This window comes from Mesocricetus auratus, unplaced genomic scaffold, assembly GCF_017639785.1.
Source record: "Mesocricetus auratus isolate SY011 unplaced genomic scaffold, BCM_Maur_2.0 Super-Scaffold_100010, whole genome shotgun sequence".
In the NCBI taxonomy this organism is placed as follows: domain Eukaryota; kingdom Metazoa; phylum Chordata; class Mammalia; order Rodentia; family Cricetidae; genus Mesocricetus; species Mesocricetus auratus.
Genome location: NW_024429194.1, coordinates 47,271,556 through 47,510,491, shown reverse-complemented (window position 1 = coordinate 47,510,491; position 238,936 = coordinate 47,271,556). Strand labels below are relative to the sequence as shown.

Below are 238,936 nucleotides of genomic sequence, written 5' to 3'. Positions count from 1 at the left end.
TTTTGTTTTTTGGTTTTTCAAGATAGGGTTTCTCTGTAGCTTTGGAGACTGTCCTGGAACTGGCTCTGTAGACCAGGCTGGTCTTGAACTCACAGAGATTCTCCTGCCTCTGCCTCCCAAGTGCTGGGATCAAAGTTGTGCGCCACCACCGCCTGGCTGAGAGGCAATATTTTTAAAACAAAATGTTGTGTGTTAGATTGGGCGACAGTGGCCCTCTAGTGGCTTGCAGACTGACAGGCTGTTGAAGTAAGCAGGGTGGTGGACAGAAGAAACACCCACCTTCAGGGCTCCTTTTGAGCAGATTCACCAGGATGAGCTTGTGGAACCTAGGATGACTCCTGGAGCTGGCTGGGCAAAGCCTGCTGAAGGATGAGAGGCCATCATTCTGTAGAAGAGAGGCCCATGGGTTTATTTCCCATGCTGGGGATGCAACTAGACCCTACAGGCAATAATACAGTCCGGGTCCTCATCTCCCTCCTGCAGGCTTGACATGCTGCATGCTGTAGAGGTCTATCCCAGGAGGTAGACTACCAACTACTGGATTTAGCCAAAAGTGCTCAGCAGGACAAGGACAGCTCTGCCCTTGGCTATGGAGTCAGGGGCTGCCCGAGGAGAAATAAAAAGCAGATGGTGTCAGGGTGAGAGTAAACAGCCCTTGGCTCAGGAGGAGGTACTCATAGACCTGTACCTTGTGGAAGACAGTTATGATCAACCGCGTGCTCACCTCCCTCTGAGAATGCCAAGTAGAAAGGAGATTTACTCCCCTGTGCTATAAGAAGCAGAGGGTTTCTGCATTGTCCACGAAAAAATGTTAAGATCATACCATAACAGTGCTGCTCAGCTCTGCCCAGTATTTGGAAGTACCTAGAGGCTATGCATCCTGAGACAGTTGGCTCCTCCGTGGGCCAGATGTCTGAAGAACCTCTCTCTCAATTACTGTCTGCTGTGAAGTCATCAATGACACAGCTGTCCCAGTGCCCCAGCATCAGTCAGCTAAAGGACCAGGATCTAAGTGAGGCCAAACAGACCAGGAAGAGCTGTGAGCTCCTCCGGATTCTGCTAGACTGTCTAGGACTTAGGTAAGTAGGGAATGGCGTCCTAACTCAGCGCATTACTGCCTGAGCTGAGCCATTGCTCCCAGCTCAGGACTATCACTGCCCCTTTCAAGCAGCACCATACAGGAGGGCTTTGAGCATGTCAGAGTTCCCTCTGCCCGGGGAGACTTGCTCACCTGCATACCAAACAGAAGTTCATCCTGCACACGTTGGGGCATCCCAGCACGGACTGGTTTAGTGTCAACCCCTGTCCTCACTGCGGTGAGTTGACCTTGTGTGAGCTGGTAGCCTGTAACCTGCTTAGCCGGGTTCACTTACCCCTTTATTCTCAGCACTCAGACACATAAGCTCAGAACGTGAGATCAGCTGGCAAGAACTCAGGAGCTACAATTTCAGATGACTATTCAAGCAGGGAAGAACAGGGGTGGATGTTGCAATTGTTTATGCTCTGGAACGTTTGTTTAATGATGCAAAGGTGTGTTTGAGTAAATAAAATTCACCTGAGGGGAAGGGGGTGCTGGAGAGATGGCTCAGAGGTTAAGAGGACTGGCTGCTTTTCCAGAGGTCCTGAGTTCAATTCCCAGCCCCTGTGGTGACTCACAACCATCTATAGTGGGATCTGATGCCGTCTTCTGGCATAAAGTTGATAAAGCACTATATACATAAAATAAATAAATCTTTACCTGGGGTCAGGAGGCTGGGTCAGCAACTAGCTGATAGGGTTGGGGTTCCCCAAATTGAGGAGGGGTCCCCAAGCTGGATTCGTTGCCCCAAGAATCAAGAGTCCACGCGCCAATTGATGCAACATGCAAGAGGCTTTAATTAGGCATCTGCAGATGGGCCTCTCAGTCAGCTTTTAGACCGATTGGCCCCGAGGTTCAGTTACAATCAGCTTTTAAAGACAAAAGCCACAAGCCTTTGGGAGGGGTCCCTATCTTGTGACCGGGGGTATGTGACTACTGACCAGGGAAAGTAGGTGTCTTCCTGTTGTAAATTCCTCAGACCTTGGTATGAGTTAATCATCTCTCCCTAAGTAAATGGTGGTTATCATCTCCTTGTTTCCCACGAATCTTGCTTGCCCATCTCTGACACCCTGGTCAGTTCGTCACAGGTGGTCAGCAGCCCGGAATTGGCCTTTTGTGGGTTTACAGCCCTTCTGCAATTAAGGTTGCTAAACCATACATCCCATTCTGTGGTCTTTCATTCCTCCCTTTTCTCTAGGGCATAGTTTTAATCATAAAACTTTTTAGGGGGGCCTCAATGTTAGATACAGCTTGATATTGTTGGGTACCAGATACATAGAGCCCATGTTAGTTTTGGGTTGTAGGAGGGTTTGGTTACAGATGTCCTGGTGGGACCTGGGGACATTTCCCAAGCATGTGCCCTTTCCCGAGACTTGGGTGAGGGTCAGCTGTTGGGGAGCATGTGGGGTTCCCTCAGTTGGGGTGGGGAAACGGAAAAGCATTAAGCATAACAAGACAATCAAGCAGTTTGTGAGAGTCTTAGCTTGAGTGGGTTTGAGTGCGCTGTAACCTCCATTTCGTCATCCCGTCCTCTGCTGAACCTCCGCTGGCCACGGCCTTCTTGGCGTGAGAGGCATGGATCCAAGCTGCAATCCCGTCTACTTTGAGAGCCGTGGGGGTCATCAGGATCACAGTGTAAGGGCCTTTCCAGCGGGGTTCAAGAGTCTTAGCTTGGTGGCGTCGGACGTACACGGAGTCCCCAATCTGGAACAGGTGAGGCACTGTTGAATTTCCGGCCTGGTATACTGCAGCCAATGGTTTCCAGATCTGGTTCTGGATGAGTTGAAGGGCACGTAACCAGGCCTGGAGGGATGGGGGGTCAATGGGATGATTAGGGTCTATGGGAAGTGTACTCAGGATAGGTGGGGGCTCTCCAAATAGGATCTCAAATGGAGTTAGCCCATACACTGAAGGGGTGTTCCGAACTCAGAACAACAGTGCCATGGGTAGGAGTCGTACCTAGTCTCTAGTGCCAGTCTCTATGGTCAATTAGGCCCTCCTCCAAATGATGTGACAGACTTTAATGATCCCCCATGGAAGGCCTCACCATCCTTGGGGAATGGGTGGGGGTGGGTTGGGGAGTTGGTGGGGGACATGGGAGTATGGGAGGGAGAGGGATTGATATATAGAATAAGATTGTTTCTAAATTTAAAAAAAGAGAAAGAAAGAAAAGAAAAGGAAGGAAGGAAGGAAGGAAGGAAGGAAGAAAAGAAAGAAAGAAAGAAAGAAAGAAAGAAAGAAAGAAAGAAAGAAAGGCCTGTGTTTCTCACCTGCCTCAGTTGCCACTGCACCCTAGCATTCCCTCTGGAATGGGAGACTGGGTTTCCTGCAGCATAATGTGTATTATCTTCCATTCAGTAAAACCTCCATTGTGTGAGCCTCAAGCATGTTTATGTTAGTTGTCCTCTAAAAACCCCTGCCCTAGGCCAGGCCAGCCCCTGGCTCTGTCATTGGGAAAGGGAAAAACAGCAAGCAGTTAGGATATTAAAAACATCTAATTATTTCCATCAAAGGTTACTACTGTTTAGCCTGTGCTATAAAACAGTGGGAAGAAAGGAGAATGCTCAGTTGGAATCTCCCACTAACTGCCTCAATTTCAGTATTCTCACCAGATGTTTGGAAGCCCAGATTTGCTGATATTACCTCCGGTGGTGAAACTCTAGTCACCTTTGATTTGATGATGTTTTGCTGTATACCTAATGAGTCTATCTGCTATTTGTTATTTGCCCCTTTGGCTTGAAATATGCTTAAGAAACTCACTCATTCAAAACCGAAAGTGATTACCCTGTAAATCAGTTTGTGAACCCTACAGAATCTAGTTCCATGTTTCAAGACATTTTTATCTCCACCAGCCTTTTCTGTTATGAAATGTCTGATCCATGGCATCTGGTGGGTGATACTTGGCTACTAGTTGTGCAGGAGCATTGGTGCTCAGAATTCCAGGAATAAACAAAAGACACCATTCTGCCCTCAAAATAGAAAACTGGGTGCAGTACACTCATAACCCACAGTGTCACACTTGTGACACGGTGTAAGCAAAAGCAGGTGAGAACCCACAGACAGACTAGGACAAAGAAATGCGGGGTTAAGGAGGCTGTGTTTGAGATGTCTTGTACACTCAGGTACAGATTCAACTGTGGAAACCAAGGTATCTTGCAGGGAGGTAGTGTGTGACAGATCTTTAGAGGGACGGAGGGGAAGGAAGAGCTGGTGTGCACTCCAGAACAAGGAGGGGAGGGCAGACAAGGCAGAGTGGTGATGTGGTAGAGCAGTTGGATAGTTCCTGGTCTGTGAGAACCCATGTAGCTTCCTGAAGACTCTGGTCTATCCAGTCTGCCTCGGGACAGGCCTGGCTGCAAGCAGCTCATTGTGTTGGTCACCCAGCTGGCAGCTGCAGTTGGTCAACCAGCAGCAAAGGCTACAAAGCCTGATCCCCTCACTCTTGGCATAGGCAAAGCCTAGAGAGCAAGGAAAGAAAAAATGGGAAGAGAAGCATATTTGGTCTTTTTAATCACCTTAGCTTTTCTGTTGCTGTCACCAGGGAGTAGCGATATTTGAAAGGATTAAAAGGATTACGAGTGTGGCCTTGTTGAAGAAATGATGGTTTGAAAGAAAATGGCCCCAAAGGGAGTGGCAGTATTAGGAGGAGTGGCCTTGTCAGAAGTGTGTCAGTGTGGGGGCAGGCTTTGAGGTCTCTTTTGCTCAAGCTTCCCTCAGTGTAACTGTCAGTCAACTTCCTGTTGTCTGCAAGATGTAGCCCTCTCAGCTTCAGCACCACATCTGCCTCCACGCCTCCATGCTCCCTGTCATGATGATAATGGACGGAACCTCTGAAACTGTTAAGTGAGCCACCCCAATTAAATGTTTTCCTTCTAAGAGTTGCCTTGGTCATGGTTTGTCTTCACAGCAATAAAACCTTAACTAAGACAGTGTGTCACTGGGGGTAGGCTTTGAGGTTTCAAAATCCCATGCCAAGCCCAGAGTCCCTCTGCTTACTCTCAGCTACTGCTCCAGCACCTGCCTTCATGCTGCCTTGCTCCCACCATGATGATAATGGATTAAAGCTCGGAGCTATAAGCCAGTCTCCAGTTAATGTTTTCTTTTGTAAGAGTTGTCTTGGTCATGGTGTCTCTTCACAGCAATGGAACAGTGAAGGCACTCTCTCCACACGCCTGCTCTTGAAATCCAGCAACTATGTTGTGAGGAGCCTCAGGCAGAAAAGTTATATGCACAGGCAGCAGTTAAATGTTTCATATTGACAATTCAGCTGAAATCTCATCTGTTGTGGGATAATCTCTTTATATTGTGAAGATGTTTCACTGTGATTGGTTTAATAAAAAGCTGAATGGCCCATAGCTAGGCAAGAGAGAAAGGTGGGATTTCTGGGGAGAGAGAGAACTCTGGGAAGAAGTGTGGGGGGGTGTTCACCAGTGAGACTCTGAAGAAGTTGGATACATGTAACAGAGCAGAGATAATGGAGCCACATGGAAGAACATAGATTAATAGAAGCAGGTTCATTTGATTTATAAGAACTAGTTGGGGGCAAGCTTAAGGTAAAAGCCAATCTTTCATAATTAATAATAAGTCTCTGTGCCATTATTTGTGAGCTGGTGGTCCTGACAGAAACCTCTGATACCCAGCAGGCATTGGTGGCACACACCTTTAATCCCAGTGCTCCGGAGGTTTTTTTAGTAACTACTTACCAACTGTTTTCTGAGAAAATTCACAAAAAGTTAGCATTTGAAGTTACAAACTCAGGTTGCCAGGCTTAGCAGCAAGCGTTGTAACTCTCTGAGCCTTTTCACGGGTTCTCATATGTCTTTTTAATGAGGGAATGAGTAATAACAAAACAATATATCTTAGGAAACTAAGTTTGGTTTGGTATGGCTTTTTGAGACAGCATTTCACTATGTAACTCTGATTGGCCTGGAACTCACTGTGGAGACCACGTTAGTCTCAAACTCATAGATGTCTGCTTGCCTCTGCTTCCTGAATGCTGTGTTTAAAGGCATGTGTCACCACACCTGGCTGGGGTTTTGTATTGCTTTTCCTCCTTCTAAACATTACATAACTAAGGGTATAGCCTTTCTAGAAGTTGCTTGATTTCTAATTTAGAAACAAAAAATTACAATATTTATCTTTAATTCTGCATCTTTCTCTCTAATTTTTTTTTGAGACAGGGTTTCTCTGTATTGTTTTGGAGCCTGCCTTGGAACTTGCTCCGTAGACCAGGCTGGCCTCGAACTCACAGAGATCCGCCTGCCTCTGCCTCCCAAGTGCTGGGATTAAAGGCGTGCGCCACCAAGGCCTGGCTTTTCTCTCTAATTTTATACTGAAACAATTTGTTTCATTCCCACTATCTCCTTAGAGTGATTTGTTCCATGTACTTATAGCTCCAAGCCATAATCTCCTTTGCCTGATGATTGTTTCAGGGGATGAGTCATGTGATAAATAAAGACTAATTATTCTTTTGGCAGGACACAAATATGGGAATGGAATGCTCAATAAACAAAGGTCATCCTCCCTGCATTAAACTCATTATAATAAAGCAGGCAATTAAAATATGCAAAATTTTTCAAAATGTCTTTTTGAATTGTGTAGCACTTGAAGTTCAGACTGCTTAACACGTGTCAAATGGTCAAATTAATCAGGGACTGCTATGGTTTTCCTTAAAGTGGTTTTTTATTACCTCTCAAATTTGATCTAGGAAAAGGAAAATCCTGTAAGTGATAGTCCTAGTCATTTACTCCCCACACTCCAGATCTCAACATTGAAACTCAAAGTAGTAATAATCAATCTACTGCATTAGAAAAATAGAAAAAGTGGAAGGCGTTAATAATCAAGTGAAGAACAATGTCAAAACAGACATCTAAGAAACTGAAAACAGATACAGCTCCTAGCAATGATAGCACACGAATATTAAGGAAGACTGGTAACTGTCAATTCGCTCCTTGGGTAAAGGTGCTTGTCACCAAGCCTGAAAACCTGCGTTCAGTCCATGGGGTTCAGGTGATGAGAGGAGACAATGAACCCTGCAGGCTATCGTCTGGCTTTCACAAGTGTGCTGTGGCTCATGCACGTCCATAAAATAACGAATAAACACAAAACAATAAATAAATGTAATTAAACCTTTGAAAAGTGCTGGAGAGATGGCTAAGTGCCTAAGAGCAATCCTACTGTTCTCAAGCGCCCAGGCTTGGTTCCCAGCGTCCACATGGCCACTCCTGTTCCAGGGGATGTCAACATGACACATGCTAGGGTCATCCAAGAAGGAATCTTAACTGAGAAAATACCTCCCTAAGACTGGCCTGTAGGCATATCTCTGGGGTCCTGTCTTGATTAGTGATGGATGCGAGAGGGCCCAGTGTGGTGATATTTTGTTTATGATCTAACAAATAAAGCTTGCCTGAAGATCAGAGTGCCAAGTTAGCCACACTTGTTAGCCACACAGGCCAGGCAGTGGTGGTGCACACCTTTAATCCCAGCGCTCAGGAGGCACATCTCTGTGAGTTCAAGGCCACCCTGGGCTACACGAGACTGAGTCTGTCTAAAAGAGAAACAGAGCTCTCACAAAAGGAATCTCAACACTTAGGATCACACGCCTTTAATCCCAGCACTAGGGAGTTGGAGACAGGAGTGATAGGCTGGTCGGAGAGAGGACTATAGAGAGGAGTAGATGAGAGAGAGAGAGAGAGAGAGAGAGAGAGAGAGAGAGAGAGAGAGAGAGAGAGAGAGAGAGAGAGAGAGAGATCAGTCTAGACTAGAGGCAGCTGTCTGAGGAACAGTGCAGTCTGAGGCAGTCAGTCTGAGGATGCGGTCTGAGGACAGGATCGCCCCTTTGGTCTGAGCATTGGTAGAGGTGAGAACTCTAGGGCTCTGCTTCTCTGATCTTTCAGTTTTCACCTCCTGATAGATGACTCTGAGTTTTTATTATTAAGACCAAAGAGAATTCAAGCAACATGTGGATTGTATAAGAAAGCAGGCTGAGCAAGCCCTGGGGATCAAGCCAGGAAGCAACTTCTCCTCCATGGTCTCTGCTTCGCTCTGTCCCCAGGTATCTGCCCTGAGTTTCTGCCTTGACTACCCTTTTATGATGATGGACAGTTACACACAGTGTAAGATTACTTACACCCTCTCCTCCCCAGGATGCTTTTGGTCAGTGTTAAATACAGCATTGGAAACTTAAACCGATTCAGGATATAATATACTCAGTTCTGGCCTCCTTGGCTACCAGGCACTTATGTGGTCCACATGTATGCATGTAGGGAAAACACTTACACACATAAAATAAAAATAAATGCTTCTAGCTAGGCAGTGGTGACCCAAGTCTTTTATCCCAGCACTTGAGAGGCAGAGGCAGTCAGATCTCTGTGAGTGGGAGGCCAGCCTGGTATATGAAGTTCCAGGACAGCCAAGGCTACAGAGAAACCCTGTCTCAAAATCTAAAATAAGTAAACAAATACTTTCTAAAAGTAAATTGGGGTGGGCTGGGAGAGATGGCTCAGTGATCAGTGGTTAAGAGAACTTGTTGCTCCCAGCATCCACATCAGGAAGCGCACACCTGTCTATGACTCCAGCTCCAGGGACTATGCTGCCTCTGGCTTTTGTAAGCACTTGCACTCACATGTACATTAACAAACACGCACGTATGCACATATCTACACAGTTACAAACAGTAAAGAGAAATATTTAAAAAAATTTTAAAGAAATACTGTACACTCTTTGTTTTGTACAGGGAGAAATTAATGGAGATGTGGGGCAGCACAGCAGATCCAGTAATAGAAATGGCACGAAGATATGCTTCCTGTGCGTGTGTGTGCGTGTGGGCACATGTGTATGTGAAGATGTAGACACCCATGTGGGCACATGTGAAGCAGGCGCTCTGTTCTAGCACTTCTCCCTCTACTTCCTTGAAGCAAGGTCTCTTGCTGAGCTTGGAGTTAAGCTGGCTGCCCAGCAGGTGCCAGTGATCCTCCTGTCTCAGCGTCTACAGTGTCAGAGAGGACCTACGCTGTGCTGGGATCACGGGCATGCACATGGCCACGCCTGGCTTCTATACCTGAATTTGGGGGATTTGAACTCAGTTCTCAAGCTTGTGCAGCAAGCACTATTACCCACCTGGCCATCTCCTCAGTCCAATCTAGATTTATTTATTTATTTAGATAGCTATTTATTTAATTTCGAGACAGAGTTTCTCTGTGGCTTTGGAGGCTGTCCTGGAACTAGCTTTTGTAGCCCAGGCTGGTCTTGAACTCACAGAGATCCACCTGCCTCTGTCTCCTATGTGCCACCACCACCCAGCTCTTTTATTTCTTATTATATTGTTGTAAGAAAGAAATGTAGCTAGATGTACAATTCTTAGAATTTGGATCAGAACAGTTGACCTTCAAGAAAATTACTTTCTAGCCTAGTGGTGATGACTCATGCCTTTAATCGAAACACTCAGGAGTCAGAGACAGGTGGATCTCTGTGAGTTCTACAAAGTGAATTCCAGAACGACCAGAACAACACAGAGAAAGCCTGTCTCAAAAAACGAAGACAAACAAACAAACCAAACAAGAAAAACAAAAAAGAGGGGGGTTTTCTTATAAATGGCCAATCTCAAAATGTTCAATTCTTCATATTTTTAAGAGAGAATTTGAAAAGAAAGCTAATTCTTAAAATTTCCTTTCTTTTTCTTCTTGATTAAAGATGCTTTCTTTACTGTGAAATGTGGAAGTCTTAACTTTTAATTAACTTCCCTGCCACCATGGGAAATTTGTTACAGATGAAAGTGAAGTGGTTTTCCTTCATGTTTCAATAGTTTTAATTACTATGCTCTCTCTCTCTCTCTCTATTCCTTTCTCTGTGTGTGTGAGCAAGAAAGAGAGAGAGAGAGAGAATGAGAGAGTGCGTACACACTCATGTTACCATGGGCAAGATACCACAAAGTCTATGGCACATAATGTCAAATAACTGTCTGTAACTCCAGTTCCAGGGGATCCATTGCCCTCTTCGGACCTCCATGGTCATCAGACATATACATAGTACACAGACATATGTGCAGACAAAACACCCATACACATAAAATAATAAAATTATTTTTGAAGTACATGTAACTAACAAAGAGGTCCTATAGATGAAAATTAAAAATTTCATCCTGTTACATCTATGCTTAAAACCTCATACACAAAATGGAATTTAAATCATTCAAGGACTCACTGAGCTTGCTGCTGCCTATGTCGTCGTCCCCCCCCCGCTCTTTTAACTGATTCCACAAGGTAGACTGGTCAGGTTATTCCTGGTCTCCTCAATTGAGAAGGAAAATTTCCTGGGACCCAATCATTTAAAGCATTCTCTGCAGCATTCTTTTTTTTTTTTCTTTTCCTGGTCACCAAATGCCCTACATTCAGGGCCTTATTTAGGCGCATTCTCCAGCAGGGCCCTTCCTGAATCATAGTGGTTACTTGCTGCGCTCTCCATTAAACCAGCTCTCCTCCTTTAAGAACCTCTTGTTGGCTCTATGAGATGGCTCAGCAGGTGAAGGTGCCTGCTGCCAAGTCTGCTGATGACCTGCCTCCAGGACTGGGGACATTTCTGTCATTGCAGAAAGCTCTGCTGGGCAGTTGGACTAGAGGGTTGGTAGAACCTAGAATCAGGCCTTGGATTGGTTTTCTTTCTCTTTCTCCCTTCCTTCCTTCCTTCCTTCCTTCCTTCCTTCCTTCCTTCTGTTCTTTCCTTTCTTTCCCTCTCCCCCTCTCTCTCTCTCCCTCCCTCCCTCTTTCTGTCTCTCCCCCTCCCTCTTTCTGAGACATGATCTCTCTCTATTATGTAGCTCTGGCTGTCTTAGAACTCACTGTGGAGACCAGACTGGCCTGGGGCTCACAGAGATTTAACTGCCTTTCTTTTTTTTTAAGATTTATTTATTTATTTGTTTATTTATATTATTTATTATGTATACAGTGCTCTGTCTGCAGGTCATAAGAGGGCACCAGATCTCATCATGGTTGTGAGCCACCATGTGGTTGCTGGGAATTGAACTCAGGACCCTTGGAAGAGCAGGCAGTGCTCTTAACTTCTGAGGCATCCCTCCAGCCCCTGGCTCTGCCTTTCTAGTGCTGGGATTAAATGTGTGTGTCACTGTGGCTAACTAGGACTAAAATTAAGTGTGTGTGTGAAGTATTAACTATACCTGTGGACAGATAACTTAGCAAGAGTACTTCTGGTAACACCACACACTTTCCAATCAGTGTGACCTCAACAGCATGTTTTCAGGAGCTTGTCTGATCACTGTATGGTATGGGCCTACTCAAAAGGAAGGGACAGCACTTTCAGTGATAAGACAATCCTAACAGTAAATAAGCTGAAGTGACTGGGGGGAAAATCATCAGCTATTCTTAGATCAGAAACTGCCCCACAGGAACCAGACCTGAGCTGTAATTTGCACTTTGCTGGAAGCCCACAGCTGACATGTCAGTTAAAGCCTTCAGGGGAAGGCCGGTATCCAGGCCCTCTTCTCATACCTGAGAGATTGCCCTCCAGGTGTTCGATCAGATTTTACATCTTCTAGCAGAGAGTGAGCAGGAAAGGAGCCACTGTGAAGTAAGCAGAAAATTCTGTTGTTTTTTAATAAAGCCTATCAAGAATCTGTTTGCTAAAATCTAAACTGAGTTTTCTGAGAGCCCAATTTACCTGTGGGATAGAGCACCTGACTCTGGCCAGCCCTAAGCTTCTAGAGGAGAGGAGAAAAAAGCTCAGCTCCAATCTGCCCTATTCTTCTTGTCCTCTGTAAAGGGGGAGAGGCCAGGCACTTGTGAATTACAGATCAGAGGCATGGACTCAAAGATTGAACTATTGTAACACTGCCCACACCTTAAAGGGCCCTAGACCTTAGCACAACTGACTCCATGATGGAAGTACCATTCATGCCAAAAAAACTCAGCCAAAACAGAAACAAAGAACTAATCTATCAAAGTCCAGCGTTCTGGGAAAATCTCTAAATGGACTAGCTTAGTTTCTTTGCCTCTGCGGTTCCACGTCTGGCTAATTGTTCTTGTTAACTGAAGTATGTTAACCCAGGATGTGCTTTTTGCACTGGAAAGCTCACCCTGAGAAAGACTAAGGGGTCCGAAACAGCTAGCATAGTTGCAGGCTGACTAACAGAGATTGTTGATTGGAATAAGCAGGTGTCTGAACAGTCTTCTCTGGTGGATACCCTACAACACTATAGCAAGTTTCAGCCTCCTTGCCCCCATACCAACGTTGCCACATTGCTGAAGACGTACAGCTGGGGTGGGAAGGTGGCTTGACTGGTAAACTGCTACCTGTGCAAGCCTAATCCCAGAGTTCAATTCTCAGAACCCATGTTAATGAAGTGTCATGGATCTGTAATAATAGTCCTCCTAAGGCAAGACGGTGGGGCCAGAGAGAGGAGAAACCCAAAGCTGTCAGGCCAGCTAGCCGTGGAAATGCTGCAAAGCAACAAAATCAAGAGAGACCCTCCTTCTATAAATAAGGCGGCAATGGAGATAGACCCCCACAAGATATTCTCTGATGTATCTCTCTCAGAAAAAAGATTTTTTAAAACTACATATATACATGAAAATCTCTTTTACCAAGTAAATCATGTCTAATTATCAAGAAAAAAAAAAGAACTGGAGACTTAGCTTAGTTATCAAAAATGTTTGCCTAGTATGTATAAGGTCCTGGGTTTGATTCCCAGAGCTGCCAAAAAAAAAAAAATGAGCATGGAGGCTGAAGCCTGTAATTCCAGCACTTGGAGGTTCAGGCAGGAATCCCATGTCCTCTTCTGATCTCCAAGGGCACTAAGCACTCACACTGTGCACAGATATACATGCAGGCAAAATACTCACATAAAATAAAATGAATACATCTGATTTAAAGATAATAAAAGATAAAAGAGTATAAAAAAGAAATGCTACAGATCAAAGGCATTCTAGCAGAAATGAGTGGTCTCTAGTAGGCAGAATGAAGACAGGCATTTATTAGTACAGTGGACATGACTGAAGAAACAGTTTCTGAGCTTGAGGGAATGTCCATGGAAACTTCAAAACTGAAAAACAAAGAGAAAGAAGGCTGAGCAAACAGATCAGAACATCCAAAACAATGTGCTTATTACAAAACTGTTACATACATGCATTGAAAATCCCAGGAGAGGAAAGGAATAGGAGCAACATTTGAAGTGATAATGGCTAAGAATTGCTACTAAATTGATGACAGACACCAATTTACCCTCCAGGAAACTCAGAAGACAGAGACAGGATTTAGAAAAGGGAAACTCGAAGAGCAAACACTTGACCGTTTTTTTCCACTTCCATTCAACAGAAACTGCTGTGCCTAGTAGAATGGAGTATCTGTTTCAGTGGGCAAGCTTCCCACAGTGGATGTGGCTGCATACAGGCCGATACACAAGATGACAGTGCATATTACATTAATCCAATTAACTTCACTTGTGCTACATCAAACGAACCAGCCACCCAAAGAATATAATTGGACACTTTGTGTGTGCAGTTTCCTTTTTCTGGTGCTGAGAATCAAACCCAAGGCTTCATGCATGCCAGGCAAGTCCTCTTCCGGCAAGCCATGCAGTCCTTCTTACATAAATAATCCTTTTTTGGGGGGAGATAATGCCATCTACAAAAGATAGGAATAGTCCAATTGGCTCGGTAGCCGTATTTTTCCTTATGTGTTAATTGAGTTTATAAATTAATTCTGAGGTTACACTTGGTAAATTGAGACTTGGTGAGGTGAATTGAACTTCCCAGTCTTGCGATCAGCTGAGAGGCTTTTTTAGCATGGGAGTATCAATGATTCATTTGAGACCTGTTACATTAATGTGGAAGCCTTCTGTCAGTGAAAATCAGGCCCCAAATATGTGTTCAGCAAAAATGTCCAGGCTGCTTTGGAAGCCGCTAGATCACAGACTTATTAGGGAAGTGTGTTCTCAGTGTAGTAAATGTGTTTACCGTGAGGAACGTCATGGGAAAGCAGCTTCACAGCTGGGATACGCACAAGTTACTGAGGGGCCTTCTTGGGAAACCAAAGTTTATGCCGGCTTCTGGGAAATAGCAGAAGCCTGGAGGTGTGGAACTTAAGAAGTAGCTAGGGTCCCTGCTAACAGCAGACTCCCCAAAGACAATATAAAAAAACTCAAACTTTTCTTTCTTAATATACAGCTTGATACTCCCAAGATAAAATAAAGGTGGCATTTGCCACATAGGTCAAATGTACTGATCCTTTATGGCATTATATAGAATAAAACAGTTCCTGAAGTCCTGGATATAGACAACAAAGCAAAATTCTTCCTTCTTTCAGTATCAGTATCAATATGGACTGCCACATGACATCCAAAGGTGATGTACCTGTCTTTTTAGCTGTAACTTCAATGGGAAGTCAATGATGACATATAGCAATTGGTTTGGTTTTATGTCGCACTCACACACTATTCAATGTCTATGTCACTAATCACAAGGGAAAGAAAATGAGAATAGGTAGACAATACAAGCAACTCCATCAGTCTCGCTTCAAAACAAAATGCATTTTTTATGAACTGTAGGAGGCTTAAAGTGCAGCCTGTGACTCAGCAGCGCTGGCATTTCCTGGAGCTTGTGTGTTTGTGGTGCTGCTGTATCCAGCCATACTGGGTCAAAAACCAGCATTTAAAACGTTTAAAAATTATTTTATAGCCGGGCATCGTGGTGCACGCTTTAATCCCAGCACTCAGGAGGCAGAGATAGGTGGATCTCTGGAGTTCAAGGCCAGCCTGGTCCACAGAGAGAGTTACAGAGCTAGTTACAAGACATCCAGGGCTACACAGAGAAACCCTGTCTTGAAAAACAAAACAAAGCCACTACCACCAACAAAAAAAGACTAAAAAAACAAAACCCCAGATATTTTTATGTGGGGGTGTTACATCTGTGTACCACACGTGTGCCAGGTGCACACAGAGAGAGGCCAGATGAGGACATTGGATCCCCTGGAACTGGAGTTACAGTCAGTTGTGAGCCACCTTGTGGGTGCTGGGAATAGATTGTGAGGATCTCTTGGCCATGTTGAGAATAATCCAATGGGTAGAGTGGGTGTAATCGGAGGCAATGAGATGTGTAGGGAGGCTGTTACAGCAACCCAGGAAAGACAGTCAGCTCGCCTGCAGGTGGTAGTGGAGGCATGGAGAAATGGTTAGGTTCCAGATGTATTCTGGAGATACATTCTAAGAATTGGATTTGAAGTGTATGAGGAAGGTACTTTCTAGATTCTTGGACATAGCAACTGGAAGAATAGGGTTGCTAATGACTAAAGTGTTCTTTCTCCTTAGTCATCTCCTTAGCCATTACTGCAGAACAGACCCTAAGGCATTATGTATGCCTCCTGACACGCTCTATCACTGAGCTATACTTGCAGTCCTTCCCCCAAACTTTGACATAATAAGTGACATGATAAGCCTGTAGACCCCAGCTTCCTAAAGTTTAAGTTGTGACATCGTTGACAACGGTAAAAGGCTTCTGGTCACACCACTGCCAAAAGACAATTTTAAAGAAATGCATAGTTCATCTGAGATGTTTCTGTACTGTGTGTTTCCCTGCAGTCTTGGTCCTGAACTCACAAGATAACACTTCTCATGAAGCCTGCGTGCCACATGGTGTGGGTGAATGCTTCCTGAAATACCTTAGCTCAGGTCCAAGATGGCTCTATGCTATGAATTGGATGTTTTTACTCTATGTACAAAGTTTTCTTCTTTTTACAGAGGCATAATTTTTTAGTTATGAAAAACAGACTTTTAATATTTTTCTGTCATCATTCCTTACCACGTAAGTATCACATTAGTATGTCTTTGGGTCATATTGTGTTAAAATTTGATCTTAAAAATTGCTGCTTAGAGGGCAGCAAGATGACTCAGTGGATAGAAGCCTGATGATCTGAAGTTGATCCCTGGGACCTACACACAGAGGGAGAGAACCAGCTCCCACAGGTTGTCCTATGACCTCTCTGTCTCTCTGTCTCTCTGTCTCTCTCTAGTAAGTAAGCAAATAGGTACATGTAAATTTAAAAATTGCTGTTTGAGCTATGATCTGAGTTTCATTTTAAAAAGCCATTATATGGGGGCTGGAGATTTGGCTCAGTGATATGAAGTCCATGACTAGCATGCATGAAGCTCCAGGTTCAATCCCAACACTATGTAAAGTAGACTTGGTAGAGCACTCTTAGCACTCAGGAGGTGGAAAATTAGTTGTTCAAGGTTATTATTAGTTTGAAGTCAGCCTTATATGTGTTTTTTTCGAGACAGGGTTTCTCTGTATTGTTTTGGAGGCTGTCCTGGAACTTACTCTGTAGACCAGGCTGGCCTCGAACTCACAGAGATCCACCTGCCTCTGCCTCCCGAGTGCTGGGTTTAAAGGTATGCGCCACCACGGCCTGATAAAGTCAGCCTTATATGTGTAAGACTCAAAGAAAAATCACTAAAGGAATTTTAAAATTAGAATTAGGACAGAATTTCAAACAAATTTTAAAATGTCTGTAGGCATACTTCTGCCATTAAAAAAAGTCTTTGTGTGTGTGTGTGAGTGTATGTGTGTGTGAGTGTATGTGTAAGTGTGTGTGTGAGTGTGTGTGTGTAAGTGTGTGTGTGTATGTGTGTGTGTGTACATGCCATGGCCTTCCTGTGGAGGTCAGAGGACTCTGAGGGGCTGTCTTCTGCTTCCACCTTGTATGAGACAGGGTGCCCTGATGTTTTTTCTCTGCCGTGTACCCCATGCTAGCTGACTGTCTAGCTTCAAGAAATTCTCCTGTCAGCAGGGCGGTGGTGGCACACTCCTTTGATTCCAGCACTCTGGAGGCAGAGACAGACTGATATATCTGTGAGTTCAAGACCAACCTGGCCTACAAAGTGAGTTCCAGGACAGTCAGGACTACACAGAGAAACCCTGTCTCAGAGGTGTGGAATGGGGTCAGGTGCAGTGTGATTCTTCTGTCCCCCCAATCTCCTCAGAGGGGCCCTAGGATATATAGGTGTGCACTACCACATCTGGTTGTGGGCTCTAAGGATTCAGAATCAGACCGTCACACTTGTGCAGCAAGCACTGATCTGCCCCCCCCATTCCATTTCTGCTGTGTTGTACTCCATATTTGAGAGAATATATATTCTCAGCATGGATGGCTATAAAATTAAAATGTAAATCAACTCTAAAAATAAACAATGAAAATGCTGTATGCTTTGCAGCATTAAATACTCAGTTAATATTTAATTTTATGTAAGATATACAAAATTGCTTTTGTCTTTGGTAAAATTACGTGTGCACCAGAGTGGTTTTAAAATAAATTTCATTGCCAGGCGGTGGTGGCGCACGCCTTTAATCCCAGCACTCGGGAGGCAGAGGCAGCCGGATCCCTGTGAGTTCGAGGCTGGGCTGGACCGACAGCCTCTAAAACAATACAGAGAAACCCTGTCTTGTAAACCAAAAAATTTTTTTTCATTATCATTTATCATCAGTAAATATTTAACTTATATTATCTATTTTATGTAATTATATACCCAGCGTCATGGAAAAAAGTTCTCAGGCAAAAGGTCATCTAGAGTGGAAAGTGCTTTTTTATATTTATTTTTATTTTACGTGCATTGGTGTTTCACTTGTATGTATGTCTCTGTGAGGGTGTCAGATCTTGGAGTTACAGACAGTTGTGAGCTGCCATGTGGGTGCTGGGAATTGAACTCAGGACCTCTGGAAGTGCAATCAGTGTTCTTAACCACTGAGCCATCTCTCCAGCCTGAGTGGGAAGATTTGCTAGAGGACAAAGGAGAAAGTACAGTTTAAAATGTGTTTTGTATGACACGCTGAAGGTGGGATTGGAGAAATGACTGCTGTCCAGAAGATCTTGGTTCAGTTCTGAGCACCCATTTGGTGGCTAACACCTGTCTGTAACTCCAGTCTCTATGTAGACACTGCATGAACATATGTGGTGCACACAGACATGCATGGTACACAGTCATAATTGGCATATAAAACAAAAATCTTTAAAAAAATGTGCTGGGCAGTGATGGTGCATGCCTTTAATTCCAGCACTCAGGAGGTCGAGGCAGGTGGATCTCAGTCTGGCCTACAGAGGGAGTTCTAGGACAGCCAGGATAGTTACACAGAGAAACCCTGTCTGGGGTTAGGGAGCTATACTGGGGGAGGTGTTGTTTGTTTTTTAATCCAAGCTCTCTGGAGGCTGAGGCACGAATATCTCTAGGAGTTCAAGGCCAGCTTCGTCTACATAGCAAGCTGTTACTGGCTAGCCAAGGCTACCTAGAGAAACCATGTCTCCCAGCAAGCAAACCTTGAAAGGATAATTTGCAAACAACTGTTCTTAAATCTGCCATGATTGAGTGAAAGTAGACGAGGGTAATAGTGAACAAAACTCTCAAACAATGAAAACTGAATTTTATTGAACACTCACATGTTGATAAGGGAGAGGAGGAAGACATGGGACACTTTCAAATCTTGTAAGGCCACATTTGAACTTCCTATCATGGAAAAGAAGCTGCACGTCCACATTGTAACAGCTACCTCAGTAGGCTAATGGTTTGGTTGCTTTGTGTTAACCCTTAGCCCAGGTGATCCTAGGGAAGGACACAGGCTTTGTGGCCTTGGGAATACGCCTCACCGCAAGAGATGAAGATGAAGGAAGTATAAGAGACACACAGACGCTGGAACACTGAATCTCAGAGACAAGGCCGACCACCTGACTGGAGCAGGAAGACCAAACTTTGAAATGGTTGTCTGCCTCTGTTTCCATTTTATTAAAGCCAGCTGGCTGGAAATCGGAAGGCAAATAAGTAGGATGTTAATCTGTTTCACAATAGTGTTTACAAATTTTAGATTTAAAGTTTTTCTCCTCCCTTAAAATAAAAATCTTATGAAAGTTGTGTGGGGATAATAAAACGTAGCCTTGACTTTTGCTTCTTTTTCTGAAAGACGGAAGCCATTCCAAGATCTTGGTAGAGCAATCACAGAGACAGTACAAAGGCACCAACACAAGTATAGGAAAAGAGATTTGTCTTGGACGTGTGTCCCAGGACCAATTCCACTTCCACAAAGAAATGAACCGAAATCCTCTCTAGATGTTACTACAGGGTCCCCGACCCTCCGCTGACTCGCAGAGGCGACACCAGGATAGGGAAGTTCCGTCCGCCCCACCTAGCAGGGGCGGGGCGCGACGTCAGCACGTCGGTCCCCACGTCCAGCTGGGAGACTACTGACCCGAGTGCCCAGGCTGGCGCCGGCCTCTCTCGGAGCCCAGGAGCCGAGCGCACTGCGGCTGCGCAGGCATGCCGGGGGCGGAGCTTCGGGGCTGAGCGGCCTTTGAGGAGCGGCTGCCGGAGGGCCGGGTAAATCCCGAGAGGCCGGAATGATTAGCCGAGGGGCTGCTCCGCCCCTGGCTCCTCCCGCCTCGCGTCGCCGCTGCCCCGCCTCCGCCTCCCGCCCGCTCCGCTTCGGGTTGACACGGGGCTTGGCCGAGGCCAGGGCGGAGGGCAGCAAGTTAGCCCGCGGCTGGGTGGCGGCGGCCGGCCCGGGACCGCGGTGAGGGGACGCGGAGGTCGGGCGGAGGCCGCGGCCGGGCGCCGAGCGGGAGGGAGAGGGCCAGGGTGCGTGAGGCGCGGGGCTGCAGCCTGAGGGGCGGTGGCTAGCGAGGGGGCGCGGCCGGCCCGGCTTCGGCCGGTTGGCGTGGGTCCCGGGTCGGGGGTCCCAGAGCGCTCGGGGCCGCGCGTGTGAAGTTGATTGGCACGCCTGGCGTTTGTCGTACTCGTTCTTAACGGGGACGCGGGGAGGAAATGGAAAGGTCCCCGGAACGCCGGGGGGCTCCCCCGGGAGGTGGTCCTTGCCTCGGTGTGCGAGCTCCTTTCTTGTTGGGTGGAGAGGTGGAGGCCAGGTAGACAGGGTGACTTTCACCGTGCGGACGGCTAAAACAAACAAACTAGGAATTCCTCGGGCCCTCCCCCACGCCCTGCCCTGCAACGCAGCAAACATTCCCAGCAACTTTGAAGTAGCAGGCGAGAAATCTCCGAGATTTGATATGTTTGGTCCGTGTCCCTGGTCTTTTAAGGTGAAGGGGAAGCACGTGAGTAGGGGGAGTCGTCTTTCTTCCCATCTATCGTAGTTTTGGTTGTGAAGATTTTAGTGTGTGATGTTGATGTTAGTCGCGGTGTACGGAACAGGAGTTTCATGTGAGATCTAATCAGATTGGAAATTTATTCCTTTGATTGGGTAAGCAAGGCAGACAAATATCTGAATTAAAAAAATGCGGCTTTAAAAAACCTTTGGATTATTTTTTGTATTTCACAGACCTATTTACCAGCCCAGTTACCACTGATGAAGATGTGTTGGCGTGTCTGCTGAAATTGATCCTTACTGGCCCCAGACAGTCTTATTTGTTCCACTTTTTATTGTTCTTATTATTATTTTTTGTTTATCCCACTGCTTTTGAATTTTATTGTAACGGCTGAGAAACTTGGAAAATAAAATAACATGCTGTGGTCTTGAACCTTCGTTTTGAGGAAATACTAAAGTGCCAGAGTAAAAAGCCACAATGGCAGCCAGAGAGAGGCTCTTTGAACTTTGGATGCTTTATTGTACAAAGGTAATTGCTTTTTATTTCTGTTCTTAAAAATACTTGATTATAAAATTTTGTACCCAGCATCAATGACCTTAATGGGTAGTGCGTTTGTTTACATTAATAATCCTCAATTGGGCTGGGCGTTTAATCCCAGCACTTTGGAGGCAGAGGCAGGTGGATCTCTGTAAATTCGAGGCCAGCCTGGTCTACAGAGTTCCAGGATGGCCAGGGCTGTTACACAGAAAAACCATGTCTCCAGAAAATAAAAATATCCTGAATTGCCTGGTGTGGTGACCCATACCATTAGTCCCAACATTTGAGAGGCAGAGGCAGGTGGTCTGTGAGTTCGAGTCCATCCTAGTCTGTTTAGATTGTTGCAGGACAGCCAGGGCTGCAAAGAGAGATCCTGTCTCAAAACACCCCCCCCCCCCCCCCAACAACTCTTTAGTCCTGAATTTTAAAACATGTAAGAGATTTGTGTTTCCCATATTTTTTCGGATTTGAGTACGTTGACAATATTGGCCTAGCACTAAAAGCTTACAGATATATATATATATATATATGTTATCAATGATCTCAAAACTATATAGATAAGATTGTGCCTATAGAAGGAAAATAAAATTCTCATCGTGTGTAGGATGTGTGGGGGACAAGGGTGCCATGGTACTTTTCTAGAGGTCAGGGAACAACTTTGTGGATTTGCTTCTCCCTCTCCACCTTTTCGTAGCTTTCTAGGATTGAATTTAGGTCTGCGGGATTGTCTGGCAGGAGTTCTACCTGTTGAGCCATCTTACCTGGAAATATTTTATTTTTATTCTGTTTTTTTTTCCCCTTCCCTCAATTGGGTGGGAAGACTCTTTTGTGAGGACATTAAACTTTTTCTTATCAGCCTTTTATGAAGGTTATTGATTGAGGCGGTTATGTGGTTATCATTGTGTTAGCACATACTGGCAGTATCTCATTTGATAGGAGAAAACTGGTGTAGGTTTGGGTTTAAAACCCAGAAGTACCTGATTCAGGTCTCCATGCTTTTAGCCATTTTGACTCTTTAAGAAGATTTTTGCCATTCAGAAAAAATTTTCGTTGACTTCCTTCATGTGGGTTTCTGCATAGAAAGTTAGATTTCAGGTCATTGAGAAGAGTGCCACTTAAGGGTTTCTCAAGTGAGGTTCCATATTACTGCTTTGAAGATACTGGCAATGGTCAGAGGAGCCTCTTCAGTCGGTTCAAGTTAACTTAGGTAAGTGTGGTTATGCTCTCAGGTCATAGCCTGTGGTTCTGTGTTATAGATCCAGGTTCATATATATATATATGATCTCAGCTATTTAAAAAGTAAATTATCCCTTAAAAGTCATCTCATTTCACTGGAATTCTCCTTAACTTCCTGGTTAGATCTCCAAGTTAAGGGCTAGCCTGATCTACATAAGAGAGTTACAGGTCAGCCAGAGCTACATTATTAAAGTTTATATCTGTACATAGATTTGTATACAAACATGCACGCACATACATACTTCAAAATGTTAATATGAAATTTCAAAATGGCTTTTAGATTTATGTAATTGACAGAAATAGCTTTTTAAAAATAGACAGCTCTTCCAATAAAAAAGGAATCCATTTTGTTCAGACACTTTTGAACATAGTCACTAATTAATACGCTAGCCAAAAGTTAAAATGAAATTTTAATATAAATGTCCAATAATTTGAAAATGACTTGTTAAAAAATATATTAAACTTACTTATTTTCACTTTTTTCAGAAGAAAAAGTAAATGAGGTTATATTGTTCTACTAATTATGTTTTTTTCTAGGTAGAGTGAGTTCATATTGAAAAGATTATATGTTATTGACATACACTGATTTTTTTTCCAAATCTTACATGAATCCTTTTGCCATGAACTCTATTCTTTTTTTTTCTTTTTTTTTTTTGGTGGTACTAGGGATAGAATTCAGGGCCTTGAGTATCCTAAACAAGTGCTGTGTTCCTGGGCTCCATTTAATCTCTACTGTCAAATTCTGTAGCCTATCTTTTTGACAGAAAGATAAATCTGACTTTTATGATTAAAATTAAACCATGCTTTATTTATTTATTTATTTATTTATTTGAGACAGGGTTTCTCTGTATTGCTTTGGAGCCTGTCCTGGAACTCACTCTACAGACCAGGCTGGCCTCTACCTCCCAAGTGCTGGGACTAAAGGCATGTGCCACCAACACCCAGCTACCATGTTTGCTCTTAATAACATTTTTGTTCTTGTTTCAAGAGTGACTGTTTAAAAAATTGTGGGTATATATATATATATATATATGTGTATGTATATATATATAAAACCAGTTCATGGATAGATGAACTTGTTAGATAATAACTTCTACACTTTGAATCAGATAACTACCAAGTTAATCTCAGATTAAACTCATCTCCCTACTGAGGTGCATCACTGGTCTTTGGCCTCTTTCCAATTGCTCCTACTCTAGTTTTGCATTTTCTACTTTTATTTATTTTAGCTTTTCCAGATAGGGTTTTTTTTTGTGTTGCCCTTGGTTATCTAGGATAAAGGCTCTTGCTCTCAAGTCTGACAATATTTTTTTTAAAGATTTATTTATTATGAATGCAATACCCTGACTCCATGTAAGCCTATACGCCAGAAGAGGGCACCAGATCTCATTACAGATGGTTGTGAGCCACCATGTAGTTGCTGGGAATTGAACTCAGGACCTCTGGAAGAGCAAGCAATGCTCTTAACCTCTTAGCCATCTCTCCAGCCCCACCCTTGGTTATCTAGGAACTTGATCTGTAGACCAGGCTGGCCTCGAACCCAGAAATCAGCTTGCCTCTGCCTCCCAAGTGCTGGAATTAAAGGTGTGTGGTACCACCTCCCGGCTGCATTTTATACTTTGGATGAGTTTTTGTACAATTTGATGACTCTTGAGACTTTAACTAATTTTCTACAGTTTAGTTCTGAGAGCTTTTTAACCTTTGTGACTGCTTGTCAAACTCAAGTTTTTCTTTTATTTCTTTTTTTTTTTAAGATTTATTTTTTGTGTTGTATGGATGTTTTGCCTGCATTTATGTCTTTGTACCACGTTCATGCCTGGTGCCAATTTGAGTCTAGAACTGTAATTATGGACAGTTGAGTGCTGGGAATTGAACCTGGGTCCTCTGGAAGAGAAGCCAGTACTCCTAACCCTCCTAACCTCTGAGCTATCTCTTCACTTTTTTTAATGGTCTTGACCTTTGAGAGATAAGTAGGTTTGTTTTGTTTTTGGTCCTTACTCTGTGAATTATTCTAAAAAGCCTCTCATTCTCCTTGAAGCTTTTGTTATGGGTCATTTTAGGCATATACAACAATGAAGAGTGGCTAGCTCTGCACTCTTAATCTTCAGGCAATTTTTATTTGTTAGATCATAAACAAAGTATCACCACATGAATCTCCTTGGGCTTTTAAAAATTGCTTCTCTTTGGGTTTGGTTGTCTGTGAACTGGCAAGTGTAGAACCTTGATTCAGGTTCTAGTTTGGGTATGGAAGGCTATAGTAGTTCATAAATGCAGCCTTCACCAATGATTTTTACCTATTTTATGAGGATCTTGTATGACTAATGGTCTATCACTTTTTCATTTGTTAGGAAATGTAGAGAAATGACCTTTCATTATTTGTTTATGACTTCCTTAAAAGAAAGTAATTTTTAATGTTTGATTCTCTTTGTCAATTTCTGGAACAATGACCAGTTTTTCTGGAGTACCAAGTTTAGTTTTTTTTTAAAATTAATTATTTTTTGGATAGAATCTTTTTAAAATTTAAATTAGAAGCAGTTTTGTTTTGCATGTCAATCCCAGTTCCCACTCCTTCCCCTCCTCCTCTGCTCCCTACTGACGTCCTATTAATTAATTAAATTTTAAGAAAGAATTCTGGGGCTGGAGAGATGGCTCAGAGGTTAAGAGCACTGGCTGCTCTTCCAGAGGTCTTGAGTTCGATTCCCAGCAACCACATGGTGGCTCACAACCATCTGTAATGAGATCTAGCGCCCTCTTATGGCCTGCAGGCATGTAGGCAGAACACTGTATACATAAAAAATAAATATTAAAAAAAACCAGAGAATATGGTATAAAAAAGAAAGAATTCTGTATTATGTATAAAGTGTTCTGCCTGCATGTATGCCTGCACACCAGAAGTGGGTCCGGATCTCATTACAGATGGTTGTGAGCCATGATGTTGCTGGGAATTGAACTCAGGGCCTCTGGAAGAGCAGCCAGTGCTCCTCACCTTTGAGCCATCTCTCCAGCACCCCAGGTTTATTTTTACTGATTAAAATTTAAGCAGTATTTACCATTTTGCTTTTTTGAGCACTTGATTTTTTGAGTACACGAAACATTACATGTATACCTGGTTAAAGAAGAAATCTTTGAAAATCATGTAGGTCTGTTTCAGGGCAGTGAAGTTAACACATCTTTCATATTTGCCACAGTGGCTACACTGACTTCAGCACATGTATTTCAATATGTCAATAGGAAGTCACTCTTGTAATGTTTTGGGTGTTGCCACTGATTAGTTTGAAAGTTTAGTAGAAGTACCCTTTGTTTATACTGCTTTGTAGAAGGAATGCTATGGACTGTCTACTTACTCATCTGACTTGAAGACTAAATGTTAAGGATTAAAATCTTTTGAGTAGAGGCTTCCATTTTAGCAGGTGGATCCTCACATACTAACTTGAACATTTGGCAAAACACTTTATTTTTTCTTTTTAATAGGTTTTTTCCTTAAATTAACAAGTATTTATGGAGTATGGCATAATATTTTTTGTTTGTTTTTTTGAGATAGGGTTTCTCTGTATTGTTTTGGAGGCTGTCCTGGAACTCGCTCTGTAGACCAGACTGGTCTCGAACTCACAGAGATCGGTCTGCCTCTGCCTCCGGAGTGCTGGGATTAAAGGCGTGCGCCACCAGTGCCCGGCTTGTAGCCTAATATTTTAATACATGTGCACATAGAATAATCAAGCCAGGCTGATTAACATATATAATCCCCTCACATAATTACTTTGTGATGTGCAGTTTATTTTGTTTCCAAATGTTCCAGGCCACGTTTTTCTTACATTGTCCTTGTAGGAATGGGTTAGTTGCATTGTTAGAAATACGACTATCCATCATAAGAAGTACAGCTATCTGCCAGGTACGGTATGCTTTTTGTTTTTTGTTTTTTTTTTTGAGACAGGGTTTCTCTGTGTAGCTTTGGAGCCTATCCTGGCATTCCCTTTGTAGACCAGGCTGCCCCTGTCTCCCAAGTGCTGGGATTAGAGGTGTGTGCCACCAATGCCCTGCCCTAGTGCATTCTTTTAACCCCAGGACTCAGGAAGCAGAGGCAGGCAGATCTCTGTGAGTTCAAGGCCAGTCTGGTCTACAGAGTGAGTTCTAGGACAGCCTCCAAAGCTACACAGAAAAACCTTGTCTTGAAAAAGAAAAATTGACTATCCATAATAGATTTGTTGATTTTATATAGTAGTTATTACATAGAAAGGATAAGAAGGAACAGTATGCTTATTCTCTGAAGATTGTTACATTAGTGGCTATGATCACTTATTCAAATTATTTGTAGTTTGAACCTTCTTGCTTTCAAATAGTCATCCCCACCCAAGGTCAAGAATTTGATTGACAGTACATTTCATATAGATCTTAAAAGTTAAACATTAAATTTGAACAGCTGTAATCTAGTATCTGATTTTTAGTTCATTAGTTAGCAGCTACTTCTCTGGCTATGTTAACAGTAGACATCATTTCTTTGCTTAATCTTAAACAAAAATAGAGGCAAATTTTATTTAACTGTATACCAACTTGAGAATTCATATATTTGTGTATTTTCTTTATTTCAACTGCTGCCCTAGGAAAAGGATGTCTTTTTTTTTTTTTTTTAATTGTTGCTGATTGAGCCTAAGGCTTTGCAGATAGCAGGCAGGTGTATTGTCAATCCTTTTTTATTTTTTATTTTCTGTGGTAGTACTTTACCAAGTTGCCCAGTGTGGTCCTGAATTAACTCTGTAGCCCAGGCAGGCCTTGAACTTGACCTCTTCCTGTTTGATCTTCTTACATTGCTGGATTACAAACATGCACCATCAGGCTTGACTCCTAGACATATGCATGCAGCAGCGAGTTGCTAGGATATGTAGAGGAGAAATTGAGGTCAGTTTCCTCAGTAAGATTTAAGCTTTTGGGGGGCAGGAGACAGAGCTCAGTGGTTAAGAGAGACTGCTCTTCAGGGGACTTCGGTTGGATTCCCAAGGTCACATGGAAGTTCACAACTGTAACTCCAGTCCCTGGAGATTCAAAGACGACTTTTGGCCTTCCTGGGCATCAGGCATACAAGTGGTGGACAGACATACATCCAGGAAAAACTTAGACATAAAGTAACACTGACACATAGTAAAAAGAAAAAGGTTTTAAAGTACATTTTTGTTCTTGCTGGTAAAAATTATTTCAAAGTGATAAGGTGACATTTTGGAATGTGCAATATAATAGGTTTAAAGTCAGGGTTCACTAATTATTTTGATTTTTGAACAGGGTCTCATTTATCTCAGCCTTGCTTAGAACGTTGTTTTTCTTTTTTAAGTTAGATATCTTTTATTTTATATGTGAATGTTTTTACTGTATGTATGTATGTATGTATGTATGTATGTATGTGTATCACTGTGTTTTCGGGAGGTCAGAAGAAGGCTTTGGATTCCCTGGAACTAGAGTTTGTGATTGTGACCCATCATTTGGGTGCTGGGAACTGAGTCCTGGTCTTCTGCAATAGAAGTGCTCCAGCCCAGCCAGAACTCTTGATATTCTGGCCTTATTCTCCCAAGTGCTGATGCTCCAGGGAGGTGTTATCTTTGTTATTGTTGAGATTCAGATTACATTGAAAAATTAAATGGAGCCTGGTAGGAATGGGTTCAAAATTTAGTTCTAATTTGCTTTTTATCTTAAGGACCTCAAATTAGGTCATCTAGTTCCTTTATATTTCTATTTTCTTATCTGTCAAGTGAGAAAAATAAAGTAACTTTTATTTCTCAAAGTTGTTGATGAAAAATGAATTTGCTTTATTTACATGTACATTAAAAGTAACAAAATGTTATTAGTATTTTGTATCATAATTTCCATTGGTTTTTATATTTATAATCAAGGGAAGTTTTTCTCTCTTTGGTGGTAATGAAGCTAAGATAATAAAATATATTAAATTTTAATCTTAATTTTCAGATTGCCATTTAAGTATAGTGTTTAGTTATCTTGAATCATGATGCGGGTTTTTATTTCCAACTCTAAACCAAGTTTGTTTTGGACCTTAGTGATGCTCCATTTCCTGCTCTTGCCCTTTGTCCTTCTAAATCTGGAATATGACTGAAATAGATAGTTTTGCAGTGAGCTCAGAGTACAGTTCCTTTTCAGAATAAAAGTTTTGCTTTATAGTGAAAGTAGGATTTAATGATGTTTTCTTTAGATAAAAAGGTATGCACCTTTTTTTATATAGATTTTGAAAAATTGTACTAGTGGCTTCTAATTACATGTTTATTTTAGGACATTTGATGTGAAAGTAAAAAAAAATGAATATTTTATATCAGAAACCTGAAGGTTGTCTTTAGGAAATGAATATTGCTTCTGGTTTGGTTTGTGCTCATCATGTACTGTTCTTAAAAAAAAAAAAAGTTAAGATGGCATGAAAAGTTTTTATTAGTGGGCTGGGTGTGGTGGTGCATACCTTTGATCTGTGTCTTCAGGATGCACAAACAGGTAGATTTCTGAGTTCAAGGCCACCCTGGTCTACATGGAGAAGTTCAGACTAAACTGTCTCAAAAATCACATTTAAAAAAATTAATTCTTTTGATTATCTACATTTCTCTGATAGTTTGTAGTATAGGTAACATTTAATCTATGCTTTGGAAACTGGTACTTTGGCAAACCATTCACAAAGTTAGCTAGTACATGATTCTCTTGATACTAAAGATTGAATTCAGAAGACACTATCAATATATGTCGCCACAAAGCTGCCATCAAGTGTTAAAACTAAATTGGGAGTACCATGATAAAGATTTCAGGAAAGGGAAGAATGACAGGCACAAAAGTAGTTCATGGCAACCCTGAAAACAGTAGTCCCTGCTCCTCCACCTCCAGAGAATTAAATAGATATGACCCCCCATTCTATTTCTTCTGGCTTTGTGCTCTTGGAAATTCTAATTTTTGTGTAATTTTCATTTTTTTAATTTGAAGAAGGTATAAGAGTCTGCGCTCTTTATTGTGACAAGGTAGCTCACTCAGCTTTCTAGATTTGAAAGTCACTCAAGAAGATGAATGCTGCCAAGTCGGCTTCATGCTCTCCCTTGTCTAGTTGTAATGTCTAATACTGTCAGTGTATATTCTATTGGAATTAAGGCAACTGCTTGCTCCTTATTTTAGTTGTAAAGACTGGTTTTCTTTAGTGCTGTAGACTCTGGAGCTAAGACATATATGTGTGGGTTTGCATATAACTACTTTGACTCAGGTCAGTATAATTTATAATGGTGATTTTTTTTTTTTTTTTGGTTTTACGAGACAGGGTTTCTCTGTATTGTTTTGGAGGCTGTCAGTCCAGCCTGGCCTCGAACTCACAGAGATCCGCCTGCCTCTGCCTCCTGATTGCTAGAATTAAAGGCATGTACCACCACCACCACCTGGTGCCATTTTAGCTAAGACCATGCTGTGTTGTTTCCGTATGCTGAACTAAGAGTGACTAAGAGGTATTCCTCTGCTTTGTTGGAAAGCCTGGTAAAGAGAACTCCAGGTGGTTGTATTTTTATTGTTCTATATTGAGGAGAAATGATGCAATCACTATTGTTTCTGGTATAGGGCTCTTTTTTAGTGACCCTTGGTAGTCAAGATGATTTTGTGAGTTAACTTTTTTATAGCCTTGACTTGACAGATCTGACTGAACCCATCTTTTCCATTTTAACCTACTAAATCTCCACCTCTGCCCAGATGCATGGTTCACAGCCAGTATGGTGTAGTAGAATGGGCACCTGTTGGATTCATGTGTCCTTATGGCACTAACAGTTTCTAGCTTAATGACTTTGGACAACTTACATATCCTTTTGAAATCTCTAAGATTAGGAGAAATAGACCCTTTCTGGATAGTTGTAAGATATAAATAAGATAATAGATTAAAAATACCTACTGTTCCAGGTAAATTTACTTCTTAAATGAAACAGTGCCTTTCCTTTTTTGTAATTGTTCAGTTTTCTAGGAGAATTCTTTGCTTGCCAAACATTTGGTAGTACTGACCTTTGGAGTCTGAATGAAGGCTTAGAATGTAGATCAGCACTAGAATGTTGGTGTAGAATTTGAACCAGATACTAGAGAATTGCTAAATAAAATATGAAGAGAAATGCATTAATTTTTTAGTGTGTGACTGTGTTTTATCTTAACTTTTACTAAGAAGTAATTCTCTGCTTTTTATAAAGAAACTAAGGAGTTTGTCCCTATTGGATGAATGAATGAATAGATGAATGACATTCTGATTTGAAACATAACATTAAGTATATGTTTCTATATAGTACTAAGACTAATAAGTCATCTTAGAACATTTCTCATAGATGCTATTCTTTGCCTAAAATATTTCTGTCTTCTGATTTCTCTTGTGAAGTTGTAGATAGTGGTAATTTATATGCTGATTTTGAACCAATATGGCAATAGAAAAACAAATCCTGAAAGGTCAGCAATTGTTATGTATTTTGGGAACATTCTTTGAGATTCTGGAGTATAGTGTAATGCTTTTATTTTAGGGAAACAGATAACTTTGCTAGTGATCCCTTTGTCTTAGATCAGTGCTTAAGCTCTGATGTTTAATGATTAAGTGTTTATACTCCTAAATTACATGTTGCAATTTGAATGCCGTAAAAGAAGTGTTGAAGAGCCAAAAGGCAGAACAGTGTTGAGATTACAGATGTGATCCTGTGAATGGCTACTGTTCCCACTTTAGGTAGTTACTTAGGTGTGAAAGCATTGCTTTTGTGACAAATAATATTGTGATGATCTTCTCATTTCAGAAAGATCCAGATTACCTGAGACTATGGTTGGACAATTTTGTCTTAAGTTATGAACAATTTTTAGATGTTGACTTTGAAAAGCTTCCTACCAGGTACGTTAGAAACACTGTTTTATTACCACTGGGTGAGATCGGTGTTTTTTTTTTCCCCCCTTTGGCAAGAGGATTTTATTGACATAAGAACAGCAGCTATGCTAAAAGTCTTAATACTACTGAATGAGCATGTTCTCATGACAGATACTGCTCAGTGATCATAGCAGTCTTGCGGACAATATTGTCCCTGACTCTTAGGAACCTTCTTTGCTTTGTTGAGCTACTCCCCTCTCAGTGCTCTGACACTAGCTCTTTAGCTCAGTACCAGATCTCCCAGTGGAAGATCGAGTCCTCCACAAGACTGCTGTCATTTCAGGCAGAAGTTGCAAATCTTGACAGCCACATTTGACATTTTTTATTGCATTTAATTAGTTATCTGTCTTAAGTTTCAATACTATTTCCTCACCCATATCTGACAGGGTAGATGATGTGCCTCCAGGAATATCTCTGCTTCCTGATAATATTCTTCAGGTTCTGAGGATCCAGCTGCTACATTGTGTTCAGAAAACAGCAGATGGGTTAGAGGAACAACAACAAGCATTGTCAATTTTGCTCGTTAAATTCTTCATTATTCTTTGCAGGTATTTGTTATTAAAATTTTAGCATAATTATTGCCAAAATAATAATAACATTTGTTAGTGATATTTGTTTGTATGAATCTTTAATGAATGTGTGTATCTTTGTAGTACAAATTGTTAGCACACCGGAAAGTTTCTTAATTACTATACCTAATTATGGAGATACTTAGCCAAGTATTTTAAATGTATGCTGTCAAGATGGCTCAGTGGGTAAAGGCAACTACTTGCCAAGCCTGACTACCTGAATTTAGTCTTACATGGTAGAAGGAAAGAAATTAATTCCCTACACTTTTGTTCTTTGATCTCCACACCTGCACCATGGCACAAAGGGCCAGATCAGTGGACTTGCATACACAAAAATAAAGTTTGAGAAGTGCAATAAAATTGTTATTTAAAAAAAGAGTAGCTGGGCAGTGGTGCCACATGCCTTTAATCCTAGTACTTGGAAGGCAGAGACAGGTGGATCTCTGAGTTTGAGGCCAGCATGGTCTGCAAAGTAAGTTCCAGGACAGTTAGGACTGTTATACAGAGAAACCCTGTCTTGAAAAATTAAGAAAAAAAAGGAATAAATTTAAGTGTAATTTTAAAGACAATGGTAATTTTTGTTTTAGCAAGAGATTATTTTACTAATATTTTCTATAAGGTTCTTATCTGTAAATGTGTGTGTGCAAGTATGTGTGCTAGATATCACCCTTTGTTTCATTTTGTTTTTTTAAGATAGAGGTTCACTATGTAGTCTGCTTGGCCTGGAATTCACTGGGTAGACTAAGCTAGCCTTAAACTTAACGGAAATCTACTTGCCTCTGTCTTAAGAGTGCTGCCTTAAGAGGGAGACACAACCTCACCTCTCACTTCCATCTTATTGAGAGTTTCTTAGTAGCCTTGCTGGGTAGGCAGCACTGGCAGACACACAGATAAGAATGGGTGTCAACTTCTTGGGGAAGAGTTGCAGAAATTGAGATATACCTAAGTGTCTTTTTATTACTGAATATTATTTCACACAAAAGTTCTGTAGGACTTTTTTTTTTTTAACAGGGTTTTTCTGTATTGTTTTGGAGGCTGTCCTGGAACTTTCTCTGTAGATCAGGCTGGCCTCGAACTCACAGAGATCTGCCTGCCTCTGCCTCCCGGGTGCTGGGATTGAAGGCGTGTGCCACCAACACCTGGCTCATGTCCAGGTTTTATATGAGTATTTTTCAACCCATGTAGACCATAAACATCTAGGAACAGTTGTAACATTCTCATAGTCAGTGAACAAGGATTCCCATTGTTCCCTATTTTTCCAGTTTTTATTTTCTATGCATTGGTGTTTTTTGCCTACATGCATGTCTGTTTGAGGTTGCCAGATTTCCTGGAACTGGAGTTACAGACAACGGTGAGCTGCCATGTGGGTGCTGGGAAATTAACCTAGGTCCTCTGGAAGAGCAGCCAGTGCTCTTAACCACTGAGCCATCTCTCCAGACCTCTTAACAGTGAATTCTATGCTCCTTTCCTTCTGTTACCAGAATATCTACACACACACACGCACACGTACACATGCATACTCACATGCACATACACTTACAAAACATACAAACACATAAACGAATCTCTTAGTGACTCTACTTTTAGTTTTTTAAAGCTACTTGACTCTATTTTTAAATTTTATCTATTTTTAAAAAATATTAATTTATTCATGTATTTTATGTATATGAATGCTCTATTTGCATATATACCTGCGTGACAGAAGAAGGCATAAGATCCTATTATAGCCGGGCGGTGGTGGCGCATGCCTTTAATCCCAGCACTCGGGAGGCAGAGGCAGGCGTATCTCTGTGAGTTTGAGGCCGGGCTGGACCGACAGCCTCCGAAACAATACAGAGAAACCCTGTCTCGTAAAAACAAAAAACAAAACAAAACAAAAAAAAAGATCCTATTATAGATGGCTGTGAGCCACCATGTGGTTGCTGGGAATTGAACTCAGGACCTTTGGAAGAACAACCAATGCTCTTAACCACTGAGCCATCTCTCTGGTTCCTATTTTTTTGCTTTATATTTTTAAAAGCAACTTTATATTGTATATGTTTCACAGAACTGTTTGTATGAACTTCATTCAGATTTTTTTTCTAATTGTGAACATGACTGATGACTTTTAGACTTTCAATTTTGGATCAGAAGCTGAAAGTCCTCCTTTATTTAGGTCCATTTTTTGGCTTTGTTTTGTTTTCATTTGGGGGAGTGAGAGGCAGAGGGAAGGAATGAAGAGGGTAGTAATGAGAATGGTAAGAAGATGCATGCGAATGGGATGGGACAGAACCTGATGGCGCTTTAGCTATAGTCCCCAAACTGGTAGTTTTCACATTTGGTGCATTTTGTTGATACGTAAATGCTTTGAAATTTTTTTCTTTTCGAGACAGGGTTTCTCTGTGTCTTTGGAGTGGCCTCGAACTCACATTGATAACCTGCCTCTGCCTCCCAAGTGCTGGGATTAAAGGCTTGGGCCACCACCGACCAGCCCTGTTTTGAAACTTTAAGCTTTGTCTGTGCCTCAGAGACATAGTTTTAAAGGCTGCTGGAGTTACAGATGGGATATTCTTAATGAAGTAGCCTTGTTATTTGTCAGACTGTAATAATAGCAAATTACAGTCTGACAATAAAAATTTAACTATAGGTCCTTTGCCCTTGGATCTATCTCTTTTTCCAGTACTAATTCAGATATAACTTTTAGTTAATTTTAAGCTGGGCGTGGTGGCGAGTATCTTTAATCCTAGGCAGGTGGATCTCTGTGATTTCAAGGCTAGCCTATTCCACAATTGAGTTCCAGAACAACTAGGGCTGTTACACAGAGAAACACGGTCTTGAAAAACAGCAACAACAAAAAATTTTTAAATATTTATAAATTTTATTATGTAATTGCTGTGAGATAATTCACTTCATGTAATTCACTCACTTAGTATGCCATTAATTAAAAAAAAACAAAATTGTACTTTTGCTGCAGTCAGTTTTAAAACTTACTCATCAGTTCATAAGGACAATCAGTTTTGTTTTGATTACATGTAGTGTGTCTGTGTGTCTTGTGTGTCTGTGTGCCTGTCTGTCTCTCTGTCTCTCTGTTATTTTGGAAGAGTTGGTTGTCTCCTGTGTCCCTGGGACTTAATTCAGATTGTCAAACTTGGTGGCAGATGCTTTTACCCTTTGTAACATCTTGCCCTCCCCAAGGAGGCTGAGTTTTTAATCTCTTGAGAAACAACTGCCAGACTGTTTTCCTGAGTACTGTTACAATTTAAATTCCCACCTGCTTGAAGGTTTCAGTTTTTGTACATCTTTGCCAATACTTACTGTTTTTTGCTTTTGTCTTACACATAAATCTGAAAGTAGTTTTCATGACTGATGTTGAACATTTTTCATGTAGTACATTGTGAACTACATGTAGACTTTAGAATAAAAAAATGTGTATGTGTGTATGTACATGTATGTGGCAGGTACTTGGCAGAGGCTAAAGGATGTCAGATCCCCTAGAGCTGGTGTTATGGGTGGTTGTGAGCCAGCTGAAGTGGGTGCTAGATGCCACACCCCGATTCTCTGAAAGCAGTATGTGTTCGTAACCACTGAGCCATCTCTAGTCCCTACACAGGGAATTTTAAATGTTCTTGTATTAGAGAAAGGGATTAACAACTAAGATGTCATGCTAGTTTAATTTTTTAGGGTGTGAAGTCTGTTAAGTTTTCCTGTTCTGTAAGCATCTGTAGTATGATGTTTTACTCTTTTGGCTTTTTGGGGGCCTGCCACCTAGCTCCCAAATAAATCACATATAGTGGCTTATTCTTAGTTATGAATGCCAAGCCTTAGAGCTTAGCTTGTTTCTTCCTAGCTTTTCTTTCTTTTTTTTTTAATTAATTTATTTTTTACATTCTAATATCAGTTCCTTCTCCCTCCTCTCCTCCCACTCCTCCCCTCCTCCCATTTGCTCCTCGGAGAGAATAAGGCCTCCCCTAGGAAGTCTACTAAGTCTGTCCCATCATCTCGTTGAGTTCGCAGCTTTTCTTTTCTTTTCTTTTTTTTCTTTTTGGTTTTACGAGACAGGGTTTCTCTGTATTGTTTTGGAGGCTGTCGGTCCAGCCCAGCCTCGAACTCACAGAGATCTGCCTGCCTCTGCCTCCCGAGTGCTGGGACTAAAGGCGTGCGCCACCACCGCCCGGCCAAGTTCCCTGCTTTTCTTAACTTACATTATCCCATCTATCTTTGGCCTCAGGACTTTCATCTTTCTGTATTCCTATATACCTTTCCTTTCCTTTTTACTCCATGTCTTGCTATGTATCTGGGTGACTGGCATCTGAAGTCCTCCTCCTTCCTCTCTTGTTCCTTCTTCCAGATTACTCCATCTCTTTGTACTCTATGCCTGCCAGCCCCACCTATCCTTTCTCCTGCCTTGCTGTTCAGCTCTTTATTCCGATCATCAGGTGTTTTAGACAGGCAAAGAATCTGGACGATGGTGGCAGAGGCAGGTGGATCTCTGTGAGTTCGAAGCCACCCTGGTCTACAGAGGGAGTTCCAGGACAACCTCCAGAGCAATACAGAGAAACCCTGTCTTGAAAAACAAACAAACAAACAAAAAATAATCACTGAGTTGAACAAATGCAGCATAAACAAAAGACACATACCTTAAAATAATGTTTCCCAACAAGCATCTACTGGATTTTAAGATAGAAAAATTTTATAGGTCACAGTGTCTCAGAACAGAAAACTAATAAGCTTATTTTTTAACAATAATGCCAAAAAGATACTTAGGTGTCTTAAATTATCCTAGTATATGTGTCACAATTCAAGTACTTATGGACTCTCTACTTTAACAGGATGAAATGGTAAGTCCTCTTAAAATATTTAAAAAGGACAATGTCCTTTGTATCATGAACTTCTGATACAGTTTACAAAATATGACATAAGTCAAAATAAGGGAACTAAAATTCAGAAAGTAGAGTGAAAACAGTAATGGTACATATCTTGTATAATAGCAATACCCTATGCATTCTTTTCTTTTTTACTATTATTGATATTTCATTTGCCAGTATCTGTTCTCAAAATCCAAGCTGAATATACTTGCAATATATTGCTCATATGTAATAAATATTACTCTTTTTATCTCCTAGGAATTTATCAAATGTAGAAGAAATTGGGACTTGCTCTTATATTAATCATGTTATTACCATGACAACACTGTATATTCAGCAAGTAGGTGTGAATACATCCTTTTTGTTGCTTTATTAGGACTAACTAGGTTTTACTTTTTAAAAAGTTTTTTATGTACTAACTTTGCTAAATGTTTTCAAAGAAGGTAGTAATTGAAAAGACAGTTAAAATTAGTAATGGATGATAGATCATTTTAGAAATTTGTATATTTTCTGCTTTTAAAAATGATTTAGTTTTATTTTATGTGTATTGTTTTGCCTGTGTGAGGGTGTTGGATCCTTTGGAACTGAAGTTACAAACATTTGTGAACTGCCATGTAGGTTCTGGGAATTGAATCCTGGTCCTCTAGTTAAGAGCTAGTGCTCTTAACCACTGAATCATCTCTAGTCCCAGATCCTTATTTTCTAAAAGTAGAGAAGTAGCTATTAATACATTGTTTTAATTTGAAAATTTTTATAGTTATAAAAAATGACAGTTTCATTTTATGTATAAATTTATCACAAATCTTACTGAAAAGCACATTTCCAAAGATGTTTGACTACTTAAGCTTATTCTAGGAAGAATTTAACGTTTGAGAGAATACATCTAGTTCATATGATTAAATGACTCCTAAGGAATCAAAGGAGAAGTTAGGCTTATGTAAATAAAAATGACTTACTGAAAGTTGATAAATGATACATGCTCTTAATTTTATGTTTAATTTTCTTCTCAGTTAAAAAGTAAAAAGAAGGAGAAGGAAATGGCTGATCAGACATCTATTGAAGATTTTGTGATCCATGCATTGGCATTCTGTGAAAGTTTGTATGATCCGTATAGGAATTGGAGACACAGAATTTCAGGGTATGTCTTATAAATTGTACTATTGAGATTGAGTCTCACTGTGTAACTTGGCTGGGTTGGAATTTGATATGTAAACCAGGCTGGAGAGACCCTCCAGCTTATGATCTGCTGAGATTAAAGGCCTGCATCACCAATCTGGCCGTAATATTAAAGCCTGAGCATTGGATTGAGGAGGTGGCTCAGTGAGCTTAGTGAGCTGTATATGCTTGAGGTCCTGTGTTCATATCCCTGGAACTCATGTAAAAGCTTGATATGAGAGCATGACTGTCTGTAATCATTGTGCTTTTATGAAGAAATGGGAAGTGGATACAGCTAACCTGGCATATGTAGTAGAAAACCAACAGAGTCACTGTCTCAAAATGGAAAATGCCAGGATTGATGCCTTTGACCTTCATGCACACAGTGTGTGCCTCCATTTGCACATACTTGCACATGTCCACTATACATACATGATAAATTAACAAAACAAAATTTGACTGCCATAAATTTGCATGTCTTTATAGAGAGCATATTCCGTATCTTTCTAAATGAAAGCAATATGAAAGGATTCATAGAAGAGATACATGTGGAATGTTGGGGAGATGACTCAGTAAAATGATTGCTATACAAGCATAAGAACTTTAGTTTGGTCTCGAATCCACATAAAGAGGTTAAGCTCAACAGGGTGTGCTTATAAATCCAGCACTGGGGAGGTTCAGACAGGCTTATCCTTGAAGCTTGATACCTTGTAGCTTACTCGCTGTCTTTCTCAGTTCTTCTCCATTCTATTTGTATTTATTTTTTGAGGCAGAGTTTCAGTTTGTATCATGGCTGCTTTGGAGCTGCTTTGTAGACATTGAACTCACAGAGATCTGCCTGTGTCAAGAGGTACCTTATTTTTTGAGGCAGGTTTTTACTGTCTGACCATCAAACTCCAGGGAGCTTCCTTCTTTCCAGTGCTGGAGTTATAGGAGGAGTATGGCATTTTATTTTTGTGTATGAACCTGGGTGCACATGTGTATGTCATAGGGCAATTTGTTTCTCTCCACCATGTGGGTTCTGAGGATTGAATTTAGGTTGTCACACTTGATGACAAGTTCATTATCTGCTTAACCATCTCACCAGCTGATATGGCTGGCTTTTTTTATGTGGGTGCTGGTGTTTGAACCCAGGTCCTTCTGCTTGCACAGCAAATGCATTATCAGCTGAGCAAATCCCCAGATCCTGTACTTGCATTTTTTTGTTTTTGTTTTTGTTTTTCGAGACAGGGTTTCTCTGTATTGTTTTGGAGGCTATCGGTCCAGCCTGGCCTCGAACTCACAGAGATCCACCTGCCTCTGCCTCCCGAGTGCTGGGATTAAAGGCGTGCGCCACCACCGCCCGGCTGTACTTGCATTTTGAATAGCTACCACATTTGTATAGACTGTTACAGTTCACTTCATATATTCTGTATATGTTTTATTGACATAGAATATGTCCTGGCACTTGAGAAGTTGGAAGCAGGAGGATCAGAAGTTTAAGGTTATTCTTAGCTACATAGTGAATTTGAGGCCAGCCTGGACTGTATTAAATTCTGTCCCCAAAACCACTATTCATTTTTAAGTGTATAGGCATGAGACTGGTATAGTTGATTCATTACCAGTTTCTACTACAGTGTATGTTTGTGTCCTAATGCTAAAATTGTATGACTGAACTTGTGAGCAAACAGTTGATCCTGTATAGGCACCAATATGCCAAATACTGGAAAAATGTTTCTAATTACTACACATGATTTCATGTCAAATATTATTTCTATGCAAATTTGTATGAAATTATCAATGAAGTTACAAAAAAGGAAAAAATCCTTGTGTATGTGTATTCCTGGTGAGAATACTGGGAAAGATGTGTGAAGGATACAAAATTCAAGAGATTGGCTAAAAACTATGTTTACTATAGTCATTAACGGTATATTGTATTCTTGAAAATTGCTAAGAGTAATAATTTTTAAGCATTTTCATCATAAAAGTATGAGGTAATTCATGAATGTTTCTCTCTCTTTCACACACACAAACACGCGCACGCACACACACACACACTCTCACACATGTGTGTATATGTCTGTGTGCCTGCATATGAGCAAGTGTATTTCTGAAGCTCATATTCTAAACCATAAATGTGTATGTAATCCTTATTAAAAATCAACCTTAAAAAGCCCAGCTTCTATAGGAAGATACAAATATAGAAACGATAGTAACATTGTCTGATCTCTGTGTCTCTTTGCTGTGAAAAAGTATCAGGCAGTTTGAGGGTACAGTTCATCATGGCAGGGAAGCCATGGTGACTGGAGTTTGAGGCAGGTGGTCATGTTGTCTGCAGTCAGGAAGCAGAGAGCTTTGAAACGCTAGTGCTCAGCTTGTTCTCCTACCTTAATTCAGTCTGGCAGTTAGGGTAGGTCTTCCATCTCAACCTAATCTAGAACATCCCTCATGGGCATGCCCAGAGATTGGTCTTCAAGGTAATTTTATATCTCGTCAAGTTCACAATCACTGTAAATCTTCAACAGTGTGTACTCCAGTTATTTAGTAGAAGAATTTTGTCCTCATACTTTTTTATTTAAAAAGTTTTATGTGTGGGGGAGTTGTGCTTGCACGCAAGTCTGTGTATTCCATGCATGCAGTTCTTGTGGAGGCCAGAGAGGGCATTGATCCTTTAGAACTGGCATTCTAGGTAGTTGTGAGCCTTCACTGTGTCCTAGGAATCAAGCTCCAGTCCTCTGCAAGAGCACCAGGTGTTCTTAACTGCTGAGTCCTCACTCTTGCCCCCCCTTTTAACTTTATATGTTGAAAAAGGCTGACTGTAAAATTTAATAATCTCCAGAGAAACAGAATCAATGGAACGTATAACACATATGCCTGTAGGAATTTGACTTCTTTTTAAAATCTTTTTTTTTTAAACTAGCAAGTTCTGGCTAGTTTTAGTAAAGAAAATCTTTCTTGGTTTACTTTTCACCAGTCTGTTCTGGCAACTTCTAGTAATATCAGAATCACCTGGGTCATTGAAGTCCAGTATGTATACTCTATACTTTGTAGTAGTTTCTGCATACTGTGCCCAATTCAGTATTGCTGCTGCTATAGTGATGGACACAACTTGGCCAACATCCATGATATTCTATTTTAGGTTTCCTCAAAACTGGGCAGTCGGTAAGGAAAACTAATTTTTCTTTGTCCTATCTGATCATTTTCAGAGTCTGCCCATAAACCAGCCTTTATTTCCACTTTTCATAACAAATTGTAGTCTAGAGTTGATTGATTCCAGATACTTTCTCATTTTTTGGGCTACGATTTTCCTGCCTTAAGTGTGGAACAGACAGCACCCCCTAACCAAGTGTAGCTGCCAAAATGGCCAGGGAGCAAGAAAGCAATAAATTTTCATTAAAAAATTGGCTCACATAATTGGGAAACTGGCAAGTCCAGTCTGCTGTGTGGGTGAGCAAACTGTGAGTGAACGATTGTACAGGCTGGAGAGTGACAGGTAGACACTAAGGAAAGCTAACACTGCAGATGGTGCTCAGTGGGGTAGTCTTTGTTTTCTATTCAGACTATCAGATGATTCAATGAGACCTAATCTCATTTTTTTATCTCATGAAAAAAAACAAACTTTACTCAGATTTCACAAATTTACCAGTTAATCTCATCTAAAAACATATTCTTGCTTACAAATTAATTACACTGTGCCAAGACATTTTGACTAAGTAGTAGTGGGAAGGTCTTAAGGACCTTCTGTGTCCTTCTATTGAACTCTAGAGATAATCTCTTTGAATTTTCCTTCCATAAAGATTTTTGTGTCAGGATAAATTATGTGTAGTATCAAATTAGGGCCTTAGAATAATAAAGGCGCATTTCTTATTTATGCCATCTTGTCTTTTTTTTCTGTTTTTTTTTTTTTTTTTTTTTTGAGACAGGGTTTCTCTGTGTAGCCCTGGCTGTCCTAGAACTCACTTTTTAGACCAGGCTGGCCTCAAATTCATAGTGATCTGCCCAAGCACTGGGATTATAGGTGTGTACCACCACTGGCTATCTGTCTTATTTTCAAGAAAAAGAAAAGACTTAAAAGATATTTTTGCCATGTATATGTATGTGTAGGTATGCCTTCAGGAGCAAGAGGCTTTGGATCCTTGGTCTGGAATTACAGGTGGCTGTGACTCTCCTGACATGGGTATTAGGAATGGAACTCTCTCTGGTCTACTGGGATAGTATTGTATGCTCTTAATTGCTATAGCATGTCTTCACACCTTTCCCTGTTTTTGAAAAAAAATTTTATGTGTCTTTTGTGTGTAGATAGGAACCCCTGTTAATCCTAGTCAGTTAAGTCGCACAGGACAGCCTAGGTCTTAAATGTTGTTAGTTATAATGAGAAAGAGGAAAAGAAAGTAATTGGTAATTCAAGTCTCCTTTTTGGATCATGCTACATAGCGCATCATTTTCATTCTGAATTCACTGTTGGCCAGAACTGGTTATGTGTCCCTACCACCAGGGAACACATTTAGCTCTGCCACATGAATGGGGAGACTGTGGGAATAGCAATAATTTGACAAGCGGTACCATGACTGCATCTTGCCTTTGTGTCTCTCAAGTCTTTTTTAAGTATGAAGAGGGACATGTAACTCTTCATTTGTAGGCTTTACAGTAATTTATCATTTTAGTTCCAATGACTCAGTTTTTCTCTGTTTTGATTTGTATGCTAGAGATTTTACAAAGAAAATTGTATCTTTTCCTCCCATTTCTCCCTCCCACTTTTTTATATTCAGGAATGAAATCTAAGGAAGTCTATTAAGTTTTGAAACAGTGACATTGATTTTTTTTCTTTATAGGCACCAAAGCAGATAAAGCAAGAACTGTCTGTCAGTGAATATGACAGAGGCTTTTTAGAGAAATCCTTAAAATCAGAGCAAAATGAATTTAAACATGGTAAAAGGAGACAAGGTGTTTATAAAGGTAGCTCTGATAACAAACTAAAATTAAAGTGATTGTTAGAAACCCTTTTTTGTTTATTTGTTTTTTGCGAAAGGGTTTCTCTGTTATCTCTGGTTGTCTTGGAACTCACTCTGTAGATCAGGTTGGCCTTGAACTCAGAGGTTTCCTGCCTCTGTGTCCCGAGTGCTGGTATTAAAGCCTTGTGCCACCGCTTCCTGGACAATTTTTGAAATCTTGAACAAAGGGAAGCTTCAGATAACATATCATATAGGACATGATGGGAGGTGACCATGTAAGGTGGCCACACAAAGGAGAAGCATGCATTAGTGACAGAAGTGTATATGGGGTTTCATCAGGAATTATGCCTGAAACTGTCTTTGTATTCTCTCTAATATGCTTAAAAACCCTTCAGTACTAGAGCTGCTTCCGTGGCAAGTGGCAAAGTAAGGTATTCATACTTCAGTGTCTTTGACTTAGATAGAGAGATTCAGCCACGAACTTAGAAGTAAAAAGATCATGGAAGACCTATACAAAGGATCCATAGCAGTAGCTTATGTATTTTCTTTAAACTGATGGTGAAATTAAATGGAAGTTCATAATATGTGTATTACTTATCAAAGAGTCATGTAGAACAAATTTAAGTTAAAGTAGCATAGTTACTACTTCAGCAATGTTTTAAATTATAGTTTTTACTTGCTGTAAGGGATATTTTTCATATTTCATAGAATTTCATTTTATTAATCTCTTAACTTTATTTTTATTTTACTTGGAGAATATTAAATAGTAACTCAGTGGAACTAAAGTATAAGAATCAAACAAACAAACCAACCAACAGCAACAATGACAACAAAAAACCTCCTCTTAAAATAACAGTCTGATATGTAGTTCAGTGGTAGAATGCTGTGCCTACCATTGCCTAGAGACCAGATCCTCACTCTACCACCATTTTGAGAGCAGGGATATACAGAATGCTTGTTTGTTTATTCAAATGCTTATTTATTAGTTTATTTATTATTTGTTGTGTCTACTATAATTTTAATAGCTATTGTTGCCTGTCCATGGAGAAAAAAATGTTTAGTTATGCCCTAGGCTCTATTGGCCAAATGTGACAATATATGCACAAAAATAATCACAGAAAACAATAATAAACTATAAAGAAAAAAAAGAATTTATGAGTTCATACTAGTGCTAAGTAGCTAAAGGAAAAATTAAATTTCTTGTCAGTAGTAGATTATAAAGTGCCAATTAATAAATATAGAGAAGATGTTGGAGTTGAAAGAAAATCAGCATTTTGATTTATGTATCATAGTAAAGATAGTATTAATCACAGATCATTAATTGATGATAAATCTGTAGGCAAGTTCTGATTAGGAGCATAATACATAAATGTTTCAAAATGCCTTTCAATAAATTAATTATCCTGAACAATATTACTCACTATAATAAAGTTGGTTGGGTAACCAAAATTAACATCAGTCGCACATGGTACCCTGAGAAAGACGTCATTGTCTCTGTAGTAGTTAGAACTACTACAGAGTAATTGGAGAAAGCACCAAGAAAAATTAGAAGGGGAGAGACTGGTGTATACCTGTAGCATACAGATATACAGAATTTCTAGATAGCTTCAGATATTTTCCACTTATGGTTCAGTTTCTTTATCACCATGACTGTCTAAGCATTTTTATTTTGTGTTGAACTGAAATGCCTGGAATGTCCTTAGTAGAAGCCTGTATACTTTGTATTGGCCTTTTAAAGTTTAAAATCCATGAAAACTCCTGGAATTTTCATTAAAAAATAATCCCATTCCTATACTGGAACTGCATCCTTAAAATAAGGGAGCTTAAAGATCTGGATCCATTGTATCTGAATAGACCTCAGTAAGGTGCAGATCAGCCACTAGCTTCTGCCATTTCCAAGTAATACTGTCATACTCATAGCTGTCACTTTCCCAGAACTGCCATGCAAATTCTTCTGTAGATTGGAAATTTAAATGCTGACTCCTTTTTAAATTCTCAGTTATTTGGAGACTTAACTTGGGTATCACAATGCATAATAAAAAAAATTCTTTATTTGGTAAGCACTCAGTTCCCCTTTGAACATTACTAGTCCTGAAGCTGTTTTGTTCAGTATACAAACCAAAATCAGGATGTTAAATATGTTTTAAATTGTTTTTTTTAATTTGTGCCACCTCTACTTGCTCATGTTAAAATTTGTTACTGACTTCTTTTTTAATGATAGACGAATCCTTAGTTCTGTGGAAAAGAGCAGACAGAAATACAAACCGGCTTCTCTCACAGTGGAGTTTGTTCCTTTTTTTTATCGTAAGTAACACTTTAATTCACTTTACTTTGGTTTTGAACAACTGTGATTACTGTCTTTTTTCTTACTCTGATTCTGATCTCAATTTAGTTTGTGATTTTATAAGATAAAAGCTGCTACAGAACAAAACCACTGGATAGGCTAATTTGTTTTTGGCTGTACTTTATGGTTTTTGATTTGATTAATTTTCTCCATGTTTTTTTTTTCAAGAACTAATCTGTTATTTTGGTGAGCTGAGTGAGCATTTCAAAGATTGCATATTTTAGAACTTCATAATTTTTATTAAAAACAGAAATCTTGGCTAGAGATATCCAGAGAATATATGTTTAGCATGCACCAAACCTACCATTTGAGCCTTAGAAACAAAACGAACCAGTTTGCAGCCAAACCGTTAAGAGACTTTACTATATATGTGCATGAATATATATATATATATATGACTGGTCTCTCCCTCACTGTTTTTTTTTTTTTTTAATACTGAGGCAGGGTTTCATGTCTCATAGTCTGACCTCAAACTTGTTATGCTGAGGATGACTTGATCTTGTCCTGATTGGTGGCATTATGGGCACTTGCCACCATACGTGGCTAGTTTTCATTCTTAAGATTGTGCTGGGGGCTGGAGAGGAGGCTTAGTAGTTAAGAGTGTTTGCTGATTTTGTTGAGGACCATGGTTGGTTTACGACACCTATGTAGTACTCATAACTGTTTATTCCAATTCCTTTTCTGGCCTCCCAGGGCTCTGCATACACATAGTGCACATACCTATGTGTAGTTAAACACTCATATACCTAAAATAAAGATGAATAAATCTGGAAAGAAAAAGATTGTGCTGGGTAGGAATGTAGTTCAGTTGAAAGAATGCTTGCTTATCATGCCCTAGGTTCAATTCATAACTACATTAATGGGCCATTGTGTCACATGCCTGTAATCTAAGCACTTGAGAGGTAGAGGCAGGATGATCAGGCCATCTTTGGCTGCAGAACAAGTTTGAGGCCAACTTTGTCTTAAAAAAAGAAAAGATATGCCATCTTTCAAGAATATAGAAAAAAGTGGGGCTGGAGAGATGACTCGCTGATTAAGAGCACTGACTGCTTCTTCAGAGGACCCTGGTTCAGTTCCCAACACCCACATGGCAGCTCACAACTGTCTGCAATTCCACTTCCAGGGGACCTGACATCCATGGCAAAACACCAATGCACATAAAATAAACAAAGTAAAAAAGAATATAGAAAAAAAATCACAAAATATAAAAGGAGCGCTTTGTTTCTTGAGTATATTGCTTACTGGAACATGTAAAATCTTAACATTTGCCACAATGCTTTCTGCCCCCAGTGCAATAAAGTAAGACAGAAAAGTCTTGTTTGCTCAGTGAAGACAGCTATACTACTCATCTTGTATCATTACTATTAGTGGCTGACTTTACCCTAGATGGTCAAATGCACATATTCATAATAAGCTATGCTTGGAACTGGCTCACTTTAAAGATATAGGACAGGAAACCCACATGCTAGTGCAATAGTATGGTGTTTCTGTACAGCTCAAGTCTTCGTAGCTGCTTAAGGGCTGTTCTTTAATTATATAAAGTTGTAAGACCAGAATGGAATGAAATCTTAGATCTTTGCATGTGTAAATTGTGTACATATTTTGTTAATTGATCTCAGTACTTTTTACTTTCTTGTAAATTATTTTTGGTTATATTGTCTATTGTTAGTAGTATATAGAAACTATATATATAAATACACATACACACATGTTATTCTTTGTATACATTATATATGTATATACTATGTTACTTATGTATTATATATATACATATATGTATATACACATATGTATATAGCATGTATATTATATATTATATATGCTTTCTATATATTATATATTCTGTGACCTTGCTAAATAAATTCCCATCTAAGTTGTAGTAATAGGTGTTCCATAGGGTTTTATATGTATACTGTTGTGCCTGCAAAATACACATTTTCCCTTTTCTTGGTGTCCATATGTTAATTAAACCTAGCATTGCATTTCAAGCCTGTAGGATTTTTTTGTTATGTTTTGTGTAATTTTAAAAATTTAATTTATGTGCGTGCGCACATGCATTCATGCCATCGTACCTGTGTGGAGGTCATAGAACAGTGTGCAGATGTTGATTCTCTTTTTCTACCATATAGTTCTTGGGGATTAAATTCAGACTGTCACTTTTGGCAGCAAGTGCCTTTGTGTACTGAGCCATCTTGCCAGCCCCTTTGGGTAGTTTTGAATCAGGGTAATTGTTCTAGTATACTTTGGTTGCTGTAACAGAATACTTGAGATTGACTTAAACACAAAAGTTTATTTTCTCATAGTTTTGGTGGTCCTAACAGGGTTTGGATTCTGGTGAGGTCTTTTTGTGGTCTGCTGGCGGTTTCCTTATAATCTCAGATGGTAGGATTGACACCTCTTCTGATAAGAATGCCAATTTTGTTGTATCAGGTATCCCCTTTCTGATCTTACCTAACCTTAATTACCTCTTCAGAAGCTCTGCCTCCAGTATAGACATGTGGGTATGTGAGTTAAGGCATCAGTATTAGAGTTTGGGAGGGATAGTTAAGTCTATACTATTTCATCCCTGCCCCACCCCAAATTAATTTATTTATCACATGCAAAATATGTTCATTCTATCCTGGTAGTCCAAATGTCTTAACACGTTCCAGTATTGGCTCTCAATAGTCTAGAATCCAATATCTCTTCTAAATGTTCTTACTGAGATATGAGCAAAACTCAGGTGCATTCCCAGTGAGTCAGCTTCCCTCTTCAACTGTACACCTGTGATAGGTACTTCCAAAATACAGTGGCAAATCTGGAAAAGGATGCAGATTCTCATTCTCAAAGGGAGGTATTGGAAGGAAGAAATGGGTGACATGTTTCAAGCTATCATAAAATCTGGAAAGATAAATTCTATTACTTTAAAATTGAAGATAATCTTTGATTTAGTACTGTGCACTTCCATTAGGGAGCTTGTGCTATGCCTTCTAGCTATAAGGCATTCATTTTATTTAGTTATTTATAATTATTGTATGTATCTGTGTATGACATGTGTGTGGGCATGCATGCTGCAGTCTGCATGTGAAGGTCAGGGACCAACTTTGGGGAGTTAGTTCTTTCTTTCTACTTTTACATCGATTCCAAGGATAGAACTCAGGTCACCAGCTTTGCACAGTAGGAGTCTTTACTCGCTGAGTCATCTTGCTGGCCTTAATTTTTTTTTTTTGATATAGGGATTTGCACTTTCTGTTTTCTCCGAGTCACCACCCATGTGCTTGTCTTTGTGAATACAGTCCTGTCCCTGAGTAGGTTGTCCTGACTCACTGAAACTGAGGTGTAGTCCTCTAAAATTGAAAAAATTACATCAGTTTTCCTTCATTCCTTCCTGTTTTCTTTGCCCTTTTCAACTGGAAGTGGTATATCTTTACTGGTATAATTCTGTCCTTATTTCTGTGGTGAATTAAGTCAGTAAGTCATATTGTCACTGGAATCTTGGCCTGAACTCCTTGTCTGACAGTCCTTGTGATCTCCATCCAGAATAGAGACAAGTAGATTTTTCTGGGGGACTTTGAAGTGGTTGATGGGCTTGCTTAGATTGTTTCTTCTAGGAGGGAGACATTCTTTATCAAGAGTGTCTCCTCCATAAAAACCTTTAAAAGTTCAGTGTTTGGAGCCAGCTTTAGTTATAGCTAAGATACCTCTAAGACCAGAGAAAAGAATCAGATCACATTCTTCTCACCAGTAATTAAAGTCCTGCTGCTCCAGACCTTTCTTTGTTTTATTGGTTTTTAACCTCATTGTCCTCTGAGTCTGCTAATACACCCTAAGTCTGCTATCTAATACCCTCTTCCCCAGCACATACACCAAGAGTTGAGGCCCTAAGATCATTTAGGAGAGTAACATTAGGCTAATCTGTATTTTTGGCTGAAATGGGATATACTAGAGTTTAAGATCTCTATCTTGGTGACTTTCAGGCCTCAGAGGATAGTTTTTTATTAAAAAGGATTAAAAAAATTATTTACTTTTGGGCTGGAGAGATGGCTCAGAGGTTAAGAGCACTGACTACTCTTCTAGAGGTCCTGAGTTCAATTCCCAGCAACCATATGTTGGCTCACAACCATCTATAATGAGATCTGGTACCCTCTTCTGGCCTTCCAAGGCTGAATGCTCGATACATAATAAATAAATCTTTAAAAAATTATTTACTTTTGTTTTATGTGCATTGGTGTTTTGCCATGGATTGGATCCCTTGGAATCGGAGTTACAGACAGTTTGAGCTACCATGTGGTTGCTGGGAATTGAACTCAGGACCTCTGGAAGAGCAGCCAGTGCTCTTAACTACTGAATCATCTCTCCAGTTCCTTAAAAAGGGTTTTTGTTTGTGGGGAGGGTAGGCTGGAGAGATAGCTCAGAGGTTAAGAGCACTGGCTGCTCTTCAGAGGTCCTGTATTCAATTCCTAGCAACCACATGGTGGCTCACAATCACCTTTAATGAGATCTGGTGCCCTCTTCTGGCCTGCAGGCATATATGAAGACAGACTGTTGTATATAAAATATAAAAGTAGATTTTTTTTTAAAGTTTTTTTCAATTTTTAAAATAATTTTATTCATTTTTTATTACATTTTTTAAAGAAAAAAGCTTGCTTCACATGTCAATCCCAGCTCCCTCACCCTCCCCTCCTCCTTTAACCCCCACCAGCCTACCCAACCTCCCCCCCATCCCCACGCCCTTCCCCATACGGGATATCCAGAGTCTGTCATTTTGTTCAGGGCAGGGCCTAGGCCCTCCCCCCAAGATTCCAGGCTGAGAGAGCATCCCTCTTTGTGATTTGGACACACAATGTCCATTTGTATGCTCGGGACAAATACTGATCTACTGCCTAGGGCCCCATATATTGTCTAGGCCTCTTCACTGACAACCACATTCAGGGGGTCTGGGTCAGTCCCATGCTGGCCTCCTAGCTGTTGGTCTGGGGTCCAAGAACTTCCCTTTATTCGAGTAGCTGTTTCTGTTGGTTTCACCATCCCATTCTTTACCCCTTTGTTCATTACTCCTCCCTCTCTGTAACTGGGTTCCAGGGGTTCAGTTCAGTGTTTAGCTGTGGGTGTTTGCCTCTGCTGCCATCAATAACTGGAGGAAGGTTCTAGGATGGCATATAAGGTAGTTGTCAAAATCATTATCAGGGATGGGCATTTAAGGTAGTCTGTCCACTATTTGATTAGTTTGCCAGTTGGTGTCATCCTTGTAGATGGCTAGAGATCTCACTGGTGCCAGATCTCTCCTCAAACCTATAATGACTCCCTCCATTATGGTATTTCTCATTCTGTTCTCCCCTTTTCTTTCCCCAACTTAACCTTCTTGCTCCCCCATGACCTCCTCTCTACTTCTCCCCCTCTCTTTTTCGCAGCTCCCACTCCCCTCCCTGCCCTGCTCCCAATCTGCTCAGGAGATCTTGCCTCATTCCCTATCTCTGGGGTACCATGCATATCTCTCTTAGGTTCTTTGCTGTTTCCCAGACTTTCTGGTAGTGGAATTGTAGGCCGGCACTCCCCTGATCCATGTCTAAAATCCATATATGAGTGAGTACATACCATGTTTGTCTTTTTGTGACTGGGTTACCTCATTAAGGATGTTTTTTTCTAGTGCTGTCCATTTGCCTGCAAATTTCAAGATTCCTTTGTTTTTTTCCACTGAATTTTACTCCATTATGTATATATATACCAAATTTTCTACTATTCAGTTGAGGGTCATCTAAGTTGCTTTCATGTTCTGGTTATTACAAATAACGCATCAGGTGAGCTTGGGACCTCCTGGGGACCCAATCCCCACCCATCAGACCTGCTCCCTTGATCTTCCGGGGCCTGCTCCTGGCTCCCACCATGGAGTGAACCCACCTAGAGAGGAAGGAAGTGAGTCCTGCCAGACCCCATCCTCGCCTCTCCCCATATCCATGCTCCCGGCTTCAGTGAGACCAGTGGAGACAGAGAGACCCCACCTGCACCCACTCAAAGAAGGGATGGGAAGATGATAGTATAAGAACACACTCAGCAATAGAAAGACCAATATGACTCCACCAGAATCTAGAGACTCAGCATCAGCAAGACCTGAAAATTACAACATAGATGAAGCAGAAGAGACAGACCTTAAAAATTATTTTATGACGATGATAGAGACCCTCAAAGAGGAAACGAGTAAATCCCTTAAAGGAATAGAAGAACAAACAAACAAAAAAAAAAAACCAAACAAAACAAATCTCTTAAAGAATCAAATATTTTTTATTTGTTTGTGATTGTATATGTATGGTGTGCCACAATTTGTGTGGAGGTCAGAGGATAGTTTTCAGGTGCTTCTTCTGTCTTTCTAACATGTGGGTCCTGGGGATCAAGCTCAGGTTGTCTTGGTGGCAAACACCCTACGGATCCATCTCTCTGACCTTTGAACCTTCTTTTTTATGTAGTATAGATGAGCTAAGGGCTGGAGGGATAGCTCAGCTGTTACAGGCTAGGCTCACAACCAAAATAGATGAGATAAAATGAGGCTTTGCATAAAGTACTCAACCTTAGTAAAAGCACAAGTGACACCTGAGAAGTGCTGAAGGTATTTAAAGTAGTACTTTTGTACAGTTGCCTTTTTAAAACAATAATTTGTACTTTAAAAATCAGAGAAATTTCCTGAGCTGTGTAATTTATAGCATCCTAAATATACACAATAATATGTAGAATAAATTTTTTTTGTTTGTTTTTGTTTTTCGAGACAGGGTTTCTCTGCGGCTTTGGAGGCTGTCCTGGAACTAGCTCTTCTAGACCAGGCTGGTCTCGAACTCACAGAGATCCGCCTGCCTCTGCCTCCCGAGTGCTGGGATTAAAGGCGTGCTCCACCAACGCCCGGCTAGGATAAATATTTTAATACACCAAAATGACATTCTATCTGTAGATGAAATGAAACCTGTTTTAAGTAATATTCTTTTGAGATTCCCTATAGAGAGGCACTGAATCATATTTCAGGGGAAACATCTTTTAGTGATGCTGGCTGCTGTCTACCTGCTGCTGGGGAAGCTGGAGTAGGAGTACCAACAAAAGGAAGAGAACAAAGGAAAATACATTTATATACTTTGAGGGAAGAGAGTCTTTGAGCTTAGCATTTTAGTGAAAGAACAAGATAGAATGTCAGGTGACTCAGGGTGCCTTAGGCCTGGGCTACAGTAAGCCGACCCTATTGTCTTGCCCTATGTGGGCTTCCACTTATTTGTAGCTGAGCAAAGGCACTAAATAGGATGTAAGTTGTATCTGATCTCTACAGTGGCAGAATTGGTCATCTAACAAAAGCTAAATAGTTACACTAATGAAAACACTCAGATTCCATGTTGTAGAATAGGTGAATTAGGAGGGTAATCAGAATTTTTTACTTTTGAATCTTATATTCATAAATCCTAGTCTGCAACTGTCAGTTCATCCTAAGAGCAACCAGGACCAAAGGATAGTTCCTCAGAGCCATTAAATGCCATTATGCGCTGACCAATGTTTTCTCAACTTTATGACCCACTCTGTAACAAACCATTCTGATAAATGAAAGGCAATAATATTTTGACATAAACAGAGGTCCATCCTAGGTATATAACATCACTGGGATACATGAACAGGTATGGACTTATTGTTCTGAGTAACAAATGGCTTTCTGACATAAACATCTTTAGCCATCTATCTCTATCTCAGATTTGAAAATATCCTGATGTCTTGATCATTTAGTTGTGAAAGGAGTACTGGAAAGGCAAGGTTTAACATATCATAGCAATGCTGTCTTTGTCTCATCCTTTGAAAGCTCTTGTCTTTTTTGACTTCAAGTTTAATTACTTGAGTATTGTGGAAATATGCTATCTAGTAACCAGGTTTAAGGCAAAAGAACTAGCTCTGGCATAATCAGTCGTAGTTAACTTTAGTCATCGCCTCGAAGAAGATATCTAGTGTTGAAGTCAAGAGTAGAGGCGGTGGGTGTGTCTATAGACTCAACTTTTATCTTCTTTATTGCCATGAGCATAGTCTTGGGCATGTGTATAAAACAGTTTTTATCTTTATTTTATTTACTTAGTTTTTGGTATTTTGAGACAATTTTTTTGTGTAGTCCCAGCTGTCCTGGAACTCACTCTGTAGACCAGGCTGGTCTTGAACTCACAGAGATCTGCCTGTCTCTTCCTTCCCAGTGCTGGGATTAAAGGTGTGCACCATCACACCTGGCTTAATTTTTAGTTTGTAAAAATTAGTCTTAGTTATTTTATGTGTATGCTTTGCCTGTATGTATGTCTGTGTACCACATTCATGCTTGGTGCCTATTTGAGGTCTGAAGAGGATATCAGCTTTCCTGGAACTGGAGTTGATTATGAATCACAGTGCTCTGCAAGAGCAACAAGTACTTTTAACCACAGAGCCATCTCTCTAGCCCCTAGAGAACTAAATTTTATCTTGGGTATAAAAAGACAAAGACTATCCAGAACCAAATAATAGATAACAAGGCATAGCTTTTTCTAAAACTTTTTTATTATTGAGAATTTAATGCACATATACAATGAAATATTATCGTATTTACTCTAATTTTCCCTCCAATTCCTCCTATATTTTCCTCAAAACACAGCTTTCATAAACTGTTTATTTAAAATAACCCAATAACTTGAGTTAGTGCTACCCATATGTGCATGATAGTGGAGTCATTCACTGAACATGCCATATCCTCACAAAAGAATGATTCTCCTTCCCAAGTGGTCCTCTGACATCTACACATGTGCCATACATGAAAATGTGCCTCCTTTCCCATGTGCTACTTAAATAAATGCAAAAGAAAAAAAGCCAGTGAGTTTTTGACTGTGAGACTTTTTCATGTAAGTTTGTATTTACATCTGTTTTCCCTATTGAAAAGCTGTTTAGACAATCTCTATACTCTTTAGGAAGTCTCTATAGCCTGTGATTTTTATAGTCTATTAGTTTGTTAGGCTTAGAGGCCTATTGAATAGAACACTGGGATTCTTTCTCAAGAAACAGATCTACAGAGAGAAAAGGGCATTGATAAATCACCCCAGAAGGTGTTAGTCCAAAAGCTGTCTGAAGTCTTAAGAAGGCCTTTGGTTATATTGCTCTTCAGATAAGCTGAATATCCTGGCATAATTTAAAAAAATAACTTAATGGTCTGATGAGAATGTTCCATCTTTTTAGAAGAGTAAGATCTCTAAGAGGAATGAAGATAGTATCAAATTCCCAGAGATTTGGGTATAGATTGAGTGATTTGGGAAGCAGATGAAGGCACTTTCTTTTTAAAAGAGCTCTTGAGAAGCTAAATAGAGGAATAATTTCCAGAAAGAGGACTTCAGATACTTCAATGACCTTTTCAGGTTGAGGTGGAAAGGTCTCTGTCCTGAGCACGTATTCCTAAAATGCAGTAAGGGTAGTCAACTGCCTTGTTTGGTTGCTGCATCTCCTTTGTTGATTTCCTAAATGACTTCTTATTTGGTAGCTGGTATTTCAGCCAGCAAATTATCATCTCTAATGAAGTTAGAACCTGAAATCCATAATTTTTTTTTTTTTTTTTTGGTTTTTACGAGACAGGGTTTCTCTGTTTTGGAGGCTGTCGATCCAGCCTGGCCTCGAACTCACAGAGATCCGCCTGCCTCTGCCTCCCGAGTGCTGGGATTAAAGGCGTGCGCCACCAACGCCCGGCCTGAAATCCATAATTGATGGAACTGTTTTTATCATTAAGGTAAATTCTTTTCCTCTAGAGGGCAGTGTGTGTATGTATTACCAAGAAAGGTATTTAAAAATCAGTGTTCCTAGTTGCCCATTTGTTCTCATTAAGATCCAGCACAGGTTAAGCCTGCTCTTGTAACCAGCTGGGCCAATTTCTGGGTGGCAGAGATCAGGCTTCTGTGATACCTGAAAGGGGAACAAGAGCACAGCTGGTTTATTGTTCATTTCTGAAATAGGAACTGCTGTTGGTGAACCATACTGCATCTATGAACTTTGACTAAGGTAAACCATACTCTGGGGTAGGAAATAAAGTAGAGGAGTTGAGGGGGAGCGCTGTTATAAAAATGTTTCAAAGTTATCAAGTAGCCAGGCTTGGTAACATAAAAGAAGAGCATGTAAACCCATAGGATATTTAGGATTTAATAGCGAGGTTATTTGGTGTAAGAGATAGACAGTGGAGAGCCCCAAGTAAATTTAAGGACTTTTTCTATTAAGAGAGCCATGAAGCTACTATTCTGCCCTCCCTCCCTCCCTCCCTCCCTCCCTCCCTCCCTCCCTTCTTCCCTCTCTCCCTCTGTCCCTCCTTTCTTTCCTTTCTGTCTGTCCCCCGCCTTCTATTTTTCAAGCAAGAGTCTCTTTATGTAGCTCTGGATATCCTAGAACTCACAGAGTCTACCTGCCTCTACCTCCCAAGTGCTGGGATTAAAGGCCACAGCTACTATTCTTTTTTTTTTTTAAAGATTTGTTGTTTATTTATTGCATATACAGTGTTCTGCCTATATGCCAGAAGAGGACACCGGATTGAATTGTAGATGGTTGTAAGCCACCATGTGGTTGCTGGGAATTGAACTCAGGACCCCTGGAAGAGCAGTCAGTGCTCTTAACCTCTGAACCATCTCTCCAGCCCCTACAGCTACTATTCTAATGCATCCTGTTACCCTTTGGGCAACTGAGTCAATTTTAATAGATATCCTACAAGTAGATAGTAGCTTTGACCTAGGGCATAGTTGAGAACTCCAGGGTTACAACCTGATATTTGGTAACGTACAGTTTAAATGGTCTGTTAGGTTGTGGTAACCTCTAAAGCTGGAGCCCTGAGTAAAGAAGCTTTTATTTTAGCAGAAGACTTCTCTTGTTCATATTCCATGAAGAACTAGATTGCATCCTTGTGGGGATTCATTTAGAAGCTTATCCATAAGGCCATAACTAGGAAACCAAAGTGTACAGTTGGTTTTCCAGAGGCTCTAAAACTGTTTTCTAGAAGAACCTGAATGGCTTTGATAGGATCAGATGCCCTGAATCAGATGATTGATTTCCAGATAGACTTTCTTTGATAATAATGGAGTTTAGGCTTAGAAAGTCCATATATTCTGTGAGCTAGGAAAGTGAAAGGTTGTGCTACATGACTTGGGGCCTCAGATGATTCCTGTTTTGTTTGAAAACATCCAAAAACATTGTAGATAGAAGCTAGTGGAACATAGTGGGCCCTTTTCTTTTCACCAGGCCAATCAATGTGTTGAGTTCTGTTTCATTATCATTCAATGTCTTTGAAACCTGTTTAAGTTGATGCTTACTGACTTTGATTTCCAAATGGAGCAGTTTGTTACCTTTTTTTTTTTTTAAATGGTTGACTTAGAGGATATTGGTGGGGGTATAGTGGTCATGCTTATCTGTTCTGGAATGTCTGAAGACACTAAGGTTGTCTTGGGGTGAGATGCATGCTTTGGGTGATCAAAAGTAGGTAACTTGCGGAACTTTTGATCTTCCAAAGCACATTTCAGAATCACCTTCTCTTTTTATGGCCTTTGCTTTGACTCTGGCTTTGGATGAGATAGAATTGTTTTGTTTTTCATTTTTGTTACAATTTTCATGAAAAGGGTCTTCAGATAAAAGTTTTGCTACTTTATTAGAAAATGTCCTTTTTTGTTCTTTGGTAACACAGTGTTTCTCCCTACGTGGGTGAAAATTTTGTATGTTTTGCCAGATATTAATACAGTACATGCCTACATGAATGTCAGAGAAGGTCAATGTTTTACCTGTGAATACTGGTGGTTGAATTTAAGTCATCAGACTTGGCAGCAATTGGCTGCCTGCTGAGCCTTCTCACTGCCCCTCCTAGCAAGCTTTTGATTAGAGAATACATGATATGTATTTTTATATCCTTTATAATATTTCTTTTCTTGAGTTTCCTCAGGGCTGAATGAAACATGATGTACTATCTTAGTACAAGATTATAAAATCGTTCTGCTCACACCATCTTTGTAGTTTTTGCCTGCTTGTGGAATTTTACATTATCTTGTGAGGATTGTTACTCAAACACAAAGCAAATGCTTTATGTATTTTTGAAGCACCTGGTATAACTTTCTCCAGTAAATCCCAGTTGTCCTAGCCTTTCCTAATACTGATTTCTGGCCCCTGAATTCAGTAAACAGCCCTGGTCATTTAGGGTCCTCCGATTCTATGCAGTGATTCTGAAAGTAACTCTTAGAAGAAATTTGATCATTGAGTTCAACGTGTTTACCTTCTCCTATATATAACAGTTTTCTGGGACCTATTTTGTTCATTTTTATGCTGTTTAAAACAGGAAAACGTGTATGCCAGTTATTCCAACATAGCTGTAATGGCTTAATTTTTTTAAAATAAAATTTTCTGTTAGTACATTTTACAGGTGTATTTGGCAGTATTATATATAAATTAGAATATCTATCATATTGTTGAATAAATATGTAATAGAGGCAAAACTGTATTTATTATGGAAATAAAAAGAAAGGACAGATAACGGCTGGGCAGACATGAGGACCCATACAGTACCACATGTCTGTAATTCCAGTGTTCAGGGGCAGAGTCAGGGAAGATAACATATGTGCATACAGTGTAACACCCCTCCCCAAATTGATGGGGAAACAACAGTTTGTTAGTAGAGAACTGGTTAATGAAATGCTCATCATGCTGCTTTTTTGTGTGATAAAGATGAATAAGGCATATTATCTGTTAAATTTATAGTAATATCATAATGTATTAAAAAACTAAAAGATATGTTCAGTACAGTTAGCTTTCCACATCCTTGAGCTCTACAACTGCAGATACAGCTAAGTGTAGCTTGAAAACATTGAGTGGGAAAGAAATTGCATCCATACATATACAGACTTTTTCTTGTTTTCATCTCCTAAACAGTTCAGTGTTAGAGTGAGTTACATACTATTTACATCTTTTTTAGCTAGTCTAAAAAATTTAGAGGTATTGAATTTATATTGGAGGATTGTTATAGGTTACAAGCAAATTCTACATCATTTTACTCAGGGGCTTGAGCGTCCATGGCTTTTTGTGTTTTGAGATGAGGGTCCTAGAATCAATATTCTCTGAATTCCCGAGAAAGACTATATATTGTACAGCTGTTTTTTTCTTTAAAAACATTTTTTTAAAGGTAGAGGTATGTTGGCAAATTGAGGAAAAGGTCAGAGGGAAACTTTTCCTAATTTTTTGTTTTGTTTTCCTGCCTTAATTTTTCCTTGACTTGTGCATTTATAGCATTTAAAAATAGTAAAATATTTTACTATGCTAAAAGACATATTATGTGGTAGAATTTTAGGATATACCATGGTCCTTGGTAGATGTAGGAAATCTTTTTATTTAACTCTTTCATTTTGTAATTCACTCAAGTAAGAGTAAGTTGTTCAGAAGTGATTTAAGTTAGGACTGGGTTAAGTTCTAGTTCTGTCAATTAGTAGCCATATCACTTCAGATAGCTTATTTATAATGGGACAGGGTGTCCTTATATGGAATATTTTGAGAAGTAAATGAGACATGACAAATATTTGTCAGCCTTGCCTCTTGACAGATTTTAATCTTTTCACATCGAGTTCTTCATGTATTATTTTCAAGCATTCCTTAGACATGAATTGTGTTCTGAAATAGAAATCTTATTTATTTGTTTATTTGTGTATTATATTCACAGAATGTTTTCAGGAAAGTGAACATCTCAAGGAAAGTCTTAAGTGTTGCTTATTGCATCTCTTTGGAGCCATTGTAGCCGGTGGGCAGGTGAGGACAGTGTTGAAAGTTAATGTATAAGTAGTAGTTAACAGCGCAAACGTCTCTTCATGGATTACTTAATGTATTCTGTCTTTTATAACTTGATGCTTCAGATAACTTTTAAATTTATATCTCATTTAAAACTAAACTTCTTAAAATCTTCCATAAAAACCTAAGTAACATTAACACTGACAATATTACTGGATGAATAGATTGGATGAGTTTTGGTATTACAAGTTCTTATTTCTTTTGGCTTTTAGTTACTAGTTATTATTTTAAAGTATAAAGGAAATCAGTGTTATTAGAGGTATGAAGAAATAAAATTCTAGCCAGTTTGATTTCCAAAGTCATGAATTTAGCCATTCTTCTGTCTACCTGCAATTACTAACTATATAGCTGCATATGTTACAAAAATATATCTCTGGCAACCTGAGTGTAATTACATGTTGCCAACAAGCTAATAATTCATAAAGCTTTGTACATACGTTCTTAAACCATGAATTTTAAATGAGAGGTTCTTTACCCTTTTGTACATTTTGTGTCAAATATCCCTTTGAAGTATGGTAAAGCCACTTACGATGTTTTTTTAAATGTCTAAAGTAAAATAGATATACGACCTAAAAATTCAGTTGCTGAAATGATAATAAAACAAATCTGTGACATGGTAATATGTGCTTTTGTGTGGTCCTGGGATTGAGTTTATGGCCCCATGCATGATAGAGGCAAACACTCATGCTATTGAGCTATACTAGAGCCCCACTATGGCCTTTTATAATGCATAAAACAACAGGATACAGTAGTGAGTCAGGCAAAAAGTCAGTGCTATAAAGCTGCAGTCAGAACTGTGCAGGAGGTTGATACAGGAGAATTCCTAGAGCCTAGGAGTTTGAAAGAACAGCATATATAACAGGAAGAACCTACATTTGATAGACTAAATAGGATCTTGCGTGTGACAGCTGTAATATATGAAGTACATAGAATTTTTATTGGTATCAAAATCACAAGTATTACTTACATTGCTGTATTTTGTTGCTTACGTTGAAATTTGAAATATTAAATTTCAGAGAGAGACTACTGGAAATAAAAACATTTTTCATTTCATTCATTTTTTAGAATATTTGAGGTCCCCCACCTTTTTTTTTCTTGGTTTTTCAAGACAGTGTTTCTCTGTGTAACTCTGGCTGTCTAGAATTTAACCAAGCTAACCTCAAACTAACAGAGATCCACCTGCCTCTGCCTCCTGAATATCACCAATGCCCTGCACAAGGGCTCTTTCCAGCAAGAACTTTTGATTGCATAGCAACAGGAAGTGCTTTATCCATTAATGTATCTTTCATCTTAAGAAGATTATTATCTTATAGCAGGTGACAGTCCTTAGAATCTACCAGGAAGCCCAGCTGGGAAACTGGATATTGGGTTGACTTGACTGTTTTATTTGGAGATTTGAAAGAATACTGTTTTATCTCAAGTAAATGCAATAACAGATTATTTGATATACCCATGTTTAATCCCTTTTCTTTTTCAGATAAGAATTTTAAGATAGGATCTAACCATGTAGTCCTATGCTGGCCTTGAATATAGGATCCTCCTGCTTCTCTTAGCAGTTGGGATTACAGGCATGTTCTTCTATGCTGATGTGACTGATCCCTTTTAATTAATGTATTTAATTTAGATATATTCAGTTGTGTTTTCTAGTTCATAGATATATCCTGAGATTGATTAATGTGTCTATTCTAGGTATATTCAAGTGTGTTTTCTAGTATGTATAAACCTCTCCTGAGATTGGGGTTCCCACTGCCGAAATTCTCTCCTTATCTTTCCTATTTTTCATTTTATCTATATTCTCATATTTCTTATTAAATAGTCTTCATATCCAGTGCATATTGATACCGGTTGCTTTTAGATTACTTCTAAAACTTCTTTCTCTAGTTCATTTATCCTATTTATCCTTTTTAGAATCCAGTGTCTTTATTTAGACTCCCTGGTAGAGTTTGTGCACTTTGATCCTGGTGGAAGATAGCAGTTTTCCTAAGATGAAAGGAACAATGCTCTAGATCTTACTTTCTGTTGCTTGTTTGTTTTTCTGAGACAGGGTTTCTCTGTATAGCCTTGGCTGTCCTGGTACTCACTCTATAGACCAGGCTGGCCTCAAACTCAGAATCCACCTGCCTCTGATGGGGTTAAAGGTGTGCACCACCACTGCCCAATGTTACTTTCTGTTTTAAGTTTGCCTTATCACTCTGCTGTATTAGATAATTTTCTTCTTTTGGATCACTGCCTTACAATTTCCATCATCTTTTTTTAAATTGTTGTGAATAAGAATTGACAGATAAAAATGAAAAAAAAAAGGAAACAAAACAAAACAAAACAAAAAAACAGGAGTGGTGGTGTTGAGTGATGGGGAGCCTATTTGGGTCTCATTCATCTTTGAGTACCTAGGGACATGTACTTAGTACTCATGGGTTACGAACAGTTACCATGAAAAAGAAAATAAGTACCAGAGAATGGATTTATTATGTTATGTGCTAAAACTACTCAGAATCTTTGTGATCAGGCTATAGTCAGTTAGACTTACTGAAGTCAGAAGGTTGCTTGCTGGGTGTTGGGTCAGGATAAGGAAATTTTGGTTGAGTTGAATATTTGATGATATAGCAATGATCTTACCATTAGGAAAAGAAAAGGAAAAAGTCTGATAATGGGTCTTTCACAAAGCATTGTGCTTGACTTGTTCACTGACATATTTGTCTTTTAGATCTGTGAATACACATAAGATAACCTGTTGTGTTTTGTTGAGTGCAAGGATATTGGGAATGACCTAGTTTTAAAATGTATCCATCTCACAGAGGTTGAGCTCAGATCAATTATTTGTCTTTATTTATTTATAATGTGGAAACAGTGACATTTACAGGGTATTTAAGGACTAAAGGACATACAGTCAAGGTAAAACAATGAACAAAATGGCTTGTTCTTGTAAAAATGAAGGAAGTTAGGATGGTATTTATGATTTGCTGTACAATAATTAAATTATCTGAGCTTAATTTAGTTTATTTTTGTCTCTATATCACAAACTTTAGTTGTGGAGTTGGTGGTGTAGCTTAGTGATGCACTTAGCATGTGACAGCTCTGGGTTCAGTCCCTGGCACTTTTCGGGAAAGAAAGAAAATAAAAAGGTAGTAAACAGTTCAGAGTTAACGTGGTGGAATTAGGCTCTTCAGGGACTCTTGATTCCTTCTGAATGTCAGTTTCTTAGTAGCTGATAGTGTTTCACCATAATGTCAGCATTTGAAGCACAAAAATGGGGTCATGAAGGAGATACTGACATGAGCAAACTATCTTTTCAGGGGATATTGAGAAACTGGTGATCACTCTGATTTCTTTTCCCTCACTCCTTCCCTCCCTCTACCTTCTCTTCTTATACAGGTTTCACTATATAGCCCTAGCTGTCTTGGAACTCACTTTGCAGGACAGATGTACATGCCTCTGCCGCTCAGGTGCTGGGATTAGAGATGTGCATCCCTGCATCTGCTCAGTCCTGTGATTTATTTACCAAACTCAGGCATTAGGATGTAAAAGGGCCAAAGGTGTCCAGATGATACCGGGGCCTTCTTATCAGCAGGGGAAGTAGGCAGTATGATCTTCATTGTTGGTAACCATGTGTCCAGGAAAACATCATGAGTTCTATTAGTAAAGGTTTTAGGGGAGATCGAATACTGGGTTTATCATCAGTACTTTCCTCCATAATGTTAGTTATTGTTAATATTATTATTGGTAATAGCAAGACTGAGTGACCTACAGACTGTTGCACAATTATGTTCATTTCATATTGTTTTTATTCTGCATTACTGGACAGTGAACCTAGGGCTTCACATGTGCTAGACATTGCTCTAGCACTGAACTGTATGCACTCCCACCCCCTTTCTCACAATTAAATTTGAGGCAATCTCACTAAATTGTCTATATTAGTCTGAAAGTCACTTTGTAGTCCAAGCAGGGTTTGAACTTTTTGATCCTCTTGCCTTAACCTCCCCAAGTAGCAGGGATTATAGGCCTGTACCATCATCAGGCCTGGCTTCATTATATTCAACAGCAACCACTTCATATAAGGAGTTTCAGAAATATTTGTAGAATCACAGCCTGTCATTTTATATAACTAAGTCATTTGGGATGGATTTACTGTAAATAACAAAATCTAAGAGAGGTTTAATGAAACTGATGTTTAAAAAAATCTTGATTAAGAAATTTAAATGCAGGCAGTAGGTAGAGAAACTGAGAAATGTTTATGGACTAAGAACCTTTTAGTGTCCTGTTTTGCTTTCTGTACACTGCCTACAGTTTAATTCTTGGATTTGTTTTTTCTAATGTGATGTGGTTCTAAGCATTGTGTCTGCTCTCCAGGCTGGAAAAGAAAAGAAAGAAACTTCTTTTCATTTGTATAGAAATAGCCTTTCATAGTCTTTGTCCTCTGTTCTCTTGAGCAGAACTATCTTACATGATTACTTTTAGCTGCAAAGGATGGAAAGTGAGCTTCAGATTAATAGTGAGAAAAATGAGACTTAGATATGGGTAATATTTGCAATGCCTATTGAGTATATCTGTTAATAACTTTATGTTAATTTATTTAAAAGAAAAAGTTACCCATAGGTTCACTAATTCTCTGTTATTGCAAACGTGTCAAACCTCCTTTAGATTTCATTTTATCTTTTATTGTCTTTAATGTTTCAGAGGAATGCTTTGCAAGCAATTTCTCCAGCTACCATGGAAGTTCTCATGCGAGTTTTGTCTGATTGTGATTCATGGGAGGAAGGAGATCCTGAGGAAGTGGGTAGGAAGAGAGAACTAACTCTGAAATGCCTCACACAAGTGGTACATATTCTTCTTACTAGCAGCTCTGACCAGCGTCAGGTGGAAACCAGTACCATACTGGAGAACTATTTTAAATTGCTCAATTCAGATCACTCAGCTTTACCTAAACAGAGGAGGTCCAGGCGGTGGGAAAGCCAGTTCATAGCTCTGCAGATCAAGATGCTCAGTAAGTATTCAATAAAGTTTTCCCTCAGTTCATTTTTCCTTTTTTATTCTCACTTTCTTTTGAAATACAGGTCTATTTTATCAAAAGTATTGGCTGTTTAGTTCAGGTAATGAATATTTAGTCTTTTGACCTCCAAATAATTGGTAAGGAATTGGTTTGTTTACATTTTTACTTTATCAAGGAGAAATGTGTCTATTGTCTTTTGAAAGTCTAATCCATTAAAGTATCTGTGCTTTAAAAAAAGTTATGACTAAAATTGCCAGGAAGAGTAAGTTTTTGAAGGTATACTCTTTTACTTATGATGAAAATTAAATTGATAAGTGCCTTTCTAGCACTTATATTATTTAAAACAGAACACTTAGTTGTCATTGAGGACCCTCTTGTCTTTGTTTCTTTTTCTTCTCTTTGTGTTGGTTGTTTTGTATCTCTGTGCAAGTAAATCTTGTCTCTTTGCTTTGCAAATTCCCTAATCAGTTCATATAATTTCTTTTTTCTATTCAAAATGATAGTAATTCATTTTTGTTTTGGTTACAGTGTATTAGTGTAGTACATACTTTCCACCTATTACTTAAACAATAATTGAGTCACACTCATTATTCCCTTCTAAAGGATGAATGTACAGGGAGTCAGATACTCAGTAAATGTTTCCAAAGTCTCTCAGCCCCTATTGAGCAGAACTGGCATGGGAAGTCAAAGACTCTACACTACAGGCCCATCCTCTGTGAATCATTAGCTTTGTGATCCTGAAAGGAAAATAATGCGTGCCAAAAACTAGTGATATTGCAAGTGCATTCCAGACTCTAGGATCTAAATGAAATATGCCAATTGGTCATTGCTTATTTTTTATTGCTCATCTAAATCCCTTTTAGTTTTATATATAAGCATGAATATTTGGAAATGACAATAACTACTATATATGTATGTATATACATATATATGTATCACTTAATACAAAAAGAAATGTCATTTCTCTTTACCTTAGTAATTTTTGTTGTGTGAAATAGAGCACCAGATAAGATACAGAACCACAGCCTGCCTTTTTTCATCAGATTTCTCAAGTGTCTGATGACCATCTTGCACACTGGATTTTAAAGTTTCATTGATGAAGCCTTCAATGACAATTTACTATGTTGTGAATTGTAATAATTCTTTATATGATTCTTGTTGTGTTCCCTGTGTTAAATTGTTAAAGAACTGTACTTATTACAGAGATAGATATTGTCATTACAGCTAAACTAGGAAACTTAGTAAGAAAAACAGAGAGTAAAAGTTTTTACATCTTGGCTGGGTGCCTTTAATCCTAATACTTGGAAAGCAGAGGCAGGAAGAGCTCTGTGAGTTTGAGGCCAGCCTGATGGACAAAGTGAGTTCCAAGACAGCCAGGGCAGTTACACAGAGAACCTTGTCTCAAAAAACCAAAGGGGAAAAGAAATTATATCTCACATCCAGATACAAGAACTAGTAATGATTTGGCATATACATTCATATGTGCATGTGTGGATGGAAGTTGTTGTCCCTCCTGGCCTCTCAGTCATTCAATCCCAAATAAACACACAGAGGCTTATACTAATTATAAACTGTTTATCTATTGCTCAGGCTTCTTATTGACTAGCACTCTCTTAATTGTTAACCCATTTCTATTAATCTGTGTATCTCCACATAGTCTTGGCTTACGGGTGATGCCTGGTCCCCTTGCTTCCTTGGTAGCTATATGGCATTTCCCTGACTCCACCTACTATTTTTCTCTGTCCCTGTTTAGATTTCCTGCCTGGACAAATCCTGCTTGTCCATCGGATGAAACAGTTTTATTCATCAACAAATAAGAGAAACATATATTCACAGCATACAGAAGGATATCCCCCATCAACAGTGTTTAGACATGACTACTATATATCATAAACAGATACAGCTTATTAATAGCAAATCAGACACAAGATGAGCCTTATGAAAGAACAACTGAGCAAGTTACTGAAAAATATTTGCCAGTCTTATGTAAAATTTAAACTAGCTTGAATTATATGAAAATGTTCACTTTTCTTAATTACAACTTTTGTTTTCTGTTTCACATCTATATTATTTCCAATTAATTTACATCTGTTCTGTCAACTGAAAAAAAGCCTAACTTTAAAATGATGATGATATTTTATTCCAAATTTTCACTTTTACATGGGTGAATTTGTTTTTAATTTATAGATACCATTACAGCCATGTTAGACTGCGCAGACAGGCCTGTTCTTCAGGCCATTTTTCTTAACAGTAATTGCTTTGAACATCTCATACGACTTCTACAGAATTGCAAGGTACTTTATTAATTTTTTTTATATTTCTGAACATTTGTTTGTTTGCCTAGTTACTTATGTGTGGGAACATGAGCCACAGCAGGAAATGTGGAGGTCAGAGGACAACTTGTGGGAGTTGGTTCTGTTCTTCTAGCATGTAGGACTTAAAGATTAAACTCAGGTTGTCAGGCTTGGCAGCAATGCTTTATCCTCCTGAGCCATCTTACTGGCATTGTTTATGACTTTTTAAAATGTTATTATGTTAGTTGGGCATAGTGGTGCATGCCTTTGATCTCAGTGCTTAGGAGGCAAAGGCAGGTGGATCTCTGGGAGTTTGAGGCTAGCCTCATCTATGTAGTGAGTTCTAGGACAACCAGAGCTACATAGTGAGAATCTATCTGGGAAAAAAACAAACAGACAAGTAAGAAAGGTTTGTTTTTATTCAGATCTTAGCATGTCATTACCAAAATTTTTACTGTTAATTTGTGTTTGCATTTTAGTACATCGCCAAGTTTTACCTGGTAAACTGTTCTATTTATCATTAAAAAACTAGACTGTATTAGTATATGTATACTCACCCCACTTTAGAGGTGAGAAAGGTTTATACTCTGTTCAAGATCACAAAGCCAGTGAGAGACAGAAACAGGACTCCAACTAAGGCTGTCCTCTCGGAGTATGTAATTATCAGCGGGCACTCTGCCTCTCACGCTCTCACTTAACCCAATCTAGGCTAGGCAGAGGGCAGCAGCATCAGTAGTCATACACCCTCGTCTGGTCTAGGAACTGGACAGATACTAAATCCTCCAATCTCAGAAGAACCTGTTAAAGCTACTCACTGTCTATATGGGGACAGGTTTTGTCTTGATTGAAACTAGAATTACACTGTGTATAATTGTCTGAAGGTAATAAAATTCATGTGAATCTTTTTTGTATGATATTTCAGTTTAGGAAATTCTTTATTTTCCTTTAGACATTTGATACATATACTCGAAACCATTTAAAGTCTTGGGTTACTTCTGATTTCTTGATTAGGCTATTTGTCTAGAATGTACAAACTCAAGGTCCTCATGCTGAGTGGCAAGCACTTGTATTCACTGAGTCATCTTCCCAGCCTAAATTTTTGAAGTTTTACAAATGGAATTCTATTTCTTGTAGAATTCCTAGTCATGGGTTGTAGACTAAACCTGTATGTTTTTAAAATTAGGAGACTTTGTATTAAAAAGTTAAAACTATTTAGAAAATATAGAAAACCAGAACAATAGTAGGAACGTTGTTAAGGCTCATGGTACATATTGCCAGTTTGCTTTTTCACTGTTGTTACTGTTTTCCAGTTTATGCTTGCTACAGCAGTGTGAGAGATTTCACGGAAGTTAATGTTTCTGTGCTTCACATTGCATGCCCATGAGTTTAAGATATTACCAAAACGTTTTGAGAGAAGCTGGAAGTGAAACTATGCCATAGATTCTTATATCTGTCTATTAATTCTTGTACTTCCTAGTTGAAAACACTGGGTTGATTTTGATATTATTCCTCAGTAAGGATTCTTGCTTTTCTCACTGTTACAAAGGCATATCTTTGAAGGTTTTTATGTTACTTCATTACTTACTTTATAATAATAATATACTCAAGTAGAACAGAAAATACATTTAATAAAGTATGTAATGACAAGAATTTCAAAAGTTGTCAAAACTGAATTGTGATTAGTCAGAATACCTCTCCTGTCTTTTAAATATTTTGTGGCTTTCTTGCAAGGCTTTTTATCCAGAATAAAGCATACCTTCTCAGAGTTTGTGTTCAGTGAAGCAGACAAATGACATCATCGTTACTAGGCATTGTAACACACAATTTTTCCAAGGCTAATAAAATGATAAATCAAAAAATCATTCAAGGCTAACCATAGCTAACCACCTATTTCTAAGATCAGGTTAATAAATTTTTATAGTTAGTTATTGTTTGACATCTGTTACCTAGCCACAATTGTTTGATATCTATTGCCTAGTTCTTGTGAGTCTTTGAATTAGAGCGATTTTAACTTTTTCTAATCAAAAAAGCTTTCTTTGCCAAACATTAAAACCACTCTCGATCACACATGTACAGCCATATGAAATTTTATTGTTGGGAGAGTTTTTATTAATACTATTACTATTTACTTATATGAATGACGTGAATGATTAAAAAAGCACTGGTTTTCCTGGAGATGAGGTCATGGTTTCTCATTTATTTCTTTTGTTTTTGTTTTTGTGTTTTTTTGTTTTTGTTTTTCGAGACAGGGTTTCTCTGTAGCTTTGGAGGCTGTCCTGGAACTCACTTTGTAGACCAGGCTGGCCTCGAACTCACAGAGATCCGCCTGCCTCTGCCTCCCGAGTGCTGGGATTAAAGGCGTGCGCCACCAACGCCCGGCTCTCATTTATTTCTTTTGTTTAAAATGTCAGCATAGGCTTTCAGGAACATTTCGTTAATATTAGAAGAGAATAGAAGAACAGAGATTGCCATGAGAACTACGGCTCAATATTTTTCTCCCGCCAAGAGTTCCACAACCATTTCCAGGAGACCTCCTTCTTTTTGAAGTTATCATCTCAGTCTGTGGAAATTGTCACACAGAATCTACTGGATTTGATGTGGCAATGCAAACTTTACTTATTATAGCATAAACAAAATATCACCACATCCCGGCACTAGGAGGCAGAGGCAGGTGGATTCTAGGCCAGCCCAGTTTATAGAGCAAGTTCTGGGTCAGCCAAGGTTACACAGAGAACACTGTCTTGAAGCCACCCCCCACCTGCCAAAAATGAGTTCAGATTGCACATATCAAGAATCTTTAGGATGTACCTACCTGAAATTTGTCAAAATGGACTTTTTTTCATTATATGACTAAGTCTAGTATGAACAGTGTCTTTTAAAAAAAATACATTTTGAGTCAGAAGTTGTGCAGGGCTCTTCTGGTCACCAGCATTCAGGCAGGGCTGTGAAGAGGAGCCAGTGGTTTGTGTGCTGTGGAGCCATTGCCACTGCAGGGAGCTGAGCTGAGACCTTCAGTTATCTGAAAGCCACAACATGAATCCTTGTCGACTCCTAGACCCACCTATCTTGCTTCCCTATTGGCAAAGACTGCTTTATTCAATTAACTGAAAGACAACATACACACAGGATATCCCCCATCAGAAGGTAATATCCAGAGTCCAGGGAAGCGGCGGTTCTTCCAGCAGCATCAGGTAAATCAGGCCGGCTTCCCTGCCTGTGCTCCAGTGCCTGCAGATCTCCTGGGACCTGCACAGAGCTCCCAATCCCGGCGGGAGCCAAGCACCCCAGACTCCGGATCTTCGCTCCCACCAACGAGACCAGGAAAGGAGAGGAGGCTGGGAGTCCAGGGAAGCAGCGGTTCTTCCAGCAGCATCAGGTAAACAGGCCGGCTTCCCGGCCTGTGCTCCAGTGCCTGCAGATCGCCTGGGACCTGCACAGAGCTCCCAATCCCGGCGGGAACCAAGCACCCCAGACTCCGGATCTTCGCTCCCACCAACGAGACCAGGAAAGGAGATGAGGCTGGGAGTCCAGGGAAGCGGCGGTTCTTCCAGCAGCATCAGGTAAACAGGCCGGCTTCCCGGCCTGTGCTCCAGTGCCTGCAGATCGCCTGGGACCTGCACAGAGCTCCCAATCCCGGCGGGAGCCAAGCACCCAGACCCCAGGTCTTCTCTCCCACCAACGAGACCAGGAAACCAGAGGACCCAGGGAGACCAGGGGAGTAGCTGTTCTGGATCAAGTACAACAGGACCCAGCATAGGGTCCAGGGGACCAGGTAAGAGGATAAGCGCCCCAGATTCCTGTTCTTCTTCTCCACCCACGGGACCAGCATTCGGACAAGGAATAGAAGAACCACCAGATTATTGGACTTGCTAGCACCCACCAAAAGGGAACTCTGGTCCCCAGACCAGTAAGGAGCTCTTTCTGCACCCACTAGAAGAAGAGATGGGAAAGAGACAATACAAAAACACAGTCAGCAACAGAAAAACAAATATGACACCGCCAGATTCTAGAGACTCCACACCAGCAAGACCCCAACATTCCAATGCGGATGAAGCAGAAGAGAACGACCTTAAAAGCACTTTCATGAAAATGATAGAGGCCCTAAAAGAGGATATTGGAAAATCCCTCAAAGAAATGGAAGAAAAAACAACCCAAAAAATGTAAGAATTGGAAGAAAAAACAAACCAAAAAAGGCAGAAAATGGAAGAAGAGATGAAGCAAAAAATGCAAGAAATGGAAGAAAAAACAAAGCAAAAAATGCAAGAATTGGAAGAAGAATCATACCAAAAAAGGCAGGAAATGGAAGAAGAAACAAAGCAAAAAATGCAAGAAATGGTAGAAAAAACAAAGCAAAAAATGAAAAAAATGGAAGAAGAAACAAACCAAAAGAGGGAGGAAATGGAAGAAGAAACAAAGCACAAAATGCGAGAAATGGAACAAAAAACAAACCAAAAAATGCAAGAAATGGAAGAAAGAACAAACCAAAAAATTCATAAAAGGCAACAAACGGACGAACAGATAAACAGAAAATTGCAAGAAGCAATGCAAACACTGCAAGGGTTGAAAACTGAAATAGAGTCATTAAAAAAAACACAATCTGAAGAAAGGCAGAAAATAGAAAAGCTGGACAAACAGACAGGCACTACCAATACAAGCATTACCAACAGAATAGAAGAGATGGAAGAGAGAATCTCAAGTGTTGAAGATACGCTAGGAGAAATGGATTTATCAACCAAAGAAAACCTTAAATCCAACAAATCCTTAACACAAAACATCCAGGAAATATGGGACACCATGAAAAGACCAAACCTAAGAATAATAGGTATAGAAGAAGGAGAAGAAATCCAGCTCAAAGGGGCAGAAGGCATATTCAACAAAATCATAGAAGAAAACTTTCCCAACCTTAAGAAAGACATGCCAATGAAGGTACAAGAAGCCTACAGAACACCAAATAGAGTGGACCACAAAAAAATCCCCTCGCCACATAATAATCAAGACCCCAAACATACAGAATAAAGAAAGAATATTAAGAGCAGCTAAGGAAAAAGGTCAAGTAACATATAAAGGCAGACCTATCAGAATTACACCTGATTTCTCCATGGAAACGCTGAAAGCCAGAAGGTCCTGGATAGATATTCTACCTACACTAAGAGACCACGGATGCCAGCCCAGACTACTATACCCGGCAAAGCTCTCAATCACTATAGACGGAGAAAACAAGATATTCCATGACAAAACTAGATTCAAGCAATATGTGTCCACTAACCCAGCCCTACAGAAAATTTTGGAAGGAAAACTCCAACCCAAGGAAGCTAACTACAACCAGAAAAACATAAGCATTAGAGAATCTCTCTCTACCAACAGCCAAAAGAACAAAGGGGTGAAACTCCACACATAATTCCACCAACAACAACCATCGCAAATCGAAGAAGGATGAGCAATCATTGGTCATTAATATCCCTCAATATTAATGGCCTTAACTCACCCATAAAAAGACACAGACTAGCAGATTGGATTCGAAGACAGAACCCTTCCTTCTGCTGCATACAGGAAACACACCTCACCCTTAAAGACAGACATTACCTGAGAATTAATGGTTGGGAAAAAATTTTTCAATCGAATGGACCCAAGAAACAAGCCGGGGTAGCAATCCTAATATCTAACAAACTAGACTTTAAAATAAAATCAATCAAAAGAGATGAAGGAGGTCATTACATACTCATCACAGGTGAAACCCACCAAGATGAAGTGTCTATCCTGAACATCTATGCCCCAAATACAAAGGCATCCACATTCGTTAAAGAAACATTATTAGAACTTAAATCTCATCTAAAGCCCCACACAGTTATAGTGGGAGATTTCAACACACCACTCTCACCACTAGACAGGAATACCAAACAGAAACTCAACAAAGAAGCAAAAGGGCTAATAGAAGTAATGACCCAACTGGGATTAACAGATATCTATAGAACATTTCATCCACATAAAAAAGAATATACCTTCTTCTCACCACCACATGGAACCTTCTCAAAAATCGACCACATACTTGGCAACATATCAAACCTCAGCAGCTACAAAAAAATTGGAATAACTCCATGCATCTTATCAGACCACCATGCTTTAAAATTAGAATTCAACAACAACACAAATTGCAGAAAACCTACAAACTCATGGAAATTGAATAATGCTCAACTGCACCATCCCTGGGTCAAAGAGGAAATAAAAAAAGAAATTAAAGACTTCCTCGAATTCAATGAGAATGAAGACACAACATACCCAAACCTATGGGACACTTTGAAAGCAGTGCTACGGGGAAGTTCATAGCGCTAAATGCTCACATGAAGAAACAGGAGAACAGTTATACCAGAGAATTAACATCACAGCTGAAAGCTCTAGAACACAAAGAAGCACACTCCCCCAGGAGGAGTAGACGCCAGGAAATAATCAAATTGAGGGCTGAAATCAATAAAGTAGAAACCAGGAAAACAATACAAAGAATCAACGCAACGAAGAGTTGGTTCTTTGAGAAAATCAACAAGATAGACAAACCTTTGTCCAAACTTACCAAACAGCAGAGAGTGAACACGCAAATTAACAAAATTAGACATGAAAAGGGGGACATAACAACAGACTCTGAGGAAATCCAGAGAATCATTAGGTCATACTTTGAAAACCTGTACTTCACAAAATTCGAAAATTTAAAGGAAATGGATGACTTCCTGGACAGCTATCAATTGCCAAAACTAAATCAAGAACAGATAAGCAATTTAAATAGACCTATAACCCCTATGGAAATAGAAGCTGTCATCAAAAGTCTCCCAACCAAAAAAAGCCCAGGTCCAGATGGCCTCAGTGCAGAATTCTACCAGAAATTCAAAGAACAGCTTATACCAATTCTTCTCAAAGTGTTCCACACAATAGAAGCAGAAGGGTCTTTGCCAAACTCTTTCTATGAGGCTTCAATAACCTTGATCCCCAAGCCACACAAAGATACAACTAAGAAAGAGAACTTCAGACCAATATCCCTCATGAACATTGATGCAAAAATACTCAATAAAATACTGGCAAATCGGATCCAAGAACACATCAAAACAATCATTCACCACGATCAAGTAGGTTTCATCCCAGGAATGCAGGGATGGTTCAACATACGAAAATCCATCAACGTAATCCACCATATAAACAAGCTGAAAAACAAAAATCACATGATCATCTCACTAGATGCTTAAAAAGCCTTTGACAAAATCCAACACCCCTTCATGATAAAGGTCTTGGAGAGATCTGGGATAACAGGGACATACTTAAACATAATAAAAGCTATATACAGTAAACCAACAGCCAACATCAAACTAAATGGACAGAAACTCAACGCAATTCCTCTAAAATCAGGAACAAAACAAGGCTGTCCACTCTCTCCATACCTTTTCAACATGGTACTTGAAGTTCTAGCTATTGCCATACGACAACAAAGGGGGATCAAGGGGATACAAATTGGGAAGGAAGAGGTCAAACTTTCACTGTTTGCAGACGATATGATAGTTTACATCAATGACCCAAAGAACTCTACCAGGGAACTCTTACAGCTGATTAACACCTTCAGCAAAGTGGCAGGCTACAAGATCAACTCAAGAAAATCAGTAGCCCTACTATATACAGATGATAAAAGGGCTGAAAGAGAAATCAGAGAAACATCACCCTTTACAATTGCCACAAACAACATAAAATACCTTGGGGTAACGCTAACCAAACAAGTGAAAGACCTGTATTGTAAGAACTTTGAATCTTTAAAGAAAGAAATTAAAGAAGCCCTCAGAAAATGGAAAGACCTCCCATGCTCTTGGATAGGTAGGATCAATGTAGTAAAAATGGCAATCCTGCCAAAAGCAATCTACAGATTCAATGCAATCCCCATTAAAATCCCAGCACAGTTCTTCACAGACCTTGAAAGAACAATAATCAATTTTGTATGGAAAAACAAAAGACCCAGGATAGCCAAAACAACCCTGTTCAACAAGGCAACGTCCGGAGGCATCACCATCCCTGACCTCAAGCTCTATTATAGAGCTATAGTCCTGAAAACAGCTTGGTATTGGCACAAAAATAGACAGGTAGACCAATGGAATCGAATTGAAAATCCGGGTATTAACCCACACACGTACGAACATCTGATCTTTGACAAAGAAGCTAAAAATATACAATGGAATAAAGAAAGCATCTTCAACAAATGGTGCTGGCATAATTGGAGACTGGCATGTAGAAGAATGCAGATCGACCCATGTCTATCGCCATGCACAAAACTTAAGTCCAAATGGATCAAAGACCTCAACATAAATCCAGCCACACTGAACCTCTTAGAAGAGAAAGTGGGTGGTACCCTTGAACGAATTGGTACAGGAGACAGCTTCCTGAACATAACACCAGTAGCACAGGCAGTAAGATCAACAATTAATAAATGGGACCTACTGAAACTGAGAAGCTTCTGTAAGGCAAAGGACACAGTCAGCAAGACAAAAAGGCAGCCCACAGAATGGGAAAAATATTCACTAATTCCACATCTGACAGAGGGTTGATCTCCAAAATTTACAAAGAACTCAAGAAGCAAGTCTCCAAAACACCAAAGGACCCTATTAAAAAGTGGGCTGCAGAACTAAATAGAGAGTTTTCAATAGAGGAGTCTAAAATGGCTGAGAGGCACTTGAGAAAGTGCTCAACATCCTTAGCCATCCGGGAAATGCAAATCAAAACAACTCTCAGATACCATCTCACCCCTGTCAGAATGGCTAAAATCAAAAACACCAATGACAATTTATGCTGGAGAGGATGTGGTGAAAGGGGGACACTCCTCCATTGCTGGTGGGAGTGCCAACTGGTTCAGCCACTTTGGAAATCAGTGTGGAGATTCCTCAGAAAAATGGGAATAAACCTACCACAAGACCCAGCAACTCCACTCTTAGGCATATATCCAAAAGATGCCCATTCATACAACAAAGATGTCTGTTCCACTATGTTCATAGCAGCTTTATTTGTAATTGCCAGAACGTGGAAGCAACCTAGATGTCCCTCACCTGAAGAGTGGATAGAGAAAATGTGGTACATCTACACAATGGAGTACTATTCAGCAGAAAAAAATAATGGAATCATGAGATTCGCAGGCAAATGGATGACACTAGAAGAAACCATCCTGAGTGAGGTAACCCAGTCACAAAAAGAGAAACATGGCATGTACTCTCTCATATATGGATTTTAGACATAGATCTGGGGAGTGCCAGCCTACAATCCTATGGCCAGAGAGTCTGGGAAACAGAAACTTCATTTACTGGCTGGTTAAGTACTGAGCTGAACTCAAGAAAGCCAGTATCAGAGAGGGAGGACTGATGATCAAAGGGATTAAGACTGGGCTGGTTTAACCCCCAGAAACAGCTGACCAGACAAAGGTTAACTCTTGAATCCCAGGCATCAGCCTGGGAATCCAGCATGGGACTGATCAAGACCCCCTGAATCTGGGTGTCAGTGAAGAGGCCTAGGGATTCTATTGAGCCTTGGGCAGCAGATCAGTACCCATCCCGAGTATACACACGGACTTTGGACTCCCATAGAACAATGTGAGGTGCACTCTCACCCTGAACTCTTGGGGAAGGGTCTAGGCCCTGCCCTATATGAAATGACACACTATGCACACCCCCATGGAGGGCCTCACCCTCCCTGGAGAAATGAGGGGATAACGGGGGGGGGGGGCACGGGAGGAAGGGAGGGAATGGGAGAGGGACCTGGAACTGACTTGTGAAGCAACCTTGTTTCTTATCTAAATTTAAACTGGAAAATAAAATTAAAAAAAAAAACATTTTTTTCTCATAGCTAAGCAGGATGATGACCTAGCAGTTATGCCTTTTTTTTTTTGTTGTTGTTTGTTTTTTTTTTTGTTTTTTGTTTTTACGAGACAGGGTTATTTTGGAGGCTGTCGGTCTAGCCCGGCCTCAAACTCACAGAGATCCGCCTGCCTCTGCCTCCCGAGTGCTGGGATTAAAGGCGTGCGCCACCACCGCCCAGCTTTAGCAGTTATGTCTTACAGAATATGTTCTGATAAATATATCTTTAGGATAAACGTCAACAAATGTACTTACTTAAACTAATACAACTTACCAAGTGGTAGAATCTTGCAGGACCATTGTCAAATAGTGATCTCTCATTTACCAAAATGTCACCACTTAGCATACAGCTGTATTTGTTCTACTACAGCCAAGTTTCATAGTTAAAGCTCTTGTGTTTGTTTTTGAGGCAGCTCTCACTTTATCACCTGGGCTTATCTCAAACTCACTATGGGACCAGACTGTCCTTGAACTTCACAGCAATCCTCCTGCCTCAACTCCTCATGTGCTAGTTTTAAAAAAGGTAAATATTTCACGCTACTTACTACATTTTTCTTTGAAACTGAATATACCAAAGAAGAAACATTTTTCAGGAGGGGAAAGACAGGCCTTTTTGCCACTATCGTTTCAGTAGTTTTCTTCATTTGTAAGGTATTTTTTGTTGTTGTTTTGGAATCATCACAAATCATGTAACATTCCATCCATTGTCTTTCAAAAATTGATATGTATATTTATACGAATTGATGGGATTCATGCAGTATTTATGTTCACGTATGCTATGTTTTGATCATGTTCATCCGTTCTTCTGCTCTTGCCGCCAACATCTCCACATTCTTCCTAATTCTTTTTTTTTTTTTTTTTTTTGGTTTTACAAGACAGGGTTTCTCTGTATTGTTTTGGAGGTTGTCGGTCCAGCCTGGCCTCGAACTCACAGAGATCCGCCTGCCTCTGCCTCCCGAGTGCTGGGATTAAAGGCGTGCACCACCACCGCCCGGCTCTTCCTAATTCTTGACCGCCCCTCTTCTACTTGAATCAATTGGGGTGTGTGTGTGTCAAGTAGCAAAAATAATTTATGAATGGATGGAAAACCTTAAACTGACTCCTGGTATTTTTCTTTGAAAACTTAGTATTGTGTGCGTGTGTGCACACATTTGTTTGTGTATCTGCATGATGTAAATGTGTGTGCATATGGCAAAATGTGCATCTGAAGATCAGAGGACATCTGGGGCTGGAACTTAGGTTGTTGGGCTTGTGCAATAAGTGCTTTTACACAGAGCCACTTGTTGGTGTATGCTGTTGGTAGCTTCTCTGGCATCTTTGTGTATGATAATCACCAAATTAAATATGTGTTCATTTCCCAAGAATTTGTGCTTAGCAACTAAGTTTCGTTATAATGTAAAGTTCTTGTATATGTTTAAAATATATATTGCATGGCATCATATATTAAACTTTTGTGATTAGATGTGATGAATGTTGAATATTTTATTAATCCTTTGAGTTTTGTACAGTGCATTTTGATGATCCAATGATATTTTATTTACAAGATAAACCACAATCTACCGTTAGTAATAGTAAGGATTTAAAACCATCATTTTGTCTTTAAAAAGACTGAAATCTTATGCTTTCTGACTGTGTCTTAATGTTTTAGAGTTATATTTTCAATTCTAAGAGCAAGAACTTTAAAAATATTCTTTGTGTTAACTGGTCTGTTAGTGTCTGTTTTGTGGTTCCAGGGATCAGACTTGGGACCTTTGCCTGTTAGGGTTGTGCTTTGCTAGAAAGTTATATCCCTGGCCCTGGAGACTATTTAATTTTACTTTTGTCTGAGCATCCCAATTTCTTTGCACATCAGTAATAAAGAAATTAATTTCAGCTGGGTGTTGGTGGTGCACACTTTTAATCCCAGCACCCGGGAGGCAGAAGGCAGGCAGATCTCTGTGAGTTCGAGGCCAGCCTGGTCTACTGAGCGAGTTCCAGGACAGACTCCAAAACAATACAGAGAAACCAAAAATTAAAGAAATTAATTTCATTTGTAATTTTTCCTTCTAATATTGGCTTTCATTTTTGAAGTCCTTATTATGTGCTAGACATTATGCAAATAAACTATAGATTATATATAATTTAACCTGCTTGATTATTTGATGGGATAGTCTCATTTTGGGTATATAAGCTTGGAGACAAAGAACTGGGGTTATAATTCACTTGTAGAGCGCCTTCCTAAGTGTGCATGAGGCCCTAAGTTTGAGCTTCAATCACTCTCTCTGTCTCTCTGTCTCTCTCCCTCTCTCTCCCCCTCCCTCTCCCCCTCCCTCCGTCCCTCCGTCCCTCCGTCCCTCCGTCCCTCCCTCCCTCCCTCCCTCCCTCCCTCCCTCCCTCCCTCCCTCCCTCCCTCCCTCCCTCCCTCTCTCTCTCTCTCTCTCTCTCTCTCTCTCTCTCTCTCTCTCTCTTTCTGTGATATTAAGAATCATTGAAAGATTTTGCCAGGTTAGATAACACAAGCTCAAGCTAAGTAATCAAGAAGTTGAACAAAATCAAGATGTAAATCAAGGTCTCTGATTCCAAAGCCTGTTCTTGCATTAAGCATTACCATGTATTCTTGCATCCCATAATACACTACACTGCTGCCCAATTTATTTTATATTGCATCATTTACACATGTAATTCAACCTTTTCCATTTCTGTGGATACAGCTCATTAGGTAAAGGTCCCTCAGATGACCAGTGTTTGACCCAGTGACCAGAGTTTGATCTGTGGAACCCACTCAAAGGTGTAAGGAGAGAACTATTACATAGAGTTGTCCTTTGATCTCTGCATGTGCACTGTGGTGGCATATGCCTCCTCCCCTTTTATGCATACATATATAAGCATCCACAATAATAATAATAATAGGTTTTTAAAACACTTAAAGCATAATCCCCATATCTGCCAGAGAGATTTCCCTAGTTTCCCTTTCCAGACTACACAGTAAAATATGCAGTAGGTTCTGCTTTAGTGGATTTTTTTTTAAACAAAATGTGAGATCAGATAAACTTGGGCAGCCAGTGCTACACACTGACTTCCCTTGTCGAGCTACCCACTAGTCTCTTTGGGACTCGGAGAAGTATTTTTGGAAAGAACTCCTTTTAATGTTAGCGCAATAGGATTTTGCAACCGTATTCAGCTAAGCACTTTATTTACTGTAGTATCTTTTGTCTATCGCAGTAGCAGCTTCCTTTTCTGAGTGTCATTCTTAGCTTATTCTTTAAGAATTTGGGAATATTGTTAGTTATTGCTATTTATTTTAATAATTCTTGAGTTCTAAGGGAGAGTTGTATCTACAATAGTTATGTACTATGTAAACTACTATTAAATTGTTATTTAGAAAGCAAATCATATCTATTTCTGGAAGTGATGTACTTCACATGTGGATTTTTGGATTAGTTTTCAAGAGACATGGAAATCCAGCTGGACCTCATTCTGCTTTTAGGTAACAATTTAATGTTCTTTCTCCATTATTCTTGTCTCTGTTTTTAACAGCTATTTTTAAATGCTCACAGTATGGTGGCAGACAAGAACGAGAAAGACCTTGCCAACCAATTACTGACAGAGATAAGTGAGGACCAGGTATCTCCAATGCCCGCATCTTGTTTCAGCTGAAGTCCAGAATCAATGGGTTAACTGTTCCTGTGCTTTTCTTCTTATTTCTCCAAAACCACAAACCTCTAATTCTAGTAATTTATTTTTGAGGATTATTTAAGTTAAATATCAGTTACCATTACAATTCTATCTGTGTTAATGTGTGCTTCTTTTTTTCAAATTGGAAGATAAAAAGTACAGGAATGGAACCCAGTATCACTGTTGACCACCTGGTGATGACTTGTGTTTAAGGGGCTGCTTTTTCTAAACACTGGTGGTGTAATGGGACGTGAGGGCTTTGTTTGTGAATATGCATAGTCTTTATAAATATCTTGATTCTTCACTTCTTATTGATATGATGATTATAATTCAATGGACAACCTGAATCTTGGAGGAAGGGAAGAAGATGATTAGCCCTTTGAATATTAATCTAGCGAATAATTTGATTTTTTTCCTGTTCTCAAAAATTCAACCCTTTATTTAAATATCACAACAGATATATTTGTTTTTTCTCAGAATATATTTGGTAAATTAGTTCGAGAAAAAAAACAAAAACATACCTGTAAAATTGTTTTTTTCCCTCAACATAGTTTGTTAGAGAATTTACATATATTTTGTTAAAGTTATTTTAATGATTAGGTTTACTGAGTTGTAGAAAAAGAGACTACACTTTGTAATCTGTTAATTTGTATTTTGCGGTATAAAATAGAGATTCATAGAGCTCTTTATTGCTTTAGATGTCTCCTATTTAGATTCTCTGATGGACTACTTATATGTATTATAATTTCCTACAAAAGGTTATGGAAATTCAAAAGGTAGCTGTAATGAGGTGTTTTTAGTTTATTCTTGAACAAAGTCCAGCACAGAATTTATTTGTATTAACCTGTATATACAGAATTTTAATCTATCTTCAAGTGTTTACTATATATGTTTTTCCTATGTAATAATACTTGATAACAATACTAATGAAAGTCAGGACTCTAGATTAAATACTACACACAAAAAGTAATAGAACTTTAGTAAATACAGAGATCTAAAGTGTTTCTTCTGTGCGCAGATCAGTTCTATTGTGAGTTAGAAAAGAGAATGCTATTGTGGAGTGGCTAGCTTCAGGTCATAATAATGTGTGTTTTCTTTTGTTTTTAAATTGTATTCAATTTTAAGTGTGTGTGTGTGTGTGTGTGTGTGTGTGTGTGTGTGTAAGACTGCAGTACCGTCAGAGGCCAGGAGAGGACATCAAACCCCAAGGACTGGTGTTACAGACTGTTGTGAGTTGCCATGTGGGTGCAGGAATTGAACTCAGGTCCTCTGCAAGGGCAGCCAATGCTCTTAACTGTTGAACCATTTTTATAGCCTGAGATTTCTAGTCTAAAGTCTATGCTATGAAGGTTGGTTAAGTCTTACATAGCAGTCATGTTGAATATTTATTTATTTCAGTATTATTGATGGTAGTTATTGGTTTATTTTCTAGGAGAGTCTACTGATATTTAATGTATCTCATTTATGATTAAGCTTAAATAAAAATCAGAGTTTTTAATTCTTTCATAAAACTTTTGACATTAAAGATTGCCGTCTCCAAAACAAGCCAGTACTTATAGATACATATTTCATTTTCATTATTTGCCCCAAATTTTTTATAGAGATAGATGTGCCTGTTTAAAGATGATATGTACACACCATTTCCATCACAGAATTTGGAAGCTAAGGAAACAAAATTATTTAAGTTACACATCACTACTCATGCTAATGGTATTTAAGCATAGTAAGTTCAAGTATATTTTTGAAGGGAAATTAAAGCATAATTTCTAGTGGCGGACCTCCCTCCCCTCCTCTTGAGATTGTCCATTATTTTTAAAAGCATGTGTAAAGTTTGTTTTTCCCTTACCCTCAGAACATTTAATGTAATTAGTGAATGTGCTTCATTCTTCTTGACATACAGCTTGCCTTCAGTTAATGAAGTAAATTTTTCTTGCAGATTATAGTGTTTCAGCAATACATCTGATAGGAAGAGGAATGTAATGCATGTTATTTCTTCAGGTTTGCAGAACAAAGGTTTCCACATGAACAGAATTCTCAGTCCATTTGTTAATTTCTTACTATTTCCTTTGGTAGGTGTTTCAGGGACGGTTGGATTATTTGGCTGTTTCGACTATTCAAGCTTTGACAGCAGTGATGAGGAATTCTCCAGCTGCTAAGGTGAGAAATGAGTCTTTTTTTTTTTTTTTTTTTTTTTTTGGTTTTACGAGACAGGGTTTCTCTGTATTGTTTTGGAGGCTGTCAGTCCAGCCCGGCCTCGAACTCACAGAGATCTGCCTGCCTCTGTCTCCCGAGTGCTGGGATTAAAGGCGTGCACCACCACCGCCCGGCGAGAAATGAGTCTTTAAACTATGTTCATTTTATCAACTTTTTCTCTATAAATTCCAAAGTGATGTGAGGAAGTGTATTAAATGCATGGCAAAATACCTTTAATGAAGTAGTTTACAAAAGTAGCTCACCTTCTATAATTTGCTGATAATTTTATAGACAAACTGTTTATGGATACTTCAGGATTTTAAAGATATTTGTGACTTCACATGGTGGTAGATATCTTTAATCTCAGCACTCAGATGGCTCTCTGAGTTTGTGGCTAGCCTGTTCTACTTAGCCAGTTTCAGGCTAACTAGGGCTATATAGTGAGACTCTACTAAAAGAATTACACTGATGACAGAACTGCACACTAATAACTTTTCACAGTCTTGTTCAAAAGAGGCCTAGAGGGGTCATACTGCTGTTATTGTGAGTGAATTATGGCTATTGGTCTTAAATAATTAAGTTTCCTGACATAGCTTTTTATGAATAAAATAACCAGTTTTGCTATCTAGTCAGTTTATAACTATCCACAATAAGAGTATTTTTCACATGTTATTAACTTGTCTGTATGGGACTTTTTTTCCCCATGCATGTGGCTCTAGGGTTCTGTTTTGTTTTTTTGTGATCATTAACCTTGGGGTTTTGTTTGTTCTCTCTCTCTCTCTCACTTTTGTTTTTTTTTTTTTTTGGTTTTACGAGACAGGGTTTCTCTGTTTTGTTTTGGAGGCTGTCAGTCCAGCCCGGCCTTGAACTTACAGAGATCTGCCTGCCTCTGCCTCCCGAGTGCTGGGATTAAAGGCGTGTGCCACCACCGCCCGACCTATTTTCTCTCTTTTTTAAAAGTATTTATTTTTATGTGCATTGGTGTTTTGCCTGCATGTATGTCTGTATGAAGGTGTCAGATCCTCTGGAACTGGAGTTACTGATGGCTATGAGCTGCCATGTGGGTTCTGGGAATTGAACCTGGGTCCTCTGGAATTGTAACTAGTACTCTTAACTGCTGAACCATCCTTCCAGCTCCATATGTCAGTGCTTATCCACTGTCTTCACTGTGGTTTTGTCTGATTATGCTTGTATGCTGATAAGTAACTCATTGAGAGGTTCTAAGTATTGTGAGATATCTGTGTAACATGGCAGGCACATGGTAAAATACATAGTACATATTAGTGACATGATCACCACCCTAACTTCTGATCTGCTATCAGGAATGTTCCTTGAAATATTATAATTTGGCTGGGCAGTGGTGGCACACGCCTTTAATTGCAGTACTTGGGAAGCAGACGCAGTCTGATTTCTGTGAGTTTGAGGCCAGCCTGATCTACAGAGTGAGTTCTACAATGGGTTCCAAAACCACACAGAGAAACCCTGTCTCAAAAACAAAAAAACAAACAAAAAAAAAGAAAAAGTGTACTATATGGTTAAGTTTATTTAAAGCTTTATAGTCTGACTTCTGATTTTACTTGACATTTAGTAATAGGGATTTATTGTTGTTTGTAAGGGAAATCACTTCAAGCACTCAGAAATTAACTTATTAGTAAAACAGGTTGCTAGTATTGTTTCTGAAATTCAAAACTTCAAGGCTGTTCAAGTCAGTTTCTTTTTGTTTGTTTTGTTTTTCAGGCAGGGTTTCTCTGTGGCTTTGGAGGCTGTCCTGGATCTAGCTATTTTTTCCTTTCTTTCCCTCCTTCCTTCCTTTTTTTTTTTTTGGAAACAGAGCTTCAAGCCAGCCAAAGTTATATAGTGAAACCCCTGTCTTGGGGGGTGGGGGAGTCAGAGAGATCAAGAAGGTTAGGGTAAAGGAAGTATCCTATAACTTAATATGCAGAACATAGTTCTTTCTATATGACAGTTGTTTTAATTTCATCTATTTTGCATTTTGCTGGACTTTATGCCTTTATTATAGAATCTGTTTTCAGATGAACCCAGCCAGGTTAAGGGCACATGCTTGTTATCCCACTTCTGAGATAGGCGAGACAGATAGAAGGATTTCAGTTTTAAAGACAGCCTAGGCAATATAGAAAGACTGGGGCAGGGAATGGATATAGATGCATGTAGATAATGTAAGACAGCAAAACTGATTTCATAATTTTTCTGTAATTATTAAATAATTTGAATAAGTTTTTGATATTTAATATTCCAACAAATTTAGTCACTGAAAATGTGCTTTGATATATTGTTTTCCCCTCTAGGAAGTATTTAAAGAAAGAATTGGCTATATGCACATGTTTGAGGTATTAAAGTCTTTGGGTCAGCCATCATTAGAACTGCTTAAAGAACTTATGAATATGGTAAGTTGAAACCCTTATGATGGGAAGTTTCATTATTTCCACTTTAAGAATAGTAACTAACCTTTTGCTTTTGTGTCACTTTTTAGGCTGTAGAGGGTGATCATACTTCAGTTGGTATTTTGGGCATTAGTAATGTCCATCCTCTCTTGGTTCTTATCCAATGGCTTCCGGAACTAGAATCCCATGACCTACAAATCTTCATCTCTGACTGGCTGAAAAAAATTTGTTGCATTAATAAACAGAGCCGAACAACATGCGTGAATGCAAACATGGGAATAAGAATCATTGAAACCCTTGAATCCCATTCTTCCTTACATCGAATTTGTGCTGAGAACCTGATTGCTATTCATGGTTCCTTGGGAAGTCAGTCTGTGAGCTCAGAAGAAGTCCTTCGACTACTACGATTGCTGAGAGTAGATGAATCTGAGTTTATTCACCCGTATACCATTCCTGTGACTCGTGCAATCCTGACAATGGCACGGAAACTCAGTTTTGAGAGTGCACTGCAGTATTTTAATTTGTCACATAGTATGGCAGGAATTTCTGTGCCTGCCATTCAGAAATGGCCTGGGTCTGCATTTTCCTTCACTGCTTGGTTTTGCTTAGATCAGGATCAGTTAACCCTTGGCACCACTAGCAAAGGAGGAAAAAGAAAACAATTATATAGGTAATGGTACAAATTGTGGGATATAAATGAAGATTTTCACATTGTATATGCTGTGATTCTTAAGTAGGATAAAATACTAAGCATCTGGTTTTTAAATTTTATAACAGCTTATGAAATTTCTTCATCTTGTGGCTAAATATAGTTTAGAGGTGTTTTATTGCTTTCAAAGTAATTATTCTGTATTTCATATATTTTCCTGGCTAAATACTGAAGGCCTTTAGGTAACAAAAATGAAAGTAGTATAAAAGTAGTGAAGAAAGAAACAGTAAATTCTTCCATTGAAGGAGCTTTGTTTTTTACGTAAAACAGTCATGTCCTGGTAGCTAATAATTTTTAATATGCCTTATGATTTTTAAAAATTGTATGCATGCTTTCTAGATATTTGGAAGAATTTAAAAGGTTTGAAATTTTATAGTTTTTTCCTAGCTCAGAGGTTCTTAACCTGTTGTTGCTATCCCTTTGGGGGTGTGAAGGACCCTTTCACAGGGGTCGCCTAGAACTATAAAAAAACACAGATAACTATATTTGGTTCATAACAGTAGCAAAATTACAGTTATGAAGTAGCAGTGAAAATAATTTTATGGTGGGATCACCACAACCTGAGGAGAACTGTACTAAAAGGTCACAGCATTAGGAAGATTGAGAACCACTGCTTTTAGCTTGGTAATACAATCCTACTTCTAATGTTACTTTTTATAATTTATTAACTTTTATGCCTAAAATGGATTTAAAAAATAACTAAGACAAAGTTGGGACTAATGTGTGACAATAGAATTAAGATCTCTGTATTGATAAGATATTTGTGATGGCATTATAGTTGATGATGATGAAGAGACAGGTCAACTTGATTTCAGAGGTTCTGATAACGTATATTTTTGTTAGCTTTTTTACAGGAAGTGGAATGGGTTTTGAAGCTTTTATTACCCACTCAGGTATGTTGGTTGTGGCAGTGTGCACAAAAAGAGAATATGCAACAGTTATGCTTCCTGACCACAGTTTCTGTGATTCTCTCTGGGTAAGACTTTAGGATGCCACATCAAACTCTTGGTTCTATCTTCCCTTTAGGAAGTATAATAGTTTGATGCATTTCTATGAGGAGTTCTTGACTACTTTTCCAGTATTTTTTCCAAGTTCTGTTGTAGTAAAGTTCTGTCTACAAAGATGTTAGTTTATTTACCATTGCTATTAAAGAAGCAGTAATAATTTATTTTTGCTAAAACTTATGAGTTCTTGAAGATTTCCTAGACTGATTTTAAATTTTAATTCAAAATAAAAATGTGAGGTTGTAAAGCTAATGTATTTCTGTTGCTTATCTCAAAAACATAAAATGTTTCTCATTGAAAAAATAATTTTAAGAACATTTAGAACATTAGAAAATACAGAAGAAACTTAGGATTTTTGTGAGTATTCTGGTAAAGGCTTAATTGTTTTGTACATAAGAAACTGTTACTTGTTTTGATAACATCACTGAATCAGTATTTTAGCTGTCCTTAATATTTTCTTCACACAAATTATGAAGTAATACTCTGTAAGCATATGTCATTGCAATGAAATGATATAATTTTAGTCATTTCAATGTATGCTTTACTTTATCAGCACAATATCACCATCGTTCACATGCCTGGAAAAAGGCCCTTTGGTCAGAGTCTTGTCTATATCTATGACAATGGACAACAGAAGGTGTCTGCCCCTCTCAGATTTCCTGCCATGAATGAGGTGAGTATATGTAACTTCTTCTTTATAGGCCTAATTGGTTGCAAAATCCTGAAAATATTTAGGAAATACATTGTAAATTTTTTTCCTAAAATTTTTGAGCTGTGTTCTATATGTTAAGGGATAGTAAAAATATTTTCATTTTTGTTACATAATGTCAGACATTATGTGAAAAAATCAATTTAAGAAAGAAATATAATGAAAAGCTTAGAAAAGTAGATTTAGCAAAGCTAAAGAAATGAATAGAATAGGCCAAAGTATGATTAAAAAATGCTCTCCAAGTGATAAAATACATAGAAAATTCTATGATAGGTTTTCCTATCTATTAAATTTGAACTAGTGATGAAGTAGCTTCAAATTTTATTCTCCACACAGGTTAAAAAAAGCTTTTTTTTTTTTTTTTTTTTTTTTTGTTTTTCGAGACAGGGTTTCTCTGTATTGTTTTGGAGCCTGTCCTGGAACTCGATTGGTAGACCAGGCTGGTCTGGAACTCACAGAGATCCGCCTGCCTCTGCCTCCCTCGTGCTGGGATTAAAGGTGTATGCCACCAACACCTGGCTAAAAAAAAGTTTTTTGAGACTAGCTAAATTAAGAAAGTCTTCTGCGACTAATAGGATATAGTATTTGTCAGTATGATTTACCTAATAAATTTCTTGCTTTTTATCATGACTATTGAAAGTAGCTTTGTAAATAACATTATACTGTTACAAAATACTGGTGATAAAGTAATTATGTCTAATTTAGATAATAGTAAAGCTCTTTTAACTTTTTAAAAATAATACTCACCCATCAAACAAAAAGACTTTTTGATTCATAAAAGTAATGTCTACCAAAACAATACAGAGAAACCCTGTCTTGAAAAAACAAAAAACAAAAAAAAGTAATGTCTATAGTCTCTTGGCCAAAGGTAACTTTGATATTGATGCCTTAGGCATATACTTTCCTATATATGTCAAGATTCATTTGAAAATTTGGCTTCCAATTCTATTTTTTATTGTGTTTGTTTGCTTAGTTTTACATATATTGTTTCATCTTACTGTTACTTAATTTTAAATTCTTTCATTTAGTTTTGCGTTGGTGGATATCAAACCTAAGCTTCATACATTCTAGACAAGTATTTTACCATGAAGCTACATGTTCATATCCATAGCATTTGATTGTTTAGTTTTGTGTTTTTTTGAGATAGGGTCTATCTATGTTTTGTCTTGGCCTTCACCAATTCTAGAACTTAAGTGTGCCACTTAACCAGCCTTACAGTGTTTAACTTTAAATGTGATGAGAGAGATTTGTTTAAATTTGTGTAATTTTAAATAATTTTTGTCATTTTTTTGTTTGACTTTTAGCCATTTACTTCCTGTTGTATTGGTTCAGCTGGGCAAAGAACCACTACTCCTCCACCATCCCAAATCCCAGATCCACCATTTTCTACTCCCATTACCCCTCACCGGACATCATTTGGTGGAATATTGTCATCAGCCTCCTGGGGAGGAACAATTGAAAAATCAAAATTAGTTACCAAATTAATTTCAGCTGGAACCCAAGATAGTGAATGGGGTTGTCCCACATCCCTGGAGGGCCAGCTGGGATCTGTTATTGTATTCCATGAAGCACTGCAGCCTCCTCAGGTCAAGGCTTTATATTTAGCAGGTGAGCATGTACATTCACAGAATTTACCATTGTCTTTCCCACCTTTGCTGAATGTATCCTAAAGAGTTATTTGATTTAAATAATCTATTCATTCATTCATTCATACATACATACATACATACATACATACATATTTTGGGAATCTAACATATACTAACTACATTACACACCTGTGGATGTTTTAATTGGAACTGAAAATAAAAGCCTGTTGTGTACTGTACTTTTTTGTAGGCATAATAAAAACTAGCATTTAGAAAATATTTAGTATTTATTTATGTATGTGCATGTGTGTGTGCCCCTTTGTCAGTTCATATGCACCATGTGTGTGCCCTGACAGGCCAGAGGGAATCAGAGTCCCTAGAACTGGCGTTACATGCAGTTTGGAGCTGCTTGAAAAGGGTGCTGGGAAACTAACCCAGGTCCTCTGCCCGAGTAGTAAGCACTCATAACCATTAAGTCATCTCTATCTCCATTGTGGGTAATTATTTTGTAATTATTGAAGCTACTGTCTGTATTATTCTCCTGGAGTTGCCATTATAAGTTACTACAGACTGTATCTTTAATCACCAAAATTTATTTTCTCATATTTCTGGGGGTAAAAGTCCAAGATTAAAGTAATATGAGGCTTTCTAGTAAGGCTTTTCTTTCTTACTATAATCTCAACTTGATCGTTCCTCAAACATGTACATGAACAAAGATAAAAGACCCTATCTCTGTAGTGGCTCTTCCTTTTCTTATGAGGGACTCTGTCAGATTGGGACCCTATTCTCATGACATCATTTAATTTCAGTGTTCTGTTTAAAGGTTCTAAATTGCAATACAGTCATATTGGAAATTATGTTTTTAGAGTGGATTTTAGGGTCATTCAGTTCCGTCCATAACATTTTCAGTACTTTTGACAGATGTTAATAAATTGATGAAATCAAATATAAGCCTATCTACATTAGAAATTTTAATTTTAAAATCTTGAGTCTTATTCCAGAAATCGTCACTTTTATAATTTATGTTTTAATTTACCTGAAGAATTTCTGAGGGCAGTACAGTTAGGTATTCTTGAATAATAATGTAAATGTTTTTTTTGGCTATGATTTTGAATATAATATATTAATTACCATTTAATTCTAACATTTAAGTTTTATAGTTCTATCAGAATATTCTTAATTTAAATGTTTTAAGAGTCATGGACATAATTTGCAAAGTAGCTTGTTTTTCATTAAAATACCCTGTTCAGATGGCATGGGTATTTTGAGATGAGTAGGATCCCAGTGTTAATGTGTGGAGACAGGTAGATCCCAGGAGCTTATTGGCCAGCCTGACTAACTAAAATGGTAAGCTTCAGGTTGAATAAAAGATGTGCCTAATAAAAATAAGGTGGATCCAGCCGGGTGTTGGTGGCGCACGCCTTTAATCCCAGCACTCGGGAGGCAGAGGCAGGCGGATCTCTGTGAGTTCGAGACCAGCCTGGTCTACAAAGTGAGTTCCAGGACAGCCTCCAAAGCCACAGAGAAACCCTGTCTCGTAAAAACCAAAAAAAAAAAAAAAAAAAAAAAAAAGGTGGATCCAGTTGTGGCACACACTGGGATATGCTGAATGGACAGAGGCTAAGGAGGAGAAAGACAGAGGAAGACAACCAAAATCTTCCTTTGCCCTTATGAGCACATGGACCTATACATATGTGCACATACCACATATGCATATGTACACATGAATGTTTTTCTTCCATTATGTTTCTTGTGGGATCTTGTTTGAGCTTACATTTCAGTTGCAAATGAAATTGATCACTGTTATCTATTTATATTACTTACACTGTTACCTGCTTTCCATTTCTCTGCTTTCTGTTCACATTAAACTTTTTAAATTTTTTAAGACAGGGTCTTATTATATAGCCCTGGCTGATCTTGAACTCACAGAGATCTGTTTGCTTCTGCCTTCTGAGTACAGGATTAAGTTTTTCTATTTTCTTATTCTTTTGAGTTTATTTACATTAAATAAATCAATACAGTTCTTGTATTTTATAGTGTTTTCATAACACTACATACAGTGTTCCTTAGACAGCAGAGATTGATCACCTCCCCAAATTTTTTAGGTTTTGGAAAAATTTATAGGTGTCATAAAACTAAAGTACATGTTACATGGTGTGTTTTAGCTATGTTATTTGAGTAGCTTGAAGCATCTTGATTTTAAATTTTGTCCTGGTAACAGAATCAAGGAGCCCATGTATATTCATTCAGTGATGTATCTGTGTGTATATGTAACTAATTTGCAGGTCCAAATTGCTTAAGCCCTTGGAAATGTCAAGACTGTGATATGGCCGACCTGCCAAGTAGCATCCTCCTTTGGTATACAGCAAAGGTCAGAGTAAATGCATGGATTGTCTTAGTTATAACTTCTGTGAGCTTGAATTCAATGTTTTAGTCCTTTTGTCATTTCACTGGATAATTAAGGACTGGCTTCAATCCTAATTTTGTTAAAAATTAGGGATTTATTATTATTTTTTTTTTTTTGAGACAGGGTTTCTCTGTGTTGTTTTGGAGGCTGCCTGGAACTCGCTCTGTAGACCAGGCTGGCCTCGAACTCACAGAGATCCGCCTGCCTCTGCCTCCCAAGTGCTGGGATTAAAGGTGTGGGCCACCACCACCCGGCTAAATTTACCATATTTTCTTTATCCATTCTTTTGTTGAAGTGCATCTAGGTTGCTTCCAGGTTCTGGCTATTACAAATAATGCTGCTGTGAACTTACAGATTTTATGTTCTGTCAGCTTAGTATTTTGATAAATTTCAAACCTTAGAAGTTTTTAGAAAAAAAAAGTAAGGATGGTGGTGGTTTACTCCTTTAATCTCAGCGCTCGGGATACAGAGGCAGGCAGATCTCCATAGAGTTCAAGGCCAGCCTGGTCTACAGAGCAAGTTCCAGGACAACCCCCAAAGCAATAGAGAGAAACCCTGTCTTGAAAAACCAAAATAAAAAAAAGTAGTATAGTGATCCTATATATTCCTTACCCAAATTAGACAATTGTTAATATTTTGTTGTATTTGATGGCTTTTTCTCTAGTCATTTGTAAAAGCAGGTTGGTATCACTATAAAACTTTATCCCTGAATATTTTTACATAGTTACTTGCATAATTGAATGTATAATCTGTATTCAGTTTTTCCTAAAAATACTTAGCAAAAATTAGTTTTGATCCAGTCAAGATTCATGTGCTTTTCCAAACAATATGTTTGTTTACCAAATCATAATTCTTGGCAACTACTAGTCTTTACTTTCCTCTTCAGTCTCCAGTATGTAGCACAGATGGAGAGGAAATCATTGCATTTAATCCAAATAGTATACTGAGTGGCATATTCTTTTGTTTGTTTTTTGCTAGAGATGGCATATTCTTGACATGTAAAGGGCATCTGGTTTTTAGTGTTTCACCTTTTTACAAAGTAATTTTGAATTTGGTGTTACTAAGATTGTGTGACCTTTTAATTGAGTTCTTCAAGCTTTTGCATCCTTCATGTTCTTTTTGGAGATTGATGATAAGCTTTAAAAATCATGCTGTGAGAGCCAGATTCTACTTGGCTTAATCTCTTTCATCAGCTTTTTGAGTACTCTTTAAAACTAACTTAAGTATGAACAAATGCTAATTTGTTAAATGGTACATTGAAGACTTCACTAGCAGCTGTTTGTCATTCTTGTCCTTATTTGTAGCAGGTGTTTAGTCATCTTTTCCTTTAAAATTCTTTGTGCCAAGAACTGAATGCAGTGACCTGCTTTTGATAAATGAGTGCTTTAGAATTTACTCCCTGGTTTTTTTTTAATGAGACATTAATGACTTGAGATGGCCCATAGGTACAGTAATTGACACCTAAACATAAGGACCAAGTTTGGACCCCCAAGCACCCCATAATAAAAGCTGGACCTTATGATATGTGTCACTAACCCCAGTGGTGGAGAGTCATTAACAAGTAGAGAGATTGCTTGCCAATAGTTTAGCTAATTGGTGAGCCCTAGATTCAGTGAGGGACCCTGTCTTGAAGAAAATAGAGAGTTATTAAAGACATCCAAGCCAGGCGGTGATGGCACAGGCCTTTAATCCCAGCACTCGGGAGGCAGAGGCAGGCAGATCTCTGTGAGTTCGAGGCCGGGCTGGACCGATAGCATCCAAAACAATACAGAGAAACCCTGTCTCATAAAAACCAAAAAGAAAAAAAAAAAAAGACATCCAAGACCTGATGTCTACTTCTGGCCTCTACAGACATAGAATGGATTGCATGCCCCCTCTTCCTCCCCCACACCCAAGGGAGGGGAGAAGGGAGGGAGAGAGCGAGGGTGGTAAAAGGCAAATGCTAGGCAAGTTATTATTGATTTTATCATGCACTTTTAAAGTTATGGTGAAACATTCCCTATATAATTAAAGTTACGTTTTGCTCTAATTGCACTAAAATGCTTGTTGTATTTTTCTTTTGTTCTTAGGCTTGCAAAAATTCAATTTGCCTTGACTTGTCTACTGATTGTTTGCATGGAAGATTAACAGGAAACAAAGTAGTGAATTGGGACATTAAGGTAAATTGATAATATAAAATAGGCAGCATATTATAATTTAAATTTACTTTAAGTTTAATTAAGCATAGCACATTCTGGTGTTATTTTATTTATGATTTATTAAAGCTTGCCTGAGGACTCAGAAGGCAGTGCCAGCCACAAGCTATAGAGGTCAGACAGTGGTGATACACACTTTCATTCCGAGTAGCCATACTAGCCTCCCAGGCAGTGGTGGCACACATCTTTAATCCCAGGACTCAGGAGACAGGCAGTTGGATCTCTCTGAGTTCAAGACCACCCTGGCATACACAAGAGTGAAGAGTAACAGAACTCATGACTTTGATCCCAGCACCTGGGTACACATGCCTTTAATCCCAGCTCTAAGAGGTATAAAAAGCAAAGGGTCTCATGTGGAGATTGATTCTCCAACCACAGTGAGGAGAAGCAGCAGTGGGAGGCTTGGTGGAGAATTTGTGGATACAGGATCAGCCCTTTCAGCCTGAGGTAGAGATAAGAGCTTATTGGCTGACCGTTTGGCTGCTTTGCCTCTGTGATCTTCAGGTTGAAGTTTAAACCCCGGTATTAGTCTCTTCCTGTTACAGCACATAACTAGAATTGTTTTTGTTTTTTTTTCAGTGCTAGGAACTGGACCCAGGTCATTCTATATTCTGGGCAACTGCTCTGTTACATATATTGATAAGTAGCCTACTTTAACTTTTGCTTACCATGTATTATTGGCTTTATGAGACTGGTTCTGTATGCTATATATAGTAAAGATCTAAAAATCTATAATACTTTGTATTGTAGCTATACAAATCAACTAATCAAACATTTTGTTTATGTGGGAAACAGCAGGAACAGAATTATTAAGAGAAAAACAGTTAAAATTTTATGCATAAGTAAAAATCAGTCTCCCCCCCCCTCACACACACACACAAAGAAAGAAAATATTTGTTGTCTAAAAAGTTTAGTTACTACACAAAGAGCTCTTTAAAATCAGTATGTTTTTTTCCCCCAACACACACTTTTTATCTTTTTATTTAATGGATAGAATAAATTTCAGATCATTAAAAAGATGCAAAACAAATTTGTAGGTATGTAATATATGGATAAGTCTTGAAATCTCAAGTACAATATAAAGACTATGGTATTGGGAAGTTTTGCTGAATAAGTGTTCTATAGCTTCAGTTGTCACAGGTAGCCAAATGAGATGGGAGATTTGTTAATCTCCTCTTCTCCCTTTCTTTTCTGCTTCTCTTCCCTCCCCTTCTCTCCTTCTCTCCTCCTCTACTCCTTTTCTGTCTTTCCCTCCAAGGCTGGCTTTGAACTTGGAATGTTCCTGTGCTAGCCTTTCTTGTACTAGGATTATAATGATACAATAATACATCAGTGTCGGTCTGAATGTTTTAACGATTAATAATAAGAGTAATTTTATATATCCTCTGTATGTTAAAGCTTACAGCACTTCGTATTTTCGCTTACTTTACCCATTCCATCTTTTTTTTACTAAAATTAGAAAATTCAGTCTTACTTCTGGTTCCTCTCCTGTTTCTTTTTAATGCATAACTGTGTGGTGACAGTTACCTGTTTTTAGCATTGTTAAAGTTATACTATATATTGCCTGTGTTTGAACTTCCTAAGCTGTAAAAAATAAGCACAGAAAAATGGCCTAAAATGGTCTCTTTTTGAATGTAAGTAATGGTTATCTTTGAGACTGTCTTCTAAATTATCCTTTCAGCTTAGCCTACCTCATACATTACTTAAGGTTTATTAACTGTATCTTTATGTGCCCTGCAGATACTAAATTATACCATTGCTCTCTTATATTGTAATATTAAAGACTTTTAATTCTGTTTTCAGGACATCATAAATTGTATAGGTGGGTTAAATGTACTTTTTCCTTTACTGGAACAAATAAGCCACCTTATTGAAGGACAGACTTCTGAAGGAATGAGTGAAAATACAGTTAATGAATTAACAACACCTATTGAACAGGACTGTATGTCATTGGCCTCCACAAAGGCATCAGGTAATAAGATTACATTAGCCTAAATTAATCATTTAGAAAGTTGAGAATTAGCCAGGTGTTGGTGGTGCATGCCTTTAATCCCAGCACTTGGGAAACAGAGGCAGGCAGATCTCTCTGAGTTCGAGGCCAGCCTGGTCTACAGAGCGAGTTCCAGGACAACCTCTAAAACAATATAGAGAAACCCTGTCTCGAAAAACCAAAAAAGAAAAAAAAAAGAAAGTTGAGAATTAGTTGAAAAATAAAATGGCATACCACTTAATTATTTATAGTTGTTATAGTGGCTCTATTGAACTGGCATAATTCAGTAAATTTATAATACTTTGATTAAAACACTGAAAATGGCAATTTTACTTTTAACTAACTTTAGTTTATATTCTTAGTTGAAAAAAATTCTACCAAACTGTTAAATCATGGTAAAGAAAGTATTTACATATGGATGCAATTATATAGTAAGTAGTTGCTGCTTTTTCTGATTTCATTGTATAAATGAATCTTGGGAACAAGGTATTGAATTGTATTGCTCCTTTGTCACAATGTGTATTATGATATAAAATATGCGATGTAAAAGTGGTGAGAGTGATTATGACAATGCTGTTTTCCTGTTTTCATAGAGTCAAGACTAGAGAAAAATCTAGTCGCAACATTTATCTTGATTGTGAAACACTTTATTCAGAGACATCCTATCAACCAGGACAATCTTATTCAGTCCAATGGAGTTGCAACCCTTGGTGCCTTACTCCAGAAGGTAATCAAGTCTAATCTGATGCTGATTTATTAAGTGATGATCATGAATGGCTATTGTCATTTTATTCCTTCTAATAAGTGTTACTAATGATTACTGCATTACAGCTCAAGTTGTATTAATGCATATGACTTGTTTCACAGGCAGCTTTTGTAAATTTTAATAGAGTACCACAAATTACTTATATAAGGATATATGCTCTTTGGTGTAAGCATCTTAATTGCTAGGTGTAGTATTTAAGGTGTTTGAGAACTTGAAGACTCTGTTTCACATGGCTGATAAGTAGGCATTGATTGTATGCCTGTGTTCATCAGGAAGTCCTCTGACTGCTGTGAGGGAGAGGAAAGCTGGGATGTTTGCGATAAATGAAATAAAAGTCTGTCGGGAACAACTAGGGATTGTTAAATTCCAGGAGTGAATCTTGCTATGTATCCCAGGCTGGCCTCAAATTTGCAGTTTTCTGCTACATCCTTTTGAGTGCTAAGATTATAGTTGTGTACAGTCATGTCTGACCTGATACATAAAGATAAATTGCCAGTTTAATTTGGCTCTCAGATTAAGTCCCAATCTATAAGGAATAATCAAAGCAAATTGCAAGGCTACTTTGATTGGAAGCTTATTGCAAATACTAGGATTTGGCTTCTCTCCTGTAGGTTTTTTTTTTTTTTTAACTTTAGTAGCTGCTAAAAAGGCCCCATCATAAGAGGTTTTGGAAAGTCAGGGGAAACACATTAAGAGATTAATGAGGCCAAGATGCCACTTTACCAACATAGTTTTCTCATGGTGATAGTGCTGGAGGAAAGGTCCTCCAGTGGAGAAAGCTGGTCATAGTGGCGCATACATTTAATCCCAGCATTTGGGAGGCAGAAGCAGGCTGGTTTCTGTAAGATGAAGGCCATCTTGGTCTACATAGAGGGTTCTAGGATAGCCAGAGCTACATAGTAATACCATGTCTCAAAAAAATAAAAAGAAAAATCAGTTAAGCTTTGTGTGGCCATTTCAGATAATCACTGGGCAGTCTGAAAGATACAGAAACTGAGGCTGGGGGCGGTTGGTGCACAACTTAAATCCTTGTACTTGGGAGGCAGAGGCAGGTGGATCTCTGAGTTCAAGACCAGCCTTATCTACAGAGTGAGTTCCAGTACAGCCAGAGCTACACAGAGAAACCATTTCTCAAAAAAATTAAAAGAATTTCAAGGTGTCATTGTTTTTTACTGCTGGGTAGAAATCTATTGTGTAAATTTACCATATTTTCTTTTCTTTTTTTTTTTTTTTGGTTTTTACGAGACAAGGTTTCTCTGTGTTGTTTTGGAGGCTGTCGGTCCAGCCCAGCCTCGAACTCACAGAGATCCGTCTGCCGAGTGCTGGGATTAAAGGTGTGGGCCACCACCGCCCGGCTAAATTTACCATATTTTCTTTATCCATTCTTTTGTTGAAGTGCATCTAGGTTGCTTCCAGGTTCTGGCTATTACAAATAATGCTGCTGTGAACATAGTGGAACAAATGTCCTTGTGGTATGAATGTACATCCTTTAGGTATATGTCTAAAAGTGGAATTTCTGGGTCTTGAAATAGATCGATTCCCATTTTCTTGAGAAACCGCCTTACTGATTTCCAAAGTGGCTGTATAAGTTTGCATTCCCACTAGCCATGGAGGGGTGTTCCCCTTTCTCCATATCCTTTGTAGCATAAACTGTCATTGGTGTTTTTTTATATTAATTTTTATGCATACAGTGTTCTGCTTGATGTCTGCCTGCAAGCCAGATCTCACTATAGATGGTTATGAGCCACCATGTGGTTGCTGGGAATTGAACTCAGGACCTCTGGAAGAGCAGCCAAAGCTTTTAACCACTGAGTCATCTCTCCAACCTGTCATTGGAGTTTTTTTTTTTATTTTAGCCATTCTGACAGGTGTAAGATGGTATCTCAGAGTTATTTTGATTTGCATTTCCCTGATGGCTAAGGATATTGAGCAATTCCTTAAGTGCTTTTCAGCCATTTGAGATTCTGTGGAGAATCTTCTATTTAGATCTGTACCCCATTTTTTAACTGGATTATTTGGTGTTTTGGTGACTAGCTTCCTGAGTTCTTTGTATATTTTGGAGACTCAGCCCTCTGTCAGATGTGGGGTTGGTGAAGATCTTTTTCCATTCTGTGGGCTGCCTTTTTGTCTTGATGACTGTGTCCTTTACCTTACAGAAGCTTCTCAGTTTCAGGAGATCCCATTCATTAATTGTGAATCTCAGTGTCTGTGCTACTGGTGTTATGTTCAGGAAGTGGTCTCCTGTGCCAGTTCATTCAAGGGTACTTCCCACTTTGTCTTTTAAGGGGTTCAGTGTGGCTGGATTTATGTTGAGATCTTTTATCCATTTGGACTTAAGTTTTGTGCATGGGGATAGATATGGCTCTACCTGCAATCTTCTACATGTCAGCCTCCAGTAATGCCAGCACCACTTGTTAAAGATGCTTTCTTTTTTCCATTGTATAATTTTAGTTTCTTTGTCAAAAATCAGGTGTTCATAGGTGTGTGGTTTAATATCAAGGTCTTCGATTTGATTCCATTGATTTGCCTGTTTAGTTTTTGTGCCAATACCAAGCTGTTTTCATTGCTATAGCTCTGTAATACAGCTTGAAGCCAGCGATGGTGGTGCCTCTGGAAGCTTCTTTATTGTATGGGATTGTTTTGGCTATCCTGGGTTTTTTTTTGTGTGTGTGTGTTTTCATATAAAGTTGAGTAGTGTCCTTTTAAGGTCTGTGAGGAATTGTGTTGGGATTTTCACGGGGAATGTAATGAATCTGTAGATTGCTTTTGGTAAGATTTCCATCCTTACTATGATGCTCCTGTCTAAAATGGATGGAACTAGAAGAAACCATCTTGAGTGAGGTAACTCAGACACAGAAAGACAAACATGGTATATACTCATTCATAAGTGGATATTAGACCTAGAACAAAGGATAACCAGACTACAATCCACAACCCCAGAGAAGTTAGGAAACAAGGAGGACCCTGAGAGAGACATGTATGGACTTCCCAAGAAGGAAAAAGGGATAAGATCTCCTGAGTAAATTGGAAGCAAGGGGGGAGGGGGAGGGAGGTAGGGGAAGAGGGGGTGGAGAACATGAGGGATCAGGAAGGTCGAGTTGGGGGAAGAACATAGGAGAGTAAGGAAAAAAAATACCTTAATAGAGGTAGCTGTTATGGGCTTAATGAGAAACATGGCACTAGGGAAATTTCCAGGAATTCACAATGATGACCCCAACTATGAATCTTAAGTAGTAGTGGAGAGGCTACCTTAATTGTCCTTCCCCTATAATGATGGAAGCAGAAGCAGAGATCCACAACTAAGCACTGAACTGAACTCCTGGAATCTAGTTGTAGAGAGGGAGGAGTGATGAGCAAAGGGGTCAAGACCATGCTGGGGAAACTCACAGAAACATCTGACCTGAGCAAGTGGGAGCTCACAGACTTTAGTCTTACTGCTGGGAAACCTATATAAGACCAAATCAGGCCCCCTGAATGTGGTTGTCAGTTGGGGGCCTTGGGAAGTCTATGGAGCTACTGGCAGTAGAACCAGTATTTGTCCCTAGTGCACGAATGGGCTTTGGGTGCCCATTCCTCATGGAGAGATACCTTGCTCAGCCTGGATACAGTGGGGAGGGCCTTGGTCCTGTTCCAAATGATGTGATAGATTTTGATGATCCCCCCCATGGGAGGTCTCTCCTCCCTGAGGATTGAATGGGAGATTAGATGGAGATATGGCAGGTGTAATGGGAGGATGGGAGGGAGAGGGAACTGGGATTGGGATGTAAAATAAGATTGTTTTTTATTTAAATATTAATTAAAAGGAAAGAAAAGAAGCATGAATGAATCATACACATGGTCTGATATTCCTACCACTGGAAGACTACCATTTAATGTCAGAGGTATTAGGAAATTATTGAGGTTATTTCATGTGGCCAAGAGTAGAATTTTTTTTTATAGTCAACTTAAGATTTGTTTCCTGTCGGGTACTTTCACATGGTGTACAACACAGGGTCCTCACCTAGATCAGTTGGAGAGTAGCATATGGACTGTCTTAGGAAGCCAGTTGTTGATGAAGACCAGACTAAAGATCACTGACCAGATGAGAAAACAGAGTCACATAGAGAAAGTGGTACTGAAAGGATTCCTATTCCACACAATTTTGTTGTTGACACAGAATTCCAGTCTGCTAAGTTGGAAGCCTGCTTTCTGGGAAACTACTAGTTTATCATTCTTTTGAAGCCCTCTACAAGATCATTTATCATGTCATTGATAGGCTTGCTTACAAAGTTGGTGTATAAGGCCCCAGGGAAAGTCATTTTCTTGGGTTTTACTTAACTTACTTGATTTACTCAGTTTACTTATCAAAACAGAGGACCTGGGGGAAACGAACACAGTCTTGTCCACCTCACAGTGCCATGGAGGGAAAGGTGTAATGGGAAAGTATGATGCTGGTTAAGGAGCTGAGAGCCATTTAAGTTACTGCTGTAGCTTTCAGTGGAAAGAGGAACTGCAAATGTGAGAAGGATGTGTATGTGTTGACTCTGTGTGCAGTGATTGGATTTTCTTGATCTGTTTTAAAGGTTTCTGGAGATTTTCTTTTTTATTTTGTTTTATTTCTGTGTGCACTGGTGTCTGTGTGAGGTGTCAGAAGCCCTGGAACTGAAGTTACCGACAGTTGTGAGCTGCCTTGTGGGTGCTGGGAATTGAACCTGGGTCCTCTGGAAGAGCAGCCAGTGCTCTTAAGCTCTGAGCAGTCTCTCCAGCCCCTCTTCTGGAGAGTTTTCTTCTTCTTTTTTTTTTTTTTTTTTTTTTTTTTTTTTTGGTTTTTCCAAACAGGGTTTTTCTGTATTGTTTTGGAGCCTGTCCTGGAACTTGCTCTGTAGACCAGGCTGGCCTCGAACTCACAGAGATGTGCCTGCCTTCAGGTTAATCATCTGTTAGATCATGGATTCTGTAGCTAAACTGCCTGAGCTTAAAACTTGCTAGCTGAATTGTTTGGAGATGTAGTTTTATTCTCTGCCTTAGGTTCCCTGTCTGTAAGATACGAATGATGATAATTTCTTAGAGTGTCTGTAAAAATTTACAGTGATAAAGTGCTTTGATCATTAACAAGAAAAACTTTAAAAATATGACATTAGGAAATTATGATCCAGTGTTAAATCAAAAGTTTAATTAGCTAAGTTGCTTATATTTTGCACCATTTTTTAAAAATCTTATATTTTAAGGACATTCTGAATTATTTGAACTCATAGCTTCAAACTGTTATTTAAGTTGACCTTAATGAAACCCTTTTCTGTTAAATTATAGGTGCCAGGTACCCTAATGGATGTTAATGTATTGGTGGCAACTCAATTACTAATTGAGCAGGTATCATTAGAAAAAAACACACTGTTGCTTCAACAAATGTATCAATATTTACTCTTTGACTTCCGCATTTGGAACCGTGGAGATTTTCCTTTTCGAATTGGTAAGACTCAACTATCAGACAAAATATTATGTGGTTGTTTTGGAATATATGACCTTCTGTGTGACTTTATTTCAGTTATGTTATTTATAAGTGAACATTTTATTTTAGGCCATATACAGTATCTTTCAACTATCATTAAAGACAGCAGGAGAGTTTTCCGGAAGAAGTACGGTGTGCAGTTTCTTCTAGATACACTTAGGATTTATTATGGGTATGACATCTTTGTTCCTTCTCACTTTAAATTGGTTCTTTTCTGTCTGACACTTGACTGGAATGTGCAACTTGTTCCTTTCACCAGTGGTATCATGAAACGTAAGAGAAAGGAGGTTAAAATGATGAGAAATAGATTCACATTATTATGTTTGTATGTTGGCTTTATTAATTGTGTAGTGCTATTCAAATCATTCAGATTCTCTGTATTTAAGCTTTTTCAACTATAGAAAACAGACTAAAATTGTGGCTCTTCCCTGTGATGGTTTCAAAAATTAAATTAGTTATATGTAAAGCCACATACAATTGTGACTGATTCTTAGTATTATAATTTCAGAGTTGTATAATGAATATTATAATAATTTTTATCACTGAAACTCTTAAAATGTTCCTTAATGTAAAAGAAGCCAACTGGGCTACTCATTTGGTATTCTACTTTCCTAATAAATGTTATTTGTAAAGAATATAGTACAGCATTTTGTGTTAGAGGCAATAGAATCTTAAGTTCAAGGTCATTTTTGGTTATATAGCAAATTGTAGGCAACCTTAGCAAAGGTTAGACTCTATTTAAAAAGAAAAAATAGGAAATCAAAGCAAAGGTACCATGAATTCTAATAATTACATTAAAAGTGTGTATGTGTTTGTGCATGTCTGTGTTGTATGTAAAGGAGTATAGGTGTACATGCTGTGGATGACAGAGATCAACTTCTGGTGTTGTTCCCACCCCCCCTTCTTGATTTATTATATTTTTTGAGACAGGGTTTCTTTATGTGTCCCTGGCTGTTCTTGAACACACTACGTAGACTAGGCTGTCCTTGAACACCTGACTCTGTTGAATGCTGCTGGGGTTAAAGGTATGGACAACAAACTCAGATTCTAGTGTCCTTTTTCTTGGAGTTGAGGACCAAACTCAGGGCCTTGCACTTGCTAGGCAAACACTCTACTACTGAGCTAAATCCTTAACCCGTCTAGTATCCTCCTTAATTGCTCTTCATCTTCTTTTTTGAGACAGAGACTTCTTATTTAAACCTGGAACTCATCTATTTGCCTAGAATGGCTGTCCAATAAACGCCAAGAATCCTGTCTTTCTTTCCCCAGCAATGGATGCCACATTCAGCTTTTTACATGGATTCTGGGTATCTAAACTCAGGACCTTAGGCTTGCATAGCAAGAACTTTATTGAGTCAGTTTCCCAGGCCATTTTGGGGTATATTCTTCTGATATGAGTGCTTGTGCACATTTGTGTGTATATAGAATCCAGAGACTTAGGTGTCATTTCTCCTCAGATGCCATCCACCTTGGTTTTTGAGATAGGGATTCTTCCTGGCTTGTGGCTTACTATTTGGCTATGCTGGCTAGCACAAGCCCCAGGCTACCAGTTTCTACCCTCTTAGTTCTAAGATTGCAAGTGTGTGCTGTCATATCCAGCTTTTTCACATAGGTTCTGGATAATGCTCTCCGCCTCATGCTTGTGCAGCAAGCACTTTGTAGACTTTATGGCAAGCACCTAGAAAGGTTTTTGGTTGTTTTGTTTTTTCGAGACAGGGTGTCTCTGTATAGCTTTGGAGCTTATCTTGGCTGCATACCAGGCTAGCCTCGAACTCACAGAGACCCGCCTGCCTCTGTCTCCTGAGTGCTGGGACTAAAGGTGTGCACCACCAATGCCTGGCTTTATTTTTAATTTTTAAGTTACATCTGTTTCTGTATGTGAATGTGTGGGGTCGGGGTGTTGGTGGAGGGCATATGCCATGGCCCAGGTGAGGAGTTAGGACAGCTGTGAGACTTGTCTCCTTCCATCATGTGGGTCCCAGCATCAGAGTCAGGTGGTCAGGCTTGGTAACAAATGCCTTTATCCATTTCTTACTAGCCTTAATTTTTAACATTATGAATTCTTTTATACAAAGTTATCAAAGTATTTAAATTAGCATTTCAACTTTCATGCTTTTGTTTTCTCTTTCAGGCATGGTTGCACATGTAATGAGCTATCTCCGGATGATATTCGAACAATAAGGACTTCTTTGTATGGGTTAATTAAATATTTTCTTTGTAAAGGTGGAACTCATGAAGAAATACAAAGTATCATAGGTTACATAGCTGCTACTAATGAAGAAGAACAGGTATCATGCCTGAGATGAATTTTATTTTATTTTATTTTATTTTTTTGGTTTTTATGAGACAGGGTTTCTCTGTATTGTTTCAGAGGCTATCGGTCCAGCCCGGCCTCGAACTCACAGAGATCCACCTGCCTCTGCCTCCTGAGTACTGGGATTAAAGGCGTGCGCCACCACCGCCCGGCGAGATGAATTTTACTTTTAACTCTTAGTTTTGTCATCTTATGAACTTACTTACTTGGGGGCTGAAGAGATGGCTCAGTGGTTACACTGGCTGCTCATCCAGAGGTCCCAGCAACCACATGGTGGCTCACAACCATCTGTAATGGGATCTGATTCTCTCTTTGTAAAATTCTGTTGGATACTGTTAAATATTACACAGTTAAAGAAGTACATTGTAATGTTTATCTGGAAAGTAGTTGCTGTGACATTGTACCAGAGAAGAGCTATTGTAAAGAGGGAGGGTTTCCTTTGACTTATGATTTATGAGTTTTTCATCCTATTGTCATTTGCCCTTCTTTCTTCTGAGCCATGAAAAGAGACAGAGCATTTTCTAGGAGAACATAGTAGAGCAGATCTCCTTTTTGGCAGTCAAGAGACAGAAGGGAGCTGGATAGGAAGGGACCAGTGGCAAAAGATTGCTTCCAACAGCAAATCGCATTTATTATTTACTATCGATTCTCTTACCCTATTGACTTATTAGTCATTCGTCCATTGATTGAGTCAGTGTCCATATGATCTGATCACTTCAGTAGTGCCTCCAGTAGCAACTACACAAACTTTCAGCACATGCACCTTTGAGAAAGACACTTCATATCCAAGTATTACACAGCTGTTGTATCTGGTAGTTCTTGAGTTTTGCTTTGATAATCTTCTTGGTGTCATCAGTTTAAGAACTAACCTATATACATACAATAGTATTAAGCAGTACAGGTATAATATAGAATTATTCTTTTAACATAGTGAAATCCACATAACAACATAACTATGACACAAGAATATGATTGTAGCCGGGCGGTGGTGGCGCATGCCTTTAATCCCAGCACTCGGGAGGCAGAGGCAAGTGGATCTCTGTGAGTTCGAGGCCGGGCTGGACCGACAGCCTCCAAAACAATACAGAGAAACCCTGTCTCATAAGTTAAATAACTATTTTGAGACATACACCCTTTTGCTGCCTGTGTACATAAGTGATTTGGTTTTTTTGTGTTGTGTTGTTTAACTTGAAAAGCTCTTTGGAATTTTGGATATACTCTTCAGTCTCCTACGAACCAGCCCAACTAGAGGTCAGCTTTTCTTACTGATGTTTGAGCCAGGAAATGCCGACATACTATATGCCTTGCTGTTAAATCAGAAGTACTCTGACAAACTAAGAGAAATCATTTTTAAGGTACAAAAATTTGGTATGGATCTTTATATGTTGGGGATGTTTGTGAGCATATGAATTTACTTGCAGTATATATATTCTGTGACTAAATTACTTTTTCATACTACTTAAGTTTAGTTTGTTATATATTTTTCATGTTGTTTATGTATTTTAAAAACTATACTATAGACTTGGAATATAATTAAGTAGTAGAATGATGGCTTGGTATGTTCTGGTTTTATGTTCCTCCCCAAATCTACATCTAAAAGGTGGTGGGGGGCCTAAACAAGCAAGACCATCAAAATAGCAAGCAAAAATTAATATAATCAGACAAATCGTCTCAGTGGAATATCCACTTGGTCATATTTTCCTTAATATAAAGCCTCTGAGTTCTTCCTTGACATACAGTAAATCTGTATGGTACATGAGAACATTTTAACAGTTAATAATAGCAGCACTTCCATGGTGCGCACTGTATGTCAAGCATTTGGCACTCTTCAGGTAGGAGTTTCCTTAGTCCTTACCACAGTTTTACAAGATGGATGCTTTTATTACTCCTGTATTACAGTAATAAAATTGAAGCCGATAGACTAATGACTTTGTAAAAACACACAGAGTATATTATATTTGCTATCCAAACTGTAAAGACTCTGGACCCCTGTCTGAAACCACTCATTTGAGCTTTTTGTTAACTAAAAATAGAAGATCCAGGGATACTTCTACCAGCTTTTTTTTCTTAGTTAAATTCTCCTTGATGTTGTACTTGATTGTCTGATGACATTTGTTTTTGCATTGTTATTAGAGTTATGTTATTAAACATCCTTTTAAGGGTTAATGTTTTGATTGCCTGTGTTTGAAATCACTAAGCTTTAGAAAACAAAGATGAAGAAAATGATCTAAAGTGGTTTTGTCTTTTAGGGTTGCTTATGGTTGGTTACCAGTGAGGCTATTCTTGGAAGCATCTGCCCTCATTCATAGAGAGGAAATACTATTTCTTCTAAAAATACTTCTTAGTAACTGTATACGATATTCGGATAGAATTAGCCTTTTATAGTTTATAAGAAAATAACCTCTTGAATAACACCGGGAAATAATGGTGCTATAAGTTCAGTTCCTACTCCATTTTTAGATGTAGATTATTTGGGTTGCTTCACAAATGTTTTCTGTTGTTGAAAATTGGTTACTGTTTATGTAAATGAGTTAAGACTGTCTTAGACTGGGTGTGGTGACACACACCTTCAATCCCAGCATTGGAAGATAGGACAGCGTGGTCTCTACATACATAGTGAATTCCAGGCTAGTCCTGGCAAACAGGGCAAACCTTGTCTTAGTACAAAAACAAAAAATTAATAATAATGATAGTAATATATCTTGGCACATACATGTGTTCTTCATATCTGCTAACTGTATACACTACTCATGTTGAAACTGAGTTTTAAATGTACTTACCCAATACAGATACATTTCTCTGTATTGAAAATAACTGTGTTACTTTTTGTGACCAGGTCATGGAACAAATGTTGAAATGCACCAATGTTTATGAACGTAGTAAACAACGCATCCGTCTTAGAGAAGTTGGCTATTCAGGAATGGGACTCCTCCTTAATGAAGCTCCAGTTAACACGTCTCTCATTAAAAACCTTGTCAATCAAATCATTAATGCAGGTATGACTCAGATTAGTACCATCGATGTCTTTAAGAAATTGGTTTTTCTCTGTAGGATTTCTTAAAAACCTCCTCTTTCAGGTTACTTTTAAAATTACTTATTTTATTTTGCAGGGTATTCCTTAGATAATATATTCCTGTAGTTGTTTTTTGACTTCCCAGGACATAGTTTTAAAGTAAATGTTTACTAACTGAATAAGTAGCCAAGTTAATGATTGGTTTCCTGAATAAGAAAAGAGCATTAAAGAAAATATGTATAAAAGGATCTTAAAATTTTAAAGGCATGCCTTTAATCCCAGCACTCAGGAGGCAGAGGCAGGTGAATCTCTGTGAGTTCGAGGTCAGGCTGGTCTGACAGCCTCCAAAAAAATACAGAGAAACCCTGTCTCGTAAAAAAAAAAAAATTTAAAGGTGTTGATGTTTTTTATTTTTTGGGTGGGTGGTGGAGGTTTTTGAGGCAGGGTTTTTCTGTGAAGCTATGGAGCCTGTCCTGGAACTAACTCCTGTAGACCAGGCTGGTCTCGAACACACAGAGATCCTCCTGCCTCAGCCTCCCAAGTACTGGGATTAAAGATGTGCACCACCACCACCCAGCCCAGTATTTACTTTCTTAAAGGTAAAATGGAAACTAGTTTGAGGCATATTTTCTTTCTAATTTTTTTTTTTTTTTGTAGTGGGATTTATGTCAGATGCCTGCTTGGGTCTGAAAATGAGACTATTTATCTTGAGTGGGTTATAAGTAGTTTATCAAGTCTCGTTGATAATCCAAAATATGTATGAAAAATATATCATAATACTGTATCCCTGTGGTGTAGACAATATACTCAGGCAATCAAAGAAAGAGAAGTCATTTAGGCTCAATTTGAGTATTATCACTCTGAAGTTTTGGGGTAAAGTTTGAACATAGCTGTAGTTCTTGCTGGAAAGTTAATAATTACTTAAGCATTTATACAAGTAATACTGTTCTTTCTTTGGATATTCATGAAACTTAAAATTTTAACTTTTTTTAAATCATAGATCCTGTTATTAATTTCAAAGATCTGTTATCTGTAGTACATATCTCTCACCGAACACATGTGAATGTCAGAGTGGCCCTCTGTAGAAAGGTTAGTAAACTTTTAGGATTTATTTTTACAATAATGTCATCTTACTGTGACTATATTTTTTTATTGAGTAGTTTGTGACAGATACAAGTTTTATGTTTGGTTGTTGCATAATAGAAAATTTTTATAAGTAGCTTAAACTGGACATGGTGGTACATACATTTTGTCACATCACATGGAAGGCTCAGGCAAAAGGATCATATGCTGGAAGCTACCTGTATAGTACAAGATTGCCTCAAATTAAATAAATACACACATATATCAATAAATAATAAAATTTTCCTCTTAGAGAAGTATTGACTTTATGTAATTATAAGAAATCAGTATGTAATCTTTTGTTTTGTTTTTCTGAGACAGAATTTCTTTGTGTAGCCCTGGCTGTCCTGGAATTCCCTATGTAGACCAGGTTGGCCTTAAACTCAGAGATCCTCCTGCCTCTGCCTCCTGAATGCTGGGGTTAAAGGTATGAACCACCACTGCCTGGTTCCAGTATTTCATGAGTTAGCTTTACTTATTCTTCTGTAAATTCCTTTCCACAGTCAAAATTTTATTACCAGAAAATACCTCTATTAGAACCCTCAATGCTTGTACCCTTCCTTTTTCCCTCTCCTGATCATCTTCTCCCATCCTCCTCCCTTTCTTTGTAGTAAGCACTTCACCCCAAGTGCCTTTTAAATTTTTTCACTTTTGAGACACAGTCTTCTTAAGTTCCTCAGACTCATCTTGTGACCGTCTGCTTCAGTTTCCCTGGTGGCTGCTTGTACTCAGGCACCCGCCATTGCATCTGTGTCTGGTCCTGGCCATTCCTAATGAATATACCATATTCAAAGGTCTGGCTTTCTAAGATTATTTTTAAATTTTCATTGCATTTTGTTTTGTGTGTACATGCTTGTGTGTGTTTAAGGGTGAGTATGTCTATGCTCCAGTGAGACAGTGGAGATTAGAGGACAACTTGGGACGTTGGTTCTCCTCTTCAATTGTGTGGATCCCAGGGATGAAACCCATGTCTTCAGGCCTGGCATCAAGTACCTTTTTCCAGCAGAGCCATCTTCCTGACCTCTTGTGCCTAACCTTTCTGCATTGTGACATGATGTTGTTGGCTGGAATATAAAATGAAATTTAAAAAGTAACTAAATATAAAAATAATGAAATTCCAGGAAATCTACTCCTAACATATACCTAATGGAAGTGTGTGTGTGTGTGTGTGTGTGTGTGTGTGTGTGTGTGTGACAGATATGTGCAAAATACTTACAGAAACATTATTTAAAAGTATCTGTAACACTTTCTGTTCTTACCAGTAATGGATGAAAATTCCTATTTTTTCTTATATCACTAGCATTTGGCTTTATCATTCTTTTTAATTTTAGCCATTCTGGAGTATAAAGTATTATTTCAGTACACATTTACCTTATTAATAATAAAGTTGACTGTGTTCATGCTTTACTGATTATATGGATATTAACTTAATAAATCACTGATGTCATTTTGTGCTTACTTAAAAATATATGTAGATCATTCATAAATATCCTCATATGCATGCAGCTTATGAACCTCATGTTGGATATACCCTTAATAGTTTCTGCATCTCTTCAGCTTTGTGGAAATAGTTTCCCATAATTTGTTTATAAAAGTCCCTGTGATTTTTTTTATTTTTTTATTACTTTAATTTTAAATAGCTTGCTTCACATGTCAATCCCAGTTCCCTCTCCCTCCCCTCCTCCTGCACCCCCACACCATCCTCCTCAGCTTCCCACCCTACCCCCACTTCCTTCCACATAGGGGATATCCAGAGTCTGTCATTTTGCTCAGGGCAAGGTCCAGGCATTCCCCTAAGAGTCCTTGCTTAAGATCATTCCTCTTTGTGTTATGGACACATGAAATCCATTTGTATGCCAGGGATAAACACTGATCTACTGTCCAGGGCCCCATAGGTAGCCCAGGCCTCTTCACTGACTCTCACAGTCAGGGGGTCTGGATCAGTCCCATGCTGGCCTCACAGAAGTCAGTCTGGGGTCCAAGAGCTCTCCCTTGTTCAGATCAGCTGTCTCTACTGGTTTCACCAGCCCATTCTTTGCCCTCTCATTGCTCCTCTCTCTCTCTCTCTGTGTCACTGGGTTCCATGGGTTCATTTCAGTGTTTAGCTGTGGGTGTTTGCCTCTGCTTCCATCAGTCACTGGATGAAGGTTCTAGGATGGCATATAAGGTAGTCGTCAAGTTTATTATCAGGAATGGGCATTTAAAGTAGTCTCTCCACTATTGCTTAGCTTGCCAGTTGGTGTCATCCTTTTAGATCCCCAGAGGTTTCATTGGTGCCAGATCTCTCTTCAAACCTATGATGCCCCACTAAAATATGTGCTCTTTTTTTTTTTTTTTTTTGGTTTTATGAGACAGGGTTTCTCTGTATTGTTTTAGAGTCTGTCGGACCAGCCCGGCCTCGAACTCAAAGAGATCCACTTTCCTCTGCCTCCCGAGTGCTGGGATTAAAGGCGTGCTCTTTAACACATATTTTAGTACGCCTTTATTCTGTGTAAGAGTAATACAAAGTAAGTAGAACCACAATATCTAATAGCTTCAAATATTTTATAATCTAGTAAGAACATAATCCTGGACTGACAAGATGGATCCGTGGATAACAGTACTTGCACAAGCATGAAGAACTTAATTCAAATCTCCACACCCATGTAAACAGTTGTGTGTGGTTATGTGTGGCTGCAACTCCAGCGGTTTTTTTTTTTTTGAGCTATAGATATAAGGTAGCCAAGGCTTGTTGGCCATTACCCTACCTCCAAGTTCAGCCAGAGGTCTTGCTTCAAGGGCATGAGGTGCAGAATAATATAACAAAACACTCCATATCCTTCTCTGGCCTTCATGTATAAGCATGTGCATCTGCACATGGACATTCACATACACCACACACAGAGAATGTAATTTGAAAGTGTAACCTTTTATTGTTTCTCATTAAATTACTTTGTTATTAAAATAATTGGAAAGAGACCTTTTCATAAAAAATTGTATGCCTTTTGAATGATTTTGTATTCTTTTTTGTAATTTTTGTTTTGTGTTCTCTTTGCAGATATTACAGATTTTGCAGTCCCAGCCAGATGCAGCATACCAGATATCACAACAAGTGGGTTGGCAAGACACTTTTGTTAAACTTTTCTTAAAAGAAAACTTTGAAAATGTAAATTTTCTTCATAAACATGGAAAGGCTGGTTCAGTAAAAGAAAATAAAAATGTGTCAGCAGAAAAGCTAGATGATGAAAAAATGACATTAGCTGATGTTTCTTCAGATCATTGGAGTTTGGAAGATAGTCAGTCCTTGAACTCAAGCACACCATTATTTCAAGAAGATAGCTCTGAAGGAGAATTCTGTTTCAAGTCAGAGAATCAAGAAGAATTCTGGCATAGTAACACTTCCCATCTGAGTTTAGATCTCAGTGTAACTGACTCATGTGAGCTGAGTGAGAGTGGGAGTCAGATGCCGGACAGTTCACCTAGCACACCGTCACCAGTAGAGTCTACTAAGTCGTTTTCTATGCGGTCTGACAAAGAAAGAAGTAGCACAAATGAAGTGGACTTTATTGATGACTTCTCTTTCCTTGAAAGCCAAGAGGTAAATTTGCCTATCGTTCCAAAATGAGTTTTAATATCCTAGTTATATATGTCTCGTCCTTTGCAGTATGTGAGGTGTTACTAATATTTTCTGTTCATATTCTAAGTCTCATGATTAAAATTTAAAAGGGTGATTGTCACTAATCACTTGTAAATATCTTGCTTTTTTGTTTTCTTTTGTTGTGTGTGTGTTTGTATGTATATGTATGATAATTGGGATGAGCATGTTGGCTCACACATGTTATTTTACTTTGTGTGTATGAATATTTTGCATGTATGTATGTATGTGTACCATATATGTCCCTGATGCCTGCCTGTTGAGGTCACAAATGGGCATTGGGTGTCTTGGAACCCTTTATGAATGATTGTGAGGCATCATTTGGGTTCTGGGAATTGAACCTGGGTCCTTTCGAAGAGCAGTAAGTGCTCTTAACCACTGAGCCATCTCTCCAGCTCCTCATACTGTTTTGAGAACAAAGCCTGCATCTTACACATCTTGTGTCTTCAGTCAATAAAGACATGTTTAAAAAGTGGCAGGAGAGATGATTCGGCAGTTAAGAGCACTTGCTGCTCTTCCAGAGGACCAGAGTTCTATTTCCAGAACCTTCATCAGGCAGCTCACAACTGGATGGAACTCTAGCTCCAGGGGATCTGACAGCTTTCCTTCCTTGGGCACCTGCTCTCATGTGCACATACCCACATGCAGATCTATATACCTACGCATAGTTAAAAATAATAAAGCAACTTTTAAGATGTTAAAAATATCTTATATAAATAATAAGTATATGTAGATACTTTGGTGTTATGCTTTCTAATATTTCCTAACTTTAATAATTTAGTATTAATGTTTTTATAGGGATGTGAAGAAGAGCTTCTTCAGTTGCTTACAAATATTTTGAATTTTGTCATGTGTAAAGGACTAGAAAAGTGTGATGAAGACACTTGGATTGAACGAGGACAAGTGTTTTCAGCATTAACTAAACCAGGAATATCAAGTGAGCTACTTCGACCATCAGATGAAGTAAAACTAACGTAAGCATTCGATTAGTGTTCTTTTTCAGTCCCCACCCCAACTGAGAGGAAGTATAAAATTAAATACTAAGCATTTAATTCAGTATATAGTAGAGGTAGAGAGGGGAAAGAAACTGTCTAGTTTATTTTCTCCCTAGGATTTACCATTCTAGTAGAATGTAGAAAGAAATATAAAACAAATTCCAGTGTCAGGAGATTTAAATGTATTTGAAGTTAAGTGATTTAAAGAGTGGTACATATGGATCATATGACTGTTCTATTTTTAGTTTTTGAGAAACCTCCATATTGCTTTTCCTATTTGCAGTAGAAGTTTACATTCTCATCAGCAGTTTGGGAAGCTTCCTCTTTCCCTATATCCTCATCACCACTTCTTGTCATTTGTTCTCTTGATAGTCATTCTTCTTCCTCTAGGGTGTGATTGAATCTAAAAGTCATTTTACTTTGTGTCTCCCTGATGTTTAAGGATAACGAACACTTTTTTTAGCAATTACTGATTTTATTCTTTTGAGAACTGTCAGTTCCTTATTAAATCATTTGATTGGATAGTTTTTGGGGGATGGGTTTAATATTTATAGTTCTTTATAGATTTGAGATGCTAATCCTGTGATGTCTAGTTGGCAAGGATTTTTGTTTGTTTCATTACATAGGCTTTCTCTTCACTGTGGCGATTTTTCCTTTTGCTTTTCAGAAGCTTTATAATGTCATGTTCTTCCATTTGTCAATTCTTGGCATTATTTCTTGTGCTGTTGGAGTCTCTATAGGAAGTTCTTACCTATATCTTGTATATTCCTGTAGGGATTTTCAAACTATCAGATCTTAAATTAAGGTCTTTAACCCATTTAAAATAGATTTTTATGCAACATATTAGATGTGAATCTACATAATTTTATTCTTCAATATTCCAAAATCTAGCCGGGTGGTGGTGGCGCACGCCTTTAATCCCAGCACTCGGGAGGTATAGGCAGGCGGATCTCTGTGAGTTCGAGGCCGGGCTGGACCGACAGCCTCCAAAACAATACAGAGAAACCCTGTCTCATAAAAACCAAAAAAAAAAAAAAAAAGCCAAAATCTAATTTCCGTAGCACTATTTGATAAAGATACTCTCAAAAATGTTTTATATTTTTTTTGTCAAAAATAATGTGACTCTAGCGGTGTACCTTTATTTCCTAATCCTTTATGCTATTGTTTTACAAGTCTGTGCTCATAACATGATCTTTGAGTCTATCACTCTATAATATATGCAAGATATGGTGTGATACCATGTTGTTCTTTGTGCTTTGGCTGTTTGAGGTCTTTTGTGCTGTTAGAATTTGTGCTATATGAATTTTAGGGCTTTTTCCCCCCTAGGTATATGAAGGTTGTCATGAGATTTTGATGGGGATGACATTGAATCTGTAGGTAATTTAGCCATTGTCACAGTATTAATTCTTCTGATTCATGAGTGCAGGAGGTCTTTCCATTTTCTAGTGTTGTATTTGATTTTATTAGTGTTTTAAGGTTTCTGTTGTAGAAGTCATTTACTTCCTTTGTTAGGGTTGTTTGTAGGCTTGTTCTAAGTGAGATGAGGTTCTCCCCCATCCTACTCAGCCCTGCTTTCTTTCTCTAAAGTTAGTTATGTGTAATGATGATTTTGTACATTGTTACTTTGTGAAAAGTATTTAGTAGAGCTGGCTAGTGGAAGTCTTAAATCGGGGTCCCCCACCCCACCCCCACTGCGGAGGCAGAGGCAGGAGGATCTCTGTAAGATTGAGGCTTGCCTGGTCTACAGATCCAGTTTCAGGACAGGCTTCAGGGATACACAGAGAAACCCTGTTTTGGAAAACAAAAATAAAACAAAACAAAAAAGTATTTTATAGTTTTAAAGGTCTATGCTGGTAGATATGTACTTTGCAAATAGGTAGATTATTTGACTTCCTAATTGCTGGATCCCTTTGCTTTGTTCTAAGAAAGATTTATGGCACTATATTGAATTACAGCAGATAATAGGCACTTTATTTTAGAAGAAATGCTTTCATTTCTCCCAACCCCTGCCACTTAGTTTAATGTGAGCATTTTGTCTGTTTTGTAGTCTTCAAGTTAAGGATTTTTAGGTATTTTACCATGAAGGAGTGTTGAACTTTTTTGAGAGCCTTTTCTACATCTAATGATAATGTGACTTCTCTTCTTATGTCTGTTAATGTACTGTGTTATACTTTCTGATTTGTGTTTGTTGACCCATCCGTGCACCCTAGAATAAAACCTACTTAGTTTATGATCTTTTCAAAGTCTTTTTGAAGTTGGTCTGCAAAGAAAATTTTTTTACTATCTTTGTGTTGTATTTATTAAATAAATTTTTTGTTATTATATGTCTTGGTTATTTTTCCATTGCTGTGACAAAATACTATGACAAAACAACTTATAAAAGGAAGTTTTTAATTTGTGGCTAATAGTTCCAGAAGGTTAGAGTCTATGACCATCATAGTGGAGAGCATGACAGGCAGGCATGGAACTGGAGCAGTTGCTGGGAGTTTACATCTTGATCTCCAAGTAGGAGATAGAGCTAACTAGGAGTCTGCATCTGGTAACACAATTTTCAACATGGCTTCACCTCCTAATCCTTCCTAAACAGTTGAACTAACCGGGATCAAGTATTCAAACATATGAGGCTGTAGAGGCCATTCTCATTCAAATCACCACATTGTGTCTGTATCTGTTTTTGGTATCTGGGTAATTGGGGGCTTCACAGAACAAGTCTGATAATGTTCCTTGCCTTACTGTTTCATGGAACAGTTTAAGGAATGTGCTGGATAGTTTTTGTCAACACTATCTACACTCATTTGGAAAGAGATAAATGGTCTTTGGTAATACAAAAAGGCAGCCTAGGTAAGCTATGAAGAGCAAACTGTTAAGCAGAGTTCCTCCATGGTTGTTGTTTTGGTTTCTGACTTGAGTCATTCCCCTGCCTTTCCTCATTGATGGACTACAACATGTGAGGTGAACACACACACACACACACACACACACACACACACACACACACACACACACACACACACACACACAAACCCTTTCCTCTCCAAATTGTTTTGGTTGTAGTCTTTATCACAGCGATGAAGAGTGTCACTGTTCACTGAAGAGGTCAGAGGAGGATGGCAGTTGTCTTCTTTTGGTGAACTCCACTTTACCCTGTGATAGTCTTTCTTTGGAAATGAAATTCACCTTTTCAGCTGGACTAGAAGGAGGTTGTCCCGTAAGCTCCTTCAGTCCACCTGTCTCATACTGCCATTCCTCCCTAGAACCCCCTCCTACTTATTAGTACTGGGGTTACAGACATTTATGGTCAAGCCTAGCTTCTATGTGGGAATTCAAACTGAGGTCCTTTTGATTGCATTAGAACCCCTCTTACCCATTTACCCATTTCCATGTGTATGTGGAGTGTTCCTTTAAGTATCTTCTGCAGAACTAGTTTGCTCATCAGTGAACAGACTTAGTTTGTGCTTGTCTCCAAATTTCCTTATTACCCTGTCATTTTGCACTGATAGGTTTAGGGCTTGAAATATATTGTTCTCTCCTAATATGGCATTTAGTTTTCCTGACAAAAGATCTGATCTTCTGTTTGGAACTTTTTGTCTTTATAAATAAGTTGACGTTTTTCCTTACAGCTTTTAATATTGCTTCTTTGCTTTTAATTTTTTAGTTGACTATAATATGTTGTAGAGATGTTGTTCGATGATCTTGTCTAAGGTTCTCCTATTTGAAGTCTGGTTTCTAGATTTGGAATATGTTCTGCTGTAATTTAATTGAATAGATTCTCTTTGCTTTACATGTTTATCTGAGTGTCTTCTACCCTGTGGATTCTTAGGTTTGCTTTTTAAATCCTATGTAGAGTTCTTAGACACTGTGGTCATAGTTTTTAAAAAATTATTATTATTGATAATATTTCAATGTAGTATCTCATTGACCTTGTTCTTCATTCATGACACTTTTTCATTTTGTGTGTGTTGGTGTGAAGATGTATGTATACAGGCATATGTGCAGATACGTATGCACTTGTGTGCACATGGTTTTAGAAGTCAACTTCAGGTGTCTTAGTTCCTCTGGAGTTGTCCACCTTTTTTTTTTTTTTTTTTTTTTTTTTTTGGTTTTTGGAGACAGGGTTTCTCTGTATTGTTTTGGAGGCTGTCCTGGAACTCACTCTGTAGACCAGGCTGTTCTCAAACTCACAGAGATCCACCTGCCTCTGCCTCCCGAGTGCTGGGATTAAAGGTGTGCGCTACCAACGCCCGGCTTGTCCACCTTATTTTTAAGATAGCGTCTCTTATTGGGTTCTGGGGCCACCTAGTTAAGCTTGGCTATCTGACCAAAAAGTCCCAGAGATTCTCCTGTCTCTACATTTCTAGCATTGGGATTATAAGCATTATGTTCTGCTTTTTATGTGGATGCTGGAAATTGAAGTCAGGTCCTCATATTACATGGCAGACACAAGTACTTTACTGACTGAGCTGTCTCCTCAGCACCTCCATCTGTATAGTACTTCCTAATAATAATAGCAGCAAAATAATGAATAAAAACAATTAGATGAGTAATATACAGTGGAAATAAAAGTATAACAGTATACATTAAAAACAAAGTGGGCAGTGGTGACACATGCCTTTAATCCTGGCACTCAGGAGGCAGAGACAAATGGATCTCTGTGAGTTCGAAGCCAGTCTGATCTACAGAGCGAGTTCCAGGATAGTCTCCAAAGCTACACAGAGAAACCCTGTTTCAAAAAACCAATAAACAAACAAACAAATAAAATAAATGCTTGACTAGGGAGAAATCAAGGAAGTAAAAAGATTAAAAAAATAATGACATACTGAAATGGATTCTTTTTACATCTTTGAAAATTGGAGTCTCCCAGTTATAAGCATAGGTGCCTTGAACCTCTGCAGCCCGGATTTTCCTATGGTTATACTGTTGGCTAAGTTTATATTGGAGAACTGTACCCTGCATAGCAGATCTTTCTTTATTCTTTCCCTTCTTTGTGTACCAGGACCCTCTGTTGGCCAGTCTCCTTTGTAGTCCCTGGGCTCTGCCATCCTCCTCAGATTACCCTCCAGTGTAACTAATGCTTTAGCTGGGAGGTAGCTCTCAAGTGTGTTGGGAATATGAATATGAGAGGCAACCACAACACACAGATCTGAACCAACTTATGGATGGCCTCTCTTAATGCTTTCAAGACCTCTGATTCTTCACCTCCTGGAGGGTTGTAGTTGAGGATATCAAGTACACTCCTCCATGAATGGGAGGTAATTGTCTTCAGAGGTTGATTTTTTTTTTGTTTTTGTTTTTATGGTATTTTTCAAGACAGGGTTTCTCTGTGTAACAGTTCTGACTGTCTTGGAACTAGCTTTGTAGATCAAGCTGCCTCGAACTTACTGAGATCCGCTTGCCTCTGCCTCCCAAGTGCTGAGGTTAAAGGTGTACACCACCACTGCGTGGCCAGAGGTTGGTTTTTATGCTGAATTGAGGTTCAGTATTCTCAGTTGATGAGATCCACTTCCAGCCTCTGGATAGGAGTATCTTTTTCTCTCTACTCCTGCCTGACCTGACCCTCCTGCTGACTGAATTTTTAAACTTGCTGGTGTCTGATGCTCCTGTCTCCACCGTTTCTCACTAAGTCAAGGTAAAAGCCTTGAGGCTATACAAGCAATATTAAAGCTTTTTATCCTGTAGTTGTTCTTTTTTGCTCAGGTCCTCATAGTAGCTCAGGATTTTATTATTATTTTTGTTTTTGTCCTCCCACCCCCACCCTGAAAGGGCCTTTCTGTGTAGTGCTGGCTGGCAGTGAGACAGGGTTTCTCTGTATTGCTTTGGAGTCTGTCCTGGAACTTGCTCTGTAGACCAGGCTGGCCTTGAACTCACAGATATCCCCCTGCCTCTGCCTCCCAAGTGCTGGTAACTCAGTTTTTAACAGTAGATTCTCAAATGATGTCTGTCACTGCCCTGTAAGTCATACAGAGTAGCAGGGAGGCATTTCTCTTCACTGCTGACGTATCCGCTAATTATCACTGTCTCACCAGAGCTTGCGACTCTATTTGAGGATTGTGGAAACAATGAACTTGTTTTCAGGGTAGGGCAGTCCATCTTTCTGGCTCAACTTTGGAAGGCAGCTCCTGCCTCCCCTTCCCTTGGCAGAAGTCTCAGAGCCTAGAGTTTTGCTCCCAGTCTTTTCCTCCACATTTCCCAAATATCCTTTCACTATCTCTGTTGACTTCTAATTTTCTTCTTCTATTTCTTTCTTTGGAATACAGTCTGTTTTGTCTCCTGTTCTAACTTTTTCTTTTTCATACTGCACCATCATACAGCAGTAACCTGTCATTTAACCTAGAAGTCCTGCATCTACAATCTTAGTGACAACCTGCTGGTGGGAGTATAGCGTTGGAATTAAAATGCTGCTGATAAGTAACTGGTTTTATGGTTTTTCCTTCTAAGTTTATAATAGTTTTAAGAGGACTTTATTTTACGCTTAGTTTGCTACAGAAGATGTTAGAATGGGCAGTCACAGAAAACAGAGATGCAAAGAGTAGTCCTGTAGCTGCTGAAAATGCCTTCAGACTCATGCTGATCATACAGGACTTTCTGCAGTCAGAAGGACTGGTTAATTCAAACATGTGGACTGAGAAGGTTAGTAATGACCTTTTGAAATTGCATTCTAAGTCCCAGTATAGTGGCTAAAGCCTGTGATCTTAGCATTTAAGGGTGTAATACAGAAGGATTGTCACAATTTGAGTCCAGTATGGGCTACATAGTTCCAGGTTACCCTGAGCTACAGTGTGATATGCTATTACAAACAAAACAAAATATAAATAGATAAATAATTTGGGTAGTTAAGTATTATTTAAAGAAAAATTTTCACCTTTTCTTTTCGGAGCATTAATGTTTAATTAAATGTAGTAAACACAGTTCTTTGTTTTTTGACAACTACATATTGAATTATTGTTGCAATATTTAATATTTACAGAGTGCTTAAGAAAAATCAGTACACTTTCAAATTGAGTGTTTTTATTTCTCAACTTTTCTTTTGTGATAGCTTTTAGAAGATACCATGCAGCTTCTCGACTGTCTGTCATTATGGTATTCTGAGAATCCAGTATGGGTAAAACTCTCTCAAATACAGCTCCAGTTGCTTCTAGAATTCATTGGAAGAGGCAGTTTGCAGGTATGTCATTTCTTTTCATGCTATTTTCTGTCTTCTCAAATATCATAGTTACTAATGTATAGCAAGATAATAATGCCTTTTCAGAGGTTTTTAATTATATGTATTTATCTTATATGCCTGCATTGTGCACATATGTTCCATGAAGGTCAGAGACCACTTGTGTGAGTCAGTTCTCTCAATCTACCACATGAGTTTTGGGGTCAAACTCAGGTCATAAGGCTTTCTGGCACACACCTTTCTCTGCTGAACATTTCTCAGACCCTCTTTGCGGTGTTTTTTGAGTCCCAAAAAATATTAGATCACTTGAAATTTCAATTTTGTAAGATCAGAAAGGAACATAAGAAGCAGCATTTAGTTATTCTCAGACCCAGGACACTGAGTTTGATGCTTCCTTTGTAGGGTTTACTCACAGATCATCTGCATTCAGTGTAGTTTGCTAGCTGCTATATAGCCTGCAGGGATATTTGTGAATGTGAAATTTAGTAAGTATACTTTTAGGGAAAATGATTTATGATCATTTTCCATTGAACTATTTTCCTGTTTTACTATCCAAAATTTTATACTCTAGTATATATTTGTTCACTTATCAAACACATTTATGTACATGCTAATTGTTTTTGCTAAATTTTAGAACTAAAGATAAAATGTATTCACAAAGAATATTACTCCTATTGTGAATTAAAATGTAGAGGGTTAAAAAAATTCCTCTGAAATTTGGTGTATCTTTTTTTTTTATTCTCATTGAGTACTTTTAATCATGAGAAATATTTGATATCTACTTCTGTTTGTTTATATTTGTGTATCTGTGAGAGAGAGCAAGAAAGACAGAGAGGGGAAAGAGAGGGAAAATGCACATTTGTGGCTCAGTATCCTATGGAGGTCTGAGGACAATCTTGGGTGTTGGTCCTCACATGTACCTGTATTTGGAGTAGGACCTTTTCTGTTGTTTACTGCCAGCTGGTCTGTGAGCTTCCGGGTCATCATACTTGCGGACTGAGCCATCTCCCTGACCCTGTATTCTTTTAGTATTCATTTTTATTCCTTGATACAGAGGGTTAGGATGAGGCAGAATATTAGTGCTGTTCTAAACTAGACATAATGTTGCTAAGAGTATGGAGAGGTTAAAATTTTAACATAAGGTTGGGCTTTTGCAAAAATATCTTTAATCCAATGGTTGTATTCTCATTCCTTCTTCTCAAACCCTTTCTTATTAGCTCTTTCCTCTTCAGTGCTAGAGATTAAATGACCAGAAATGGAGAGTTCTCTCTTGCTTGGGCTTGTGCTCTTAGTATGTATTTGCTCTAGGAAGTTTAAGGTTAATTAAATTTCTAGTTAAGGACCCTGACCCTTTAAATATCTGTATGTGTTCAAATAGTTAGGATTCCATGTAATAAAACTCAGAAATGATTTCATTGGGATTTGTTGTCTCTCTCAAATAATTGAGAATCCCTTAATTAAGATGCATTTAAGGCAAGATTCAGTTGGTCTAGTTATTTGCTATTCTCACCACACTGCTTAAGGATGCATATGACAATACGGTCTATTTTCAACTTCTTTTTCCCCAGAGGAATATAGTGGTGTTCCCTATAGTCATTGTTGGTAGATAGATAGTTCTCTACAATCTCTTGTGTTTCTGTTTAGTCATTTAACTAACTGCTCTTCTTATCTATTATTTTGTTGTTATTTGTTTCTGGATTTTTTGTTTGATTGTTTTGAGACAGGGTCTTTCTATTTATTTTTGGCTGTCCTGGAGTGGTTTTGTTTTATTTTGAGATGTGTTCTCTACATAGCCCTGGCTCTCCTGGAATTCGTAAAGAGTTTTTGTATAGTGAACAACTGTGGAAGATAGAAACCATATTTCTTTCTAGAACAAATGGCAAATCTGTTGACTGTCCATTATAATGAAGCTAATCCCTTTCTCTAAGAGATCAGTTGAATATTATATGGTACTGAGGTCTCCTAGATTGGGTGTTCCTCTCTGAGCAACTTTTCTGTCTAGCTTTGGGGCCTGTCCTGGAACTTGTTCTGTATACCAGGCTGGCCTCAGACACACAGAGATCCACCTGCCTCTGCCTCCCTAGTGCTGGGATCAAAGGTGCATGCCACTATTAACCTGGCCCATGTGAGGCAAATCTTTTGCTAGTGTTAAATGTTTGTTTTAATGCTCTTTAGTTTCATCTAACCTATTTTCTTCCAGGTTTGTGCAATGGCATCAGCTAAGCTAAATGCCCTTCTTCAGACCAAAGTGATTGAAAATCAAGATGAAGCATGCTATATTTTAGGGAAACTAGAACATATTCTAAGTCAGTCAATCAAGGAACAGACAGAAATCTATTCATTTCTGATTCCTCTTTTCCGTACTCTGGTTTCTAAAATTTATGAGCTTCTTTTCATGAACTTGCACCTGCCTTCTTTGCCGTTTACCAATGGAAGTGCTTCATTTTTTGAAGATTTTCAAGAATATTGCAATTCAAATGAATGGCAAGTTTACATCGAAAAATATGTAAGTTTTTAAAATGATTTTTAATGATTTATTTGTGTGTGTGTGTGCATGAGTGTATGCATGCATATATGTGCAGGTGTGTGCTGTACACATACAGATAAGAAGAGGGTGTGAAATCCCTTGGAGGTGTGTTTGCAGGATGCTACAGGATAAGTACTGGGACCTGAACTCCAGAGCTGTGATTTCTAAGCAAGCATTCTTTTAACTGTTGAGTCATCTCTCCATCTCATAGTGTTATCTTTTTTTAAGCAAGACTTTTCTGCTGATTTGTCATTTTTATAGAAGAGTATGTAAATTCAATGCATTCTTTCTTTTCCTCTTTTAAAATCTTAAGATTGTACCTTACATGAAGCAGTATGAGGCACATACATTCTATGATGGTCATGAGAGTATGGCACTTTACTGGAAGAATTGCTACGAAGCCTTAATGGTGAATATGCATAAAAGAGATCGAGAGGGAGGAGAAAGTAAGCTGAAATTTCAGGTAAAAACTATTGAACGTTTTCTAGATTGAGTTTTTCACATTGGCTACAAGTGTTTACTATTATATGAAAGAAATTCTACCCAGAAATTTGGAAACAAACATGGTTTAAAAATACTTAATAATTGGGATAAAAATGGTTGATCATTAACCATTCAGTAGTAAAACATGACATGTTATGATTGTGTAAAACACCTCATTAAGTTGAAAATCCCTTAATACATACTGTAAGGTGTCTTGATGCGCACCCCCCTACTTATACAGATTAATTTCAATTAAACATTTTAAATGTAAAAATTATTTATTTTTATTTGTGTGTGCATGTACCTGAATATGTGCTTTTCCCTGTGTCTGTGTAGGAGACCTGAGAGGTCAGAAAAGTACATTGAATCCCTAGAACTAGAGTTACAGGTAGTTGTGAACTACTGGGTTGGTGCTGTAACTGAATCTAGCTCTTCTATAAGAACAAGAAGCATTCTTAACCCCTGAGGCATCTCTCCAGCACTCTAATTAATAAATAAATAAAAGCAGAATAGAGAAAAATCAGTGAATCTAAAATTGAGTTCTTCAAAATGTTAGCAAAGTCAGTTAACTTCTAGTCAGCTTGACAAAGAGAAGTGAAAAATTACTTGCAGCAGAAATGAAAGAGGCAGTGTTGCTACTCAGATCCATCAATTCATGGTAGACAGGTTTTAAAACTAATTTTAAATTGTAGAGATAAACTGCATAGTGTTTTAGCTATTAATAAAGTTAAATGTATATACTTTCAAAAAGAGAAAATGCAAGGCCTGAGTGGTTTTACTACCAATCTTGCATGTTTATTTTTTGAAGCAGGGTCTCATGTTGCCCCTACTGGCCTTGAGCTAGTTTTCTGTATCTGCAAAAATGGCCCTTGTACTTTTAAATGGGTTTGCAACTGTTAGTGCATTTTTGTTGACTGCTAGGCACATATGCTACCAGCTATGCCACATTCCCAGCCTGTAAGCACCTGTGCTTACTTACCAGGCCAAGGTTAGAAGGACCACAGCAAAACTGAGGCTGTGACAATTTTACTGAGAGCAATCAGACTTTTTTATACCTTTATCAGAAACAGAATTTAATAGCAATTGTCAGGATCAATACAATTGTAGTTGCCAGGATATAGTGATGTTCACAAGCCATATGTAATACACAAGATTAATGTCTAACTCAGACCAGTTGTCCTGTCAAGTTCTATGCTTCCTTGACTACTGAGGGGACATACAGAGAAACACAAAGTGCTTCACTGCCTAAGGGAGTGCATCAGTCTCAAACCAGAAGTCCATGAGCCATGGACTCTAACCCAGAAAACCTATGGCACATGCCTCTCAGGCAGCTAGGCCAGGCCAACTCCATGGTTTCCTGCACCAGCCCACTACCAAACATTTAAGGAAGTGGGTTCACTTGGTTTTCATGGAGCTTTATGACTTCCCCAATTTTCTAAGCAGTGATCTGTTTTAGTTGTACCCAGGCCATTGATTTCATTTCTACAAGTCTGGTACCAGCTACAATTTATTGACAGCATGTTTTTCTTGAATTATAGCAGGTATTTTAGATTTTAATCCCTTTTTTGGGGGGGCAATCTTATGTATCCCATAGTGGGCTCAAACTTGATGTAAACTTCTGGTCTTCCTGACTCTACCTCCTTAGTATTGGGGTTACAGTCATGGGCCATCACATGAGGTGCTTGGGAACAAACTCAGCTTGTTAGGCTCAGAAAGAGATATCTTTTACTGACCTATTTTATCAGCCATAATGTGTGTCTGTGTCTTTGTTATTTTTCCTTCTTGTGAGTCAGAACATAACTGAAATTCTACTGTCATCCAAGACAAATACTGTAATGAATAAGAAAATCATGAGGTTACCTCCTCATACACCATTTTTATTGGTCAGATTTAAAAAATTGTAAATATTACTCATTGTTCCTTTTGCTGTTTATTTCAGGAGTATTTTATAGAGCCATTTAATCGAAAAGCACGTCAGGAGAACTTGAGGTACAATAATATGATTAAACAACTTAGCAGTCAACAGTTGGCTACATTTCGACGCTGGAAGGCAATTCGACTATATCTTACATGTGAAAGGGGACCTTGGGCTGAAAGGTAGGTGCTTATTTTGTCTTTTTTTTTTTTTTTTTTTTTTTTTTTTGGTTTTTCAAGACAGGGTTTCTCTGTAGCTTTGGAAGCTGTCCTGGAACTCACTCATTAGATCAGGCTGGTCTTGAACTCACAGAGATCCACCTGTCTCTGCCTCCCGAGTGCTGGAATTAAAGGCTTGCGCCACCACCGCCCAGCCACTTATTTTGTCTTTTAGAACATAACAATACATTTTAAACTTTTAAGCCATTTCTTTATTCCAGTTCTTTAAAGAGCGCTTTGAGTTTTGTCTTTTGATGAATTGGTTTTGTTGGGATGAGTAGAGGCTTGAAGTTTGTACTTATGTGTTATTTATCATGTGGTTAGTTCTCCTTTTACCCTGACATTACATGTATTAGACTCCCGTAGTTCTTTGTTTTGTTTTGTTTCAAGACAGGGTTTCTCTGTGTAGCTTTGTAGACCGGGCTGTCCTCGAACTCACAGAGATCTGTCTGCCTCTGCCTCCTGGGATTAAAGGTGTGCACCACCACCACCCTACTGACTCTAGTACTTTATAGAGTACTTCTGCCTCATTAAGCTAGAGTTGAAGTTATGTACTTCAGCATTTTACAACTTAATACTCTGTCACTTCTGTTTGGTGTATGTGTTTTATAACCCTTATTTTTAAAAACTAGTAAAGTAAACCATTTGTTTATCTTCTCAACCAGCTAATGAAAGGATAAACATGTAGTTGTTTGCCACCTTTGGGCTGCTATGATCTGTGCTGCTGTGGGCAGTTATGTCAAAATTTTGGTTTGAGAGCATACTTTTACTCCTTCTGGGTATATAATACAAGTGCAACTGCTGAGTTGTATTTCATGTTTAACTTATCAAAGAATTGTCACTTCCACATCTGTTGCGTCATTTTATACTTTGAGTATGAGTGTGTTTTTCAGTTTCACCACATTCTAACCAATGCTTTAGTCAATTTCTAATAGTTCAACTGTCCCTCCAGTTGTGTAATTTTTGCGCCCCAACCCCCCAATAACTAACAAAGCTGAGTACTGTTCCATGTGCTTGTTGGCCTGTTTCCTTTGCCTAGTCATGCAGCTGAGTGGATTGACTTTTTGTTGGTGTTGTGTATTAGCATGTGTGTTTTCCCAATAAGTGAATTTTAAATATGTAGGTGATTTTTTCACTGTCTTCAGAGTGACCTCTGTTGTTCAAAAACTATCAATTTTAATGAATCTAGCTTGGTTTTTTCTTGCATGCTTTTGATAGTGTATTTAGGAAAGCGTACCTAAGTCCAAGGTCATAAAAATTTACCTTTTTCTTCTAAGAATTTTATTGCTTTTCATTCATTTGTAATTATCTTTATTTGTAATAAAACTTTTAAATACTATTATGGTCATGAAGCTACATTTAACAGTGAAAGAATAAAGTAATCAAGCTAGAAGTCTTAAAGTGTTCAAATCTTATTTCTCTATCATTAAACTGCATGGCATCTTGGGTAAATAATTTAGGCTCTCTTAGATTCATCATATATATATCGTGGTTAAATATGCTCATTTAATTTTCTTTAAAGTTGTCCAGATAATAAATATAAACATGTAAATTTGTTCAAAAGTAATAGCGAGCATATAAAGAATATTAGGTATAATGTGTTATTTGATTACATTGTGTCATTATATTTTGTTCTTATTCATTCCCTACTCCACTGCTTTCTTTACAATTTACACAAGTCTTTATTTTTGTAGTGCTAGTAATCAAACCAGGGCCTTGTGCATGCTAGGTAAATGCTCTGTCCTTGAACATTGTAGAAAATGGTGTTAAACAATTGTGAAATTCTTCATACTTTCTTCAAACAGCCAATCTTTATAATTTTAAATAACTTTACTTTTTCATTGTGAATGTTTCTAGGAAACAGAATCGAATTCACTGGAAATTAGCTAATGTAGAAAATTACTCTCGCATGAGACTTAAGCTGGTACCAAATTATAATTTCAAAACCCATGAGGAAGCTAGTGCCTTAAGAGATAATTTAGGTGAGTTACAATATCTATTTTAATAAAGAGAAGATATTGATTGAATGCTTATTACTGTTTGTTGCTTTAGATGTTTACTTAAGGAAGAGGTGTAGTGCTTTAAAGTGTATGTTTAAATGGGTATATGAATTCAATGTTGTTAATTTTGACCTAAATCTAGGATGACTGTGTGTTTTCATTGAATGTAACTTTCTAAAGAACCAGTATTTTCACTATTAAAGTTTACTGTATTTCATGGAACTGTTACGTGTTTTAATGAGAAATCATGTCTTCTCCCTTAGACTATTAGATATAATTAGCTTTCTTTCCTATCCTTTAATTTATGACTTTTATAATCTGCTTTTAAAAACCCCTATGTCCTTAATGTCTTAGATGTGCCTTGTTCTAGAAAAAAATATTTCAGAATATTTAGCCAAGCAGTATTTCAAGGGGTTTCTATAGCTTTGTAGGAAGTTCTCCTTTATTACTTGCCATTTTTTCCCTTTTGAAGAAAAATCTGTGAAATATTAAGTATTTCTTGTGATGAGTTCGTGGCACCAACAAGTTTACCATGTCAGAATTATTGTCCCTGTCGCCGCTTCTGTACCAGTTGTGTCCCATGACAGGACAGGAGATGAAACGAGTGCCAACTTTTAGGATTTTCCATTTAACATATTGATGTGTTTGGTCCTACAAAACTGAAGAAGTTCATAGTGCCTGTAATTTAGGGTTCTGTAAAGTAAATCAGATATTGGGATTTTTCCCCCTTAATGCAATGTAATATTTCTGTTCATGATACAAACATTAACTGACTATATCTTACATAGCAACACACAGTTATATAAGCTGCTATGCTTTTGTCACTATACTGGGACTTGAACACTTCAAAAATTGACTGTCCTCATCACGTACTCATGCCCCCCCATCACTTCAATATGGTAGTTGTTTAAATTGAGTTATTTTCCTGTTACTTTTTAAGAAATCCTTCTCTAGGAAGTTCCCACTCCTTTTCCTTCTCATACTTTTACAAATGATTATGGGTCTGAGTTTACAGCCTTTTCTTTTATCTCAGTTGTTTTAAATTCAGGAAAACCACTGTCCTTTCAACTTTTTTCATCACAGTTCAACTTACTGAGGCCTGGTTTTTTATTCTCCCCATTTTGCCCCCAAATCCACTAGGCACGTCACTTGTTCTTGTTTAACTGACATTTGGACAGTCATGTTGGTTAGACCTTGTGGGTGTATTTTGTGATGTTCCCAGTAGATACACTCTCATGGCAGACCTTTGCTCCTGCAGTCTTCCAGCCTTTTCTGAGGTGTTCCATAAGCCTTTGGGAATTGTTTCATAGATGTATCCATTGGAATTTGGCTCCACAATTCTGTAGTTTGATTGCTTGTGGTTTTATGTGATGGTCTCCATCTGTCACAAAGAGAAGTTTCCTTGATGATGTATAAGGACTACACTTACCTGTGAGAATAAGGACAAATATTTAGAGTATAAATTATTAATGCTGGTTTGGTAAACTGGTAGTTGTAGATTCTCTTCCAAAATCCATGATTCCACTATCCCTGGGTAGTTGGCTAGATTTGCAGTTCCAACCACAGTTTCTCTCTTGTTGAGTGGGTCTTTAGTTCAATTAGAGAGTTGTTGTGTGCCACTATTGCACTCTTAGGATTATTATGCCATGCTGGTTATTGTGATTCATAGATACCAAAGCTAGATACGACTTTTAGTTGCTTTCCTCTGGAAACTCACATGGCGTCTTCTGGTACCATGACACCTATTTCTGAGGGAGGAGGCTTTCCAGTCAATTCTATCTCTGGGGCCTCTGTGCCCGGTTTTTGAAGTGCGTGGTGTCCTCAGCAATAGGCACTTGCTTTCCTTATCTCCAGAAGACAACCAAGGGCAGTAGTAATATCCTATAATGTTTGGGAGTCTCTTAGACAATTCTGACCAACAACTAAAAAAATTGGAAGTCAAAGGAACTCCAACTTCTCATGCCTGGTGTTGGAGTTTTTGTTATTTTAGCCTTCTCTTTATTTCTGTATTTATCTCCCCTTACCTAATTAGAGCCCCCCTTCCCCTTTTCCTATTTCCCTCATCAGATCACTTGTATCCTGCTAGTATCACCTCTGTTGCTCTTCAACCTAACTACCCTGGCAGTTGTCCCTGCTACATTTCTGGTTTCATAGCTACTCCAGGATAGAAACCCAAATATGAAGATTTGAGCAGGGCCTCAGATGAGAGAGAACATCTGATTTTTGAGAGAACATCTAATGTTTGTCTTTCTGGATCTAGGTTACTTCACTCAATACATTCTTTTCTAGTTTCTTCCATTCTACCTGCAAATATCTTGATTTCATTTTTCTTTCTTTATTTTTTAAAGACAGGGCTTCTCTGTGTAGTCTTGACTATCCTGAAACTTTCTCTGTTTACCATGCTGGCATTGAACTCACAGAGATATGTCTGCCTCTGCCCCAGCCATCCCCTGAATGCTGAGATTAAAGGTGTGAGCCACCACTGCCCAGCAATTTCATTTTTCTCTACAGCTGAATATTATTCCATTGTGTATAAATACCACATTTCCATTATCCACTCATCAGTTGAAGGATATTAAAATTGTTTCCATATTATAGCTATTGTGACTAAAGCAGCAATAAACATAGCTGAGCAAGTATCTGTGAATCAGGATGCCAAGACCTTTGGGCATATACCAAGGAGTGATATAACCAGGTCATACTGTGATAAATTTATTTTAGCTTTTTTGATAATTTTCCACACTGCCTCTCTTCCCTCTCCTCCAGGTTTTTTGAAGCTTTCTTTTTATAGCCTTGACTGTCCTGGAACTTGCTCTGTAGACCATGCTGGCCTCAAACAAAGAGATCCTCCTGCTTCTGTCTCCCAACTGCTGGGATTAAAGGTGTGCACCATTGTGTGTGGCAATCTACACTAGTTTCCATTGTGGCTGCTTCAGTTTGAAATTCAACCAACAGTGAATGAGTCTTCGCTTTTCTCCACATCCCCTCCAGCATTTGTTGTTTGTTGTTCATTGGTCTTTGTCATTCTGACTAGGGTATGATGAAATCTTGAAGTTGTTTTGATTGAATTTCCTTAGTTGCTGGGGGCAATGAACAATTTTTAGATATTTCTTAGCCTTTTTTTTTCCTTCTTTTGTAAACTCTGTTTTGGTCCCAGGTCCATTTTTAAAATATATCAACCCTCTCTCAAATGTCTAACTGGCAAGGATCCTCTTCACCTGTTGGCTTTTTTGTTTTGTTTTGTTTTTTAACTATGCAGGGACCTTTTAATTTTATTAAGTTCCATGTAAGTTATAAAGTTTGTAAAAGTAGAAAGCACAGATTCAGAGAGACCAGAGGCAGGACAGAATTTAAATCTGGTTTACCAACTCAGAGTCCATGTTCTTTTCTATTACAGTCTTTAGTTTATACAATATAAATGTCCTGTATGTATGTATCAGAGTTCTCTGTTATTTTCCATGTACTCCAGAAAATAATGATTCAGCTATTTACTACCTATCTTCTATTGACAGCTAACTGACAGGGGTAGGGGTCTTGGTATAGGCCTTGCTGTCCTAGAATTCTCTATGTGTAGACCAGGCTGGCCTCTAACTCACAGAGATCTACTTCCCTCTGCCTTCCAAGTGCTAGGGTTAAAGGCATGTGCCACTATGCTTGAACTGGCTCTCATTTGATACTTAGTACAAGTGCACAATCACATTGATGTCAACACATTGAAATTATTTTATTACTAACATGCTTTTAATTAAATATAATTGTGATTCACTAATTTCTAATTTGTATAAAGTTAGCTCTATACCTGTATTAGACTGCTAATCCAGTACTTAGCTGATTTCTGAATCAAGAATTAGCCATTATTAAAAATGACCATAGCTGGGTGTTGGTGGTGCATGCCTTTTATCCCAGCATTAGGGAGGCAGAGGCAGTTCGAGGCCAGCCTGATCTACACAGCGAGTTCCAAGACAGCCTCCAAAACAATACAGAGAGACCCTGTCTCATAAAAAACAAACAAACAAAAAATGACTATAATTTTAAAGCATGTATTTTTTACTAATAATTTAAAAAATTTTAGTAATAATTTTAAAAACTCATTAAGCATCATAACCGACAGAAAATATAGAAGTGCTATAACATTTTGTGCTATTTTTAGCTGATTCTTTTTGCTTAAACAGGTGTCCAACATTTGCAGCCTTCTAGTGATTCTTTGCTTTTGGAAGTGGTGAAACAAGTTAAACTTAGTGACATGGAGGAAGATAAACTAGAACTTCTCGAAGAGGATATGGTAGCCAGAGTAAATATGTATGTATGAGTATTTGAAAGCATTTTGTAAAATTGTGGGTTTTCTTAAATTTCTGTTTTTCCAGAGTGCAACAATTATCATGCTGACTGTTAAAATCCAATGAGTATTTATTGAAATTATCAAGGAAGGCATTTCTTCTAGGATTGATTGTTGGGATCTGTATCTTTTAATTATAAAGTATTTTTGAGTGAAAACATTATATTGAAAGCTGTATGCTTCAAGTTGGGTTCATGTGGAAATGTTCAACAATCTGAGGGTATAACACACAGCAGTAAAGGGCTCACCTATTTTATGCATACCATAAGACCTTAGGTTTGATCTAGTATCTGAGGGTCCATCAAAGAAATTATCTATATGAAATAAAAAACAAAAGAAAAAATAAAGATAAGAAATTCATTCAAGAGTGTAAAGGGAAGCCTTCCCGCCAGCCTGGTTCCAGAGCCGTATCAGTCCCAAATAAACACACAGGAGGCTATATTAATTATGAAGCTGTTGGCCTTGTTTGTTTCTTACTGGCTAGCTCTGACTTAAGTATTTATCCCAAAATTGCTAATCTAGGTATTTCTCTTACCGGAGAAGTTTCCAGGCTTCCTACCCCATGGCGTTACATCTTGACTTTCTGTGTTTCTCCTTCCCAGAGTCCTCCTGGACTCCTAGTTCCACCTATCTTGGTTCCCTATTGGCCAACAGTGCTTTATTGACAAATACACAGGACTTCCCCCATCACAAGAGACATGAAAAAACTGAATAATTATAGAAATAAAACTTAGTAAAAAAAAAACCAAACATATTTAAAAACATAAACTTCTAGCTGGACTGAATAGGAATTTGAAAAGGATAGCAACATAAACATTGTTTCAGCTGTGAAACAAGATATTCTTTTCCACATAAGTGAGCTAAATTGATGATTACTTCTTTTAAACTTTTTGTTTATACAGTGATGAGAAGGAAGAACAAGATCAAAAGGAAAAATTGGTGTTGGCTGAAGACTGTGAACTCATTACAGTAATTGACATAATTCCTGGCAGATTAGAAATCACTACTCAACACATTTACTTCCATGATAACAGTATTGAAAAAGAAGATGGTGAGTACTTCTGGGAAAATACCTTTCAGTTCTATCAGTTATGAATTAGAGGAAGAAACCAGCAAGATGAAATTGTGAAATTATGGTTTGTCTTACAAAATGAAAAATATTAAGTCAATGAATTAGGCTCATGCAACCCTTGTGTATTGAAGGGGGATGATAATTTGTATGTGTACATACATACACACACACAGTGTTAATGATTGAAACCATTCTTTTGGTTTTGTTTTGTTTTGCTGTTTTTTAGATAGGGTTTCTCTCTGTAGCCCTGGTTGTTCTAGAACTCTCTGTAGACCAGGCTGGCCTTGAACTCAGAGATCCGGAAACCAGTGCCATTCTTATATAAGGCAAGTATTACCCAGGCTTTCTTTATACTTAAAATCCACTAGCCTTACCTTTCTGAGTAGCTCAAGGATTATAGGCATGCACAATCCAACAAGTTGCTTTAAATCATCACCATCATTATTAGCATATTTTAAGAGGTTTGGTTTGAGGGTATCACAATAAACTTATAGTTAAAAAGTGCAGTCTTAATTTTATCATACCTCTAAGCTCTTACTTTTTAATGATTAAATCTGAAGATCCAGTATCTTAGAAAAAGAAATATTTCTAAAGTGTAAGTAAATATTCACAATTATCCTTTGTTTTCTTACAAAGGTAGTAGAGTAACTTTGGAGTTCTAGAGTAGTATAAAAGAAACAATTTATAACTCCTAATAAGTACTTGTTTTTTATAATGTATTTTTTTCTCTGAGTACTACCTTTGGAAATGAGATATTTTTTGCATAGAGCAGATAGCTTTATGTGGCAATTGGATTACAAGATTTCTTCTGTTTTCAGGAATTGGCTTTGATTTCAAGTGGCCTCATTCTCAAATTCGAGAGATTCACTTACGTCGTTATAACTTAAGGAGATCAGCACTTGAGATATTTCACATTGATCAATCCAACTACTTTCTCAATTTCAAAAAAGAGGTGTGGTACCTTGTACCTTTCTGGCAATCGCAGAGTTTTATTTTGAAATAATTTTCCAGTTAGTAAGCTCTAATGGTATTTTGGACTGATTCCTATCAATACAGTATATTAAAAAAGAAAATGTATTCAGAGACTCGTTGGTATATGAACTTTTATTGGTTTTTGTTTGGGAATTGAGTGATATTTTAAGTCAGTGTGTGTATATGTGTGTGTGTGTGTGTGTGTGTAATAAAACATTGAATATCAACCAGTAGATAGCAGACATTATCTGATTATGTTATAGCATACAAATTATAAGAGTAGACAAACTGTACATGGTGCTCCTGGGTTTTTTTTCCTTTTCTAATGAGGGCACTAATGCCAATGTCATGTTTTGGTCACATGACACCATTTTTTTTTTTTTTTTGGTTTTTACAAGACAGGGTTTCTCTGTATTGTTTTGGAGGCTGTCGGTCCAGCCCGGCCTCGAACTCACAGAGATCCGCCTGCCTCTGCCTCCCAAGTGCTGGGATTAAAGGCGTGCGCCACCACCGCCCGGTGACACCATTTTTTTAAACTATATTGTGTGCAGGTTGGAGTGTGCCTGTGGATAAGAGGACAATCTATAAGAGTCAATTCATTCTATAATGTGGTTGCTAAGGATGTAAGTCAGGTGATCAGGCATTTGGTGGTAGGAACTTTCATCTGCCATTTTACCGTTTCCATGATGTCATTTAATATTGATATCTTCAAATGTCCCATCTCCAATTATGAACTTGTTGAGGACCAAGTTTCTAAATCATAAAGTTGAAAGAACATATTTAAACCACAGCACCAAATATAGTAAAGAAATTAAAAGCATAATCCACTGTTGATATGAAATGTCCCAGAAGAGGTAAAGTTATAAAGCAGATGGTGGATTTTGGTTTTCAAGAAAATAGGAAGGAGGCAGAATTGGATATAACTGCTAACAAGTTTGTGGATTGGTGAAGATTTTCTGAGGTAAAATAGTAATGGTAATGGCATAACTGTGAAACTGTAAGAAAGCACTATTACTCTTACAGGATTAATTATATGTTGCTAAAATTAGTACAAAAGCTATAACCTATATTTGTCTTGACCAGTTTTTAAACTAAACAGTATTTTTTTACAGGTTAGAAACAAAGTATATAGCAGACTGTTGTCACTTCATTCTCCTAATAGTTACGGAACAAGATCTCCACAAGAATTATTCAAAGCTTCAGGATTGACACAGGTAGGAAATTTTATAGATTGTTGTATTGTTCATTTTATTCTTTTTGGGGGGAGGGTTGTTTCGAAACAGGATTTCTCTGTGGCTTTGGAGGTTGTCCTGGAACTAGCTCTTGTAGACCAGGCTGGTCTCGAACTCACAAAGATCTGCTTGTCTCTGCCTCCCTAGTGCTGGGATTAAAGGCATATGCCACCACCGCCGACTGTATTGTTCATTTTCTATCTCAGAATTTTGTTGTGATTTCTAACTGCTAGCCCTGGCTGTCCTTGAACTTGCTATGTAGAACACAAACACACAGAGATTCATCCACTTCTGCCTTCTAATTACTGGGATTAAAGGTGTGATCCACCACTCTTATCCTTTGTTCTTCCACTTAGAAGTGTGTGTGTGTGTGTGTGTGTGTGTGTGTGTGTGTGTGTGTGTGTGTGTGTTTATGAACACATGCATGAGCGCATGATGACAATTAGATATAGGACCCCATGCATGCCAGGCTCTTTTTTTCTTGTGTCAAATAAGCCTTGTTTAACAAAGTATAGTTCCTTTTGCTTCTGGATAGACTTTATTCATTAATACTGATTTCTCAATTTTATACCTAAGAGCAATTGATCTTCCTATATATAGAAATATGTCAATATATGTATTTCACTTTATAGATGCAACATGCAGATTTTCTTCTTTTATTTAATTTAATTTTATTTTCATTTTACATTTCAACCCCAGTTTCCCCTCCCCCCCTTCTTCTGCCTCCCCACCTCTCCCTATCACACTCCCCTCCATCCACTCCTCAGAGGGGATAATGCCTCCCTTAGGGAGTCACTAAAGTTTGGGATACCAAGTTGAGGCAACACCATGACCCTCCCCCCTGAATCAGGCTGGGCAAGTTATTCCACCATAGGGAATGGGCTCCAAAAGCCAGTTCATGTTCCCAGGATAAGTCCTGGTCCCACTGCCAAAGGCCTCCCAAACAAATTGAGCCACATTCAGCGAGTCTAGTTTGGTCCCATGCAGGTTACCCAGGTGTCAGTCCAGAGTCCATGAGCTACCACTAGCTCAAATAGGCTGTCTGTAGTTTTCCCAAACATGCTCTTGTCCCCCTTTGCTCATATGATGTCTTTTCCCTCTCTTCAAGTGAACTCCAGGAGTTCAGCCCAATGCTTGCCTGTGGTTCACCATGTCTTCTTCCATCAGTTACTGGATGTAGATTCCATGATAGGAGTTAGGGTAGTCACTAATTTGATTACAGGGGAAGGCCAGTTCAGGCATTCTTTCCACTATTGCTGGGAGTCTTAGCTAGGTCATCCTTGTGGATTCCAAGAGTTTCCCTGGCACAGGTTTCTCCCTAACCCCATAATCGTTCTTTTATCAAGATCTCTCTTTCATTGCTCTCCCTCTCTGTCCCTCCCCCAACTTGGCCATCTTGATCCCTCATGTTCTCATCCTCCATCCCCTCCCTTCTACCTTCTCTCCCAGTTTACCCAGGAGATCTTAACTGTTTCCCTTTCCTGGGGTCCTCCTTGCCTAGCAATACCACTCTTGAGCGTATACCCAAAGGAAGCACATTTATACCACAAGGTCAGGTTTCATTTTTCAGTGTTCACCATAATTACAATCTTTGCTTTTGGTCCACAGTGGATTAAATTTGATTGTTACTCTGTCAGGAAAACTGTGATATATAACCCCATTGTGTATACTCATTAGAAGACTAAATATAATGAGGTGATTAATAGAAAGGAATCATTTTCTCTGTTTAGCCCTACCTCATTTTGCTCTGTAACAGTTAAGCAAACTAAAATCCAATAACCTTAGCTTAACACAGTTAAGTTTTAGATTTTAAAGCACTGCCTTTTAGTATATATATTACAAAAATGTCAAAAGTGAGCGATAAGGGGCTGGAGAGACGGCTCAGAGGTTAAGAGCAATGACTGCTCCTCCAGAGGTCCTGAGTTCAATTCCCAGCAAACCACATGGTGGCTCACACCCATCTATAGTGAGATCTAGTGTCCTGTTCTGGCCTGCAGGCAAACATGGAGGCAGAATGCTGTATACGTAATGAATAAATAAAAATCTTATAAAGTGAGCGATAATATGAACAAACGAGTCAGATCGTGATGGAGAAACCCATAGAATCAGCTGACCTGAGCTAGTGAGAGATCACTGACTCAGGCCTGACAAATGGGGAACCTACATAAGACTGAACTAGACTCACTTAATATAGGTGACAATGGCGCAGCTGGGACAATATATGAGGCCACTGGTAGTGGGTCCAAGATCTAACACTAATGTACAAACAGACTTAGTGGAGCACATTCTATATGGAAAGATACCTTGCTTGCATAGGGGTTTGTGGGGTGGAGAGGTGTCTTGTCCTGCCTCAACTAGATGATGGGTAGACTTAGTAGACTTCTAGGGGAGGTTTTACCATTTCTGAGGAGCAGATGGGAGATGGGAGGGGGCGAGCAAGAAGAGAGGAGGGAGAGGCAACCGGAATGGAATGTAAATATAATTTTAAAAAAAGAAATTAAAAATATGTCAAAAATGAGCTGGGTGTTAGTGGCGTACACCTTTAATCCCAGCACTCAGGAGGCAGAGGCAGGTGAATCTCTGTGAGTTCAAGGCCAGCCTGGTTTACAGAGCGAGTTCTAGGACAGCCTCTAAAACAATACAAAGAAAACCAGGCTGGCCTAGAACTCACAGAGATTCTCCTGCCTCTGCCTCCGAGTGCTGGGATTAAAGGTGTGTGCCACCAACGCCCGGGTAGAAATTAAAGTTTTAAGATATATAAAATATTGAGTAAGAGTCTGAATTTTTCTTTTTTTCCCCCCTTTGAGTTACATGGGACTCAATGCAGAGTATTGCACTTGTAAGTGCTCTGCACCAACCTATATCCCTAGGCTTATTTTTTTAATAGGTTGGTCCATTGGCCAGGATACCCACCAACTTGCTATCCTCCTACCTTCAGCTCCTGAGTAGCTAGTTACATGTGTGTACTACCACACCTGGCAAGATTTAATTCTTATTTAAGACTTCCCAGAGTATAGATAGTGCTTAATGTTTAATTTTTTGCTCTTTTTCTTAGAGACTAATTTTCAAAGGAAATAGATTATGGAGAAGTTGATTTATTACCATGTTAAACTTTTTTTTAGCTTCATCTCTTTAATCATGAAGATAGAAATAATGATTACAAAAAAGTGTTGGTTATTAATAGATGTCACATTCTAAAAGGTTACATGATATGATTCTGATATTGTTCTTTTTGTACTGTCTAGAAATGGGTGAATAGAGAGATAACAAACTTTGACTACCTCATTCAAATAAATACAATGGCAGGACGGACCTACAATGACCTTGCACAGTACCCTGTGGTAGGTTTTGTATAAATCACTTAAGATTAGCTTATACTTTTATAATGTATAAAACTATGTATGGTATTTATGTTTTTGTTTAGAAAAATTGAGTTTGTATGTAGCTCAGTGGTAGAATGTTCTTGTACCATATGTGAAGCTCTGGGCTCAGTCTCCAGCACTGCAGAAGAATACACAGTGCACATACTCTGCCTGTACGTTTCTACCTCACTGTTTTTAACAGAAGTCTAGTAATTAAAATTAAGGTCCTTTTTCTTTTATCTCATTGAAAATAGCCCAGAACAGTTACAGAAAGTTTACACTATTGAATTGAAATAAACAAATACTAAAATATGTCTCTACTTATAATAGAAAAAAGTGTTTATAATAGGGAAAACTATTTTAGTGATTACCTCTTTTTATCTTTATGAACATATTTGATGTGGTAATATTATATTCTCTAGGAAGAAATGTCTATATTTTGAATTTTCTCCTTTAGTTTCCCTGGATTTTGCAAGATTATACTTCAGAAGAATTGGATCTTAATAACCCCACTGTATTTCGAGATCTTTCTAAACCAATTGGAGTCGTTAATGAAAAAAATGCCAAAGCTATGCGAGAAAAGTATGTGCTTTTTAAATCTTTTTAGATGGCCAATGTTTGGATGTATATTGATTTGATCAAAACAACTAAATGTTACCCTTTTTAAATTAAAAAGGATGGTTTTTTGTTTGTTTTCAAGACAGGGTTTCTCTATAACAGTCCTGGCTGTCCTGGAACTAACTTTGTAGACCAGGCTGGCCTTGAACTCAATGAGATCTACCTACCTCTGCCTCCTAAGTGCTGGAATTAAAGGCATGTACCACCACCATCTGGCTTAAAAAGGATGTTTTTTATTATTATTTTGTGAGTATAATTGTTTTTTTCTTGCATATATAAGTGTAACCATACATGTACCTGCAGAGGTCACAGGAGGGTGTTGGGTCCGGAAATAGAGTTGCATGTGCCTGTGAGCTGCTGTGTGGGTGCTGGGAATTGAACCCAGTGCCAGTGGAGGCCAGAGAGAATGCAGGCTCCCCTGCAACTGGAGTTGCAGAGTATTGTGAGCAACCATTGGGTAAAATGGAAAATGAATCCAAGTCCTCTGTAAGAGCAGCTCTCAACTGTTAAGCTATCTCTCCAGTCCCTAGATATTTGAAAAAAAATTTTTTAATGTGTATGGTTGTTTTGTCTGCATGAATATCTGTATACCACTTGCATGTCTAGTACTTGCAGAGGCTAGAAAAGGATATCAGATACTCTAATACAAACTGGGGTTACAGGGGTTTGTGAACTACTACACGTGTTTTGGGAACCAAACCCAGGTCCTCTGGAGGGGTATCATGTGCTCCTAACCACTGAACAATCTCTCCATCTTCATGCTATGTTTTTTCAACCCAAGCTACTTAATTTTTTTCAATTATTATTGGGAGTATTCACTGTACATGTATTACTGAAGGAAAATTTCACATAAGCTTATAGTGTATGTTCAATATATTCTACCGTGCTCTACTCTCCCTGCCACTCCTGTGTCTTATTTTTCCAGACAATTTTGTTGTATATTTACATGTACATACATGATTTTATGTATCTATATAAAATCTAGGGACCACAAAAGAGAACATACATGTATATATATATTTGGTTTTTCATTTTTCAAGACAGGGTTTGTCTGTGTACCCTGGCTGTCCTGTAGCTCACTCTATAGACTAGGCTGGCCTCAAACTCAGAGATTTACCTGTCTCTGCCTCCCAAGTGATGGGATTAAAGGGGTATGCCACCATCATCCAGCTCAAAAACAATGTTTATGAGACTGGCTTAAGTCTCTTAATATAATTTTGACAGTTATATCCATTTTTGTGCAGATGGTGCATCTTCATTCTTCTATGTCGAACAACCATTCCATTCCTCTTGTTAGATATCTGTATTGGTTCTGTAACTCAGCTATTGTAAATACTGCTGCAGTAAACACTTATATGCAAGTTGACCTGAAGTCATCTAGCAAAATACCCTGGAGTCATATAATTCAGTCGTGTGGTAGAGCTGGTTTTTAGTTTTGTGAGAAACTACCATACTGAGTCCTGTAGTTGATGTAATGAAAGAATTGGCTTCTACAAGTTGTGCTGTGATCTCCATGCATGTATTGTGCCATACAAGCTTTGCTATACACACATTAAACAAATGTGATTAAGAAAACAGAAATATATTTGTAGTGCTAAAAGTGTAGCTCAGTAATAAGTACTTACCTGCTGTGTGTGAGGATTTGGTTTGATCCTTGGTGTTACTAAATAAACTTTTGTATACTAATTTGGTGCTAGCAAGACAGTTCAGTGGGTAGAGGCTCTTGCCACCAATCCTTACGATCTGAATTTGATTCCCAGAACCTACATGGGCAACTCCTGCAGGTTGTCCCATGACCTTGTTGTGTGCACCATGCATGCATGCACACACGCAACGAATAAACACTGAAAAATCAAGTTATGGGACATAGAGTGATGACTCAGCAGTTAAGAGCACTTGTTTCTCTTCCAGAAATCCCAAGTTCGGTTCCCTGTACCTGCTTCCTGTAGCACACAGCAGCCCATAGCTATAGCTCAAAGGCATCTGATAACATCTGGCCTTTGTATTCATTAAATTCACTCACTGAAACAACACATGCATACACTTAAATAGAATAAATATTTAAAAAGTAAAATAATAGAAAATAGACAGTTATTTATCCGGAAGACTTTGCCTCAAGGAAGATAAAAATGTTTTCTATTTTAGTTTCTATAGTCAACATGTTTATTATTGAATTATACAAAAATGCTCAGTCTAGAAAGAGAGCTCAGCAGTTGAGAGCACTCACTGCTCTTACGGAGACTTGGATTTAGTTCCCATTACCCAAATGGTTGTTCACAACCCTCTAACTCCAGAGCCTACACTCTGGCTTCCATTGGCATTGGATATACAAGTGGTACATAGACATACATTCAGGCAAAACACCTATACACTTACAATTAAATAAAAGTTATTTTAAATGCTCCAAAAGCTTGTTTAGTGATATTTCATTGTTTAGGAAACATTCTTAGAAATTAATTTTTTCTGTTGTTATATCTCATTTGCTAGTAAAGTATATGACTAAGGATTGACATTTTAAAGAATACTATGCTTTAAGCTAACTAGTACAGACTCTTAACATTTTGTTGTTAAGGTCATAAAACTCCACTTTTTTTTTTTTTTTTAAGGTACGAAACTTTTGAAGATCCAATGGGAACAATTGATAAGTTTCATTATGGTACTCACTATTCAAATTCTGCAGGTGTCATGCACTATCTTATCCGTGTAGAACCATTTACTACCCTCCACATCCAGCTCCAGAGTGGAAGGTATGCTTAGAGTAAAACCTGTTTGCTTCTGATTGTAAAGTTGAGAACTATTTGCTTTGATACTATGTTCTGAATGATAGGGCCATGCCTTTTAAATCCTCTACTAGGTTTTAATCTAGATAAGATCAGCCAGAGTAGTATAACAAGTCATTCAAATTGACTCATATAAAACACATTTGAATATGATTTTTTCACTGTTATTGTAGTGTACATTTGGAATCCCTTCAATTTTGAGAAATGAACCAGAGATTTATAATATAGATATCAGGCCAATGATGTTGCCTAGTGACTGAGAACTTGTCTAGCATGTACAGGGTCCTGGGTTTAATTCCAAGTAACAACTCCCTCCTCAAGTTATAGTATTAATGTGATTTAGAGCTAAATCTGAGCAATCCACAGATAATGAATCGGCTCTCAGCAGTGGCTACACAATCTTCCTAAAAATATTTTTCATAAAGACTAGATATAAGAAGCATTTTGGGATTCATAGCAGTCACTTAAACAGATATGTGATATTGCTATAATAACATTATCTGTGGGTATTGTAACTTACCTATATTTCACATGTTCCTACTTATTCTAAAGAAATTACATGAATCTTCTGTTAGTATTCTCCAGGTAGCTTCCTTGTATGCATTTTTGTTTCTGTTTTGCCTTTGATCTTAGCATTATCATTTTGTTTTCTCTACTCAGCTAACACTATACAAACACTACCCATTGCATTATCTTTGCACATAACATCTATGGTTAGCCTGTGTTCTCTACCCTGTCTTAATTACAGTAAACTTTGGTGTTCAAGAAGAGACTCTGTCTTCAGGATTCTTAGGCATCAGTAAAATGTTGCACCGACGGGAGCTAATTTCCCTCCGTAATATACAGGAATTAATGACTAGGTTTATTTTGCTTCTTCATAATTTTATGAAGAAAGGTGATTTGGCAAAGCTTTAAAATGAATTCTGTTTGTGCTTTATAAAGTACCATCAAGAAAATCCAATAAAGGACTTGTATTTATAAGATATACAGTCCTTATAACCAAGTAATACAAAATCGAATTTAAAAATGGAGAAGGGTCTATTTAGCAGTTTCTCTAAATAAAATAGGTGTCTAATACATGAAAAGATGTACAATATCATCAGCATAAAGATAAAAATTGTTTTCAGATATTAAAGAGGAAGATTAAAAAAGAGCAGCTGTAGTCACATGGACACTTGAAGGGAGCTTAAAGGTTCTTTGTTCTGTGCTTCCTTGTTTTCATATAATTGGTTGTTGTCTTTCAATCCCACGTGCAGATTTGACTGCGCAGACCGGCAGTTCCATTCCATCCCTGCTACCTGGCAAGCTCTAATGGATAACACATATGATGTAAAAGAACTTATCCCTGAATTCTTCTATTTCCCTGAGTTTTTAGAAAATGAAAATGGTAAGAAATAGAAGATTTAAAATTTTTTTTCAAGAGGTCCCAGTGAAAGATTCTGAAAAACAACTTTGAGGGTATCTTCTGTAATATTGCATGGTTTATTTAATGTTTATTTTGTGTTAGTGACAGCATTTAACTGATACTGGAGATATAACATACAGAACCAAATCTTTCTTTCCAGGAAAGTGATATAGGAAACTAAGATATGAGTCAAATTTGAACTCCTAAGAGAACTTACCTGCCAGAGTTCATCTCTGGTTGAGGGCAGGGCCTGAAGATGGGTGGATGCAAAAGCAGCAATGGGAAAAATCAAATACAGAGTGCTTCTTAGTTTTGTTTTAGGAGAGATGGACAGTGAGGAAGCACATCCCAGGCAGAAATGCAGGTCCCATCCAGGGATGTGAGGAGTAGGCATGGGTCTCAGAGTGAGCCAGGCCATGATGGTCCGGAGGATCTTGCAGCTGACTGACTAGCAGCCAGAGTGCTTCTTTATTCATATGCAATTTAGTAAGCAGGGATACATTCATGTTGCTCCAAAACATAGATCATACCATTTTTCTTTTTGGACATGTGTTTCAGTTACTATTGCTCATCTTTTAGTCATCATTAATAAACTATGACAGAACAGAGTTATCATTTCTAATCATTTTCCCTCAAGTTTTGACATCATTGATAAACAGAGTTACCATTGTTACTCATTAAACCCATAACCCAATTTTTAAGAATCTAGAGGTGTATGACAGCCTGTTCTCAGGCTGGTAGCTTTTGTGGCTATAAGGACACTAGGCCAAAACAAAATCTTAAAGCTAGTCTAGGCATATTACCATGTCCTGTGCAGTGTATTATTAACTCTTAATGGTCAGAGTGCCCAAGGAGAATCCTCAGGCCAAAGCCGCTGCACTTATTATTCAAATTCTGTATAATACAATGTTCACGCTTTCTATCTTTATAGAATTTTTCCATATGTCTAATCCCGACATTCTGTTGTTTCTTGGTCATATAACACAGTGGTTCTGTATGTACTAACTTTTCTAAGAAAGGGAGGTCCTGTCATCAGGTTCTTTTATCATCTTTCCACTCCATACTTTGCTCATCAGTATAAGTCTGTGTAGGACAGAGGTAACTTCAGCTAATCTAACTCTGTTACTCTATAAGCCACATAATTGCCTGAATATATAGTGGGAAGAGGCTTGCAATCTGATCTGTGTCCAACTCCTCTAGCCTACCGAGTCTTGTTGACCTTTTAGAGTTTACCTTGATTTGATTATTTTGTTCCTGAGTAAGTACAGAGATGGATGTTTCAAGAATGTTTCATACCCCTATACAGAGACCTTTGCCTTCTTTTTGTGTGTCATAGCCTCCAGTGTGTAAGGAAAGACCTTCAAGCAGATAAGGAGGTCTGCCTAAAGTGAGTTGGGGGGTGCAGAATAGTATATTCAGGACTGTCCAGGGGAAAATTGAGAAATTTTCCATCAATACAATATCTCCAAATTGCGCAAATATTAAACATCTCCCAAGTATGGAGCAGGTGGAGATGAAAACCAAAGGTGGCAAGCAGCCATCATGCCGCTCAGCTTTGCTGGATCTTTGTCAAGCAGCTGTATTGGCTTTATGACTTTTGTCATTCCCATCAGATATGACTGTGCCACTCACCTCAGGCTGCAGTCTTTACTAGAGGTACAGAACTGCTTTACACAGCATTACACGTCTTTGAGGTAAATAAGATGATAATTTGGACCATGGTCAGTGGGCCAAATCCATGAGTAAACTCGGTTTTAGAGCATCATTGCAACATTTTCTACCAATTTATTTATGTTTTTCCTATCTATATCTGGTTTTAGAAACTAATGACCAACTTGAATAATTATTAGAGACCATGTAACTCACAAAGATACAAGTGTTCTTTTACCTTTTGAAAAAGACTTCTGCTGACTCCTTATTTGGAATGTATAATAGGTGCACATTTATAATAATGGCTAAGTCATTGCCCTCTTTGAAAATTAGGTTTTTGTAGTAGAGATGCATGGTGATAATTAAATTTTAAAAATAATCCAAATACACCCCAGACCGACAGTGGGGAGGCCAGAATGGGACTGATCTGGACCCCCCAAATGTGAGTGTCAGTGAGAAGGCCTGGACAACCTATGGGGCTCTGAGCTGTGGATCAGTGTCTATCCCTGGTATACAATCTGTCTTCATGTGCCTATAGCACAAAGAGAGATGCTCTCTCAGCCTGGACTCTTAGGGGAGTGCCTTGACCCTACCAAGAGTAAAATGATAGACTCTAGACATCCCCTATGTGGAAGGATTTGGCAATAGGGTGGGAGGGAGGGTGGAAGGGGAGTGCGGGAGGAGGGGAGAGAGAGGGAACTGGGATTGACATGTAAAACAAGCTATTTAAAATTAAAATAAAAAAAATAATCCAAATACATTTTTTCTGTAGAGTTATTTTACTTGATTGTTACTACTTTTTATCCATTTCTTTCCTTTTGGATTTTTTTTCTTTTTCTTTTTTTTTTTTTCTTTTTTCTTTTTTCTTTTTTTTTTTTTTTTTTTTTTTTGAGAGAGCTCTTGAAACTCGCTCTATAGACCAGGCTGGCCTTGAACTCACAGAGATCCACCTGCCTCTGCCTCCTGAGTGCTGGGAGTAAAAGCATTCACCACGACCAGAGTTGATTTTTAATTACTTTTGTGTGTGTGGATACTGGAGATTTAAGTCACAGTCTTGCACACTTGGTTGGCACACACTCCACAACCAAACTGCTTCCCTAACCTTATGTTTGTTTTTAAAGCACAAATACATTTGCAAGATCTGGGGGTACATTTCATATAGATTGTTAGTTAGCTACTGGACTAAATTTAATGAAGTTAGTGGGTATCTGGGATATGAAGAGTAATTGGGCTAAATCTGAATAAAAACTTAGGTATTCTTTGCTCTATAATTCAGGGTTATTATTGGAGCCTATTGCTGCCCTCAGCCCTATGGCCTCATGGTCTCTATGTATAAATGTAATTATATAATTGCTTGATAGGAACTTGGGCAGGAGAAACCAAATGTATCATCTAATAGGAATAAATAGCTAGGAATAAACAGCAATAAAACCAACACAAAATTGGACAATGAAATTTCAGTGTTTTCTGAAATGAAAAGTTAGAGATAATTTAGGTTCAGGTTTATAGTATTAGCATAGCCAATTTGTTTCTGTATTTTCACTGTTTTATTCTGAGCATTTTGTCTTTGTTCATGGTTAATCCTTCTTGTTGTTACAAATAAGTAGAAACAACAACATCTTTAAAAGATGGGGTATGTTGATCTGTTGTGTCCTTAATTATAACCTCTAGAACTTCATTCTCTAGAACTGTGTCATATACCCACCTCTAAAATGGAACAGGTATGTATGGCATTTAGGGGAAAAATGAATGTACAGCTGAAGTGAAGGTTCTGCAAGTAAATTCAAAGGGAATGACTATGAAGTGTACAAATAACAGTAGCTGCTGCACAGTGATCACTAACCAGAAAGCCTAGCACTTTGTGTTCCCTGTCATATTTGTCATACTTTACGTCTTACCTAGACTTGGGAAATGTGGTATTTTAAGGCAGCATACTATTATTCTATTATTTCAATACTGGTATTTTAAGATCTTTTTTTTTTTTGAAGGTCTTTTGTGTTAACACTTTCCTTTTCACAGTATATGAACAAGAAAACCTCATACTTGAGGGAATAGTGGCATATATTCTCTCATAAAATAAAACCCCCAGTGAGTGAGTTTAAGGTATAAATTATACAATAAAGTTTTAATTAACTGTATTTTGTAAACTAATCATTAAAAGGACCATTATCCATTTTTAGTGTAAAAATAATTAATATTCTATTTTGATCCAACTAAAGCAAAGATTGTAGTATCTTTAATGTTCTTTTTTCACTTGCATGTATACGTGTGTTCCCATGTCTGTGCACTTATATGTGGAGGAGTGCATGTGTGCATGTCCATGCATTTTTATATAGGTCAAAAGTCAATGTCCTTAATCCCATTCCACCTTAACCTTTTGAGACAAGCTGGGTGAGTTGCCCAGTAAGACCCTAGGATTGTTTCAGCTCCCACCTCTGTAGTCACTGGCATGAGCCACTCACTGTATTTGGCTTTTCATGAGTGATGAAGATCTAAATTTAGATATTTATGATTGAGTAGCTGAAATTTACCAGCGGAGTGTCTGTCTCCCAAGTTCCCTCTCCCTGCTTTCGTAAGAAAAAGAATTCTTACTTAGATATATCCTCTAAAAATGAGTTTTAAAACACTTCATATAGTTTAATTAATGAGTAAAGTGTACTATAATAGACAAGTTAAAATATTTTTCTATTTATAGGCCCTCTTTTGTATTTGTTTTACATCACTTATTTAAATCTAAGATGGTTCTGATGTTTCTATATATTTGTCTTAGAATTTAATTTGGGTCACCTACAAGTTTCCAACGAACTGGTAAATGATGTCATTCTTCCAAGATGGGCTAAATCACCTGAAGATTTTATTTATAAACACAGAAAAGCTCTGGTAAGGTTTTTGTTGCAACTCTATCAGGTCTAATAAAATATAGATTTTTTTTCAAAGTTAAAGTATACTTTTTGCTAGTTCATTTATTATTTGTTGTGTATTGCTCTTCTAAAAGTAAAAGATAGTAATCCTAGGATATAAGTATTTTGTGATACTATCTGAATGTGTACCAAAAATAGGTTTCCACTTTTTCTTTTTTAATAAGAGCTTATTTGTGATGGTGTGTGTACAAATCTAATTATAAATACCAATTACCAGTGTCATAAGCTTTTGATTTCTGGTATATGGGCAATCAAATTTCCTTTTTTTTTTTTTTTTTTTTTTTTTTTTTTTGGTTTTTCGAGACAGGGTTTCTCTGTGGAGCCTGTCCTGGAACTCACTTGGTAGTCCAGGCTGGTCTCGAACTCACAGAGATCCGCCTGCCTCTGCCTCCCGAGTGCTGGGATTAAAGGCGAGCACCACCAACGCCCAGCTTCAAATTTCCTATTTAATCAAGTCTGATTTTTTAGATTTGAATTGGCAAGTTTTAGACAACTATTACAAAAGAAACTACCACAAAAATGCATTCCACACCTCTTATTTAACTCTCTTAGATTTGGGGCAATGTTAATAGCTTTTTTGTTGTTTTCTTCACCCAGTATATTAGGGCATTTTGGAATTTGTGATTTTTGAATTAGCTGATAAATCCTCTGCAAATATTCCAAACTCTGGGAAAATCTACAATCTGAGTTGGATGTAGTGGCAGTTTCTAAGGAGTCTGAGGCCAACTTGAACAACAATGGTGTAATCTTGTCTCAAACAAAACAAACAACAACAAGCAAAGTCTCAAATACTTGTAGCCTTAATCATTTTGCATAAGGGATATTCAGCCTGTATTAACATTCCAGTTCTGTGTGTGAGCTGTATGGATTGCTATTCTGTTTACCCAGATGGTATAATTTAATGTTTTACAGTTTCTGAAATTAGGCATGACTTTTTTTCTGAAAGATTAATCATGTTCCTAATAAAACTAGCCTATTCAAAATGACACTTTAAAATACTTACTAGTGTTTAGGTATATTTCCAACTTGGAATTGAAAGAGTAGTGACTTAGTTTACCATTGATAATTGTGGTACTGTCTTGAAGCACTATTTACCAAGCATGTGTGTGCAATGCCCAGCAAGGACAGAAGAAAGGGTCAGAGATACTGGAAATGGAGTTGCAGATGGTTGTCACTTGTCATGTGGGTGCTGGGAATTGGACATGCTTTGTCTTGAAGGGCAGCCAGTGTTCTTAACTACTGAGCCATCTTTCTGACTCTTTTTTTTTTTCCTTTTACCCTTGAGACAAAGTTTCTCTTTGTAACCCTAGCTGTCCTGGAATGCATAGACTAGGCTGATCTCAACTCTGCCTGCCTCTGCCTCCTAAATGCTGTGATTAAAGGCATGCACCATCATCTCCCTGTAGCTCCATACGTTTTTTAGAATGCATGAATTTAGAATTATAGTTACAAGATACCTATATTAATTTGTAAATGTTCTCTCTCTAGGAGTCTGAATATGTTTCTGCTCATCTTCATGAGTGGATAGATCTGATTTTTGGCTACAAGCAGAGAGGACCAGCTGCAGTGGAGGCACTCAATGTCTTCTATTACTGTAGTTATGAAGGTATGAGCCTAACTACTTCTTCTCTTATAGTACTTTGATGGAATTAGTATTTATGCATTATACATGGTATTTGGGCCTAGATACTTAACATAGGAAAGAGTACATCAACAAAATAGCTTTTCAGTTGAAAGTTCACAAAATAAGAGTTTATGATTTTGTGTGTGTGTGTAAATCTAATTGTAGATGCCAATTATCATCTTATGCTTTTGGTTTCCTATATGGGAAATTATTTAATCAATACATTGAATATTACAAATTATATTTTCTGTAAACTTTGAAAGAAGGCACTTAGAATTTCCAGTAATAAATTCTCCTAATAGCATTAGCTTAGTTAGCACCAGAACTGTTATCTGACAGCTTTGGGCAGAAAATGCTGTCTATTTTAAAATATATTTTGTGTGTAGAGGTATATAATACATGTTTGGGAATACCAGAAGGTTGAAGGTACATGCCAAGTGACTTACTCATTGGTCTTTCCCTTATTTAGACAGGATCTCTTACATGTACCCACACACATACGTGCATACACACATGAACACATACACACAAATAAAAATAGGTAATGTTTCTAGAAAATTACTTTCTGGTGATAAGTTGAAGACTGTATTTTGTTTAAAATGTGTTAATCAGTCCTTGATGTATTTATCAGAGTCATGCTGTCTCAATAGTGATTACTTCTTCTTTAGGTGCTGTAGACCTTGATGCCTTAACAGATGAAAAAGAAAGAAAAGCGTTAGAAGGGATGATTAATAATTTTGGGCAAACACCTTGTCAACTGTTAAAGGTAAGTTATATAAGTTATCAACAGCTTGGAGCAGTGGTTATCAACCTTCCTAATGCTGTGACCCTTTAGTTCCTCATGTTGTGACCCCAATTGTAAAATTATTTTCATTGCTACTTCTAACTGTAATTTTTCTGTGTTATAAATCATAATATAAATATTTTTATGTATGGACGTTTGCCAAAGGATTCATGACCCACAGATTGAGAACTACTGGCTTTAGAAGGATGTTTTGAAGTATTCTGAGGCCTGGAGAATACTAGAGTCCTAGAATAATTGTAATTGGTAGGGTTTGGTTTAGATGATTGTATATACCCTCTATTAAGTTGCAATGTGCTCATGTAATCGAGACTCCTGATGCTAGGAGGACTGATGTATTAAGTTAAAGGGACTGCAAGTGAAGTCTAGAATTGAATTTCCAAGGGATAATATTGCCATTGTTATAAAAGAGTTTTGTAGCTTAAAGAAATTTAGAGAAATGGTTTGGAAAGATGGTTCAGTGGTTAAGAGCACTGGCTGTTCTTCCAGAGGTCCTGAGTACCATTCCCAGCAACCACTTGGTGGCTCAAACCGTGTGTAATGGGATCTGATGCCCATTTCTGGCATGCAGACAAACATGAATTCGAGGGTAGCTTGGGTAACATCTCAGAAAGTTCATTCATGTAAATTGTTTTCCTATGCACATACAATGGTCAGCACTAAGGGGAATGGTAATCTCCATTTTATTTAGTCAATTATTCATAAATCACAGAAGGATTTATATTTACTAAAATAGCTGGTTATTTTAAATACGACCCCTCCCGTGTGTGTGTGTGTGTGTGTGTGTGTGTGTGTGTGTGTGTGTACACGTGAGTGTGGGGGCATTTGGTGTCCTTTGTAGGAGCTGTCTACTTTTTTTTTTGAGACAGACTCTCACTGGGACCTGGAGTTTGATATTCTAAGTTCTCTAGTGAGTCCCAGGGATATTTCTATCTTCACCTCTCCATCATTGGGCTTACAAGTATACACCATGCTGCTCAGTTCTTTCTATCAGGTCCTCATGCTTGCACAACAAGAGGTTTGCTAATTGAGCTATCTTCCCCAGCCTCGTGTTTCTGAGAGAATAAAAACTGAATATCAAATATGGTATATCATTAAAACTGTCCTTATGTTGAGACTCTTTCTGTATATAAAATTTAAAATATTGAAATCGTCCCATAAATGGAACTTGTCATCCAGAGCCTAAGCCCAATGTTAAGACTCCAATTATAAAATATGTACAATATATAATCAAATTATTAAATACTTCTATGTTTCCTCATACTGGTTTGTGAAGATAAATTGTTGTCTTCCTAATTGCCACTGATTCATAGAGGTCAGTCCAGTATTTTGGAAGCTATCATCTTTGTTCTCATGAATTTTTTTATTATTTTATTTTAGTGTTAGCATGAATTTAAGGATGAAGGATAAATAATAAGTTGGGCGTGGCTGTGGTAGTACACACCTTTAATCCCAGGACTCAGGAGGCAGAGGCAGTTCTATGTAAGTTTGAGGCCAGCCTCATGTCCTCAAGGCAAGTCCCAGGACAGCCTGGACTGTTACACAGAGAAAATCTGTCTCAACAAACAAAATGAAATTTTTTAAAAAATCCTAATTAGTGTGTACTTTTTTAGTTAAACACTGTGAATTATTTTCTGTGACCTTCACAGTAATGACACAGTCATCTTCATTTTTAATAATATAATCAAGGTCAGGGTGATAGGCCGAAGGTGAAAGTACTTGATGTGCAAACCAGATGACCTGTTGCTTTGACTTTGCATGACTATGGGGGTTGACCTAACTGGGTTGGAGATGGTGGGGGATGAAGAAATGACAAACAAACATCCAGAAAAAGTGGGATGCAGAGGGATCAGCCTTCTGCAGGTCAGAGAGACTGGGAACAAGATGCTGACTCGGTGAGAACATCACACAGATTTCTTTTTCTGAAGGATAAAAGTTTCTCTTCTACTTTATTATTCTTTCTGTCCTCGTCCCACTCTTCTTTTTCTGTTATGTTCTTCTACCCTGATGTTCCCCTTCTTTCTTTTCAGTTGTTTCCCTTTGTACATTGTTTCTGATTTTATCCTTTTACTTCTTTTCTGATGTTTCTCTTTACATCTTTTCTTTTCTTTCCTTCTAAGTTTTCCCTCATGTCTTTCTTCTACATCTTTCCTGATGTTTTCCTTCTGCTAACTTTATTTTCCTCTTACAAAATCTTTCAAACAATATTAAAATTACAATGTGATTACATTCTATTTTTCAAATGAATGCTTACAGTGAATGTATGTTCTCCTTATCTCTTACATGATTAAACATTTTACATATTACAGGTGAAAATCAAGTCATCCCAAGAACCCACATACATTCATATTCAAGCAGCTTGTTATAGATTTAACAGTGACCTCGGGGAAGGTATTTTTCTCAGCTAGCTCTTTTACAGCTACAGATAAAGAACCAATCATTTTCTTATTTATCTTAAAAGGTAATCTTATAAAAATTCTTTAAAGAATCACAATTCTAAAATTTTATATATGAAAAACAATCAGCTCTTTGAATCACAAATCTAAACTTTTATATGTGAAAAACAATCAGTCAGCTCTACTTTAAATCCTCAGAGTACTTACTACTCAGCAACAGTATTTTTATATCAGGAAACTGAGGCCAGAAATGGGTGCAAAGAATTAATCATCACTTTTGATTACCAGCCCATCCTAGCATGAAAGGTGCATCAGCCAGCAATAGCCAGGCTGCCGTTTATTGTTCCTGTTCCCCGGCCTCCACAAATCCCTTGTTCAACTGTGTGCTTTTAAATTGTTTCCCAAGGGTTTCTACCTTAAAGCCATTAACAGAGACATCTTAAGCTAACCTTACCAACAATTTTACATCTCTAAATTCTTCCTAAGTGTGGTCATTGAATAATCTGTTCCAGCAGCAATGCTTAGAAAAAGTCCATCACTATTATTGTAAATACCGGTAACGCTGCCCAGTGAGGGGCTAGAAAACCCCTGAGAGCTTTCATACAAACCACAGATTATGAGGGATGTGGTGACCATGAAGGTAACACTCAGAGCAATGCTCAATAACAGCATGAGGTCCTTAGGACATGTAGTCCTTGGGGCTTTGCCAACCACTCAGCCATGTTCCATGAGTTACAATGCTTCCTGTTGTCACCCTCAAATGGCCCCTGACAGTGGGATCAGGTGGGCAATGCTCTCTGAAAGAGAGGCCACAGCAACTCAGAAATTCAGCTAGTTTATTTTATACATCTGAATTGAGGATTTAGGTTTAACTAGTTTTGTTAAGCGTTCTCTGTAAAGGAGCAGTCTCAAGCAGTAATTATCCAAGAGAAAAAACTGTGGTCAACATTTTCTACATACATTGTTGTCATCTGAACATGGTCCAGACAAAGGTTTTCCCATTTCCCTGAGCCTGATTCTGGAAAGTCTTTGCCATGTCCATAAGGCATTGTGCCCTTGATGTGGGTGTGTTCATGTTAACAATATACATTCACTCAAGACTTCATTCTCTCCATATTCATTCACTCAAGACTTCCTCTACTCCCCATAACCTGAGTTCAGTCCTTGGAACTCACCTGGAAAAAAATGGGGGGGGGCAATGAAACCAATCTGTAATCTTTGGGTGGGGGTTCAAGACAAGGTTTCTCTGTATGTGGTCCTAACTATACTAGAACTCACTTTGTGGACCAGGTTGGCTTCGAACTCACAGAGATCCACCTGCCTCTGCCTCCTGAGTGCTGGGATTAAAAGCATGTATCACCACCACCAGATCAATCTATAACCTTAACACTTAAAACACTTAACATTAACACTGTAAACTTAACATTACAGGGAGAAGGGAGAATTGACAAGGAGCTTTATGATTACCACAGGACAACTACAGAAATGAAAGATGCTTTAAAATAAGGTGGATAGAGAATGGAATCTTTATAAACAAAACAAAATAAAAACCCCATCCATTCGTATACAATAAACAAACAAACAAAAATAATTAATTGAAATGACTCTGTGGGTTAAGAGCAATTGTCATGTAATGCAAGCCTGATAACCTGAGTTTAGTGTAAAGAGCACAAGGTGTAGAGAACTGACTTCACAGAGTGCCCTGTACCACATATGTGCTCATACTCACATACATCACACATGTATAAACATAAAACTAATAATACATTGTACTTACCTTGCAGGGGAGATACCATGATCACAAAGATAGTTTTCCCAAATGCAAAAAACTTGACTACATAATTTGTGGTGGTGAGGGACTGTCTGTGTTCTAGGTTTCCCCTTTTAAAAAAAAAGCAAAAAACAAACAAACAAGGAACTAATAATGCAGCAGGAGTGATGCCTTAGCACTAGGATCCCTTGCTTGCTTTTCCATAGGACCCAAGTTCAGTTTCCTAGCACTAATTTTCGAAGTTGTAACTCTCTGGAGCTCCAGCTTCAGAGGGCCCAACACCTCTTGTCTTTGAGGATTCAGCACTCATGAACACATAACCCCACACAAACATACACATAACTAAAAATATAATTATTTTTGGTTTTGTTTTTTTTTTGAGACAGGGTTTCACTGGGTAGCTCTGGCTGTCCTTCTAACTCATAGAAATCCACCTGCCTCTGTCTCCTGAGTGCTAGAATTAAAGGCATGTGCCACCACCAGGCTTCAGCTCCACCTTTTTATTGGTTTGGAGGGCATTTATCCTGCCCTGTATGTTCATGCTTGTGGAGGTCACAGTGTCATTTCTTGGGGTGTCTTTTCTCTGGCATTATCCAGCATTTGGTGGAAATGGTGATCTTTTACTGGCCTAGAATTTATCAAGTAGGCTAGGCTTGTCTGCCACTTCGGCTGGCTTTTTTTAAAATAAGGGTTCTGTGAATTGAACTCAGGTCCTCATATTTGCTTCTAGGCTAGTACTTTACTAAGCCACTTCCCTCATAGTAGTTTTCATTGTGATTTAAAAATGCTGAGGTTGTAGTTCAGTCCAGGAATGTTTACTTAGTATGTGCAATGTCCAGGTTCAGTTCCCATCACCAGAAGACCAAAGGGGGAAATCAGACAGGGCTGATCTCAGCCTGTAACTTAAAACAAAGTTGTTGCTGTTTTATTTTTTATGAATTAAAAGCTAATCTGTTGCCTACTATCTGTATTTTGTAATAGAGACAAAGAATCAAACTCCACCTCCCTGATTTGTTTTGTTTCTGAGACAAAGCCCATACTGCCTAGAAACTTTCTGTAGAAGCTTCAATCTCAAATTCCTCCTGCCTTGTCTTCTAAGCACTTGGGAATTCAGCATTGGTGACTCTTTGGTAGAATTCTTACCTGCCAAAACACTAGATTACAGGTATATGTTACCGTATCTAGCAAGAATTCCCTTTAGAAGGACAACTCTTATACATTTTAATTGTTGTCCTTGGAATAGTAATAAGGTATTTAATATATTGTCAGTATATTTAATTTAATAGACTTAATTCTGTATCTGTCTTGAAAGGTAAGAAAAAATAATTTATTTGTGAATTATACAGTCCTGTCTGTAATTTAATTTTGATAGCTTTTACATTTTAATCAAACTTGTTTCAGGAATTAAATTATATACTATATCATAAAGTTTGAATGTTAAGTGCTTCATTAATTTTACCAAAAATTATTAAACATCTGCCAAGTTTAAGACACTTCTGGGTAGCGCACGCCTTTAATCCCAGCACTCGAGAGGCAGAGGCAGGTGGATCTCTATGAGTTCGAGGCCAGGCTGGACCGACAGCCTCCAAAACAATACAGAGAAGCCCTGTCTCGTAAAACCAAAAAAAAAAAAAAAAAAAAAAGACACTTCTGGTTACTTAAAAATCTAAAAATGAAAAAGTCTCATGGCTACCTTTAAAGACCTGTAGCCAGGCCAGTTTGATGACGGATAAAGGTACCTGCTGCCAAGCCTGATGACCTGAGTTCAGTTTCCCTATCAACATGGTAGAAGGAAGAGAACTGAATTCTGTAGGTTGTCTTCTACCTCCATATGTGCACTAGGACATGTCCAGGTATACACAGAAAATAAATAAAATGGAATTTAGAACTTAGATTCCTGTAGGCTGGAATAAACAACCAATGAATACTTAAAAGAAGAAAAGAACTCGAAAAATAAAAAAGAAGAAGAAGAAAAGAAACTAAGAAATCCTAAATAATTGGTGGAAAAGCATGTAAAAAAATCATTCTGATCTGGAAATGCAGGAGTGATGACTTTAAAGTAGAGATGCGATGTCCGTAGAAAAGAAGCAGGTGGATGGTAAATTTGTGGGGAACAGGCCAAGCTGTGGCCTGGAATTGCTAAGTGTCTAATATGCATTCTGTTGTAGTACAGTCCACTGTGTATGAGTGAACACAGGCAAGTTTTCATGTAACTGAAGTTTTCCTTAAAATTATTTTGAAGGAACCACACCCTCCAAGATTATCAGCAGAAGAAGTCATACAAAAGCAGACCAAAACAGAAATCTCAACCCTAAACCTCTTTCAGCACCTCCCTGAACTGAAGTCATTTTTTATAGAGGTAATACTCAACTTGGTAATATCAGAGACCTTTCTCCAATTCTATGTTTGTACATGTGTGTGCAGGTGTGCTTGTCTGTGCCTATAGTTGTACCACTTATTTATTGAAAGAAAAAGGTCAACTCAAGTACTTTCCTCTGTTGCTTTCTTAACCTTATTTTTTTAATTAATTTATTCATTTTACATCCCAACTGCAGTTTCCCCTTCTCTCCTCCCAGTTTGTCCCCGCAAGCTCCCTCTGCCTTTCTTCCCCCCTCCCCTATCCCCAGCCTCTCCTCCTCCACTCTATTCAGAAAAGGGCAGGCCTTCCCCAAACATGGCATATTAAGTTGCAGTAAGGCTAAACATCTCCCCTTGTATTAAGGCTGCATAAGGCAATCCGGTATGAGGAGTAGGGTCCTAAAAGCTAGCAAAAGAGTTGGAGACAGTCTCTGAAATTACTATTAGGAGTCCCACAAGAAGACCAGGCTACACAACTGTAACATATATGCAGTGGGCCTAGGTCAGTCCTATGCAGACTCCCTAGTTGTCGTTCAGACTCTGTGAGCTCCTATGAGTCCAGATTAGTTGATTCTATGGGTTTTCTTGTGGTTTCCTTGACCCCTCTGGCTCCTACAATCCTTCCTCCCTCTCCTCAGCATGATTCCCTGAGCTCAGCCTAATGTTTGGCTGTGGTTTTGCATCTGTTTCTGTCAGTTGCTGCATGAAGCTTCTCTGATGACCACTGGGGTACTCACCAGTCTATGAGTATAGCAGAACTGTTTTTCTTCAGGCGTGTTTGATTCTACCCTAGGTCTCTGGGCTATCCAGCCTCTGGGTCCTGGCACTTCTGGCAGTTTCAGGGGTAGGCTCACTCTTATGACATGTGTCTAGGCTGAAACAGTCTTTGATTGACTGCTCCCACAATCTCTGTGTCACCCTTACCGCCGCATAGCCCATAGGCAGGACCGACTGTAGCTTGAGGGTTATGTGGCTGGGTTGGTATCCCAATCCCTCCACCAGAAGTCTTTTCCTGATCACAGGGAGAAGGCCAGTACAGGCTACATATCCACTATTGCGTAGAGTCTTAGATAGCCGATTTCTGGGAGTTTCCCTTGCACCAGGTTTCTATCCTACTCCAAAGTGCTCCCCAGTTTCACTATCCCAGTACTCTTTTCCCCCACCCCACCTGTTTCCTCCTGTTTGTATCCCCACTGAACCCCAGTCCACCCTTGAAATCTGTTCTACTCCATGCATCCCCACTTGAGTGCTCCTTTACCTTGTCTCTGGGTCTGTGGATTGTAGCATGGTTATCCTTTACTTTACAGCTAATATCCACTTATAAGTAAGTACATACCATGTTTGTCTTTCTTGATAAGGGTTACCTCACTCAGGACATTTTTTTTCTAGTTCCATCCATTTCCCTGCAAATTTCATGTCATTGTTTCTTATCTCTGAGTAATACTCCCTTATGTTAATGTACTACATTTTCTTTACCCATTCTTTCAGTTAAGGAACCTGGGTTGTTTCCAGGTTCTTTATTACAAATAAAGCTTCTGTGAACACAGTTGAACAAGTGTCCTTATGGTATAATTAAGCATCTTTTGGGTATATGCCCTAGATTTGCATAGTTGGGTCTTGGGATAGATCAAGTCCCAATTTTCTGAGAAACCACCATATTGATTTCCAAAGTAGCTGCATAAGTTTGTAAAGCTAGCCACAGCCGTACAAGCCAGGCAGTGGTGATACATACTTTTATTCACAACAGCCATATTAGTTAGCCATAGAAACTGGGCAGTGGTGGTGCATGCCTTCAATGCCAGCACTAGCAAGGTATATAAGATAGATACTCAGGGTCTCATTTGGGTATTCAGTGTTCAGTCTTTGACATTCAGTCTCCAACTATGCTGAGGACAGGAACACCCAGCCTTGGTAGAGTAAGAGCTAGTGGCTGGCTACTTTGCCTTTCTGATCTTCAAGCAAGCTTTATTAGATCATAAACAATATATCGGCACACTATCAGGTAGAGTAAAATGAGGTATGTTGGGATCATCTCTATTTAAAAGATAGAAATTTTCAATAACTTATACCTAAAAAGTATGAACAGAACCACTCATTAAATATCTTTTATTTTACAGGGAATTAGTGATGGTATTCCTTTATTAAAGGCTATCATCCCCAAAAATCAATCTCGTTCCTTTATGTCTCAAGGCAGCCCTGAGTTACTGGTAAGTTGCTGTATATCTATTTCATATTGCTATTTGTATATATCCATTAGTTTACCAAAAAAGGAATAAATGTAAAAAATTTTATTATGTGTATGTGAGAGGGCATACAAATGAGTCTGGAGATCAGAGGACAGCTTGTGAGAGTTGATTCTCTCCATGTGGGAAGAATTAGGTCTCAGGATTGGTAGCAAGGACTTAATGTTTCTATACTATCTCATTGATACAATAATAAACTTTAAAAAGTCACACACACACACACACACACACACACACACACACACACGTATATAACTGAGGGGTTCTCTGTAGCTTTGAATCCTGTCCTGAAACTCACTCTGTATATCAGGCTGGTCTTGAACTCACAGAGATCTGCCTGCCTCTGCCTCCTGAGTGCTTGGATTAAAGGCGTGCACCACCTCTGCCTGTATAATTTTTAAAATCTGTCTTATATGTGTGGATATTTTGCTTGTTTGATATGTACTATGTGCATGCCTGGTTCCTAGAGAGGTCAGAAGACAATATCAGATCTTCTGGAACTGGAACTATAGATGGTTATGAGCCAGGTGCGTGCCAGAATTCAAACTTGAGTCCTCTGGAAAAGTAGCCAGTGCTCCTAATTTCTGAGCCACCTTTCTAGTCCCTAAAAGAATATTTTTAAAATAATGAAGATGGCCTAGAAGGATAGCTTCATGGTAGATCACCTGCCTAGGATGCATGAGTTTCTAAGTTTGATCCTCAGCATTGCAAAAAATAATGGAGAAATTTGTTATGAAATTAATTTGATTAAATATAAAAATATGCCTTCTATATATTTTACTTTTAAGTAGTTACCATACTTAACATTTTTCATGGAAAAATCCGTGAAAATAGTTAGGAACTTTTTATGACCATAACTGTAATAATCAGAACTAATACAGATTTTGTCAAGGTATTCTTCTAGGGCATTTCAGTGAGTGTTTTACATAATTTTTTAACCTACTCAACAGCCCTAGAAATAGACACTAGTATGTTCCTTTTACAGATAAGATATTATAAGATATCTCAGAAGTTCCGTGCCCCAAATCACAGAGCTAGCAAGTAGGGATCTGAGACCTTGACACAGGAAGTAATCCTAGGTTTGTCTTATTCTAGTTCAGTAACTTAATGTGATATAAGTGTGCTGTAGCACAGTAAGCGGTAGAGAGTGCTGAATTAGATTGCTTTTTATGATGGTATGTACTGTGCTTGGTTAGAAAAAGACCCTAGAAATATATACAGTAGTAATGATAGAAGTTTTCAGTGGTAAGATTCTGTAGTTTTCAACTTTGAAATCGAGGGTTGTCTTTCTTTCTTTTTTTTTTTTTTTTTTTTTTGGAGGGGGGGAGTCTGGTTTGAGACATGGTTCCTCTTTGCATAACCCTGGCTGTCCTGGAACTCGTTCTTTAGACCAGGCTGGTTTTGAACTCATAGACATCTGCATGCCTCTTATTGCCAAGTGTTGGTAAAACCTATGTTTTTTTTAAGTTACCTGAATTGGGGCATGGGTAATGTGTTATTTTATAATTGAAGGAGTTATAAGTTTTTCACTCTTAAAATCAAGTACATACTAACACTGTTGTTTCAGGGACATTATAACAGTTTATAAACTCCACTGATTCAGTCTAAGTGACAGTTATGTCATATTTGTCATGGTAAAGTTAAATTAACCTTTAGTTTCCTCTGAATTAACATTATACTAATAACACTATGCTAATTAATACAGTATGCTAATTGACACTAATGCCAGTAACCTGAGAAGTTAAGATGAAAAATAATTAGCTAAAGAAATCAACTTTTTTATAGTAAGCTGTAGATAGGTTTTTCCACTTGAATTTTTTAAGATTTAATTACATGTACCTTAAAATATTCCTTAAATGATAGATGTCAGAATCTGTGAGCATCTAGTTACTCTTAGCCACATTCTCTAATCTTTTATTTGAGTTTTCATATGTTCTTTTTCAGATTACAATAAGCATGAATTATGTTATTGGAACCCATGGATGGCTGCCTTATGACAGAAACATTTCTAACTACTTCACATTCATCAAGGATCAAACTGTGACTAACCCAAAGTAAGTAATTGGACAGCTAAGGGGTTTTTTGTTGTTACTATTGTTGTTTCCAAGATGGGTTTCTCTCACTCTGTGGAACAGGCTGTTCTTGAATTCACAGAGATCTGTCTGCCTCTGCCTCCTGAGTGCTGGGATTAAAGGCGTGTGCCACCACCGCAGAGCAATTCCTGTGATTTTTTTTTTAACTAATGCTTTGAGACACTGATTTTCTCTTCTTCCTCACTTTCTCTCCCTGTTTGTTTTGAAATTATTACCTGACAGTATTTGGCATTCAGACATGATCAAATTTCTCTTATAAAAAAATATGGAACAAAGTATTACATTGGGAATGGTAAATTGTCATGTTATTCTTTACTGCTTATAAATAATCTTTATTTGATTGTTGTTGTTATTATTGTTGTTTTCAGGCAGAGTCTAATTACATAACTCTAGCTGGCCTGAAACTCACTCTGGAGACCAGACTGGCCTCAAGCTAACAGTGCTCTGCCTCCTGAGCTAGGATTAAACAGTGTACCATCCTCTTGTCTGAAAAGTATTTTATGGTTGGTGATAATCTTAAGTGACCTCTTAACGGAAAGTCTAAAATTCAATTGTGTTTACAGAGCTCAGCGTACTATGAATGGCCCTTTTGCTCCAGGGCTAGAAATCACTTCCAAACTGTTTGTAGTATCACATGATGCAAAGTTGCTCTTCAGTGCTGGACACTGGGATAATAGTATCCAAGTAATGTCACTTACCAAAGGCAAAATTGTCTCACATAACATCCGACATATAGGTAAGAATTAACTTTTCCACAAATCTTGTTCTTTTTTTTTCCCACTGTATGAAAGTGACACATGCTCCTGATAGGATACTTACTGTATTGGGGTACATCCAAACACCATATAAATTAAATACACTTTCATATTGTATTAGCAGATATTAAGTCAAATTCCTAGTAAGCTAGATGTTAGACATAATGATTTTGTGGCCACATAATACAGTTGTCATCATTAGATAAAGACATTATTAACACTAAGTAAAGTATAAGAGGTAGAATTGTTGAATATATATATTAACCTGGTACATCTTAGTATTTTAGGCCACAGTATAAGAATAAAAGTTTTTTTCTCAATAAACTTGTTACGAGGCTAATAGCGTCTGCTGCTAACACTCTACTGGTGATTTCTTGGGTATCACTTAGTGTAGCTGATTACAAGACTATTCTGGAAAATTTTTTTATGTTATGAATTTGCAGCATAATATATACTGTCTCTTTTATTGTTGTATGTGTACGAGTGTTTTGTCTGCATGTGTATCTGTGTACCATATGTATGCAGTGCTTGCTGAGTGTAAAGAGGTAATCAGATTCCTGGGACTATAGTTACCAATAGTTGTGAGCATTTATATAGGTGCTAGGAATCAAACCTACATTCTCTGGAAGATAATCCAATAAAATATTAAATGCTGAGACATATTATTCTTTCTTCAAACAGATATTGTGACTTGCTTAGCTACAGATTACTATGGAATACACTTGATTTCTGGTTCCAGGGACACTACATGTATGATATGGCAAATAACACAACAGGTAATAATAACACATTTTATGTTCTTGGATTGGGGTAACAAGTTTTGCTCTTGTAGTAAATAACATTTTGGAATTTTTGTATTCTGTCATCAGAGTTCTGTCCTATTTGCAATGCCACTCTTTTCTAGCTTTGTTGTCCGAGTCTTGGCTTTATTCAGTAGTAGTTAACAAGTAACTCCTTGCCAACTTCTCTAGAGCAATACTATGGTATTATAATGACATTTCCTCCTATCCTTTCTGGTGTAACTATGGAAATTACAAATATTCTTCCTCTTGGTTGTATTCTTATCATGTCATTGGTTTAGATTGGTGGTTGTTTTTTTTTTTTTTTCTTAATTGTTTCTAATTTCCTACCTTGTTAATAGACTGTCTTCCACCCCAATTTTCCTTCTGCTTCTTGTATTTATAGTGACAATATTTATGGTTTTGGTGTTTTATAAGACTTCATCTGTGACTAAGTAGAAAACAAGTATTGTTTACCCATTCAATAATTTTTTTCTAGGCTGTTCTAACCCTGTACTTTTCCATTTACCCACTTTTATATGACTGCCAAAGTGTTTTTGCTTTAGTAACTTAATGTTTGTTTACACAGATTCCTCTTTCATGTTTCCTTTACTACAACTTTTCCTCAGATTCTCTTATATGAGTATTTATTTTTATCAGAATGTTAAGCAGATGGTTCCTTGGATAAAGTTCTTACTATGTAAGCATGAGGTCCTGGAATTAGATCTTCAGCATCCATGTAAAAGTAGGGCATACCGTGCATCTATAACTCTAGTGCTGGGGCAGGGGAGCAGATACAGGAGAATCCCAGCAGCTTAGGAGCTAGCCAGCCTATTGGAAATGACAAGCTCCAGGTTCAGTAAGAGATTGTCTTAGAAATTAGGTGGCTCAGTGGTTAAAAGCACTGGCTGCTCTTTCAGAGGTCCTGAGTTCAACTCCTAGCAACCACGTGGTGACTCGAAACTGTAATGAGATCTGGTGCCCCATTCTAGCCTTCAGGCATACATGCAGGCAGAACACTATACATAAAAAAATAAATAAAACCTTTTTTTTAATTAAAAAGAAGCAATTGAGGATATCATGACACCAGCCCCTGGTTATCACACATGCATGCCCAAGCAAGTGCACCACACCACAACCACACACATGCACTACACACTTTCTCACACAAAATCCTCTTTTGAAATTCTGTGTATATGTATTTATATATGCATATATTCCCAAATATAACCTGTTGAGTCCATATAGTGTTACTTGTATATATGTATTAAGAATCGACTGCTTGGCACTGGACAACAGTTGGTGTGCTCTTCCCTGGGAAGGACTACCTCTCCCTCTCCCAGTTATACTCACTTGCCTGTTGTTCTTTTTAGAGGGTTGGACTTTGTCTTTTGCCGGTCCAGTTTGGCGCATTCATTGTTGTCATCCTTGTTCAGCTCACATTTGGGCAGTTGTGCTGGTGAGATTTAATGGTGTGACTTCTGATGTTACTAGGAGACACCATCTCACAGCAAATTGCCTGATCCTATGGCTTTTACACTCTTTCTGCCCCAATTTTTGCAATGATCACTGAGCCTTAGGTATGGGAATTGTTTTTATAGATGTTTCTCTTGGAACTGGACTCCACAACTCTGCATTTTGATTGGTTATGGTTTTTCTGTAGTAGTTCCGTCTGTCACAAAGAGAAATTTTCCTGATGGGTAAAGGCTCATCTGTGAGTATGAAGACAGATGTTTATAGATTGTTGTTAGGAATTAACATGGTTTAGTAAATTAGTAGTTGTAGGGGAGGGAGAGGGAACTGGGATTGACATGTAAAACAAGCTATTTAAAATTAAAATAAAAAATGATTAAAAAAATTAGTAGTTGTAGATTCCAATAACCATGATAAGGCCTGGGGTTTGTGACGACTCTTAAGGCCAGTCTGATTTACATAACAATATTCTATCTAAAAAAATGACACAAAGAAAACCTTGTCTCAAAAAAAGGTAAGAAAAAGAAACAAAGAAATTTTATTTAATTCATATTTTCTGTGTATTAATATTTTATAATTATTTTTATACAAAAATACAAAGCACCTTTTCATTATTTTGTCTTATACCCAGAAATACAAAACACCTTTTCCTTATATGTTGAATACCCCTTTAATGTCTTTGAATAACCTCTTAATCACTGTATTTCCACTTGTATTCTTAATATTTTTGGCTGTGAGCCTTTAACGACTGAGCCACCTCTCCGGCCCTCTACTTGTGTTCTATACTGTGCTGTATTTACTTCTGAGTGTCATAATTTTAATCCTATTTTGATACTTTTAGAAGAATTTTCATTTCATTTCTTATTTTTACTACTGTGAAAAACAGTTGTGCAGTGACATGATTGATTAATGTATTGCTATCCCTTTTTGGCTTTTTTTTTTTTTTTTTTTTTTTTGGAGACAGGGTTTCTCTATAATCCTGGCTCTCCTGGAACTCGCTCTGTAGACCAGGCTAGTCTTGAACTCACATAGATTCCCCTGCCTCTGCTTCCTGAGTGCTGGGGTTAAAGGTGTGCACCACCACTTTACCATATTTTTAAACTCATAGTTATTAACATTCTTGTATTTTCTGATTCTAGGGTGACTATACCATCATTCGATCTAGAAATAATTGTTACTTCCCCTCTTTAGCAATATATCATTTTACTTGCTTATCCTACTACATTGCAGTGGAGTTAGAACATGATAGTGAGCATTCTTCACAATGACTTCACAGTTTGGCCTTTTGGCAGTGTTTGCTATCAGTTTTCATCAATACTGTATTTTATATTTAGTTATTTTTCTCCTAACTTTTGTTAACTTTTTATGGAAAAGTTTCAAAAATAATACATTTGTACCTTTGTCTTAATGTCCTTAATGTCCCTTTCAGCATCTTTGTTTTTCTCACTGACTTAGATGTTAGAAGTACTTCCTATTCTGTTGAGTGCTTCTATGTGTGTCTTCCAAGAACAATGATTTTTGTAAAAAAATTTTATTATGATTATTTATTTACTTCTGTGTGGGTGATGAATGCTTGCCCATGGTGCTATGTGGAAGTCAGAAGACAACTTTTGGGGGTCATTTCTCTTCTTCCACCATGGGTGGTTCTGGGGACCAAACTTATGTCATCAGCCTTGGTGGCAAGTACCTTTATGTACTGCTCCATCTTGGTAGTCCCAAAAGTCATTCTTACCACCACAGTGCAGTTGCTAAAAAGAGAATGTTTAACATTTGTACAGTACTGTTATCTGATCTACAGTTTGTGTTCTCATTTTATCCGTATTACCAGTAGTATCCTCTCTAACTGTTTTTCTATAATTACTTTTAGAGTTTCCTTTTCTTTTTCTAAATACAGTAAGTTAGGAAATTTCTTAGATTTGAACTGCCTTGAATTTGTGTAATAAATTAACATTATTCATTTTTATTGATACATTTTGCTGCTGTATGTTATTTGCTAATTCTATAATTCCCCCCCTTTTTTAAAAAAACAAGGCCTTGTTTTTTTTTCTGTATTCTTAAAACTGATTTTTGTTTTGTCATTATCATGCTTAATATTTGGATATGCAACCTTTATTAAATTTAGTAAGTGTTTCTTCTTTCACTTAATGTGTAAAGTTTTCTTTTACTTTACTTGATACAGGAATGATCTGATTGTAAATATTGAATAAGGTGAAGTGTATAGGGGAAATCACATGTGTCCCAGGGAGTAGAGTGTACAGGGGGATTTATGGGTGTAATATAAAAACAGGATCTAGACAGACTTATGTAGAATAAATATGAATAAAACAATATGACATGTGGCTGACATTTCTTTGAATATAAAGTAACTGCAGGTTTAACTACAGAGTTATTCTAGAGAAATTTTCTTTAACAAATTTGTATTTTTAGCCTGCAGTTTCATCCTATGTTCAATCTGAGGCAGGAGCATCACAAAGTCAAGGGTTGCCTGGCTACAGAGTAATAGTTTAAAGTCAAACAGAGTAACTTAGCAACACTTGTATTTTTTAAAGACTGGGGATATAGTTCAGTGGTAGAGAATTCTGCATAACACACATGAAGTACTAATGAATGTTTAAAGCATCATTAGTGGTGGTGCACAATTAGATTTCTAGCAAGAGGATTGCTAGACTTATGACCAGCCAGGCTATGTGAAAAAAACAGCTCTAGATTCAAAGAGGCCGTGTCTCAGGGGAGTAAGGCCAAGGACAGTAGAGCAGGCTACTGTGCATGAATACAGACCAACTAAGAAAAAGAATGATCACTATGGAAATTAAAGACAGTTATGACTCAGTGATTAACACTGCGGCTTTTTTTTTTCTCAGATTTTTAAAATTTAAATTAGAAACAAGCTTGTTTTACATGTCAGTCCCAGTTCCCTCTCCCTCCCCTCCTCCCTGGATGCCCTCCACCAACCCCCTGTCCCATTCCCTTTCTGCTCCCCAGGGAGGGTGAGGCCTTCCATGGAGGATCTTCAAAGACTGTCATATCATTTGGAGCAGGGCCTAGGCCCTCCCTTGTGTGTCTAGGCTGAGAGAGTATCCCCCTATGTGGAATGGGCTTCCAAAGTCCATTCCTAATCTAGGGATAAATACTGATTCACTGACAGAGACTCCAATATATTGCCCAGGCCTCCTAACTGACACCCACAATCAGGGGGCATGGTTCAGTCCTATGCTGGTTTCCCAGCTATCAGTCTGGGGTCCATGAGCTTCCCCTTGATCAGGTCAGCTGTTTCTGTGGGTTTCTCCAGCCTGGTCTTAAACCTCTTTGCTCATCACTCCTCCCTCTCTGCAACTGGAATCTAGGAGTTCAGTTCACACTGCTGCTTTTCAAGAGGACCCAGGTTTGACTCCCAGCACTCATATTAGACTGCTCATAACTGTCTGTAACTCGAGCTCCAAGGGATCTAATGCCATCTTCTGGTCTCCACAGGCACTCACATGAGGCATACATTCACATAGATACATACATATAAAATAATAATAATAATTAAAGACAAATCAGAATAAATATAATTGAGGTCCCTAAAGTACAGGTTCCAGGATAGTCCTAATTCTGCGACCCTTTAATACAGTTCCTCATGTTGTGTCCACCCTCAACCATAAAATTATTGCCACTTCATAACTTTAATTTTCCTACTGTTATGAATCATAATGAAAATATCTGATATGTAAGATATCTAATATGCATCCCCCCAAAGGAGTCGTAACCCACAGATTGAGAACTGCTGCTCTAAGAAGTATTCCTATATATAAAATGTGAATTTAAGAAAGAATAAATTTGTATATTAAGGGAGCAAATAACTTGGAAAAATTAATCTGTGATACTATTCCATTTAAGTTTTGGGCTTTAAAAGACTATATTAGTGTGAGTGAACTCAGTGGTTCTAACTACCTGTCATACTACTTTGTTAAGAGAAAGTTTTAATACAGTATAAAATGTGTTACAAAAACAAAATGGGGCCAAATGGTGGTGGTGCATGCCTTTGCTTGGGAGATAAATTCTGTGGGTTTGAGGCCAGCCTGAGGTACACAATAAATCCCTGTCTCCAAAAACCAAAAAGACTTGGGAGTGGAGGGAACAAACAGCAAGACACCATTTCACCTTTGCTTTTCTTTTTTAATGTTAGGGAGGCACTCCTGTGGGCTTAGCATCTAAGCCTTTTCAGATTCTTTATGGACACACTGATGAGATACTGAGCGTGGGCATCAGCACTGAACTCGACATGGCCGTATCAGGGTCAAGGGTAAGAGCTCACCCTTAAGAAAAATACCTTTTCTATAAATTGAGTAACCGTTTATATTTGAAAAGTTTTTTTTATAGAAATAGAATTTTTAATATTTATTTTGAGCATTGTTAATAGAGTAATAAGAAAGAATGAACTCAAAAGAGACTATGTTGTATTTGGGGCTCTCATTGCCCTTTCTAGTTAAGGAAGATGGCACTCTACAAGATAAAATACTGCTTAAATTCCAAGCTTAGGGTTTTCCCTAAAGCATGTTAGTCCTTTATTTCCTCAGTTTCTTTCCCATATGTCTTTATCCAAATCTCTCCTTTTTGTTGTTTTGTGTTTTTTGTTCTCTGTCACCTCCTGTGTGTGTAGGATGGCACTGTGATTATACATACCATTCAGAAAGGGCAGTACATGAGGACCTTACGACCACCTTGTGAAAGTTCCCTGTTCCTGACCATTCCCAGTTTGGCCATATCTTGGGAAGGACACATTGTCATCTGTTCCAGCTTGGAGGAAAAGCCTACCCTCAAGGTATATGGCACTTCTCTCTAGTAGATGCAGACCATCAGTAATGTTTTCTTCCCACACTGCAGAGGCAGCTTGCATAAGTAAAGAGGCTGTTTTCCTATGACTCAGTTGTTCTTTCTGCCACAATCTTGTTCTTATATTTATTTTTTATTTCAGAGATTTCTTTTGGCCTAATATTATGCATGGTTTCAAACTTAATTTCTTTTAGCTAAGGATATAACTTGGTTGGTGGAATGCTTGCCTTGCAAGCATGAGGCCCTAGGTTAAACCCCCAACCCACATACACAAAAAGCTAATTGTTTGTTTGTTTGTTTCAAGGCAGGGTTTCTCTGTGTAGCCCTGGCTGTCCTTAGACTCGCTCTGTAAATCAGGCTGGCCTTAAACTCAGAGATCTGCCTGCCTCTGCCTCCTGAGTACTCGCATTAAAGGCATGTGCCGCCACCACCAGGTAAAAAACCTAGTTTGTTATGAGAGGTGCATGAACTTTAAGTAGCAGTGATAGCCAACATAAGTTCTTTTGTGGATAAGACAGTGTAGAAATAAACTTGAACTTTATATATCCATATCCTTTCAGTAATAGAGCTTTTAAATATCAAGATTATCTTTCTAGGAATGTGGAATATTTTTGGACTAGAGGCTTATTTTACCTCTTTTTATTTAACTCCTGTTTATCTCCATGACTATGACTTGAAGTCAATCTGATATTATCTGTATACTTGTTATTTAAAATACAGCCATATTTTTATTCCAAAAATCTTACTTATGTTAAAATTTTAACTGACAATATAAACACTCAACTTTTGTTCAAGATCTTTAAAGTTTCCTAATTCTTTATAGGATAAGAACATGTTACATTTGTTTTCTATAAATGGAAAGTATCTGGGGTCTCAAGTCCTAAATGAGCAAATATCAGACATATGCATAATTGGAGAACATGTTATCACTGGCAGCTTGCAAGGGCTCCTGTCTATAAGAGAACTTCACAGGTAAGTAATTGAAATATTCAAACTGTCTGAAGAAGAGATAGCACTAGGGGATAGAAAGATGACTCAGTAGGTGAAAGTGCTTACTGCATAATATGAGGATGTGCATTTGAATTACACCCACACACACACCACCACCTACCCACCCACCCACCCACACACACCCACACACACAAATCATTGAATTCTCCACTTTCTAAACATTAAATAACCACAGACATTTATTATAATGGAATATCAGATAAAGTAAATAGCCCTATTCTGTTAACCTCAAAGGTTCATACCTATGCATTTTGCTGGAGTGACTTTTTATTTACCTTCCACTTATCTGTTGACAAGATAAAAGCATTTAATGAAAGAGCTTATGTTCTCAGTACTGTGGTATTTAAATATAATAATTGACCTTAAAGGGTTTAAGACTCTTTAGAAGTTGCCAGTCAGGGTGGCACATTCAGGAGAATTGTGAGTTCAAAGTCAGCCTAGTCTGCATAGCAAGACCCTATCTCAAACAACAAAAGGGAAGTAGTGTGTGCGAAAGAATTTAAGGATTGCTAGGATCTGAATTATCAGAGGAGTCTTGTTCAAGAAGAGACAGCTGATCTGAACAGGGGAGAGCTCTTGGACCCTAGACCTACAGCTGGGAGGCCAGCATAGGACTGATCCAGACCCCCGAATGTGAGAGTCAGTGAGGAGGCCTGGGCAACCTATGGGGCCCTGAGCAGTGGATCAGTGTTTATCCCTGGAATACAAACAGACATCATGTGTCCATAACACAAAGAGGGATGCTCTCTCAGCCTGGACTCTTAGGGGAGTGCCTGGACCCTACCCTGAGTGAAATGACAGATTCTAGATATCCCCTATGTGGAAGGAATTGTCAATAGGGTGGGAGGCAAGGGGGGGGATGGTGGAGGGGTACGGGAGGAGGGGAGGGAGAGGGAACTGGGATTGACATGTAAAACAAGCTATTTAAAATTAAAATAATTTTAAAAATCTAAAAAAAAAGAATTATTAGAATTTGAAATAGAGATGAACTTAGGGAAATGATGAGTAAATGAATTACAGTTGGGAATATGGTGGTGTATGCCTATAAATCTGATCTGACATCTGTAAAATTGGATGCAGAGCTAGATGATCAAGTTACCTTCCATGTATAACCTGTGCATCTAGGCATGTAATTATGTCTGCTTTTTTTATGTCTTCTAGTTTGAATCTCAGCATCACACCGTTAGCCATGCGATTGCCTATCCACTGTGTTTCTGTAACCAAAGAAAACAGCCATGTTCTTGTAGGCTTAGAAGATGGCAAATTGATTGTTGTAGGTGTTGGCAAGCCAGCTGAGGTAAGACTCAGCATGATGGTTTTTCCCTTACTATTGTGGGTTCCTTCATTCCAGCTGATTCAGAAGTTTCCATTATGGATAAATTGAAACATAAATTTGACTTTTCAGAAAAAACCAAAGTATAAAGTTGTTAATCAGTAGTATTTATACTATGATAAAATTGAAAGCATGCTTGTGGATTGGTCTTTATTTCACTGTGTAAATATTACTCCAAATCAAGACTCACAAAGACTGTAGGCATGAAAGCTCTTATAAAAAATATATATAGTTTCTAACAATAAGACTAATTTGATTTAATAAAATTTATAATGTATAAGTGCGTCGTTTTTTTATTTGGAACTACAAATATCCCATATTCACATGCTTATTCTCAGTGAGTTTACTATAACAATAAATTTACTTGTTTTGTTTTGTTTTTTTTTTTTTGGTTTTTGTTTTTTGGGTTTTTTTGTTTGTTTGTTTGTTTTGTTTTTTGAGACAGGGTTTCTCTGTTGCTTTGGAGGCTGTCCTGGAACAAGCTCTTGTAAACCAGGCTGGTCTGGAACTCACAGAGATCCACCTGCTTCTGCCTCCCGAGTGCTGGGATTAAAGGCGTGGGCCACCAACGCCCTGCTAAATTTACTTGTTTAATAGTCTTTCATAGATCTGACATTTGTTCCTCAGAAAACTTAATGGCTGTACTCCAGGTAACTTAGTGATTCTCCCTGAAAACTTATTATGTAAAATTAAATTAGTCATTGCATGCTTTTTGAGAAATGTAATGTTGTATCTGAAGGTGTTTCTTTGAGAGAAGAAATTAAGTTGTGTGTGGTAGCGTATGCCTATAATCCCAGTGCTTGGAAAACAGAGGCAGAGGAATCACCATAATTTTGGGGACCAGACTGATCTATATAGTAAATCCTAGGCAAGCCAGGGCTATATGGCAAGATGCCCTCTGAAAACAACCACAGAAAAAAGGCTGGACAGATGTCACAGCAGGCCAGAGCATTCACTGCTCTGCAGGAAGCACTCACATAGTACATTACAAGCATCTATTACTGCAGCTATAAGTAAACACTCATCTACATAAAATAAAAAGAGACTTAGAACATTTTCAACGTTTCCATTCAACATTGAGCTTCTTGATAGTTTCCTGAATTGCACCCACCTTTCCCCTGCTAGTGTGATCATTACATAAAACTCTGCTCACACTTTATACTTTGAGTGCATGTGTAATCCCTGCTAGCTGGAGGCTCAGGTGGGAGAATCACAGGTTGAAGGTCTGCCTGCCTACAGGGTGAGCTCAGTGTCAGGCCAAACAGCTAGTGAGACTTAGTCTCCAAAGTATGAAGAATGGCTAGGGATATAGCTCCATGCTAGAGTATTTGACTAGTAAGAGGAGGCCTTGAGCTCAGTTTCTTGTAAATAAATAGCTTTAGTTATTTTTGTTTGTTTGTTTGTTTTGTTTCTGAGACAGGGTTTCTCTGTATTGTTTTGGAGGCTGTCCTGGAACTCACTATGTGGACCAGGCTGGCCTCGAACTCACAGAGATCCGCCTGCCTCTGCCTCCCAGTGCTGGGAGCTTTAGTTATTAATGAAGAATCTTTTAACATGTTAGTGATTTTGCTTCCAAAACCTGGTCTGCACTTTACAAACTCAGTGTCATATATATTTTGATCTTATGTGTCCTTGTTTTATCCTTAACATCTGTTCTCCATTTCTCTGGATTACCTTAACAGATGCGTTCGAGTCAGCTTTCTCGAAAATTGTGGGGCTCTAGCAAGCGGCTCAGTCAGATTTCAGCTGGAGAAACTGAATACAATACTCAAGACCTCAAGTGATTGTTGTCCCCACCTTCTGTGGTGAAGAACTGAGTTTTATTTATGGCTGCTTTGTCACTTCAGCTGAATCTCTCTAGTCTCTGAAAGTCTTTAAGGGTTTTATCCTAAAAATCCTTTAAGTTTCACCACAGTGTGATATTTGTGAAGATGTAGGTTGAGCTGGAGTTTAGGGCACATGCCTGTAATGCTAACATTTGATAGGCTGAGGCAGGTGGATCTTAAGTTCAAGGCCAGCCTGGGCTACATAGCAAGCCTTGTCCCAAAAATTCAATAAATAACTAAAGAGTAAGAATAAAGTTTTAGGTTGTACTAAATCCATTTTAAAACTTATATCAACAGTGAGCCTAGTTTTGTTAACCAGTACTAAAACTTAATTGAAAAAAATATATTTGATTAGATTTGGTAACCCATTCCTAAATCATTAAATCCATTTAAAAAATAAACTTCTAATATTCTATGTTTAGATTAAATTCTCTTAATCTAAGTAGCAAAATTTAAGTTATTTCTAATAAATTAGTGTAGATAATGTAGAGTTGAGAGATGTGGCTTTTCATGTATTCTTTAGATAATCACTTTCAGTTTACTGACCATTACATTAAAAACATAACCTTTTAGGCATTTGTTGTACAATTATGCACAATTGGATTAAGTACAATGTTGAAATAGTACACTGGTTTATTTCTCTACCCCTACTATTTAATATATTATTAATAAAATTGTATTTAATTGCATTATTATCCTTAAGTAACAAAAGTTGAATAAGAAAAACTAGAGATCAGTTTTACACATGTACTTTAATAATAGTGTATTTAAGGAAAAATGCTGTGGCCTTTGAGTAGCATGTGCAGCACAATTTATGTCTGTGAAGTTCAGAATTTTGTGAATGTCTCTGTTAAGTAAAAACTGTACTCTCTATGTAATTAAGCATCTTTACCCTGATGATCATGAGTTGTCAGTAATGGTCTAAAAGGTTATGAAAGATGGAGTAACAGTGCATAATTCAGCATAGTCATTTAGGTAAAGTAATGCTTATTGCTTGTTATATGCAACTGTTAGGATGATAGCTTATTTTATTATAGTTTGTTAAATATTACATTGTATTTATAATTTTAAGTAAAAAAAAGATTGATTTAATTTGGGATTCAAAGTAATTGTTATTTGTTTTTGTAAAATACTACCAGATTGATGATCTAAGATCCCACAGGCTTTAGGAAGATTTGTAAATCTCTGAAGTTGTACAGAAATTTATATGTTGAATCTATTTTCAGGAAAGAACTATTGTATGACTTCCTTAAAATGATCTATGGGCAACAATGAATGACTTCACAATAGTAGCCTTTCACAATTATATCCTTTTTTGTTTTGCTGATCATACATTTCCTTATACTTAATTGTCTTTTCAGTTGAATTCTGAAGAAATTTTGATTTTCCATTTTCTCTCTCCTGTTGACCACAGTGTCCAGTGTTCATTTATTTATAATCCCCATAAACAGGTGTTTTAAACATTTAGATATGAAAGATTATGTTTAGGAAAATTTTCCAATGTTTTGACTTGTTGTGGGTCAATCACTTTTGTTTAATCTATTAAAATTCTGATTCAGGAAAAAATAGCTGTGTTTTAAATATGACACTAAAATCAACTGGTACAAAAGCAGAATTTGTGTAAATGCAAAGATTTTTTTTGAAAGACTTCAGGAATTTGTTGGAAGTCTCAGAAGTCAGTAGAGATGATTATGGAATATGAATCATTTCTTCTTTTCATTTCCCCTCCCCCACTTCCCAGGTGCTACAACCATGGTGCCATCTGTTCACTGTAAAAGTTTTAAGGGAGTTCAAGTCAGAACCAACATGATTGGGCGGTTTTTTCCTTGTTGGTTTTTTGTTTGTTTGTTTGTTTAGTTGGTTGGTTGGTTGGTTGGTTGGTTGGTTGGTTGGTTTGGTTTGGATTTTTGAGATAGGGTTTTTCTATATAGTCATGACTGACCTGGAACTCACTCTGTATACCAATCAGGTTAGCTTCAAACTCCCAAATATCCACCTGTCTCTGCCGCCTGATTGCTGGGATTAAAGGTGTGTGCCACCACTCCCCAACCAAGAATGAACTTTTGTATTAACTAAAATAAGCAAATCTAGTGGAACTATTATCTGAATAATATACTCATGTAAAGAGTAGAACCATGAAATTAAAAGTTACTAGATAATATTGCTGGGAAGATTAACTTTTACAGAGTGGAGTGTAGATATTATCCATAGAAATTTTTATAACATCTAGTGTAAGAAATTATTAGAATAGATTGAGAGCTGGATATTTTACTTAATGAGTATAAAATCTCAACTTGGCTGCTGTTGGTATCAGTTCACCTTTTCAGAACTTTTCATCTGCTTTTGTTTCTTGATAATGGTGATCATGAATATTAAAATCTCAGCATCTGGTAATGAGAAAGTTTTACTAAGATAATGTTCTTACTTGGAAAATGAGGTCAGAATTTGTTTTGCTGCTACTGTTGGTGGTAGTGGTGGTGGTATGTGTGTCTGTTTATGTATACACATTTATACAATTGTTATATGTACTTAGAGAATAAAACAGTGTAATATATAACTCCCCCAGTCAGTATTCTGTCATTAGTTAGGTAAAGTTGAAAAAGAAACAAATAAGAATATGAAAGTCAGGAAACTGCAAAAATAAACATTAGCATTAAGTCTTTCTAGCCAGTGTTGCCTATGAAAGAAGTTTCTATTAACTTCTGTTAAGTCGAAGTGCATCCTTCTGTGGAAGAAGCATGTGTAGTCATAGTACAGTCTTTCTTGTTGCTTGTGATAGATATGGGATTCTTCTTCACAGAACTGACGCTGAAATGTTGCATGCTGCTAAAGGAATAAGTATGCCCACAGAATTAAGAATTTAGACTCTTGCCGGGCGGTGGTGGTGCACGCCTTTAATCCCAGCACTCGGGAGGCAGAGGCAGGCGGATCTCTGTGAGTTCGAGGCCGGGCTGGACTGACAGCCTCCAAAACAATACAAAGAAACCCTGTCTCCTAAAACCAAAAAAAGAAAAAAAAAGAAAGAAAGAAAGAAAGAAAGAAAGAAAGAAAGAAAGAAAGAAAGAAAGAAAGAAAGAAAAAGAATGTAGACTCTTGATCTTAGTTTCTTTATATTTCTTTTCGAATATGCTAAGAAGGTGAAATTGAGTGCCAGTTTTTGTTCAGTGATGATAGAGGCATGGTATTTGCCTGTAAGTAAAACATACTATTTTTACTAAGGAAAGCTTTTAATTGAATTTTGAGAGGCTAGTTCCTTTAAAATATTTGCTTATAAAATTAATAGCATCATCTTTGCCTGTTTTCCGATTAAAAACATATGAGTACATTTACTGTATTGAATATGAACAAGGTATTAAATGTATAATACCATGTATCTGGGATATGTGTTTCTAAAGATGTTCTTCTCACATTGCTAAACCTGTTTTCTTAGCCCTATCTACAATTTTTGAGTGATATGTACAAAATGGAACATATTATTTTTACTTGGTAAATCTGTTGTTTTCGTTTTTCATCTAGACCCAAATCCTGGTGTAAGTGTTCGGTCTATTACAGAAACGATTCTTTCCCAATAAGTGAGCACTCTTAAACATCTTTACCATTAACAGCAGATACTCATTCTCATTACTTCTTCCTATTTGTGTGGTGTGTGTCATGTACTTAGCATTTGGTTTGTTTCAGATGATTCCATATAGACATTGTTCTGAAGAATTTCCTCAGATTGCTTTCCTGATAGCATTGGGCAACAATACAGTGTTATCACCTTTTAATATTGTTTATATCATTACATTTACACATTACTTATATAATTTAAATGTAGCATTTTCTATGCCAGTTGTTAATCCCCAACCTCAACTAGTGTCTTTATTGTCTTTGTTTCATATGGACAGAACCACTGGATTTCCTTTTCATTATTGAAAAGTTCAATTATCTTATCATGAACTCTTTAGACCTTTCATATTTGAAAATCTTAATTAACATTTACCTCCAATAACATTGTCTGTTTGATAATATTAGTTCCTAATTCCTATCAGTCAATATTTTCCACACTTATAAAGTGTAAATTTTTTTTCAGTATTGGTAATTGAACTCAGGACCTCAAGCATATTAGGCAAGAATAAAAAGCATTACTAATCAGTGCTAAAAGAAAAACAGAATCAGATTTCTTACAGAATTGCAGCATTAGGTAAATTCTCCTAAGTACTTTTGATAATGTTTGCAGGTATGCCTCTGCATGGAATGTTCTTTAATTTTTCATAGGTTTTAGAGCTTAGAACTAATAGAGCATTAACATTTGAGAGATGTAGTCTTGGACTCAGGATGTATCTCAGTGATGGTACACTTTCATGTGAAGCTCTGGGTTTGGGTGGGATTCTTTCCCACAACACTGGGACAGCATAGGGTCTCATACATAGTTCAGAGACTGGTTCCTATTTGAGGTCACAGATCAGACTTGTCTGTAAGATTAATAAGTATGCTATGCCTTGGTACTACTTGGGACTTTTCATTAGGTTAATCATCCCCAGCTCTCAAAAATTATAAATATATGTATGTTCATATAATGTATTAAATGAATCTGTGACTAAATTGCAGATAGATTTTTAGCTGTTGAAAATCATGTGACTATCTTAGGATATAGGATTTATATCTCTTCTCTGCCTTTTGGCTACCATAAAGTATAGAATATAAAAATTATGTGGTTTAATTTATTATAAAAGCCTTATGTAAAAATGGTCACTTTATCAACTTAAGTTCTTTTGACAATAATACTTATTCATTAGGCACATTTTCTTAGACTAGTATTATTTACTGACATTACACAGAAGTGGTTTCTAAATACATTGCAAGAGTTGGACACCTGAAGATAATTCTTTAAGTGTCAAATAAGAAGTTACAAATTCAGTGGTATATGTCTTTCCCTAATGCACAGAGCAAGATGAAAGTCACAGATTCAATATTCTTTTCTATATGATACAATTTTTATGTTAACCTTGAAAACACATATCTTGAATATATTAATATAACAGCAGCCAGATTTCATCATTTGGAAAATTAGGCAAAGTGGTGCATGCACATGGTTCTAGTTACTTGGCATACTGAAATGGAAGGCCCATCTGAGTCGGGAAGTTCAGGATCAGTTTGGACAATGTAGCAAGACTTCCATTTCAAAAATAAGTAAATAATTTTAATGTTAAAGAAGTGCTGCTGCTATGTATTTCCTTTTATAAGGGCTTTCTGGTAATTTACATTTGTTCATAACTATTTTTGAACAGTTACAAGATGTTTCACTGCTTTATAGTGCTCTTGTAACTTAGCAATGTAGCATGAGACTAAGAACAGGCTTTAGGTGAGATTGAAAAGTTTTATTGATTAAAATACAAGCTATTTTTAAAAGAAGTCTTTCTGGGCAGTGGTGGAGCACATCTTTAATCCCAGCACTTGGGAGGCAGAGGCAGATGGATCTCTGTGAGTTCAAGGCCAGCCTGGTCTATAGAGCAAGTTCCAGGACAGCTAGTTTTATATAGAGAAACCTTGACTTGGAAAAAAAAAAGTTATTCCAGTTAAGATTTTATTTAAGTAATATGTTCTGTTGACCTTATATTAAAATTACATGCTCTTGAATAATGTAGTCAAGTTGAAAATTTGGCTTTAATGTTCTTCCCCCATCCCCCACCCCCGTTTTGGTTTTGGGGACAGATTCTCAGTTTCTAGCCTTGGCTGTCCTGGAAGTACCAATATCAACTAGGTTGGCCTCAAACTCAGATCCATCAGCCTTTGTCTTCCAAGTGCTGAGATTTTCAAGAATATACATAATTATTTTGCTTCTCAGAAGTAATTCTGGCGGAAGATATCAGTAGTTAACTATTGTTAGCTTAAATTTGTATTATATTGGAACTAAAGAAAAAATTTGCATGTTTGTTAGGTAATGCCAAATAATTTGCATATAGTTTTCTACACCTTCCAGAATTATGGTAGGTTTGTTTTTTTGTTTTTTTTAAGACAGGGTTTCTCTGTGTAGCTTTGGAGCCTGTCTAGGAACTTGCTCTGTAGACCAGGCTGACCTTGAACTCATAGAGATCTGACTGCCTCTACCTCCCGAGTACTGAAACTAAAGGTGTGCACTTACAGTGACTGAAGGCCTTTTACATTTTGGACATTTCTTTTTCCTATTCTGACTGTTACTTCTCAAAGACTGCTCCATAGACATTACCACAGCATTTTATATGTAGTTACTGCTACTTGTAGTCAGCTTTACATAAGAAAATTTAGGAAACCATGTGACTTCCTGCTAAATTCTTTTTTTTTTTTTTTTTTTTTTTCCGAGACAGGGTTTCTCTGTATTGTTTTGGAGGATGTCCTGGAACTCGCTTTGTAGACCAGGCTGGCCTCGAACTCCCAGAGATCTGCCTGCCTCTGCCTCCCGAATGCTGGGATTAAAGGCATGTGCCACCACATCCAGCTGCTAAATTTCTTTTACAGGATAACTTTCCTTTCTCCATCAGCTTGCTTTTGTATAGTTGGAGGAAAAAAAAATATCAGAAAGTAATCACATCTCTACATAGCCATTTTCTATCAAATTCATTATTAAATCAAGACAAAATTAACAAGCATACTTGATTAATTAGTTTGACAGTTTTTCTGGGACTCAGATTAATTAGAAATTCCAGTTTTCGGGGCTGGAGAGATGGCTTAGCAGTTAAGAGCACTGACTGCTCTTCCAGAGGACCCAGGTTCAATTCCCAATACCCACATGGCAGCTCACAACTGTCTATATGACTCTAAGATCTGATACCCTCACAAAGATATACATGCAGGCAAAACATCAATATACATAAAATGAAAATAAATTTAAAAAAAGAAATTTCAGTTTTAACAGGGTGGTGGTCTCTTGAATACATGAATTATACACACTAGTCCAGAAGGGTTAGCTGAACATTCAAAAACAAAAAGTCCTTAAGTATGGTGGTGTACCTATAATCCCAACACGGGCTACAGCAGGAGGATTGCCTCAAGTTTGTGGGCTACCCTGGGCTATAGAATAAACTGTCTGTCTGTCTGTCTCTCTGTCTCTGTGTGTGTGTGTGTGTGTCTTTCTGTCTGTCTGTCTGTGTCACCCCCCCAACACCTTAGAAATTGTGCTGCTAGTTACTATTTAAGAAGTCATATATTTGTCTTAAAATGTCCCTTTTCATTTGTTCTACTGGAATTAATTGAATGAACAAAAAAGAATAGTAATAAGCCTCTGCTTATCTTTTTATTGACTTGCAAACTGTGACGTGTTGCATATTCATATGCAAAATGGGGGTTCAAAGTTGAACAAGTTTTAGACTTTATATGGATGTAAGTAACTTTAATTAGCATTCTGATAAAAAATTACTATTTGGTGTAATTGATTCTTTTAGCTTTCATCCCCCTGAATTTAAATATACAAGATGTATTTTTGTTTTGTCATATAAATATTTTTAAGAATGTCAATGAATGTATATGAGTTAATGTTTGATTTGTTTCTGTATAGTGTGAAAAATAGTTGAAAATTTTGCACTTTGTTAGTCCCTTGGAAATTTATATTCTGGTGTTTTTTAAGAATGTACATTTATTTTGTACATAATAAATTCGCTTTGTATATGACAATGAGTTTGAATCAAATAAAAAGATAACTACTTTTGTCCTTTGGTTTATAGTCCTCAGTTTGTGTAGTTTGACTAGAGTTTTCTGTGCCTACTCAAGTTTTAACTTTTATCCACCTAACCTTTAAATCCTGGACTTCAAACCTGATAGACAGGTGTTCTACTGTTGAGCTACATACACTCCCAGCCTTGAGGCATCAACTTTGTGCAGTCTAAGCACTAAGCCTCGACCTGCCTTCCTGCTGGGATTTTGCCTCCGTATCCAGAACCACAGAAGTGAACAATAACTTAGCTGGTCATAGTACTACATTTAGTAGAGGGTCTTTACTAGAACCATAAACTTGCGCATGAATTCATCAAGATTCCTAATTAGTGCAGTCAAATTCAGGCTAGTGACTAGATTAGTCAAAACTGCCTTTTGTTAAATCCACAGAACTGTATCAGGCATCAGATAAATGTTTTCAAATCGTAATAAAACTTAAGTTTTCTTGTCATTTAATATCACATCAGTTAACAAAGTCATAGTTTTGTGCTTTGGGACTTATTTCTCAAAAAGATCTGAAAAAAACACTCAAATGATGCTGTTGCTATAACAGTGTTCCATGTTATTTATTTTTAAAAAGGAACTAGAAAGTTGTCTCAGCAGTTAAGACACTTGTTGCTCTTACAGAGGACCCAAGTTCAATTCCCTACACCCACATAGTGACTCACAACCCTGAGTAACTCCAATTCTAGGGGTCCAATGCCCTCTTCCAGACATGCACATGCACTTATAAATACATTTTTTTTTTTTTTGGTTTTTACGAGACAGGGTTTCTCTGTATTGTTTTGGAGGCTATCAGTCAAGCCCGGCCTCGAACTCACAGAGATCCGCCTGCCTCTGCCTCCCAAGTGCTGGGATTAAAGGCGTGCGCCACCACCGCCCGGCTAAATACATTTTTTAATAAAAGGTTTCTCAGAGCCTGTAGAGATACCAACCAGTAAACAGGATTGTTACTGAACCATGGTTTATCTTATCAGTAACACTGACAGCTCTAGGGAGATGACTCAGTAGACAAAGCACTTGTACTGCCAGCATGTGGCCTGGAGTTGGGATCCCCAGAACCAGGTAGATAACAGGTAGGCTGGCAATGAGCCTGTAATGCCAGCTCTAGGGAATTCAGGGACAAAGGGTCTCTGGAGCAAATTGGCAAGCTAGACTAGACAAATAGGTGGACTCTGGATTCAGTTGTGAGCAACTGCCTCAGTGAATAGAGTACTTGAGGAAAGCTCCTCACACGCGGCCTCACACAGAGGAATGTGTGTTCACATACATACAAAACTAACATTCAAGCATAAATATATAAACTAATTGAAAGAAGTCCTCTTCTATCTAATGTATTTCCAGTATTATTTGATTTATTTTTTTTTTTAGTTTTGACTTGTTCTGTGTCACAATCTCACACTTTAGTCTAAGGTGGCCTGGATTCATATAACCATAGCTTCACTCATAGTAATCCTCCTGCCTCACTCAGCCTTCTGCATGCCAATATTACTGATGGGAACCACTATTGGCTTACAACTTTATTATGTATAATACCTAATTCTATATAGCTTCAGGCCATTGAATTAATAAATTGTGATATTTTTTTATCTTGAATAAATACTTCATATAGATTTTAAATATTTTTAATTTTAAAATATTTTACTTAAGAACTTAATTTTTTAAATATTTAAATTTTTAATAGGAGTTTTAAAACACCTAAGAATTAAACTGAAAACCATTTTTGCTGTTGTCATTTGAGGTAAGCCTCACCATGTAGCCCAAGATAACTTAGAACTCACATATGTTGGCCGTGAGCCTCTGGCAATTATCCTGCTTCTGACTCCTAAGTGCTGGTATTATGTGTGTGTACCTCCATGCCTGTGTCTGAAAATTGTTTAAGTTCAGTATGACTATATACTGAAGTATGTAGGCAAGTTCTCAGGAGGGACAGCCTTGTCTATGTTAAAGGTTTTACAAGGCTGAGTGATCAGAACTTTGTAATTGTGGAGAGTTGGAATGGTGCGGATGCAGAGTCAAAATTGTCGAGGCTATATTCAGTCTCCTTAATTTCCCACTTTTGTGCCTGATCTAGTACCTTTTCAACTAGGTAAACTGGGTAAAATCTATATTATACCAAGAGCCTCCTCCAACCAAAAGCTAAGAATGTCATCAAATAACATCAGAAATAGTAGTCTCCCCAGCTTTTGAGTAACTTGCTGTCTTAATTTTCTCTTGCTGTGACAGAACACCATACTCAAAACAACTTATAAAAGGAAGCATTTAATTGGACTTAACGCTTTCCAGAGGGTTAGAGTTCCTGATGGCTAAGAGAAGGCGTGGCAGCAGGAACAGCTGAAAACTCACAGAGGCCGAGAGAACTAGGGAGTGGGTAGGACTGGCTGTCTTTGAAACCTCAGAGCTTAACCTCCAGTAACATACCTCTTCCAGCAAGGCAATGCCTCCTTCCCAAACAGTTCCATTAGTGGGACTATCTATTCAAACAATGGCCTGTGGGGACCTCTGTTGTTGGTTTTTTACTTTCTCTTTGACTCTTTGTGGGACCCCGACACCCAGCTCCCAAATAAATAAACACACACAGGCTTATTCTTTCTAATGAATGCCTGGCCTTAGCTTGCTTTGTTTCTAGCCAGTTTTTCTTAAATATCCTATCTACTTTTTGCCTCTGGGCTTTTTCCTTTTCTTCTGTATGTCTCACTTTCACTCTTAATCCATAGCTGGGTATGTGGCTGTGTGGCTGGCCCCTAGCATCATCCTCTCCTTATTTTTGCTCCTCCACTCTCCTCCCAGATTTCTCCTCCTATTTATTCTCTCTGCCTGCCAGCCCTGCCTGTCCTTTCTCCTGCCTCACTATTGGATGTTCAGCTTTTTATTAGACGATCAGGTGTTCTAGACAGGCAAAGCAACACAGCTTCACAGAGTTAAGCAAATGCAACATAAAAACTGCAACACATCTTTATACAAGTAAACAAATGTTCTACAGCATAAATCTTAAAATAATATTCTACAACAGACCATTCTCATTCAGACCATCACACTTGCCTACTTGATACTTTGACCAATATTTGGTGAGTGCCTTGACTTACCACTTTCTTCTACGACTATAAAAGTTTATATAAAAGATTTGTGCTATTTGGGACAACCTGAATACCTATTTCCTGGACCATGGCCAGACATATCTGGCTCAAACAAACTTTCTCTTAGTCTCTTTGAGAGAAGAGCTATGTTTTGCATTGACTGTTGATCAATTGTAAAAATTTTGTTCAAGAATAAAACCACTTTCATTTAGATAAATTTCCACAAAATTAGTAGCACAATTAGCTAATTTGTGCACATAAATATTGTCTCCAGTCCAGCACCTACTATGAGGCACAACCTGATAAATAATATTCCTACAAGTAAAAATGTCCCATCTATACACTTATCAAAGTAAGTAGGTTCATAAGGTACATGAGTATATTAAAGCTCTATCAAAAAGAGACCCTTTAGACCTCAGAGCTTATGGAACACCAGATCAACAAAGTGCAATGCTCTGCCTGGACCCCATTGAGGACACCTGTATCAGGCATGGTGGCACACACCTTTAATCCCCATACTTGAGAGGCAGAGGCAGGAGGATCACTAGTGAGTAGCAGGCCAGCCTGGGATACATGAGACCCTGTTTCAAAAGCCAAAAACCAGTGTGGTGGTGGCAGCCCTTCTAACTACCCAACCGTTATATCAAGGGACCAAGAGGCAATGACTGTCCCCAGGGCTTTATGAACCACATCAAATTGTCATTTGTCAGTCTGTCCATCCACTCCTCCATCTGTCCATCTCAGCTTGTCTCAACTATCCTCCACCTCTACAGCTCAGCAAAACCCTGTTTCTGAGCTCTGAGCCTCTAGCAACTCCAACTAGGTTTATTAATATTTCTAATCACTGCCTTCACATCTAGGTTTATTAATATTTCTAATCACTGCCTTCACATGTGTATCAGTTCTCTGTTGCCACCAGTAAGGATCCTTTTTGTAATCCTTCTATAACCTATACATACACTTGTTGTGTGAAATACTGTGTGATTTAATATTAGTAATAAAGATTGGAATAAAGGGGCTTACAAAACCAGTCTTTGTGGAACACACCTTTAAACCCTATATGTACTTGGTTGAGATGCAGAGGCAGGCAGGCAGGTGAGTGAGATTTCTAGGCCAGCCAGGACTTTATAGTGAGATCCTGTTTCAATAATGGAGGGCCAGGGTACTGAAGAGATGGGTAAAAGCTCTTGCTGTACAAGCCTGGTGACTTTCAGTCCCCAGAACTCATGGTAGAAGGAGAGAGCTTGAAAATTGTCCTTTGATCTCCGCTTGTTCACCATTCATGTGGGCACCTACATCCTCACCCATCATACACACATAACTGGAGTAAACGAGCCTACGATTGCTGATGGCCAGCCATCAAGAAAAATCCTACTTGGTAAATTGTAGCTGTGGGTTTATTGTTATTCAATAAATTCTGACACTGTGTAAAGATACAGAAGCGTGCATATTTGTTTCTGATTCTGACATGCTCACAATATGAATCATTATCGTATTTAAACTCTTTTTTATAAAAGAGGAAATAATTTCAATATGTGAATATTTACAAAATGCCAGATGTTTGACCTATTCAAGTAAAAAAATTTTGGGTATTGGTACAAAACTTGTGAAAGTATAGTATCCATGGTCATTAAGCTATTTTTAAAGCTTAAAAAGAAAAACCTCAGAAGAGGTAGATGTCTGCTTATCTCTGGCGTTATGTGGTGCTGGGAGCACAACCAGAACTGTATGCTAAAGTGCTCCACCAGTGATCGCTATCAAGTGTCCAGCTTTAGACACTCTCCATTTCTGAAACATGGTGCCCTGCTTCTGCGGATACAGTTCAGAGGGCATCAGGCTAGGAGCTAGTTTAAGACTAAATGACCCAGAGGAGCTCAGATACCTAGCAGGTACAGGCATGGTTTTGATCCCCAATGCCGGGAAGGGTGAGGTCCTGATGCATTGGATGATTGGTGCCAAAAGTTAACATTTGTGCATTTCAAAATCTCATCTGTTGTTGATCCAGACCACCATTTTGATGGGAAATGTTTTTAAAATTTATTTTAAATACCAAACCTTGAAACATTCAGGGCAGTTTGAAATACACTCACTCAGAGTTAAAAGTACAACTTCTGCTGGGCGTGGTGGTACATACTTAAATTCCATTTACTTGTAAACTAAGGCAGGAAGATCATACGTTTGAGGCCAGCTTGAGCAACATAGACAACTTTGTCTCAAAACAGGAAAAAAAAGTTATTTCTACCAAATGTAATCTTGGATAGCAGTGTTTGTTACAAACTGCAAAGATGGTGGCATTTTCAATGGGGTTCCTGCATAAGCAGTACTCTTTTTATAGGAGCTCTAAATGCAAATCAGGATTCTCTTGCCAAATTGCTGTCTGACATTTTGATATTCAAGCTATAAAATCTATACATTGTTTTAGGATGCTTTCACTAAATGTGTGCCAGTAAGTTGCAGATTTTGCCTTACATTAATCCATGTTAAAACTTCTGAGATAAAACAGAATGATCTTAAGGTACTGTAATGCTGATCAAGCAATGCTTGAAACACTGAAGTACACAACACTCGGTGCTTTCTATAGGACATCCAGTATTATCCTACCACTGGCAACCCTATATGGCATTTTCTGTGACTTGATTTGATGAGGCAGAGACTCAGGTAATCAGATAATCCAGGAACTCGGTTTGTAGCTGGGAATGACCAAACCCTCGATTCTATTGCCTCAACCTCCTGAGCGCTGCGATTACAGGTGCGTGACACCAGGTTTATGTGGCCCTGGGGACAGGAGCCAGGACTTCTTGCATACTAGGAAAGCACTCTGCCAACCGATCTAACTCCCCAGCCTCCGGTTTTCAGCTTTATGTAGGAGCTGGAGGTTGGCAAGGAATCTACTGCAAATCAGAATTAACAGCCAGAAATCCTATCAGCAGTCTGCCACTGTGGTGCACACCTTTAATCCCAGCACCAGGAAGGCAGAGGCTGGAAGATCTGTCAGTTCGAGGGTATCCTGGACTACATAGCTTCAAGCTAGCCAGGGCTACACAGTCTCAAAACAAAAATGACCACATTTTGTTTTTATGTTTGTTTTTGAGAAACAAGGAGCATCTAATGGTGCTTAACTGTTCAACCACGCAGGTGTCCGGGTTGGCGTGGCTTGGGCCATGAGTCTCACTCCAATGTATAGGCGTGACTACCATCTCTGAGATGGCCTTGTGCGAGCCGACTGGTGTTGCCGCTGGCCCCTAGATGGGCCCTGGTGGGAGCCTGGCCTGGAGGTTTCCGTGTTGAGTGGGGCAGGGCAGGGGTGACGCCCAGTGCGGGCGGAGCGGGGCTCCCATTCGCCGGCCGCCCGAGCCGCCTCCCCGGCGCCGACTCCCCAGCCGCGGCGCCGCCTGCGGAGCGCTGGGCCCGGGACCGAGACGCGGTCGGAAGCATGCTGGACTTCGCCATCTTCGCCGTCACGTTCCTGCTGGCGCTGGTGGGAGCGGTGCTCTACCTCTACCCGGTAACCGCCGCCTCGGACCCCGGGGGTGCGCTTGCGCGCCGCGTGGACCTAGGCTTCTGGCCCGAGGGCAGCGCTGGCGGGGGAGTCACGTGGCACCGCCCCGGCGTGCGTGCGCGTGCGCGCCCCGGAGCCCGGTCTAGTTCTCCTGTGGGGTCTGGGCTTACCCCCTGCGCCGCGCTCCTGCTTTCTGAGGCGGCGTTGAATTATTTTGGGTGGCTTTTGAGGTACTGACACCCTCAAAAGTGTCCGGTTGGCTACGGCATCGGGGGAGAAACTCCTTCCATCTTCCCCTAGCAGCCCCCTGCATCTGTCCCGGCATCATGGTTGGAATGGGTGAGGCCGAGCTCGCTGAGGTGCTCGCTAGGGCGACAGCAGTAGGGAGCTCCCCCCACACCGCCCGTCTCCCAAACTTTGTCCACCTGCCCTTTTCAGAGGAGAAGCTGTCAAAATCCCGAGTTCGTGGTTAAGGAATCATCCTTAAATCACTTTGTATAATGGTGCGTCCAGTATGCCTGAAATACCGGCACTGGGGACGTGGCGCACCCTGGGCTACATCAAATCCTGTCTCTACCCGCCCTCCACGTGTGCACAGTTTGATGGATTTGTGGAGAAGCGGAAAGGTAGTGAACGGCCTCAGGTAGATTACTGGCGATGCGAATGGCCCTTGGAAGTGCCCTGTTCAGAGCTAGTGAATGGGTTAGACCCATACCGAAAACAAGTACCTGGACTCATGAGAAACAAAACCCTGACATGAAGAAGGTGAGAGAACAGTGTCCTAGCAAGCTACACCCATGTGGTGGAGCGGATGTAAAACCAGACAGGGAGAGGAGACGGTGTAAACATCAGAGAGGCCATTTTAAGCACTTTTGGTCAGTGTTCTGCTGGAGGGATTCAATAGATAAGTGGTAATTTTAGTTTTAAGAATGGGAATGACGTCTCCGGCCTATAATCCTAGCACTTGGGAGGTAGAGGCAGGAGAGTCTGAAGGTTTTCCTTCAGTATGGAGCCGAGGCTAGCCTGGATCACATGAGACATTGTCTGAAATTTTATATGCTAGAAATGTTGGGGTTCCTTTAATAATAAGCAGGAGAAAATGTCTTGAGTTCATTCCATTTACATAAATGCAAATCTCTGAGTCAAGGAATTTTCAAATTTAAAAGAGTACTTTGAGAGCTGGGCATACAGCTACTCAGGGAGTGAGATCCCACTTCAGAAAAACAACCCTAATTTTAGACGTTAAGTTTTACAGGAATCATACTGGCTACTGTCTTAAGGATGGACCATAATTATGGGGCTGAGGCAAGGGTAGGAACAGAGAGTAGTTGGAAAGATTCTACAATATTTTGGTGAGAGATGGTGTTGGCTTGGATGCCAGGTGGAGTTGGACATTGGTAGCAACTACAACTTGGCAAATATAAAGGCAGTGAGACTGAATATAAAATGTGAGCTTAAGAGACCTGGAAGAAAAACACCATTGTGTGTGTGTGTGTGTGTGTGTGTGTGTGTGTGTGTTTGGGGGTGTTGGTAGATGTAAGAATGGATATGACCCCAGGGGAAGTGAGGATTTTGTGTAGCTCTTTATTTTGGTGCGAGTTAGTGGGATTTCACAGGGATCAGAAGTTTGGTGTGATTAAGCCAGGTTTGAGATGTCTGGTAAGACATCCATGTGGAGATGTGGAGACACAGACATCCAGTGGGGACAGACAGACATTCAGTGGGGATGTGAGGACAGACAGACATCCAGTGGGGATGTGAGGACAGACAGACATCCAGTGGGGATGTGAGGACAGACAGACATCCAGTGGGGACAGACAGACATCCAGTGGGAATGTGAGGACAGACAGACATCCAGTGGGGAGGTGGGGACAGACAGACATAAAGTACTCAAGTTTTGAGGGATTTGTTTTGTTTTGTTTTTCGAGACAGGGTTTCTCCATAGCTTTGGAGCCTGTCCTGGAACTCCTCTGTAGGCCAGGCTGACCTCAGACTCAGAGATCTGCCTGCCTCTGCCTCCTGAGTGCTGGACTAAAGGTGAACGTCCCCACCGCCTGGCTTCAAGTGTTGAGTTTTAGGTAAAAGATGAGACTGGAGAAGGTTTGTGGACTGCAGTGTCCACAGGGAATCTGTTCTAGTCCCCTGGGGGAATTTAGATAGAGGAGAGAAGAGGCCCAGGGTCTAAGCCCTGAATTCTCCATATAGAGAGGCTGAAGAGAGGAGTTGGGGTAGGGGAAAAGGAATGCAGAGAATCCTGAGAAAGGCAAAGAATAATCAGTTAAGTCAAATGTGCTAAGGAAGCTCAGGCATGAGAACTTAGTAATAATAGTTATTGAAGATGAGCACTTCCAGTGGAATGATGGGCGATGGTACCCTGACTGGAGTGTCTGGTGAGAGGAATGATGGGCGATGGTATCCTGACTGGAGTGTCTGGTCAGTGGAATGATGGGTGATGGTACCCTGACTGGAGTGTCTGGTGAGAGGAATGATGGGCGATGGTATCCTGACTGGAGTGTCTGGTCAGTGGAATGATGGGCGATGGTATCCTGACTGAGTGTCTGGTGAGAGGAATGATGGGCGATGGTATCCTGACTGAGTGTCTGGTCAGTGGAATGATGGGCGATGGTATCCTGACTGAGTGTCTGGTCAGTGGAATGATGGGCGATGGTATCCTGACTGAGTGTCTGGTGAGAGGAATGATGGGCGATGGTATCCTGACTGAGTGTCTGGTGAGAGGAATGATGGGAGGTGACCTGACTGGAGTGTATTGAAAGGTACTTAGGTATGCATCATTCTATAGAGTTTTCCAGCGTAGGGTGCTGGTTGTGTGGAGTGGGAAGTGAGAAGAAGTAATCTTTCTAGACGGGAGAAATTACATCGTGTTTATGAGCTGATGAGGACTGTGAAGTTAGGAGGGAAATTCACCTTGTAAGAAACAGAATTGTTGAAGCTATTTCCTTGAGTAGGTGAGAGGGCATGAATTAGTGCAGGTGTATGTGATACAGAACTATAATTGGGAGCTAGACAGTTCATCCACGGTACTAAAGGGAAGACAGTCTGTGAGGAAGTGAGCCAGAGTGGTGACTCGGAAGTTAATTGTTTTTCATTCAGTACAGTGGCTGCCCCTTACACAACCGCTGTCCCAACCGGCAATTACAACTCCTCAGCTACCAACAGCGATTCGGCTGCGTGGGCACAGCCAGGCGGGAATTCTGTTCTCTGGGCACCGGCTCCATCACAGCCGCTAAAGGAAACTTTATCTAAATCTCTTTCCCTCTATAGAACTCAGGATTCAAAGGTTGAGGTGAAATCCTGCTCGCTCAGAGGCTGAATAGCAGACAGCTAACCTTCTCTCCTTACTCAGGTCTCCCAAAAAGGGGCCGTCCTTCTGTCCTTCTGCTCAGCCTCAGCTAAAGAACTGCTACCCTTGGTTCCTCCCTACCACTTCCGTCAGCTCATTTTTGACTCAACCTCCTCATCACAGGTTAATTTTATTTGATCAAACATATGTAACACTTCTTTGCATTAACAAAGACAGCAGAAACAAACGTAACACACCATTACACAGTCAATGTTCCACAATGGTTAATAGCACTCGCTGCTCTTGCGGCTGACCCGGGGTCAGTTTCCAGCACGCACATGGGGTGGGGGTGGGGCATAATTACTTCTAACTCCAGTTCAGGATCTCATGCCCTCTCTTGGCCTCTGAGGGCACTGCATGTATGTGGTGCAAATCCCGACAAGACACACACGTTCATAAAAATAAATTTGAGAAGAAAGAGTGTAAGGAAACAGATGTAGGCAGGTGTCATTAGAAGACTCCCAGTTACCTTTCCCCCCAAAGACGTAGAAGCAGAATTGTTGACGTTGGTAAAGACAGGAAGCTGAAGAGAGGAGTAAAATGATTGCCTATCACCACCCCAGCTGTTCTCGGGCTCTGGCATCTCAGAGTCTGCTTCCAAGTAAAGTGTAGGCACAGAATGGAAGCAGACAGAAAGTACATGGGGGACCACCTGCAGACTTTCTGTTGTTTATTCAAATCTAACAAAATAACAAAGAGCACAAGGGAGGGAGGATTTAAATTCTAACATTTCAGTCGGTGCTCTTCTGGCTTTTAGGCTGAGGCAAGGCAAAACACCACAGGTTGAAGAAGGCCGTTTGCCACTTGGCAGTTGGCAGGCAGAGAGCAATGGGGAGAGAGGAAGAAAGGGGCTGGGAGCATGTGCCTAGTGACTACTGCCCTGTAACAGGCCCCAACTCCTAATAATTCATTCAGCCCTCACAAGTGGTTTGCAGCCCAGCGGCGGTGGTGCATACCTTTAATCCCAGCATGCAGGAGGCAGGGACAGGGAATCTCTGTGAGTTCGAAGCCAGCCTGGGCTACAGAGCGAGTGCCAGGACAGCCTCCAAAACTACACAGAGAAACCCTGTTTCAAAAAGAAAAAAAAAAAAGATTGGTTTGTATCCCCAGTGAAACTGTTGAAAACCTAATTTTTCACTTATGAGTTGTTGTCAGTTGGAGATAACTTTGGTGTTAGGGATGGGAGTCTGTGTCCACTTCTCTTAGCACTGGGACCCCATCTAGCAAAGACTGAGGACCATTCTGGCCTTGTGAGTGTGTCCACCCATCTCTGTGAGTTCATTTGTGCATTGATCCTGCTGTGTTTGAAGGCCTTGTGTTCTTGGTTCCTTCCGTCCCCTCTGGCTCTTACAATCTGTCTGTTTCTTCTTCCATAAGATTCCCTGAACCTGAGAGGAGGGGTTTGATGAAGATAGTCCATTGTTCCAAGGTCTGTCACTCTCTGCACACTGTCCACGCCGTGGGCCTCTGTCATTTGTTCCCATCTACCACAGGAGGAAGCTTCCCTGATGATGGCTCAACAAGGCACTGATCTGACTGGAGCAGAATGTCACCAGGGGTCATTTTAATTTTATGTTCCTTTAGCAGAACAACAGTATTTGGCTTTCCCTAGGTCTCAGGCCTATCTAGTCTCAAGTTCGTGACCTGTGTCAGGCATGGGTTCCACGTCATGGAGTCAGCTCTGTGCTATTTTTGAACTAGCACATTTTGCCCATAGTCATCATTGTAGATGGAAGGATTTGAGGCTGGGTTGGAGTTTAGCTGTCTTTGGTAGCATGCAGAGTACTTTCTAGTACTGTGTACACTAGTCAGTGGGGGTGAAGGCTAGGTGGGCATCAGCTTGACTTCTCCGTGTTCAGGGAGTTGTGTAGGTCTTCAACAACAGGGCCTTAACCATTATTTTGTGGAGAGAAACCAATAGCTTTAGCAACAGCCTGAGTTGTTTGGGGGTTCCTATGGAACCCCCTTGGCCAACAACTCAATTAGATGTAACCCAACCCGGTATTGGCAGCTTCATTTGGTGATGACAGATGTCCAATTGGGGCTCTGTCTTCCCTGTTACTTTGAGATTTCTTTTAAATCCCCTTCACATGTGCATATATTGTGGGAAGCTTCTACTGTATTAGGTTTCTATATGACACCTCAGATGGCCCTTAATTTTAGCTGTTCCTCCAGCTTCTCCCTTCTCCCTCCCCATCCCTGTTTGATTCTCCCATTCCAGTCTCCCCCACCCATCCATAACTATCAATTCCATTTCCCCTTCCTAGAGAGATCCAAACCCCCCTCCCTAGGCCCTTACTCTGTGCCTAATCTCTGTAGTTCTATGGATTGTAGCTTGCTTATTGAAAACTTAACAACTAACATCCACACATAAGTGAATACATACTATTTCTGGGTCTGGGTTACCTCACTCAGGATATTTTTTTTTACAGGCTTCGTCCATTTACCTGCGAATTTCATGATTTCCTATTTTTAATGGCTGAGTAGTATTCCATTGTGTAAATGTAGCTCTTGATCTATTTATCTGTTGGCTGTTTCCAATTCCTAGGTGTTATGAATAGAGCAGCAAAAGAACATGGTTGAGCAATTGTCTCTGTAGTGGTAAAGCTGGATGTTGCGGTAGATGAATTCCCAGCTTCCTGAAGGAACTTCATGTTGATTTCTGTGCAGATCTGTACACCACTTATTCTACATTCTCCCCAGCATAAGCTGTCATTTGTCTTATTGATCTCAGCCATTCTGACAGGCGTAAAATGACATCTCAAGGCAGTTTTGATTAACGTTTTCCTGATGACTAAGAATTTTGAACATTTAAGTATTTCTCAGCCATTTGTGTTTTCTCTTTGGAGAATTCTATGCTATGTAGTATTATTGTCTAGCTTTGAATGAGGTCATCCTTCAGTCTCCTGAATGCTGGGATTGCACATCTGGGCCACCACACTTGACTTTGGTTTATTATTTGACTAGGAAGAGCATATTTATTTTAGAAATGAGTGAATTAGAAGCTAGGCAATGATTTTTTTTTTCTTTGTATAGCCAGGTGGATGGGACCATATTCAGGTTCAGTATAATAGAAACAAGAGGATGTCCCTGATGTGGGGCCTAGGGTATGGTTAAGTGTTTGCTGAGCAAGCATGGTCTCGAGTTCAATCCTCAACACTCACAGGAAGAGCAAGACCCCGTTTTGGCCCCAGTTCAGGGGACAGTTGAATCCTTGGAATTGTCTGGATAGTCAACCTTGTTTAATCAAGGAGCTCCAGATCCTAGTGAGAGACCTTGTTTCAAAAACCAAGGCAGACAGCCTTTGAGAAGACACCAGTGTTGATCTCTGGGCTCTATATACATATGTCTATATCTGAACATACAACTACACACTCCAACACACACACACACACACACAGACACAAGAAAAAGTATATATGATATGGCTAACTATTAGAGCAATTATTAAATTCTTAGAATATTTTTTGAAAAATTGACAGGGAAAGATACGAAATAATTCTTTTCTTGCACCAGGGGCGCATTAGTTTTGTTTCAATGTAGAAATGAGCCCTTGGATTCAGCTGAATTGGAAGGCTGTTGTCTAAGGTCCTGGAGATGTCATGTGTAAACATGTAGGGCTTCTCAGATTTGTGACAGTTCATTACACTAAGCTGTTTGTTTTTCATTCAGGCTTCTCGACAAGCCTCAGGAATTCCGGGGATTGCACCGACTGAAGAAAAGTAAGGTTTTCGTTGTTGCTTGTTTGTTTGTTTGTGTTTTTATCAATAGAGACACCACTTCCTTCTCAGCATGAAAACAAGAAACTGTTCCATGGAGGTTTTTTCCCCCATTTTCCCTTTCTTTTTTGGGGTGGTGGTGCTGGAGTGGAACCCAAGGCCCTGAGCTTGGTAAGCAAGTGTTGTCTTTGAACTTCAGCCTGAGTTCTAAACTTTATTTCTACATCACTCATTTTATTTACATTTACCTGACCTTCTTTACAATCTGGGCGTAAGGCTGTTTGTCATTACTTTCCCCTTTCCCCATCCAGAGAAAGCTGAAAATACGACAGAAACAGGATAGAAAAACAAAACAACCTTTGCAGCTGAATTTAGGGTTTCCTCAGGCTGTGAGCATGCCCATGACTGTCAGGGGATGTGCAGTTCTCTTGGACAATGTCAGATGTTCCTTGTGTTGCTCTTACTTGATTTCCAGGTGTCATGAATTCTCAAAATTCTCCTAAGAATCCATATGATTACCAAATGTAATCACAGAAACAGTGGGATGGTGAGAATAATGAAGTTGGGATTTTTCAATAAATTAAATTAATGAATCTTTCATTTGTTGTCACTGTTAACTCAGCGTCGGCTATGGCCCTTCTGATTTTCCCAAGTTAATTAATTCTTTGATATGTCTGTCTTTTATCAGAGATGGTAACCTTCCAGACATTGTGAACAGTGGAAGCTTGCATGAGTTCCTGGTTAATTTGCATGAAAGATATGGGCCTGTGGCCTCTTTCTGGTTTGGCAGGCGTCTTGTGGTTAGCTTGGGCACTGCTGACGTACTGAAGCAGCACTTCAACCCCAATAAGACTTGTAAGTAATGTTTTCTCCTCAGCTGCTCCTTGCCTTCAGAGAACAAACAAGTGTTATAAAGGAATATTGCTGTTGGGTCAGAATGACTGATGTTGATTGAATGGTCTGTGCTGTGTGTTAGGTGCATACTAAACTCCTGGTTATTTCATTTGGTAAGATGCAACAGTATAAAATTATCTTTAGTTTACAAGTACACACAGTGCAATCCTATTGTAAATTACCTCAGGGTTCTTTTGAAGGATCCTGAGAAAATAGGTCTGGAGTCTGGAAGGGTTAATGTGTCTGAGCAGGTCGGAAAACCCTGAGGGATAATAGTGAGAGAAATAGCTGTGCTGTCTCATAGTGCAATGTAGAACACTAGACTGATTTAAAGATGCACACGGTGGAGCCAAGCAGTAACTACTGACTAGAAGAGCAGACACTGAGGAAAAAACAGCATTTTTATAACAGGAGAAAGGCTGTAGATGTTTCTGAGAAAACTGAGTAGTAATTTAAAAATAAATTACTCCTTGCCTTATTTTTGGTGTCAAAATACATTTCAGAGCTGGGGAGAGGATTCAGTTGGTCAAACACCTAACTAGGCATGCAGACCTCTGCTCGATCCCCAGCAACCACACAGAAAACCAGGTGTGGTGACATGCTCTTGTCATCCCAGAACTGGGGAGGTAGCATTTCCAGGGGCTCACTGGTCAGGCGACCTAGTCAAATCTGTGTGTGTGTGTGTGTGTGTGTGTGTGTTGCTCAGAAGTTAAGAGTACTGGCTGCTCTTCTCAGAGGAACCAGGTTCATTACCAGCACCCACATGGAGGTGCACAGAAGCCTGTAACTCCCATTCTAGAGGATGCTGTGCCCTGTTGTAGCTTCTGCATGCGTGTGGTGTACAGCTGTACATTCAGGCAGAACATCCAGGCCAAAAAAAAAGAAAACTGATCTTTTGAAAAAGTAGCCGGGTCCATGGATGTTTTTGCAGGCATTGGTGAAGCTCGGTGGAATTTTGCCTGTTTTCACTGACCCTGGAACTGTTGAGATTTATAAAAGACTGTTAATAGTGCTCTGGGAAGATGGCCTTGCTCTCTGCTCTCTCTCCTACCTCACTGACCTCTGTTTTCTTGTTGAATATTTTCCTTTTAAATATTATTTTAATATAGAAACACTGAATCTGTCTGTTTCAGCGGACCCATTTGAAACCATGTTGAAGTCATTACTAGGGTATCAGTCTGGTGGCGGGAGTGTGAGTGAAGACCACATGAGGAGGAAACTGTATGGAAATGCCGTGACGGCTGCTTTGCAGAGTAACTTTCCTCTCCTGGTAAAGGTAAGGTGGTAAGTGCTTGGTTTGCAGTGTAGACAATGGTGTTTCCAGAGTGTAGACAACAGTGTGTCCCAGGTGGTAAGCACTTTGTCTGCAGTGTAGACAATGGTGTTTACAGAGTGTAGACAATGGTGTGCACATTTGTCCCAGGTGGTAAGTGCTTGGTCTGGTGTTATGCAGTGTAGACAATGGTGTGTACAGTGTCTGTATCAGTAAGCCTTATGTCTGCCTCTCTTCTAAGCTACTTTTTAAAGATTGCATTATTATTAGTAGTGGTAATTATAGGTAGGTGCGCATGTGTGCTGGCACTGGGTGACTTGACTAGTCTAACTAGCTACCTGACTTCAGGGAATCCTTGTCTCTGCCTCCTGAGTGCTGGGATTAAAGGTGGGCCACCATTGATGTGGGGCTGGGGTTCCCACTGTAGTCTCATACTCTATCCACTGAGCCATCTTCACGGCCCCTCAGGTCCCTCTTAGGCCAGTGTTGCCTAAGCATGACCTGAGCACACATGACATGGAACTCTTGTTGAGAGTGCAGATTACTGGGCCTCTGCTTGGACATGCTGAGTTGGTGGGAGGGGAGCCCAGCTTCTTTAGGAAGTTGTGCGGGTGATTTACAGTCTTGAATATGATGACGATGACAACACATATCCATACTGTAGTAGTCCATTTTAGTTGCTGGGGGAAAGTACCTGTCTGTGTTGGCTGGCTCCCCTGCTCAGCAGCCAGTGGCACGACAGAAGCATGGTGGGAAGCTGTGAAGGAGAGCTGCCAGCCTAAGATAGCCAGAAAACAGAGGTGAGAAGGGTGGGACGGGACAGATGTACCTTCACAATCCTAGTGGCCAGCTTCCTCTGATCATCCTGACCTGGTAGTCCATGAATTTCAACTTATCGGTGGATTAGCTCATTAATAAATGTAGTGCTTCGTGATCTAGTCTCAATAGTGCACAACACATGAACCTTCTGGGGGGACATGTCATTCTGAAGCCTGAACAAACCATTTCCTTTTTGTCCCGAAAGGTTCTTGGCTGAACTGTGTGTGTTACTGGGCAGCTTTCTGTCCTTACCCACCACCACTGGCCATTCCAACTCCTGTGTTTGTCGCAGATGTTCGTGCTTCCGGCTTTGCTGAGTCCCTGACATGGCACCTCCCCCTTTCTCATGCCTTCTGCAAACCTCTCCAACTCAGTGCTTTTTCTTTCTCTTGATCTAAGTAAGTTTCCTTTCTCTTCCCTTCTCCCGACCTTTGCAGTACTGGTAATAAGTGTTCTATTGCCTAGCCCTAAGAATTCTTTCTTCCATCCAAAGCTAATCTACTCACCTTTGACCTGTTAAAATAATTTAGTTTATCAAAGTAATGTGTCATAGTTATTGAAAAGATGGAAACTAGCTGTATAAACAAGTCACAATTTCACCATGTATAATATGTATATTAGTATATATTATTGATGGAGTTTGATGCTAGTCTAGGCAGTTTATGGAAGCCCTGTCTTAGAAAAATGGACGAGTCATAAGACAATAGTGGGGTTAAGTGATCAGTCAGCAAGGAAGTGCTGAACGCTCTGTGAGAGCTTCATCTTTTACCAGCAGCTTCTTCACCGTCAGGCGCAACAGCGCCATTTGCCAGAGTTGCAGCCTTAAAGCAGGTCACAGGCTTCACGTCACCACAGTAAACCATTTGGCTTGTGTGGTCTGATGACTGAACCTTCTTGACTTCACCCTCTGCACTCCGGCGCCTCCCTGTCCTGACCCTGGTATGAATCTCCACTTGAATTCTGTGAGTGTCCCTTCTCTTTTTTGTGCGCCTGTGCTACTTTTTCCAAGCCTTTTGGAAATTTGTTCTGATGAAACAAATTCTTCCAGATTTTAGAATATCAGAATTCACTTAACTGATAGAATTGTACAAATATTAATAGCCAGACATTTTGAGTTAATTGGTTATATTAACTTACTCCTTGATAGTTTTATAGGTAGATACTATTTCTCCTTTTTAAAGATGAAGAGACCAAGTAGTGTGCCCAAGATCATACAACAATAGATCGTGGGAAAAGGTTTGTCATCGGGCAGTCTGGTGTCAAACTGACGTCTTACCCATAAGGCTATCTTGCCTCTTTATAGCTTGGTCCTCCCCTCATGTAATTTTGCTTGGATAATTTTATTGTACTCTTTAGTACTATTATCATCCTAATGCAAGGCAGAATTAAAAGTCACTGCTTTGAAATATTAATAATTGCCGAGTGTTGTTGTACACACACCTTGAATCCCAGCACTCAGAAGGCAGAGGCAGGTGAACCTCTGAGTTCGAGACCAGCATGGTCTATCGAGTGAGTTCCACAACAGTCAGGACTATATAATGAGACCATGTATTGGGAAAAAGAAAAATCCAGAACCAAACAAAACAAAATATTAGTAATTTCATAATAATTATTAAGTACTTGCTTATTTTTTTGAAAGAAATTGTGTATTTTTTCTGAACAGCTCACTTACATTCCAGAATCTCATCTACTGAAGCTGCAGCATGGTGGTGCATGCAGTCCTTGCACTGGGGAGGCTGAGGCATGGTGGTGCATGCAGTCCTCACACTGGGGCGGCTGAGGCATGGTGGTGCATGCAGTCCTCACACTCAGGAGACTGAGGCATGGTGGTGCATGCATTCCTCACACTGGGGAGGCTGAGGCATGGTGGTGCATGCAGTCCTTGCACTGGGGAGGCTGAGGCATGGTGGTGCATGCAGTCCTCACACTCAGGAGACTGAGGCATGGTGGTGCATGCAGTCCTTGCACTGGGGAGGCTGAGGCATGGTGGTACATGCAGTCCTTGCACTGGGGAGGCTGAGGCATGGTGGTGCATGCATTTCTCACACTGGGGAGGCTGAGGCATGGTGGTGCATACAGTCCTCACACTCAGGAGGCTGAGGCATGGTGGTGCATGCAGTCCTTGCACTGGGGAGGCTGAGGCATGGTGGTGCGTGCAGTCCTTGCACTGGGGAGGCTGAGGCATGGTGGTGCATGCAGTCCTCACACTCAGGAGGCTGAGGCATGGTGGTGCATGCAATCCTTGCACTGGGGAGGCTGAGGCATGGTGGTGCATGCAGTCCTCACACTCAGGAGGCTGCGGCATGGTGGTGCATGCATTCCTCACACTGGGGAAGCTGGGGCATGGTGGTGCATGCAGTCCTTGTACTCAGGAGGCTGAGGCATGGTGGTGCATGCAGTCCTTGTACTCAGGAGGCTGAGGCATGGTGGTGCATGCAGTCCTTGTACTCAGGAGGCTGGGGCATGGTGGTGCATGCAGTCCTTGCACTGGGGAGGCTGGGGCATGGTGGTGCATGCAGTCCTCACACTGGGGAGGCTGGGGCATGGTGGTGCATGCAGTCCTCACACTGGGGAGGCTGGGGCATGGTGGTGCATGCAGTCCTCACACTGGGGCGGCTGAAGCATGGTGGTGCATGCAGTCCTTGCACTGGGGAGGCTGGGGCATGGTGGTGCATGCAGTCCTCACACTGGGGAGGCTGAGGCATGGTGGTGCATGCAGTCCTCGCATTGGGGAGGCTGAGGCATGGTGGTGCGTGCAGTCCTCGCACTGGGGAGGCTGCGGCAGGAAGGTTGGGCATTTGAGGTTATTCTGGGCTATATGTGGGAGTATGTTTCTTTTTCTTTTTAAGACAGGGTTTCTCTATATAGCTCTAGCTATCCTGGAACTTGTTATGTAGACTAGGCTGACTTCAAACCATGTCTGGTTGAGACTGTTTCAACAAATAAATAAACAAATTGAATCCTATCTGTTAAATTATAATCCTGCCTCCAGGTATAGTTTAAGGTTAATTTTTCTGCCATGCAGTATTATGTTAGTTATAATTACCATACATACTTTACTTTGATTATTTTGAGAATGTCTCTAAGCTGTTGTGTCCTTAGAGGATGCATGATAATATTGATTGCACATGTTTCTGAGTTTTGACACTTTATACAACATATACATGTGATTTACTTATGTGAGGATAGCTCGTAATAGAATATTGCAGCACAGAGGTTATCCTGTGACTTGATCACTGGAATCAATTGAGAACTGTCATTCTTGTTAGTGTACATTGATCACATATTACAGATTTTGAGGACAGACTTAAAAGATGTCTTTTAGGCCGGGCGATGGTGGCACATGCCTTTAATCCCAGCACTCGGGAGGCAGAGGCAAGCAGATCGCTTTGAGTTCGAGGCCAGGCTGGACTGAAAGCCTCCAAAACAATACAGAGAAACCCTGTCTCGTAAAACAAAACAAACAAAAAAAAAAGATGTCATTTAGGAAAAGAAAACATTTGTTTTATATTTGGACATTTCTTCTCATACTAAGTCAGCATATAATACTGGAATTATCAAATGAAGCTTACTAGAATTCTCACAGGAGACAGCCAGAATTCACACATGGAAAGGGATTCATATACTATAGCAGGTGATCTAGTTATGCCTAAAGAACAGAAAAAAATACTATACTGGTGAGTCATTTGTAATATGTGCATTATTTTGTAGAGTCTTACAAAACAGATGAGTAAGACATCTGTTCTCAATCTGTGGGTCATGACCTCTTTGGAGGGCCAAATGACCCTTTCACAGGGTTGCCTAAGACTATCCTACATATCAAATATTTATGTTACAATTCATAACAGTAGCAAAATTACAGTTCTGAAGTAGCAATGAAAATATTTTATGCTTGGGGTCACTACACATGAGGAGGTTGAGAACCGCTGGGTTAAGGCAAGCATGGACAGATCACAGCCCAGTCTGTGTTTATGTGACTTCAAGAACATAGTTTACTGGCTTGGCTCAACATTAGACTCTTAACTGTGTAGTCACTCTGGGTTTCATGTAAAAACTGGCCATGTGACAGAGCTCTTTTACAACCTGAAGAAAAAATGAATCCCAATAGAAAATGTTGAAGGAATGAGGATGCATATGTGGAGGAACACCTCAATGGCCAATAATGAGAAGCGGTTTAAGTCAAATGAAGCAATGTTGAGATTTGTTTTTTTGTGGGCTTCTTTTTTTTTTTGACTGAGAAGTTTTGAAATTACAGTACGTAATGCTATCAAAGACTTGAGGCTCGGAATTATGACACTGCTGAGGAATGTGTTGGTACATGGCTTCCAGAGGCAGCATAGCATAGAGGCTTAAGACATTACCTCTTCATCAAGATATTCCATGTCTCACAGAAGCCTAATGCATTCAGGGGTGTATTTGAAGATTACCTTTAACCACTTTATTGTAGGAGAAATTGAAAGGGTCTTAAATGTTCAGCAACAGACTAACTAAATAATAGCAAATCTATATAATAGATTAGAATTAAGAAAGGTAGCAGGGGTATTTGTTTATTTAGTGACCTGGGTAGCTGATGGTATAGGTCTGAGGCTGTAACTGGTGAGGTAAGCCAGTGACCCCCATTTCTCTAAGTTTTTTTTATTTGTGAGTGTGTGTGTCAGAGAGAGAGAGAGAGAGACAGACAGACAGACAGACAGACAGACAGACAGACAGACAGAGAGGATGACTTGAGGGAACTCTATTGTGTGAGTCCCCAGGATCAAATTCAGTTGTGCTTCCAAGTGCCTTTATCTGATGAGGCATAGACCATTGTCCTGTCATTTTTCTTGGTTGTCATTTCTACAAGTTTTTGTCAGTGAGTCTAAGCAGAGGGCAAAGGTTTACAATTAATCAAATAGAGAAAGCTTAATGTCAAAATTATAATGGACTGGAGTAGTAGGAGTGACTGGTCAGAACAAAGACTCTGAAGCCTGTGGAACAGCAGAGAAGTGAGCAGTCACCAGCTCTGGGGATGCTCGGGTTCCCGGAGTCTCTTCCCTGGAGCCATCCAGGCCCTGTGGGTGGCAAAAAAGACTGTGACCCACACCAGTGGTGCCTCCCCTGGGCCTTCCTTTCTGAACATTTCCCTCTAGTATCTTCTGCTGTTAGTTGTACAGCATGCCGCCGAGCGAGGGAAAATGCGTGAATTGATGGGAGCCGTAAGAAGATAACTGGCACGGGGCTTTCAGCTTTATCGGCATTTCCCCCGAGTCACCTGCCCTCGCATGCTATTTAATTCTTTCTTTCTCCCTCCCCAGAGCACGGCTCTCCCAGCCAGCTGCAGCCTCCACCTGCTTTCAAATACTCGCTCTCAGCTGTAGTTAGGGGCTTCTCTTTAGTTCTTCCCTCTGTGGTCTCTGGGTCAAGACGGTGTTCCTCATCTATGCTGCTGCTCTTGGGAGTGGTAAACTGTTACTTTACGGGCTGCCATATTTGACCTGCTTATGTTTTGTTGAAAAAATTGACATCTGTCTTCATGAGGGAAATTGGTGTAAATGTTTTTTTTTCTTAATTATACTTCTGTCAGATTTTGGTATCAAGGTTCTTGTAGCTTCATGAAACTAAGAAGAAAGCCCCATCACCCCCTCTCCAGGCTATGCCTGGCATTCTTCTACTGCTTTTAGCTATTCCAGGGGAAGGTAGTGTGTCTAACATGATTTTAATTTTCATTTCCTTAGTAATGAATGAGGCTGGTCATCTGTTATATGTGTGTTTATACAGTGTGCTGTTTTTATTTATTGTCTTGTGTAATACACATTTGTTTTTCTGTCAGTCAGGATAAACACATATATAAACAAAGTACAAAACTTTTCTTTTGGCAGAAGTAAAAGTAATCTATACAGATTAAAATGCCTTACTTTAGCCCAGTAAATGGTTTTGACTCTGTTAAGAAAAATTACTGTCCAAAAGCATTTTTCCAGCTCATTACCCATTTCCAGAATAACTTTCCCCAGATTAAAAATCCTACTATAAAAAGATTTCATTAGCATATGGCTTTATGAAATAACTTCTGAATTTTTTATTTTTATTTTAAAAGCTTCCTAAGTTTTAAGTAAACTGTTAGAAAAATGTTTCTCTTCACTCAAAAGTGTATATTCTCTGGGGATAGGACATACATAACTTTTTGAATGAAGAACAAATTTTACAAATTAACACACACACACACACACACACCATTTTAAAAGGAAGTTTTTCCAAAGCAGGTGACATTATTTTTTCTTCTTCTATTTTTTTTATTTAACTTTAGTTTTTGGAGACAGGGTTTCTCTGTGTAGCTTTGGAACCTGTCCTGGAACTCACTCTATAGTACAGGCTGGCCTCAAATTCACAGAGATCCGCCTGCCTCTGCCTCCTGTGTGCTGGGATTAAAGGCGTGTGCCACCAACGCCCGCCTCTCTTCTTTCTATAACTTCTGAGTTATTGATGAGATCTTTTTTAGATTATTTATGAAAGCTTAGTTTGCATGTATGTCTGGGATCTGTGTGCTGACTGGTGTCCTGGAAGGTCAGAAGAGGGCATCAGGTCCCCAGGAACAGGAGATGTGGCTGGTTGTGAGCCATGTGGGTGCTGGGAATTGAACCTGGATCTTCTGCAAGAACAAGTGCTCTCACCGACAGAGTCCTCTCTCCAACTCCTTGATGGGATCTTTTAGTGTGTTTATTTGCCATCCATATATATGCTTTTGGTGAAATATGAGATCTTTTTGCCCATATTTTACTCCATTTTTTTGTTACTGAGTTCCAAGAGATTTTTGTTTTATTTTGTTGTTATTTTAACACAAGATTTCTCTGCTTAATAGCCCTAGCTGTCCTGGAACTTACTCTGTTGACCAGGTGACTTCATACTCACAGATATCTGCCTGACTCTGCCTTCTGAGCACTGGGATTAAAGGTGTGTACCACCACTACCTGGCCCAAGAGTTCCCAAAACATTGTATGTGCCAGTCCCTCGTGTGATACATGTTTTGCAAAGTTCTTTTCTAACTGTTTTCCTTGGAAAAGCAAATATTTTCAGTATTACTTTTTGATACTTCTCTTTCATAGTTGCCGTCTATTAAAGTCTCAGCCCCTTTCCCTCTCTATAAGCTATCTGTCTTTCTCCTTTGTGTAGCTCTGTGTCCTTTTTCAGTTGTTCCTTGTATACTGTGTGGATAGAGTTAAGGTCTAGTTTTCTTGCATACCTGTTTAGTTGTTTAAAAGATGGTCCCATTGAACTCTCCTGGAACTATTTGTCAAGACTCTATCAGCCATGCTTATTGGGCTGTTTTTCATGCTTGTCTTTTCCTTTGATTGTGCCTGTCGAGTCTGCTGACTCTTCTGACTTTATTTGTTCACTTAGCTCATTGATGGCTGAAGTCCATCTGCTGAAACCCACTGTTGAGTCTGCCTGCTGGAGTTTTGTTTTTAATCCTGTGCCTTTCTGCTCTGAACTCTTATGCAGAGCCCTTTCAAGTGCATTTTTCAGTTGATGGCCATTATTTGTTGAGACTTTATTAGCCTAGTTTCCTCTTGTTCTTTGCCTACAATTTAAGCTAATTGATATAAAAGTTTATTCTTTTTTTCATGTTTTGGGATTTGTTCTTTTGTTTGTTTGTTTGGTTTGGTTTGGGTTTGTTTTTTGGGGGGGGGGGGGTTCAAGACAGGGTTTCTCTGTGGCTTTGGAGGCTGTCCTGGAACTAGTAGCTCTTGTAGACCAGGCTGTTCTCAAACTCACAGAGATCCGCCTGCTTCTGCCCCCCAAGTGCTGGGATTAAAGGCATACACCATCACCACCCAGCTGTTTTTTTCCCTTTTATTGAGAATAGATTATTTTTTACCACGTAATATATCTTGATTATGGTTCCCCTCCCTCTCCCTCCCAGTTCCTCTCTACCTCCCACCCATCTGGATTCATACCCTTTGTGTCTCTCATTAGAAAACAATCTTGTAAGGGATAATAAAATATAACAAAATAAACTCTAATAAGATAAAACAAAATCTATCATATCAGAATTGGCCAAGACAAACAAACAAGGAAAAGAGCTCAAGAGAAAGGCCTATTCTGTAGTCTGCTGCCTGGGCTTCTTCATAGACAGTTTATTGGGTCTTTATTTTCTGTGGATCACCAGACTTTCTTCTTTGTTTGTGTACCTCATCTTTTCTAATTTAAAACTGCACACTTTACATATATATAGGGCAACTCTTGGCATCAGATTCTCCACCTGCCTGGGAGCTCGCATTTGTGGCCTGTGTGATTATTATTCTTTGCTCATTTAGTGTCTTTTCTAAACTCTCTTTGTGGAGTCTGTTCTTTGTCATGTGTGGCTGCTGAACTATCTCTTCCCATAGCTTAGTGCCCAGGGAAGGTGCTGATGTTCTCCCACCAAGCTTGAGTGTTGGGAGTGCCCTTTAACACTTACCCAGGCTCTTCATATCCAACCTTAGCTTGTATTTCCTGCTTGTACAGATGTTGATGCTTGCCAGATGTGGTCTTTCTGAGCATGTGGTCTACCTGTGGACATGCACACAAATAGACGCCCTGGTTTAGTAAGTAACGGTCTCTTAGGAGCATGTGTTCTGGACTCCTAGCCCATGCAGGCTCTACCCTTGTTTGCCCCTCAGTAGCAGTGGGGCTTGAGTCAGACAGCTCCAGGGTCCTGCCTCTCAGACTCACACCCTGGACAGAGCAGAGCAGGCCTGCTGAGATTTCAGCATGCAGTGTAAACTTAGAAATGCTTTCTAGCACTCTCCATTTAATATTTCTAGAGCATTCAAATCCTTAGGCAGGGAGAGAGACTGCTATCTGTGGAGTATTTTATTTGGGACATGAAATTCATGTTTCTGTCCTGTGGTGCTGGGGTTTGAACCCAGGACCTGGTGCATGTTGGGCGTGTGACAACCACCCAGCTACACCATCAGCCTGAGAGTCATTTTGAATTGCATAGTATATTATCAAAGTTCTTATAAGAAATGTTAACTGGCTCTATGGACTAGTCTTGACACTTTGGAACTCTTAAGGTCTCCCTTTTACTAGGTTTAAGATTTTTCCATCTTGAATTTTAGCTTATATTTTCTGTGTTCATTGTTGTGGCCATTCTGCCTTATTTTAGAAATTAGTCCTTTTATTGATGCTAAGGCCAAAGCACTGAAGATGTAGTCACAGGTCAAGACACAGCCTGAAATACCTTGAGTGTTTAATTTGATTACATAGTTGTATATAAGACATGTGTTGTCTTACCAAATCCCTCTTAGAATTCAGGGAAAGAAAAAGTCAAGAGTTATCTGTCTGTTCTTTTCAGCTTTCAGAAGAATTGTTGGATAAATGGCTGTCCTATCCAGAGACCCAGCATGTACCTCTGAGCCAGCATGTGCTTGGTTTTGCTTTGAAGTCTGTCACACGGATGACACTGGGTAGCACGTTTGAAGAGGAACAGGAAGTCATCCACTTCCAAAAGATTCATGGCACTGTGAGTCAAGAACAACATTTAAAATATTCTTTCATCATATTGCATAGTTGAATGCTGACTTTACCTCTCAAGGAGGGTGTGTGTGTGTGTGTGTGTGTATGTGTGTATTATGTTTGTATGAATGTTTGTACACATATGCCCATGTATGTGATCACCTGAGATTAATATTTGGTATCTTCCTTTTATCTATCCCATCTTAGTATTTAACCCTGAGCCCAGAGCTCATAATGAGAGTGACTTAGTAGGAGCTTCAGGGAGCCTCCAGCACAGGGTTTTAAGTGTGTTTCAACATGCCTGGCTTTTATGTAGACTCAGAACTCTGGATCTCAAGCTTGCACAGCAGGCATGTTACCAACTGAGCCATCTGCCCAGCTGTGTGTCTCTCAAGAAGATGTAAGCATTTCTGTTTTGACCTAAAAAGAACAGTGGAAGTTGAGATGAGATGACCAAAAGCAAGTTGGGGAGGAAAGGGTTTATTCGGCTCACACTTCAACATTATAGTCCCTCACTGAAGGAAGTCAGGCCAGGAACTCAAACAGGGCAGAAACCTGGAGGCAGGAGCTGTTGCAGACGCCATGGAAGGAACACTGCTTACTGGCTTGCTCCTCATGACTTGCTCAGCCTGCTTTCTTATAGAAGCCCAGGGATGGCAACACCGCAATGGACTGAGACCTCCTACATTGATCACTAACTAATGAAATGCCTTACAGATGAATTATATAGACATATTTTCTCAGCTGAGGTTCCCTCCTCTCTGATGACTCTAGCTTGTGTCACATTGACATAAAACCAGCCAGGACACCCACTTAAAATTTTATTTTATCTATTTATATCATTAGTGTATGCACATGCATGTGCAGGTGATGCATTTGTGCATTCATGGAGCCTAGAAGAGGGCATTGGAGTTACAGGGATTTCGCCTGGTCCTCATGATGGTGTCTCTAGCAGTCTTAGCCAACCACTGGACCTTTTCTCCAGTCCTCTACTTTCTCGTGTGGGTTCTGGAAATCAGGCTTAGCTCCTCATACTTATAAGGCAAGTGGTTTATTAACTGAGCGGTCTCCACTTTTACATCCAAACACTCTTGCAGTTGTTTGTTTTTTTGTTGTTGTTGCTGTTGTTTTCTTTCTCTCTTTACTCTTTGTGGACCTGCCACTCAGATCCCAAATAAATACATGGAGATTTATTCTTTCTTATGAATGCCTGGCCTTAGCTTGGCTTATTTCTAGTTAGCTTTTCTTAAATTATCATGTCTACCTTTTGACTCTGGGCATTTACCTTTGTTTCTGTATATCTTTTCTTTCCTTCTTATTCTGTGTCTGGCTGTGTGACTGTGTGGCGGGCCCCTGGCATCCTCCTCTCTTTTTCTTTATCTCACTCCCCCCTTCTCTTTTTTCTCCCTTTATTTATTTTCTCTGCCTGCCAGTTCTGCCTATCCTTTCTCCTGCCTTACTGTTGGCTATTCAGCTCTTTATTAGACCAATCAGGTGTTTTAGGCAAGCAAAATAGCACAGCTTCACAGAGTTAAACAAATGCAACATAAAAGAATGTAACACACCTTTGTATCATAGCATAAACAAATGTAACATATCTTCAACTAATATTCCACAACACACTCTAAAATGTACACCTTAATAATTTTTGCTTTTTGAGACAGGGTGTAGCCCTGACTGGCCTCAAACTGAGAAGTTTCCTGCCTTTGCCTCCTGAGAGCTAGAATTAAAAGCATGAGCCACTATTCCTGGCTTACTTGGTTTACAATTATTTTAAGATGAGTATTAGAAACACTTGATTAAACTCTGTTATTTTTTAAATATTCACCCATTCATTAGTGTGTTTTTTCTTACTTTTTTCCAGATGTTTTGAATTGTTAATTAAAGATTTGTTTCTTGTCTAATGACCCAGTTTTGAAAGATTAGAAGCTATTTTTCTGCTTATTGTCTTCAAATTTTAGACTAAATTTCAGTATTTCCTTGGCCTCAGCCAGTGTTTATCAATATCTCAAGTGAAATAATTGATAATTACCTATGGTTTATTTAATTCCTTCATGTCTGAAGGGATTACATGTATATGTAATGAAAGACATGCACACTCACTCTGCTGCTAAGCCCGTTTTGGTCTCTGTTTCATCTACTTCCTCCTCTTTTTCTTGTTTTTGGGGTGGGCTTGGGGATGGAGTACACATGGCAAGGGTCTCATGTAGCCCAGGTTGTTTCCTATGTACCTCTTGATGACCTTGAACTCCTGATCCTCCTTCCTCCATTTCCCAAGTGCTGGGGTTAGAGGCATGGCTCACCACATTCAGATGTAGTTCATGCTGGGGTCCAGTCCAAGTTCGGGAGATTACAGGCAAGTGCTCCACCACCCACGGTGCGTCCTTTACCCTGTGTGCTTCTTTCAAGAAAGGAAACTTTTCAGTGGTGGGCACTTGGGAGGCAGAGGCAGGTGAATCTCTGTGAGTTCGAGGCCAGCCTGGTCTACAGAGTGAGTTCCAGGATAACCAGGGCTACATAGATAAACCCTGTCTCAAAAAAGAAAAGAAAAAAGAAAGGAAAGGAAACATTTCATATGCCCTCTGAAATTAGTTTGAAAGTGCCTTGATTGAAATCATTAACAAAAAGAAATCTGAGTTCTGTTCTCAGGAACTGTGCGTCACGTGATTGGGACAGCCAGCCAAAAAGTGCTCAGATCGATAGCGCTCAGATCGATGGAGTGCTTAACAGTGTTCGTCACTCAGCTTCCTTCGTGTAGGAGATCCGTACACTACGTAGTACTTACGTGGCTTCCTGTTTTTAGGTTTGGTCTGAGATTGGAAAAGGCTTTCTAGATGGGTCACTTGATAAAAATGCCACTCGGAAAAAACAGTATCAAAACGGTAAGTTTAGACACTCTTAATTCACTAGTTTTGCATGGTAGGCTGGTATTCTACTGATGATCCAGATTCCCAGGTTTAATAAGGTTTCAAAGATACGTGCCCCGATTTTAGTAGTTTTATCTTCGATTGGAGAGATTATTGGTCATTTATATTTTCTCTATGCTTTTTCCTTCTACATTTCACTCAGCGATAGTTTTTCTTCAGTGAAAGATAAGCAGTAAGTAGACACTGACACTGCACAGTGCACACTCCGTACATGACTTGTGGAAGGCATGAGGGGACACTAGGAAGCCCTTCAATGATGTGTGTTATGGATGATAAACATGGGGGAAATTCTCTAAAAGAAGAAAACATTTGTGAAGTTGTGTTTTTTAATTTAATTTTATTTGTTGTGTATATGTGTTTTGCCTGCATGTGCATTTGTGTACCACTTGCATGACTGGTGCACACAGAGGCCAGGAGCAGGTGTCAGATCCTCTGGAACTGTAATTGCAGACAGTTATGAGCCTCTGTGTGTGTGTGTGTGTGTGTGTGTGTGTGTGTGTGTGTGTGTGTGTGTGTGTGTGTGTTGGGAATGAAACCCAGGACCTCTAGGAGGGATGAGCAAAGGATTCAAGACCGTGCTGGAGAACCCTACAGAAACAGCTGACCTGACCTAGAGAGAGTTCAGGGACCCCAGTTGTAAAGCTGGAGAACCAGCATTGAACCAAACCAAGCCCTCTGAATGTGGGTGCCAGCTAGGAGACCAAGGCAGTCTATGGGATCTCTAACAGTGGAGTCAGTGTTTATCCCTAGAGCACAAATGGACTTTGGGAGCCCATTCCCTATGGAGGGATACTATTTCAGCCCAGATACACAGAGGAGGGCCTAGGCCCTTCCCCAAATGATGTGACAGACTTTGATGATTCCCCCACGGAAGGCCTCACTATCCTTGGGGATTGGGTGGGGGATGGGTTGGGGGATTGGTGGGGGGGTATGGTGGGAGTTGATATGTAGAATAAGATTGTTTCTAAATAAAAAAAATGAGGTGCTAGACCATCAAAATGGCTTGGTAGGTAAATGTGCTTGCTGGGCAAATCTGCCAGCATGTGTGTGCATGCAGAGTAGAGTCTGCTGTTGTACTCTGTTGCTCTTGACCTTAAGTTTTGAGACATGTCTCTAGCTAACCCTAGAGCTCACTGACTAGGCAAGACTAGCTGGCCAGCGAGCCCCAGTGCCTGTCTTTTTTCTTCTTTACGTGAGCAGTGGACATATGAGTCTAGGTCCTCGTGCTTGTGCAGCAAACCCTTTACTAAGCCATCCCATGCTCATGCCAATGATGTATAAGATTCATCTTCTTTCCTTGGAACCAGGCAGGGTAACTGAAGCACAGATCCTGCACAGTTGTACACTTGTGTGGTCCCAACTAGTTGGTATGTCGGAACAGGAGGATCATCCATTTGAGTCCAGAAGTTAGAAACTCACCTCCCTAAGAGAAAAAAAGGCTTTGTGAGAGCAACAGATTATTTTCCATACATAATGATATTGCTTCATAGACTTCTCTTAAGCATTTAATTATGACCTACTGTATACTGGTTCTTAGTATGTGCAAAGGCCACAAAACATCCTGTGTTCATACTTTCTGTTCTAGGGATCCTCCTGACACACCCACTAGAGGGCCTTAAAGCCAGTTTGAGACATTTCTTGTGATAGTACTCATTGCTGTTCTCATAGTTTGATGGATGCTTTTAGATTAATTCCTTTTGTAAAACCCAAATTTCAGAAATAGTCACAATAATTCGCAAGCTTCATTACACCACAGTAATGTTTTGTTTTAATATTGAAGCCTGGTTTCTGCCTCCAAACACTCAGATTCAGTTGCTTTGAGGTGTGACTTGTGTTTTCCTATTTGTAGAAATGCCTCCCAGGTGATTCCAATGTGCTGCAGGGTGGGAATTACGGCAGTTTACTGTGTGTGGTCAGTTACTCAAGTCTTATCACCATTTGGTCAAGACTTATAATGTCTTGCTCGGTTCTGAAAGATATTTATGAATAATAAGAATCCTTGTATCTAATTCTTGTTGGAAGGAATTAGAAATTATCTAAATTAGTAAATTTATAAAGTGTGAAAACAGGAAAGGACTGGAAGGAGACTAGAGCATGTGGGGCAGAGAGGCTACGATTTTCATTATTGTGACAGGTGTCATCAGTTGAGATTATTGTTTATCAACAATTATGAGATGGAGCAAACAGCCCTGCAGACCCTGTGGGTATCTGTATGTCCACAGGAAGTCTGGCCGAGGTACTATGACTCTCAGAGTCTTAAAGGTCCAACTATTCCTGGTGTATTTGAAGCTAGTATGATACACTGATGCTAATTACAAGTGAGAGATGGAGATGAGGTCTGGAAGATTAGACAGTGTGTATGGCTTAGAGTTGTTTATACATATATGTATATGTGTATGCATATGGCATATGTATACATGTATCATATGTGTGTATGTGTATACATGTATGTATATGTGTATGTATATGTGTACGTAAATGTAAGGATTTGACTAGGTTGGTTCTTTGAGATAAGAAGCAATAGATGGTTCTAAGCAGTTGTGCTCTGAGATACACATTTTTTTCCGAATCTTGTCTTCTGCTGATAGATGAGAACGCCAGGACAGACACAGAGTGCTCTTGTAATGAAGCAGGCTAGAAAGAGGCTAATGCTTGGACTAGGTGCTCACCGGCAGGTAATGAGGGACAGAAACAAGGGAGCAACCAAAAAGTCTGTGCTCGGAAGACAGACCATCAACCCTAGGTAATGTGTTAAATATGGAGGGAGAGGGTAGAAGGCAGGCTGTTGGGCCAGAGTGACTAAAATAAGACTCCTAGTAAACACGATGGGAAACCTTTGGAAGATACGGTTTTGCAGAGTGATTAAGAGTTCCTTCAGTATGTTAGAAGCCACATGTAATATGCTTCAGGTACCCAAGTGGAGACGTTGAGTTTGCAGTTAATTTATGAGTTTGGAGTTTGGAGAAAAGAGGTCCTGACCAGAAGTGAAATTTTGGAAGTATTGGTTACATAGTATTAAATTTTTGAGACTATAGATCACCAGCGTAGCAAATGTAGATTAAAAGGGAAGTCTAAAGCAAAGCCCTTATGTCGTAAGTTCTAGGCCAGCCTGGGCTAAATAGTGAGACCCTGTCTTCAAACAGACAAACCAAAAAAAGGAAGAAGAAAGTGAGAAAAGAAAAAAGAAATAAACAACAACCCACCCTTGGACATAGCATGGTTAAAACATTCAAGCACCAGAGGAGTTAACATGAGATGACATGGACAGCAGGAGAGTGAGAGGAGTGTAGAGTTCATGGAGTGTTGGGTCCTAGGAGCCACTGGGAGCAGCGCTTCCTGTAGTGAGTTCTAATGTCACCAGTGATAGGGCAGGCCAGCTAAGATGAGGGATGGAGCAATCTTTGGATTATTTCAGTGGCCATTGGATACCAGTTATTTGTGTCTTTTAGGTTTCAGAATTTACCTTTCTGATTATTTCCTATGTTTCTCTTTCTCGATGAGTGAAATTTGATTTGAGAGAAGTAGTGCAGTTCAGAGGGCAGAATTTAGAAGGAAGCTTTAATATTGATGGAGAGGAGAAACGTGTGTGTTTGGAGGCCTGTGTAGTGTCAGACTTGTTTTATGTTTTCACCTGGGTGGTAATAATTTAGATGTTTCTTTAAATTCAAATTACTTCTTGAATTGCATGTAGGTATTTAATGCGATTTTTAATTTGTATCTGAAACTTAACAAGAAAGAAAAAAACAATGAATTTAAATACAAATTTGCTTTTAAAATTACTGGTTATTGACTTCAAAGATTTTGTTCTGCACATGGTATCACTGAACAGATTGGTTTTTGTTTTGGTTTTGGGTTTTTTGTTTTTTTTTTCAAGAATTTTCTGTGTAACCTGGCTGTCTTAGAACTCTCTCTGTAGACAGGCTGGCCTCAAACTCATAGAGCTCTGCCTGCTTCTGACTCCTGAGTGCTAGAATTAAAGGTGTGCTCCACCACCACCCAGCCTAAATAGAATTATTTTAAGGAAATTTAATTTTCACAAATACTTATATTCTTAATTATTTTTTTCAAATTTTCTTCTTTAAGCCCTCATGCAGTTGGAATCTAATTTAAAGAAAATCATAAAGGAACGAAAAGGAAGGAGCTTCAGCCAGCACGTCTTCATCGACTCCTTAATGCAAGGAAACCTCAATGAGCAGCAGGTAACAAAGTGGCTGGCATTTATGGGAAGGTCACATATGCACTGAGTGTTTTTCTGTCAGTCCTGTGACCTCCAAGAGGTTGGGCGTCTCTCTTGCTGTATCATAAGTAGCCAATGTCCCCTAGTTCACTCCCTAAAACTACTGTAGAACCTTTAAAATTAGGAGAAACAAACATCAAACCCAAATGATCTGCTCATGAGGAGTGTGTGAGAGCCCTGATGGACTCCGCCTTCCTGTCCACATGGCCAAGTTCAATGCTTGTCTGTGACCAACACAGTGCTGTGTTTATGGTGTCGCCAGGCTAGGGTCAGCAGTGGCATCCTTGCCACTTCACGTCATTATAAGAGTCCTGGCGTGACATATACAATCTCTAATAGGCAGAAGGAACTTTCTGGATATGAGTGTCTGCAGAAATTGTCCAGGTTCTGAGGACAGTAGCAGGTATTTCTTCCCTATGCCAAGACAGTGTTGTTGCCCCATGCCATGCCATAAAAATAGTACTGAAAAGTTTTGCCTGTGGTGAGCCAGTAAGACTACTAGGAAATAAAGGGCTATTAAGTCAAAAAGGCTGTGCTGTGTACACACTCTTAATCCCAGCACTCAGGAGGCAGAGGCATGCCAATTTCTGAGTTCTAGGCCAGCCTGCATAGTGAGTCCGTGTCTTGGAAAACAAAAGACAATGCAAGGTAGCATCCACTCATGACAGGGTGGATACGAGCAGGTGAGGATGTGATTATCGGAGGACAAATTTAATTAAAAATGACGAAAACAAAAGGTAAAATTAACACAAGAAAATAGGCAGTCCACTATTTAGAGATTTTTATTTGTTCTTTTCTTTAACATGTAAATGTGTGAGATTATGTACACTGTGTGTGTGCAGGAGCCCCCAGAGGCCAGAAGAGGGCGTCAGATCCTCTGAAACTAGAGTGGTTGGGAGCTCCCCCTTGTGTTTGCTGGGAACCAAACCTATGTTCTCTGTAAGCAGTGAATTCTTCTCTTGACTGTTCAGCCACCTCTCCCACCCAGCATCCTGTTGTTTAGATCGGTTCTCCTGGTGAAGACCTAGTAAAGAAATGACTTTCTAGTCACCTAATTTTATACTCTAGTTTATTTTAGTAGGACCTAATAAAGATCACCTTATACTTCCTACTTTCTAAATTTAGTTTTGTCTTGTAGATCCTAGAAGACAGTATGATATTTTCTCTAGCCGGTTGCATAATAACTGCAAAGTGTAAGTATGAGTTGATTTCTCTCAGATGGATTACAGAATGTGCATTGGTGAAGCCCTTCTGAAGAGAGAGACACTGCAAGAGCCCTTGGTAGTTTCCCTTCCTTGCTGTTTTATTCTTGTTTGAAAAGCTTGCTTCACATGGTGCCTCCCCTGCACACACATGTTCAATTTCATCCTTGAAAATTGCCATAAATTTCTTGGCACATTTTATGGATTGTGAATTCTAGTTAGCACCTTTCAAATGAGCTGCTGTCCACACCTTTCCTGGTGAGCAATGAGCTTTTCCATTTCTTCTCCTGCTCCCCACCTCTGGTGCTAAGGGTTGAGCCCAAGTTCTTGTCCACTCTAGACAGACAGTCCCTCAGTGAGTCACAACCCCTCTGCTGCTGCTTTTCATTGATTCCAAGTCGGTCTGCTGTTACTAAAGGTAACAGAGTCCACAGTGATCAGGACTCTCTTCTTGGAATTGAACATGATTTTTATTTAAAATTCTAAGATATGTGACCTTCATTGGTTTGTAGATTTATAGAGAACAACACATTGATACAGTATTTATGAAAATGTTCATAAACATAAAAGGCATAACATAAAATGTTTCCAGGAAGTATTCAGGTACCAGGTTAAAATGTGGAAAATTTATGTTCACTTGAAAGACTTCATTTACACCTCATTTCAAGGAAAAGTTTTTTGAATGGTGAAGGCTGCTAGTATAAACATCCCACACATTTCTCTTCTTTAACATTCAGATGTGTCTAGATATTATGGATTAAATGAAGTATATGCAGATGTGTCAAAGATCTCAATTTAAAATTTATTTTTCAAAATTGATTATTTAAATATTTTCTTGCCTTTATTTGTCTGTTGTGGCAGTGGGCACATGCCACGGTGTGAGCACGCTGTTAGAGTTTAGCTGACCATATTGGTCCTAGGAATTGGACTCAGCTCATTAGGCTTGCCAGCAAGTAAATTTAATGCTTATTTATTTTAAATCTATATTACATTAAAATGTATCTTTGCTAAAGCTTTTTACAAATGGAATTAACCTGGACATGGTCACACATGTTTAAATGCCAGTATTGAGGAGGGTGAGTTGTGAGGGTCACAAGTTCCAGGCCAGCCAGGGCAACACAGTCAGGCCCAGTTTCAAAAACAGGAACAAAACTGAGTTTATTATGCTTGATCACCATAAAAATTGGTCATCTCAAAGGTAGAATTAACAGTTAAATCACATTTTCAGTTTTTAGGGAGCGTTTATAAAGAACATTCCTATTTCTTTGCTGTGACCTTTTTAAAAGATGTATTTATAATGCTTTATTTTACATGATAATGGAATCAAGCAGGACATATGGATGACTACTGTATGCAAATCCTTATTAGTAGTATATAGATACACTACTATATATATAGATATATAGTAAACTTGTACTGCATACTTTAATGTATACTGGAAATTATGTATGTTTACATATCATTTGTGAAGTAGAAATGCTGTGGTTCACCCAAAAGTCATTGTGGGCCAAGCTTAGTAAAGTGGTGATGGCCTTTAGTCCTAGCACCTAAGAAGCAGAGGCAGGTCGATCTCTGGGTGTTAGAGGCCAGCCTGATCTACAGAGTAAGTTCCAGGATAGCTAGGAAATGTAGGCAAAGTTAAGGACATAACCAGTTACTCTTGAATAATTGGGTTACCAGGTGGCTATTGACTTTTAGAGGCAATAAGTGAATCAGGCATACATGTTTAAAAAGTTAACTTTGGGTTTTGTGAGTGAAGTTGAATGTTATAACACCTTGCACTGTAATAATAATAATAATAATAATGATGAGAATAATAATGAGAATGAGAATTAAAGTTTGAGCTAGTCCTCAGTCTTGAAACACAAGGTAATTGATAAGGAGAGGTAAATAGTACTCAATACACATTACAAAGCGCCTAGAATAGAAAAGGTAGGACTGTAGGTATTGTTGCTTACACATAGTCTAGGGAGAGGAGAGGATTTCTCAGAACAGTTAGACAGTGTAGCTAGCTACTTTGTTTCCTCTGCTTTCTGTTCCATTTACCCTGAGAAAATAATCCATAAACAGACTGAAACCAAGGGTGAGCCCTGAGCCAGTGTCTGTTAGGGTACTTACTCAAAGCCCAGATGAGGGCCAGGGAGATGACTCAGAGGGTAAAGGTGCCACCACCATGATGACCTGAATTCAGACCCAGGAATCCACATGGTGGAAGGAGGGAACTGATTCCTACAGGTTCTGAACCCCACAGACATGTCAACACACACACATATACACATATACACACATACACACACACACACATATATATATGCACATACATACTTATATACACAGTAGATAAATACATGTGACTAAAGTTTTTAAAAATAGTACAGATGGGTGAACCTTAACCCCAACCTATGGAATCAGAACATTTGGGTGTTAGGTTGCAGCACCAATAAACTCTCAAATGATTTGGGAGAACCAATAGCCCAAGCAGTAATTAATTATTAAAAGTTTTCAAAGATTTAATGTTGTCATATGAACAAATCTCCCCCTAATGTGATTTGTGGAGTCATTTCATTAGTGTTTCTGAGTGAACAGCCTTTATTTCATGAGATTGAAACAGATAATCCCTCATAATCGGTGTTTATTCTCACTGACCTCAGGTAGGATGATGCAAGTAGTGTGGTTACCTGCCAGATTTCAGAAAGACAATGTCTTGATAGCTCTGTTTGTTTTCCCATCTTCTACACACATCCCTGTTCTGTTTAAAACACTCAAACCCTGTGAAGAATTTTGTTTTAATTTTTGGAAAAAAAGAAAATTTACAAACTAAACCTTTAGCTCTTTTTCTTATTTTATACAAAAAATTATGCAGTAGCTATTTTCATTGATACTAATGTAATTTTTACGTAGTGTGTACCTGGGCAATCTGTTTTCTGACGACATCCGAAGAAATTCAGAAGAAGCTATATAAGGAGATAGACCAAGTTTTTGGAAAGGGTCCTATTACTTCAGAGAAAATTGAGCAGCTAAGGTAAGACTACAATGAAAGGAAAAATATCATTAAAAAGGCAAAAGGCAAATATCGGGTGGTTTATTTATTAACATAAAGCTTATGCTAATATGTAGAAAAGATATATATTAAAATATTTACATAGATTTTTTCTTTTTTTTATGGTTTTTTGAGTCAGGGTTTCTCTGTATTGCTTTGGAGGCTGTCCTGGAACTTGCCCTGTAGACCAGGCTATCCTCGAACACAGAGATCTGCCTGACTCTGCCTCCCAAGTGCTAGGGTTAAAGGCATGTGCCACCAACGCCCAACTACATAGATTTTCATTTTGTTTTGTTTCTGTTTATTTAAAAAATTATTTAGATGGTCATAGTAGTACATATCTTTAATCCAAGTACTTGAGAGGCAGAGGTTGGTGGATATCTGTGAGTTCCAGGACAGAGCTACAATAAGGAGACCCTGTCTTGCAAAAGAAAAAAACAAAAAACAAAAAACTGTATGTGTCTGTGTCTGTAAGAGTATTTGGCACATGTATGTGTGAGTGCCTCTGGAGACCAGAAGAGGGAGTTGGAGTCCTTGGAGCTGGCATTGCAGTTAGCTGTGAGCCCGTAACTGGGTACTGAGATCCAAACTTAATCCTCATGATTGAGTGGCAAGCACTCTTTTTTTTTTTTTTTTTTTTTTCGAGACAGGGTTTCTCTGTGGCTTTGGAGGCTGTCCTGGAACTAGCTTTTGTAGACCAGGCTGGCCTCGAACTCGCAGAGATCCGCCTGCCTCTGCCTCCCAAGTGCTGGGATTAAAGGCGTGCGCCACCAACGCCCAGCAAGTGGCAAGAACTCTTAACTGTTCTTGACAGTTCCTGTTTCTGATTTTTGAGGCAAAGCCTTACTGTGTAGCCAAGTGGCCCACAAACTTTTAATCCTCTTACCTCAGCCTCCTGGTTGCTGCTGGGATCACAATTGTGTATACCATACCCATTTATATACAGATTTTAACAGATTAAATTTAATATCTAAAATCATAAAGGTGGTTCTATAGCTGAGACATGGCTCAGCAGTTAGGAGTGCTGGCTGCTCTTCTACATGACCCAAGTTCAATTCCCAGAACCTACATAGTGAGTCACAACCATCCAGTTCCCAGAGGTCCAGTGCCCTCTTCTGGTACTAATATAGTGCACAGACATACATGCTGGCAAAACACCTATACACACAGAGTAAGTTTAAAACAAGACTATGCAACTGCTGTGTGGTATTAAAAAAATAGTTCTAGAGAACCTCTTACTTAGCCTGTATATGATACCAACGATGTCAAGCATGTGGACTTCATCCTTTGTTTATAGGAATATGAAATAGTGCAGGCACACTTGGAAATGCTATGGCAGGAGTTTGTAATGTTAAGCATACATTCAGCCTCTGTCTGACTCCAACATTCCTCAGCATCTCTAAGTAGTTACTCAAGAGAAATGAAAGCAGGCTGACACAAAGACCTGTGTGCAAATGTTGGTAGCTGTATATTCAAAACACACAAGAGCTGGAAGTCAAGACTTTACCAACTGGTAGATAAATTAGCAAATTGTGATATTGCCATACTGTGGGAAGCTGCTAACTAATAGAAAAACAATATCAATATATACAACCACTTGTTAAATGAAAAGAAACCAAGGGCAAAGGACTGCCTACCACACTGTTTCACTAATGTGAAATTCTACAAAAGGCAACATTAGCTCGATAGAAGGAAGGCCTTGCCACTTTCTCCAACCTGTTCTCCAAGTTGCTGCTGGGGCTGTGGTTGCACACTGTAGTAACTTGAGCCACTTTAAATACAGGCATCTACCTGGAAGCAATTTCAAACTGCCCCGCAGTCTCAGCCTCAGAAGGTTTCACAATGTTCAGTCTTAACACAAGTACCCACCCCCACACACCAAAAAAAGTTTCCCAGGTACCTGGAACAGGAGTTGCAGATTGTTGTGAGTTACTGTATGGGTGTTGGGTTATAAACCTAGGTCCTCTAAAAGAGCCACAAATGTTAGCAACCTCCGAGTCATCGTGGGGTTTTTTACTTCCATTCTGTAGGTGTTTGTCATGTTTATTGACTTCAACACATCTGTTTAATTTTTATTTTTAAACAGATATTGCCGGCAAGTGCTTTGTGAAACTGTTCGGACTGCCAGACTAACCCCAGTTTCTGCCCGGCTTCAAGACATTGAAGGGAAAGTCGGCCCATTTGTTATTCCTAAGGAGGTAGGGAATGTTTGGTATATTTAACTTAGTCAGCGTATCTTCAGCTACGTTGGTATGTGTTTTTATTTTAACCGAAAATAAAATTTTTTTCATATGGTATATTCTGATCAGTATCCCCTCCCTCGTCTTCTCCCATCTCCTCCCTATCTTTGAACTCCATGGCCTTCTTCCTCCCTAGAAAACAAACAGGAAAATAAAGAAACAAGTCAGAATAAACAAAACATACAAACAAAAAAAAAACAAAGAAAAACACATGCACAACACAGACACACACACATAAAACAATAGAAACACAAAATTGGAAGCCATAATGTAAAAGCAAAAGATCAGTAAGTTAAAAAATGCCCCAAGAAAGCATTTTGAGACAAGTCTCCACAAGGACCACTGAGTTCATCTTGTGGCGCAGTCTCCAGCTGGGCTGGTATGTGTGCTTAGATTGTATCCCTGAAGGCATTCAGCCACCATTGCTGTGGGATAGTGTGGATTTCTTTTGCTTTCTGTCCTGCTTCCATGTACTGCTGTCAGCATCTTTATTTTTGTTCACTCTTGGGTGTGATTATTGTGCTGTGTGTGCATGCACAGCTACACATATGTTATCTTAAACACTCATTTAGGGCTGGTAAGATTACCCAGCAGATAAAGCCCCTGATGTGACCTGAGTTTGATCCCCAGATCCCACATTAGGTAGAAGGAGAGGACTGACTCTAAAGAAGTCTAATCCACACACATGCTGTGGCACACCCATGACCACACTCAAGTACATACAGTAATAGTAATTTTTTAGAACAGAGTCTTTTAGTATGAAATCTTATAATTAATATGGTGTTCTATATTTTCTCTTTCTCTTTTTTTTTTTTTTTTTTGGTTTTCTGAGACAGGGTTTCTCTGTATTTCTTTGGAGGCTGTCCTGGAACTCACTCTGTAGATCAGGCTGGCCTCAAACTCACAGAGATCCACCTGCCTCTGCCTCCCAAGTGCTGGGATTAAAGGCGTGTGCCACCAACGCCCGGCTCATTTTAACAGCCATGTAGTGCTCTGCCATATGTGTCATGTCAATTATGTCCTCTAAATAAAGCCGTCTGACTAATGAAGATTTAGATTGACATTCTCTTTTTATTATTAAAAATTATGCAGTTGTATAGGTATTGGATAATACCTTAGAAATGAAGTTTTTGAAAGCTGCCCATAGTGTTGCATGCCTGTAATACCAGTACTTGAGAGGCTGAGGCAGGATGATTTCCACGAGTTTGAAGCCATCCTGCATGACAATGTGCTGGAGGTCAGCCTGGGCTGCATAGTGAGGAAATGGAGTGTTTGGATCAAAAACTATGAGTTGCCTACAGGGACTGAAGTTAGCCCAGGTGGAGCCCTTGACCTGTGTGAGGCCCTGGTTTTGAGCCTGAGCACCACCAAATGAATTATTCCATTAATGACAAATGAATCTTGTAAAAGGCAAATTATACCTTACTAATAATGATAGTGCATGCTTCCCCAGGGTTAGGGGTGTGGCCCAGTGACAGTGTACTTGCCTATCTTGTGTGGAGGTTAATCCTTAGCACAAGATAACTAACTTATCAACTAGCTAAACAAATCACAAAGTCCTTTTTTTTTAAAGATTATTTATTATGAATACAACATCCTGCCTCCATGTATGTCTGCAGGCCAGATAAGGGCACCAGATCTCATTACAGATGGTTGTGAGCCACTATGTGGTTGCTGGGAATTGAACTCAGGACCTCTGGAAGTGCAGACAGTGCTCTTAACCTCTGAGCCATCTCTCCAGCCCCCCACAAAGTCCTTTTAAGACTCAGGGTACAGCTCAGTGGGCCCCGGGGTTCAACCCTAGCACCAAAAAAAAATCCCCCAGTTCCTCACCACTTTGGATTTATAAATCTTCTGTGTATTTTGTAAATGTATTATCTCATTGTTTCATTTTCGTCTTTCTGGAAATTAGAAAGATGGAACCGCTTTTCACACGTGTATCAATGGTTTGCATTTCTCTTTTTACCCCTGTTCTTCCTGGTGAGCTGTCTACATGTTCCTCAGCTGTCAGTTATATGGTGGATTTCTTCCTGTTTATAATCCTCTTCCAGTGGTGCTCACAGTAGTTCTCAGCTCTTAGCCATATACAGGGTTTAAGTTTTCACATACCCAAGTCTGCTTTTTCCTGCATGGCATCCAGATACTGTGGCATGCTTCAGAAGCCTGATCTGTTGTAAGATCACCGAGATAATGGTCGTGGTGACTTTGTCACTTTACATCTTCACTAGCTTTGGGTGACTTGTGTTGCATCTGTTGGGCTTGACTAACTAGATTTTGTGTTTTAGACCCTCGTCCTTTATGCCCTCGGTGTGGTTCTTCAGGACCCCAGCACTTGGCCATCACCACACAAGTATGAAACAGTGTTTCGTCTATTTGATTGCTGGTTTTTATGTGCTTGCTCCCTTGCGTTCCTTTCCGATGTTTTGAAGAGAAAACTCAGTGTGTGGTATTGGCGTGAGAATGGAAGCCATTCTACTTCTGTGCTCTCTGTGCTGCTCCTTCATTGTCGTTCCTCCACGGCTCTCCTTCCTCCTCTCCCTGTCCTTCACGCTTGATTTGTTTGTTTATGCATTCGTTCTTGAGGCAAGGTCTTCTTTGATAGGTCATCCTGACCTGGAACGTGTGATCCTGTCTCAGCCTCCCAAATACTGAATGACATGTGACACTATGTATTTTGATTTGTGGTTTTGTCTCCTTTATTATCACTTCTATCTCATAATCTGTATGGTTATCTGGTTCTGTAACTGTTCTTTAGTCTTAATAGATTTTTAAAGCAGAAGATGTTGCTCATGCAGCTTTTTCATGGAATCCAGAAATCATTGCTGTGTGTCGTGTGTGTGAATGGAGAGGGAGAGGTACTACCCCGGGCTAAGCGTAGATACATGAACCTGTTTTGAGATCATAAGGCAGTGCAGATGCGAGAGGAAATCCTGTAATGGGACTGCAGTCATGAGCATGCTAAGGGTGGGCGCATTAAATAAATGCTCCTGGCACTTTAGCTTTTGTTTTAGTATCTTAACATTGAAGGTTCTCAATAAAACAGCCGATCTTCAATTTCATTCTAAAGTTATTGGCTATTTTATATTGCAGATGACTTTAATAACAAAATTAAAGATGTGCTTCTATAAAAATATGTATGACTATAATTATAGAAAACTAAAATTTGAGAAAAATTGTTTATTATTTTTTTTCTTGAGACAGGGTTTCTTTGTGTAGCTCTGGCTGTCCTGTAACTCACTCCGTAGACTGACCTGGCCTCAAATTCAGAGATCCACCTGCCTCTCCCTCTCAAGTTCTGGGATTTAAAGGTGTGAACCACCACCTCCTAGCAAATTTGAAATTTTTTTATCTTAAAAAAAAAAGAAAGAAAGAAATCTGCTGGGCGATGGTGGTACATGCCTTTAATCCCAGCACTTAAAAGGCAGAGGCAGATGGATCTCAATGAGTTCGAGGCCAGCCTTGTCTACAAAGCCAGTTCCAGGATGACCAGGACTGTTACACAGAGAAACCCTATCTCCCTATCTTGAAAAACAAAAAACAAACAAACAAATAAAAATATATGTGAAAATACCAAGTTTTTGATAAACTTTAAGTGAGATATGAAGAATCTAGCTGGATTTGTTGTTCATGTGCAAGCCCTGGATTCTGTTCTAGTACCATAGGGAGAGAAAGGAAGGGGGAAAGAGAACGAGGGAAGCGAGAGAAAGAGGAGGAACTTCATTGGAAGTAGAGAGCTCAGCAAAGCACTTACTGTGTAGTAAGGCATAGTTGATAAGTGTGCTTGTGTGACACTCAAGGCCAAGTGCTATGCTAAACATTGTGTTTGTATTAAATTAAAATACAAATACATCATGTCCTCTCTCTCTCTCTCTCCTCCCTCCTACTCCTCCCATGTCCTTTTCCTCTTTGACCATTGTTGTCATGCATATAAATGAATCAGCTTATATCCTGAGTCCGCCCTGTGCTGCCTGCTTGTGTGTGTTTCTGAGGCTGGTCACTGGATGTTGGATGGACAGAGAGCTCATCGCTAGAGGACACTAATCCTCCTCTCAACAATTGTTAGTTGCTCTTAGCCTGGGTTGGGGCCTGGTGCGATTCCCCCCATCTTGGGAATGTCTACTGTTGGAATTATTCAGGTTTTGCTAGGGCAGCCATGTTGTTGAGATGTCATGGGTGCATCTTCCCTGCTATAACTAGAAGGCACAATCTCACAGCAGACTTCCTGGTCCTCTGGCATGAAAATTTTACCTGGTCCTAGTTAATTTTCTCAACAGTCCATGAGCTGAGTCTTCTGCAACTAGAGAAACTGATTAGAGATTGCATTCATATACGGTGCAAATAGAAACAGACTACCAGCATTTGACCACTGTTGGCCTTTGCTGTATACACAGCTGTGAAAGTGTATAGATACTTACAACCTTCTGCAAGACAGATTAACGCAGAGTATGCCTTTGGCATATTGTAAAGGCTGATATTTTAATAATCTGTAACACTGCTCATAAATGAGTTCATTAGAATCTCAATAGTCCTGCCTCCTGTATACATGGAAGAACAGATGCTCTCTGCCAAGCCCACTAGCATGTGTTCAGTGTTCCTCTTCTCTAACGCAGTGTAGATCTCATAAAACATTTGTACTTGAAAAGAACTTATGTGTTTTCTTTTTGTTGTTTCTACTTCTCCAGTAGCATTTGACAGGGAAATTCTAAAATAAAAAAGCCTTTCTTAGCCTCTTAATATCTTCCACTTACAGTAAATACAAGTACAGTATAATTGGTAAATTTCAAAGCTCAAATTCCTAATTTTAATTGAAGACACAGTGTGACCTACCACATTGCTGGATCTGAGGGATGTATTTTTTAAATCCACTGTTTAGAGGTCACATACTCAGAAATAGCAAGAGACTAAATGTGTATGGGTTCAATGATTTGGAGTGTAAAATACAATGTGACCACAGTAGATTTAAACCGTTACAGCCTATGCATTTAGTGTTGACATCTAAGATGCTATGGTAACCTCTGATTTTCCTTTTAGGTTTGACCCAGATCGCTTTGATGACGAATCAGTGATAAAAGTGTTTTCATCACTTGGCTTTTCAGGCACATGGAAATGCCCAGAACTGAGGTAAAGGACAGGGACAGCAATGGGAAAGGAAAGTTGCCATTCTTGCCTGTTCAGAATCAGATGATCTCTCTTAATGACAGTGAGTGATATAATTTTAATGTCGAATTCTTAATCTTTAGTAACTGGTCAACTCTCTTCTGGACCAGGTTTGCTTACACTGTGGCCACAGTGCTAGTGAGCGTGTTGGTGAGGAGACTGCGCCTGCTTGCTGTGGAGGGTCAAGTTTTTGAGATGAAGTATGAACTGGTCACATCAACAAGGGAAGAAGCGTGGATCACTGTCTCCAAAAGACACTAGACATTTGTCTTAAGCATATGAAGGGAAATGCTTGTGGAGAATCTGTGCTGAGTCCTTTTACAAACCCGGCATCATTTTGTAATGTAAAACCCATCAGTGCTTTGTGAAGTACATATGGATTTTTATATACCAAATATTCTTAATGTGTGATACACATTTATACTTATTGCACCAATATATTGACAATTTTAATAGGAAAGTTTAATTTTCTTTTAATTTGCATCATTTTCTAAGCCATTATTTTTAATCTTGATTTTCTTTACATTGATCTCTCTATATATTATTTTCTTCCTGAGACAATGTTTCTTTGTGTAGCCTTGGCTGTCCTGTAACTCACTTTGTAGACCAGGCTGGCCTTGAACTCATAGAGATATGTGCCACCACCACCTGGCTCAAATGAATAACCTTAAAATTCTTTTGTGTAAGTCGGAGAATCGCATTTTCTGAATGTTCATAAAGAGAAACAATATTACCTCCTTTTGCTTTTCTAATAAATCACCTATCACTCTCTTTTGTTTTCTGAGTATTAATTGGTGTCTTAATCATGTTAATTGGGTTTTGGTAATTTCCTAGACATCTTGTGTAACATCTGCTGTGTTTTCTCATTGATCCTGAGCATTTGTCTAAAGGCTTGCATGTGGCTCAGCATTTTGTGATATTAAGAATCATCTGGGAACAGCACATCTGGTTCTCAGTGGTCTGCAAAGCAGTGCCCCTCCTTTGTGACCAATGGAGGTGAAAGCTTGTCCTGTTTCACTGGAAATCTTAAAGCACTATGTTAAACTCTACTTTCCATGCAGAGACACAGAATTCCCAAGTTGGGAATTAATTGTGATGTCATAATAACGCAAAATGAACACTTTAATAAATAAGAATAAAGCAGTAGTCAAAAACCATAGCCAAAGTGGGGTTGGAGAAGAGAACAGATGGCTAAAAAAATTGTAAGCCATAACATAGTTAAGGATCTAGGGATGTAGCTCAGTGGTAAAGGACTTGGCTTGAATGTGTTGCCTTGAGTTTAGTTCCTAGCACCTTGGAAACAAAACAAAAAAAAATCAAAGAAGTAGATTAAGAAAATACACAATAAGATGCATGGACAAAAGATGAGAATGGTGGCTGGGCGGTGGTGGTGCACGCCTTTAATCCCAGCACTCGGGAGGCAGAGGCAGGTGGATCTCTGTGAGTTCGAGGCCGGGCTGGACAGACAGCCTCCAAAACAATACAGAGAAACCCTGTCTCGTAAAAGCAAAAACAAACAAACAAACAAACAAAAACATGAGAATGGTGAAATGGCTGCCGATATTTACAGAAGTGTTCAGTCATTAATAAACAAAGTGGCACTGAAGTTACTTAGGGACTATCTTAAAAATTGTTCAAAATATACCTTAGCACTAGTAAGTTTTATTTTTCATGCTTTATTGATAGCATTATTTTTTAGTTCACCTTTGTTTTGTCTTGTATTATAATGATGAAGAATTTCCTTTCTGCTCCCAGTTGTCACCACAACCCCAGATTTTTTTCCCCAGCCCCAGATGTTGCTGCGGCTTGTTGAGTTTTTGTTTTAATTTTAGTACGAAATCTTTTTTCTGGATCTGCAAGATGACTCAGCCAGTAAAGGCACCTACCACGAATCCTGATGACCTGTGTTTGATCGGAGACCCCCATGTTGGAAAGAAAGAACTGGAAGTCTGCCAGACACACAGTGGCCTATGGGCTGAAGATGAGTGCCCCAACATTACAGAGGAACTTTTGGGTGACTGTCCAGACAGCGAGATGTCTCTGTCAAATCTATATTATCCTTCTGTGGCCTTTGATGGAGATGAAGATAGATAGTTATGATAAAAGGTAAGTTACATATAAGACTTTAGACTCAATGATAGGAAAGATAGAATATTTTCTTTAAATCTTGCTAAATGTTAATGGACTAAATATTATAACTATAGTTCTTACTTGATAACTGTTTTGTTATATATAATTTTACTATGTTAAAGCCCTTTTATTTAGACAGAAAAGAGGAGATGATGGGGAATGTTCTTCTATGTATATGTTTCTCTTATTGGTTAATGAATAAAACACTGATTGGCTGATTGGCCAGATAGGAAGTGATGTAGCTGGGCAGAATCAGGGTATAAGCAGGGAAAAACAGGAAATCTCCCTCTTCTCTGCAGAGATGCTGCGCAGTCATCATGTAGTAGGCAAAGGAGTTTCAGGTCTAGCCCCAGAATTCCCTCCCCCCCACCCAAAAAAAAAAACCCTAGAAAGGAATTTCTTTGTTATGCAAGATAAGACGACGTGGAAATACTTAGATTAATAGAAATGGGTTAATAATTAAGACAGAGCTAGTCAATAAGAAACCCTAGTCAATGGCCAATAGTTTCATAATTAAAAAAAAGAAAGTCCTATGACTGACACAATGCACCCATCCACACACAAATACAATTAGGCATCAACAGAAATTCCTTTTTCTTTGTAAATATTTGTTTTTAGACACCTCTATGAAGAATGCCATTAGAGAAAATGAATAATTGCAAACTGGTTATTTTTAACACTACTGAATGTGTTTGTTTTTCAAGATAGGGTTATAACACATGCTAGTTATTGAGTTATTCTGTGGTGCATTTGTTGATCAAATAATTGCAAGAGCTATTTGTGACCAATTAACATAGAATTTAATTAGTTCAGCTTTCCTTCCTTTTCTACTTATTACACATGCACAATCAAGCTGTAGCATTTATTTGTAACCCACACATACAGGTTATGAAATATATTCTAAAACTTTAAGTGAAATCTACTCTTGGCTACTATTATGTTGTTTCTAGAAGTTGTCAGATTGTTAAATCGGGCCCCTCCCACCTGTGTTTCCTGTGTTTGGGTTTGTGTTGTCCTGGTTTAGTGAGCAGACTGGAAACTGGCAAAGAGGTTAGACAACTGATGTGTAATCCAGGTGTCAGTGGGAGATGCTGAAATAAGGGTAGTTTTAAAGCAAGAAGGCAAAGACTGGGTCCCTGAGTAAGCCGGAGGGGAGCTTGGCATAACTGCCAATAAATGAGGTGCTGTGGAGTAACTGACGACCAGTGGGGAGGAAAACGGAGCTCAGCCGAATGAACCTGTTTTGCCCACAGTTAAACAATCAGCTTAGAGCATAACAAAGAAATTCCTTTCTAGGGTTTTTTTGGGGGGGGGGAGTTCTGAGGCTAGAAAAGTAGCCCCGGATGGTAAAATATTGGCCACAAAAACCTAAGAACCTGATTCAATTCCTAGCACCCACATAAGTCCGGTGTGGTATAGTACCTGTGTGACCACAGTGCTATGGAGGCACAGACAGGCCCATCCCTGGGGCTTGTTGGCCAGTGAGCCCAGCCTCATCTGTGAGGGAGGCCAGTTAGAGACCCTGTCCCCAAAACAAGATAAACGTTGCCTGAGTAACAACCCGACTCTAGTTATTTAATCATAACAAGGCTTTCTAACTGATAATAAAGTGGCACAGAGGATTGCTCATGAGCCCCTCAAGGGCTAATCTTTACCTGGAAGCCCCACTGGTCCAAGGGTAGATAACTTTCTGGAGTGCTGGTGACTGTTATTTATGGGAGATAACAAGCCACATGTTCTCAATCCCCTAAACAAATTTGGTTGACCCAACTGCATAGGATGTGTTGATCACATGTAGGTGGGGGAGGTTCGTAGCAAAGGAATGAATCAGGATATATACTTGCCTCTCATTGGACCTGATGGGAAATACGGTAGCCTCATGGTTTGCCTTTTTAAGCCTCTGCAAAATGTGACTTGTCATTTCTTGGGAACTCCAGAATGGACTTGCCAGAGCCCATCATCCTAGCCAGTATTTAATTACAGCTTGCTTCAAATTTGACTCTAACATCATGGAACTTGTCTTTCTTGTCTTTCTCTCACAATTCTCAGGTTTAATTCCCCCCCCAGCTAAGGAGCTATTGACAATTAATGGCTGCTGAGGGAGCCAACTTTCCTTAGTGATGGGTTTCTTACGCTACAGGAACTGTGTGAACATCACTCTGGCAAGCAACTGTAACTCACTGGATAGCCAGCAGTGCTGGTGTATGACTTTAAATCCAGCACACAGTGGATAGCCAGCAGTGCTCGTGTATGTCTTTAAACCCAGCATACAGGATGCAGAGGCAGGCAGATCTCCCTGAGTTTGAGATCAGCTTGGTCTACAGAGCGAGTTACAAGACAGCCAGAGCCACATAGAGAAAAACTCTCTTGAAAAACTAAAAATAATTAAGAATTTTAAAAAGTGCCTCAGTGGGTTGGGGTGGGGGTGGATTGAGTTGGATGGGAGGGAGAAGGGGTGAAAGTAATAGGGAGAAGTGGTTCAGAGGGAGTGGGAGATTAGATAATGAATAATCAAAATACATTATATCTATTATATATGTATGAAATTGTCAAAGAATAAATTTAAATGTTTTAAGGGGCTGAGAGATGGCTTCAGAATTAAAGGCCCTTATTTCTCTTCCAGAACGCCCTAGTTTGGTTCCCAACACGCATGCTAAATGGCTCACAACTATAACTCCATCTCCAAGTAATCTGATGCCCTCTTTTGACCTACATGATGGGTACCTACCTGCACCCTTGTTTCTCTCTCTCTCTCTCTCTCTCTCTCTCTCTCTCTCTCTCTCATCCACAAATACAAATTTTTAAAAAATCTTTTAAAATAAAAGAATAGTTGTTGCAGTTCTGAATACTTTGAATCTTTATTTCTTCACAGACCTTAGTATATACCTTTTTGGGGTGGGGGTGGGGGCAAGGCCTCACACTGACAAAGCCAGCTGCAGACACTCCATCTTTCCTAAGCCCCTCACTGATGACAGCAGGTTCTGCCACTGTGCCTCCTGGCTTCAGCTGTATTCTTTTGTATACTTCCGAAGTTTATTAGTAAAAACAAACACGGAGTTGGGTGTGAAGGCTCATTCCTGCAGACCCAGTATTCAGGGACCTGAAGCAGGAGGGTCATGAGAAATTCGCAGCCATCCTGTGCTACAGAATGAGGCTAAAAACAGCAAATCAATGGTCTGAGCTTCAACATTTTAGGTTATTTGAAAACCTTCAGTGGGATTTACTGGTATGTTTAAGTTTTGTGATGTTTTGGTTTTGACACAGGGTACTTCTAGCTCACTATGTAGCTTAGGAAGACTTTGAATTTCTGATCCCCCTTACCTCTACTGATTCTTCTAACTTTGACCTGACCACCCCATCCTTACCCATTTGTTATGTGAAGTTTTATACTAGGCACTGCTGATGGTGCAGCAGTGAGCAAAAGCAACTATGTTAGGAGACAGGGGTTTGTTTACCACTCACACAGGGCTCTGGGTTCAGTCCCCAACACCAAAACAAAACCAGACAGCTGTGACGTTATTGTGTCTGTCTGTTCTGTGCTTCATCGTGGAAAGGAAACCCCACTCCCACGTCCAGAGCTTTAGCACATATAAACCTCTGGCATGAAGATCTCTCAAGTGCCCAGGAAGGAACTTATAGGTGACTACATGACAAAAGCAACAGCAAATGAACAAAGAAAGAACCAAGGATTCAGTTAAGGGATATAGTGTAGGGAAGCTGTTGGCAAGTCAGGCATGGTGACATTTGCACCTGAGAGGCTGAAGCAGGAGGATTGTGAGTTCAAGGCCAGCCTGGCATGCATAGTGAGACTCTGTCTCAAAAACAAGAACTCTTTGGAGTCAAATCAGCATTTTACCTTTAGTGTATGAACAAGAGAGTCAGATTTGGTATCTTACTAGGGAAGACTATCAACGATGGTGTGCATTAGAACTGGAAAGTGTTCAGAGTAAGAAGGAAATAGCCCAAGATGGGTTTCATTTTTGAAGAGCAATGTCAGTCATTCAAATGAAATGATTAATTTCACTACTACATTAGGTGTGCACGTTTTTCCACCATCGTTGCATTTGTGGCTAAGTCATGGGCTAGATAATTGATTTGAAAGCTTAACTGGATCTTCCAGGGATTTGACGGCATAGCCATACCAAAATGTTAGAGACAGTCACCTAAGTGGGACTTCTAGGAATGGAATAAAAGTATTAGTCTTTTCTCTTTGGGTATTTCTCATCTAAGGTCTTTTGGAAAATATGTGCTTAAACCCAGGCTGCCATTACAGTCCTGGGATTTTGTTAAGCTTTCAGAGTGTAGGTTCAAAAAGAATTAGAAAACAAGTTTTAAAATGTTCTTGATACAGAACCTTTGAGCGAGAAGCAAATGTGTTTTGAATGCTAAATTTACTTAGATTTAAAAATACATATCTTCCAGCAAAGTTGCCATGACAACCTTTCTTAATGTGCATGTAAATTTTATGTCTGTCTCTTTGAGGTTTTCATCTCTTCCAACACAGAGTCTTAATCACAAGAATTGGGCACTGTGGGACATTTCTATATGGGTGGTGCCTGGTGGAAATCGTGTAATTTTGGAAAATGTGAGTCCAGCCATAGGACTGTCCTGTGGCATGTGAGCCTGCCAAGATCAGTGTCATCTTGCTCTCTCTCTCTGTGGTCATTACGGATATGATTTTAATTTACTATTGAAGGAAATCCATGGTTATGTTCTGCATTTCTGTTGATTCTGATCTAAGGGATAGCGAAAGGTCCTAGAAAGTTTGGTAACTGGTAACACAGCATCCCTGAGACACTACTCTTTAGTTGATGCCCTAGGATGACTCCAAAGCACAGGCACTTCCACAGTGGCAAGCATGTGCACAGGGAAAGGCCCAAGCTGCTTCTGGCCCAAACTCCCACAAGAGAGAGATGCTGTCACCAGCTATCTCCTTCCACACCCTCGAGGTGGGTTTTCATGCTCAAATTCTAGTTTGACTGCCAGGGGCAAGGAGAGCAGCCGGGTTTGGGAGGGAATTCTGACCCTCAGTTTTGGTGTTGCAGATTCCTTTCTTTTCTCTTTTTTGCTTGCTTGCTTTTTCTTTTTTTATTTTCTTTTTTGTTTTTTGAGACAAGGTTTCTCTGTGTAGCCCTGGCTGTCCAGGAACTGACTGTAGACCAGACTGACATCAAACTCATAGGAATCCTCTGCCTCATAAGTACTGGGATTAAATGCGTGTACCACTACATTCAGCTAAGATGCTGACAAATCTTAAGGTTTATGGCCAGCTTTTAAACTTGTGGAACAATCTTCAGTGGGACTGGATTATGATATATTGACTTCATACTAGGTACTATCTGTGTCTTCGACATTACTTCTCTTGTAATTGTGAACGAAGCTCTTAGCTTCCTGTAGTTGAATCATAGTGGACAAAGATGTTTTTTTTTTTCTGTTGGAAGGTTTTCCGAATTTTCCCTTGAAATTTCATAATAAAAGCCATAAATAGCCATCTGGGTCATTCACTTACTCACAAAGACAGATGTATTTAACAGTTATCTGTAAGAAATATATTGTTAATTCCTAGAAGAAGGAAACTATGTAAATGTGTTTTAAGTCTAGTTAAATCTACTTTTCCCTGCCATTAAAAATCAAGACTTCCCTATGTTCTTTTATTTCCAAGAAGCTACATAAAAAGACTTTGACAAAAGCCACAGACCAGTGGATCGAATGTGTTCCCTAAGAGTTCAAGTGTTAGAAATTTAATTACCAGCTGGGCAGTGGTGGCGCACGCTTTTTATCCCAGCACTTGGGAGGCAGAGGCAGGCAGATCTTTGTGAGTTTGAGACCACCCTGGTTTACAAAAGCTAGTTCCAGGACAACCTCCAAAAACACAGAGAAACCCTGTCTCGAAAAAGCAAAAAAATAAATTAAAAAGCTAAAAATAAATAAATTTAATTACCTAATTCATGTTAGTGGTTTTTGGAGGTAGGGCCTTTGGAATATATTTAGCACCAAATGAGATCATAAGGTGCTGGACTATAGTTTGGACAGAAGGACCATGTGCTCAAAGCTGTATTCTGAATTCTGACATAGTAGTTGCTTGAAGGTGGTAGAATATATAAGAAAAGACTCTGGAAATGGGGATGTTCCCTTGAAGGAGACTGAGATACCCAGAACTTCCTAGTGTAGCAGCTGTTTCTGTCCTGCCAGCAACTGTGACATTGGGGTATCCATCTCTGACCTATAGGCCTAAAATATTTGATAGATATTTTTGAGAAGCAGGAAATTTTGTAGGATTGTCCTGCCTTGATTTGGCAAAGTTCAGCAGTCACCCTTTTTTTTTTTTTTTGCATCCTGCTGATCCAGTTTGGACAGTAACTGTCAGCAATTAAGGCTAGGGCAGTTTCTTTGCCCATATGGGTAGCTTTTTCCAAACTCCAGAGTTTCTTCAATCCCTATCATCTCTGCAGTAGATTAGTGCTGCCAGACACAGGCATGTGTAACTGTCATGAAAAGTCTTAGGTTATTAAACATATTCAGTGCCATATTCTGTGGGTCTTTGAAGTGTTTGAAGAGAATATATCAATCTAAATATATCTTCTGTGTGACCTTGAAAACATACCTAACATGACTGTAAATTTGACTATTACAGATGACTACTAATCTGTATTTCTTAAGTATACATTGCATTTTTAATTGAGCTGTATAAACACCTTAAACAAGAGTAGAATACTCATACAGTAAAATAAAATTAAATTTGTATCAATAAACCAAAATCCATACCAAAGTAAAATATGAAAGATTAATAGTTGGTTTTTTAATTAAATTAGATTCTATAATCTACCCTTTTATCCTATCATTTCTATTTCATATCCCCCTTTCTTCTTTTAGAAATAGATCTCTGAATTTAAGTATTTGTAAACAACCGCCTAAAGAAAACATCCATAATCCATTTTTTAAAATGTGGGCATAGTTCTTTAGACTACTTCCTGCTGATTGGGGGTGCTGGTAATCTTTGGGGGACCCTGAGAAAATGTAGGGTTATGATCAAGTCCTTACTGGAATATTTTGTGAGGCTGGATCATCCCAGCCAGCAACCTGAAAGCTGTTCTAGATATAGAACTCAGAGGAAACTGCAACAGAGAGACTCTGAAATGTTGGATCATCTGGGTCATCTGTTCCCATCACAGATTTTTCACAAGGTCTTCCTCAATCAAACCTGATTTTTCTTAACAAGAATGAATTCAGGGCCTCTTGTTCCTTGTGGAAATAAAGGCAGAACCTCTTTCCCAAAGTAACATATCTTTTGATGTAAAAAAAAATTTAATTACATATACAGTGTTCTGTCTGCATGTCAGAAGAGGGCACCAAATCTTATTACAGATGGTTGTGAGCCACCATGTGGTTGCTGGGAATTGAACTCAGGACCTCTGGAAGAGCAGCCAGTGCTCCTACCCACTGAGCCATTTCTCCAGCCCCTTCACTTAAATTTTGAAGTCAAGATATTTTTAAAATAAATAAATTGGTTTAATCCAGCAGTTTTCATAATCCAAGGTCTTTTAGTAGCCAAAAAAATTAAAGACAGCATAATAATATACATAGTCCAGACTCCGTAATTCCTATCTTTATGTGGCTCATTATTTTTTTTTTTTACTTTATTTTTAAGGGCTTTCTTTACCCTTTTTCTTTTCTCTCCCAAGTCTACATATATTTTTAAACACACTGTAATCCATTTAGAGTTTTTTTGTTCTGAATCTTTGTTTACTGCATATCTCTACCTTTTTATGAACACGTGAGTCTTTAAACTGCTAAGTGGTTTGGCTAGGACCAAAGCAGTAGCTTTGGCAACTTGGCTCTGCCCCATTCCTGGATTCCTTGAGAGGTTGGTTTCATGGCAGAGATATGTTTACCACCAGATCTTGGAGACATGTTCACCCTCCAAACTCTGGAAAGTTCCTAGGTCTACGTTGTCATAGAGCAAAGCAGCATGTCACCCAGGGCTCACAAACAGCATTTAAGTGTTTGGTAGCAAGTTCTCTTAAAAGAGATGCCTGTTTTTGCTGCTAGCACCAAGCCAGAAGGATGTCTCTTAAAGAAGCCATGCCAGAGTCCATCAGAGAAAAGGTAGCTACCAAGAGGCCATGCTTGACTCTGTTCTTAGGTGTCTAGAATCCTTTTTTAAGCTTTGTCAGATTTTATGTGGAAACCTCGGCTACATATTGGAATGCCATAAGTAGAGTGCAGTTTTCCTGTCCTGACTGCTGCTCCCAACCCAACCGCTGCTTCCAGATTATGGCACTGAGACTTAATATTATTTATAAATGCCTGGCCAATAGCTCAGGCTTATTACTAACTAGCTCTTACATTTTGAGTTAACCCATATTCCTTATTTATTCTCTGCCATGTAGTGGTACCTTTATTAGCATGCCATGTTCATCTCCTGCTCCTTCTGCAGTTGGTTCTTCAGATTCTGCCTTCTCCTTCCTATCATCCTTAGTTTGTTTGCCCCACCTATACTTCCTGCCTGGCTACTAACCAATCAGTTATACAAACCTTTACAGTGTACAAGAGGATTATCCCACAGCTTCCTAGTTTTTCTTTCTGCTTCTTGGTTTCCGAGGTAAGTGATTTCCTCTGCCATATGCTCCTGCCATGTTGGGATGTCCTTAGAAAATAACTAAGGAATAAGACCCTTTGATATTGTACTAGAATCTCCAGAAATGTGAGCAAAAACAACCCCTTTTCATTTTATAAGTGAATTGCGTCAGGTGTTTTATTGTAAAGTGGAGCTAATAGGATCTTGGGATGGTATTGGTGGATTTATAAGAGAAGACTGAGACAGCATGTTTTCTCTGTCTCACCACATGTGTTACTTTCTGCCATTTTCTGTGTAAACAGGAGCTTTGTGACAAGCTCTTAGACTGCTCAGGCCTCAGAATGGCTGCTAAGCAGACCTTTATCTCTTGTTAAAGACCCAGTGCATAATATTTAACTATAGCAACAGAGGACAGATTAAATAATAAGCAAAGGTTAACTCATTGTTATCAATCTTGTACTGTAGAGGTGAGAGAGACTTATCATTACCACAATATCTAATTAGCAGTTGGTCCCAGATATAACTTCATTGTTTGTATATTATCAAAGTGGACACAAAACAGATTGTCATAAAAAAGTTAGTGTAGGGCTGGCGGTATAGCTTGGAAATCATGTATTGTAGGTTAATTTATATTTTATATACATGTCTTTGTTTTGTTTTATTTCTTTTTTTTTTTTTTTTTGGTTTTACAACACAAGGTTTCTCGGTATTGTTTTGGAGGCTGTTGGTCCAGCCTGGCCTTGAACTCACAGAGATCCGCCAGCCTCTGCCTCCCGAGTGCTGGGATTAAAGGCAAGGCGTGAGCCACCACCGCCCGGCTTATTTCATCGTTTTCAAGTCAGAGTTTTCTGGGTAGCCTTGGCTGTCTGGAACTTGCTCTAATAGCACCACTCCCTAGTGACTAAGCATTCAAGGAGGTCATTACTATCTAAACCAGCACATTATGTAAACAGGCAAGGGCTCTTTTGTTGAGTACTGTGGTAGTTTGAATGTAATTGGCCCCCATAATCTCATAGGAAGTGGCACTGTTAGGAGGTGTGGCTTGTTGGAGTGGATATGACCTTGGAGGAGGAAGTGTGTCACTGTGGGGGTGGGCTTTGAAGTCCCCTATGCTCAGGGTTCTGCCCAGTGTGTCAGTCGACTTCCTGTTGCCTGCAAGATGTAGCACTCTCAGCTCCAGCACCACGTTTGCCTGCATGATGCCGTGCTCCCTGTCATGATAATGGACTAAACCCGAATGAAATGTTTTCTTTATAAGAGTTGCCATGGCTGGGTGGTGGTGGCGCACGCCTTGCCTTTAATCCCAGCACTCGGGAGGCAGAGGCAGACGGATCTCTGTGAGTTCGAGGCCAGGCTGGACCGACAGCCTCCAAAACAATACAGAGAAACCCTGTCTCATAAAACCAAAAAAAAGAGTTGCCATGGTCATGGTGTCTCTTCACAGCAATAGCAAACCATAAGACAAATGGGTATTAAACTTCCCTCCTCCCATAAGAGGTTATGTGTAATGAATGTCTAATAGGCATTATTAGTATCTAAATGTCAAGCATGGTGTTTACAAAGCTAAAAAATCAGAAGTGTGACTTAGCATGGCATAATGGAAAAGAAAAACTTTGTTGTTGTTTTAGGTTTTTCGAGACAGGGTTTCTCTTTGTAGCCCTGGCTGTCTTGGAACTCACTCTGTAGACCAGACTGGCCTCGAACTCAGAGATCTGCCTGCCTCTGTCTCTTGAGTGCTGGGATTACAGGTGTGTGCTACCACTGCCCTGCCAGAGGAAAATGTTAAAAAAAATTAAACCTTTATGTAATTCTTAAATTTACAATTTCTAAATACTTTTTTTGAGTTCCCTTGGTTTTTCTGTCTATAAATGAAGACTATAAAGCCTCCTTGGCAAAATTAGTGGGAATTAACTCACATGAAATACTGAATGAAATCTGGCATGTAGTTGATGTGGGAAGTCCTTCTGTGTCCCCAATTTCCCAAATATTGTTTATAAATTTTTGTTTTCATATAAATAGTGTTGCTTATAATTGGTTAATGATCACAACCAATTTCTTTTTAAAGGTAAAGGTATGGAAATGAATACTTTGTATTGGTATGGTTTTTATTAATACAGATTTAAGGTCAATTTTGTGATATGTATATTTCTCCTCTTGTTTAGGTATTGTGTTTGTATAACTCATTTAAAAATGTAATGTATAGGTGGTGAAGCAAGCCTAACATCTGCCCTGAGAAGAACCACTGGAGACCTGAGGACTGAGTGTGGTGGATCCAGATCCCAGCCAGAAGGGATTCAGCCCACCCAGAGACTGCAAGCTTCCAAGTCCCATTCTCCACCCACCAGACAGGCGAGGTAAGCATGGGACTGTCTCCAGCCTGCTTTCTGGTGCCCTGAACAGAACCACTGGAGACCTGAGGACTGCACACAGCCGATCCCAGGCCAACGGGATTCAGCTCGCCCAGAGACTGCCAGCACCATAGTCCCTTTCTCCACCCACGGGACTAGATGGGCCTGGGCCTGTTTACAGCCTGCCTTCCGGTCATCTGCACACAACTAGCCAAGGACAGGGTACTGTACACTGCAGCCACCATCCTGGCAGGAGCCAGCTCAGAGACTGCAAGAGTCCAAGTCCCATTCTCCACCCATGGAACAGGGGAGGGTCCACCCTACCCAGAGACTGCCAAGGTCCTGATACTAGGACAGCCTCCATCCATGCAAGAGGAAAGCCACCAGGGTATTGGACCTACAACTACCCACTGGAAAGGAACCTTGGTCACATACCCACCAGGAGAGGAAGAGATTCCTTCTGCACCCACAAGAAGAAATGATGGGAAGGAGACAATATAAAAACACACCCACCAACAGAAAACCAATACAACACCAACAGAAACTAGAGAATCAACACCCATAAGACCTGAACAGCCCATTGCAGATGAAGCAGATGAGAAAGACCTTAAAAACAACTTCATGAAAATGATAGAGGCCCTCAAAGAGGATATGAGAAAATCCCTTAAAGAAATGGAAGAAAAAAAAAACCAAAAAATGCAAGAAATGAAAGAAAAAAAGGAACCAAAATTGATAAGTGACCCGAAAAACTCTATTAGGGAACTCCTACAGCTGATAAATACCTTCAGCAAAGTGGCTGGATACCAGATCAAGAGTCTTTAAAGAAAGAAATTAAAGAAGACACCAGAAAAATGGAGAGATCTCCCATGCTCTTGGATAGATAGGATCAACATAGTAAAAATGGCAATCTTGCCAAAAGCAATCTACAGATTCAATGCTATCCCCATTGAAATCCCAGAACAATTCTTCACAGACCTTGAAAGAACAATTCTCACTTTATATGGAAAAACAAAAGACCCAGGATATCCATAACCACCCTGTTCAACAAGACAATGCCCAGAGGCATCACCATCCCTGACTTCAAGCTCTATTATAAAGCTACAGTCCTGAAAACAGCTTGGTATCGACACAAAAATAGACAGGTAGACCAATGGAATCGAATAGAAAACCCTGATATTCACCCACACACATATGAACACTTGGTTTTTGACAAAGAAGCTAAAATTATACAATGGAAAAAAGAAAGCATCTTCAACAAATGGTGCTGGCATAACTGGAGGCTGACATGTAGAAGACTGCAGATAGATCCATGTCAATCACCATGCACAAAACTTAACTCCAAATGGATCAAAGACCTCAACATAAATCCAGCCACACTGAACCTGTTAGAAGAGAAAGTGGGAGGTACCCTTGAATAAATTGGTACAGAGATGTGTTGGGGAAGTCTTATGTTAATAAAGCACTGTCTGGCCAATAGGAATCTAGATAGGTGGGGCTAGGAATCCAGGAGGATTCTAGGAAGGAGAAACACAAGAGAGTCAAGATGTAATGCCATGGAGGTAGGAAGCC

At 39.1% G+C, this 238,936-nt stretch overlaps 3 protein-coding genes and 1 pseudogene across 5 annotated transcripts; 3 read left to right on the top strand and 1 right to left on the bottom strand.

Moving 5' to 3' along the window:
• Window positions 1-18,478: 18,478 nt before the first annotated feature.
• On the bottom strand, window positions 18,479-20,082 carry LOC121142684 (translation initiation factor IF-2-like). The gene is made up of 2 exons (XM_040752817.1): window positions 19,315-20,082; window positions 18,479-18,868 (listed from the first exon to the last, which is right to left on the bottom strand). The coding sequence occupies exons 1-2, from the start codon at window positions 20,080-20,082 to the stop codon at window positions 18,653-18,655; spliced, it is 984 nt and encodes a 327-aa protein (XP_040608751.1). The 3' UTR covers window positions 18,479-18,652.
• On the top strand, window positions 19,510-174,281 carry Nbeal1 (neurobeachin like 1). 2 transcript variants are annotated; one of them, XM_040753509.1, is made up of 56 exons: window positions 19,510-19,635; window positions 20,398-20,692; window positions 30,706-30,797; window positions 31,217-31,378; window positions 36,502-36,583; window positions 37,254-37,381; window positions 44,551-44,633; window positions 58,340-58,425; window positions 63,139-63,445; window positions 65,639-65,745; window positions 79,128-79,214; window positions 81,339-81,422; window positions 83,765-83,863; window positions 83,950-84,530; window positions 85,413-85,545; window positions 86,127-86,246; window positions 87,587-87,890; window positions 90,157-90,242; window positions 92,348-92,437; window positions 94,277-94,445; window positions 95,057-95,190; window positions 100,519-100,678; window positions 100,787-100,889; window positions 102,849-103,005; window positions 104,228-104,386; window positions 105,868-106,027; window positions 107,045-107,133; window positions 110,204-110,743; window positions 111,599-111,774; window positions 118,269-118,422; window positions 118,829-118,957; window positions 121,155-121,460; window positions 121,795-121,944; window positions 123,904-124,061; window positions 125,955-126,079; window positions 130,270-130,396; window positions 131,336-131,484; window positions 132,324-132,457; window positions 133,590-133,691; window positions 136,955-137,050; window positions 137,529-137,653; window positions 140,296-140,436; window positions 141,726-141,856; window positions 146,295-146,404; window positions 147,934-148,051; window positions 148,738-148,835; window positions 155,281-155,397; window positions 157,514-157,603; window positions 159,584-159,693; window positions 160,296-160,468; window positions 161,169-161,263; window positions 166,908-167,024; window positions 167,382-167,543; window positions 168,378-168,526; window positions 169,727-169,862; window positions 171,581-174,281. In XM_040753509.1, exons 2-56 carry the CDS (start codon window positions 20,642-20,644, stop codon window positions 171,680-171,682), a joined length of 8,133 nt encoding a protein of 2,710 aa, XP_040609443.1. In that variant the 5' UTR covers window positions 19,510-19,635; window positions 20,398-20,641; the 3' UTR covers window positions 171,683-174,281. The 2 variants fall into 2 exon arrangements, with proteins under 2 accessions (XP_040609443.1, XP_040609444.1); XM_040753510.1 differs by lacking the exon at window positions 79,128-79,214.
• On the top strand, window positions 153,037-153,152 carry LOC121143009 (annotated as a pseudogene).
• An 11,540-nt stretch (window positions 174,282-185,821) lies between the features above and the next one.
• LOC101844281 (cytochrome P450 20A1) lies at window positions 185,822-225,082 on the top strand. Of its 2 annotated transcripts, XM_040753507.1 has the most exons (13): window positions 185,822-185,974; window positions 193,002-193,051; window positions 193,737-193,903; window positions 195,076-195,218; window positions 205,348-205,515; window positions 208,312-208,390; window positions 212,519-212,634; window positions 213,811-213,865; window positions 216,776-216,896; window positions 219,001-219,112; window positions 221,440-221,504; window positions 224,186-224,275; window positions 224,422-225,082. In XM_040753507.1, exons 1-13 carry the CDS (start codon window positions 185,903-185,905, stop codon window positions 224,570-224,572), a joined length of 1,389 nt encoding a protein of 462 aa, XP_040609441.1. In that variant the 5' UTR covers window positions 185,822-185,902; the 3' UTR covers window positions 224,573-225,082. The 2 variants fall into 2 exon arrangements, with proteins under 2 accessions (XP_040609441.1, XP_040609442.1); XM_040753508.1 differs by lacking the exons at window positions 185,822-185,974; window positions 193,002-193,051 and adding an exon at window positions 193,102-193,219.
• The last annotated feature ends 13,854 nt before the right edge of the window (window positions 225,083-238,936 follow it).

What these genes read in the sequence shown, in the direction of transcription:
- LOC121142684 (XM_040752817.1), bottom strand. Translation starts at nt 20,082, where the DNA reads ATGTTTGCTGCGTTGCAGGGCAGGGCGTGGGGGAGGGCCCGAGGAATT. An exon ending in GCGCCAGCCTGGGCACTCGG is followed by an intron (nt 18,869 to 19,314) that starts GTCAGTAGTCTC and finishes TCCGATTTCCAG; the next exon opens with CCAGCTGGCTTTAATAAAAT.
- Nbeal1 (XM_040753509.1), top strand. Translation starts at nt 20,642, where the DNA reads ATGGCAGCCAGAGAGAGGCTCTTTGAACTTTGGATGCTTTATTGTACA. An exon ending in GTTTTTAGAAAATGAAAATG is followed by an intron (nt 141,857 to 146,294) that starts GTAAGAAATAGA and finishes TATTTGTCTTAG; the next exon opens with AATTTAATTTGGGTCACCTA. An exon ending in TATGGCAAATAACACAACAG is followed by an intron (nt 161,264 to 166,907) that starts GTAATAATAACA and finishes TTTTAATGTTAG; the next exon opens with GGAGGCACTCCTGTGGGCTT.
- LOC101844281 (XM_040753507.1), top strand. Translation starts at nt 185,903, where the DNA reads ATGCTGGACTTCGCCATCTTCGCCGTCACGTTCCTGCTGGCGCTGGTG. An exon ending in TCCAAAAGATTCATGGCACT is followed by an intron (nt 205,516 to 208,311) that starts GTGAGTCAAGAA and finishes TCCTGTTTTTAG; the next exon opens with GTTTGGTCTGAGATTGGAAA. An exon ending in TGGAAATGCCCAGAACTGAG is followed by an intron (nt 224,276 to 224,421) that starts GTAAAGGACAGG and finishes CTTCTGGACCAG; the next exon opens with GTTTGCTTACACTGTGGCCA.